Source organism: Ovis aries, chromosome 19 (genome assembly GCF_016772045.2).
Source record: "Ovis aries strain OAR_USU_Benz2616 breed Rambouillet chromosome 19, ARS-UI_Ramb_v3.0, whole genome shotgun sequence".
NCBI classification, from domain to species: domain Eukaryota; kingdom Metazoa; phylum Chordata; class Mammalia; order Artiodactyla; family Bovidae; genus Ovis; species Ovis aries.
In genome coordinates this window covers 52,745,403-53,030,049 of record NC_056072.1, presented here as the reverse complement: position 1 = coordinate 53,030,049, position 284,647 = coordinate 52,745,403, and the positions used below count along the sequence as shown (strand labels likewise).

At 46.8% G+C, this 284,647-nt stretch overlaps 11 protein-coding genes and 4 long non-coding RNA genes across 36 annotated transcripts; 10 read left to right on the top strand and 5 right to left on the bottom strand.

Annotated features, from left to right (window-relative positions):
• Window positions 1–5,391: 5,391 nt before the first annotated feature.
• CCR5 (C-C motif chemokine receptor 5) lies at window positions 5,392–12,069 on the top strand. The gene is made up of 2 exons (XM_004018512.6): window positions 5,392–5,470; window positions 7,207–12,069. The coding sequence occupies exon 2, from the start codon at window positions 7,218–7,220 to the stop codon at window positions 8,274–8,276; it is 1,059 nt and encodes a 352-aa protein (XP_004018561.2). The 5' UTR covers window positions 5,392–5,470; window positions 7,207–7,217; the 3' UTR covers window positions 8,277–12,069.
• Window positions 12,070–36,789: 24,720 nt separating this feature from the next.
• On the top strand, window positions 36,790–38,703 carry CCRL2 (C-C motif chemokine receptor like 2). Of its 9 annotated transcripts, none has more exons than XM_042236370.2 (3): window positions 36,790–37,029; window positions 37,267–37,320; window positions 37,596–38,703. In XM_042236370.2, exons 2-3 carry the CDS (start codon window positions 37,301–37,303, stop codon window positions 38,647–38,649), a joined length of 1,074 nt encoding a protein of 357 aa, XP_042092304.1. In that variant the 5' UTR covers window positions 36,790–37,029; window positions 37,267–37,300; the 3' UTR covers window positions 38,650–38,703. The 9 variants fall into 9 exon arrangements, with proteins under 9 accessions (XP_042092304.1, XP_042092305.1, XP_042092306.1 ...); XM_042236371.2 differs by having other exon boundaries at window positions 37,591–38,703; XM_012100178.4 differs by lacking the exon at window positions 36,790–37,029 and adding an exon at window positions 37,053–37,165.
• Window positions 38,704–42,792: 4,089 nt separating this feature from the next.
• On the top strand, window positions 42,793–44,272 carry LOC121817261 (uncharacterized). Its single transcript, XR_006057095.2, has 2 exons — window positions 42,793–43,032; window positions 43,634–44,272. It is a non-coding gene; the product is annotated as an uncharacterized LOC121817261 (long non-coding RNA).
• Window positions 44,273–50,260: 5,988 nt separating this feature from the next.
• Window positions 50,261–80,362, bottom strand: LTF (lactotransferrin). The gene is given in 17 exon segments (NM_001024862.1): window positions 50,261–50,295; window positions 51,861–52,050; window positions 53,188–53,372; window positions 55,328–55,395; window positions 59,666–59,807; window positions 61,710–61,865; window positions 62,593–62,640; window positions 64,869–64,959; window positions 66,584–66,738; window positions 67,125–67,299; window positions 67,728–67,906; window positions 71,361–71,416; window positions 72,362–72,509; window positions 72,840–73,022; window positions 73,316–73,424; window positions 76,289–76,452; window positions 80,320–80,362. Coding segments are annotated over 17 exon segments (2,127 nt in total).
• LOC121817260 (uncharacterized) lies at window positions 60,965–64,668 on the top strand. The gene is made up of 3 exons (XR_006057094.2): window positions 60,965–61,220; window positions 63,532–63,622; window positions 64,101–64,668. It is a non-coding gene; the product is annotated as an uncharacterized LOC121817260 (long non-coding RNA).
• Window positions 73,016–92,998, top strand: LOC132658189 (uncharacterized). The gene is made up of 3 exons (XR_009597454.1): window positions 73,016–73,568; window positions 79,300–79,520; window positions 91,052–92,998. It is a non-coding gene; the product is annotated as an uncharacterized LOC132658189 (long non-coding RNA).
• Window positions 92,999–97,876: 4,878 nt separating this feature from the next.
• RTP3 (receptor transporter protein 3) lies at window positions 97,877–109,157 on the top strand. Its single transcript, XM_012100172.5, has 3 exons — window positions 97,877–98,131; window positions 99,012–101,575; window positions 103,263–109,157. Exons 2-3 carry the CDS (start codon window positions 101,421–101,423, stop codon window positions 103,978–103,980), a joined length of 873 nt encoding a protein of 290 aa, XP_011955562.2. The 5' UTR covers window positions 97,877–98,131; window positions 99,012–101,420; the 3' UTR covers window positions 103,981–109,157.
• Window positions 108,991–146,478, bottom strand: LRRC2 (leucine rich repeat containing 2). Of its 2 annotated transcripts, none has more exons than XM_027957731.2 (9): window positions 146,360–146,478; window positions 136,580–136,723; window positions 131,430–131,637; window positions 125,331–125,487; window positions 120,165–120,301; window positions 118,407–118,552; window positions 116,652–116,807; window positions 114,014–114,150; window positions 108,991–110,894 (listed from the first exon to the last, which is right to left on the bottom strand). In XM_027957731.2, exons 2-9 carry the CDS (start codon window positions 136,702–136,704, stop codon window positions 110,845–110,847), a joined length of 1,116 nt encoding a protein of 371 aa, XP_027813532.1. In that variant the 5' UTR covers window positions 136,705–136,723; window positions 146,360–146,478; the 3' UTR covers window positions 108,991–110,844. The 2 variants fall into 2 exon arrangements, with proteins under 2 accessions (XP_027813532.1, XP_027813533.1); XM_027957732.2 differs by having other exon boundaries at window positions 146,379–146,478.
• A 10,763-nt stretch (window positions 146,479–157,241) lies between these two features.
• On the top strand, window positions 157,242–162,129 carry CRIPTO (cripto, EGF-CFC family member). The gene is made up of 6 exons (XM_004018509.6): window positions 157,242–157,479; window positions 158,218–158,270; window positions 158,352–158,486; window positions 158,957–159,071; window positions 159,152–159,261; window positions 160,906–162,129. The coding sequence occupies exons 1-6, from the start codon at window positions 157,460–157,462 to the stop codon at window positions 161,016–161,018; spliced, it is 546 nt and encodes a 181-aa protein (XP_004018558.1). The 5' UTR covers window positions 157,242–157,459; the 3' UTR covers window positions 161,019–162,129.
• Window positions 162,130–167,984: 5,855 nt separating this feature from the next.
• FAM240A (family with sequence similarity 240 member A) lies at window positions 167,985–204,022 on the top strand. The gene is made up of 3 exons (XM_027957903.3): window positions 167,985–168,055; window positions 191,167–191,331; window positions 192,830–204,022. The coding sequence occupies exons 1-3, from the start codon at window positions 167,985–167,987 to the stop codon at window positions 192,930–192,932; spliced, it is 339 nt and encodes a 112-aa protein (XP_027813704.2). The 3' UTR covers window positions 192,933–204,022.
• Window positions 204,023–212,163: 8,141 nt separating this feature from the next.
• ALS2CL (ALS2 C-terminal like) lies at window positions 212,164–236,191 on the bottom strand. 13 transcript variants are annotated; one of them, XM_060402939.1, is made up of 29 exons: window positions 236,100–236,191; window positions 235,627–235,865; window positions 234,963–235,236; window positions 234,641–234,757; window positions 230,266–230,390; window positions 229,002–229,200; window positions 228,605–228,670; window positions 227,986–228,151; window positions 227,352–227,483; window positions 226,530–226,649; window positions 225,615–225,673; window positions 225,403–225,469; window positions 224,764–224,960; window positions 223,722–223,787; window positions 223,208–223,306; window positions 222,958–223,119; window positions 221,905–222,016; window positions 220,525–220,602; window positions 219,526–219,656; window positions 218,211–218,384; window positions 217,962–218,058; window positions 217,676–217,833; window positions 217,078–217,146; window positions 216,010–216,183; window positions 214,553–214,595; window positions 213,693–213,754; window positions 213,440–213,589; window positions 213,051–213,147; window positions 212,164–212,633 (listed from the first exon to the last, which is right to left on the bottom strand). In XM_060402939.1, the coding sequence occupies exons 5-29, from the start codon at window positions 230,366–230,368 to the stop codon at window positions 212,553–212,555; spliced, it is 2,862 nt and encodes a 953-aa protein (XP_060258922.1). In that variant the 5' UTR covers window positions 230,369–230,390; window positions 234,641–234,757; window positions 234,963–235,236; window positions 235,627–235,865; window positions 236,100–236,191; the 3' UTR covers window positions 212,164–212,552. The 13 variants fall into 13 exon arrangements, 11 of the variants coding, with proteins under 11 accessions (XP_060258922.1, XP_060258923.1, XP_027813531.2 ...); XM_060402940.1 differs by lacking the exon at window positions 234,963–235,236; XM_027957730.3 differs by lacking the exons at window positions 234,641–234,757; window positions 234,963–235,236.
• A 3,088-nt stretch (window positions 236,192–239,279) lies between these two features.
• TMIE (transmembrane inner ear) lies at window positions 239,280–247,980 on the top strand. Its single transcript, XM_004018507.6, has 4 exons — window positions 239,280–239,387; window positions 242,586–242,703; window positions 246,225–246,374; window positions 246,678–247,980. The coding sequence occupies exons 1-4, from the start codon at window positions 239,292–239,294 to the stop codon at window positions 246,776–246,778; spliced, it is 465 nt and encodes a 154-aa protein (XP_004018556.2). The 5' UTR covers window positions 239,280–239,291; the 3' UTR covers window positions 246,779–247,980.
• Window positions 247,981–249,143: 1,163 nt separating this feature from the next.
• Window positions 249,144–255,051, bottom strand: LOC101103019 (serine protease 50). Its single transcript, XM_042235944.1, has 8 exons — window positions 255,044–255,051; window positions 254,774–254,819; window positions 254,082–254,508; window positions 253,401–253,571; window positions 252,607–252,769; window positions 251,363–251,646; window positions 249,976–250,142; window positions 249,144–249,496 (listed from the first exon to the last, which is right to left on the bottom strand). Exons 1-8 carry the CDS (start codon window positions 255,049–255,051, stop codon window positions 249,266–249,268), a joined length of 1,497 nt encoding a protein of 498 aa, XP_042091878.1. The 3' UTR covers window positions 249,144–249,265.
• Window positions 254,403–281,680, bottom strand: LOC101102765 (putative serine protease 46). The gene is made up of 5 exons (XM_004018676.5): window positions 281,552–281,680; window positions 278,521–278,698; window positions 278,084–278,340; window positions 277,159–277,322; window positions 254,403–256,454 (listed from the first exon to the last, which is right to left on the bottom strand). Exons 1-5 carry the CDS (start codon window positions 281,631–281,633, stop codon window positions 256,200–256,202), a joined length of 936 nt encoding a protein of 311 aa, XP_004018725.3. The 5' UTR covers window positions 281,634–281,680; the 3' UTR covers window positions 254,403–256,199.
• LOC132658219 (uncharacterized) lies at window positions 271,423–273,525 on the top strand. The gene is made up of 2 exons (XR_009597523.1): window positions 271,423–271,540; window positions 273,479–273,525. It is a non-coding gene; the product is annotated as an uncharacterized LOC132658219 (long non-coding RNA).
• Window positions 281,681–284,647: the final 2,967 nt, after the last annotated feature.

The following is a 284,647-nucleotide window of genomic DNA, read 5'->3' as shown; positions in this document are numbered from 1 at the left end:
TCCGTTGGATCATTGAAAAAGCAAGAGAGTTCCAGAAAAAACATCTGCTTCATTGACTACACCAAAGCCTTTGACTGTGTGGATCACAATAAACTGGAAAATTCTGAGAGAGATAGGAATACCAGACCACCTTACCTGTCTCCTAAAAAATCTGTATGCAGGTCAAGAGGCAACAGTTAGAACTGGACATGGAACAATAGAATGGTTTCAAACTGGGAAAGGAGTACATCAAGGCTGTATTATTGTCACCCTGCTTATTTAACTTCTATGCAGAGTACATCATCCGGAATGCTGGGCTGGATGAAGCACAAACTGGAATCAAGATTGCCAGGAGAAATATCAATAACCTCAGATATGCAGATGACACCACTCTTATGGCAGAAAGCAAAGAAGAACGAAAGAGCCTCTTAATGATGAAAATGAAAGAGGAGAGTGAACAAAGTTGCCTTAAAACTCAACATTCAGAAAACTAAGATCATAACATCTGGTCCCATCACTTCATGGCAAATAGATGGGGAAACAATGGAAACAGTGCCAGACTTTATCTTCTTGGGCTCCAAAATCACTGCAGGTGGTGACTGCAGCCATGAAATTAAAGACACTTGCTTCTTGGAAAAACTATGACAAACCTAGACAGCATATTAAAAAGCAGAAACATTACCTTGCTAACAAAGGTCCATCTAGTCAAAGCTATGGTTTTTCCAGTAGTCATGTATTGATGTGAGAGTTGGACTGTAAAGAAAGCTGAGCACCGAAGAATTGATGCTTTTGAACTGTGGTGTTGGGAGAAGACTCTTGAAGAGTCCCTTGGACTGCAATGGGATCCAACCAGTCCATCCTAAAGGAGATCAGTCCTGGGTGTTCACTGCAAGGACTGATGTTGAAGCTGAAACTCCAATATTTTGGCCACCTGATGCGAAGAACTGACTTATCGGAAAAGACCCTGACGCTGGGAAAGATTAAAGGTAGGAGGAGAAGGGGATGACAGAGGACGAGATGGTTGGATGGCATCACCGACTTGACGGACATGAGTCTGAGTAAATTCCGGGAGTTGGTGATGGACAGAGAAGCCTGGTGTGCTGCAGTCCATGGGTTAGCAGAGTCAGACACAGGTGAGTGACTGAACTGAAATGAACGGACAGAAACAGTGGGAGTGGAGAGGACAGCACGGTGGCCCCCCATGCCTGCTCACCATGAACGGTGTCTGGAGCAGGAGATGAAGAGCAGTCATGGGACCCCAGCATCACTGCTGAGGCACACAGGTGGAAAATGTAACACTGGTGGGGGTGGGGGATTCTTCCTGTATCTTTGAGAACCGTAGGGATTCTCTGGCTCTGCTGGTGAAGGGGGCTTCAAGGACACTAGGAGCTTCCTCCTTGGTGGAGATATCAGAGCACTGACAGCAACACCCACAACATGCTGTCCAAGTGAGTGATCCAGGGAAAGGGCTCACCTAACAGAGCTCTGTCACATATAGTTACTGCATTCGGTTGAACAAAAGGAGCCAGACAGAAAGAGGACAGCACTTGTCATTCCATTTCTGTGAAGCTAGAGAAGAGGCACATCTCATTCATGCATTGAGGCAGACTGGCCCCTGCAAGGTGGGGCATGGTGTGAAGGCATGTTCTGGGGTGACAGGGCTGCTCTCTATCATCTGGTGACAGGGATGTATCTGTATCAAAACTTCCCCAAAATGTACACCTAGGACTAGTGTGTTTTTGCTACATGTAAGTTACACATCAATCAAAGTAACAATTAAAGAGATGTATTTATAAAGGATTTTTAATAACGTGAGTACACACCTATACTGTAATTTTTAGCAAAAAAAAGGAGCAGCATAAAGAACTGGTATGTGTGTGAGAACAATTAATCAAAAAGTATGCATGGGAAAAGGTCTGGATTAAAGTATACCATGTGTTAAGAGGGACTGTTTTGAGATTGTGAGACGATGACTAATTTTTTCTGTACTTTCTATTTTTCTGTTTTTCCTAACTTGATACAATGAGCATGATGTGTTAGTTTTAGAATTAGATACGTTTTAAAAACTAAGAGATTCGTGTGCTATTTTTTCAGCCCATCTCACTGCTGACATTGATAGAGTCAGTGTGAGCCCCCAGGGTTTCAGTTCATTGAGCTCATGAAGCTGGCCCTCTGAACCCAAGAAAAGAGTAAGTGTCCTCCCCATCTTGTGCGTGATGCTCTGAATCATGGTCCAGAGATGGCGTGGGTGAGCAGAGAGAAGCTTCCCTCAGAACTTGGGTACAATGACTCGACCTGGAGCAGCTAGTGAAAGCTTGGCCAGCACCCCAGGAGGAGGGCTGGGCATCAAGTCCAGAGTGGCAAACCAACAAAAAGATCATTCCTCAGGGAGAGTCTGAAGGCCTGCATATCAGAACCAGAGCCCTGGACACTGGAAGGGCCAAGGTAAGAAGATCAGCAGAGACGGGGAAACTAAGTCATGGCATGATAAACCACTGGTTTGCCTTGCTGTTGTATCCAGAGCAACAATTCATTGATTAAATGCTGAAGACCTTCCCATGGGTCCTCCCTTCCTTGCGCATCCCTGGAATGAACCCCTATCCCCAAAGGTGACCTGAATGTCCCCCTAAAAGGGGACACACACACACTGCTAAGCTGTGCTTCCTTGTTTCAGCCTGTGACTCTTCACCCTGTATTGCCCAAATGTGTCCTTTCCAAAGCAACTTGGCCATGGAGTCATTTTGTATTTCAGGAGGGAGGTCTCCTGGGGCCCCTAAAGTCTAGCATGTAAATTTGACAAAATAGGAAACAGAAGCTCAGAGAGGGGTAGGATCTTGCTAAGGGCACACAATGAGTCAGCAGCAGAGTCTGGGGGACTCTGAGCCTGCTTCACTGCTCTACACTGCCCTCTGGGGGTAAGTGTTTCCTCAAGTCTATAACCACCCCAATGACAACCCGCAGAAGACAGGGCAAACAAACCCCAGGTCCGTGTGGTCAAGTACAAAGCAACCAAAGCCACACACAGAAACATTATGTTTGTCCTGCAGCATCTAAGAGTTCTACCCAGTGTATTACCAGTGAACACACAAGGGTCTCTTCAATGAGACAAAATTATATTCCATTTCCTGTGAAATTTTGTATTATTCGCTACCCATTTTGTAAATGCTTTCTCAAGCATACTTTGTATGACACCACTTAACTAGCCCACAAAAGGCTCTACACTTGTTCCGTCGTTTGATCTTGACCACAGATCTGTCAAGCACATTTGTGATTGGGGGTTTTTTTGCCCCCATTTTACAGATAAGAAAACTAAGATCTGGAGAGTTTCAGTAACTTGTACAAATCAAGTGGTAAAGAGTCAAGCTGAGGACTAAGCCCAGCCTGGAGATGGCAATGGCATCCCACTCCAGTACTCTTGCCTGGAAAATCCCATGGATGGAGGAGCCCGGTAGGCTGGAGTCCATGGGGTCGCTAAGAGTTGGATACGACTGAGTGACTTCACTTTCACTTTTCACTTTCATGCATTGGAGAAGGAAATGGCAACCCACTCCAGTGTTCTTGCCTGGAGAATCCCAGGGACGAGGGAGCCTGATGGGCTGCTGTCTATGGGGTCGCACAGAGTCGGACACGACTGAAGTGACTTAGCAGCAAGCCCAGCCTGGTGACTGGAGTCCAGTTCTCAACTGCTGTCTCTTGAATCCACATACAGCATGAACTTTAACATTTTTTTCATGATTCATTGCCCTGGTTGTGATTGCCAGTTGCTGATTCTTTCTGCCTTATTCTAGCTTTCCCCAGCAGTCATATCCCCCTACTTTGTAGCACCAGCCATTAGCTTCTCCCTTTCAGCTTCTGCTTTGCTGACAAGGACCCCAGGAAACCAATTTTATTAGAATTTTATATAATAAATCTCTCTTAAGAAAGAATCACTGAATGAGTACAAGTCTGATTTTTTTTTTTGAGCGTATATTATACGCTACATTCTCAACTTGGATGTCTCAAGCAATCCTCCCAACAATCCCAAGGAGCAACTACCATTATCCAGCCCATTCCACAAATGAGAAAGCTGAGGGTAGGGCCAGGCTTTGAGTTCAGGCAATTGACTGCAGAGCCCACTTCAGCAGGTTTGGGGTCTTCTCAGGTCGCAGTCCGCGCTGGCGTGTTTCTTAGCCTGTGGCGGAGGAAACAAAAGCATGCAGAGGGCCCTCCTGTGGCTCGGGGCTGGCTCTCAGTTCTGTTCTATGTTCTCGGTTCTGCTGTCAACAATTGAGGTTTTTAGATAAGTAACCAACCACCAAGGAAGCCTGGGGTGACTGCAGATATTGAAATAGAATCCTGAGCTTGACCCTTTTCTTGTGCCATTTGCTGCCTGTTTCATGTTGAAAAATTCTCAAGAGAAATTCCAGATAGACTGTATCCTTGGAGTGTGGGACTCTGCTACCTATGTCCCTGGCACAGTACAACTACCCACAAACACGGGCTGCCTTGGAGGGCCGCAAAACGGTGAACAAGGAGGGTAACATTTTATAATGACGTGGCCTCAAGGTACTTGATCTGGAGAAAGATGGGCAATACATTCAGCTCACAGGTGAACGTACAGTAAAAACCCTTAAGCAGCCAGCTATTTTAGTTTGCAGAGGAAAATAGTATTGGGTGATGAGTGTATGTGTGTGAGTTGCGGGAGGAAAGAAGGGGTAGTGAGGGAGTGAACAAAGCCGGGGGGGGGGGCGTGCATGCTCAGTCCCTCAGTTGTGTCAGATTTCTTGCAAACCCATGGACTGTATGTAGCCCACCAGGCTCCTCCATCCATTTTTCTAGGCAAGAATACTTAAGTGGTTTGCCATTTCCTCCTCCAGGCGATCTTTCCATCCCAGGGATCAAACACACATCTCCTGTGTCAGCAAGCAGGTTCTTCACCACTGAGCCAGCTGGGAAGCCCAGGTTTAGGGGGATAACAGGGTTAATGTGAGAGGTTCCCTCCACTTTAAAGTCAGTTTCAGCTGGCTTCCACAAATAGCAAGTGGGTCAGAATCTCTCACCCTCTGAGCCTCCCCATTGATAAGCCCTACAGTCTAGTACAAATCATTTGTCCCTTGGACAGAAGTTTCTTTCAGTAAAACATGGCCCTTTGACTAGATGCTCATGTTCTTCTAGTTCTAATATCCTTTAATTCCTTCTTTTTTCTAACCATTTGGGTAGTTGGGTGAACTAAGAAGCAAAAAGAAATTGCGTAGTCAGGGAAACCCATGAATAAAGTTTCAGATTAGACATCTATTTTCTGTCTATTTTAAGCTCAATTTAAGAAAAAAAAAAAAAAAGGACTGGTCTTTGATGATTTTTTGCACGGCCAGATACTTAGTCAGTAAAACTCCGCCCCCAATTCAGAAGAAACTGTGCATTTCCTACTTTTATGCTGTCTATATGTTTGACTTGCACAGCTCAGCTGGTCAGAGGAGTTGAGACATCCGTTCCCCTACGAGAATCTCTCTCGGTAAGTTATCTCTCAGCTAACTTTGCCTATTTCTTAGCGCAGCTTGAGTGATGAGTAAAAGCCTTTACAGGAAACCATAGAAAACATCAGAAATACACCAGGCGTTCACTGAACTATCTTAAACTATAATCTTTAAGTAAGGAAAAAGTTAAGAGTTTAGAATCAGTTTCAGGCTGTGATAACATCAAAGATACAAAACAGGATTATGAATGGAAGACTATAAAAAGCCCTCACCTTTCAAAAGAAAGATATTTTCAGAGAATAATTACTGGCCAAAACTTTGACAGACATGATCTTTTGGTTAGGAGAAATAAAACCTCCTCAGCAGGATGCCCTCTGAACATGTGCCCAGCCAGAAGCTGTGTCTAAGTCTCCTTTTATTTCTGCCAAGAAAAGAAGGAAGCCTGAAAATTGTCCAAATTAATAACAAGTTATAAATATCAAATCAACTTTCATAGCAAATCTAGTTGATTCTTTTTCTGGCTCAGAATTTAAAGGTGAGATTTTTCTGTGAGCTTTTCCCAGCTGCTTAATCTGAGGTACTGGGAGCTTGAGTCTCACAGGGACTAATTAGAGAAAATTCTCAGTCAAGCGGTGGGACCTAAATAGACCAGGCAAGTTAGTGGGTTGTGAAGGAACTAAGCTAATACAGGATGTATGCTAGGAGATGAAACACTGTCCACTTGACCACTTCTTATGTATTAGGGGAGGGGGTCCCTTAATCATAGCAGCTCAGAAACTACAAACACAAACTTCAGAGAAAATATGAGAATGGCAATCGGGACTTGACAACTGGCTGCTGGCTCCTATGACCTTCTCCAGGGACTCGGGCATCAGTCTGTCTCATTTTGACTACATCAAGGCTCCAGGCTGACAATCCTGCTTGTAGTTCTCTCACCAAGGAGTGAAAGACAGGGACCACAGCAGATAAGTTACAGTCAGCACTGACTGCCTTCAAAATTAGTTGCTTACTCCCTGTGGGTCTTTGGGGAAGTTACTCATCTTCTCTGTGCTCTGAGGTTCTTATTTGCAAAACGGGGAAAATAAACCTGACCTGCCTCACTGAGTCACCTTGAGGATTAACTGAATGAGTGAAGTGAAGCTTAGAACAGTGCTTAGCAGGCAAAGTGCCCTAGAGAACTGTTCATTATCACCAGCAAGCTCCTAATGATGCTATGTGTAAGCTAACTCCAGGGAATGACAGCTTAAGAACAGACACGGTTGGACAGTTCCTGACCCAGTTTCTGGACATTGTTATCACAGCTTCATTCACTGCATGTGGCTACACAACATCCAATTTTATTTGGTGAGATGATTGATGCTCTCCGTCTAGTAAACAGAGTGTTAGTCGCTCAGGCGTGTCTGACTCTTATGACCCCATGGATTATAGCCCACCAGGCTCCACTGACCATGGAATTCTCCAGGCAAGAATACCGGAGTGGGTTGCCATTTCCTTCTCCAGGGGATCTTCCCAACCTAGGGATCGAATCCAGGTCTCCTGCATTGCAGGCAGATTCTTTACCATCTGAGCCACCACGGAAACCCAAAGCAGAGAAGCTAGCAGCAAACTAATATAAAAAGTTCACTGTTTGACCAAAAAAAAAGGACTTCAGTTAAATGTAGAAATCTATGTATCAATTTTTAAAACCTACTTAAGTATATAAAATGGTTTGCATTCATGATGGACTGCTAAGGACATTCTAGGACTTTATAAAACACCTTTTCTTTATTTACAGAGTCAAGCAAAATGGATTATCAAACATCAACTCCCCTCTATGACATTGATTATGGGATGTCAGAGCCATGTCAAAAAATCAACGTGAGGCAAATTGCAGGCCAGCTCTTGCCCCCACTCTACTCGCTGGTGTTCATCTTTGGTTTTGTGGGCAACTTGCTGGTTGTCCTCATCCTGATAAACTGCAAAAAGCTGAAGAGCATGACTGACATCTATCTGCTCAACTTGGCCATCTCTGACCTACTTTTCATCATCACTATCCCATTCTGGGCTCACTACGCTGCAGACCAGTGGGTCTTTGGAAATACAATGTGCCAGTTATTCACAGGGTTCTATTTCATTGGTTATTTTGGTGGAATCTTCTTCATCATCCTCTTGACAATCGATAGGTACCTGGCTATCGTCCATGCTGTGTTTGCTTTAAAAGCCAGGACAGTCACCTTTGGGGCAGTGACAAGTGGGGTCACGTGGGTGGTGGCTGTGTTTGCCTCTCTCCCAGGAATTATCTTTACCAAATCCCAAAAAGAAGGCTCTCGTCATACGTGCAGCCCACATTTCCCATCCAGTCAGTATCATTTCTGGAAGAGTTTCCAAACTTTAAAGATAGTCATCTTGGGGCTGGTGCTGCCACTGCTTGTCATGATCGTCTGCTACTCGGGAATCATAAAAACCCTGCTCCAGTGTCGCAGCGAGAAGAAGAAGCACAAGGCTGTGAGGCTCATCTTCGTGATCATGATTGTCTACTTTCTCTTCTGGGCTCCCTACAACATCGTCCTCCTCCTGAGCACCTTCCAGGAATTCTTTGGCTTGAATAACTGCAGTGACTCTAACAGGCTGGACCAAGCCATGCAGGTGACAGAGACCCTGGGGATGACGCACTGCTGCATCAACCCCATCATCTACGCCTTCGTGGGGGAGAAGTTCCGAAACTATCTCCTACGGTTCTTCCGAAAGTACATCGCCAGCCGCTTCTGCAAAGGCTGTCCAGTCTTCCAGGGAGAGGCTCCAGAGCGAGTGAGCTCCGTTTACACACGATCCACGGGAGAACAGGAAGTCTCTGTTGGCTTGTGATCTGACTCAGTTCATATATGCAAACTGTGGGGGAGCAGTTCAAGAGGAAATTACTGACAACAAGGGTTTAAGATTCATCCATCAATTTGGCATCAGCTCTAAATATATTAGATATTTCAAGGCCATCAATTTTAGAAAGCCAAAGCAAAACACGCTGATGAAATAGCAATCTTCTCACCGCCCCCCTCCACATCAACAATTTATTGGCAAGCTCTCCCCTCGCTACAAAAGGTTCAGTGTTTAAAAAAAAAATCCTCAGAGAATTATTAATTCCTGAGTTTGGTTACCTGAACAGGAATAACAAAATGAACTGAGGAAAGTATTGTATAGTTTCTTATCTGGGTAGGGCAATAGCCAGGTTGCAAATGTGATTAAAATAGGTCCTTCTCTTGTCATGGGGAGAAAAGACATGCCGGTGATCAGATAAGGAATGACATCTTCCATGTGGGATCTCTCCCAAAAGGTACGTTAATAAGTTCCACAGACACTGATGCCAAGGAAGAGCCCTGTGGTCTGCTGAGAGCTGGGAAGGCTTCTTCGCAGAAAAGGTACTGGAGGTCAATGGTCTGTCAGCGGAGAAGGAAGCTGAGCTCCAGGATGCAGGCACTGCACAGGCAAAACTTGGCTGTGGGGAGACAGGCACTGGCTGGGGGAGCTCCTGGGAGGAAACATGAGGCTGGCGCATGAGAAAACTGGACGGCATTGCTCATCAAATTCGGACAGCAGAGTGGGGAGCCCTGGCCAGTGTTGCAGAAGGCTCATTCTGCAACCAAAGGATGGCCTGGAAAGGTGAGCATTCAGGTCAAGGAGACCAGCAACAATGTGATCAAGTGAGGAGGCTCCACTAAAGTTGAAGCCAGAGATGGGAAGGATGGATACCTCCTCACAGCACTGAGGATGAGAGCCAGCAGAATTTGGGGTGGATTTGGCTTGGCAGTGAAGGGCAGAGAGGAGTCAGAGACTCCCTAGATTTGAGGCAAGCATCAGAGGTGCCCTAAAAGAGACATCAAGCATGGAAGGAGGAGGAGGTTTAGGTCAAAACAGGAGTTGGTGGAAGAGAAAGGGTCCAGTTTTGTAAGCTGAACACCACCCTAGGCAGACAGACCCTGGGCTGTCTGCCGTTGACTGCTCCAGCCACCAGAGCAGTCCTTCCATCCTGGCTAAAACCATGAGGCATCCCCAGGTGGCTCTGAAATACTAGATTTACAAATGCATGAGTCTGAGGTCCAGGAAGACTTCCAGGTCACATATGACATTTGGGTGGTACTAATTACATAGTTAACAAAAATCCAAAGTTTTATAAGCACTGAGTAAAGAGGCCCGGAAGAGCTGAGGGAAGCCTAAATGACTGCTTCTAAGAAGGTCTTCTGGATTTAATTATCAATAGATAAAGGGAAGAAGGACACACTCATTTGGAAAGAGGTCGCTTCAAGCTTTTTAAACCACAGAATATACAATTTACCAACCTCTGTGCTTCAACCTGAGTGTGGGGGCTAGAGATACACATTCCAGATGCATTTCTGAACAAACCTTATCCAAACACTAAGAGACTTCTTTCAAAGGAAGAATTGTGTGGGATTTTTTGCAGTTTGCTAGTTACATTATTAGTTTGTATACGCCTAAGACTGTTTTGAGTCCAGGGGTAGCTAAGGCCATCACTGTAAAGATTAGGTGGGAAAACACAAAGGAATGAGAACCTCTCAAGAAATTAAGATGTCAGAATAAGAGGTATTACTGATTTTTCTCCAGCTCTAAAGTGTGAAACTTGAGGGTTGTGGCTGTCAATAGGAAGTGACTAGAAGGGTCTTTGGTCTTGCTCTTAAAGTTGCTGAGAGTATATACATGGCATATGAGCCTCGTCTCCGGGTCAGTTCAAACATTCTGACATATACATATACACACATACACATATATATATGTGACATTATTATGTATATAGACAGTTACAAGTTGCTTGAAAGAAAATATGCATCTAATAAAAACTCTAAAAAATAATTGACTGTATTCTTGTTCTTTCAGCCAATGTCCATTTAGAATACTGCACATAAAATTGTGAGAGAACTTTTTAAGTAGCTGATTTGGAAAATTTCATGCACATACAAACACACATATTGGGATTATTTTTTTAAATAATTTTTAAAAGTTGACCCTCTCACTGGGTAAAATTGCCAGAATAATTTGTTTTTAAAGACACTATCTCTCAGAGTGGAGATTCTCAGCAACTGACCCTGAAAACTTTTAAATTTCAAACTTCTCTACTCAAGCTAAAGAATTGACATGACTCTTCAGAGAAAATCAACGTGTGATTCAACACGTTAGCTGTCTAGGCTGGACAATGGGAAAGACATGATGTTGCAACCTGGTCACTCATCTGTGATCTTGCGTTGCAGACACAGGATACAGAAGAAGGTCATCGGTGGCTGTAAAGATTGCCTTTGTTTCATTTGACAGTCGCTCCCCCAAACCCGGCTGCCACTGCAGTGACGGCAACGGTGCTCACAGACTTGTGTGCACGTGCCTCCTTCCCTCGAGGAGGACAGGCACTTCAGGTAGAGGTGGCCTACCTGGGCACACTCACACAGCTTCCCCCCTGCTTCCCTCTCCTCTTCCAAGCACACTCTGGAGCCGGTTGCCATCCTAACTTGGAGGTCTGTGACAAGGACTGCCTTCCATCTCACAGGGCACAAGGAGGCATGAACAGAGGTCAAGTGGGAGGGGCTGGGATTAAGGCAGAGGGAAGGACCGGGGAGAAAGAAGGCCTCCCCTGTAAGATGAAGGCGGCTGCATAGGGAGGTTGGAAGGTGTCCGTTTGATAACTGATACATGTGTACTTCTCATCCTCTTTCCTGCTAAATAAAACAAGTCCAATGTCAACATGAAGAAAAGCTACCCAGCGTGTCCGTGGCCTTCCCAGGGTGCATCCTGTCCCTCATCATGTGCACTCCTCACCCCTCATTTGCCTGGATCCTCCACACCCCTCGCTCTGCAGGCCCCTTCACTGCCCACCTCTTTTTTGCTCATTGTTTAGATCAGTAAATGAATGGTAATTCATTATGGCCCACAGGCTCTGACTTATCTCAATGCCTCAACCCAGAGGCCCTGTCAAAGAGGGGGTTTCGTTCTGTGCCATGGAGAAAGTCAAAGAAAAGGTGAATGTCCTTAGAAGGAGGAATAATGTGCAAATTCATAAATTAGGATTCTGCTGACATCTGAATTACAAGGGTTCTCAGTAGCAGCAGCTCTCACTAAATTAAATGTGTTGGTATTTCTAGTGACTAAATTAATGTCATTTACTTAATAACCAAAGGACAGATTCCCCGACATGAACATAGATGTCCAAGTGTTAACCCTTCTTATGAAGGCAGGAGACTTACCACGGAAGTGAGATGTGAGCCAGAGAACAACTCCTGAACTTCCTAACTGCTCTGGCTCATAGCTTGATAGCATATCCTTTACCAGCAGTTCAGGGTTTGTGCAGAGCATCTATATAACCCTTGGAGTGAGGGCAGACAGAAGAGGCAGAAAGAGGTATTTTCCATAAGTTCTTTTCAATTAAATTCACTATAAAAATCTTGCTTATATTTTTCTAAAATGCTGTCAAACTTTAATATTTTACATTATGTATATGTCTACACCACACTTTTCATTTTCCTTAATTTATTGTAAGCATTTTTGTAACTCTTATATTTGGCTCCATACTGTTACTACTTTGAGAATAAGTTCTGTGTCATTTTGATTCTGTCATGCTTCAGCAACTTATGTTTGTCTCTTATAAAGCGGCAACTATTTTTTTAAAGCACAGTTTATGTCTTTTTCTTAAATGCAAAGCCATTAAGAACCTTGGGCTGTACTGCCCCCCTGTGGCCACTTAGCAAACCAACAAGTGTGGCCAGCAGCCATCCTTGATCAGAGATGCAGACGGGACATTTTTATACTCAGCTATTTCATGTCTGTCTCTGCTGGCACCACAGCTATTGTGTACAAGAAGTATCACCACAACAGGTCGGGGTGCATGATTCACTACTCGTCACTTGTGAAGAATAAGTGGAGCATCAGTGGAGGCCTCACTGATGGAACAGCAACCCACTTGCAACAGTATTCTTGCTTGGAGAATCCCATGGACAGAGGGGCCTGGTGGCCTATAGTCCATGGGGTCGCAAAGAGTCAGACACAACTGAGCAACTTTCACTGATGCCTGCAGTGAAGGTCCCAACTGCCCAGAACCAATCTCTGCAGATCTGGTCAATTTCTGGGATTTAGATTTGAAGTCTGTGATGCAGCCTGTGGTTCTGACTTTCAGAAATTCCCCAGGTAGATTCTAAGTGCTGCCACAAGTATGAACACCACTTGCTTACAGCCAGTTGAACCGAAAGCAGGTTCAGGGAGGACTGCCATCTGGGCAGGATGCTGCCCAGCCTGGGAGTGGGCAACTTGTGGGCCCAGGAGAGTCTGGACTCAGATCTTTCCATTTTCATAACAGAACACTGACTCTGTCTTCCCCTAGGCTGATTTTAAAAGCATGTAAATCTAGACTTAATTGGCAGTATAAAAATAATCTGTATTCGAGGCCCCAAATATTTTGCTTTCATTTCTGGTTTTGGATTGTGTTTTGACCTGTCTGTTCCAAGTGAAAAGTAAATAAAAGTGGGATATCTGGCACCCATGCTGAGCTTGGGAGCTTCAAATTCAATAAATAACACATCAAGGTCTGTCTGAGATGGTTTGTAAGTGAATATAGATTTTTCTTCCTTTGGTAAAAGAATTCTGCCCCCACCGTTTCCATCTCCCTTCAGTAAGCCCCACCTTTAACCAAGTCCAGCGAAAACACGACTGAAGCTACTTAGCAGCAGCAGCAGTGAAAACCATCATTCCTAAAGAACTGGATAACTCTGGGAGTCCCGGTAAACCCTGGAGAAGACAGTGAAAATTCTGCAGAGAAATAAAGTTTTAAAAGAGCATTGCTCCTAGTTAGTCTCAAAATGCTCTACTTATGTTTACTACCACTTAGCTAATATTCTTCAAAAATCCCTTTTAAGAAAATTACAACATTTTCCAACATATGATCAAATCAGGGCTTTGTTCACTGGTTAACTCTCTCCTTCATGCAGGGTACAAAGAAGAGCCTGGTAGATGAAAGAATAGGTATTTAAAAATCAGACTGACTTCAGCTCCAGCCTCAATACTATGGGAGTTTGCATAAGTGACTTAAAGACTCTGGATGTCAGATTCGTTTCCTGTAATTTGGTGTACTATTAATATCCACTGGGAATTATGCTGGGATATAGTGTCTAGACCAGCACTGTTCAGTAGCATTTTCTGTAATGATGGAAATGCTCTGTATTTGCATTGTTCAATACAGTGGCCACCAGACCAGTGCAAAACGTGGCTAGTGCAAATGTGGAGCTAGGCTTTTTATTTCAATTAATTAATTTTTTAATATGGCAAATATTGGGAAAATAATGGAAACAGTGACAGACTTTATTGTCTTGGGCTTCAAAATCACTGCAGATGGTGACTGCAGCCATGAAATTAAAAGATGCTTGCTCCCTGGAAGAAATGCTATGACCCACCTAGACAGCATATTAAAAAGCAGAGACATTACTTTGCCAACAAAGGTCCCTCTAGTCAAAGTTATGGTTTTTCCAGTGCTCATGTATGAATGTGAGAGCTGGGCCATACAGAAAGCTGAGTGCCAAAGAATTGATGCTTTTGAACTCTGGTGTTGGAGAAGACTCTTCAGAGTCCCTTGGACTGTAAGGAGATCCAACCAGTCCATCCTAAAGGAGATCAGTCCTGAATATTCATTGGAAGGACTGATACTGAAGCAGAAGCTCCAATACTTTGGCCAACTGATGCAAAGAACCGACTCATTTGAAAAGACCCTGGTGCTGGGAAAGACAAAAGGCAGGAGGAGAAGGGGATGACAGAGGATGAAATGGTTGGATGGCATCACCGACTCAATGGACAGGAGTTTGAGTAGGCTCCCAGAGTTGGTCAGGGTGATGAAGAGTTGGTGATGGACGGGGAAGCCTGACATGCTGCAGTCCATGGGGTCACAAAGAGTTGGACACGACTGAGCAAATGAACTGAACTGAACTGATGGCCAATGACTACATTAATGGACAGTACAAGCATGGTACACGATAGATACTCATAAATATCAGTATTACTTGGACTCTGGCATCAAGGATTCCTATGTTTAAATTCTGAGGCATATTACTAAATGTTTCCAAGCTTCAGTGTTTTCTTCTGTAATATGGGCCTAATAACAATACCTTCCATATAGACTGGTTCAGAAGATTAAACAGAAACTGCAAATGCTCTTCACCATGGTGGGTGATTCAGGTTGCTTTCTGCAGGGGAACAGAAGCATTGCAGACCTGAGAGGGCTCTTTGGGCGTGAAATCAAACACCATGGGTTTAGAGTAATAGACAGATAGGGCCTCCCAACTTTGTGGCAGTATGTTCAATCCATTCAATCTTATGGATCTCCTCTGAAAAGTCTTTTAAGGATAATGAATCTGATCAGGTTTCTGGCTGGATGCAAACCCTATGGCTCAAAGCAAAGTGAGACACGGGGATGTGGATGACAGCTCAATTCCTCTCCAATATTCCTGGGATTCTGACAGAAGCTTATACACAAGGAGAATCAAGAATTATATAATAGTCAATGAGTTCTGGCAAAGTAACATGGGCAGATATGGCTTAGGCAGGAAGGCAATGGGGTTTCTCGCCACTGTCCTCATGAAGATCTAGGACCTTCACCCCGAGGTGTACCAGTAGAAAGAAAGCGCAATCCAGAGACCCCACAAGCCCACACTCCTCCCACAGAAGCTGGGACAATCAGGGTTGAGAGAAAGGGTCCACATCGGCCCTCCACTGAGAGGGAAAAGGGACATGGGCAGAGGCTCTGCCTTCCGTGGGCCAGAAGCAGAAACCTGGGGAAACAGGAAACGAGGGGAGTCACCCTAGCACCATTCAGCTGTGCATTCAGTTCAGTTCAGTTGCTCAGTCGTGTCTGACTCTTTGCGACCCCATGAATCGCAGCACGCCAGGCCTCTCTGTCCATCACCAAATCACAGGGTTCACTCAAACTAACATCCATCGAGTCGGTGATGCCATCCAGCCATCTCTTCCTCTGTCGTCCCCTTCTCCTCCTGCCCCCAATCCCTCCCAGCATCAGAGTCTTTTCCAATGAGTCAGCTCTTCACATGAGGTGGCCAAAGTACTGGAGCTTCAGCTTTAGCATCATTCCTTTGAAAGAAATCCCAGGACTGATCTCCTTTAGGATGGACTGGTTGGATCTCCTTGCAGTCCAAGGGACTCTCAAGAGTTTTCTCCAACAACACAGTTCAAAAGCATCAATTTTTCAGTGCTCAGCTTTCTTACAGTCCAACTCTTACATCCATACATGACTACTGGAAAAACCGTAGCCTTGACTAGATGGACCTTTGTTGGCAAAGTAACGTCTCTGCTTTTTAATACGCTATCTAGGTTGGTCATAACTTTCCTTTCAAGGAGTAAGCATCTTTTAATTTCATGGCTGCAATCACCATCTGCAGTGATTTTGGAGCCCCCAAAAATAAAGTCTGACACTGTTTCCACTGTTCCCCCATCTATTTCCCATGAACCGATGGGACCCGATGCCATGATCTTCGTTTTCTGAATGTTGAGCTTTAAGCCAACTTTTTCACTCTTCTCTCCTCTTTCACTTTCATCAAGAGGCTTTTAGTTCCTCTTCACTTTCTGCCATAAGGGTGGTGTCATCTGCATATCTGAGGTGATTGATATTTCTCCCGGCAATCTTGATTCCAGCCTGTGCTTCTTCCAGCCCCATGTTTCTCATGATGTACTCTGCATAGGAGTTAAATAAGCAGGATAACAATATACAGCCTTGACGTACTCCTTTTCCGATCTGGAACCAGTCTGTTGTTCCATGTCCAGTTCTAACTGTTGCTTCCTGACCTGCATATAGGTTTCTCAAGAGGCAGGTCAGGTGGTCTGTATTCCCATCTCTTTCAGAATTTTCCACAGTTTATTGTGATCTACACAGTCAAAGGCTTTGGCATAGTCAATAAAGCAGAAATTGATGTTTTTCTGGAACTCTCTTGCTTTTTCAATGATCCAGCGGATGTTGGCAATTTGATCTCTGGTTCCTCTGCCTTTTCGAAAACCAGCTTCAACATCTGGAAGTTCACAGTTCACGTATTGCTGAAGCCTGGCTTGGAGAATTTTGAGCATTACTTTACTAGCGTGGGAGATGAGTGCAATTGTGTGGTAGTTTGAGCATTCTTTGGCATTGCCTTTCTTTGGTATTGGAATGAAAACTGACCTTTTCCAGTTCCGTGGCCACTGCTGAGTTTTCCAAATTTGCTGGCATATTGAGTGCAGCACTTTCACAGCATCATCTTTCTGGATTTGAAATAGCTTAACTGGAATTCCATCACCTCCACTAGCTTTGTTTGTAGTGATGCTTTCTAAGGCCCACTTGACTTCACATTCCAGGATGTCTGGCTCTAGGTGAGTGATCACACCATCATCATTATCTTGGTCATGAAGATCTTTTTTGTACAGTTCTGTGTATTCTTACCACCTCTTAATATCTTCTGCTTCTGATAGGTCCATACCATTTCTGTCCTTTATCAAGCCCATCTTTGCATGAAATGTTCCCTTGGTATCTCTAATTTTCTTGAAGAGATCTCTAGTCTTGCCCATTCTGTTGTTTTCCTCTATTTCTTTGCATTGATTGCTGAGGAAGGCTTTCTTATCTCTTCGTGCTATTCTTTGGTACTCTGCATTCAAATGCTTATATCTTTCCTTTTCTTCTTTGCTTTTCGCTTCTCTTCTTTTCACAGCTATTTGTAAGGCCTCCCCAGACAGCCATTTTGCTTTTTTGCATTTCTTTTCCATGGGGATGGTCTTGATTCCTGTCTCCTGTACAATGTCACGAACCTCCGTCCATAGTTCATCAGGCACTCTATCTATCAGCAGTAGTCTCTTAAATCTATTTTTCACTTCCACTGTATAATCATAAGGGATTTGATTTAGGTCATAGCTGAATGGTCTAGTGGTTTTCCCTACTTTCTTCAATTTAAGTCTGAATTTGGCAATGACAGAATGTGGTCCACTGGAGAAGGGAATGGCAAACCACTTCAGTATTCTTGCCTTGAGAACCTCATGAACAATGAAAAGGCAAAATGATAGGATACTGAAAGAAGAACTCCCCAGGTCAGTAGATGCCCAATATGCTACTGGAGATCAGTGGAGAAATAACTCCAGAAAGAATGAAGGGATGGAGCCAAAGCAAAAACAATACCCAGTTGTGGATGGGACTGGTGATAGAAGCAAGGTCCAATGCTGTAAAGAGCAATATTGCATAGGAACCTGGAATGTTAGGTCCATGAATCAAGGCAAATTGGAAGTGGTCAAACAGGAGATGGCAAGAGTGAACGTGGACATTCTAGGAATCAGTGAACTAAAATGGACTGGAATGGGTGACTGTAACTCATACGACCATTATATCTACTACTGAGGGCAGGAATCCCTCAGAAGAAATGGAGTAGCCATCATGGTCAACAAAAGAGTCAGAAATGCAGTACTTGGATGCAATCTCAAAAACAACAGAAAGATCTCTGTTCGTTTCCAAGCAAACCATTCAATATCACAGTAATCCAAGTCTGTGCCCCAACCAGTAACACTGAAGAAGCTGAAGTTGAACAGTTCTATGAAGACCTACAAGGCCTTTTAGAACTAACACCCAAAAAAGATGTCCTTTTCATTATAGGGGACTGGAATGCAAAAGTAGGAAGTCAAAAAACACCTGGAGTAACAGGCAAATTTGGCCTTGGAATATGGAATGAAGCAGGGCAAAGGCTAATAGAGTTTTGCCAAGAGAACACACTGGTCATAGCAAACACCCTCTTCCAACAACACAAGAGAAGACTCTACACATGGACATCACCAGATGGTCAACAGTGAAATCAGACTGATTATATTCTTTGCAGCCAAAGATGGAGAAGCTCTATACAGTCAACAAAAACCAGATTGGGAGCTGACTATGGCTCAGATCATGAACTCCTTATTGCCAAATTGAAGGCGGCTGTGCATTAACCATCTGCACCTCAACATGCATTCATTCAGCAAGCATTACAAGGGCCTTCTACACGCAAGATAGCAACCATTCCACAAAAGACAGTTCCTGCCTTCACAAGGCTCACTGTTGAGAAAGGCAAGCAAATAAACAAAGTGGTCTGGTGTTTGAAGGCAAAGAGGTACAGGAAGGAGGCCCTAAGAGTCAGAGGAGGGTAGCTCTCCCAGCCCAAGCACAGGATGCCCAGGGAAGTAAACCGGCAGGAGGCAACGTGTACTTGAGCAAGGGCTGCAGAGAAGCTCCTCAAGGAGATCACTGGAGAGGAAACAAGTGCGCAGAGGCGACCAAGAAAATGGCACAGGCCAGGGGCTTCAAGTGGCACAGCCACTTGATGAGAGAGGTAGATGGATGGCTAGATGGACTGCAAAGACAAACCACGTGAGTGTGTGAGAGGAGGGGAGGGGGGCATCCCTCCCAAGGGAGGTTAGGTGTGGTGGCCAGTACAGAGGGAGGGCGGGACCAGGTAGTGTCCCCTCCAGGCACTTCCTTTGAGCAGAAGCAAAACAGAAGGTGATGGGGAGCCAGGAATCTCCCCAACACAGTACCCAAATGCATTAGCTATTTATGATTCCATATCCCCCATTTATTCATTAATTCAACATTTATTAAGTGCCTACTGTATGCAACATCATATCCAGCTCTCAGGAGTGGATTCTATCCTGCCGGCCACAGGAAACCCTTGATACCATGAGACACCCTCAGCCTTGCTTTTCAGAAGAAGTCTGTAGGACAAAACGAGAGACTCAGAGAAGGAGCAGTGTCACAAACCACAGCTGGAATGAAGTTTCTGTGTTCACCAAATGATTTAAGAGTCTGGAGACAGGAGCCAGAGAGATAAACAGACTATCCTAGAGCATAGAGTGAGGCATGCTTCAGCACCAAGGAGGACTCTCCAGCTGGGTGCTGGGCTGTCAGAACTGACTTCCTGGCAGAGATGATGGCTCAGTGAAAGCCTGAGGATCAAGGAGAGCCTTAAGACATCTCAGGATTAAATCAGCTCCCCCACCCAGAAGCATAAAAGAAACTATTTTATAACCAGACATACTTTTCCTCATTCTAAGTTGCATTTGTTTCAGAACGCAAAGTTCCCATTCCATCCTTCCTAGCATGTTCAATCCAACCTCATGACTCTTCAGCCAAATTCAGGATACATACCATTCATTTTCTGTTCAGTGCTCCCTTGCCAAAAACTCCCCCTTTCTCCTCACTCCCATAGTTGATTCTTCTAGTGTAGTGGATCTCAACTAGAAGATGACTTTCCTCCAGGGGCCATCCAGTCATGTCTGGAGACATTCAGGTTGTTACAATTTGGGAAGAGGCCTAGAGTCCCCCACAACAAAACCATACCCCAGCCCCCATCTGTCAGCAGTGCCATGGCAGGGAACCCTCCTCCAGTCTCAGCAAGGAGGACCCTAGATCAGGCCCCACACAGATGGCTGCAGCTGACTCCAGACTCATGGAACATTCCAGATACTTTACATGGCCAAAGGAGACTCAGGCTGTCCGCAAGCGCCCATTCCTGTCACTCCACCATTTCCACAGCCTTTCCACACCTGCTGATGCAAGACAAACCCATAGCGGGCCCCGCCAGAGGTGCTCTCCGCTTCCCCACAGCATGCGCAGACCTCGTGGGGCTGTGATCCGCCTCCCTACCCCACCCTCCTCGGCCAGGTGACTTTAGAACACAGCAGTTTTAGGTTATCTTTCTCAGCAATCCACTCTGTGCGTGTATGGCAAGGGATGAGGGGGGGCTACTAGATGAGGAGAAATTATAAGGGAAAGTCTATATATGTGTGATGAATGGAGGCATTTCACCGGCAACAGTGTATGAGAAAAAAGAGAGTCACAGAGAAGAGGTGGCTTCACAGAAAAGGTAGTGAGTGGTTTCATGAGAAGGGAAAGAGAGAAGGGAATGGAAAGAAATGGGACTGGCGGCTGGAGAGTAGACGGCAAATGAGGACAGACTTGCTACGGAGTCTGGCCTGTTGAAGCCAGGGAATAAATGCATACTTGGGCCCTGAATGGCCCAGGCAAGTGGTGGACGTGCTGGAGGAAGACAAGAAGCAGGGCAGGGACTCTGGGCAGAGGTTTTGGCAGTGCTCCTTCTGGGACACAATGGAGGGCTCTGCCAAGGTAAAGAGCTCTGTGTGGAAAGAAATTAACATATTTGAAAGCTACATTTTTAGTTGTTTGTTTTATTGGAGGATAATTGCTTTACAATATTGTGTTGGCCCTCTGCCACAGAGAAGCACTTATCAGGACTGCGATTTAGGGAGTGGGGAAGGTCAAGGGTTGAGCCCAGCCCAAAGGGATGGGGAGCACTGACTCCAGGATGTGGGATTCTGTTTTTAGGACAGGCTTGAGTTAGAACTCCTGGAGGTGGCAGTGTCAAGAGAAGCTGGATGTGCTGGCCCTGAATTAGCAAAGCAAATGGGTGGAGATCCACATTTGGGGGGTCACAGGAAGTGAACACTGTGGGAATGGAAAAGTGGCTCAAGACAGGACCCAGAGGAACAGAGGCAGCAGAGGAGTCCCAGAGGAGAAGGTGAAGGTGTACTAGGCGGGGCAAAGACAATTGCAGAGGAGAGAGCTCTGGGCGGAACAGGAAATGTCAGTGGTGTTTAATGCTGCCAAGCAAGATAAGAGCAGAAAAACACATCTCCTGATGCTGTGACGCAATCAGAAAGGCACAATAATTTAGAAGCTCCTGCCGTGTCTCTTCTGGGCCAACTCATATAGCAAAGGGGCACAGAATCGTATTTCTTCCTTCCCACAGAAATGCATGATTTTTGTCCCCAAGTTCTGGGCCCTCTCAAGGACAGGACCTGCCTTTGCGGTCTGAAGGTCCTGTATACTGGGAGAGGGAAGTGCCCTTTCCAATGACCCTTTCCAGAGGGTGTAGCTGACTCCTTTGGAACAGGAAGGGATGGGACCGTGGACTCTGATGCAGAGATAAGAGCCCGCTCAACGCCCCCGGGCCTGGAAGGGATTGGCTGCAGAGCCTCTGAGGAGCCTCAAGGACCAGCCTGGGGGAGCACTGGGCAGGAGGGAGCACTGCCTGAAGTTTCCAACATGGGAGCTGGCATGGGTGCTGGCCCTCGGAGGGGCCCAGAGCAATCACCCAGGCTGAGGACCAAGGCAAATCCCATCCTGCCCAGTTAAAATCTGTCAGGACTTAATTCTAAAGGAATTACTTTTAAAGTGAGGTGCTACTTAGTTTATTATCTTTAACTTTTGTTCATAAGAAAAAAGTTTTTATCTAGTTAAGATATGGTTAGTATACAATCACAGTGACTGTCCAGCACAACCAACCCTACAAAAGCTGGAGCAGGGAAGGCGAGGAGAAGGGCGCGCTGGGGGTGGGGCGGGGGGACAAGCCACTTCCTCTTCCACTCTGCTCTCCATACCCTGTGGACAACGGTGAGAACCAGGGGGACAGTCAGATGGAGTGTGTGCGCAGCATGGCCTCCCTGTGCACATGACTTGTCCTTCCGTCCAGCATACACATGGGTTTCACAGTCTTGCAACATGATGGTGCTGAAAATTCCAGTTTCCATTTCCTGTCATCCAGGGTAAATGGCAATGCAGAAAAGCAGAACCCTCAGCCTGTGCCCTACTCTGCCCAGATGCCCACTGCAGTCCTGGGGATGGGGCTGCTGCCCCCATCACTGGAAACCACCCTCAGCCGCTAGGACCTGCCTGTCTGCGGGGTGACAGAGGCCAGTGACTGCTGGGCTGGGACTGCAGAGGCTGTGCCCCTGCTCTCCCCGTGGCATGGTGCTCATGGGCCGCCCCAGAGCACCGCAGAGGGTCAGCCGAGCCCTCACACTGTGTGGAGGCCTGTGCTATGCCCGTCATGGTGGCTTCTCCCTCTACCCGGTCCTGCCTCGCTCACTCCCTCACACATGAGTGTCCCGGAAGCTACCCTAACAGGCCCGCTGCCGCTGAGAGCTCTGGATTGCCAGGAACCCAATCTAAGATAGCCTGATTTGGGGTACAACTTTCTCTTCCACTGAAACTCAGTCACAGATGCCAGTAAGTAATAAGATGTCTCCACCTTGAATTCTGTTACTTTCCCTTCCCTTGCTCCATCTCTGGGATCCAAGTAGATGGTCCCTCAGGAATCTGAAAAAGACGACACTAAGAGGAAAAGGGAGGAGAGGGGAAGAGGCCTCCGCACACTTCACCTGGTTAACTAGCGTTCAGACTGCACTTAGAGACTCCCACACTGGAAAACCCGGCCTGGTGCCCCTGCTGACAGCTCCAACAGCTCCTGAGTGCTCCCCTCGCACAGCATGTGACCCCCTGAATCACAGCCGGGTGTGCACCTGACCATCTCCCCCCAGGAAGTTACTGCCATGAGGGCAGAGAAGAGGTCTACTTTGCTTGCCATTTTGTCCAGGGACCTGGCAAAGCTCCCGGCACTTGGGAGACACGTCCTGTAGAGTCCTGGCAGGAAATAAACAGCACATACAAGTAGGGCAACTGAGGCAAGTTTGGTAAGAAGACTCTTTACAAGCTTTAGTCAGGGCATGAGGAAGCCACAGTGTACAGTGCGGCACCTGGAGGCAGTGAGAGCAGGCTGCCATTCCCACTGCCAAGAACAGGGGGCAGGGCACAGGCGTGCGGAGAGGCTGACAAGAGCCACACACAGGGCAAGCGGCACATCAATCCCATCAGCAAGACGAACCCTGAGAACCACCAGGAAGGAGTCAGGGAGCTAAATCCCCTGATCTCTCTCTCTAATCTCCTGCCTAGAACTCCCCATCGGCCAAATGCAGCTGATAGAGGACAGAGGAGACTGCCATTATAAGATAAGGCGCCCTGGGCATAAACCAAGGTGGAGGTGAGTAGAGAGTGGATCAGATCAGCTCAGTTCAGTTCAGTCGCTCAGTCATGTCCAACTCTGCGACCCCATGAATCGCAGCACGCCAAGCCTCCCTGTCCATCACCAACTCCCGGAGCTCACTCAAACTCACATCCAGCAAGTCAGTGATGCCATCCAGCCATCTCTTCCTCTGTCCTTCTCCTCGGCCCCCAATCCCTCCCAGCATGAGAGTCATTTCCAATGAGTCAACTCTTCGCATGAGGTGGCCAAAGTATTGGACTTTCAGCTTCAGCATCAGTCCTTCCAAAGAACACCCAGGACTGATCTCCTTCAGGATGGACTGGTTGGATCTCCTTGCAGTCCAAGGGACTCTCAAGAATCTTCTCCAACACTACAGTTCAAAAGCATCAATTCTTCGGCGCTCAGCTTTCTTCATAGTCCAACTCTCACATCCATGCATGACTACTGGAAAAACCATAGCCTTGATTAGATGGACCTTTGTTGGCAAAGTAATGTCTCTGCTTTTCAATATGCTATCTAGGCTGCTCATAACTTTCCTTCCAAGGAGTAAATGTCTTTTAATTTAATGGCTGCAATCACCATCTGCAGTGATTTTGGAACCCCAAAAAATAAAGTCTGACATTGTATCCACTGTTTCCCCATCTATTTGCCATGAAGTGATGGGACCAGATGCCATGATCTTCATTTTCTGAATGTTGAGCTTTAAGCCAACTTTTTCACTTTCCTCTCCTCTTTCACTTTCATCAAGAGGCTTTTTAGTTCCTCTTCACTTTCTGCCATAAGGGTGGTGTCATCTGCATATCTGAGGTGATTGATATTTCTCCCAGCAATCTTGATTCAAGCTTGTGCTTCTTCCAGCCCCACGTTTCTCATGAAGTACTCTGCATAGGAGTTAAATAAGCAGGATAACAATATACAGCCTTGACGTACTCCTTTTCCGATCTGGAACCAGTCTGTTGTTCCATGTCCAGTTCTAACTGTTGCTTCCTGACCTGCATATAGGTTTCTCAAGAGGCAGGTGGTCTGGTATGCCCATCTCTTTCAGAATTTTCCACAGTTTATTGTGATCTACACAGTCAAAGGCTTTGGCATAGTCAATAAAGCAGAAATTGATGTTTTTCTGGAACTCTCTTGCTTTTTCCAGGATCCAGCGGATGTTGGCAATTTGATCTCGGGTTCCTCTGCCTTCTCTAAAACCAGCTTCAACATTTGGAAGTTCACAGTTCACATATCGCTGAAGTCTGGCTTGGAGAATTTTGAGCATTACTTTACTAGCGTGGGAGATAAGTGCAATTGTGTGGTAGTTTGAGCATTCTTTGGCATTGCCTTTCTTTGGGATTAGAATGGAAACTGACCTTTTCCAGTCCTGTGGCCACTGCTGAGTTTTCCAAATTTGCTGGCATATTGAGTGCAGCACTTTCACAGCATCATCTTTCCGGATTTGAAACAGCTCAACTGGAATTCCATCACCTCCACTAGCTTTGTTTGTAGTGATGCTCTCTAAGGCCCACTTGACTTCACATTCCAGGATGTCTGGCTCTAGATGAGTGATCACACCATCATGATTATCTTGGTCGTGAAGATCTTTTTTGTACGTTCTTCTGTGTATTCTTGCCACTGCTTCTTAATATCTTCTGCTTCTGTTAGGTCCATACCATTTCTGTCCTTGATCGAGCCCATCTTTGCATGAAATGTTCCCTTGGTATCTCTAATTTTCTTGAAGAGATCTCTAGTCTTGCCCATTCTGTTGTTTTCCTCTAAAAGCATTTTTATGAGGAATCAAAATCGTAAAACATTGACAAATATTTTTACCAGAACCCATGCAGTGTTATGAAAGTATATGCTACTCTTGTGGAATTTTTCTTATTGCCCTAACTCAGCACACTATCTCAGATACAAAAAATTCTAGAAACCGTTCTGAAATATGAGGGCATTTACTCAGTAGACATTTTCCCTTTCTTTTCCTAGGGATACACACTCACAAGGGGTTGCCTTCTGAGTCCACTTGTCTGCTAATTGAAGAGTACTGAAATAATTCTCTGGACTTAGCGATTTTCCCTCTTTCTTCAGTACCATATCTATAGTAGGATTAGGTTTAGATACAGCTCCAATTCAGGCTTCCCAGATAGCTCAGTGGTAAAGAATTCATGTGCAGATGCAGGAGCCACAGGAGACATGGGTTCGATCCCTGGGTCAGGAAGATCCGCTGGAGGAGGAAACGGCAACCCACTCCAGTATTCTTGCTGGGATAATCTTATGGACAGAGGAGCCTGGCAGGCTACAGTCCATGGGGTCACAAAGAATCAGACCTGACTGAGTATGCATGCACAGCTCAGATGCCCCACTTCCAAAGCTGTGGTACAAGATCATACCCTGTTTCTTCTTCAGTTGCTACTGGCCATGTTTTAGAATTTTTGTTGAAACTATCTTTTAGTCATTTTATAAGGTACTGGAGAAGGAAGAGTTCATGACCCTACTTCACTCTGCCATCTTTACTAGAAAGCCCCACAGAAATGATTTTGAGATTCTATAGAGGTTTCAAAAGCTTAAGCACTGCTTCACCTTGGGCGGCCCTAGAGGTACGTAGTGGTATTTGTGCGCTGACTTTGGAGCTTGGTTGGTGGGACTGTCGTTCATAGTTGGGCAGCAGGGAGATATTAGACACCTGTTGATGGGGCATTAGCTGTCCTGACTCAGCAGAGCAACCGATTACATTTCACCACAAGATGTTGCTGGTGGCCCTGGGAAACCAACCTCAGTGGAATGGTAGGGACAGACGCTAGGCCAGAGGGGACTCGGTAGGGAGTAAACAACCTGAAGCAGCAGGACAACTAATGAAAGCTGTCTAGGAACAGGGAGAGTAAGTCGTTGGAGCAATGTGTGAGGTTAAGGGCAGGATTACAGTCTTTATCTGAGAGACCTGAGCATTTAAAACTTCTGGAGAGACCAACAGAGAAAGAGAGGTCGGACCTAGAGTAAAACATGGAAAACTCTAATGGAGGTTAGACAGAATGAGAGCCAGAGTGCAGGAGGAGACATAAGCCTTCAATAAAAGAGGAGCAACTGAGTCTATGGAAAGAGGGAAGAAAGGAGAATCTGAAGCTAGGGACCAGGGAGCTGAGGGAGTTCAAGAAAGGTAGAAGGTGAGGTCATTTCCTGAACATAAATGTAGGTGACGGGAATGGGCATTTGAAGAGATGGAAGAGTTTTAAATTGCTCAAAGTAGCCAACGGAAAATAGGAGAAAGTGGCAATTTGGGACATTCATAAACTATCAGAGTTAGAAGGAACACTAGAAAAATCTCTGGAAGCCAGTTGAGACTCAGTTCAATTCAGTTCAGTCGCTCAGTCATGTCCAACTCTGCGACCCCATGAATCGCAGCACGCCAGGCCTCCCTGTGCATCACCAACTCCCGAAGTTCACTCAGATTCACGTCCATCAAGTCGTGATGCCATCCAGCCATCTCATCCTCTGTCGTTCCCTTCTCCTCCCGCCCCCAATCCCTCCCAGAATCAGAGTCTTTTCCAGTGAGTCAACTCTTTGCATGAGGTGGCCAAAGTATTGGACTTTCAGCTTCAGCATCATTCCCTCCAAAGAAATTCCAGGGCTGATCTCCTTCAGAATGGACTGGTTGGATCTCCTTGCAGTCCAAGGGACTCTCAAGAGTCTTCTCCAACACTATAGTTCAAAAGCATCAATTCTTCGGCGCTCAGCTTTCTTCACAGTCCAACTCTCACATCCATGCATGACTACTGGAAAAACCATAGCCTTGATTAGATGGACCTTTGTTGGCAAAGTAATGTCTCTGCTTTTCAATATGCTATCTAGGTTGCTCATAACTTTCCTTTCAAGGAGTAAGCGTCTTTTAATTTCATGGTTGCAATCACCATCTGCAGTGATTTTGGAGCCCAAAAAAATAAAGTCTGACACTGTTTCCCCATCTATTTCCCATGAAGTGATGGGACCAGATGCCATGATCTTAATTTTCTGAACGTTGAGCTTTAAGCCAACTTTTTCACTCTCCTCTTTCACTTTCATCAAGAGGCTTTTTAGTTCCTCTTCACTTTCTGCCATAATGGTGGTGTCATCTGCATATCTGAGGTTATTGATATTTCTCCCAGCAATCTTGATTCCAGCCTGTGCTTCTTCCAGCCCAGCATTTCTCATGATGTACTCTGCATAAAAGTTAAATAAGCAGGGTGACAATATACAGCCTTGACGTACTCCTTTTCCGATTTGGAACCAGTCTGTTGTTCCATGTCCAGTTCTAACTGTTGCTTCTCAACATATAGGTTTCTCAAGAGGCTGGAAGTGGACAAACAGGAGATGGCAAGAGTGAATGTTGACATTCTAGGAATCAGCAAACTAAAATCGACTGGAATAGGTGAATTTAACTCAGATGACCATTATATCTACTACTGCAGGCAGGAATCCCTCAGAAGAAATGGAGTAGCCATCATGGTCAACAAAAGTCTGAAATGCAGTACTTGGATGCAATCTCAAAAACGACAAGAATGATCTCTGTTCATTTCCAAGGCAAACCATTCAATATCACAGTAATCCAAGTCTATGCCCCAACCAGGAACGCTGAAGAAGCTGAAGTTGAACAGTTCTATGAAAACCTACAAGGCCTTTTAGAACTAACACCCAAAAAAGATATCCTTTTCATTATAGGGGACTGGAATGCAAAAGTAGGAAGTCAAGAAACACCTGGAGTAACAGGCAAATTTGGCCTTGGAATACGGAATGAAGCAGGACAAAGACTAATAAAGTCTTGCCAAGAAAATGCACTGGTCATAGCAAACACCCTCTTCCAACAACACAAGAGAAGACTCTACACATGGACATCATCAGATGATCAACACCGAAATCAGATTGATTATATTCTTTGCAGCCAAAGATGGAGAAGCTCTATACAGTCAGCAAAAACAAGACCAGGGGCTGACTGTGGCTCAGATCATGAACTCCTTATTGCCACATTCAGACTTAAATTGAAGAAAGTAGGAAAAACCACTAGACCATTCAGGTATGACCTAAATCAAATCCCTTATGATTACACAGTGGAAGTGAGAAATAGATTTAAGGGACTACTTCTGATAGATAGAGTGCCTGATGAACTATGGACAGAGGTTCGTGACATTGTACAGGAGACAGGAATCAAGACCATCCCCATGGAAAAGAAATGCAAAAAAGCAAAATGGCTGTCTGGGGAGGCCTTACAAATAGCTGTGAAAAGAAGGGAAGCAAAAAGCAAAGGGGAAAAGGAAAGATATAAGCATTTGAATGCAAAGATCCAAAGAATAGCAAGAAGAGATAAGAAAGCCTTCCTCAGCGATCAATGCAAAGAAATAGAGGAAAGCAACAGAATGGGCAAGACTAGAGATCTCTTCAAGAAAATTAAGAGATACCAAGGGAACATTTCATGCAAAGATGGGCTCGATAAAGGACAGAAATGGTTTGCACCTAACAGAAGCAAAAGATATTCAGAAGCAGTGGCAAGAATACACAGAAGAACTGTACAAAAAAGATCTTCATGACCCAGATAATGACGATGGTGTGATCACTCACCTAGAGCCAGACATCCTGGAATGTGAAGTCAAGTGGGCCTTAGAAAGCATCACTACAAACAAAGCTAGTGGAGGTGATGGAATTCCAGTTAAGCTATTTCAAATCCTGAAAGATGATGCTGTGAAAGTGCTGCACTCAATATGCCAGCACATTTGGAAAACTCAGCAGTGGCCACAGGACTGGAAAAGGTCAGTTTCCATTCTAATCCCAAAGAAAGGCAATGCCAAAGAATGCTCAAACTACCACACAATTGCACTCATCTCACACACTAGTAAAGTAATGCTCAAAATTCTCCAAGCCATGCTTCAGCAATACGTGAACTGTGAACTTCCAAATGTTGAAGCTGGTTTTAGAGAAGGCAGAGGAACCAGAGATCAAATTGCCAACATCCGCTGGATCATGGAAAAAGCAAGAGAGTTCCAGAAAAACATCTATTTCTGCTTTATTGACTATGCCAAAGCCTTTGACTGTGTAGATCACAATAAACTGTGGAAAATTCTGAAAGAGATGGGAATACCAGAGCACCTGACCTGCCAGTTGCGACTAGAGAGCATAAATTAGTCACAAATTCTGTCTTCATGGGTAAGTGGTTTTAACCAGCTATTCTCAGAAACACATTCCAAAAAAAGAATGGCAGGGAGAAGCAGAGGGATGGGATCTAAAGCTGGGAATCAAGGGCACCCAAGGCACTGACCAGAGAATGACAAGATGATAGACTATGGGATCTTAGCTGGACTAGGAGGGATGTGGCTATAGGAAGGGCTGAGACAGAGGCTAGAGGGCTTGATGAAGGAGAACAGCAGTACAGAAGGAATGAGTGCAGTGAGAAAGATCTAAGGAGTAGATGCTGTGATCAGAAGAGTGAGCAATTTTACTGTGAAAGTTCAGCGGGGAATCAACTTAACAAATCCCAAATCTGACTGTTAGTGCGGATGATAGTGGAGTGAAACTGAAGGCCAGTGAAGTGGAGTTAATGAGCTGAAAGCCCTGGGCCCTGAGTGGAAGTCAACATGGGCAATTAAGCCACCAGGATGATGGAGAAAACTAGGCGAAGAGAAGCTCCTTATCCACATACCCTTGTCCTAATAAAAGAAGAGGCAGTCAGGCAGCCAGTGGTAATCAGCAATGATGAGCAGAGTGCAGGGTGGGGGCTGGAGACCACAGCAGTCTGTTATATATCTACCTAATGAAACCTGTAGGAGTAATGGTCAGGAAGAGGCACTGGAGCCAGGAATACCACCTTCTGACCCTCAAGGATGAGGCATGTGTGAGAGGGAAGGAGCACCCTCAAGGAACATGTTGAGGAATGTTCTGGGATTCAGTTCAGGATGTCAGGAGGATTGTCTGCAGTTGCGTTCAGATTTCAGAGGGCACAGAGGAGAGCAGTGGAGAAAAGGGAGCATTAGGAAGGGAGGCGAGGGCAGAGGAGACAAGAAGAAGAATGCAATCAGAAACTGACCTGGGGCACTGAAGATGGCGTGGACGGGGACATAATGACATCAAGTGGCCATATGTGTCCCAAAAAGATTGACCCCAGCAGAGCACAGGTGAGTGAAATGAAGTCTCTCAGTCATGTCCAACTCTTTGCAACCCCATGGACTATAGCCTAACAGGGTCCTCCATCCATGGGGTTTTCCAGGCAAGAGTACTGGAGTGGGTTATCATTTCCTTCTCCAGAGGATATTCCCAACCCAGGGATCAAACCCAGGTCTCCTGCATTGTACTCAGGCACTTTACCATCTGAGCCACCAGGGAAGTCAGGTAGACACTGGCTAAAAAGATGAGGGGGGGATTAAGATGCTGATAAAGAATCTGCCTACAATGCAGGAGACCTGGGTTTGATCCCTGAGTTGGTAAGATCCCTGAAGAAGGAAATGGCTACCCACTCCAGTATTCTGAAGAATTCCATCAGAAGAGTCTGGTGGGCTACAGTCCATGGGGTTGCAAAGAGTCAGACATGACTGAGCTACTCACACTTAAGATGCTGCAGAACGTGTCATTCTTCAGTAAGCGAAGGACTCAAGACTCTCTAAAGACTGATGTCTCCCTTCCAAGGCTGTGTTTACCCAAATTCTTTCAAGATACAGACACTAATATGGGACACAGCATAAAATAAATGGACTAGATGAAACACCTCTGAGAGAGATTGCGAGGGGTGGTGGGCAAAGCTGGGAAAGTTACCAGATCACAATGCAAGTCTGACCCCAAGTGAAGGACAGAAGGAAAAAGTAGGGTGAGGGAGAAGCACCAGTCCATCATCCAGGAATGGGCCCATCCCAGTGGCCCTATTAGGGATGGGAGCAGCCCACTGACTGGGAGCAGCCCTCGGCAGGCAAGGCCTTGGCATGGATGCAAGGATGTACTTTTGAAGTGAGGAAGCTGGGCTCCTCAGCCAGTTATGCTCATTCCCACACAGAACAGCAGTATTTGCATGTCTGAGGTAACATTTCTCGAAAACATGTTCTGCAGAGCACTTAGTCCATACGCAACATCAAGAGAATTAACAAGGGGACTCCATGATCTAACAACTGTGGGAAATACCACATACTTTCTCCAGGATCCAAATGCTTATCAGCACTTGAAGAGCTCTGAGAAGCACTGTAAAGACTTGTTTTATATTTTTAGTCCACCTATCTTCTAAACATCCTTGAGCAAAGTCACTCTCGCTCATTTTTTACGTTTTTTAGCACAATGCAGAATAAACCAAACATACGTTGAAAAAGTCTTTGTTAAGGATATAATTAACTACTTTCCTTCCAGTAAGTACATATAAAATCTGTATTTCAGAGTTGGCCATCAATACAATTGTTTTCTGAAAATCTTGTCTCCCCTTTGTTGCCCTCCCAGGTAGCCCAGGTAGTAAGAGGACTAAGCACTAAAGAAATGCTGTAAGCTTAGCCAGGATGTGGGAGAAAATGTGGGGGCAGGATGAGACATTCTCAGAATCCCTAAAATTACAACATGAAGGTATGTTCCCCTTCAATCTACTGCTCAGCACCAAACAACGAACCCAGAGGAAAACTGATGGTTTTCTCAAAATAGGTTTTACACACTTTCCATCAAGAAGTAGTTCTATTTAAAAATAATAATCGCTGCTATTTGGGAATATCAATATCAAAGATTTTTTTTCCTACACTTACCAAATTTTCTGGAATACTTACTAATAAAAATTAGATAGATAATCTGACAGCATTGATGAAGCCATTTTAAGAAATAAAGTATTGTAATTCTAAATTTTTGAATACCCTTTTCTCTGAAAATGCCACCACACTAGGACATATCAAGCATCCTAGCAATCTCCCATCCTTCACTCAACTAATTTAATGTTGTATCTATGAATTAGCATCCAGTTAAGAGACAGGAATCATACCAGTAATTTGAACAAAGAAAATTCACTACCAAGAATCATTAACCAGTCAAAGGGGACTGAAAATCCAAGGGAGGAGGAAGCAGGTACAGGGAGTGGCCTCCAGGCTGAGGTGGAGCACCCGAGAAGGAATACACCTGGAAGATGCCTGCCCTTGCAAATCTGAGATTCAGACCTTGTCAGAGAGGGTGACTGCAACCCTCTAGATGGTCAGGAAATTTGCCAAGGTGCTGCCCTTCGGGGCTGGCGAGTAGGAAACTGCCTGAAAGGGCACCAGTGAGACACACAAGAGGGCGGGCGTCACTCAGTCTCCACACAGCACTGTCAGCTCATCCCAAGGAGCAAAAACAAACAACAAAATCCTGGAGCCAGAGTGATACGCCCCGGCCTCTTCCTGTGATTCTCAGCACCTGCTATACCAGCTGGCAAAGGGCAAATGTTTACAGAGTTCGGCTTGAGGATCACAAAGCAGAAGAAGGAAGGTGGGTTAGGGGCTAAAAGGCAATGAATTACTAACAGGTGCACTGTACCGTCAGCTTTTTTGTAATGGAAAACCAATGTAACAGGAACAGTATTTCCACATCTCCTGTCAAATTATTGCTAAGTGTGTTTTCCAGTGTGTTTTTGTGTACCTTTGCTCAGTGTGTTTTCTAATCTCCCTGATACAAGAACTCAGTAACACGGAAAAAAATGAGATGAGTATAAATTATAGGACCTAATCATTTGCTGTTTCATCTCATCAGAGATTATCTTGTCAGCAAGGCTTTCTCTGACTATTCTACGTAAAATGTGAACTCCCAAACCACCCTGGCCCCTCCTAGTCTCCTTCCCTGCTTTACTTTTTGCCACAGAACTTCTCTCCTACCACCTTCAACTTACATACTTATTTTGTTTTTGTCTGCAATGTAAGCTCCATGAAGGTCAGGATGTTTGTCCACTGAACAGTGCTGGGCACATTTTATAAACAATCTTTGAATAAATGAATGATCTACATGTTAGGGGGGGAATAAGAGTAATAACATGATAGCCTCCTATACTGAAACTGGGACTGAACTTGAATAAACACTTTTCTAAAACCATACAGATTGCCAACACACACATGAAAAGATGTTCAACATCACTAATCATCAGATAAATGCAAATCAAAACCACCTCATTTCTGTTAAAATGGCTATTATCAAAAAGGCCACCAATAACTAATGTTGGTGAGGATGTAGAGAAAAGGGAACCCTCGTACACTGTTGGCAGGAATGCAAATTGGTGCAGCCACTATGGAAAACAGTATAGAGGTTCCTCAAAAAACTGAAAATAAAACTTCCAGATGACCCAGCAACTACACTCCTGGGTATATATCTGGAAAAAAAAACATGAAACCACTAATTTCAAAGATATAAGAACCACAACTTTCACAGCATTATTTACATTAGCCAAGACATGGAAGAAGCCTAAGTGCCCATAAACAGATGAGTGGCTAAGGAAGATGTGGTGCATACATGCACAATGGAATATTACTCAGCCATCACAATGAATGAAATGCTGCCATTCACAACATGGGTGGACAGAGTGTTACGCTTAGTTAGATAAATCATAGAAAAACAAACACTGTATGTTATCACTTATATGTGCAATCCAAATTTAAAAAGCAAACTCACGAAGATAAAACAGAAAGAGCCTCACAGATGTAGAGAACAAACTAGTGGTTACCTGTGGAGAGAGAGAAGGGCCAAGAGAGGGGTAAAGGATGAAAAGATACAAACTATTATGTATAAAATAAATAAGCAACATTGATATATTGTACAACACAAGGAAATACAGCCATTATTTTGCAGTAATTTTGCTGTTAGTCACTAAGTCATGTCCAACTCTTTGCGACCCCAAGGACTGCAGCACACCAGGATTCCCTGTCCTTCCCTATCTCTGAGAGTTTACTCAAACCCATGTTTACTGAGTTGGTAATGCTATCCAACCATCTCGTCCTCTGTCATCCCCTTCTACTCTTGCCCTCAATCTTTCCCGGCATCAAGGTCTTTTCCAATGAGTCGGCTCTTCACATCAGGCAGCTGAAATATTGGAGGTTCAGCTTCAGCATCAGTCCTTCTAAAGAATAACTTTAAATGGAGTATAATGTATAATATACTGAATCACTATGTTATACACCTGAAACTAATATAATATTGTAAATCAACTATACTTCAATTGTCTAAAAGACTGGGGTTTACTTATATTTATCACAGAATCATGTGAAATTTGAAGTTTCCTAGAGAAAAGCATTGTTCGGTAAGGATCACTCTAACTTCCTGATATTCAAATGGACTTCACTTTCAGAATTATTTTATTTGGCTTGATTCCCAGAATTCTGCTTATTTACACCCAGACCTTGTACTTCTTTTTTTTTAATTGAGATTGCAGCTCACAAACCTTAGAATGTAGTGAAGTTTCACCAATAATGATGACCCTATTACAGTTCCAGATACTAAAATGGTAAATAAAACCTTCCTCCTGCTTCAACTTTAGACTTTTAAACCACTCCTTGCTACTAATTTTCAATTTTCAAGAATCCCGTGGTCTTCGAGATCTAATATACAGTATAGTGATTACAGACAACCAAACTGTATTATAAACATTAAATCTGCTGAGAAAACAGAACTTTATTGTTTTCACCACATAAAAAATTGGTAATTTTGTTAGCTAACACTACCATGGCAATCATACTGCAATATAAATGTATCGGTATGGCACACCTTAAACTTCTAGAATGCTTTTCATCGATTATATTTCAATAAAAAAAAAAAAAAAGAACTCCAAGGTCTGGGTGTAAATAAGCAGAATTCTGGGAATCAAGCCAAAATAAAATAATCCCGAAAGTGAAGTCCATTTGAATATCAGGAAGTTAGGGTGATCTGGAATTTACCGAACGATGCTTTTCTCTAGGAAACTTCAAATTTCACATGATTCTGTGATACAGATGAAGCACCTGCTTGCTGCTATTTTCCTCCACTTAACCACACAACGTGCAGGGTGTATGTTCACAGGGTTTTTTAAGTTTCAAAGTTTGACTTGACCCTCATTCCCCTCCTGGAGACTGACCAGTGAGCATCAGGCAATAAAGCACCATGAGGCACCATCACTTAGTCAAAGTTGTGGGGGGACTGATGTGTCTCCAAATAGCCCAGCTGCAGGGGGCAGAACCCCCAGGGCACAGTGACCCTCAGTGACACACAGAAGCCATACTGGGGGATGATGGGGGAAGAGTTGCTGGGAAACATTCACAGCCCAGGTTCCCAGCAGCACCAATCTCTCCCAACCCCTCCCAACCCCTTCATACAGAGGAACATCACGAGTTTCCCTCTGGGTTAAATTCAATGCTTGTCACATATTTGTCCAGGCATTTATTGTTTATTTTTCCTTTCCCTTAATAGATCCCTCAGTTATATTTCTACTTTGACAGGTCCACATTCTGCACTATCACCTCAAACACATTTTTGGCATTAACAGAAGTCTTTTAACCAGTGAAATGAACACGAAGCCAACATGTAAGACTGGTCCCCAAATTAGGTCCATCACAGGTACCAAGAGTTGATCCAGGAGTTCATACAGATTTTCCAGTTATTTATTTTTCTCAGTTCATCTTTCTTTCCAACCACCCCCATCTCCCTTCAAATTTGGACTCTCAGCTTCCTTTCTCTCTGGTCTTAAACGTCACCCACCCCAGCCTCAGTCTAAGGTTGAACTTGTGCCCCTCACATTCTCTGCACAGCATCTCGATAGAGCCTTTGTGTTCTCACCATGGAATCTTCCTGCACTAGGCCCTTCTTATAGGAGCAGGGTCAGCTCCTAACATCCTTCCTAACTCCATCGATTTCCCCCAGGCTCACTGGTACTGAGGTCTCATCTCTGCACCCACTCTCTTCCCAAATGACATCATTCTGTGGCTTCCACTGTCCCCACATCCTCCCTTGGGGACCCATTCTTCAGCCAAATATCTGACACACAAAAAATGTCTCTCAAAAAGAATAAAGAAAGTCACTCAGTCGTGTCCTACTCTTTGCAACCCCATGGACTATACAGTCCACAGAATTCTGCAGGCCAGATTACTGGAGTGGGTAGCCATTCCCTTCTCCAGGGTATCTTCCCAACCCAGGGATCAAAGCCAGGTCTCCCACACTGCAGACAGATTCTTTACCAGCTGAGCTATGAGGAAAGCCCTGTTACTGTTCCTCTCAGTTACTGCTACTTTCAAAAGTAACAGTACAAGTCCAAACAGAGTTGCTCACTACAAGTTCTTGAACACTGACCCATATGCTAATACTGATGAAATGCTACAGGGGAGCGTCAGCCCGGTTTGGACGCACAGTCACCGCGTATGACACTTGTCTGCTGCTACCCACTACCTGCTCAGAGTTGCACATCAGAGCATTTTCCATCCCTCCCTCAGTATCACTGAGAAGCAGCAATAACTTAGTTCCTTATCTGGGGCAGCCAGCAGGATGGCCACAGGGAAATCAAAGGCGGGGTGCGGGGTGGGGGTGGGGAGAGCAGCAGCAGGAGCAAACAACTTCCCGGTTTCTCTCTGCAGCTTGAGAAACTCTCTAGGGGTTAGTGGGAGCTTTCAAGTTGCCTTATTTCGCTTAGTCCCCGAGACCTGTGACTGGTGGGACACAGCCACCAGGGGGATAAACAGTGGTTTCTCTTGCCCCAAAGGGTCAGGGGCCAGCTTTTCAGAAGGAAGTTAGTCTTTCATCTGGCCAGACGGCTCCCACAGCAACTCGGATGGTAGGTCAGGAGGCTGTTCCCTCCCCTCCCAGGAACTCAGTCACTGGTAAGTCATCGACGTATTTAACCAGTTGTGTCCATTTGATACTTAAGAGTGGTTTCACTTTTGCAAGCACTTATTTATATCCTTCGAGACAAGAACTCAGACTTCTCTGCCTATCACAGGAAGCTGTTTACAGAGGGTGAGTAACTTGTTAAACACATAGGAACTGTGACTGACACCAATTTTGAGAAACTAAACCCTGGTACTTAGTTCTCTCTAATTGTGTTTTTTCTTATATAGCTTCAAGTAGGCAAGTCTTGTTTCTACCAAGAGAATGAAGTTGTATGAAGAAGGGTAACGTTTACTTTTGTCTCCCTGTGGTAGCTGGCATACTACTAAACACCTCAGTGCTTAATGAAGGGATGAATTAAAGCAGCTGCGCTCGGGATGCAGGGGCATGTTAAAGAAATGTTTATTTTAAATCTTCTGAGCTGTAGACCGGCTCTGGCTAAAATAAACACCAGAAAAGGACGAGTGTGGCTGCAGGGGCTCTAGTCCTGTGTGCTGTTTCATCCAGGACCACACAGCTGTATGAAGGAAAAATAACCTTTCATTTCTCCCCAGGGCAGCCTGAAGATGGCTAATTACACGTCAGCACCAGAGGATGACTATGACGTCCTCATCGAGGATGACCTGAGTAACAGCAAAATAGAACCATGCGTCCCATACGACCCCAAGATTCTCTCAGCCCAGCTGGTGCCTTCCCTCTACACCACGGTGTTCATAGTTGGCCTCCTGGACAATATCTTGGTTGTGTTTATCCTGGTAAAATACAAAGGACTCAAGCAAGCAGAAAATATCTGCTTCCTCAATTTGGCGCTTTCTAACTTGGGTTTCTTGCTCACTCTGCCATTCTGGGCTTACGCAGCCTCTCATGGGGAGGGCTTTGATGACCCCCTGTGTAAGATTCTCCTGATGCTCTTCTCCATAGGCCTGTACAGTGAGGCATTTTTCAACGTCCTTCTGACTGTGCAAAGGTACAAGGAGTTTTTCCACGTGAGAAGGCGCTTCTCGGCCTGTAGGACTGTGGCCGGCAGCATCCTCATGAGCACTCTAGTGTGGGTCACAGCCGCTCTGGTCACTTTGCCTGAACTTGTTTTTTACAAACCTCAGATGGAAAGCCAGAAATACAAGTGCTTCTTTACCGGACTTCACTTCTTACCAGATGATGAGACATTCTGGAAGCATTTTCTGACCTTAAAGATGAACATTTTGGGATTTCTTTTGCCACTGTTTGTTTTTGTATATTGCTACGTGCGAATGAGGAAAACACTCCAGTTCCGGGAGAGGAACTATGGCCTCTTCAAGCTTGTTTTCACCATAATGGCAGTTTTCCTTCTGATGTGGGGACCCTACAATATTACACTTTTCCTGTCTGCTTTCAAAGAACACGTCTCCCTGCATGGCTGTGCCAGTAGTTACAACCTGAACAAAAGCATTCAGATCACGAGAATCATCGCCACCACCCACTGCTTCATCAACCCTCTCCTCTACATGCTTCTTGACAAGGCATTTAGGAAACACCTCAGCCGCCTTTGCTGCCTGTGTAGTGACGCTGCACCGCTACCCACTGAGGAGCCTGCCCAAGGCACCTCAGGGGAAGAATATTACCTTTCTCCCTAAACAGAAACTAGCTCCTGTCAGAGGCAGGATAAATAAACATCGATTTTTCACTCATCGCCTTGTCCTGTCCAATAGTTTTTTACACATTTGTATATAAAATAGGGTACAGGGAGAAAAGGGGGCAGTGAACAAACACCCACCAAGCGCCGAATCTGTCTCAGGCAATGCGCTAGGCTCTTGACAAACACAAGCTCCTCCACACCTCACTGTTTGCTCATGATATGGGCGGAATTAGTCTCCTTTCTCTGGGGAGGAAACAGGCTCAGAAATTTGTCTATGATCACACAGCTAGAGAGTGGCAAAGCTGGGACACAAACCCAGTGCCATTCACTCCAGAATCTATGCTGTGGCCAGCACACCAAACTTTCAAAATTCAGGTGAGAAAATACATAAAGAAAATATGCACTTTTACAACCAACTGGACCACATTCTGTAAGAGAAGCAACCTACTCACACAGAAGTAATTTATCAGGCACCTTTCCTGATTGAAAGAGCTGGCTAGCTGGAGGCTCTGGATGGCAAAACCAATACAGTATTGTAAAGTAAAAAAATAAAATGTAAATTTAAAAAAATCAAAAAATCAAAAAAAAAAAAAAGAGGAAAACAGACTTTCTCTGTGGAAAGTACTCTGGGTCTTCTTGGCTACTTGCCACACCCCCAATGAGCCCAGATAACCCCAACCGCTGAGCCTCCCAAGGTTTCTAATACTTCCTCCTATTTAACAATAGTAAATGTAAGATTGTGTCTAGAAATCTTTAACACAAGGCATGCTTTGTTCTTTTCAGTGTAACATACACCTTAGGCCTCACCACATGTAACTACAAAATGCCACAATAGGCTTGCTGGGTGCTATCTAGCGCCTGTTTTCTGTTACATATCCCAAGTAGAGGTGACAGCTTAAATGTGGGATGACTATGGACAACAACCTCTCACCTCCATTACAGAGGAGGGAGGAGGAAGAGGTGGCACCTGGGAGAGATCTCATAGTAAGCACTGCGGCTACTGCTAAGTCGCTGCAGTCGTGTCCAACTGTGTGCAACCCCATAGACGGCAGCCCACCAGGCTCCCCTGTCCCTGGGATTCTCCAGGCAAGAACACTGCAGTGGGCTGCCATTTCCTTCTCCAATGCATAAAAGTGAAAGTGAAGTTGCTCAGTCACAGGCTATACCAATCCCTGGCTCTTTCGTGTCCTCACAGGGTAGTATGGATGGATCGTGTCCTCCAAAACATTCATATGTTGCAATCCAAGCCCCAGTGTGACGGTATTTGGAGATGGGGACTTTGTGGGGTAACTTGGTTTAGATGTGGAGCCCTCAGGAAGGGATTAATGCCTTTTAAGAAAAGACACTAGAGAATGTGTTCTCTCTGCAGCATGGGAGGACACAGCAAGAAAGTGACCACTGGCAAGCCAGGGAGAGAGCCTGCACCAGAATTCCACTGGCCCCTCAATGCTGGACCTCCCAGCCTTGAGTACTGTGAGAAACAAGATTCTGTTGTTTAAGCCACCAAGTCCGTGGTATGTGTTGTGACAGCCTGAGCTAAGTCAGGACTCATCCTGAATGAAATTAAATAGCAAATAAAAACACCATGACAAGTTAAGAGCAAGACCTCAGAAGAAAGTACCCCAGCAGATATGAAGAGAGGAGAAGGAGAAGGCACGTGGGAATCTTCTTCACATGCTGATATGAGGTCTGGACTCTCCATTCACCTCTACCACATATGGGACAGAAATCTCAGACAAAATGACATTGGTTTTGGATGTTCACAGACACAGTGCTGAAATCACAGAACACATCTTTTCAGAATTTTCAGAATGAAAACATGGGCGTATATAAATTCTGACAGTGACTCAGAGTGAAATCATTATTGAAAAGCAAAAGTTTGTGCAGGATGATCCAGTTACAACAGCTCACACACATAAGTAGTATATTTGGAACATTGATAATCCAGCAAGATCTTCTTCCCCTAGCAGGAGACAGTCGTCCTAAAGATAAGAATGATTCCAGCTTGCACCATTTACAACAGCCAAGACATGAGAGCAGCCCAAGGGCCATCAGGTGCAGATCAGACAATGTACACACACCCAAAGCGAAATATCATTCAGCCATAAAAAGGAAGGAATTCTGCCATTTGCAGACACGTGGACGGACCTACAGAATATTGTGCTGCATGAAATAAGTCAGACAGAGAAAGAGAAATACTGCATGGCATCACTTATGTGGAATCTAGAAAATAACACAAATGAGTGTCTATGAAAAACAGAGACAGAGGCATGGACATAGAAAATACACTTGTAGTTACCGCAGGGGAGAGGAAGGGCAGGGGACAAGCTAGGGATATGGGGTCAACAAACACAAACCACTATGTATAAAATAGACAAGTATCAAAGGTGTGTCACGTAGTATAGGGAACTATAGCCATTAACTTATAATAACTTATAAAGGAGTATCATTTGCAAAAATACAGAAGCACTATGCTATATACTTGAAACTACTAAAACACTGTGAATCAACTATCTTTCAACTAAAAAAAAAAAACACATGCTTTTGCACTTTTCTACAAACTACTGCATTAGAAAACAATCATTAAAAAGCCAAAGAGAAGATAGTCAGCATAGTTAAGAAAAATTGATGATGTTTCTGTTTTGCCTGTAAATTAAATTATTTTCTAATGCAAAAAGCATTTCCTATCAAGTCAAGATAATTCTGATTTGGGACATTTGAGAGAAAGGCTGAAACCTCACGAGAAGTCTCTTGTTCATCTCAATTCTATGTATTTGTGGGTATAAATGGAACAAATTGTAAAATGGTAAACAACTGATACAGTGAATGAGAAAACAATAAAATTTGAGGTTGAAAAAAAACACAAGATGCCAGTTAATTTTGAATTTTGGTTAAGCAACAAATACCCTTTTTTTCTTTCCAAATGTTCTGGGGCCACATCAGCCCCAGTCATCCTCCTTCCTAAGAGATACTCATCCTTTGCTGGTCTCAGGCTCCCCCACCTAGTTGGAATTTCAATAAGACTTTGTTGTTGTTGTTTACCAACTGCCTTCACAGACATATCTGCACCACAGAAAAATCAAAGAAAACTGAGAATCATCAGCTTCAGTTTACAAGTGTGGAAACGGAGAAATAAATCACACAGCTCTCAGGGGTCAGAATCTGGGCTTGACATTTTCTGATATCAAATCTTATGCTCCTTCCTCTCCTCCACCCAGTACTTCCTGGTTTGTCTCTAGAGCTTGGTTTATAGAGTGAGTTCCTGTATATAACTGCACCAGATTTTTCACAATATACCAAGTGATTGGGGGAAGGCGGGTCTGAGGATTGCTGGTCCCGTCAGCCACCCATTTACGGACACTGGGAAAAGCAGAGTTCTCCAACCAACCATCTCTGGCACATCCAAAAAAAGAAAATCTTTGATCTAAATTTCCGACTCTAAATCCTTTGATCTTTCCCTGGGGTGTGGCCTTTAGCTATGACCAGGGCCATTAGTCACATCCCTAGAGTCCCCTGCCGTGCCTGCTTGGAGAGAGGGTAGGAAGGGGTGTCTCTCTTCCAGTGGGACCCAACACAGGCCAGCTAGCCTCCCTGACCTTCAGATAACTGGGAATAAGACTTTTCTCCTCAGGCAGGGTTGATGGACGGGATGAGGGCTTAGTGAGCAACACAGTGACTGGCCCATTGGATGCTGCCACACAGCACTTTTCCTCACACCCTCCACAGATGCTGCCTGAAACTTGATGGTGTTTGAATTTCAGTTCTCATGGGCCTCCTCCTCCCCATATCAGCCTCCTGCAACTGCCAGGTAAATGACTATGTTTAACAAAAGGATCTGGGGACATGGGGCTCATGCCCGCTTCTTTGTTTGAAGCAGTGGTAGGGAGGATCAGACCATCTGGCTTGTATCGCCTATGACAATACATGTTTTCCTCTGCCCTCAACCACATGGTCAGCTCAATAGTTTTGCTGTGAGTCTGTGGACAGCCCTCCCCACCAAGCCCTCACCCACACGCTACTTCAGGCGTCTGTCTTTGCAGCTCACCTGCCACACACTTCCTGGGGGTGCACGCAGCTTGCTCACCATGGCTCAGGACCTTCCCCAGCTGCACCATGCAAACAGGCTGGCCCTCCTCTGCAAAGCACACAACACAAGTCCCCAAGTACACGCCAGCTCTGTCTGACAACGATCTGCACACACACTCACTGTTTCCACTCTGTCTCTGAAAGACTCCAAGGCAGAGGGTCAGGTTCATCTCCAAATGGACTAGAGGAGATGGGATGCAGTGACAGATGAGGAGGTGGCCAAGAAAAAGACTCCAGCCAACACAGGTGCTGTTATTCCCACAGAGAAGAGTGAGACTCATGCCCATGAGGGAAGGTAAGAAGGAGGGGTTGACTACCAGTGGGTAATGGGAACACCTCCTTAAAAAGAGGCTAAAGACATTACAGGGAAAAGCTGAAAAATGTGACTATGAACGACATATCAGATGCTATAGATTTATCATTTCAAGAGTAACAATAAAACTGGAATTATGTGGGACACTGTCCTTATTCTTAGAGAATGCATGCTCAAGAATTTAGGAATGATATGGCTGATTCATGTTGATGTACGGCAGAAATCAACACAATATTGTAAAGCAATTATCCTCCAGTTAAAAATAATTTGTTTTTAAAAATGCAAAAAGAAACAACTTAGAAATGAAATGTCACAGTGGTCACAACTCACATTCAAATAATTTAATGTCTCACACACACACACATCAGGTCATATAACAGAAACGAGGAAAACACATCAAAATGTTAACACCTGTCAGCTCCACATGCTGGGTATGTAGATGTCCATTGAGCCCTCTTTGACTCTCACTGCACAAAGGGAAATGTTCCTAAGATCAAGCTGAAGAGGAAAACTGATTTTTTTTTTTTAATTTTCTGGCCATGATGGGTCTTCATTGCTGTCTGTGCACTTTCTCTGGTTGCAGGGAGCACGGGCTACTCTCTAGCTGTGGTGCATGGGCTTCTCACCGCAGTGGCTTCTCACCTGTGCCCAGCAGTGGCAGCTCCCTGGCTCTGGGCACAGGCTTAGTAGTTGAGGAACACAGACTCAGTTGCTCTGCAGCTTGTGGAACGTTCCTGGACCAGAGATGGATCTCATGTCTCCTGCACCGGCAGATAGATTCTTTACCACTGAGCCACGAGGTAAGCCCAGAAAACTAACTCTGATATTGTCTGGATAATATCGTGGCCAGAGGACCAGAGAACAAGCTGAGCTCGAAAGGCCTCAGAAGGCAGAAACAGAAAGCATCAGACCCTTATCGCCCTTCCACCCATGTCGCAACCGTTGCAATTTTTGCGCCATCCTGGGGAGCATGGCTCGTCCCTTTGCTAACCCCATATTAGGAAGGGTATTTGTCCTGTTCTTCTCCCCCGAAAAGGAAAGCATACATATGGTACCTAATTAGTAGATGACAGCAAGATCCCTTCCCTTCCTTGTTCCCTGGCTAGAAAAGACAGGCAGATGACACGTGTTCGTTGTCATTTCTTCCCTGACCCTGCCTGCTTTGTCTATCAGACACACTCTATTTAATGAGTGCACTCTAATAAACTGTATTCACCTCTCATTCTGCCTTTCCAGAAATTCTTTTCTAGCCTGCACACAGACCACCACAGGTGAAAACAAAGAAAAAAGTATGATATCCTCCCCCAGGACAAACTTTAAAAATCTTCTCCTTTCTGGTCCCTCATGACTGGGGTGAGACTCGATCTGTTCGACAGTCATAGAGAACAAGGCCCAGCCCCTCATTTCACCCAGAAATAAAGCTGAGGCAAGAGCAGCTAAGGGACTTACCTGAGGTCGCACAGCCACACAGCAGCAGAGCTGGGCCTGGGCTCTAGATGTCCTGCTCACAGGCGACTTCTTTCCCACTCAGGACTGACTTGTAATTATTTCTGGAAACAATGCGGCGCTAAACTAGTCCAAATACGCTAAGGGTAACAGCTAACTCCCTGAGAGACAATTACACAGCCTCAGTCTGTTTCCCGACTTAAGAATACACGACGCTCCTCCTGACAGGAAGCTCCCCGCACCACATGGTAGCGGCTTTTCCCTCAAACTAAACCCGCAAAACAAGGAAAGCAGCCCGAGGGAAAACCTTGGAGCCCTCCGGGGAACTTTCAAGCCCTTGACAGAATCTTCGAGGCCGCCAGAGAACTTTTGAGGCCTCGCGAGAACCTTCTAACCCTCGCGATAACCTTCGGGCCCTCTGCCGCGCAGCCCTCCACGGAAGGACTGCGCAGGCGCAGGCGCAAACACTGCCAGCCACGTGGACTCCTGCGCGGTGCAGATGATCCGAATAGCACTGACCAAGCGCTGCAGCACCGCGCTGGAGGTATCGGCGTGGTGGCTAAATCGCTGCCCCAGAGCAGCTCTAGGCCCTTTCGACACGTGGTGCAGTGGAAACAAGAGTCGTCGTTGTTGTGCTTGTCGAGCTCCTCCAGGAACTTGTCCTGCTGGGCAGAGGCAGAGCCTAACTTGCGAGAGTAGGTGGAAAGGGCCGGCGATGTTCCTACCAGAGGACAAAGGGCGCATCCAAAGGAACTGGCAAACTACAAGCCTTGGAACAAACCCCGCCTACCACCTGTCGTTTTGTTTGGCAGGGCACCTGCACAAAGAATGGCTTTTACCTTATTTTTTAATAGTTGGGAAAAAGTCAAAAGAATATTTTTTCATGGCATGTGAAAGTCGTTTGAAATAAAGATTTCAGTGTCCATTAACAAAGTTTAATTGGCATTGTAAATATGTATTGCTAGTGAGCTTTTTTTGCACTGTAATGGCTGAGTCCAGTGGTTGTGAGATGGTTTCTGGAACTCATGGCTTCCTGCTGCCCCTTGGTGCGTTGCAAACCACAGTCAGGTGGTTATGATTCAACAGCACTACAAGTAGCAGACGGATGACGTGATACGGCAATGACATGTACATGTACACGTACAATACAATGTGACATGTACATGCAATCTTCAGCCTAGACTGGTGGGGTGATGAGTGTCTTTTGTTATTCATAATAAACTTTATGCCTGAGTTTCAGTCAGACCTGAGCATATGCTGGTGAAGTAACTTTTGCTGCTTTCCTATGTAAGTTCAGGGTGGGAGCTGGTTCCCAGCACCAACTTGTAATTAGAGGATTGGATCTTTCAGCTCTACTTCCCAACCTCCAGGGATGGCAGAGTGGCTGGATAACCACCAGAGGTAAATGGCTTAATCAATTGTATGTATGTTACAAAACTTCCATACAAACCCTATACTACCGTGTTCAGGGAGCTTCTTGGTTAATGAATGCATTCATGTGCTGGAAGAGAGGCACACCCCAACTCCACAGGGACAGAAGCGCCTATGCTCTAGGCCCTCCCAGTCTTTAGCCTATGTACCTCTTTATCTGGCTATTCTGTATCTTTTATATGCTCCTTTAACATAAATAGGAAACAATAAGTGAAGTGTTTCCCTGAATTCTGAGTCATTATAGCAAATTATCAAACGTATCAAAGTTGTGGGAGCCCTCGGTTTATAGCCAAGATGGTCAAAAGTATATGTAACCTGGGAACCCACTACTTGTGATTGGCATCTAAAGGAAGAGGGCAGTCTGGTGGGCCTGGGCCTTTAACCTGTGGTGAACTCTAAGTGGTTAGTGTCAAAATTGAAATGACTTTCAGGAAACCCAGTTGTGTCCACAGAGAATTAGACAATTGTTTGGTGTAAGAAACCCACATATTTAGCATCCAAAATGGTTTGAGTAGACACATGCATACAGAACAGACTTGTGGTTGCCAGTGGCAAGGGTGTTGTGGCAGGGATGAATTGGGAGTTTGGGATTAGCAGATATAAACTATTATCTGTAGAATGGATAAACAACAAGGCCCTACTGTATAGCACAGGGAACTATATTCAAACTCCTGTGATAAACCACAATGGAAAAATATTTGTAAAATAATGTACATATATATATACAACTGAATCACTTTGCTGTACAATAGAAATTTGACACATCTTAAATCAACTATATTTCAATATAAAAAAAGTGTTGTCAGTAGAGAAAACAGTTTCTCTTTACACACAATGTAAATTTTTAGAAAATGTTTTCAGTAGACAGTTTCTGTTTATTGCCAGTTCATATCCAACATGTCAAAAATAAGCAAAGAGAAAAGTGAACTTCAAATGTCACGATGGATTGTGGATTATTTTGTTATCGAATTAGATGACAAAGCAGTGTGTTTATTACACAGTGAAACTGTCATTGTGCTAAAAGAATACAACATGTGTTGATATTTCCAGCCTAAGCATTCATTGCGCTATTCCAAACTCAGAGAGAAAAAAAAAAATCAGGAAATTTAGAAATTTTAAAGTGAAATATCTCATCACAACAGAATTTCTTCAAGGGAATTCCCTGGCAATTCAGTGGTTAGGACTTGGCTCTTTCACTGCTATGGGCCCAGAATCAATTTCTGGTCAAGGAATTAAACTTCAACAAGCTGTACAGTCCAGCCAAAACCAAAAAAAAAAAAAAAAGAAAATTTTTTTTTCTTCAGAACAAAAAATGAAATAAGGCTATAAGCAAAGTAAGTTTCTAAATAGCTCATTTGTTAACCAAGCAAGAAAAGCCTTTTAACTATGTTGAATGAAAGAAATCATTTGATTGCAACTGCAAACAAATGTGTCCAGAGAAAATTAACTTATTTAAGACTGTTAGGGCTTCCTGGGTAGCTCAGTGGTAAAGAATCCGCCTGCCAGCGTAGAGGACACAAATTCAATCCGTCATCTGGGAAGCTTCCACGTGCCACAGAGTAACTAAGCCTGTGCACCCCAAGTACTGAGTCTGTGCTCTAGAGCCAGGGAACTGCAACTTCTAAAGTTCTCATGCCCTAGAGCCCGTGATATACAACGGATGAGGCCACCACAGTGAGAAGCCCAAACACCGCAACTAGGGAAAAGCCCATACAGCGACTAAGACTGAGCACGGCCCAAAATAAATAAATATTTAAAATTTCCAAAACGACTGTTAACCTTTCATTGACAATTCTTGCTTACAGAGCTGAAGACACTGGGACCAATATCCATGGTCAGAACACAAGGCAGATGGTTCTGAATGGCTTTCCTTGGCTTTTGATGAGTAAACAGATGTTACAGATGCTGCAAACTGTTGTCTTTCTGAGGAATTAGTGGTGAGTTTGAAGTGAGTAAATAATTAGCCTCCGTGAATAGTCTGCTTGGGTTAACTATAGATTAGAATATTTTCCAAAAAACTGAGGAAACACTAATTCAGTACAATCTGAAGTGGAATGTGCTAAAATGTATTACAATTGATGGTCATTAATATCTGTGTCAGGCAGAAAAAAGCTTAGAGTGGGAACCATGCAGAATGCAAGGCCATGTGCTTTCCTAGAAGATTTTAAGGAACTTGGGTGTTTCAGAAAGTAAAACCAGGGACACCAAACAGAGTTCACACTCAATTCAGGGTCAGAGTGAAAGGATGTGAGACCAAAGACCCCTCCCCCACACACACACAGTGATGCTGTGACCTCCTGACTTGTTTTGGGTGATGAAATTATGGAAATTATATGGCCTCTCCCAGGAGGAAGCTTTAAGAGTTATTGTGTTGTGCCTCCAACCCTTTTATTTTCCCCTGTTTATAGGCCAACACACCCCAGGTGGGAGCTGCTGGTTCAGCCTGGGCCTCAGAATAAAGAGACCCAGGTGCGGTCAGAGTGCGGTCTCTGATGACTCATGACAGGCATGAATGTGACCCATGACCCATGAATGTGGCTTTGTTATGTAAGGCACTGGGATGTTGACATAACTTAGCATGAGCTAATGGATACAGGGGCTTCCCTGATAGCTCAGTTGGTAAAGAAATCTGCCTGCAATGCAGGAGATCTCAGTTCGATTCCTGGGTTGGGAAGATCCCCTGGAGAAGGGAAAAGCTGCCCACTCCAGTATTCTGGCCTGGAGAATTCCAAGGACTATAGTCCATGGAGTAGCAAAGAGTCAGACACGACTGACCAACTTTCACTTTCAATGGATACAGTGATGTTAGACTTTGAAACTTTATTTCAGCCAGAAAAGGGGATTTCATGGGCCTTTCATTCCGCTTAAGTTATCTACTGATACCCATGAGCCCTGGAGTCCATGCTCCACAACAAGAGAAGCCACTGCAGTGAGAAGCCTGTCACAACAACTATAGAGAAAAGTCCTTCCAGAAACGAAGACCCAGTGCAACGAACAGAAGAAGAAGAATAAATTTTAAAAATAAACTTTAAAAAATGTTAAAGGCAGAGAAAGGAAGGAGGAGGAGCAGCAAGGAAGATCAGGAAACAGGGCTTCAAGAACCACATGGTCCACAGGATCGGAGATGTACGGGGCTTGGGGGAAGAGATGGGAACCCTACTAAGCTTCCGTCTTATTCCAGAATTCTTATTCACTTCAAGGGAGTGAATAGGTTAGAATCAAATTACAGTGAGGTGAAGAGAGAATGACCCAACCACCCACCCGACTTGCTGAAGAAAGTGAAGGCAGCCCTCTCTGACCGCACTTGAAAAAGCTTGGCTGAGAAAAGTAGGAATAAACCGATGACTAGAGGTTAACTGGAGAACGAGGACCAGTAAAGCCAAGGGATAAATGCACAGTTATGCACAGTTAGTTTTCCCTTGTACCTCAGTATACCCAGGGATTGGTTCCAGGACAAATCCAAGGATGCTCAAGTCTCTATGTAAAATGATGTAGTCTTTGCATACATATCCTCCTGAACATTTTATCTTTTTTTTTTTTTTCCTCCTATACATTTTAAATTACCTCTAGGCTACTTAACAACACCTAATACAATGTAAACTATATGTAAATAGTTGGCAGCACATGGCAAATTCAAGTTTTACATTCTGGAACTTTCTGAAATTTTTCAAATATTTTCAGTCCTCTGTTGGTTGAATTCAAGGATGTGTAACCCAGGGACACGGAGGGCCCAATGTATTCCACATTTTCCCCTGGTTGTCTATACTTGTACATGTATTACACCTGATGCTATTTACTTAAAATACCAAATACTCATAAACCTTCTTGGCACCCACTTTCTTCCACTGATCACTTGATTCCTACTCTCTATTTCTTCCCCACCTTAGAAACAAACATATATGCACATACTCAAACCTACACTTACACAGACAACTATGTAACTGACCAACCATGTTCCCTAGAGGAAAATAGTTTCTTGGCCTGACCTTAGATTCCAGACCATCAGACACCAAACACAAAACTGCAGGAAAGTGGGAGGCAGGTGTGACCTGGAAAACAGGGAAGGAAAGGTTCCACTGGGCAGGTATTTTGTCAGACACGATTTCAGTAGAACATTCGAGAGAAGATAATTGGCATTTTATAGGGAATGAAAATCAACAGCATTTCTAATTTTATTTCTTGCTAAGATGACAGCAGGGAATTGTGAATACTGATGAGCTTGGCAAAAATCCGACTTCAGGAAGGGAGAGGAAGGTCCCTCGCGCCTGGAGACTGGGGCTGAGAGCAGGGAGGAGCTGAGGCCCGGGGAGGCAGGCTAGCTTCTTTGCAGGCTTTACCTCGTCAGGAAGGTGCAGGCTTCCAGAAGCGCTGTGGGACACAACAAAGCCAGAGATTCAGAAATGGATTCCTTTTTTTTTCCCTTGGAATCAATGCATCAATCAGAGAAGACACTAAAACAGACTTCCCTCTGCCCTTCTTCCCCACTGTAGGTCAAAGCTTGCCATCCCCATATTTCCCAATGACCCCTCCTGCTAAGAGCAGCAGGGCCCAAGGGAGCACACAGAAGCTCTGGTCCTCATTGAGTTTCGAGATTTCCTGCTCTGGCCTGAGTGACACGACCCCCACCCACTTGTCTCCAGGTGAATCAGCTGTTACACTCTCAAGTTCACATGGTCCTTGAATTTCTTTTGCGAGCAACCAATCATTTTCGTGCAAATCTGCCTGCAATAGTGTCGACCTCGGCACTCACTCATTCATCCGTGAATGCCTCCTGAGCACCTGCTTTGTACGAGTCTCTGCTAAGCCCTGGGGATTCAGCACAGACAGAGGAGCCTGCCCTGCAGAGGCGCATGATCTGTGCAGTCCTGAGCGGCTGCTCTGAGAGTAGCCCTGCAGCAGGGTTCTGAGTGTGGCCCTAGATCCACCTGCATCACGATTCCTGAGATACCTGTGGATACAGTAGGGTTTCTCAGCCTTGGCACTACTGACATTTGGGGCTGGGGAACTCTGCATTGTGAAGGCTGTTCTGTGCTTTGTGTAGAAACATCCTTGCTTCTACCCACAGATGCCAGCAGCACCCCTACCCCAAGTCATCAGAATTAAAAATACTTCCTGGCATTGCCAAATGCCTCAGGGACAAAATCATCCTCCGTTGAGAACCACTGATGTAGAGATTCCCAGCTTTCCCCCTCCCCCCTGGACCACCACACAAGCCCCACCAATGCCTCCAACTCCCCTGGGGAGGGACCAGAAACAGGAACCCGGATGACTCCAGTGCACAGAGGAGGTAGAACTCACTGAGATTTGGGAATTATTGCCTGGAGCCTGACAACACTCTGCTATGTCTTCTAAACGTTTTTAAATTGTTGTCAATACATTTTCCTGGCTAAAATGGTTTATGAGAATTTGTATTCTCTTTATGGTTACTGTTTATGGTAACTGCCTAGAAATCAGAATTTGCCATTTCTCAATATATATGTATAGACATGTGTACATGTTTATATGCATTGGAAGGCAGGTTCTTTACCACTAGCGCCACCTGGGAAGCCCATGTGTATCATATATACATATATTTACGAACATAGATATATTTACATGCATAAATATATTTACAATTGCTATCAGCATTATAAAAATTTAGCATATTATCTACTGCTTTATTTTATTCTCTAATTCTTTCACTTCATCAATGAGAGCATAATTTCCTGAGGTATTTGTTGTTCAGTCGCTCAGTCGTGTCCAACTCTTTGCAAAACCCCATGGACTACAGCACGCCAGGCCTCCCTGTCCTTCACCATCTCCATCTCTGAGGTACAGAGACATTGCATTGCCTTACTGTTTTTAAACCCACATCACCCCTAAAATGTTTGACCCTCCAACTTTGACCTTCATGCAAGACAGTTTCTCAGTGATGTTATTTATATTCCACTTACGGGAGGTTGAGCATTTTTTCAGGTTGGCAATGGCCGTGACATACTCTGTCCCCAAATATTTTTCATACGTTGGTCTGCCTCCAAGTTTGGCCAGACACTCAGTGTTGTCATTGAACAGAAGGTTTTTGGTTTCAGATTTGAACAAACAAAACTGGTCCGGGCAGTTTTTTCCATTTTTCCCGAACAGAGCCTATGTCAGAAGGGCAGACAGTAAGAGACCGGCTGAGGAAAAGAAGAGAGATTATGGACTTGGGAGGCAATCTCTGCTGTGCAGGATCAGCTGCCCGAAGACCGTGGGGCAAAAGGAGCCGAGTTCTAGAATCGATCCACTGCCCTGGGTGAGCCTTCCCCTGCTCCAGGCCCCAGGCCAGCGCCCAGGCACCTCACCACCTGATCTCACCTCCGATCTCACCACTGATCTCACCTCCCACCATCTTGCCTTGCTCCTTAAATCTGTGGCTTCCGCCCTCAGAACTTCTGATGGGTACCAGAGGAGGAGTTTGAGATCCATCCTCAAAGTTAATCACCTCTAGCATTCTAATAGGCCAGCTCTCCCAGAGGGGCAGTCTGCACGGGAAATCCTCTCTGCCACAGACCAGGTCATTGCCTTGGGCGGGTCACCTGGCCTACCCCGACCATGGTTCCTCCTTTGTGCCCAGGGCTCCTCCAGAGGTGAGCTGCAAGGACCAAGCACCTTCAAGGTGGCAGACCTCTTATCAGCACCTGTGACTATGCATAATGGAAGCTCCAGGCATGCTAGTAACTGGGCTTATTTTTACATCCTAGGGTCACTGTCTTTAAAGCTCATCTAGAAAAAAACATGCCGTTTTAACACAGAACTAGACAAGCTAATAGAAAAATCCCAGACTTGAAGGAAATTATAGGATGTCTTTCAAATAGAAAGAAATCTTCACACAGATAGCCTTAAATCTATAGAGGTTCTGGGTCAGCTGTTTTTAGAGATTACAAATGCAGGGACCTTGTCAGAGAACATTGCCCAGCCAGCCCAGGCTCTGGAGACATCAGCAGAAGAAACCCAACTCTCTACCTGGCTGTGAAAGGAAGGTTCAGTCGCCTCCCTCATTTGCTGGAAGAACAACAGGAGGCTCAAGGAGAGACAGCCTCTCCTGGCTGGGCAGTGAGCACATGTCCAGGGGCCTGAGACTCGGGGCAGGCCAACAGTGTGGACAACTACTGCCATCTCCAGCCTCAAGCTGGGGCACGAGGAAGAATGGCTGGAGATGAGCGGATCCGCTGAGCTCTGTGGTTGCCCACCTGAGGGGAGTCCCTGCAGATAAGCACAGGCAGGAGGCCCTGTGATCCTTACCTGCTGGTGGAGCAGCACCTGTTCCACGTGTGCTGCCCTATCGCTCCGAGACACCACAGCGTGATTCGGGGCCACCGCCAGGTAGCAGCTCTGAGCCTCCGTCACAGGCTTCGTGGTGCCATCGAGGCAGAGCAACCTGAAGTCCTCGCGATTCAAGTTCTTAGCCCAGTCTGCAGAGCTCTCTCCTGGAGACAGAGAGAAGGCTGCATCAGCCACAGCTGCCCGGTGAGTCAAAGCCTCCTTTCTGGGGCTGTGACCACCCACCGGCCTCTTGAAATGCACACACGTGAAGGAGAACAAATAAAGCTCCTCAAGTTATACAGACTTCAAATGTATCAAATACCAGCACTATATGCTCACGATGGAGTCTTACTCAGCAACAAGAAGGAGCCAAGTTCTGACGCATGCTACCACACAGATGAAAACAGGATGCAAAGTAAGACAAACCAGTCACAGAAGACCACTTATCGTAGGATTCCATTTCTGTAAAATGCCCACAATGGGCAAATCTAATTTTTGGAGACAGACAGTGAATTGGTGGTTGCCAGCTCTGGGGGGTGTGGGGAAGGGACTGCTAACAGGAGCAGAGCTTTTTAAAGGGGTTTTGTGAACGTTCTCCAGTTGGATTTTGTTGGCAGCTGCACCACTCTGTGAATGCGCTGCAGATCACTGAATCAGAGAGTCCGAATGGGTGGATTTTACAGTATATAAACTATATCTCCATAAAGCTGTTACATTGGACTGTGTATTATAAAAATATGAAAAATCCATATTTCCCAGCAAGTTCCAGAAATAAAAGTGCTGGTTTGTGTTCAAGAAGAAATTGTTTTCTTTCGTATTCCAACGCTCTTAATGTAACTAGAAGAAGGATAGGAACTTCTCTTATGGGTTTATCCAGTATATTTAAATCAATTTCAATAAAATACAGTTGCAAAATCCCAGAGCAGCTTAAAACTATACTCATCTGAGCCCTGGAGATCACTTAGATTCACGGTTCCTGAATTCGAAATACAGTTGTGTGCAGGCCCGCCTGTGCGTATGCAGATCGCCTGTGTGTATGCAAATACAGCTTCCGCGGTCACATGGCTGGCTGCTTCTCTCCTTTTGCCCTCTCCCCTCAAGAAAACACTTCCTCCAACCTCTTGGCTTTGTCTATCTGATACTCAGATCATCCCAAAATTTACATGTCTGGACCCAGTCACTCTCCCCAGGGACTTGAGGAAGCAGAGCCTAGGACTGTAGCTGTCACTGGGGGAGGGAGGTGGAAAGTTGAGGCAGGTCCTTCTCCAGGGGAGGAAGTGGTAGTTCCCTCTGGGTGGAGAGGCTGATGGGAGGTGAGCACAAAGGTGCAGTTTAGAATGAAGCAAACTGCGGAGAGTCTTGAATTTATCATTATTATTTTCACCAGAGGTCAGAAGAGAGAGTGGCTACTTCTCTGCTGGCTGGCGGATCTTCCGCTTGATCATCCGCCTGTGAGTTTGCCCTCATTCACTCTCCAAGGAGTCTCCCCACTGAGAGCTCATAGGGGCTGAATGAAGGCTTCTACTTCCTTCTAAAAAAGGGGAAATTTTTACTTGCATATGTTCAACTTTTTTTTTTTTTTTAGTATCATTCACCTTCAACTTCTAATCGGCTGAGACAGGCAGATGGCGTGCTTCTGTGGCCCAGAGTCAAGGGCACCTCTGGAACTGACTGAGCCCCATAGTAACCATTGCCAAAAGCCCACCTGATCCTTACCGACCAGTTTCCTGACCCCATATTATTAACAGGAAAAATTGCCTACCCTGGTACTCACCCTCTAGCGCCCTAACCAATCACCTAATGCCACCCTTCCAGCAGCACCCTTTTCGTCTTGAGGTTATAAAAACTGGCTACTAACCCAGGAAAGAGTCGGCTCTCCCTTGAGCCTGGTTGCTGTTCTAACAGCGTTCGGTCGACCATCCCTGGCCAGGAGGTCGGCCCACTGTGCCTGCAGCACCCTCATTATCTCTGCTCCTTGTTCTTATAAAGTCACTCCTTGCTGAAATACTGTGTGTCAGGAAATTCTTTTCCAACCCGCGTGGGGGCTGCCACAACAGTAGGCTATGTTGTGGCGGCAGAGATTGTGCTCTGCAGGGGAAAGGACAACACCTTCACCTACCATTCGTGTTCTCCCAGACTGTGTCGTTTTTCACAAATGCAACGTCCCCAACGTCCTCAGCCAGGCACCTAAATTGTTCCAGAGAATAAAAACATTGCCAGAGAGGAAAGACTATTAGAACTTTCATAGCTATTTATGATACACATTCCAAAACCTGCAACGTGGAAGTAAACATAGAAAAAATAAAGACAAATATGTCCAGGAACTTTTAGAGTTTAAAACAGTAGCTCAAAGACTTCTAAGTACCCTCCCTCCTTGTAAAATGCCAATAACATGGCACGAATGAGATTTTCTTTTTTTAAGCCACAAATCCATGAGTGAGAGGAAGGCAAGAGGGAAACAGGGAAGATAATAATGTCATTTGGAAGTCAAAGATCAAATGGATGAACGGTAATTGACCCAACAGAGCAAAGAAAACTGTGACATAAATTGGACGCCCAAGTGTCCAACTTGGGAGGGGAACACCCAGGGAGAAAGCTGATGTGCACAGCAGAACTCCAGAAAGACTCAACAATTAGAAGTACTAGGTACCACTGAAAGAAGCTGAGAACAGGAGGACTAAATAGAGCCGATATAAATGCAGCATAAATACACATGTGCCATCCAATGGATTAAAAGAAGACCCACACATATAACCTCTTGAAGTTTCAGAACACTGGAGGGAGATTTAAAAATAACTTTTACAACTATTGCTTATTTCTTTTATTTTTTAAAATCAAAAACTTTTCAAGAAAATAACTTTCAAAGCATTTTACACTGGATGAAACCCCGAACTCATTTTTCCTAAAGAGTATTTTTCATTCATTGTTTAATCTCTGAAATTTAGAGATAAATATGCATCAAATATATCTGATTTATTTACGCTTCAAAAAAATATTCTTTGTGTAGATCTGTTTACTAAAACATCTCATGAGCTTTCCAAAACTTCTCTCTCAGAATCAGGAAGCCGAAAATAAACTGCTAAAAACTTAAAAACAATTTTCTTTTCAAGAAGAAAAAAATGTCATATACAAAAATTAGGGAAGCAATGGCAACCCACTCCAGTACTCTTGCCTGGAAAATCCCATGGAGGGAGGAGCCTCATGGGCTGCAGTCCAAGGGGTCACTAGGAGTCAGACACAACTGAGAATTTTCACTTTCACTTTTCACTTTCCTGCATTGGAGAAGGAAATGGCAACCCAGTCCAGTGTTCTTGCCTGGAGAATCCCAGAGATGAGGGAGCCTGGTGGGCTGCCGTCTATGGGGTCACACACAGTCGGACACGACTGAAGCGACTTAGCAGCAGCAGCAGCAGCAGCAGGGATCAAAAACCGCTATCAGCTTTCTCATCAGAAACTTTAGATTTAGAAGACAATGGATTGATGCTCTTAAATTTCTAAATTTGCTTATTTTCTTTCTATGTTGCATTCTACATAATTTTTTCATATACTTTCCACATCACTACTTCTCTTTTTAGCTATGTTTAATCTGTTAAATTGGTCAGCTGCATAGCTAATTTCAATTGCTGTACTTTTTTTCCTTTCTAGAAGTTCTATTTATTCCTTTTAAGAACACTCACCTGCTGATTCTTCTGTTTTCCACTTCTGGCAACTTCTTCCCTGTGTGTTTGCTTAACAATGTTATAGTTACTGTTTGTACTGTGTCTGGCTCATTATTATTCAAAGAGTATTTCTGAGCAGTCTTTGAGACCTAACCTGAAGATTCTGTCTTCCAGACAGGTTCCTAGAGGAGTGATCTTGCTAGTCTAGGGTCACTTTTTTTGGAATTATGAGTTGAGAATTTCTGAACCATCCTAAGAGACACAAGTTGGAGCTGCAAATTCATGTAAGAGCTGGTCCATGGTTTCACTTTTTCAGGGATGGTGTGTATCTTCCTCCGCATCTAGGCAACTTGAAGCCCTATGGGAGTGGAGGGGAAGCTAGGGAAAGCTACCTCTCATTCACTCCTACCCTAAAGATGTATGTAACCTCTGAGTGTAAGTTTGTCAGAGTCCCTAACTGTCCTCAGGACAAAGTGGCTCCACTTAGCTCCCTCAATCCCTATTTGCCTTAGATTTTAGTCTAATAATCCCTTGTTACTTTGTCAGCTGTTCAGTGCTCTCAGGAACATGTCTGTGTGTGTGTTTGTGCTGAGTCCAACACTTTTCCTTATTTTTCATGGGACCGTTGGTCAAACCAGTTAATGCTGCCATTTCCCAGATGTGGAAATCCTGCCAAAATTCCTAGGAAAATTTTTTCTAGCCTACATTTAGTTATTCAAACTATAAATCCCTTCAAGGGTGGACTAAAGATGTTTTTAAACATGTAAATACTCAAAAACCAGCAACTCCTATTCGCTCTTCCTCAAGAAGATATGTTCTGTCGCAACAAAATCAAGAAAGTGAAAGATGCAGGATCCAAAAAATAAGTCCTTTAACGGGAAGTAAGACAATGGAAAATCCCAGAATGATGATTCAGGGGAATCCCACGACCACAGATGTGCAGGGGGCCTAGAAAGGGCCAATCTAGATTGGGAAGGAGGGTGGAAACTTCAGATGCAACATTCACAGGTAAACGATGCACCTGGGGCAGCACCCAGTCTGTTTATGCACAGGATGTTAGGAGATTTGTGCTACGAGTGGAAGGTCTGGGGATGAATGAGTGATTTTTTCAAAGCAGTATAGAAAGTGAAGTGAAGTTTAATAAGACATTTATCAACTCCAGAGTAAACTAAAACTTTGTACAGTAAGGTAAATATAATCTTATTGTATCACATATTTAATATGAGACTAATATTTGCATATTCATAATAAAGTAAACCCTGAATATGTCATACTCTTGCTGGATACTAAAAGGAGGTGAAGCTTGTGGTTATGAGTAGAAGAGGCACAGGAGCAGTAACAGAAGCTAGATTTTCTTCTTTCCTAATAAAAAGTCAGCAGAAAATGGCTGGCATTTAAAAATTGAAAACCAGCAATATATGAGGATGTTAGAAACAGAGAGATGAACAGAACTTCCAGTTCCAACTTTCGAGTTGAGCAAAAGACAAAGCATTTTCTTCTAGTATAAATAGGAGTTCTAAAGTGTATGTGTTTTCAGTGAAATAGTGCCTTACTATAGGTTTGAGAAGGAAAACCTCATGGTTTTCTATCAGACAAGTTGTCTGTTCAGTATTTCTGAGTGGAATCACATTACAACTTTTCCATATGCAAAAATTTAGCCCCTTAAAATTTTTTTGTAAATTCATGAAATATTTAATAAGTCACTCAGAGTATAGCAAAAGCTACTTTTATGTCATGCCATCACTGGAGAGAGGGCTACTGAATTTACATTTTAAAAAATTCCAAGACCGGTTTGAGCAGTGTTTCTTAGATACATGACGCCACCTGGTGGTGAAATATATTCTTGGCGAATAGAGATAAAATAACAGGTGGGGGAGAGAACTCTGCCCTTCAACCCCCTAACCATATCACTCAGAAGTACCAGCTGCATGAACGTGATTGACAAAATGAGGACTGTGAAAAGATACTGTAATTCACTAAGTGTTTATAATTTGTGAGTTCTGAAAACACTTTTTGGTATATTTTTCACTAGCGGAGAATAACTCTTCAACACTCTTTCTCTGCCATTTCTAAGGCCAAAATCAAAGAGAGCAGAAAAACGTGAGACATAACTACCTAGACTGGGGGAGAAGGTGGTGCCTACAGGAAAGAGAATTCTTCCCCATAAAACTGAGTTGCCGAAAGGATTTACACCACAACCTCTCCCTATCTGATTCTGAACACGACACTGAGGTCCACTGAGATTGACCTTGGTTCCAGGACACAGGAAGGGGCCCAGCAGAGCTGAGGTCAGACAGCCCCGGGGTCAGTCCCCACTCGTGGGATGATGGGAGCCCTCCCCAGCCTGCCCATCAGCTGATCCCCAGGCTGCCCCCAACAGACCACATCAGGCCCCTTAGCAAAGCAGTGCCAAAGACTTGCGGGCACAGCAGGGGGAAGGAGAGGCGGGATGAACTGAGAGGGAAGCACTGAAATGTAACATCACCACGTGTGAAACAGAGAGTCAGTCGCTGTACCACACAGGGAGCTCAACTTGGTGCTCAGAGATAACCTACAGGGGTGTTCTCGGGGGGCAGGGGGCAGAGAGGGAGGAGATGTACATATACTTCTGGTACTCACGGCTGATTCGTTTTCTATGGCAGAAACCAACACAACATTGTTAAGCAGTCATCCTCCAATTAAAAATAAAGGAAATATATTTTACAAAGAGAAAAAAATAAAAAGGAATGTGATGTGCCAAGACCCTGGAGGCTGAGGGCCAAGGCCCTGTCCTGGTGAAGCCTGGCCACAGCACCCACCTGAAAGCCCCGGTGTAGCCATAGTACTTCTCCTTAGAGTTGGGCACACACTTGTTCAGGCCCTGGTCATCGCCGGCACACAATGCACAGAGGCTGGATTTCGGGTCGGCCCCAGGGGCACAGCTCTGACTAAAGAATTCATCTGCAGAGAAGAAACATAGGGAGCCAGCTCTTCCTACCTGTGTCAAGATTAAGTGGTCTCTGCCTAGCAGGTGACAGGCGTGGCTTGGTCTGACTAAGGCAGACAGAACACGCTCATTATAACACATAGTAACAAGTTACCACCAACCTGGGCCCCAACAGGATTCAGAAAAACTTGGGACTATAGGCAACCTGACTGGGGCTGGAGAAGAGAGTCTGTGACTGTACAAAGGGTCCCATCCTCGCAGCCTCGAGCAGGGGACTCAGCTTGATGAACTCCGCGGCCATTGTATCAGAAGCTGCAAAATGTCCAGGTTCTGCTCTCCCCTTTTCCTCAGTAATAGGAACCCTGCTTTTCACCAGGGCCCCTGGTACCCGGTAAAACAGAGATAAGCCTTATCAGACTGTGGCTAGTAAGCCACGTGGCCAGGCACTCACTTCTGAAATGTGAGCGGGAGTATCGAGGGCCAGTGTCCTGACATCTTCAAAAGACAGCTGGCATACATGTTCTGCCCCTTCTCCTTCCCTTCCTTCATTCTGCACGTGGAAAGCAGAAGCGCGGGCTGGACCGCCAGATGTGACATGAGCCGTGAGTGACCTTGAGCATGGAAGTCACATACGTGTCAAAACAGCCAGATATTTGAAAGCCAGGTCCCTGATTCCATGGTGCTGTTCTGTCAGCTCTGGTCAAGCCACCTTTGGGCTTCACTCACAGGAGAGAGAAATAAGCCTCTATTCACTTCTACTGGGGGTTCTCTGCCCTTGCAGCTGAACCAAATCTGGACCAACTCATCATGCGGTTTAGCCCATATTAAGAAGTTAGTGGAGCTTCTCTGGTGGTAAAGAATCCACCTGCCAATGCACGAGACTCAGGTCCGATCCCTGGGTCGGGAAGATTCCCTGGAGAAGGAAATGGCAACCCACTCCAATATTCTTGCCTGGAGAAATCCCATGGACAGAGGAGCCTGGCGGGCTACAGTTAATGGGGTCGCAGAGCTGGATACAACTTAGCAACTAAACAACAAGGAGTTAACACGGATTAAAACAGGTTAAAGAGAGAGGAAATAAAAGTGACAAGGAAGCCCTGCCCCAGTGAGCAAATAGCACCCCTTATCTGACTTGCGCATTCTCTGCTACTGGAAAAGCCACACCACGTGCCAAGCTCAGGTGATGCTGGGAGTGTCCCTCCATGGTCCTGGCAGCCTCCCCACAGCTTGGAGGCAGCTGTGGGGTCAGAAAGAGCCACACCAGCGTGCACTCCTGGGGAGGAGCAGAGCCACATGAAAGCCTGCCAAGGCGGAATCGCAAAGACCCATTCAAAATGCAGCAGGGCCCCACCGAGCAGAGGCCTGCCCAGGACGTGGGCCACAAAGAGAACGTGCCACACACCTCCCCATCACCAGGCCCACGGCAGGTAGGGTGTGGCTCCTGTGTGAGGCGTGAGCATGGTGTGCAGTGGGGAGGCAGGAGAGGGGAGGCTGAGGCAGAAGTCTGGAGGTCTTACTGGGTTTCCTCTGTAAGTCAGTTCTGTGTGGTAGCAGAAGGCACCTTTTATGAGGAAGGCAGGTGGCTTTTCCCAAATTAGGGAGCCAGCGCCTGGGAGGAATTTAGATCTGGAGCTCCAGGAGGTGGAAAAAAAAAAAAAGACTTCTGAACTTCTCAGTACCTGCGTCCATTCTTAGCGTGCAGAGAGGCAGACTGACCCTGCAGTTCTGTGCCTCCGTGTGGGGTGGACGAGGCGTGGGGCAGGATGTATGAAGAAACTGAAGGAGGCAGCCACAGGGGACCGCTTACACCAAACGAGGCCTGTGGGCCACAGCCAGCCTGCAAATCCCCACCCCTCCGTGCCCTGACTTTCTCAGGGGACCCCAGCCTACCCCCAGGACTGCCTCAGGACTCCTACCAAATGCGCAGGAGCCTGTCTGGTTGGCGATCAGGCCCATGGGGATGTTCCAGCCTGCAGTCCTGTCCACGGCGGTGTGGCACGACTTCTTGCCTTTCAGAGAATTCCAAGTGAGCCCCTCATTTGCTTTCTTGACAACTGCCACGGCAAGGTACCCTTGGACAAACGGAAGAGCAAGTCTTAACCTCCCAGGGCCTGGGCCGTGGACTCTGTTGCACAGCATGCAACCCAGGCCCACAAAGGTTAAGAAGCATCACCAGGCAGCGATCCCCCCAGATGACTGCTTATTGTCAAACAGACCAACACAGCCTAAGCTTAAGTGGGGTGCAGCTCCCCTCCTGCTAGCTCACGCCTGGTAGACTCTGCTGCCAGCAAGTGTCCCTCTCTACCGAAGCTGAGGAGGCACCAGCTCTGGAAGGCGGTGGGCTGGCTGGTGCACAGGGCATGGGATTTAGCACAAGGGACCCTGGCTCCGGCCAGGATCTGCACAGTATTATCCATGGCTGTGAGTGAGATCTGGGGCTCTGCTTCCTCATCCGTACGAGACGGGGATGGGCCACCCCTCCTCCCCAGGACACAGTGGGGCTCAGGACACAGTGAGGAACTCTGAGATTTCTCTGCCATGTGTGAGGGTCCATGTGAACACGAATCCCAGCCACTCTCATCTCTGAATGACTGGCATCTGTGAAAGAACTCACAGCTTCAATGGCTGCATCTCTGTGAGTTTATTTTTTTAAGTTCCCAACCTCTCCTCCAGGGACAAGAATGTACCCTCACAAACTTTTAAATCTCATCAGTGCAGAATCAAATCCAAACCGACCATCCCAGCAGTTCCATGCAGCAGATATGCATGTATGCGTTCACCAAAAGACAAGGCACTCACCTTCCGTTGGTCTCAGCACACAATCTAGGCTACTGTATTTGGAGGATTCTGAAAGAATAAAAAGAAGCAAAATGTCATTAAACACATTGTTTAGTGTGTTCATTTATTTTTCAAAGGTGCCCACATATTGAAAAACGCATATTGGCATGGCTTTGTATGTGTTTGTTTTTAACATAAATACATGGCATTGTAAAACAGACTTCACTGTTTCTTCCTTTTTTCGTTTTTGTTTTCAATTCAGCCCAATGCTGTGTCTTTAAGTTCTTTTTTTTAAACTGAAGTATAGTTGATTTACAGTGTTGTGTCCATCTTTGCTGTATGGCAAAGTGACTCAGTTAAACGCATATACACATTTGTCTTTTGATATTCTTTTCCATTATGGTTTACCCAGGAAACTGGACATAGTTTCCTGGACTACACAGCAGGGCCTTGTTGTTTATCCATTCTAAAAGTAACAGTTTGAATCTACCAACCCCAAACTCCCAGTCCATGCCTCTCCCTCCTCCCATCCCCCTTGGCCACCAGTCTGTTCAGTATGCCTGTGAGTCCATTTCTGTTTGTAGATAGGTTCATTTGTGCCATATTTTAGATGCCACATATAAGAGACATCATATGATATTTGCCCCAATACTGTGACTTTAAGTTCGCATCGCCTTACTGTCGTCTGTAACTCACTGAGCTGAGTTACGGCTCCTAAGTTCACTGCACATCTTCATACATGTCTGGGGATGTACCCAGGGGTGGAACTGCTGCAACTAACATCTGGACAGTTCAATTAACTACCCTTTTTTGTTTAAGCCACTTGGCAACTGGTTGGTATTATTTGCAACCAAAGGACTCCGACCTAATCCTCACCGGTCGGAGGTGGGGGGCACCTGGCCTCCTCTGGTTCCCCATGGAGAGGCGAAGGATAAAGCGGAATTGTTTATATCCTTGCAGCACTCTCCATCCATGCCTTTGGACTCCGGAATCAGCTTCTCCTTGGGAAAAGGTCTCATCACCCCCACTTCATGTGATGGATAATTTGAATGTAAGTGTTGTTCTATTGGAAAAACATTTTTTAACTGGTTTATGACATTACGTAAGTTTTATGAGTACTATACCTATAGTGTGTGTGTGTATATGTGTGCTCTTTGTGACCCCATGGATTATAGCCCCCCAGGCTCCTCCGTCCATGAAATTTCCCAGGCAAGAATACTGGAGTGGGTTGTCATTTCCTCCTTCAGGGGATCTTCCTAACCCAGGGATCGAACCCATGTCTCTTGACCCTCTCACATGGGCAGGCGTATTCTTTACCACTGCGCCACTGGGGAAGCCCCTTACCTGCAATGTGCTCACCGCCAAAACTTTAGTTTCCATCCCTCACCTACAGCTGACCCCCACTGCCCATTTCCCTCTCCCCCACATCTCCTTCCCTGTTTTCTTATCCCCCACTCTGTTCCCTGAATCTGCGTATTTGTTTTTGCTTGATTTGGTTTATTCACTTATTTTTTAACTATCCCACATAGGAGTGAAATCAGAAGGTATCTGTCTTTCTCCACCTGAGAAATCACAAACTTTTAAATCTCAGCAGTCCAGAATCAAATCCAAACAGACCATCCCAGCAGTTCCAGGCAGCAGAAATGCATTTATGTGTTCACCAAAAGACGAGGACCCAGATGTTCACAGCAACACTATCCACAGCAGCCAACCATTGGAAATTACCCAAATGCTTCCCCACAGTAGAATAAATAAGTAACTGCAGTGGAGTCACAACAGAATACTACAAAACGAGACATAATGCTGAGCAAAGGACATTTTAAAAGGGACCTGCCGTGCAACTCCTTTTACGTCAAGTTCAAAGACGGGCAGAACCGATTTGTGCCGTTTGAAGTCAGGAGTCATTACCCTTGCTGGGGTAAGAGGGCTAGTGGGCGCGAGAGGACTTGCAGAACCCGCTGTGTCTCGCTGTGGGCACTAGAGCTTGGGGATGCACCGGTGTGGGAAATGTTCTTCAGTTGTACACTTACGTGCACTTTTCTGTGTATATATTATAACTTACTAAAATCTTTTTTAAAATAAAAAAGAGGAAATCAAGCTGGGCTCTGTCAGTTCTCACCACACTAGGCCATGCGGGTAACACAGCCACTTTCAGCTATTCTTTCTCCTGTTTCTCCTGTTTGAACCTATCTTTCCATTTTAATGTCTCTGCGTGACCCACCGAGTGGGGTTACTCCTCTCCACCCCGCCCTCGAAGCCCAGAGGGAATAAGCCAGAGGGTGCTCTTCTCCACTTACCCCGGTTCTCTGCCATGACAGGCACCAGGCCACACTTGCCGGCAGTGTAGATATATCCTCCATCCAAGCTCAGGGCGTCCGCTTCCCCTTTCTGCCAAGACAAAGCATATCTTCAACACCACGGTGAGGCTATTTCCCATCCTGCCTGTCTTTACAGCTCTAAGAGAACGGATGTCAGGTGCCCCAGTGAAGCAGCAAGGATTGATCTGGGCAGCCCAAGGAAACGCCACGTGCACTATTAATTCCCTACCGGCCGTGCATGCCTTTCACGCTGTCACTTCCACTGGAAAGACCGGGAACAGGCAGCCCAGTCGTTGCTGCTGTTTAGTCACTAAGCTGTGAACGACTCTTTGCGACCCCATGGACTGTAGCACACCAGGCTCCTCTGTGTATGGGATCTCCAGGTGAGAATACTGGAGGGGGTTGCCATTTCCTCCTCCAAGGGGATCCTCCTGACCCAGGGATCGAACCTGCACCTCCTGCATTGGCGAGTGGAGTCTTTACCCCCGGACTCAGAACAGAAACCCCTTCTGTACTTGGAGCACTGTTGGGACCACTCCTGCACCAGCCTCCCTCGCTGAGGAGACAGGTGGGAACGGTTGGTCTTGTCTGGTCTCCACTCATTAGCACTGCACTCAAAAGTATTCAGCAAGTGAACAGAAGCAATTAAATTCGCTCACCATCAGAACGAACAAGCCCTGACTCCAGCACTGGAACATGGATTCAGCAGGACTGTGAAACTCCCCCTTTGAACTAATAAGTTTTTTACAACTGTATTGAAGGTAATTGGAGATGTGGATGAAGATTTCTATTCGAGGCTGCACAGCACAGGGTTATCGATAACATCAAAATAAGGGGACAAAGAATAGGGTCACGACTAAATTGTGCCACATCCATCTACAAGATATCCTAAAATATATATTTTTTTGGTTTTTTGGCCACACCATGCAGCACGTGGGATCTTCCCCAAACAGTGATCAAACCAAGGCCCCCTACAGCCCTTCCTGGACTCTTCACTACTGGACCACCAGGAAAGTCACCGAAATAATTTTTTTAAGTGTTTTCAAAGCATATGTCACATGGGAAAATAGCCAAGATATACTGTTAAGTGAAAAGGACTCAAAACAACATAAGCGCAACAATCCACTACTGTTCTGAGGCTAAACTGAGATGAACTGATGAATCCTAGGGTCAGGAATTAGTGAAACTCTTAACTATGGTGTTTTCCTGCTGGCTCAGATGGTAAACAATCTGTTTGCAATGCAGGAGACTCGGATTCAAGCCCTGGTTCGGGAAGATCCCCTGGAGAAGGGCATGGCAACCCACTCGGGTATTCTTGCCTGGAGAATCCCATGGACAGAGGAGGGCTGCAGGCCATGGGACCACAAGGACTCAGACGTGACTGAGTGACTAACACACACTGAACTGTGGCGGCCCCGTATGCGGTTCCATTGCTCTCTTTGCTTTTACATCACATCTTTCCAAATTTTCCAAATTACCTGCATTCATTGTGAGTTGTTCTTAAGATCAGAAGAGTGCGAAGTCCACAATAGACACTCTGCAGGACAGAAAGCTCTGTCCCCACTCTGTGCAGGCACAAGCACACCCTGCCCCCCTGGGGGCGAAGCACTGCTGAGCCCCTGCTCCCCACCAACCAGATGCGGTGACCTGGGCCCCCCGCCCGCACCGCTCGCAGGCCGGGCGCAGGCCCCTACCAGCACCAGGGCGATGCAGTCGTCGGTGGTGGAGGCCATGGCACAGGTCACGTTCTGGCCGCTCTGCTCGCTCCACTGCTGGCACTTACTATGCTCCTCGGGTCCCACCGCGCACCACACGACCCGCGTGCACCGCGCCTTCACCTCCTCCGCGGCTGCCCAGGGACACAGTGGTCAACAGGCTGTGAGCTCCCTGGAAGGAGCCAGAAGGGCCCTGGCTCTCTTGGGGTGTCTTCATACTTTTCACTTCCCCAGAGGCAAACTGACTGCTCTACCAGGGCTGGGCAACCTGACGCACACAGGGTCCTGTGGCAGTATTATCGGGAGGTGACATGCTCCTTTGGGGACACTTGTCAACTGATTTGGTCCACAGAAGATGCTCACATTCGCATCACACCTACCCCGGTGAAGACCTCCAGGGGAGGGTCAAGCTGCCCATAGCGGGTAGGGGTGGAGGGTGGTGAGGTGCTCCCGGAAGGCCTCAGCCAAGGCTCCCCGCCCACACCGGCCTACCCTTAGGGCAGGCCTGGCCCTCACTCACTTTCCCTGAGGTTCTTCAAGGCGGTCAAGTAGCGGGAGCCTAAGTACAGCGCCGAATCTACTTTTGAGGGGATCCTCACAAACCCAAGGGCAGAGTCTTTGAATAGCAGGTCCTTCTGGCCTTGTGGAGAGCCAAAGAGCTGGAAGCGCTGAGACTTGTTTTTTCCAAACTTCTCCTAGTGAGGGGAAAGAGAATTATGATGTCAGTGGCAAACAGGAAACCGAAACACCAGGTTGAAACAGAGTATCTGGTGTTCTGGGATGATTCTGAGAGCAGGAACCTGGGTTGCCCTCCTCCTGTAGAGGGTCTCACGGCATCCCTGAGACACAGCTCAGTCATGGTTTCGTCGTTATGAAGTTGCTGGGATCTGAGCACCTTAGAGTCTTGAGAATATTGCATCATCCTCCCCCTACTTCTATTCCAGCCTGGGAGACACCACCAGTGGGTCACGCTAGAGGAGGCATCATTGTTTCAGCTGTATGGAGTACAGCCTAGACAGGCAGGCCACTGAAACTTCCAGAGTGGCAGGAAGTTAGGGAAGGAAGGAAGGAAACCTCCCCACCACCAGATCCAAGCGGGCGGGGGTACTGTGGGTGGGGATACCTGTGCCTTCCTGAGAAGCTCCCAGATCAAGTTCTCCTTGCCATCCACACTGCGGGCCACAACAGCATGAGAAGGGACCTGGGCCAGGTGGCACTCCTTGAATGCATCCACTGGTGCCCGAGTGTTGTTTAGGCAGAGAAGCTCATACTGGTCCCTGTCAGCCTTCTCTGGCAAGTTCTCTGGGGGGAAGGGAGAGGTGGAGGAGAGGAGGGTCCAGATGAGCAGGCCCCAGTCAGTAGCCATGAGCTATAGCCCTCCTCCCCCCATGGAATTTGAGCTGGAGGAGACATCTTATACAGTTGACAAAACTGGGGGTCAGAAGGGCAGTGGATTGCTCCGGAACATGTGGAAAAGTAAAGACAGTGCCCAGGAAGCCTTAAGGGCAAGCCCGTGATCCTCTGATTGGATCATACAGGCTCTGGGATTGTTGCAACTCTTGCCTGGCAAGCCAAGGAGGCTGAACCTGACCCATCTTTTTACATGACAACCCCACCTACAAAGGGTCACAGGATGGAAACAAGCCCGGAACTGCTGCCCTAACCCACATCTCTGGAAAGAATAAAAATGGTAAAAATTTTAAAGCAAAAAATACAGTTGAATCACTTCTCAGCACTTGGGTGTATCCAAAAAAGGGGGAAAGGTGGTATGAGTGAGTCCATCCCAATTTGGAACTATTGATCTACATCACATGTAAATTGCATCAGAATACATTAAGTGATGGAAACTGACCCAAGTTGTTTTATGAGCTTAGTATAATTTGGATCTCAAAATCAGAGAAAGAAGTACAAGAGGAAATACTTACAGACCTATTTTACTTATGAACATAAACAGAAAAATCTAAAATAATTAGCTAACTCAATATAACAGACTATTTTTAAACTAATAGGTCAGACTCTTATGTTGATCAGTTTATTCCATTCACAAAAGAATGACTGAATGCCAAAGAAGCTAAAGACATTCACGACAAGAATGAATGAAAGGAAAACAATGAGATCATCTTAATAGCTACAGAGAAAAGCATTTCTGTGTTCAACATTTATTTGTGCTTTTTTTCAGTTTTGGAAAACCAGTAATATAGAGAACTTGGTAAAGGTATTAAACTTGATAAATGCTAGTTATCAAAATATCTACAGCAAAATCACACTAAAAGAAGAAAATTCAAAGTCACTTCAAAATCAGGACCAAGCAAAGATGTCAGTTGTCACATTGCCAACACAATACCAGACGACCTGTATTTCACAATTTGCTAAAGAAATCAGAGATATAAAGGAAAGGAAGGAAAAAGACAAATTCTAATTATTGAAAGATGATGCAATCACCTACATAGAAAAGCCAGTGAAACCAAGAAAAAACTAATAAAACTAATAAGAAAAGTCCAGCGAGGCCACACTACAAAAATCAAGTGTTACCCTCATTAGCAACAACAGAACAGAAACTAATACAGAATATAATATACTCTAAGAGCAAGTAAAATCATTAAATAGCAGGCAATTGGTTTCATCAGCTTCTTGGGTGGCTCAGTGGTAAAGAATCCACCTGCCAGTGCAGGAGATGCAGGAGACATGGGTTCAATCCCTGAGTCAGGAAGATCCCCTGGAGTAGGAAATGGCAACCCACTCCGATATTCTTGTCTAGAAATCCCATAGACAGAGGAGCCTAGGGGGCTACAGTCTATAGGGTCACACAGAGTCAGACACCACTGAGTGACTGCAATTAGTTTCATTAAACAATGCAGAAAAAAAAAAGAAAAACAATCCAGGAGGGAGCTCCCTGATGGTCTGTTGCTGCTGCTGCTGCTGCTGCTAAGTCGCTTCAGTCATGTCCGACTCTGTGCGACCCCATAGATGGCAGCCCACCAGGTTCCCCCATCCCTGGGATTCTCCAGGCAAGAACACTGGAGTGGGTTGCCATTTCCTTCTCCAATGCATGAAAGTGAGAAGTGAAAGAGAAGTCGCTCAGTCGTGTTTGACTCTTAGCGACCCCATGGACTACAGCCCACCAGGCTCCTCCATCCATGGGATTTTCCAGGCAAGAGTACTGGCGTGGGGTGCCATTGCCTTCTCCGCCCTGATGGTCTAGTAGTTGGGATTCTGTGCTTTGACTGTGGTGGCCTGGGTTCAATCCGTCAGAAAACTGAGATCCCGCGAGCCTTTCTGCTCAGCCGAAGTAAGACAAAAACAACACAGGAGACTAAGAGAAAAATGTTAAGTTCTATAAATTCTATTGAAGAACCTAAAAAGAGGTGTGATCAAAAGGGAGAGATTTATTATGATCCAGGGATTAGAAAATTTGACATAAACATATCAGTTTTTCATGAATCAATTTAAATTCAATACAATTCTACTTAAAGTATGATGTTTTAAACAATCAAGAAAATAATTCAAAAATTTTAGTTAGAAAATAAATAGCAAACTGTTTGGGGGAGGTTCTCTCTCTTTTTCTCCCTCCCACTTCCACCTCCATAAGCTATTAAGGATCCCTACAAACCAGAGGAATAAAAGCAGAAAAATACAAATAGACCAGTGATACAAAATAGCTCAGAATCCATGATTATAAACAAGTTTTATGTATAAGTGGCTCCATACAGCAGTAGGAAAAGGGTAGAATTTTTTACAGTCAGTATTGTAAGGAAAATGGTCTCACTATAAAGGGGAGAATGCTCGAGTGGAATCCATACCTAATTTCCTAGGTAGGGAACATATGAACGGACAAGAATGTGTTAGGGAGCGGAGTCTATAAATTGTACTGTAGAAAATCTTTATGATTTGTATGGAAAATAGCATCTTTAAAAGACCCCCAAAACATATGCCAGCAGGGCAAAAGTGACCAATTTGACTTTACCAATATCAAGGACTTCTGTTCAACAAACCTGTTACTGACAGATTTTTTTTTTTTTTTTTTACTGAGAAGAGATTTTCCTAAAGTCTAGAACTAACTATGGCTGGTTATATAGAGAGGAGGAACGCCTCACCTTGAATCAAAATCATGAAGAAACAGACATGAAAATCAATAGAAGGATAGTCAACGGTGAAAAAAGGAAGAAAGGGAAGCCCAAACTACCAGCAAATACACTGAGATGATCAAACTCACTAGATGCCAGAGAAATGCAAGATAAACCAACAGTGACGTATCTACTGCTTTACAGCTGTAGATAGTAAATGTGATGTGTGCTCTCCACGGAGCACTTCTCACCTGTTAGAACCCCTGAACCAGACAAGCACAGCACAACAACACAGATAAACCTCTAAAACGGAATGCTGAGTGGAAAAACTTGATCACATCATAATCAATAATGATCAATAGAGTTTCTGTGAACTTAGAATCCAGAAACACAGATCAGCACTATACACTTTGCAAGACCACATCTATCTTGGAGGACATGTGTCAGCTACCTTGACCTGGGTGTCCTTGATGCAGAAGAGAAAGATAGCGGGCACGGGGTAGTTTCAAAGAAAACTAATTGCTTAAAATATAAAGTCACATAAAAATCAGAGCTGTGCTCTGCAGAGAACTTTGATAATCATGTGCCAGGAAGTGAGGAGTCAAATTAGCTCACTACTTGGATTTACAATGAAATGAAAGGAAAGAAAAAGCAAAGGAGGCGGTACCCGCGGCTCCTCGCCCGCCCCTTACCAAACACTGTCGTCTCCTTGACAAAAGCCACGTCTCCAGCCCCGTCCTGCAGGCACCTGTGGGATGAGAAAGCACCAGAAGGGTCAGCACAGAGCGGCCCGGCTTGTTCCTCGTGCCTGCCTGTGGAACAGGGCCCTGGGGCTTGTCTTCTGTGGGTTCCTGACCTGCAGAGGACAGGGCTCTGAGGCTCTGGGCCCCCCCCCCCCCGGGAAGGCATCAGGGGCCACCTGCAGATGGATTCTGAGGAAGAAAGAACCAGAGGATGCTGGCTAGAGACCCCCACTTTCCCCTTTAAGGGTTGATTGAGAGGGCAAAACTTTGTCTTTCTATGTAAAAGAGTTTCCATGCCTCTACACCAGAGGGTAAAAGCAGTGCCTGCGGCCACGTGGTTTTTTCCCCTCCCAGGGCTAAGTGGCAAACGTGCCCTAGGCAGCAGAGAATCGGGGAGGCCCCCCAACACACACAAAATGCCTGAGTCCGAGAGGCAGATGGGGTAAAAGGAGAAACATCAGCTTCAGCATGAGGCGGGGGCGGAGGAGAGAGCTCCCCAGCGAGGCAGAGATCACTACCTCCCGGGGAGAGGGACCAGGCTGTCCGGCTGCCTGGCCAGGGGTCTGGGGCCAGTCTGCTCATGACAAGACTCCTTCAGTCCTTCTGTAGTTAGGGAGGGGACAGCCGTCAGCAGGAGGAGCCCAGGACCACAGAGGGACAAAGCCAGATTCAGGGATCTCTGGGGAGGCAGGAGGGTGCGCTGACGAGGTGACTGCTCGCTGGGCTGGTGCGGAGGTGAGGGGATCCTGCGGCAGGCTAGGGGACTGGAGGAGATCATGCACTGGGCAGAGCCAGCACCTTTTTCGGACTCGGTTTCTCTGCACAGCTCGAGAACTGGACCTCCTCCATGGCCCCCCACTAGCTCATTGAGCTCTATGTGGGGCCAGAGAAAGGGCTTCCTAGCCAGAGGACACATGGGCCGCTGGGGAAAAGACGATAGTCTCACTCACTTGAAGGCACCAGAATAACCAAAGTATGGTTCCTGGGAGGAGCAGGCACACTTGTTCTCTCCCACCCCCTTGCACAGTTGACACAGGTTGGGGTACGCTTTTCCATCAACGCAGGGAACACAGCTGGCAGAGAAGAATCTAGCCACAGCTGTTGAACAGAGAGAAATGAACCAGGGTATGAGCTCACCAGACCACAGCCAGTGGCACCCCCGGTGTTCCCTCCCCTCCACCCCCACCTGACAGCCTTTGCAAAGCCAGGAGCTCAGAAGATGTACATTGGCTGAGACTCGACTCAGCTACCACCTCCCAGGGCTGCTGATACAGGAGACCCCACCCCCACAGGCTTCACAGCAGTTAACCTGACCCCTGCCCTGGATTCACCCCACATGCTCACCTGGGACACCGCGAAGTGGCTTATGAAGGTGCCACTGGAGTAGGGACCCCAGCCTGAGATCACCAGAGCCCCCACATGTCTTACCTCCCTGGAGGGGCTCGGCCGACTCTGTCCAGCTCAAGAACGGGCGAAGGATTCCCATAGGGATGTTCCACCCAGCGGACCTACCAAGGCCCATGTGGCAGGACTTCTGGCCTTGCAGCTGGTCCAGCTGAAAGTTGCTGCCCTTCTTCACGACAGCCACAGCATAATAGTGGGTTTGGGGAGCTGCAGAAAAGGTAGAGAGAATCGAGAGCTCTTAGCCTGGACCAGAGAGAGAGAGAAACAGCCGTCCCTGAACGAGCCCCTCGTGGGAAGGGGAATTCCATCTGGTCACTGCAGCCCAGAGCCTCTGCTTCCCCAGTGGGTCGGTCACCGGCCTAAAGAGCCCAGGGACATCATTCCCTGGACGTGTGACACTGTCTGAGACCTCAGCTCTGTGCCTTGTCCACTCTGACCCCACAGAGCCCAGGGCCCAGGTCCAGGCCACCTCAACTTCTGGGTCCCCAGGGAGAACTCACACTTTTCTGTCCCATAGATCTCTGCCGCTACTGGCCGCAGTTTGTAGGGGTCCAGGCCCGCCTCAAACACCATGCCACTATCCAGGGTCACAGCATCCGCCTTTTTTCCCTGAAACCACAGGCCAAACCAGCTTCAGGAGAAAACCTACCCTAAGCCGGGCAAGTGAACCTCAGGATGTCAGAAGGCTCCATGGCTGGAAGGATCTTCCAGACGGTCAGCTTCCAGTCACGTCCCACTGAGTTGCTGTGAGAGGTGGGTAACGGGCTCCAGCCCCTTTTCTGTAACTCCTGAGGTCGCCAGATGGCCGCTTTTTCCCAAGACATGCCTCAGATCACTCAGAGATGGCATCCTTCACCGTCTTTTATATTATAAACTTTGGGGATGGACATATAGTACACACTGCTATATCTTAAGTGGATAATCAACAAGGACCTACTGTGCAGCACAGGGAACTCTGCTCAATGTTATATAGCAGCCTGGATGGGAGGAGTTTGGGGGAGAGTGGACACCTGTATGTGTACGGCTGAGTCCCTTCGCTGTTCACCTGAGACTACCATAACACTGTCAATCAGCTATATCCCAACACAAAATTAAAAGTTCAGTAAAACAAAAGTTCTAGATGCTTCCCGCCTCCCGTTTTTCCTCTATATTTCTTTTAAGTTTTTATTTTTATTGAATACAAATGTTAACTATTAGTATATCTTAAAGTTATCATCATCATAAACCATGTTCATCCTCTTTGGCATATGACTTCACCTCTGCTTACTTATTTCTCATATTTGCAGCCTGGTAGAAATAATATTTTCTGGACTGCTTTATTCATCTAAAACTGCCTACATTTTCTCCTGTAGCAGCTTTCTTGATTGTATTGACTTCATGATATTATATCATAATGTGGCTGTTTTATAATTTATTAAGCTAAATTTGAAACATTCCCTCCAATGTTCACCACCTGGGTTCCTTCTAACTTTTTGCTGTTAAAATTATACTTGCATGGGCAGCTTTGTCCTCTTAGCTTTTTCCCCTTCTGATGACCTGTTGCCTTGGGATAGGCATCTGAGGGCGGTATCACCCAGACAATGGGCATTTTTTCTTCAAGGCCTTGGCCATCGTTGTCATCCTGCTTTCCAGATAATTCCTTTCCAATCTGGAATGCCACCTACCATGAGGACCAGTTTCATTATAGAACCACCAGTGTGAGAGGCTTTCATTTTATTAAGTGCTATCACTTAGAAAATTCAAGTGCTAACAAATTGCTTAGATTTGTATGTCTCTTGATTATTCTGGGGAACATTTCATAGTATTTTTATTAATACTACCTCCATCTCCCCATATTGTTTTTCTTATGTGATCTTACATTTCTTATCAGTTGAATTAGCTCCTTATAGAATACAGTCACTTGTCAGAGCTGGTGCATATTCACTCCAGTGCTTTCTAAAGTTTCTTTTTAATTGGAGGATAATTGCTTTACAATGCTGTCAAATGTTTTGCTTAAATGTTTTTAATGGCTATGAATTAAAATTTTTAATCATTCATTTTACTTCATGATTTGGTTCATTGCTTTTTTAAAGCTAAGAGACTTCTCTTCCCTCTATGGTTCTGCTAATGAATCTGCCTCTCTAGGTTTTCGATAATACACATTTTATTTTTAAGCATTTAATCTATCTCTGTTTTGGTGTATGGTATGTAGTTGCTGTTGCGTAGCCACTCAGTTGTGTCCAACTCTCTGTGATCCCATTGACTGGAGCCCACCAGGCTCCTCTGCCCATGGGATTTCCCAGGCAAGAATACTGGAGTGGGGTGCCATTTCCTCCTCCAGGGGATCTTCCCGACCCAGCGATCGAATCCACACCTTCTACACTGGTGGATGGATTCCTTACCACAGAATCACCAGGGAAGTCTGTGGTGTGTGGTGCTGATTTCAAATGGGGCTCTAATTAAAAAGGCAGATTTTTAGGTCTTATTCACAGATATGGAACAAGCTGGAATAGGGCCTACAAATCTGCATTTTAAGCCAGCAGGAAATGCTGGTGTTGTTTGTCCACAGGCCATAGTTGTAAACTAACAGTCTAAAATATTATTCAAACTAGACTTTTTCCCTTAAGTACTGTTCCAATAAGCCTAGATATTAATAGGAACTTTACACACATTATTACCTACTTTGTGCTAAAGTCATATACACATTACCATGGTGCATGGCAGACACACAACATATTTGCCAAACAAATGAATAAAACTGGTTGCAATAGATTTTACATCTGAAAAAAAAAAGCAAAAGGAATCTGAAGTTATGCACAAGTCAGGACTCCCTTCCCTTTCTCTGTCTGCTAACGTCTTAGACAAGTGTCTTTCCAGTGCGGCCTGGCAGGCTGTGCCCCAGCATGTGATGTGCTGACTATGATGGGCTCAGCTTTTTTCTCTGCAAGTTCAGAGGTAATCTCTCTGGAGATTTTCCCTTAGAGTCACCTTGACTTTTGCCAGTGTTACCTAATCACCCAATACAACTGCTTCTGTGATATCATTGTGTGTTAGTGGCGGGTTAGTCACTCAGTCATGTTCAACTCTTTGCAACAACATGGACTGTAGCCTGCCAGGCTCTTCTGTCCATGGGATTCTCCAGGCAAGAATACTGGAGTGTGTTGCCATTTCCTTCTCCAGGGGATCTTCCCAACCCAGGGATCGAACCCAGGTCTCCTGCACTGCAGGCAGATTCTTTACCGTCTGAGCCACCATCATTGCACTGTCATTATTCTCGGTTTCCGTGGTGATGTCAGTTTCCCTACAGATGGTTTTCAAATTTAGAATGGCAATGTCTGCTTCCAAAATGGCGTTGTGTCCTAGGAGAGAGGACAGCTCCCAACTTACAGGCACTCAGGAAGAAGAGCAGAGAGGGCAGGGCGAGCTCATTTTCCATGGCAATTGGATCCTTTCCCTTTCAGTCTGGTCCCACCCAACCTACGGCCTGGACTCACCGCGATGGCCCGGATACATTCCAGGGCAGAGGTCCTCCTCACACAGGTGATAGAGGGAGCACCCAGCTTCCTCATCCTCCTCTGCCATTGGTAGCATTTGGACCCCTCCGGCGGTGAGATGGCACACCATCGAACGTTTTTCCTCGGGGCAGCCAGACACAGTCCTGGGAGAAAGAGGCCAAGGAGTGAGGGTTCTATCACTGTCCGTGGAAAGGACAGCCTTGCCCTCTCAAGGAGTGGCCCTCCCCTTCCCTCTCCATTCTGTGCCTAAGTCAGGCCACTCTCCTCCGATGGAGGTGTTTCGCTAGCCTAATGACCACTCCATGCTGGCCAGAGGGCTGTGACCCTCAACAAATCTGAGGAGATGATCAGAGCCTCTGGAATCGTTTCCCTCCTCTGACTGACATACTTCTCACCCCTGACAAAAAACCAGCAATGCCCCCTTGCATCAGCTAAGGGAGTTCTTCCACCTGCTTTGTTCCCCTGGAACCTAGGAGGTAGGCAGGGGAGGAAGTGTCGCGTCTGTCTTTCTGGTGTGGAAGCTGACTCTTGAGCATGGCTGAGTGACAGTCTGCTCAGCAGTGGCAATGTCCAGCCTGGAATCTGGGTCCCTCTAGGTTGTTGAGGCTTCAGACATCTCCCCAGACATCCTCCCCAGAGGATGCTAAGGGAATGAAGGAAAATACACCCCACCCCTTGTCGGGAGGTGAGCTGCAGTAGGTGTTGTACCAAATGGGTCAGTGTGCCTGAGTTACACCATCCACCACTGCACCGAAGACAGGACTCTCAAGGAGGGAAGGAAATGTTCTTAAACTGATTTACCGCAATGGTTGTACCACTTGGTAAAGTTACTAAAAACCACTGAATTGTATAGTTTGATGAGGTGAATTTCATAAGTAAAATATACATCAGTAAAACTGCTACAAAAAAAAAAAAAAAAAGCCTCTTGGTTGCAAAAGCCACTCCTCTTTTGGATGTGATTTGGTGGGGAAGGGAGCTGCATTCAGCTCTCTGCCACCTCCTATTCATAAGCACCCCCTGCACCCTCCAGGGTATTGAGACACCTGGCGAGGATGTGGCTGCCACACCCTTCCCCCCAACACCAGCCACCGTCCCAGGGAAATTTCTAGGGGTGTAATCTACCCTGGGAAGCCTTCCTGGATCTGTCCTGAAGTGAGAATCTGCACTATCCGATTTAGCCACTGGGATCCAGCAGGGTTTCCTGGATGCCCTCTGTATACAGGGCACTTGCAGAGGAACATGCAAGCAGATGGCAGCAGCCATCTCATCGGGAGAGGCAAAAAGCCCCCAAGGATGCAACCAAGAATGATGAATGCTCTAGAAGAGAACAAGTGCCAAGCCAGGTGTGATGTCCCCACGACCTCAGCCAGTGACTGGGGCGGGGAGGCAACCCAAGAAGTGGGCGCAATGGGCCACGCGCTCAGAGACGGTTGCAAGGCCCATCTGTGCCAGGTCTTTACTCGGCCGCTCATGTGTTCCGTTCCCCCTCCATCCACCCAATCGCTTTTTACTGAGTTTTGCTGATATCCACGTTTCCTAGGTTAGAAAATTGTGGCTTTAACTTATGGCTTGCCCAAGGTTTCACAACTAATAAGTCTGGATCCAGAATTGGAACCTAGGCAGTCAGACACCAAGCCCCCTGCCTATGTAGGCTGACTGGTTAGAGACGGGGTGCCGTGGAGATGGTAGAGGGTTTGGGGGCAGGTCATGGAAAGCCTCCAGTGCTGGTCCTAGAAGGTCTCATTCAGAAGCCATGGAGCGGCGGCTCACAGCAGGGCAGAGACAGGTGGGCTGAAACCTGGAAACCAGGCAGAAAAGGGAGTCGAGAGGAGGGCGCACAGCAGAAATCAGGAGTTGGGGGTCACAAGATGGAAGCTGAGGGTGAAAGGAGAGAGCAAAACGAAGACCATGTGTCAAGCTGGAGGGGAAGGCATGAACAGGGGCAGGAATAGGGAACCAGGGGACGAGCTTGTGTGCTCCCTTGGGAGGGGTGAACCAGGAAACTAAAGCGCCACTGAGAGGTTTTCTGAGATGCCCCCCAAACACCAGCGCTGGGTGCAGAACGCAGCGCTCTGCTCCTCCCCTCCACAGCTCCCAGTAGCCAGCTCTGAAGCTGCCTGTCTCTCTCAAGACAAAACGCTCTGAGGCAGATCTAGGTCTGGCCCTTCCAGTATCCCCAGCCCCGCCCCTGATCTGTCTCAGTCACTCACATGCTGCCCACTTGAGCCTGGATGGCACCCTCCTGAAAGGACACATGCTCAGATTCCTTCTGTGTGGACACACAGTGCCCCTCTCTCAAAGGCAGGGGCTGGGCTGGAGTTTCTCTTCTCGCCCCATCCAGCCTCTTCCTGCCACAACACCCATGCGGAGCAGGGCAGGAACCCCCCAGGCCAGTGGCCGCCCCTTCCACTGGGTAGGACTAGGGATTCAGTGATACTTTGGGACGTTGGCCACCATCCCATGGAAGGTAGGATTTACACTGCAGACCTCAGTGGGAGTCAAGACAACCAAAGATTCAAGTGAAAATGGAACCCAGTGATGCGACTCTGAGCCAGGTCCCAGACCACAGCCCATGAACACTTCTAGGAAAGCAAGGCTTCCTGCCCCTCCGGCCTCTCCTAGGTGGCCCCGACCCTGTGCTACGGGCCCAGCAGGCCACGGGTCAGAAGGAAGGGTAGTCATGAGCTGGTGGTCCTGGCCAGTCCAGTCCTGCCTTAGAGGAGAGAGAAATAATCCACACTCCTGGGGAGGAAGAGATGGTTGGATTGCATCACCGACTCAAGGGCCATGAGTCTGGGCCAACTCCAGGAGATACCAAAGGACAGGGGGTGCCTGGCGTGCTGCAGTCGATGGGATTGCAGAGAGTTGGACATGCCTGAGTGACTGAACAACAACATGGGAAGGAAAATGGAGAAGAGGACCAGAAAAGACAGGGATAGGTTAGGGAGCAAAAGCTCCCGGTTATCCTCTAAACACCTCTCTTCATCCAGGAAGCTCCCAGCCGGGAGTAGATGCCGGAGGACAGAAGGAGGCTGCACTGCGCTGCTGGCGGGGCAGGCTGCAGGGGGCGACACCTGGGCTTTCAGCCGAGCCCTGCACACACCCCGTCTCACCGCTGACACTCTCCAGCCCCTGCGGCCACTGTCAGGACTCTCCCCCTTCACTGCTGGAAGCCCGGCCCTCACATGTACATCACTAATGTCCAGCACAGGTGAGTGAGCACTCCAGGGATCAGTTCAGATACTTGGTGGTGGGGGGGTGGGGCGGTGCGGTCAGAAGGAACGGTGGTTTAGTCCCTTCTGCTTAGTCCCCTTCTAGTCCAGGCACATTAAAAACCAGGCACCAGGCACTTCTCTCGCACCCTCTGACAGAAGGGGCCCAGCAGCAGGCTCTGTGCCCCCCCACCCCTGCCCCTTTGCAGTGGGAGGGCTTGTGTGCGCCTCCATCTACCAGGGCAGGCGGCCCTGCGCCCTCCTCGCAGCCCTGTGGAAAAAGGGTTGAGCCATTTTTCAGTGAAGCTGAGGTTCAGAAAGACTGTCGCTTGCCCAAGTTACACAGTCCTTGCAGGAGCTGGGACCCCATCTGCAGTCTCCTGAGTGTCTTGGGCAAGTCACTCGCACTCTCCGAATCTCATTACCACCCCCGCCTCCCTCTGTATACTCTTGTCACCAGTGCTATGGATAGGACAGAAGGGACAGGGACCGGGAAAGACCCTTAGGGGAGCTCGGCAGCTCTGGGCACGGACCCCGCCGGCTTCTCGGAACCCAGCGCCGGGCTCCTCCCCAGGCGAGTGGGCGGGATCCGCTCCGCTCCCGGGCGCGTCCTCTGCGGCAGGTGCCCGTGCCAAACTGCCTGCTGCGGGGGACAAGGAGGCCCACACGGCGGGGAGCCAGGACCCAGACGCCTACACTGAGGGGTGAGGGGACTGGGATGCTCCCACAGCGGGGCGTGGGGACCGGGACACCTACCTGGAGGGGCATGCCCCCGCCCCCACCCATACCTGCACTCACCAAGGGCTCCAAGGGACAGCAGGGCGGGGACGAAGAGCTTCATGTCTGGGGTCCTGGGGCGACTCCGGAACGAAGGCTCTGCCACCTGCGCTCGTTCTGCGTCCCTTTATCCAGTGCCCGGTGGCCTCACGAGGTTTGCCCCGCCCTGTGGTCCTATAAGCGCCCCAGGCCTCCCTCCTCCCCCGTCCCGAGGTCTGCTAGTTCCTAGAGGGGAAGAACTGGGGGAAGGGGGAGGTGGGGGCTGAGACCGAGGGAGCGGGAAAGGTGTCCGGGCGGGGCTTGGCGCTCGGGGAGAGGATACCCAACCCACATCCACCTCTCAAGTACCCCCAGCGCTGCCTAGCTGGGGGATGCTCTTTCTTTCCCACTTGTCCGAAGCCCCTCGGGAGTGGCAGTCCCTGAGTTTTGTCCCCTCTCTGGTCTCAGTGCCTTCTAGAGATCGGCACCTAGAGCAGGGGTCCTAAGGTGAATCTTTGTGGATCAGCTTGACTGTACAGATGGTATCTAAAGTGCTTGGGAACCAGTTAAGGCAGACGGAGACCCTTGCGTCTGCACGCAGCAGCCAGCCTGGAGTTTTGAAAGAAGGCCCGCTGCCTGGCCCGGGGTCCACGGCAGCCTGGTCCAGCTGGCTGAGGCAATATGCTGCCCAGAGTCTGACCCAGACTGCCCCTGGGGCCCTCCTGAGACCTAATACAGCTCTCAGAAAACAGAACCAGAGGCCTAAGTGCCCAAAGGCTCTCCTGGTCCCTCATTTGCCAATGAAAAGGATATCCTACCACTTGTTTTGTTTTGTGGCAATCTGAGGTGGGAGATAGGAACCTCATTTTGATAAATGTCCTATTTTGTCCTCAGTACACAGGCTGACCCTGTTTCAGGAAGCTGGTTTTCAATTGTAAAGCTAGAACTCTGCTCTGCATCCTCGAAATACACTCCCTTGAAGCACAATGACTCCCACGCAGGGGTCTCCAGTGCAGCCCTGCTTATCATTCACTGATTGCAAACAAACTAAACGTCCATCAAGGGGTGGGGGCAGGACTTCCCGGGCGCTTCCAATGCAGCATGTGCAGGTTCAAACCCACTTGGGGGAACTAAGATCCCATGTGCTGTGAGGTGTGGCCAAAATAAAAAAAAAAAAAAAAAGAGGGGGGTGTCACATAGAACATGATGCTCTGAAACACACTGGGGACCCAGAGAGAAAGGGCCACCATGCAAGTACTGATGAGCACTTAGCTCCAGGAGATACTAAGTGAAGAAGTCAGATCCTAACAGTGAGAGAAATTCCCTACGTGGGTTAGTCTGGACAGTATGTTATTCTGAAATCTATCTGTCCTGAAAACCTGGCCTTGATTCTTTGCTTAGACTACTGAGTACACAAAGGGTTTCCAGGGGCAGAGGGGCAATACCTCGGGAGACGGCCCTGTTGGGGGTGGATATGCAGTGGGCGGCACTTGGCGCCATGGCGAAGCAGAGCCAGCCCATTTTGGAGGCCCTCGAGGAGGCTGTGGGGCCCCTCTATCCTGGGCATGGATCCTGCCAAGGCACATGAGTGGAGTCTGACTAGGGACCCCGCTTGCTGGGCACAGGAGTTGGATCCAAGGTTCAGTGGGAGGATCACCAGTCAGGTTTTGGGGTGACAGATCCAGGGTCTCTCATGGTTTGGAAACACAGTGTTGCAACATTAAAAGTTGCTTTCATCAATAACTGCAATAAGCCATTACAAAAATAATGAAGTAACACAAAATTGACTAATTCTCAGGAGTGCTGAAGCATCTTTGTACCTTAATTAGCAACTTGGCTTTGCCCTTCCGTGATTATAAAAGAATTAAGACATGTCACAACCCAGGTCTGTATCTCCAAGTGCAAATTAGAAAAAGGATGGGTTGGGAGGTCAGATGCCTGATGTCTGATAGAGTTGGCAGGAACACAGAGAACCTGGGGCCACAGCTGAGAGGCAGAGCTGAGGGACTGCCCTGGAGGCAGGATTGGGGTAAGCAGACTGTTTTCATGCTGTGTCTTCAAGGAATGTCCCAGCCTCAGGCCAGCAGAACAGCCCCCAAGGCCATCTGAAGCTGACAAAGGAGGTGGGGCTGCCCAGAAGACAATGTTCCACTGATCTGTTATCAACATTCATTCATTCGTTCACTCATCCAAGCCAGAACTGGTGGGTGCCAAGAGGGACACAGAGAAGAGGGGGTCCCATCCTGGCCCTAAGGAGCTGATGGCACACAGGGAGTGGGGTGGGCACAGGCCACTGGGAAGAGGCAAGGCAGCATAAATAGAGTGAGCGAGGGAGCCGAAGGAAGGCCATTTGACCGGTTTGCATCATCAGGAGCCCATAAGGCTTTGAAGAAGAGCATTTGACCTAGGTACCTGAAGGAAAGGATACCTATCTACAAAGAGAACTTCAGGTAGAGGAAATAGCCAGGTAAAGGCTTGAGAACATGGATTCAGTGACCTCAATGGACAACCAAAAGTTGCCCTAGACTTTCCGACCTGGAACGCATTGAAGGAGGATTCACAAAATCATGTCCTCCATCCTGAGCTCCACGTCAGGTGTCTATCTGCCCCTTGCTGCGTGTCCTGCAGGCACTACAGTCAATGCATCAAAAATAGATCTCCTCTGCTCCCTCAAGCCCCACATTTCCTCTCATACCTCCCACTACTTCCCACCAAATGAAGAGCCTTGGGGTCATCCTCAAGTCCTCTGGTCAAAGAGCCCTGTGTGTGTGCTGGGCACTTAATGATTAACATTGGTTGAATGAATGAGTGAGGAGGAGGGACAGTTCAGTTCAGTCGCTCAGTCATGTCTGACTCTTTGCAGCCCCGTGAACCGCAGCATACCAGTCCTCCCTGTCCATCACCAACTCCCAGAGTCCATCCAAACCCATGTCCATTGAGTCAGTGATGCCATCCAGCCATCTCATCCTCTGTCGTCCCCTTCTCCTCCTGCCCCCAATCCCTCCCAGCATCACGGTCTTTTCCAATGAGTCAGCTCTTCACATGCATGGCCAAAGTATTGGAGTTTCAGCTTTAGCATCAGTCCTTCCAATGAACACCCAGGATCTCCTTTAGGATGGACTGGTTGGACCTCCTTGCAGTCCAAGGGACTCTCAAGAGTCTTCTCCAACACTGCAGTTCAAAAGCATCAATTCTTCAGCACTCAGCTTTCTTTGTAGTCTAACTCTCACATCCATACATGACCACAGGAAAAACCATAGCCATGACTAGATGGACCTTTGTTGGCAAAGTAATGTCTCTGCTTTTTAATATGCTGTCTAGGTTGGTCATAGCTTTCCTTCTAAGGAGTAAGTGTCTTTTAATTTCATGGCTGCAATCACCTTTGGAGCCCAGAAAAATAAAGTCAGCCACTGTTTCCCCATCTACTTGCCATGAAGTGATGGGACCAGATGCCATGATCTTAGTTTTCTGAACGTTGAGCTTTAAGCCAACTTTTTCACTCTTTCACTTTCATCAAGAGGCTCTTTAGTGGGAATATTCTTGGTGGGAATATTTATACCATGGAAATTAGCGAATTCTAGATGTCAGGTCATCTTTCCCTCCAAGAGAGCCAGCTGACAGCACACCTCTGCCTGTGCTTGTCATTATTTGGAGGAACGCAGTGCCCATTGTTGTAAAGGGTGTGTAAGGGGTGGAGGGGAGGGGGAGTGTCATCCTAGCAGGGAGAAGATAATAGTGCTTAGCAGTTAGATGGCACCTTGTCCTCCAAACAGCACCATCAGTTACCTTGTCTCCTGTGGCTCTAACAGAAACTCTGAGTTAAGAAAGTCACTGCTCTAAAATGAGGGAAGCTGAGGGTCGCCTGTGGTCACGCAGTGAGTGAAAGACGGAGACCAAATTGCTAACCCCGTGTCTCCCATTAGGCCCACAGCCAGGAACACTTTCTACCACTCAGCCAGAACTTTCTGAGAGCTCGAGATATGAGACCAAGGCCCAGGGATGGCCTCTGCCCTCGATCTCAGTGGTGGTATTGGACCCTCCTGTGCACCATGAGTTTGGGTAGGCTCCAGGAGTTGGTGATGGACAGGGAAGCCTGGCATGCCGCAGTCCACGGGGTCACAAAGAGTTGGACACGACTGAGCGACTGAACTGAACTGTGGACCAGGCACTGTCAGCCCCTTCACACATCAGCACCGTGATTGCCTTATTGGTCTTCCTTCCATACGTGGGGACTCTGGCAAAGCAGCTAGCTCATCCACCATCCAGCTAGAAATCTGTCACTAATCCCTGCCCCCTGCCCCATGACCTCTTTTGGTTTGATCGTTCCTGTGCTGACCACCTTAAAGAGAGAACACAAAGAAAGCAAGAATGAGCAAGAGACGGAGGGAGAGCTCCCTGCTTTCCGGCCAGTGCGATGACCGATATTTCAGATCAGGTCTTCGCGCTGGGCCCTTGCACAGAGCCCAGGGTCCCTGGGAGCCTGTGGACGTGCCTGTGGGTGCTGGGGGGTCATCAGGAGGAGGAGGGAGCTCAGAAGGGCAGTGGGCAGGAAAACCGGGCCTCTGTTAACTAATACGTTGTATTGCCAATTGTTGCCCAATTCACAGAGAACCCACAGAGACAAAGAGTTTCTATTTCTGTGCACAGACCTCTTCCTCCTCCTCCCTGCCCCTCGTCATAATCAGGACCTTGGTCAGCATGGACCCTCTCCTCTCAGGGCCAAGCCCTCCCGGGGCGGACACCCCACAGACCTGCTGAACAGTCTCCCCAGAGTCAAAGGGGCAATGGAAACACCCCAGGTTTACCCAGCCCCAAGGTTTCAATGTTGGCACCCCACACCCCTGGCAACAATCGGATTCCACGAGCATCTAACTGAGGTGAGAATGTGCAGCATGCCAGGCCCAGGGAGAGTCTCCCAGGAAGGTGCCAGTCAATGGCAGCCTGCAGGAAACTGGGGGCTGGCCCCTGGCCAGCCACGCAAATTTCTTCCCAGAAGGAATGAGCCCCTTGCCCAGGGAAACCCCCAAGCAGGAAGCACCTGAACCCTGGGGGCCCTTCTGCTGCTCCCTCCCCATTCGGGCAGGGAGGGGGCCTGCTCTCTGGCCTTACGCAAGTCAGCACAGGAGGCCTCTGTGTCTGCCGCCTGCATCCCATAGCGAGAGATTAGGATGGCCTTCACCAAGAAGCAGCTGGAGATGCACACTCAGAGAAGTGAGATCCTCCCTCCCCAGCTCCTCCAGGCTGGGAGTGCCTAGCGCCCAGACCACTGCTCTACCCAGGCTTCCCTTCCTCATCCCTCCATTCATTTCTTCCCTGGACAGCCTAGCATGCTGGAGGGCATGGGGGAGATGCGGTTAGAAACTCAAGAGGTGGGCTTGGACGTGGGGTTCCCACCTGCTCCAGCCTAAACTGCCACCTGGTCCTGGGCCATCTCTCAACCTGCCTAAGCCTCAGTTTCCCCAGGTGTAAAAAAAAAAATAAATAAGAGGGACACAGATAATATCAGTTCCTGAAGTGGGCAGAGCTCAGACCTGATGTCTGAGATGTTTATAAAGGCTCAGTACAGGCGAGGTATTGTCCATATTTACAGACATTCAGCAGCCCCGGCCACGTGGGGCTTGGCTAAGCAGAGGGTAACAAGGGAGGTAGAAATGGCCTCTGGGGGCACCAGGCCCAGCGGGAGGGGCTGTGTGTGCTGAGAGGTGCACACACAGGTGTCACAGGGAGCCTTGGCAGACACGGGCACAGCCCACCTAGGGTGCGCCCAGGTGCGCCATTTTCTAGAGTGTTCAGTCCTACCTTGCCCTGCTCTCTGCCCCTTCTCCACATCTCTGTCTCTAACCCCCGCCTCCTCTCCTCCCCCTCTCACGTTCTGTCTCTCCTCGGCTTCTTTCTCCATGTCTAGCTCTGTCTCTCGCCCTTTCCCTCCTGAAACGCATTTGTCCTGGATGCCCTGCTGCCTGGATCCTGCTGCGACCCTGGCTGAGCTTCCTTCTACCCCAGTCATCGCAATTACTAACTCATCTCTGGCATCCCCTACCCCACCTCCCCGATGCTGAGCTCTGGGGGAAAGAGTCTGTGGCTGCAACCAGAAGTAGAACTATCACAAACCCGGGGCCCTTTTGGAGCTGCTTGCCGGAGAGCTGTGGCCTTTATCCTACAAGCATGTCTTACTCCGGAAATGACAGTCTCCCAAGGTCGCTCCACAGGGCACCAGCCCAGGGCGGGTGGGGTGGGGGTGGGGGGTAGCAAGATGCCTCCTCTTTGTCACCCACCCAAGACTGATCTTGATTGACCCTGAGCAAAATCTTCCCTCAGTGAGAGTTAATTTCCAAAAAATGCATTTGAGAAAAGACTCTTGAAGTTCAGCCATCTGGTTGACCCTCTTGAAAACAGAGCTGACCCCCTGCAGCTGTGGTGTTTGTCGGGGATTTGGAGGAATCTGAGGGGAGGGGGCTGGGGGCTAGAGAGCAAGGGCTCTGAACCAATAGCAGTGTTGCCCATGGTGGCCCCATTTGTAAAGGACACTCAGCGATCAAAGGGCTTCTCTGCTTGTCTTTCCTGCCCCTTCTCTGTACACTTCCCTTCCCCATGGTCTTCTCTTCACTCCAGTCTGGCAGGGCTGGGCTCAGGTTCTCAGTCTCACAGGGTTAACATACTGGTGTGTCTTTTGATTCCCCTTCTCCTTCATCCATAACGTGTGATCTAGGGCCCAACTGCACCCGGCCTTTCTTCATTCTGCCCACAGATTCCTTTCTATCCTGTGGTCACACGATGGCCCTGGACTCCTGACCTTTCCCCTGCCTCTCGACTCCCCGCTGCAGTCTGTGCCGGAAAGAATCAATCTTTCAGAAGCACAGAGCTAATAGCCGTCCAAGGCATCTCCGCTTGACCCCATTTCCTGTCCCTGCACTCTGTCCCTGAAGAATCTCATCCTTCTTCCCCCTTGGGAGGTGCTGAAACCTCCCAGAACCCTACTGCCCATCCAGGTCTCATCCCAGCCGTGACCCAGACAACTCTGTCTGAAGTCCCACCAGAACCCCAAAGCAGCACACCCAGCTTCCAGTGCTGGCCCACGATGGTAAGACACATCTCTCCTTATCCCTCCCCCACCCCCGGCCAACCCCCGCTAATACAGCTTAAACCCTGGAAATGATAGAAACGGCAGCTTAAACGGCACAGATGAATCATCTCATAGTTGTAAAAGCAGAGGCTGCAGTCAGACTCAGAGGCTCCAGGACACCTGGCTGTGCCCCTCCTGGAGGCCCCAGGGAGCCCGCTTCCTGGCTTTTCCCACTTCCTTGGCTCCGCCTCACTTCCCCTTCTGTTTCCATCATCATAGCCCAGTCTCTCCCTCTGACTCTCCTGCCTCTGTCTTATAAAAACCCTTATGATGCCAGTGGGCCCACTAGGGTAAAAAACATCTCAAGATCTATAATTTAATCATATCTGCAAAGTCCCTTTTGTCACCTGAGGTAACATATTTACAGGTTCTAAGAATTAGGACGTGTACATCTTTGGGGTCCATACTCAACCTATCAGACCAGTATATAATGATAAGCTGTGTGTATGATATAATACCTAGAGCAACCACTAGGTAAACTATACAAAGAGATATACTCAAAACACTACAGATAAATCAGGATGGAGTTCTAAAAAATGTTTAGACAACCTACGATTATATTAGGCGAAAGAAAACAGTGAAAATGTCAAAACAGGGAAAACAAACAAAAAGCAAAAATAAAATGACAGGCTTAAGTCTAATATACCAATAATTACATCAAATATAAATAACTTAACTATCCCAATTAAGAGGCTTCCCTGGTGGCTCAGACAGTAAAGAATCTGCCAGCAATGCAGGAGACCAGGGTTCAATCCCTGGGTTAGGAAGATCTCCTGGAGAAGGAAATGGCAATCCACGCCAATATTCTTGCCTGGGAAATCCCATGGACAGAGGAGCCTGGCAGGCTACAGTCCACGGGGTTGTAAAGAGCTGAACATGACTAAGCAACTAACACACACACATCCCAGTTAAAAGGCAGATTGGAGTAGTGCTTTGAAAAAATAATCTTGTATTGACTGCTTACAAGAAACTCACTAAACTATATAACATCATAGCTAAGCTGAAAGTAAAAGCATGGAAAAAATATATACCATATAAACAGTAATAAAAAAAAAAAAGAAAGTGTGGCTATATTAATATCAGATAAAGTCAAATCAGAGTAAAGAACATTTTTACAGGCAGCAAGAAATATTGCATAATGATGAGTCTACACATCAAGACATCACAACAATCCTAAACGTGTATGCACCAAAACACAGAGCTCTAGAAATGAAAAGAGAGGGACTTCCCCCATGGTCCAGTGGCTAGGACCCTGCATTCCCAATGCAGCGGGTCCAGGTTCAATCCCTGGTCAGGGAACTAGATCCCACATGCTTCAACTAAAGATCCTGCATGTTGCAACAAAAACCCAGCACAGACACACAAATTTTTTTTTTTAAGAAATGAAAAGAGAAACAGATAAATTTATAATTATAGCCAGAAGTATCAAACTTCTTTTGCAACAACTGATAGAACAAGGAGATAGCAAATCAGCAATGTATAAGGACCAACCCAACAGCACCATCAACCAAGATCTAATCAACATTTGTGGAACACTGCCCAACAGCAGAATACACATTCTCCTCCAGTGCCCACAGAGCATTTACCAAGACAGACTACATCCTGGAACACAAACCAAACCTCAACCCTTTTAAAAGAATTTAAACTGTACGAAATGTGTTTGATCACAACTAAATCAAACTAGAAGTCAAGAACAAAGAGATAGGAACACCTTCAAACATTTGGAAACCAAGTATCATACTTCTAAATAATCAATGGATCAAAGAGTCAAAAATGGGGAGCTTGAGTTCTTCCCAAACAACAGTGAAGTCATGATTTTGAGTAAGAACCCAGTTAGTTTTAAAGCAAGCAGCCAAGCCAAGTTTTTGAGTAACACAGGTGTGTATGTTCAGATATAGGGGGAAACACACACAGAATGGGAACCCATTATTCCTTGGGGACCCCCCATGAAATGAGATCACTTTCTCTGGCTCTCACCTCCCCCATGTCTTTCCCTTCCCCTCTCATACTGTCCTGGAAAGGGCTTCCTTTGAATCACATGGCTCTTTTGATTTGGCTACAGTCAACTAACTTAAACTGTGGATCACTTACTCAAGCTGGCCGAGTACTCTTTTTTTTTTCTTAATTAATTAAAAAAAAAATCTCTCTCATACAGGAAAGTGTAAAAACATAAATGTAGAGCTCAATAAATTATCCCAAAAAGAAAACGTATGTAACCACCACTCAGGTCTAAAAAGAAAGCACTGCCAATGTTCAGAAGTCCCCTTACACCCCACTCAAACAAACACCCTCTCTCTTATCCCCAAAGTTAAAGCTACTCTCCTAATTTTTAACACTCTAGTTTACTTTTGCCTGCGTTTGAAGTGAAGTGAAGTCACTCAGTCATGTCCAACTCTTTGTGACCCCATAGATAGCAGCCTGCCAGGCTCCTCTGTCCATGGGATTTTCCAGGCAATAGTCCTGGAGTAGGTTGCCATTTCCTTCTTTGCCTGCGTTTGAGCTTTATGTAAATCACACAGGATGTATTCTTTTTTTTTCTGATTCCTTTCAGTCAACATTTATGTTAGCAAGATCATCCTTTTTTTTCAACTTTCTGAATCTTATTCATTTCCTAATAATTGCGAGTATTACAAATACAATCTGTTTTTGAACATTATCCTTATATCTGGCAACCTCATTGAATTCACTTATGAATTCTCAGGCACCCCCAGCAGCTTCTGTGGCTCACCTTGGCATTTCTAATCTGTCTCCTAACCATCTATTTCCTGACTCTCAGGCCCTACCTCTGCTCCACATCCTCTCTCTGATGCCTCCAGAGCTCTCTGAGCTACAAGGGAAGCTTTCCCAGTGTCCACGTGACCACTTGGCCACTTCCCCAGGAACAGAGGATCACTACATTGGTGACTAAGGACAGGTGATGTGCCACGGAGAGTACCAGGGACTGAGAGTGAGTCCAGGGCCAGCTAGTTCTGAACCATCCTTCCCTGGTCATCTGGGAAGAGGCACATTGATGAGAAAGCAGCAGCGGGATGCTGCACGGATGCCAGAGGCCGAGATGAGGGCTTAAAGGTGGCAGATGACTTGTAGAATGGAGAACTGGTAGCAAAGCCTGGGGACCTGCTACACAAAGCAGAACTTGGTGGCTATTTGGAAATGGAAGAAAGAGTCAGGGAAGTGAGCAATTTCCAGGATATTTGGAAATATTCTGGCACACAGTTGCTCCTATGAAATAACCTGACCAAAAAAAAAAAAAAGAAAATCAGACATTCTCAGACCTGAATGTTTCCTTTGATGCTATTTTACAAATGGGGTCTCTAACCCCAGAGCCCTGTACCTGCCCTGGTAGGTCTAGGTAAAATCTGGCTTCCTGACTCCTTGCACTAAGGGAAGAGGGGAGCTGTCTCCTTCAGTTGAAGGAGCATCTATTGTGGTCCGGGCGCTTGTCAAGGGCTGAGGTCACAAGTGTCAGTCAGACCTGGTCCCAGCCCCCGAAGACAACAGACAAGTATGTGAGCAGGCAGTTACCATCAATAATCAGGGAGAGAGATGAGACAGCTTCATCTGGGGTGCAGCAGCAGGGAAGTGGCAAGACAAGCTGAACTCTAGGTGTGATTTACAGGTGGACATGATGGGATTTGCTTACATCTCCAGGGGATATGGAGTGTGAAGATCAGGAGTGGAAGAGGACAACACCGAGGTGCCTGGCCTGAGAAGCTAAAGGATGGACTTGCATTAACTGAAATGGGGAAGACCATGGATGGGACAGACTGGGAGCAGGCAGAACAGACTGGGAGTAGCTGGACCAGAAGTTCCATCCTGGGCACCATCGTACTGACAGACCCTTGGACCTCCAGGTGGATTGTGAGTGAGGAAGCTCCCTGACTTGCAGCTGCCCAGAGTATGCTGATCCGACAAGGGCCAAAGGCAGAGAGGTGTGGAGCTTTATTTAAAACTATTTTTTGGACCATGGATCCAGCATCAGGGGCTCATGAAACACTCGGTATCGTGTTGATGGCTCATTCTTACATGTTGGGAGTCTGGGACAACTTCCCTAATGGCCCCCTTGAGCTCCCCCTGACTGTTCCGCCCCTGCCCTACCCTCGCCTGCAACAGTGGAGTGCAGACTGTCTCCCATTCAAGCCTTTGGCTCACCGTGCTGTTCCATGCATGTGGGTGCCTTCCTTGCACAGGGACTCAGTGGCGTTGAAGTGTTTCTCCGCACGGTCCACACCTAGCACAGAGCCTGCCTCTGGGAGATTCAGGACTAACCCTGCTTGGTAATGACTGTTGACCACATCATGGCCTCTCCCAGAGCGAGACAGAAGGAAATGTCCACCCTGGCTGCAGGGAGAACAATGGGCACATTCACAAGCCCCCAAAGGGTTTCTGTGCGTTTCTGAACAATGTTTACTCATTGTTTTACAGGCTGCTCTGTGTTGCCCAGACTCCAGGGCACTAAAGGATTTATTGAGATCAGATTTGGGCAGTGATCCATAAGATGTGAGAATTAAACCAATGAATTAAACTCAAGAAGCCTTGAGGAGGAGAGCACGGCTTCCTCACCCGGGGCTTCTGCCCCAGGGACGGCCTTGCTGGGGCTTTCTCCCCGGTGGGCCAGGCGGCCGATGCACACAGGACAGGAGCCCCAGACAGGGGGCACACCATAGCCAGGGGAGCTGCGCCCCACTCCGCGCCCTCTGCCACCGTCTATGGGAAGATGCTCCAGCTGGACTCTGCCCCACAGTGCTCACGGGCTGCCCCTGCCCTGATGCCTGCGGGCTCCCTTCCCCACTCAGATTCTCGGAGCCAACCCAGAGGGGTGGGATGGGGTGAGAGGCGGGAGGGAGGTTCAAGAGAGAGATGTATACCTATGACTGATTCATGTTGATGTATGGCAGAAACCAACACCATCTTGTAAAGCCATTATCCTCCAATTAAAAATAAACAAATATTAAATGGGGGGATTATAACTAAAAACGATTAAAATTAAATAAAAAATTCTCAGGGCCAGCCGAGTGCAGCCCCCTCCAGGAAGCCGAGCAGCTGCACCTGCGTCGCCTCTTCCTTCCTACGGCCCACCACCCTTCCCAGACCCCCCATCAGCAAGTGGCCCTAGCAAGGACCTTTTGCTTATGGAATCTATTGCGGGTAATTCTCACCAGTCTGGGTCAGCTAGTTTGCTCAGTCATGGGCTTAGTTTCTAGGAAACTGCTGGTCCTGAGATATGACTACAAAGCACAACTGAATTTTGTTTAAAACCCCACCAACGAACATATAAACAGGTACAACCCCCCCCTTGGAGACCCATTGGGCAGTATGAGTTGAAGCACAGTGCGCCCCATAACCAGGGCTGGGCTACAAAGTACTTACTAACTGGCTCTGGGAGGGTAGTTGTTTGATCCATTTCTTTTATGTTAAAGAGCAAGATGAAAGAGAAATGACTAGATGCATGATAGAACTTCAATTATTTGTCAATGATGTGAGCAACATCTTTCCTGAATCAGATATATAAGCATTTTCCAGTGCTGGAAAAAGATTTTGTCAATTTTTTGTGCTGTTTACAATGTTATAACTATAGAGAAGACACATGCATTAGTTTAATCTGCATTATGGGGCTTTTCTCTGCCACTTTCTTAAGTCTAACGCTGCTGCTGCTGCTAAGTCGCTTCAGTCGTGTCCAACTCTGTGCGACCCCATAGATGGCAGCCCGCCAGGCTCCCCCGTCCCTGGGATTCTCCAGGCAAGAACACTGGAGTGGGTTGCCATTTCCTTCTCCAATGCATGAAAGTGAAAAGTGAAAGTGAAGTCTCTCAGTGGTGTCCGACTCTTAGCGACCCCATGGACTGCAGCCCACCAGGCTCCTCCATCCATGGGATTTTCCAGGCAAGAGTACTGGAGTGGGGTGCCGCAAGTCTAACTCTAGACAATCACTAAAACACAACTGTCTATTAAGCCCTGATTTGTAGCATTTGCCAATTCCCAAGGTGACTGATTTCATATTATCAATGTGGATGGCCATCACTGAATTTGAAACAATCACAACATTGTTTGTTAATCTGCTATACTCCAAGACAAAGTAAAAAGGTTGAAACAGAAAAACAACTCTTTCGCTCAGATGGCAACCTGTGACAGTGGCTGAAGAGAGAAGGCGGAGAGAAGAACTTGCTAAGACATTTGAGTCGTGTCCAACTCTTTGCGACCCCATGGACCATAGGCTCCTCTGTCCAAAGGATTCTCCAGGCAGGAATACTGGAGTGGGTAGTCATTTCCTCCTCCAGGGATCTTCATGACTCACGGATTGAACCTGCATCTCTTAAGTCTCCTGCTTCGGCAACTGGCTTCTTTACCACCAGAGCCACCTGGGCGGCCCAGAGGGGAGAGGAAAGTGAAGTGAAAGTGTTAGTCACAGTCGTGTCTGACTCTTTGCGACCCCATGGACTGTAGCCCACCAGGCTCCTCTGTCCATGGGATTCTCCAGGGAAGAACACTGGAGTGGGTAGTCATTTCCTCCTCCAGGGGATCTTTCTGATCCAGGGAATGTCTCCTGGGTCTTCTGCATTGCAGGCAGATTCTTTACCATCTGAGCCACTGGGAAAGTCCAGGGGCGAGGAAGGGGAGGAATATTTGCAAATGGACAAAAGTTGTGGTTACTTGAGTTGCAGTGTGATGGAGCTGAGCTGGGCACAGGTTCTGGAGAAGTGAAGGGAGAGCAGGATGCGGGAGAGGGAGAGAAAAAGAAACAAGCATGCTTGGCAGACCCTGCCCAACCCCCGAGCGCAGCGCCGGCACTGTGTGCGCACAACTCGGATCCTCAGCCATTCTTGCCAGGTGGGTCCCCCCATCATTCTGCCCATCTCACAGATGAGGATGCCGAGGCCTGGGAGCAAGGTGACGCCAAAGCCCCTCTAGGCTGCCTCAGATCCCAGGGGCTGTGTGCTCTCCTCACCCCACCCCACCCCCACCCCCAGATCCCCTAGGAAACTCTGTGTCCCTGCTGGGAAGGCAGTGCCAAGAAGGGCCTGAATGTCCTGGCAGTATCCACCTTCCTCCCACACTGGCACTGAGCCTCCACACTCTGGAGGCCCCAGCACACTGCTGTTGATCACAATGAGCTGTGAACAACATATGAAGCTGGGACATCAAAGCGGTCCACAGGAGGAATAAGGAAACAACTGAATCATTGAGCGGAATGTTCCCAGCAAGGGCTGATACCTCCAGCTTCACAGTCTGTCTCACCTCCCGCTCCCACCCTGCCTGCCTCAGAGTGCAGCGGGGCAAGAACCTGCCACCCTGGGGCAGAGAGGCCAACTGTTCCATGCCCTCAGGGGCTGCTGAGCAAGCTCCAGACTGGAAAGAGTCTCCATGACCCCCAGGCCTGGCCCAAGGTCATGCTTCCTCCCCGGCCAGACCCCTGCTCTCCAGAGCCCATGCCAGCCCCCTGGAAGCCAGCCTTCCTCCTTTCTTTCTGTGGATTAAATTCTTGATCAGCCAACCTCAGTCCTGTGCTCAGCTGAAACAGGGATCTGGGAAGCTGGGAGCAGAGTTCAGGACTGCAAGCTGGCTGAGTCAGAGGCAGGCAGCCTGGAGGGTGACGACCAGGTTTGCTGGCTGGGCTCCAGGCTTTGATCCCCTGGGTTCCAGCCGTGCTCTGGGCCCACCCAGACCAGCCACAAGGGCTGCAAGACACTGTCCACTGGGGAGGGAAGCAGAGCTCTCCAAGCAAGCATGAGCAGGAATGGGGTGCAGGGCAAAGAAGGAAAACTGGTGGGAAGCAGGGAGCCGTGTCGCGCAGCATGTCCCCACAGCTCCTTCCTGTCCTTCCTGCTGCTGGCAGCGAGGGTCCACCATGGGCTTAATGTCAATCACTAAGGGGTGCTAAGGTCAGGGCAGAGTCTAGTGGGGGAGGGGTGTGGCTCTGAGGACTCACATGGCTCCTAAGGTGAGAAGGGGGCACCCTCAGAGGAGAGGACTACAGGAGGTACCTGTGCCCTAGGAAGCCGGCAAGCCACACCCTCCCTGTGTCCAGCCTCTTTACAGAACCCACTCATGCTGACTGGCACCTTGGCTCGCACGCATGTTGGCTGTCAAACTTGTAAAGTGGTTCTTCCTACATCATCTTCCACAAAGTTTTGTGTCAGGGTTCACTGCTGTGATGCTGGCCACTTGTAGCGTGTTCAGTTCAGTTCAGTCGCTCAGTCGTGTCTGACTCTTTGCGACCCCATGAATCGCAGCACACCAGGCCTCCCTGTCCATCACCAACTCCCAGAGTTCACTCAAACTCATGTCCATTGAGTCGGTGATGCCATCCAGCCATCTCATCCTCTGTCACCCCTTTTCCTCCTGCCCCCAATCCCTCCCAGCATCAGGGTCTTTTCCAATGAGTCAACTCTTCACATGAGGTGGCCAAAGTATTAGAGTTTCAGCTTCAGCATCAGTCCTTCTAATGAACACCCAGGACTGATCTCCTTTAGAATGGACTGGTTGGATCTCCTTGCAGTCCAAGGGACTCTCAAGAGTCTTCTCCAACACCACAGTTCAAAAGCATCAATTCTTTAGTGCTCAGCCTTCTCCACAGTCCAACTCTCACAGCCACACATGACCACTGGAAAAACCATACCCTTGACTAGATGGACCTTTGTTGGCAAAGTAATATCTCTGCTTTTCAATATGCTATCTAGGTTGGTCATAACTTTCCTTCCAAGGAGTAAGCGTCTTTTAATTTCATGGCTGCAGTCACCATCTGCAGTGATTTTGGAGCCCAGAAAAATAAAGTCTGACACTGTTTCCACTGTTTCCCCATCTATTTGCCATGAGGTGATAGGACCAGATGCCACGATCTTCGTTTTCTGAATGTTGAGCTTTAAGCCAACTTTTTCACTCTCCTCTTGCACTTTCATCAAGAAGCTTTTTAGTTCTTGTTCACTTTCTGCCATAAGGGTGGTGTCATCTGCATATCTGAGGTTATTGATATTTCTCCCAGCAATCTTGATTCCAGCTTGTGCTTCTTCCAGCCCAGCATTTCTCATGATGTACTCTGCATATAAGTTAAATAAGCAGGGTGACAATATTCAGCCTTGATGTACTCCTTTTCCTATTTGGAACCAGTCTGTTGTTCCATGTCCAGTTCTAACTGTTGCTTCCTGACCTGCACATAGGTTTCTCAAGAGGCAGGTCAGGTTAGCTGTGGCTAACATTGGCTGGTTGGGAACCAAGGCATCCTGGGCTCCAGGGAGGTGGGGATGGGGAGTTGGGGGCTGAGGCAGCGGACTGAGTTGAAGCTGGGAGGCGTCAGTGAGATACACACCAGAGCTGCTGCCCTCCACGTAAAGGTCTTAGAAGAGAAACTGCCCTGGTGAACCTTCCTCGGAATCCTTTAAGGCTTGTCACAGCTGAGGAAGGGAAGGACAAGGGGAGAAGCAAGGGGGAGGAGGGAGCACAGATGTCTGGGTTCTGTTGAAGAAGGAATTCATAGGGCCTGGACTCCATCTTAGGCCTGTTCATGCTGACCATGCTCGGCCACCTTTCCAATGGACTCTGAACTCTGTTTAGTGCCTATGAAAACAATAACAGAAGGATACGACCCCCTCCAGACAGGGGAAGCTTGAAGATCGTATCTAGGTTACTCATCGCCTCAGAGAAAACATACACTAATCACCCCTTCCTCCAGACAGGCCATAGATTTTTCTGTATCAATCAGAGTGTAACCTCGGGTTTATTGATTATTGGCTAATTGTTTGACTGTTTGCACACATGAGCACATAGCACATGAATGATGGGGTTATTGGGATTGTATTTTCCTTGGTTTATGCAAGTCTCAAGGAATTTGGAGTGGTGGGTTCAGACACGTACACATGGGGTATAAGTGATTTTCACAAAAGCTGGTTGGGGGTCTTTGGCTAAGAGGAGACTCTGCCTTGGGCCCACTGGTGTAATAAACTGCACTCCACTATCTGCATTGTCCTTCTGAGTGAGTTTGTTTCCCGGAATGCGTGGCTACAACACTGTGAAGAGCGTTTGCTGCTTGGGGAGCAGCTGTTCCCCAGATGCTCTGCAGGGAAAGCCCATCCCTCAGGACGCCACACAGACAGACGCCCCACCCCCACCCTCAGGCCAGGCAGGAACAAGGAAGCAGCCTGGTTTCCTGCTTCCTTACCCACAGCAGGGCCTTTTCAGGCTGTGGGAAGGACGGCCCAAGGGAGAAATGATGTCACGAAGGGATGGTCTCAGATGGGCCAGTCACCTGGAACCTGGGGGCCACTCCAACAAGCCATGAGACAAATGGCAGCCTTCATCTTCCAACAGTGCACCTGGGCTACAGGAGAAGCGTTTTCCATTCACCTCTCTGGACCTCAGTTTTCTCATCTCTAAAATGGGAGTAATAACCTCCCAGGGCTGTAGAGAGGATTCGATTAAAAAAAAAAACTTGGCACAGTGTCTGGCCCATTAGAGAAATGTTAGCCCCAGCTTAGGCCAGCTGGGATCTGTTTCAAGTTGGTTCCCACATCCTTTTGGCATGCCCGCATCCGTTTGTTTTTTGAGAACTTCCTTATTTTCTGGCACCACAAGACGCTACAGGCTGATCTTGTATGTTTCCTGCCCGAAGCCTACAATCAGCTGTTTTACCAAGGAGTCTTACTTCCTTTTACTGGACAATGAGAGCCAGAAACCAAAGTCTTAACACTGGGTGCTCTTGTTGCTGCTGGCCCGTCTCAACAGAGGGAGGCACCAAAGGTAAAGGCAATGCGTGTAAGTCACGTGCACAGATGTGCTCACCTTGTTTCTGTATCTACCCAGCTGAGTGCGTACTGAGCTGCATTTGATCTAAGCCGTCCTCAGGGTTCACTCCAGCCTTCCTTCCTGGGGTGCAACTTCCCTCTCCTGCGGTACAAACCACCTGCTATCATCCATCTACTTCTTTGTTCTGTCTCAGCACACCTGTGAGGCAATTTTGGAATTACAACCCTCTAGAAAACACGTTTACCAATTACAGAGTATGCTCGTTCCAACTCCTTTCATCTTTAGCCTTATGACTTCCAGGCAAAACACTGTTTGCTACAGTGATTCAGATCAGCCCCTTTTCCCGTCAGCGGCTTCGATGGGGTCCTGTCATACATTTGTATAGTTTGTGTCAGTCATCAGCTTACTGCCTCCCAGCTCAAAATGCACCGGCAGCGATCAGTGCATGCTCTCAGCTGGAATTCCTTTAGAGGGAGCCATGGTAAGCTTTCTCAGTAGGGGGAGCTGGAAGAACACAGCAGGAGAAAGGCGGTCTGCCATTTCCAGCGCTGGTGGGGGTGGAGGGCAGGGTGGGCCTGAGTGCAGGAGGTCTGGGCTGCCCATTTGTAACCTGGATCTGCTGATGACCTTTTCCAGAGCCCTCTCCACACAGATCCAGGAGTCCCACACAGCTTGTGTGGCCCCGTGGCCCCTGGTGACCATCTCTGCTATCCCTGGACTGACCACACCTTCTCCAGGGAGACCCAGACCCCTTGCAAGACCCAGACCCCTTGCAAGACCCAGATCCCTACTACAATACTATGTAGTTTCCTTATACCTTAGAATTAGTCTTATATTATTGATTATTTGTTTATTAACTCTTCTGCTGCCCTAGGAGGACTCCCTGGGGGAGAGACGGTTTGCCCTGGCTCCAGAGAAACGTGTCCTGACTTAATAAAGTTGCCCCATCACGACCCCTTGGGGCCAAGGCCAGTGAGATGAGAAACGCAGACTCAGGCTGGTGGCTGTGCCCCTGGACTGGTAGTTGCACAATTCCAAGTGCTGGTGAGGATTAGAGCAATTGAAACACTCATAAACTTTCCAAAAAAAGAAAAAAATTGGTGTATCTACCCAACTGGAGGGCTGTACCCCACAGGCCTACAAGGCCTGTGCTTGCCCCACCTCAATACCAAAGAAAGAGCCTGGAGTCGGGAACAGAGACACCAGCAGTTTAATGGATGGGGGAGCTTACCTGTCTGAAGCAAGATCCGGGAGCAACACCCCACCACGTGTGGTGGAAGGCGGGCAGAAGGTGGCGACAGTCTTTGCTCCCAGGGGGAACACTGATCATCAGGTGGGCTCATTAATTACCAGGGAAACCAATGGAGAGGCACACCCCTCATCAGGCCTTTGATAAGAGCAGCTGGAGTGGAGACAACAATGTAGGAAGTTCAGTCGCGTCAGCAGAGCGCAGGTGAAGCGGGCACCGGTTGGGGAGAGGATGTACAGAGCAAGAGAACACCCTGACCAAATACCAAAGGAAAGGCACGAGAAAACATACCTTAAGAATACACACATTCCCATTATTTGTAATAAGCAAACACTGGTGTGGCCAAACGCACTGCAGTTTTCATCCAATGGAATATGTAAGATTGAGAATCAAAAAATTATGGCGACGTGGCATGACACGGATGAATCTCACATGCATACTACTGGGGAAGAGACATGTTAAAAGATAAACTGAGGCACATTAACATTTTCAAGATTTTGAGCACATATCAGCTGGAATCAGGCAGTACTAAACTGAAGATGGCTGGCTGTGCTCCATGGACACGGGCTGGGGGCTTTTATAGAGAAGACACAGTAGCTAAACAAGGAAATTACCTGATTGGCTATAGCTTGTGTGGTGGCCTAATATGACAAAGTCTACTTGGCTGCTTGTGACTGGTCGTTCTTAAGTTTCATTTTCTCGGATTCCAGTGTGTTACTTCTGGCCGTGGTTTCAGTTTGCTTTCTAAGGCTACCAGGGCAGCACGACCACCTCGTTCTAATGGACTCCTTGTTTAATTTCTTTAACACAGAGGGCTGTGTTAGACGTTTTAATGATAACATTAAAAAATAATAGGGGACTTCCCTGGTGGTCCAGAGGCTAAGACTCCATTCTCCCAATGCAGGGGGCCTGTGTTCGATCCCTGGTCAGGGAATTGGATCCCACATGCCACAACTAAAAGATTACATGTGCCCCAGCAGAGACCTAGTGAGGCCAAATAAATAAAAAATCATGGTTGTTTGCTTTTTCACCTTTTTTTGCAATGTTAACAGAGTTGTGGAAAAATAAAACTCAAAACACAAATAAAGATGCTCCAAGAGAGAACAAAGGGGCTTCCCTGGTGGCTCAGATAGTAAGGAATCCGCCTGCAATGCAGAAGACCTGGGTTCTATCCTTGGGTCAGGAAGATCCCCTAGAGAAGGGAGTGGTAACCCACTCCAGTATTTTTGCCCGCTTTGAGGGTCTCCATATACAAGCCAGAGCAGGTGGGGAGCTCTGTAGTCAGGTACCTTGGGTCTCAGAGGGCCCCAAGTCTCTCCTGAAGGAAGTAGAGGATGAAGCACCTCAGCATGTGGCCATGCCCTCCCACCCACGTGGGGACCTTGTAGCCTCATCTCCAGGGCACAGGAACTGCAAGAGCTTTTGTCTCCAGTGGGTGGAAGAGTAGGCTTGGACAGCTTAGCGTCTGTGAAACACTGTCCCACAAAGGCTTGGCACAAGCAAGGAAGTAAAGAACAAGAGCAAAGATGCAGAGGGACAGGCGTTCGAAGGAGGGCCCTGGATGGCCATGTCTTGCTTTGTGTCTCTCCTCCCGGATTCTGAGGACAGCAGCCCAGTTGATAAGGACTTTCAAATGTTAGAATGAGAAAGGGCAACTGAGCCTGTCTCCACCACTAGTAGGGCTTTGGAGATAGAAAGGTGTGTTCCCAGTTAAAGGTGGGCAAACAGCAGAGCCAGGCTGAGACTCGCCCCTCCCGACGGGAGTCCAGGGCACTTCTTTGGTAATATTTCTCTGGATGAAGCCACACATTCCGCGTCTTTTAAAATCCCCCGTGGAGCCATGTCCTGTACTTGAAACTGAGCCAGAATCAGCTGACCTTTGTCCCTGAGGCAAAGACCTGGATCAGGAGCCCAGTCCAGGAACATAAGGAGAGAGTGGATCTGAGCTCTTCTAAAGTAGGAGACCTCACGTTGCACCTCAGATCCGTCAGAGCCGGGAGACACTGCCACACCCAGCTCACTGCGACGGCAGAGATGGATCTGGACATGAAGGTGTGGAAGCGAATGTTCCAGGAACTAATTCGGGAGGTGAAGCCGTGGCACACATGGCAACTCACGCTGGACAAAAGCCTTCTTCCTAACATCCTGAAGCCAGGGTGGGCACAATACCAGCAGTGGACCTTCGCCTGGTGAGTAGGGAGTGCGATGGTGATATTCCAAAAAATTCTTGCTCACTTCTTCTTACTTCATACACTCATTACTTTTCTTCTGCTCATGCTTGTAAATTGGAGATTACAGGAAGGTGCCCATCATCCAAGATGCTTCAGGTTCATTAAATTTTTTTTCCTTATTACACTGAACTGCAAGATGAAAAGCAAGACTGAGCTAATGCCCAGAGAGAGAAAAAAGAAGCTGTGAGTGGTGAGGGTGAGAAGCAGTGAGGAAAAGAGAAGGGGAGGAAGGGAGGCTCTTGCCCTCAACTGCACAAAAGCTGGATGAGCAAGGCTTAGGGCACATGTCCCCTGCTTTGGGGACACCTGGGATCCAACACAGAGTCTGCGGGGGAGAGATTCTATGCGCTAAGACCCCCTCAGAGAAGGGGCGGAGGGCGGTGAGGAGCTGAGCAGCACTCAGCAAACCTGGCCCCTCTCTACTCCGAGCTGATGGAGTCTTTTTATTTTGTCTATTGATTTATTTTTGCCTGCGCTGGTCTTCACTGCTCTTGTACAGGCTTCTTACCGCAGTGGGTTCTCTTGTTGCAGAGCACACGCTGTAGGCACGCGGGCTTCAGTAGTTGCCGCACATGGACTCAGTAGTGGTGGCGACAGGCCTAAGATATTCTGAGGCATGTGGGATCTTCCCCAACCAGGGACTGAACCCATGACCCCTGCACTGGCAGGCAGATTCCTATCCACTGCAACACTGTAGAAGTCTGATGGAGTCTTTTAAAAATAGGACCTTCTGAGGTCATTCAAAGTCTAGCCCTCTCTTTTCCAGTTGGGAGAGTGGAACCTCAAGGGTTGGGGGTGGGGGCCTGGGACTCTATCCTGGAACTGGGGTTCTGCTCAATCTCTTTTCCGGGAGAGGGTCCAGGCAGAGGAAGCAGAGCTCTTCTCTCCTGGTGGTGTATGTTTTCCCAGGCCAGGAGCATCAGAGCAGAGTCTCAGCTCACTCCTTACAGTCTGGAGGCTGGAAGTCCAAGATCAAGGTGCCAGCTGCTCTTCTGGGCCACAGGCTTCTTGTTGTGTCGTTACATGGCAGAAGGAGCTGAGGTGCTCTGCGGGCTTGCTTCTGTAGGAGCACTAATCTCAGACATCCTAATCACCTCCCAAAGGCTTCACTTTCTAACACCATCACCTTGGGTGTTAGGATCCCAACGTGGGAATTTGGGGGGTACACAAACATTTAGACTGCAGCATTTATCCACATCCACTTGTATCTATTTGTGGATTTCAGTTCAGGGTTCCTGGGGCTCTTGCACGCATAGCCTCTGATCCACTTACATCTACATGTGAGGAAGCCTTGGTTTGGGGTCAAGAGACTGGAGCTCCAGTCCTGGCTCTTCCACCTGCTGGGTCTCCGGGCATGACACGTTGCCAGGGTGTGCCTCATCTCTAAAATGATTACATTGGACTTGGAATTTGCCCAAAGTCCCTTCCAGCTCCAAGGGTTTGTGATTTGCTGTTTTCATGGCAGACACACCCATGGGTCACACTCTATGTCGGTGGCACAGTGGAGATAGGAACATGGGGCTCAGGATTTCTTCCCCGCTAACCCATGCCCCCTATCAAATCACGTCTCTGCGCGTCCTTCCCACACAGCCCACAACTTGGTCATACTGAGCCAGGTTATGGGTCTTGTCTTCTGTCTCCACAGGTTCCAGTGCTCCTTGTGCTCTCGAAACTGGGCCTCCGCCCAAGTTCAGGTCCTTTTCCACATGCACTGGAGTGAGGGGGAATCCAGGGGGCAGGTGAAGATGAGAGTCTTTGCCCAGAGATGTCAGAAGTGCGCCCAGCCTTCGTTTGAGGTTCCCGAGTTCACAGAAGAGAACATCTCAAGGATCCTGAATAACCTGGTGTTGCAAATTCTGAAGAAATGCTATAGAGAAGGAATTAAGTTCGTGAAGAGTCCTATGATTAAAGACATTGCTCTCAAAGGGCCACATAACAGTGACAACTGCGAGGCATGTCTGCAGGGCTTTTGTGTCCAGAATGACATGGGTCTGGCCGTGCAGTCACCAATAGCCCTGCCATTTCCCACAATAAGCTCGCCCACCCTTGGGATCACCGCTGAAATGCCTCCCACGAGTGGAAGCACCAGAGAGGAAGCAGTGAAGAAAAAGAAGGTATTACCCAGATCGTGGTTTCCTGAGCCCACACCAGCTGAGAGCCTCCCTACTTTGTGGAGCCCAAGAACGAACACCAGCTTCCAGAGGGAGAGAAGAGACCAGGATTCCTCCTGCGATCAGAGCTTCTATTCCCACCCAGCCCAGCATCCCAGGAGCACACACATGCGCTGCTGCTGTTTCATCCTAATTTTAATTGTAATTATAATCATCATCGTAACTGTAATTGTGGTAGAAGTCACTATCTGAGCCTCGAAAGCTTGATCAGTGAGTTTATAAAATCAGACACACAGTCATCTACTGTATAATCCCACTGACGCAAAATATTCAGATTAGGTAAATCTAGAGACAGGAAGTAGATTTAGGGATGCCAATCAAAGCACAGGGAAAGGAGAAATGGTGGACAACTATATAATCTGTATGGTTTTTTGGGGGGTGGCCAAAATATTTTAGAGGTGATGGCTGTATAACACTGTGAATGTACCATATGCGCCTGCACTGTTCACTTTGAAATGGTTAATTTAATGTAAAGCTCACCTCAAGGAAAAAAAAAATACTGCAATTTCATTCATTCTCTGTAGAACTGAGACTGAGGCGTTTATGGCTCATGGAACCATTTGGAAATCTCATGCAACCCGGGGGCCCTCTCATCAGAAAATTTCGCACAGATCCTCTGTTGTCAGTCTGTGGAGGTGTTTGCTGTTCAAAGCATTTGCCTGAAAATCCAGGTTCTAAGTCAGAGGCCTCCACTGAGGAGCTAACACACAGCTGAGGAGTGAAGCAGGAAGCTCCGCCAAGGTTGGCAGTTATCCTTCCAAGGTCCATTTAACTTATTCTTTGTACTTTACTATTTCTTGTCACATGCTTTGTAATGTATGTTATTAGCAGAATGGGATAGTGATGCGATAAATAAATACACACCCATTTGGTGTGTGTGTTCAGTTTCTCATCGACAGGGTTGCACAATCAAAATCATCAGGGTGGTGGCGGTGGGGAACCCTGCTCTGAAGGACCAAGGATGGAAGCCTGTGCATGGATTCTCAGCTAGATTCTGAAATCCAGTTGTTTTTGTACAAGTTTGCTGTTCTGATTAATGAGAACTATCTTAAGACTCATTCTCACATCTTCTTTTAAATGTAGAAATAGGAATCCTCCCATTTACATGGCTAAAATGAAAGCAAAAGTCATTTACAGCAAATGCTCCTTTTCCCTTACCCTCGTCCCCTTCCCCTTCTCCGTCCGTCTGCCCGCCTCATCAGTGTCAGTGGTTCCTGCAAGCACAGGGTTGGTCTGGTCCAGCCCCAGCCTGCAGGCTGCTCCCTCTGGGGCAATCTCTACAACTACTTCACTTTGCAAAACTGAAGCTTTGTAGCCATTAAACAACAACTCCCCCTTTTTCCTTCCCCCTAGGCCCTGCTAACCAACACTCTTCTGTCCATTTCTTTAAATTTGACTACTTTAGACTTCATATACCTCATATATGTGGAATTACATAGTGTTTGTCTTCTTATAACCAGTTCATTTCACTTAGCATAATTCCCTCAAGGTTCACCCATGTTGTAGTGTGTGACAGGATTTCACTTCCTTTCTGGGGCTGAATAATATTCCACTCTATGTATGTACCATATTTTGTTTATCCAGTCATCTGTTGATAGACACCTGGGTTGCTTCCATCTCTTGGATGCTGGAACTAGTGCTTCTGTGAACTTGGGTGCACAAATAGCTCTTGAGACTCTGCTTGCAACTCTTTTGGATATATATACTCTGAAACGGAACTGCAAGATCATACAATAATTCTATTTCAATTTTTTGAGGAACCTCCAAACTGTTCCATAACTGTACCGTTTTACAATCCCAACATAAGGATTCCAATTTCTTCACATTCTAGCCAACATTTATTTCATTTATTTTGTTTTTTTTTTTAAATGTGTAATCACCATATCAATGGTGTAAGGTGATATCTTATAGTATTTTTGATTTGTATTTCTAGGCAATCCATTTTTTTATGATGAAAGTTTAATTTTCCAAGGCAATATCAGAAATAATATTTGTAAGAACTCAGCACAGAGATAACTACTGGGAACACAACCCAAATGTGTGGGTAAATCTTTCACAGACTTGAGCACAGTCTACATACCTGTATTAGACAAGTTGCTATTAGACTTAAAATAAATAGCAGGACAAGACAGAGAACACACATGCCTAAGAAACAAGCGTGTAAGAGAAATGAGGGAGTCCCACAGCCCATACACACCTGGACGCTGGGTGACCAGTGAGGCGGGGAAGGTATGCTGGGTCATTACCATGAAAAGGATTTAGGCCTTCCCTGATGGCTCAGTGGTAAAGAATCCACCTGCCAGTTCAGGACACACTGGTTCAATCCCTGGTCTGGGAAGATCCCATCCGCCTCATAGCAACTAAAACTCCTGTGCCACAACTATTGAGCCTGTGCCCAGAAGCTACAACTACTGCACCCACATGCCATAGCTTCTGAAGCTTGCGTGCCCGAGAGCCCATGTTCTACAACAAGAGAAGCCACCACAACAAGAAATCTGCACGCCACAACGAGAGAGCAGCCCCGGCTCACCGCAACTAGAGAAAAAGCCTGACAGCAACAAAGACCTAGCACAGCCAAAAATAAAGCACAAAATCAAAAATTTTTAATTAAAATTGTTTTTAAAAAGGAGGTTCCTAGTGGAAAGCAAATCATCAAATCTTAAAGTGGGATCAGCCTTAAAGATTGTCTTTTCCACCTCTTATTTTTTGCAGGTGGGGAAAATAAGACTCCCCCAAAGTGAAGTGATTTTTCTCAGGACAGTACAGTGCATTTGTAAAAGAGCTGGCCTTGCAATCCCGGCTCCTTAAGTCCCAGTGTTGACTATCGGTCCCTTTAGGAGGTTACCAAATGTATTCAGAAAGTCACAAGAATAAACGTGCTCTCAATGAGAACCAGATCTATTCTGGACCAATTCATCACTAGTACCTGAGTTACAGGAGCTACCCGGGGTTGACCAGTTACAAGTGAAAATAGATTGTGGTGCAGCAGCTGATTAGTAAGACTGAAATCCTAACCCCAGACAGTGTCCCTCCTCCCCTCAAAGCCACACCTCTACCGGTGCAGGCTCAGCCTTGGTTCCTCTCTGTCCCCCTGGTGAGTTTTACAGTCAAGGCTAGTTCATCTGTGTAACACCGTATCTTCTTCGGTCCCAGTACCAGGGTTCTGCTGCTTTCTTTCCTAAGAATTACGAGTTAAGGCCTACTCAACTGTAATTTGCTTGTCCTGTAATTTATATTACACTGCAATAAAATGACAGAAGCATCTCAATTTTTCACTCTGATGACACAGCTGGAGACTCTAAGCAGAGATATTGGAGTTGCCTACGAATGCTGAAGTTTGGCACCATTTCAAATTTTAAAGCCTAGATATAATTTCCTAATTGTTAGAAATAAAACCAATGTACATGCCATAAAATAAGCATTTAAACCTATGGACACCACAGAACAATAACTAAGAAGACACACAGACGGCCAAAAGCACATGACAAAGTGTGTTCAACATCACTAATTATCAGAGAAATCAAGTCAAAACTTCAATGAGGTACCACATCACAAAGGTCAGAAAGTGTGACATCATCAAAAAATCTACAAACAATAAACGCTGGAGAGTGTGTGGAGAAAAGGGAACCCTCCTACAGTGTTGATGGGAATGTAAATTGGTACAGCCGCTGTGGAGAACAGTATGTGTGTTCGGTCGCTCAGTCATGTTCGACCCTTTGTGACCCCATGGACTGTAGTCCGCCAGGCCCCTCTGTCCATGGGAGTTTCCCGGCAAGAGTACTGGAGTGGGTTGCCATTTCCTTCTCTAGGGGATCTTCCCAACCCTGGGACTGAACCCACGTCTCCTGCATTGGCAGGCAGATTCTTTACCACTGAACCACCAGGAAAGCTGGATAACAGTATGCTGTTTCCTTAAAAAATTAAAAATAGAGCTACCATATGATCCAGCAATCCCACTCCTGGACATATACCTGACGTAAAACATACTTCTAAAAGATACATGCACCCCAATGCTCACTGCAGCACTATTTACAATACCCAAGACATGGAAGCAGTCTAAATGCCCATTGACAGAGAAAAGTATAAAGTGTGGTGTGTGTATACAATGAAGTATTACTCAGCCATAACAAAAGAATGAAAAAATGCCATCTGCAGCAACATGGATGGACCTAGAGATGATCACACTAAGAGAGCTAAGTCAGACAGAAAGACAAATTTCACGTATATCACTCGTATGTGGAATCTAATTTTAAAAAATAATACAAATGCACTTCTTTGTAAAACAGAAACAGACCACACTGGTTTCAAAAACAAACTTTCAGTTACCAAAGGGGAAATGTGGGGGGAGGGGTAAATTAGCAGCTTGGGGTTAACATACAGACACTATAAAATAGATAACCTACCGCAGAGCATAGGAACTCTACTCAATATTCTGTAACAAGCTATAAAGAATCTGAAAAAGAATGAATATATGTATAACTGAATCACTTTGCTGTACACCTGTAGCTAACACAACGTCATACATCAACTACACTTCAACTGAAAAAAAATCACCAAAGGTATCTAAATTTTCTTTCCACTCAAAAGTAGGGAGATGCATCAAGGCAGGAAAGAATAGGAGGGAAAGACAGTAGCTGATTTCCAGAGATTGCTCCTCACAGTCCTGAGTTACCCTAAACTGGTGCTTGGCAAGCATGACAAATGGTTGTTCTAGACAGCTAAAGTCAAGAAATCTAGTGTAGGTCTTGTTATTAATTAAAATGCACTACTCAATGATTTCACCGAAGTGTCTTTACCCCTTTACTTTCAACATATGAAAAATGGGTATCATAATAAGCTTTTGGAACCAGAACATTTTTCTCCTAAGAATTATATTTTCTTTCCTTCATATTGCTTTATTATTCATATCTATATTCTACATACATTACTTTTCCAAATTATGAATCAATCCATATGCATCATGTAAAATGTTCAGATCTCTCTTATTTCCATTAAGATGCTTAATCTACTTTAGAATCTTTCTGCCTTTTTACATTTATATGAGTAAAGAGTATCTCTACAAGCCTCATATTTAAGCTATATTTCTTTAATTATGTTATTAAACATAATAAACATTATGGGATGTTATATAATATGAAATAATTACATATCAATGTATTCAGTACTTTTTCAGTTATTTTTATGTAACATCGATATAAGGGGTTTTTTTGCACAAAAGACTGGTTTTATTGAAATAAATTTTACATGAGTTATGGACAGTCAATTTATGTGAAAGCCCTCATTTCCCCCCTTTTGAGACACATTTTCCATTTGGCTGTTATGTAATATATATTGTGGCATGAAATAAAATTCCAAAATCATTCACATAGTACAACTGATAAATTTGCATTATACTTGTAAAGTGTATAAATAAAAACACAGCTGTTTGAGGTTCAATTAAAGTGACTTCTCACTTAACTGAGAAAAGAGGCTCTCCTGCTCTTTTCATCTCTTAACCTACCTCTCAGAGTTTGCCTTTAAGTTGAAGCAGTGCTCTATGGAACCATTACTATGTGGCTTTAGATTGTTCTGCCTGCTCTATATCTGTTGAGAATAAAATATTTAGAAGTATGATTAAACCTATGAAGACAAAATATTGAGTCTCAGTATTAACCCCTTTGGTTTTTCAGATAAAGAAATAAAAATTGCTCACTTCTAGTCCTGATTAACTTCTGAAAAACCCAACTGACCTGACTTGTGCTGTCCAATATGGTAGTTACCTTTGGCTATTTAAATTTAAATGTAATTAAAAATTTGTTCTTCAGTCACACCAGACATTGTTCAAGAGCTCAAGAAGCACATACATCTGTTAGTTACTAAATTGGACAGCACAGATACAGAGCCCTTCCTTCAGAGCAGCAAGTTCTACTGGACAGTGCTCAGCTAGACCACAGAGGGGTGGATTGATATAAACATATACGAATATATGCAATTTTTCCATCTTAGTCACAAAAGTTACTTGTTTAAACTTATCTTCAACATATTCACAATCTTGTTTATTTTAGCTCAAGATAATAGTATAAAAATAGATATTTGTATAATTTCTCCAAATCCTATAATGTGATATCAAAGTTCAAAGCCCTCTAATGAACTCCTTCTTTGCCCATGTAAACTCAGTCTCCTCTGCTCTCTCTGGACCGCAGTGGCTCACCTGTGAGCAAAGTCTTCCTGAGGCACCTGCAGGGAAGCCTTGCGGGGGACTGACTCCTCATCATTGTGGACTAGTCCTTCCCGCTACCTTATATGACCATCTTGGAGGACGGGTACCCGGAGGCAATGCCTCTGCTCTGCACTCCGGCATGCATCCTGGGACCCCAGGAGGCCCACTCGTAGCAGGCTGACCATCCATGGAGGCCCCACCAGGCTTCCCATGACCAGCCAGGCCCACACGTCCTCCACTAGAGCCACCAGGGCACCATCTGAGCCCAGTGCCTGGGCAGACAGTCCAGCCCATCTTTCTACCTTCAAGGCCCAGATTATTCCTAAAGTCTTTCCTGAAAGCCTAAACTTGGTAAAATACAACTTAAAACATACAAAAATAACAATGTATATAAACCCAAGGAAAACAGTCCTCAGTAAAAGAAATGATGCATTAAAACTCTTTCAAAATAACAAAATAAACTCTCATCTGACTAATTCAATATAAATACTCTTTTCAACACCCCTTTATCCCTGGATCTCCAAAAACAATGCAGTCAACTTCAAAATTTGGTCTTTTAAGTGATAATTTTTTAAAATAACACATTTTTTAAAACATTAACTGTGTATTATTTGGAAACAAGTAAATGCAAATGAACTTTTAAATATCAATATATAAACCCATTTATCAATTCTCCAGTCCACAGAGAGAGTTATTCACATATTTGAAATTTGAAAATCATTTTTCCTAGCAACTATGACAGTGGTTTCTAGACTTTGCCTTTAAGCCCAAGCTATTATTCCTCTATGACAACCCACAACAGGAAGATTTACAGCTCCACAGGTCAGGAAAATTCTGTAGTCTTCTGATGGATGGCATCAAAGCTGAAGGCTGAAAGATACTTTGGTGGTATAGCTGGGACTAGATTCTGCAACAAAAAGAAAAAAATATACTCAACCACTCCACATCTTATTATGAAGTGTAACTACATCAAAATTCAAATTATTGCCATTTCATACTCCAAGTATAGAGATAAATGCATTTATTTATCACCATTATGTCAATCATGACAAATGTGTAGTCATGCTTTAGAGATATTTAGACCTAAGATAGAAGAATGCATTATTTAAGATTGATTTTTAATTTTTAAATTTATTTTTTTTTCTTTTTTTTTCTGGACTGTGTCTTTGCTGGAGCACGCAAGTTTAGTCACTTTGTGGCATATAGGATCTAGTTCCTCAACCAGATATCAAACCTGTGTCCCCTGCCTTGGAAGGCAGATTCTTAACCACTGGACCACCAGGCAAGCCCTGAAGATTAACTTATTAATTCTCATTCTTTTGCAATCTTTCCTACCACCTTACACAAGCTACATCAACATACTGGAAACTGTATGAGCCCAAAATAATAAAAGTTGGTAAAATAGAAATATATAGCCAAGAACTATAGATGCCAGGTAGAAGGGATATGGTTTATTAGAGAAGTCTGGGCTATTCCTAAACCAAGCACCATCTTATTAATAATCATTTTATCATTTCTGCTGTTCCCACTGGTTACTGCACACTCTTTCTCTCTTCACAGCCAAATTTTTTCAAAGGCTGGTCTATACCAATGGTTCTCAGACTCAAAGCATCAGTATCACCTGGGAACTTCTGAGAAATGCACATTCTCAGGCCCCACCCCAGACCTGATGACTCAAAATTTCTGAGAGTGGAGCCTGTAGCTGATTCTCATGTTCACTAAAGTGTGAGGACCAGGGAGAGGCCTCCCTTCTTCACCATTCTTGAACAGTACAAGGTTGGACATCCTCACAGACTCACTAAATCTACTTTTTAAAACAAATTTATTTATGTATTTATTTTGGCTGCACCCTGCGGCATGTGGGATCTTAGTTCCCTAACCAGGGATTGAACCCTCACCCCCTGCATTGGAAGGCAGTCTTAACCACTGGGCTGCCAAGGAAGGCCACTAAATCTATCTTCTCCTTACAGTGATGAACTCTCTCACTCAGACATTAGTCTGAAAGGGAAGGAGAGAAAAGAGAGAAGACAGCACGATGAAGAAGAAGGAAACTTAAAAAAATTCAAAGCATATGTCCAACCACATCTAGGTTGATCAATTAAGAAATCACCATTTTCGTAGGTCAAACACAGCTGAACATTGGCAATATCATTTAGTTCAACCTAATATGAATATATGAAGGTTGTGTGAGCGTGAGCGTGCATGCTCAGTTGCTCATTCATGTTTGACTCTTCGTGACCCTATGGACTGCAGCCCACCAGGCTCCTCTGTCCATGAGCTATCCCTGGGAAGAATCCTGGAGTGGGTTGCCATTTCCTCCTCCAGGGGATCTTTCCAACCCAGGGATTCGAACCCACATCTTCTGCATCTCCTGCATTGCAGGCAGATTCTTTTACCACTGAGCCCCCAGGAAGCCCATAAGAAGAATAGAATTATGATAATTATTTAGAAATAAACAAATGCATTCAAAATCTATTATCACTGAAGTTAACTTTTAAAATCAAACCATTTTTATTCCTGGCCACATAGATGGAAAGATTAATACCTATTTTCTTTAATCCATTCTTACATTTCTATATAATAGCAGTATAACAGAATTATGAACTAACAAATAAAATACAAGAAAGTTTTCTGTAAGAGGAAAATTATACAACCCTAAGATAAATTTTGACAAAATAAATGGTTCTGATATTTCAGTTTCATGTTTAATATAAATTTCTGATTTATTTCATAACACTTCAGGATTCAGGATTAAGGATGGACAAACACATGAGAGGTAACTGTATAGAACTTCTCTTATTTTAACTGGAAAAATTTTACTTTGCCAATAAATGGTATTTTTCATTAATATCGTGAGATAGCTGAATATCTGAATGTGACTTATCATCTTCAGATACCTACTAACAAGGGAGCAGTAAGCTCACACGTATAATACTTTCTGAGAGTGACTGAGGGAACCCGTCCCCAAGTGCTTGTCTTCAGAGTCACGGGGCCAGGGCTACATCCTCCCTAAATTCACATGCATAACATCTTTCATTCAGGTCTGTACCCAGCTTACAAAAAAAAAAAAAAGAGAGAGAGAACTGGAAAAATTAAGAGATAACTTGTGGGCACCCACACTCAGAAAAGGAAAAAAAAAGAAAAGAGGCAGCAAAAAAGGAGAACAAAGACTAACTGATGCCTTTCCTTGAGTCTATGTTTCTGAAAAGAGGAAGGCGTTCTTAGGCTTCTGGAACACTTTGGAAACAGCCACTGGGAAAAGCACTTCCGCCCTTTCCTGAGGTGCTGTGACTGCCCTGTTCCTCTGTGTCATTTAGTTAAGCGAAACCAATACTAAACACATCTACTTACTAATCTGCCAGGTGGCACTAGTGGTAAAGAACCAGCCTGCTAGTGGAAATGTAAGGGATGTGGGTTCGATCCCTGGGTTAGGAAGATCCTCTGGAAGAGGGCATGGCAACCCACTCTAGTATTCTTGCCTGGAGAATCCCCATGGGCAGAGGAGCCTGGAGGGCTGCAGGACGTAGGGTCGCAGAAGAGTCGGACACGACTGCGACTCACCATACACACACTAATCTGTCATTTTGTTTTTTCCTTTTGTGATATTCTACAGGTGTACTTTGATTTATATACGAGATGACTTTTTAAAAAGTTAAATGTAAATGGATTTTGACTTGGAAACCTCTGTCCTATTAATTAAAATACTATTTTATCAATATCATTTCATTACGATCCCACAGAAAGTTAGGAATGCAACCTTCACATTTTAAGTATGTTTCCCAGCTTCTCTGTCACATGGTTGAGGAGGTATTAAGCAGGCTAACACAGTAGGAAATTTCGATTATTTAACAAAAGAAAAGGTATCTCTCTCTTTCTCTTTTTTGGTAAGCAGAAAATAATCTACAAAGTAACCTGACCCTAACCGATCAAGTTTTCTTTAGTTTGGCTTACAGCAATAAATGTGTTGCATGAGTGATTGGAATTTTATACACTCATGTTAAACAATTTTAAATATGAATAACCTACCTCTTTCTTTAAGATCTTCAATATAGGCTTTCATAAATTCTTTATCAAAATGTTGGCGATCTCGTTCACTCTCCATCATTTCATCACCATCTTGACACTGGGTATTCTCAAGAGGATTGTCCATAAGACTTACAAATCTATTCAAGAGAATATGGAAAATACCACCACTTTCACCTGTGTATTTGTAATTGTGCAAAAATCTCAGAAGTCAACTTTTGTGGCACTAAATCCCAATTTCTCACTTCTTCTTGGAAGTCACAGCTGACCACATAACAGTGTCACCGGTGGAATTTCACTGTTCAGTAATCCAGTAGGATTACTGGATTCAGTTTACACCAGACTGTGCAGAAGCTTGTTGGGAAAATGAGAGGTACTTAGCCACAGACAGAGGACAGTGGGCATGAGGTGAACAATAACACTTAACCTCTCCATCAGATATGATGCCTTACTATGTTTGATATTACTCCCAGTTAGTGACAGCAAACTCTTAAAATGTTGTGGCTATGTTGAAAAGGACTCAGATGAAATCCCCATCAAAGAAATATTTAAAGTACGGACTACTGTGACAAAAAAAAAAAAAAAAAAGAAGCTAAAGGAGACAAGCCAAAATGGCATTTGACCTAATTTCTTCACAATTTTGAAAGATCTTTTGATGTAAAAGATTCTACAAATATATCTATTCAAAATAGGAAATCTTTCAAACAGTCTTTGGTTGCAATTGTAGGCCCTAAGTCTTAGGGAATTTAGTCTGTTGTCTTTGGTTTGTAGAAGAGATGTTACATATCTATATTACAAATATACATATATGTGTATATATATGATATCAGCCACATAGCTGCTAGCTTCATATATATATACATCCCAGTTAATTTTCCTTTTAACTTTATTTCATAGCTAAATATGGGGAAAGCAAAAAGGCTTTACTTCTTATATACATAGATCCATTTAACTTTTCATTTGCAATTTCTTTCATTGAATTTTTATCACTTTTTTAATCCAAAAATAAGACATATAACTATATTTTATCATCCTTCATTTTTTAGCAAAGTAATCACTGTACATATCTTAAAATTTGAATAGCACAATGATACTTTTTTATGTAAAGCAGCCCTACCCCTTCGCTCCTCTCCCATCTCAAAGAAATTTGTCATTGGTCAATCACTGTTTTTACTGAATCTATTTGGAATTATCTTTTACCATGGAAAAATACTTTAATGTACTTTTATAATACTTTAATGTATCCTCCCCTTATATTCAATTCCCTCTATATCCCCAATTTTTATCTATACTTTTATTTTTTCAACATTTTATTATGCAACTTTTTCAAACATTCAGCAAAGTTGAAAATGTTACAATGAACACCCCTGGGCCCACTCCTAGGTTCCACATTTAACATTTTACTGTACTTGCTTTATCACATACCCATCCACCAATCAACCCACTCCTCTAGCCACCCATCAAGCCACCTGATTTTTTGAAGCATTTCAAAGCACATCACAGACATCGTGTAGTTTTACATTGTCAATGTCAACACCATCCACGTTCTGTAACCACATTTAACTTTTCTATCTTTTTTGCAGTTTGATTCTAGAATTGAAAACCAGTTTATAACATTTATATGTTTGTGACAATTATCTGGTAAGTCTTACAGACACCTTCGTATTTTGAAACTGAGACAGCAAAATGTTGTCTGGGCATCTTTATATGCAGACAGTGTTTGCCCAGTGGACAGCCCCGCTGTGGCTGACCACTAAAGGAGCAAATCAGTTCCCTGGGGAATCTCCAAACACAAAAGTCCAGGGTCATTCCCTCAGGGCCTCCCTAAAGCAAACCTCACACTTTCGATCAGTGGGCTGAGTGATCTGCCCAGTGAAATCAAGGAAGAGATCTGGAAGGCAGGGGATCACCCGTTTGTATGAAGCTTTCCTCTTGCTCCTTCTGTTTTTAGCACCATGACTCAGCCTATACCTTCCATACCTGGAATCCTACTACCACGCATCTTTGGAGTCCTCCAGGATATGGCTCGTCTCTCGGTTTGCCCTCTGAGCTTCAGCCTATTTCATCCCATTTCCATCAGTCACCAGTGTGCCTCAGCTGAGTATCTCCCAGAAATGTATTGGGACCTCTCATTCTGTGAGGGCCTTAGCTGCTTCTTTCATCATTGTGGGTCTATACATTTTTTTCCCCTCATTTTAGTGGGGTCTCAAGATGGACAGGTGTTAAATATATCATCATGTATCTATCATTGTTATCATCATTAACTTGGCAATTCTCATTCATTTTATAGCTTCCTTCCTATATTTAATTTGTGGCTTAATCCAGATTCCTTTTTATATGTTACTTATGATTTTATATGTATTTATCTATGTGTGTGTGTGTGTGTGTGTGTATTTGTGCCCTGGGCACATATCCTTCTGTGCCTTCAGCCAGCAGGTAGCATTTATCCAGAAATCCTTTGAGCTATACCTCCCCATGCCATTGGCCAAAGACTTCAAAATTCCATATGAAAGCACCAGAATTTCTTGTTCTCAGAGTAGGAGAACCATTGAACACGGTTCCTGAGACGGAGGCCCAGGTTCCAGGGGCTCCTCGCTCTTACCTTGTGTCTGAATGGGTCTCTACTGGGCCATCTACTCACTTTAAAGGTGTGGAGGAGTCACAGAGGGCTGTTGGGAGCTCCACCAAGTGGTCCCCACTGACGACTAACAAGGTGAGCTTCTTTAGGTTAAGCAAGGCATAAGGAAGGTAGGTGAGCTTGTTCTTGTACAAGAGAAAGGTCTTCAGTCCTTCTAGCCTAAGAAGACGTGAAAGGGATTAGAACTCAAGGACTTAGCCTCACAGCCAAGAAAAGTGAATTACAGATAAATTCTAGTAGGAAATCCCTACTTAGTTTATTTTTTATATATGACCCTTATAAGAATAAACTGGCTACACGATTTAAATAAAGCTATACTGGGTGACACGGTTTGGGGTTTTTGTTTTTTAAGTTTTTACTGAATTAATTGGCAATGGAAGATACAGATATAGCAGCAGGATAAGCCAATTACACAATATATAGTAGGCCATGATGGAACTTATAAAATCAGTGTATCTGCCATTCTATCTAGTATCTGCTCTGTTCCCATAGGTAGATATGGGAAAGAAATCATATCAGAGCTATAGTGAGAATAAACATATTTTGGTCAAATATTTCCTCTTGCGAGAATACAGTTACTATTCTCTCATCATACTTTAACTTTAAAATATAAATAAACCTGCAGAATGAGAAGGAAATGAGCAAAATATGGTCCAAATATGTTATTCTGTTTTCCATTTTCTTCTAGCTCAATGCCTACCTCTCTAGCTTTTTATTTCACTCATCTGCAAAATTTTGACTGATCCTACAAAATATTTCACAAAGTTCCCCTTGTGTATCAAACTGAAACAGTTCCCACTTAGTCTCATAAACCAGGAAAGCATTCATATATATCACATGTCCCAGGAGTAGAGAAAGGTCATGAGATGGCATTCAGGACCAAGCAATTTTCAGTTCCTGTGTCCCAACAGCTTACTATGCTACGTTATGAAGAACACTATGGAGTCCAGGAGGCCAGAAAAATTGTTTCATTCACACTTAAACTCAGCCCACTTCCTGGGCCTGCCATACGGAAGCCTAGTAATATTGGCTGATTGAATAAATGAATGAATCTATCTTACATGACTCTGTATAATAGTTAATTTTTTTAAAATGAAATAGCTACAAAGAGAGAATTTGAAAACCTTACTAAGCATATCAATTTTGTTTGAAATATTATGTATAATAAAGCAATAAATGAAACTGATAAAAAATATCCTGATAGCCTATATAGAATGATATGTTTCTATTCCATACATAATGAATTTACTTTTCTACTCCTGGGAAGTAAGGGAAAGCTAAACTTCCATTCTACTGAGGACTAAAGTAAAACAAAGATGTGTTCATATATATGTGTGTGTGTATATATTGTGTTTAAACTGTATATCTATATATACATATATATATACAGTTGACCCTTGAACAGCATAGGTCTGAACTGCGTGAATCCGCTCATGTGCAAATATTTTTCAACAGTAAATATTACAGTATTGCATGGGCCTGTGGTTGGTTGAATGTGCAGATGCAGAGGAACCCTTGGTACAGAGACCAACAAGAAATTATATGCAGATTAAGTCCCTCATTGTTCAAGCGTCAGCTGTACATGTATCTGTACGATGTAGACTGACAACTGTCTTACTCTATAAAGAACCAAACTAATTTCTCAGAACCAAGAAACTCTGGAAAATCAGCTGATCTTGGAAAACACTCATGTGTTGGGCATGTTTAAAATGTCAGTGACTAGTTCATGTACCGCACCTCCAGAATGCAAGCAGCTACCTGTCTATGTCTTGCGGCAGGTCACTCAGGTTATTGTTGCTGATATCCAACCACTGCAAATTAGACATCCGCAGGACGCAGATCGGGACGCTGGCAAACTTGTTTGCTGAGATATCTACGAATGAAACTTGCTTCAAATTACTTAACTAGGAAGGAATAACAGAATATTCTAATTACTTTTTAATTTTTTAAGTTATTTTTAAAAATTTTTATTGGGGTAGCATTGACTTATTACAATGTTGTGTCTAATTAGTTTTTAACAGTGGCAATTAATTTTAGATTGACATCTCTTCCCATATATGAACATATGCAAAACAGATAAATATAGTATATATTCTGAACACCTACTGTGTGTTGTTCACTGTGCTACCTTCTAGGGGTGATAAGACGAATAGCGCATAATGGCTGCCCTTGAGGTGTTTATATTTTCATAAATGAGCAAGGCAAATTTATGTAGTAAGAACTAGCGCGAAGAAGTTTCCAATTTGCAACACTCAGTAACACAGAGAAAGGAGTGAGGTGAGAGTCAGGGGTCCAGAAAGAGTCACAGAGAATAGAGTGTTTGAATTGGGTCCTGAGGTTCCTTGACAGGCAGAAAGGTTGGGGAGGAAACTCAGGTGAGGAACAGCATGTACAAAGCCAGAGAAGACAAAGTGTAAGCCTCAAAGAGTCATGCGACCTAGCGAAGCCTGTCTCAATGGGTTTTGGCAAATCTTCAGGAGACTCACACTTGAATTGGTAAAGAGACATGGCAAAGGATCAGAAATCTCCACTGTTATTCAGGAGGGCACGCCCAACAGGACTTATTCATGGAGTGGACATGGGGCATGGGAGCAAGAGAGGTCAAAGGTGAGTTGGCTTGCTGCCAGCCTGCACATCTCGGAGAGGACTGGGCCTCTCTGTAAAGATGGGAGGACTGGGGAACAAGAAGCTTGTGGGAGAATCTTGAGCCCTGACTGTGCCCCCTCACCAGGACCATCCCTCAGCATGTCCCAGGTCACACAGGTGCTAAGAGTGGAAGCAGCCACTCCCTCTCACCCAGAAGTTTCCAGGAAAGAAGAAGAATATGCCTTCCAGGACTAGACAGAGTCAGTGGCCAGGGCCTTGTCAGAGCCTCACCAGCGACACTATTTTTAGCCTATTCATTAGCAGCAGGATTTGTGAGATCCTTATTGCTCTTCAAGCACAAGAAGCTTGTTGAGTTTTATTTAGCAACAAAAACTGTTGACTTTCATCTGTTCTGTTTTATCAGAAAATAATTTAAAATCATTTCCCCAATGAATACAGATGAAAAAGAAACAAATGGATATTTTTAAATTAATGGACTTCTCGAATCATATCTCTGGACTGTTTTACTTATCTGCATTTAAATTTTAAAAATTTTATCCACTTTATTGATTTCCATTTGTTTCCAATTATTTTCTCCATTATGGGTAAACAAGTTGGGATCTGCATTATGGACATCAGGCATCACATATTAAATAGACATTAAATAAAAATACCTTGCATGAAAATAGGATTTATTTTGCCTAGTTTTCTTTTGATAGCAGCTCTGAAATTAAATTTGGGTTGTAGCCAAGTATAAGCACATTTCTAAAGACTTTATATTAGCTGGTTTAGGCTGATTAAAATGTCATGAAAATGTGACTTAAGTAAAGATGGATTTTATCTTCTAAAACTTTTTTCCCATATTATAGACCATTCCATGTCATAAACCAAGTAAAAGTGAATCACCATGCAAAAATGTTTCTTTCTTACTTCAAAAGGGAGCTCGGTTAATTCTAGATTTCCAGAACAATCCAGTTTCTCTAGATTTTCACAGTCTCCCAGTTCTGGAGGAATGCTCTTCAGACGGTTGAAACTCACATTGAGTTCCTTGAGGTTCTTCAAACAACCTGTTATCAGAAAAAATCAACAGGCATGGTTGCATGTTCATTAAGGTCTTTTAAGGACAAAAAGCAAAACGAAGATGTAAAACATTTGTATAAATGATGGTGGCGAAGGCATGAAACATAATTTTGTGTTTGTTTCCTAAGCACTCTGATTAAATGTCTGCTCATCTTTTATCTTGAGCATTTTGGTCATAGATCAGAGCATTTTTTGCTTGTTTTTTATCTATTTAATCCTTTGTGAAACTATAGGCAAGGGGGATGTGGGGGATTTTTCCTCCACATAAACTGAGTCAGGGCCCAAAACCCACAGAGTGCAAACCTCTCTGAAATCATATGATGAAGTAACAGGCAGTGGCTTTGCAGTGGTCCAGTTTCTAGGGGCAGACTCTGATTGGAGGCAAGCTAAGTACTGAAATACACACAAAGCTCAATGTACACTGTAAATGACTTCAACAAGGAGACTGTTCATAGGCTGCATGGAATTCATTTATCTTTTGCTTCATATTTGCATTTATTAATTATGACATATTGTGCTTCCTAAATAATACGTGTGCTTTTAAAAAGCCTAAATCCCTTTCTCAGGCAGGAAGCGAACACACTAAGAATATTAGGCAATAACAGATTGATGGAGAAACACCACATCCCACTTCTGTCTTGATTGACTGAACATATGACCAGTTTCAAATCAGAAACCAGAACAAGAGTAAATATATTTAATATTCCAAAAATCATGTCACACATGCTCTCAAGCATTACTTTAACATTCTTAATCTAATTTTAAAAGTTAGAAAACCAAAAGTATTGTTTACTTTTGCAGAGCAGGCACTCAAAATACAAAATTTCTTGCCATTTTATAACTGAGAAAGGGAAACAAACAAAGACAGTATATTGGCAGTAGGGCCACTTCTGAGTCCATTTTTGTGGTCTCACTGTTAGAAGATGATGATGATGTTGTGAAAATCAGTGGCCCTTCTAACTTACCCACCTGGTATACACTGCAACTGTAACCTTACAATCAGGTTTTGGTGTCAATATAGCAGGACAGATTCAGGGGCTAATATAAGACTGTTTCTCTTATGGGGAGGGCTGGGGAGCGTGTGATCAGATTAACGCTCTCCACAGGCCCAGCTTCTGTAAGACAGGGTCACACTGCACAAACCTTCTTTAGTTTAAATAAGGAAAGTTAAGATTGGCACAGATAGTGTGAATGTTCTAAGTTGTCTAGTCTCCAGATTCAGGAGAGTAAATTTGTCTATTAAAGAGTTACCTGATCTGGTTGGTGGAGCCCTTTGCTCCAGTACATTAAGGACACATTTATACCAACCGTACATGCATTGATCGCAAGGGGATGCAAAGAGAAGATGAGGTAACTGGAGAGAAAACTGTATATAAGTTCCTTCCAGCTAGTGCAGAGAAAAAGTAGTAGCTTTGGAAAGTCTATCTCAGATATAACATTTTAATAATTTACAGACATAAAGAAATTGTATGTGTTTGTATTCACATTGTTGTTCTCCTTGCCACATTTTCATGATGCCTGATCTCATTATACAAACACTACTTTTCCTCTCTCAACAAATAAGAACTTGGCATTATTCATCTGAGATGAACCCAGTAGTCCCCATCAGAGAGAGTGAACAGCATTGTCATCAAGCACCATGAGCCACCTGAAGTCCCAGGAAAAAACAGTTTTTCTGTGTGACAAGGGTCCCAAGTCACAAAAACCAAAATAAAACCTTTAAGGCACTGCTATGGTCTGAAAATGCATATGTTGAAATCTTAATGCCCCAAAGTGATGTTATTATTAGTAGGTGGGGTCTTTGGGAGCTAATTACAGTTGGGTAAGATCATGAGGGTGGAGGTCCATGAGGGATCAATGGTCTTGTAGAAAAGATCCCACAGAGCTCCCTGGCCCCTTCTACCACATGAGGATTCAGGAAGAAGTGTGCAACCCAGGAAAAGGCCCTCCGTCCACCATGCTGGCACTCCAATCTCAGACTCCAGAACTGTGAGCAAAAAAAATTATTTTTTTTATAAACCATCCAGTGTTTTTTTAAAGCAGTCTGAATGGACTAAGACAGGCATCATAGCTCCAGCATATTATATTTCTAAATAGCTAATGAGTCTATCCTTTCCTGCAATGTTCCAGGATCTTTTCCAGCTGAAATGAAATCTCCCTACTTATATAGCCCATCCTCCCAGGGCCCTCAGACTTAATTGCCAGTGAGCAAAATATAATCCAATTGGGGTACAATTTGTTGTCCAGAGGCTTCTAGCTTCTAGAGCCCAAAGAAAGCATTAAGGGATTTACATACTTTAAATTAGTTGAGTAAACAGTTTTAAACGATTTCAATAATTAGCTATTTTAAACCCATTTAATGATAATTCCTCAGAGTTAAGAGGACCACTGTCATGTTTAATTCCTTGATGTCAGATGTCAGAAATAATTGTCCTGATAATGAGAAACAGGATACCCCTTTTGGTGACCACTTCCCCTCGCCCACTCTGCTCAGACAATGCTCAGTTATTCTCTAAAACAGCTCTGTAAGAGATCCAGTTCCACCTCCTTTACAAAAGATAGCCATTCAACACAAAAAAGCTACAAAACAAAAAAACAAGAACAAAACAGAAAAACACACAACCCTTCACTCCTCTTCCTGGCCTATCACATTCTGTTGATTTTTTTTTTTTAATTTATCTCTAGTGTGTAAGGAGTTATACCTACTCCACCAGGAAGAGACCATGTCTTGAATTAGTATATGTTTAGTTCTTTTCAGCACATTTGGAATGATTTGTCCTAAATGTCCACAATAGTTGTGTTTGAAAAGAAGATATATTCCAAATACTCCAAGTTAATAACTCAACTAGCATCTAAGAAGCAAGCAAGCAACAGAAAATAACTCCCTAGAAAAAAACAAGGGCTAGTTACATCGCCTAAATGATTCCAAGACTCTCTTTTTATTATTTGACCCTTACTTTTCTTATGAATGCCCTATGTAATGATAAAAATTTTATACTTATCCATCACAAGAATCTGATATATTTCTCAGCCACATGAGGAGAATTTTTGTGACTCTGCCGAAGTCACAGGTATATTTGGCTGAATTATATTCAGTTGACTTGTGAGTGAAGTGAAGTCGCTCAGTCATGCCCGACTCTTTGAGACCCCATGGATAGTAGCCTGCACCAAGCTCCCCCACCCATGGGATTTCCAAGGCAAGAGTACTGGAATGGGTTACCATTTCCTTCTCCAGGGAATCTTCCCAACCCAGGGATAAAACCCGGGTCTCTCACATTGTAGATAGACGCTTTACCATCTGAGCCAGACTCTAAGTTACAAGTTGGATAAGGTATTTATGTATGACTTATATCCAGAATAGAATGTGTAAAGTTTCTGAGATTTCTTTCCCCTCCCCTCCCACAGTGTTTTTGACATGCAAAAACACTCAACTAGGGAATTTTAAAGGTGGCAAATATTATTAAAAAATCGCCTAGTCTGACCCCTTATCCTACAAAGGAGGATACTAAGATGCAAAAAAATGAAAGTATTTGCCCAAGTTACTCAGACTAGAATTGTGTCTTCAGAATCTTAGATCTAATATCCAATAACTTAGTTTAAAGGTAAAATATTTAAAGAACAAGTTAAATAAAGCATACCATAATCATCACTCAGCCATTAGGGAGAATGAGGAAGGATAGGATATTCTGATATTGAAAAATAACATTTGTGTAAAGATAACAATGATGATGATGATGAGGGTGGTGAAGTGAGTCACTTAGTCGGTCGTGTCTGACTCTTTGTGACCCCATGGACTATACAGTTCACAGAATTCTCCAAGCCAGAATACTGGAGTGGGTAGCCATTCCCTTCTCCAGGGGATCCTCCCAATCCAGGGATGGAACCTAGGTCTCCTGTATTGCAGGCGGATTCTTTAACAGCTGAGCCACCAGGGAAGCCCGATGATAGTGGTGGTGGCTGGCAAATGTTGAGGGTTTATCTGCTGTAAATGCTTTCTTTGTATTAACTACTTAATCCTTACAACAACCTCAAGAAGTAGATATTATTATTATCACCATTTTACAAACAGAGAAACTGAAAACCAGTGAGTGACCTGCCTAAGGTGACCTTTCAGTAAGTGAAAGACCCAGTCAGCCTGACCCTAGAGTCCATCCCCATCTTCAAGGTATGATAAGGGAAAAGAAGGCTTAGGCTGGAGAACACGGTGTAAGCTCTTCTACGTAAGTATGTTTAGCGTGCATATACGTTAACATAAGCATACATATAAATATATTTAATGGGCATATATTTTAACATATATTTATAAATATGGCTACAATGTAAAGCTCTAGAAGAACATTGGATATGTGTATAATTTTGATACCAGGAAATAATTCTTGCTGAGAGAGTTGACTTTACATTTTACGTCTTTCTAGAATGTTTAATTATTTTGCCCTGCTCATGACAGAGGTTTACGGGGATGATATGTCTCCAGAAAGACTTGAGTGTCTTAGAAGAATCATAACGACTATGTGCCCAGAACAGCCATGTGCTTCACACACGAGAGAAAGAGAAGCAGTGACGATCGTTATCATGGACTTCACTTACCGTGAAGCGAGTGAACAACGGAATGATTGAAAATAAAGAATCTGGCCCAAAATAAAACCATAAGCTAAACTAAGCTCATCAATGGACTCATATGTGGCAGCAATATATTCAATCTTATATTTATAATAAATACACTATTGCATGCTTGTATTTCTAAAGCTAAAAGAAAAAAAAACCAAAAAGTTTCTAAACACAGCACTGCTCACTCATGAGACTTGCCATTTCTAAGGAAGTGGCAGATGTCAGCACTGCTGAGTTACGCAGGGAGATCCTGGCATCACCACCAGAGGGGACCCGTGAACCAGCAGCTCTGGAGAGACATGAAACAGCCCCGCCCAGCGACGTCCTGGGGCAGCGGCAGAAGGAAGAGTTCTCCGTGTCACCTGCTTCCCAGACAAGGGGCCGGAAGGTTCCAGCTGAGGAACATACCAATTTCAGCTGGAAGACGGGAGATCTGGTTTTTTGGCAGATCCAGAATCCTCATGGCTTGAAACAGTTCGATATACTTAGGAATGATTTGAATCAGAGTATTGCTGATGTGCCATTCTTTCAGATGCGTCTGCTCCTTCAAAGAATCGGGGAACTCCTAGAATAGAAGGAAAGGAAAGGAAAGGAACCCACCGGTCAGAACTAGCTCCTCACCGTGTAGGAGTTCAGAAGCAGAATGCATGAAGCCAAGGAAAACATACACTTGTTCCAAAACCCAGAGGAGAGTGAGCGCGGGTGACAGCATTCACCTAAACTGACTTAGCAAGCGTGAACGCACGCCAGCTCTGCAGCCATTCCAAAGAGAAAGCAAGATGCTGTGGCTGTCAGTAACTCCCCAGTAGCAGATGAGCCATGAATTCATATTATTAAAATCAAGTGCTGGGTGGACATTGACAACCAGGCTCCCACCCCAAGCCACATACAAATTATTTATTTACAACATACGGATTTAACATCGTCTAAAAATAAAATCTGGCCACACCTTGGATTTTAAAATGTGTGCTCCATTTCCCTTCCTCTGTACTACTAATAGTTGCTTTTTAAAATATTTGATAAAGACTTAATATTTGCTGTGCCAAATTTCTAAATACTTTTATGAATATTTAACAGGATAAGAGCTGAGAAGGACAGTGGGGAGACCTGGATGCTGAGCCACATCTCAAGGGCACACCTTTTCTGGCCCTCACTTCTGAAGTGACACAGAGCAACTCAGCTGTATCCAGGATCTTCCCTGCCTCAAGTATTCTGGGATAAAATCGTAAAGGTACTGAGAAATGCCTTAGACCTTAGAGGGGCTATTTGGCCAGCTGAAGAATTTCAGTTCATGGGCTTACAAGCCCCGACTTCAACAAAGTGTGCTGAGCATTGAGAGACATGCATGTCCCCTGACCTTACAGAGCTGACCACAGCGTACCATCAGCAAAGCGGGGCAGGAATGTACAGGGGAGAGGTGGGGCGGGGTGGAGGCAGCAATCAGAGGGTCCACAGTGACCCTTTGCTTGGTATCTGTACTTGCAATGGGCTTTAGGATCACTGCTATTGAATATGTGGATTAAGCTTGTAACTTACAGAAGTCCTTTCATCTTTAATATGCTTTCACATAACAGTGCAAGATAGGCAAAGTGGGCATGATTCAGGCCCATTAAGAAGAAAACTGAGGGCTTCCCTGGTAGCTCAGTGGTAAGGAATCTGTCTGCCAATACAAGAGACAAGGGGATCGATCCCTGATCCAGGAAGATCCCACATGACGTGCAGCAACTAAGCCCACGCACCACCACTACTGAGCCTGTGCTCCAGAGCCCGGAAGCCATGGCCACTGAAGCCCGCGCACCCCAGAGCCCACACTCTGCAACAAGAGAAGCCACTGCAACGAGAAGCCCATGCACCGCAACCGGAGAGCAGCCCCTGCTCACCGTGCCTAGAAAAGAGCCCGAGGCCCAGAGAGATGTTGTGGGGAGGGAGGTGGGAGGGGGTTCATGTTTGGGAACGCATGTAAGAATTAAAGATTTTAAAATTTAAAAAATAAAAAAATTAAAAATAAATAAATAAATAAATAAAAACAGATTAAAAAAATAAATAAAGACAATTAAAAAAATAAAATAAAATAAAATAAAAAAAGAAAAGAGCCCGAGGAGCAGTGAGGACTCCGCACAGCCAAAACAGTAATTAATTATTAAAAATAAATCAAAGAGGAACACTGAAATCCAAAGACATTTAAATGGGTTACTTAGGGAACGTTCCAGCTACGTAGTTTCAGGAACTAGGACAAAATGAAAATGCAGGCCCCTTCTAAAAATTATTAAGAATTTCAAGACGGAGATGGCAGAGCATTAAATCAAGCCCGGGGCCCTTCCCAGCACAGGGCCCTGCGTGACTGACCCCAGCACCCAGGCCTGGCAAATCCATCTCAGCACCTCCTCATCCTGATCCAAATGCCACCCACCCCAGACCAGACGGTTTCCTTCTGCAGCTCGGACAAGACAGGAGCTGGGGCATCAGGGAGCTGACCCCAGGTCATAACAATGTTCTCTTTCTTGAAGTTTCAATGGTCAAGTGCCTCATAAATAACTTCTCTCATATTGCTCTTCCAATAACAGCACGCTTGCAAAAGTTACAATGCCTTCTAAAATTATATCCATAACCATTTTTAATAACATGGGAAAAATCTTAAGATAGCACATTAAATAAAAATAAAAGGAACAGGGCAAAGATGGCAGGTTGAACACACACATATACTTTTGCTCCTCTCTATGAAAAAAGACAGTAAAAGAATTCCTTTTTGAAAGCATAAACCTTACAAGAGGGCAAAGAGAAAGAGAACAGAGGCAGTAGCAACAAAGTCTTAGTAGCTAGAAAGCTGAAAGATGGTAACCCAGCGCCTCCTGACCTGCTTAGTCTTAGGTCAGCAGCAGGAACAAAAAGACACAACCTGAACTTCTTAGGGACCTAACAGCAACAGAAGATATTAAGAGGTGGCAATAATACACAGAAGAACTGTACAAAAAGATCTTCATGACCCGGATAATCACAATGTTGTGATCACTCACCTAGAGCCAGACATCCTGGAATGTGAAGTCAAGTGGGCCTTAGGAAGCATCACTACGACCAAAGCTAGTGGAGATGATGGAATTTCAGTTGAGCTATTTCAAATCCAGAAAGATGATGCTGTGAAAGTGCTGCACTCAATATGCCGGCAAATTTGGAAGACTCAGCAGTGGCCACAGGACTGGAAAAGGTCAGTTTTCATTCCAATCCCAAAGAAAGGCAATGCCAAAGAATGCTGAAACTACTGCACAATTGCACTCATCTCACACGCTAGTAAAGTAATGCTCAAAATTCTCCAAGCCAGGCTTCAGCAATACGTGAACTGTGAATTTCCAGATGTTCAAGCTGGTTTTAGAAAAGGCAGAAGAACCAGAGATCAAATTGCCAACATCTGCTGGATCATGGAAAAGCAAGAGAGTTCCAGAAAAACGTCGATTTCTGCTTTATTGACTATGCCAAAGCCTTTGACTATGTGGATCACAATAAACTGTGGAAAATTCTGAAAGAGATGGGAATACAGACCACCTGACCTGCCTCTTGAGAAATCTGTATGCAGGTCAGGAAGCAATAGTTAGAACTGGACATGGAACAACACACTGGTTCCAAATTGGAAAGAGTAAGTGAAGGCTATATATTGTCACCCTGCTTATTTAACTTATATGCAGAGTACATCATGAGAAACGCTGGACTGGAAGAAGCACAAGCTGGAATCAAGATTGCCGGGAGAAATATCAATAACCTCAGATATGCAGATGACACCACCCTTATGGCAGAAAGTAAAGAGGAACTAAAAAGCCTCTTGATGAAAGTGAAAGAAGAGAGTGAAAAAGTTGGCTTAAAGTTCAACATTCAGAAAACGAAGATCATGGCATCTGGTCCCATCACTTCATGGGAAATAGATGGGGAAACAGTAGAAACAGTGTCAGACTTTATTTTTTGGGGCTCCAAAATCACTGCAGATGGTGACTGCAGCCATGAAATTAAAAGATGCTTACTCCTTGGAAGAAAAGTTATGACCAACCTAGATAGTATAGTCAAAAGCAGAGACATTACTTTGCCAACTAAGGTCCGTCTAGTCAAGGTTATGGTTTTTCCTGTGGTCATGTATGGATGTGAGAGTTGGACTGTGAAGAAGGCTGAGCGCTGAAGAATTGATGCGTTTGAACTGTGGTGTTGGAGAAGACTCTTGAGGGTCCCTTGGACTGCAAGGAGATCCAACCAGTCCATTCTGAAGGAGATCAACCCTGGGATTTCTTTGGAAGGAATGATGCTAAAGCTGAAGCTCCAGTACTTTGGCCACCTCATGCGAAGAGTTGACTCATTGGAAAAGACTCTGATGCTGGGAGGGATTGTGGACAGGAGCAGAAGGGGACGACCCAGGATGAGATGGCTGGATAGCATCACGGACTTGATGGACGTGAGTCTGAGTGAGCTCCGGGAGATGGTGATGGACAAGGAGGCCTGGTGTGCTGTGACTCATGGGGTCGCGAAGAGTCGGACATGACTGAGCAACTGAACTGAACTGAACTCGCAGCAATGAAGATCCGGTGCAACCGAAACCAAATAAAATTTAAAAAATTTTAAGCCCCATGAAAACAGGGAAAAAAAATTTAAGAGTTATCTTAAATTTTATAATGTCTATAAAAGTAGAAAAATAAAGCCACATCACAGGATGCATGCATTCACAAAACAGAGAGTTCTTGAAAACTGAAAACCTGACAGACAGCAGAAGTGAAATCTTCTATTGAAGACATGTTGAATAAAGTTGGAGAAATCTTCCTGAAAGAGCAGGGCCCAGGGCCTGGGTGCTTCCAGCTCACAAAGAATGACTAGCCCCCTAGTACCACCTCCAAATAGGTACCTTTAGTCACAGATCACAGCCCCACAGCCAGCTCTAAGGGACTCCAGGCGAGCTCTCCCCACCCAGTCCCCAAAGCCCCAGAAGCTCCATCCCATGCTGGCCTCCTGCAGGGGCCAGGCCTGCTGCCTGGAGTGATGCTAGAGGCCAGAACTCCCTCGCTGCCATAAGCACTCTAATACTCGTGGTGAAAATCCCTTAATGGAGCTTATCACTCCTTACATAGAGGCAAGACTGAAACACAAATCTCTCTGGGGAGGGAAAACAGCAACTGAAATTCATACTGATGAATGCTGGAGGCCCCAGTCTCTCCTGGGGCGAGTACCAGTGAGGATAGGGTACCAGCTCAGGGAGCAGAGTGGAGGGGATGGAAAGACTGTAAGTAATGAAGACACTGTCCACAGGGTTCACCCTGGAGTGTCCCGAGCCACCTGGCTCTTAACCCTCTTCCTATCCCCTTACCACACCAGGCACTCACTAAATGCTCTGTAAAGTGGTTTTCCAAAGGTGCTGTGAGCCAAGAGGACTCAGCAGGTTCCTCAGGGGTCTGGGGTCAGGTCTGATGATGGTACCTGAGAATGATTTATCAGTGATATTTAATTAGAAATCCAGACAGGCCCTCCTTCTTGCCCCAGAAAAGGCGGCACTGATCTCAGTGATGGGGACGCAGGAGAAAGGCCACTGAAGAGGTTTCAGTCATAGTCTCTCCCATTTTTATAGGGATGTGTTGCTAGTGGGTCAGTGTCACAGAGTATCGGCTCATCAGGGCCCTCAGAGGGGATCAAGGCAAGCAGCAGCACCATTTGACAGAGAAGGAGGTGAAATGCGTGCAAGTGGAGTAATCTGCCTCAGGTCACGGGGGCCAATAAAGGATCACCCCCAAATACTTGGTTTCCGGTCCAGAGGCCTTTCGGCCACAAAACAGTGGCATACAGAGAGATGGAGGGCAGGTCCAGAGAAGCCTGTCCCACTGAAGGGAAGAGAGCCTGAGCTCATTCCCTTACCCCATGCATACCCACCCCAGGTGCTGCCTCAACCAGGAACTGTCAGACCACAGGCAGCCTCTCCAAGTCAAGCAGCAACCCTGGCGGAATGGAAGCAGGAAGGACCCATACACACTTGATGAAAGAAAGAGAAGACACCTCTGCCTTGGTCTCAGAATCTCAGAGAAAATCTGACTGCAAAATTCCTTTGCAGCCCCGCACTCTGTGACAAGTCAGCAAAGTCAGAGGAGTGTTAGGCAGGTTACATGCTCAGGGTTTTTAAATTTAAAAAAAAAAAAAAAAGAAGGAAAGGCAAAGAATTATTTTTTAATGTCAGTGGGGAAAGATGGTAGAATCAGGCATTTTAAAGACTTGCGTCAGCCTGGGGAGCCGCTGAGGTCCCAGTCCCTCACAGAGACCCAAGGGGATCCCGCTGCTCTTTTCAGGACTACACAGTCTTTCACCGCAGAAAAGATGCAGGAACTCAGCTTACAGCAGGCAAGGGATCCTCCGCATCCAGTGAAAAACCTCTCTAAAGACGAGAGCGCCCGCTGGACCAAGGTCAATGCCCTGAGCTCAGGCTAAGCAGCAGACGTCGGCCGCAGCACGGCACCAGCCTCCACTTGCTGCGGGGACAGGAGCGCGTGGACTCACCTTCCAGTGATCGCCGGAAAGTTCAAACACAAACTCACTGCTCCGTTTGTCTCTCTCCTTGGAAAGCGCGCTCTGCACAGCTAGAGAGCGCCTTTCGATCCGTTCCAGCAGCCTCACGCTGGTGTCTACGAAGCCGTTCTTGCAGTACTCGGCCTGGGGAATGCCTTTCCTCCTGCACTCGGCCACGAAGTTCCACTCCTCCTTTATCCTAAAACGGGGCGGCAGAGGTCGCGGTCACCTGCCTGGAGAAGTCGAGCAGGCCACCTGGGCGCATGCGCAGTCCTTCTCATCACCTGCAGTTTCCCAGCAGCCGGAGACAAGCCCTTCCCTCCCCTTCCGCCCCCTCTCCCCGCCCCTCCTTTCCAGTTTCCTCTGCAGTAGGGGATCTGGGGGGTGGGAAGTGAGTAGGAATCTTAAACTTTCAGAGTTGCGAATTATTAGCAAATCTGACTAAAAATACAAGGAGTTACACGGCTGAAATTTTAACCAAAATTACCTATTCCTTTGACTAATTACAATATCTTTTGATATTATAAGGTGCCAACCCCAATTTATTTTTAAATGCAACTTTTAAAAACGCAGGAATTTGCTGATCTTCCAGGAGCCATCAACCCAGGTGGCGCTAGTGGTAAAGAACCTGCCTGAAGAGACCCGGGTTAGATCCCCGGGTTGGGAAGATCCCCTGGAGAAGGGTATGGCAACCCACTCCAGTATTCTTCCCTGGAGAATCCCACGGAGCCTGGAGGGCTGCAGTCCATTGGGTCGCACAGAGTCAGACATGATTCAAGCAACTTAGCATGCACACAGGAGCATATGGATAGAAATATATAGACAGCCCCAATTTATAAAATATAACTTTAGAAGGTCTACCACCAGCCACCTTGGAAAACTTCACTCCTACAAATGAACCTGTTATTCATAAACCCCAGTTTCAGTCAGACACTGGAGCTGGCCCAGGACTCCTCAGCCTCCCCATTACTCCCAGTACCTTCTCGTTTCTACCTCCCTAAAGTGAAAGTCCCTCAGTCGTGTCCGACTCTTTACGACCCCATGGACTATACAGTCCATGGAATTCTCTAGGCCAGAATACTTCTCTAACCTCTCACTTTATAGTTTTCTTCGTCCTCCAGCTTGGTCATAAGCTCCATGACGATGGACTACATCTCACTGCCCTTCTGATGCCCACACGGTCATTAGAACAGTGTTGGGCACCTAGGGGGGGGCGGTCTTTCTCCATTTAGAGATTTTATATCTGCTTGGAGCATTTAATAGGTTAATCTGTGTGATACAAAACAAGGTTTGATGTGGCTGTCCTTCAAATCCATCACACAGAGACACTGTCTCAAAACAAGTAGCCCGCCTTGGATAGGAACTTGGTGCAAAAGACATTCAGGAAGGCATCTGGGCCGTTCTTAGCCCAACTCAGGGACTTGGTGGCAGGCGGGGTCCCGGGCTTAAAAAGGGGGCTGTTTCAGAAACAGGCTGCAAGTGCAGCCCTGGTCTCTACATGACCCAAGGCAGACAAACACCGAGTGAACAAACAGACAAAAACCCTGTAGTGGAGGGTCAGTCCTAGCATGGAGACTCTCAAGTGGTACCTGAAGGAGAAAGCACTAGAATCACAGCCGGCTCTGGGGTCTCAGGCAAGCCCAGGAGCCAAGGGGTCAGCAGGGGCAGGAACAGAGCAAAGAGTCTGGCGTGGGAACATCTCTGAGGGCAGGGATTTTCCCTAACTACCAAACACTGTCAATTGTAAGAAAAAAAAAAAAGGAAGGCTCAAGAAAGCAAGAGACTGGTAGATACTGGTAGATACGTGGAATGCCAGAGCCCTGCTGGATTTTATCCAATCCTATAGGGGTATGCAGCTTTGTCATTGACTAGGCTAAGCTATTTTACAACTCGGCAGGGATTGACGTGAACTTGTAGAAAATTGATAGCAATACAGATCATCCTTGTCTGCAGACATCCTTGCCTCTTGGCATTTAATACATCTATATGCTGACGAGGCCCAATTATATCATTCCAGCCAAGGCGTCCTCAATGAATCCAGCCTCCTTGCCTCCCAACATCTCCACCTGAATAAGTAAAAAGCATCCCAAACTCGACAAGTTCCAACCCAAACTCCTATGTCTACCTGCTAAACTTGCTTCTTACTCCATTTTAATAAAAAGACTTCCCAGGTGCTCTGACCCCAAACCTCAGGGTCATCTTTGACTCTGTGCTTTCTTTTATATCTCACATCAAGCCCATCAGCAAATAAGGTCATTTTTACCAGAATCTGGCCACTCCTCACCATCTTAACTACTCCCATCCTGGTCCAAGTCACCAGCATCTTTAAGCAGGGAACACTCTTGCCCCCTGACAGTCTACATTCATCCAGCATTTTGAGTGGACCTGTGACAGTGTCAACCACACCACGTCATGCTTCTGGCCGTATCTTTCACTGGTTTCTTGTTTCACCCAATAAAGCAGTTGTCTCACTATGGCCTAAGGCCCTGCAGGTCTGTGCCCTCCCCTTGCCTGTCTGACCTCATCCACTTCTGCTCCCTCCCTTACTTTTTCTGGCCCAGACACTCTAGCCTCCTGGCTCTTCCCTGAACCACCCAGACAAACCCCTGCCTGAGGGTGTTTGCACTTGCTATTATGGCTGCTTGGAGTTCTTGGTCCCTTATCTCTGCAGGGCTGGTTCCCCAGGACTATGCAAATGTTTCCCCCTTAATCAGACTTTTTGCTCTTCAGAAACCACTTCAGGTATCAGTGGAGTTTCATGCTGTGTCATTCATCTAGGAGAACAGGAGCATTTGAGAAAACTATCTTGCTGATGGCATTGGCTAGCACACTACTACGAAGGTCTTAGTCACAGGGAGCGGAGCTGGAGGATAGCACTGGGTAATCAACTAGCCAGTGCTTCGGGATCTATATATGAAGTCTACAAATAATGTCGTGCGTGCTTAGTCATCTCCAACTCTTTGTGACCCCATGGATTATAGCCTGCCAGACTCCTCCGTCCATGGAGTTTTCCAAGCAAGAATACTGGAGTGGGTTGCCATTGCCGACTCCAGAGGATCTTCCCAACCCAGGGATCAAACCCACATCTCCTGCATCTCCCTGATTGGCAGGCAGATTCCTTACCACTGCACCAACAATGTAATAAAACAGATACATTTAAAAATACCAGTTCATGGACAGATAGGAACTTAATACCAGAATAAAATGCTGAAAAAAGTTAGAAGTGGACTCCTCTGGGAAATACTAGCAGGGGCTTGGGGTGATTTGCTTTTCATTATTAGTTTTTCAGTATAATTTAAATATTTTAATACCATCTGATAAACATGAACTTAAATATTTCCCTGTAGCTCTAGCTCTAATAGTAGTCAGGGATTCAGGCCAGACCCTAGATACAAGATACTGGTTGAACTAATAGAAGAAGTCCTCCAGAAATTTCACAGCCAACAGCACAGCCACAGCGAGGTCTTCTAGTCACTGAGCACTTTTCAGACAAATGTTTCTTATTTTTCCTTCTTCAGTTCTTAGACTGAACCTGAAATTAGATTCTGGCAATGCAATGAAAAGATACCCATTCAGTGCTACCCAATACATCTTTCCTATATCACAAATTACAAATTGATGCGACTATTTCACATGTCTTGGTAGTCAACATAGTACAGAGAAAAAAAGGAAATCAGAAATGCGACTTTAAAAATACTTAAATACGAAATCTTCTTTCGATTTCTTTTTTAAATGTTTATCTCTTAGTCCCTTTGAAACCTAATGAGAGGAAAGTCACAACGAGAATATAAACTATTTTTACAATGCCATTCTCTTCCTTGAGAGTAACTAACATAAATAAAATGCCATTGTCTTTATACTCCATCACCCATGTAACTGAATAATCTTCCCCTTGAGTCAATTTTGGTAGAATTTCAAATACAATATAAACACACAAAATAATGTCATTAGGACTCTACTAATTAAATCAGTAAATGTGCAAATAAAAACTCTTTCCTGAGGAAATGAGCCCACAGTCTTAGCCTAGATGGCAATAGCCTCATTGGAAGAAAAATTCCTCACTTAAAGCCTAACAAATAGCGTCTTTAGCTCTCCCTCTAAACGACTGAATTTCATTCACGTAGAATGATGTTCTCTATTTTATCTCTACCTATAACATTTAAGTGTTGGGACAAATACTGTATTACAAGATGAAACACCTTGAACTGAGGTAACAGAGCCCCTCGCACTGATGTTTACCAGTAGCCGCTTCATTATCCAGCATGATCAGAATAAGTATTTGCTTGGTCGAAATAGTTCAGAGAAGTGGAGAACCAAGAAAAAAGAGACATTTACATCCTACACATTTTGATTTTATCCTAAAGCATCAACATGTGTCACCATTTGCCAACTTGATATGGCAGTCATGAACTGCCTTTGAGGATGAATCTGCAATCAGAATCCCACTCTGCCCTTCTTATATGAACCACACCCATAACACATCATCCGAGACTTCTACTTTGAGTTTCTTCACAAGGAGTAAAAATTACCGATGTGCAAAGCCACCTGAACGTGCACGCTTTCTAGCTCACTGTGCTTGTATCCGTCTTGCACAGTGTTAATTCAATTGCGTGGTTCAGACTGATCACACACGTTTTTCCAAAGCATTCAACTTAGTTTTCACAAACACAATAACTCTCTTTTACTCATACTTCATGAGTGTGTCATAGCAGTCAAACCACATCATTCCAATCCAGGTAAACACGGCATAGACGCAATGAATCTTATCTAGTGTTCAGCTCAACAGGGGAGGGCTGAGTGCAGGACAGACAGCAGCCCTCACGTGGCCGCACAGGGGGAGAGCATCAGACAGCCTGCTGAGGTGAGGTGAGCAGTCTTCTCGAAATTTACTAAGGAGACATTTATCGTGTCACTGCTGTCTTTCCATGCCTAGCACGGTGCCTGCAATCTGTGTGGGTCTTTATAGCTATGTGCGCTACTGTTATAGGAATCAAACGTTCATTGTGGGCAACAGACTCTGAAGTCCATTGAGCACATGTCACTGACAGGGAGAACTCTCAGAGGAGAGGACCCCCTCCACAGCATAACTGCAGCCTCCCAATCGCTGAAGACAGTGCAAAGCGAGTACAGAGAACACATACTTTTCCAGAGCGCTTTTCTCAAGCCTTTCTGCCTCCTTCTTCTGCCAGGCTTTGTGCTTCTTGACACGAGTTTCCCACAAGGCTCTGACCACAGAAATGTCGAATACGACCACTTTATGTCCCATTTTGGAAGCATGAAATTGCCTGTTTAAGAAACATATATGTCAGCTTCATACACACAGAGAAGAAAACAGTTTTAACTTGAACTTTAAAATATGAGTGAATCAATTTTATCACTAATGATGAAATGCCCTGTTGCTTCCAGAATGGCAATTTCTAATGTCCTTAAGGTCTGAGGGGACTCTTGTCTGTAAGTCAAACTTCAGCACTCAACTGAGGTCGTCTCCTCTAGAACGTCACACTTATCTCTTTACCCCTCAGCTGAAACATGGGTTCCCAAAGCCCCCTGGGCATTCCTCAAGCTTCATGGTTCCACATTCTATTAAATTTATTAGAATCTGACCTTCTAAATACATTGTAATATGCTCAAAGATAAATTTGATGAATTAATTAAAACACACATGCCAGTTATCTGAGGCTAAACACCAACCACCATTAAGTAACAAACCAAGCATTGTACCAAACCCCACTGAGCACTTTCCTGCCTGGGACTAACCACACAGCCTGGGCACTTGTCCTGTAGGTTTTCCCTGTGACCTGAACCCTCACAAGCTGCTGATCTCTGTTTATGTGGTTTTCTAAATGCAAGAAAATTCAGACACAGGTACACCTTGGTCATCACCTCTTGGTGAGACCAAGCATGGCACCTGGCACATAGTAGGCTCTCCATAAATATTTATTGAAATAATAAGTGAGTGAATGAGAGCGAATAAAAGATTTATACCCAGGTTGCCTCACTCTCAGCCCACTCAATGACATTTCTCTCTTCTTTTTATTTTCCCACCTCATCTTTACTGTTTAAGTAATTATTTGCTCACTATAAAAAAAAAAGAAAAAAGAAAAAAGAAAGAAAGAAAGATCAAAAGTACATTTCAATATTCATCCCATTAAGGTATGCTTTCTCCCTTATTGAAGTAACACAAGTTTCTAGATATTGTTTTAAACTTCCCCTACCTACAGCATTGAAATCTGGCTAAATCCATTTCCTGATCTGCAAAATACACAGAGCATCAGCTGGCAAATAGTATGACTGTGAATACTCTCTGTTCCAATTCCAGACACTTTTAAATAGCAGTGTGAGGATACGAAACCAAATATTTCCTCTTCTGCCTCAAGTTTGTGCTCTCCACAAATGGCTTGCCAATATGAGTGGGAGAATTGGCTTATGTTTGTGCAGCTGAACATTTGAGGTCCGTGAGTTTAGTCTGAAGAGCTGAAAATACTGACCTCAACTGATTCCCTTCTTTCCTTTCTGACATCTGGGACTGTCTTTTGTCTCCCTTGAAACTCTTTTACCTAAAGGGAATTTTTCACAAAGGTGCAAATGGTGCAAGTTTTCGTGTGGACATATGTTTTCAGTTCTCTTGGGTAAATACCTAGGAGTAGAACTGGAGAGTCATATGTCAATTCTATGTTTAACTTTTTCAGGAACTGCCAGGCTGTTTTCCAAAGCACTTGCACCATTTCACATTCCCATCTGCAGTGTCTCAGGGTCCCAGTAGCTCCACATACTCACTGACATGGTTAGTATCTCCCTTTGTATCACAGCCATCGCAGTGGGTGTGAAGGGAGTCTTGTGGTTTGCATTTCCCTGGTAGCTAATGATGCTGAACATCTTTTTATGTGCTTATTGGCCATTTGTATACCTTCTCGGGAGAAATGGCTATTCAGATTCTCTGCTCATTTTTTTAAATTGGGCTGTTTGTCTTTTTATTGTTGAGTTGTGGCAGTTCTTTACATATTCCAGATACTGGTCCTTTGCCAGATGTATGATTTGCAAAAAAAAACTTCCTCTCGTCTTGTAGGCCACCCACCACGAGAAAAGCAGGAAACCTCTTCCTACTACACGGTCCCTGCAGTGTTCTCTCCAGAGAAAGGTTAACATGATGTTCACATCAGAGGACAAATACTTAGAGGAATTCCATCGTACACCACAGAATTCACACACTGAAGGATGCACTCTGGGCTGAGAGGCAATAAGGTGATAGCTCACACAGTAGGTGATCAGTTTGGTTGGGTTCAGACCTTGAATTCCAACCTGCTCCCTGAGGTTGGGATTCACGCAACAGATCCCTCTTGACTTGGCAGCACTATTCAGCTGCTCCACGGGTGCCACCTAGTGGCCACCTGGGACGGTGTGATGGTCCATCCTGGTGGTCGGTTCTAACAGGCTTGGACATGCTGTTTAGGGTCAGATCCAAAGAGGCGCAGCTTGGGGATGAGCCCAGGAGTTCATAAGCAACCTTTCAGAGTTGTTCTCCAGATCCCCTCCCTCTTGGTGATCTCTCTGGTCCTTCCAGATTCCTGGGGCTCACTTTTTAGTCCTCTGGTTGGAGACCTGAGACTTCAGCTGCCCTGCTTCACCGTGCATGTCCTACGACTGTACAGGTTCAAGCAGCAGGAGGACAGTGAGGGCGAAAACTCTGGGGACCGCAGTTTCTCCGATCAGCGAGGAAGGATCCTCTCTCTCATAGTCTGGGTGACTGACATCCTCCACCACCCATCTTCTCCCCAACACCCTTCACAGCTCCTGCTACACAATCCTATGCAGGCTGAGGCATGAGAGAGTGGAGAAAAGAAAAAGGTAAAAGAGAGGGATTTACCCCCCAGTCTCTGAGCACTGGGAGCCCCATTCTCACTCCTGGAGAAAAATTAAGTACTTTGTCTTCAATTCTGGGTTTCAGGCTGCCTTGAGTCCAGGCTGGGGAATACTTGAGCGGGAAAAATGGGGAAGAGACCATAGGTTCTGTGCTACTTTGAATCCTGGTGTCCTTCCCTTCTTCTCTTGCAACTGTCTACTTTTCAGAGACTTCATATTGCTGTTCTGTGCAGTATGTCCTGGTTTTAAAGCTGCGTTTAGGGGGAGGGATGGGTTAAGTGTGCTTGCTCATCTTGGGCTTCCCTGCTGACTCAGACAGTAAAGCATCTGCCTGTTCCATCTTACTCCAAACCAGAAATCTCTGCATTTAATTTTCCTTTCACCGCTTTCCTTACTCTGTTACCTTTAGCTCAGGAGCACTTTTTTTTTTTTTAAAGCCACACCTTGTGGCTTGTGGTATCTTAGTTCCCCAACCAGGGATTGAACCCACATTTCTGCAGTGAAAGCACAGAATCCTAACCGCTAGACCACTAGGGAATTCCCCTAAGCTGCAAAAGTCTTAAGGCTTTGACTTTTGACAAAAAAGCTTTCATAAAGGAATGCCAAGCATCAGCTTGAAAATAAGAAATTAAAGACTATAGCCAGTAATGGAGAATACTTGTTAAAAGAGAAAGAATCAGGCGGCCTAGTTTCTTTGAGGAAATCTCTGCACATAATCCAAGTCTACAAATAAAAGCAAACCACAAGGGCAAAATAAAGTGAACTGCTTTTGAGTAGTGTAGACAGCCAGTCATCCAAGAATCACTAAAGCTGGAAGACTCGCTTCCTGTCCAGGGTGTGTGTTCTAGATCAGCCAGTCGTGGCTCCGATTCTTTTGTGGTATTTCTTTAATTTTCTTAGGTCAGTAAATCCACAAAAAGTAACTAGATCTGTACATTAATTTCTATGCATTTAGAGACATGTAATTAAAGTCCCTGAATTACAGAGATTGCCTCTTCTTGATGCCTTTGTGTTACATTTTTAAATAGTTGTAAACCTGGTGGCTCAGACAGTAAAGAATCTGCCTGCGATGCGGGAGACCCAGATTCAGTCCCTAGGTTAGGAAGATCCCTTGGAGAAGAGAATGGCCAACCCACTCCATTATTCTTGTTTGGAGAAGTCCGTGAACAGAGGAGCTTGGTGGGCTACAGTTCATGTGGTCACAAAGAGTTGTACACAACTGAGTGACTAATACTTTTCACTAAACCAACATTAGTCTCAGTATTTTGGTGGGAAAGAGTCTATCCTGACTGTCATCTAACCATGTTCATTATTTTCATTTTCTGCCAAGCAGAAAAAGAGGTGCTATCCTTCAACTAAGCTCCAGGATTTAAGTCAAAGTTTTGCCTGTCAGATGTTCTGCTTACAAATGTGCATAATGAAAACTAGAGACTCTAAGAACAGTAAGTGGTGACTGTGTATGCTGGGGATCTACACTGTAACAAGCAGAGATCCTGGGAAGCGGAGGAACACCAGCTCCTGAGTCCCAGGTCCAGCCCAGCTGCTGGCATCCTGTGCAGGACAGGGCTGAAGTCCAGGGGCCCCTAGACAATTGAGCAGGTTTGACCTTAACCCAGGAGGTCATAGCCCCACGGGTGGGGCTGAGACTGGAAGAGTGGTTTTACAACAAGAGCCCATGAGTCATTCCATCCAGGGATAAAAAGCCATTTGGAGCCACGGAGGGGATGGGGGAGCCAGAGAGGAGACAGATTCAAGGACGGACGCAGGTGCCACTTGCTTAGCAGCCTGAGGGGAATCAGAGTCCCCTGGCAAATTCACAAAGCTAATCTCTTCTTTGTACCATGATCTCCATCCAGTCCACTCTTTCAGGTAATTACATAAAATGCAATTTTCTAAGCATGAACTTTCTGCAGAGCTATAGAAATATCACCAAAGTATACTACACCAAAGGCTTCCCGGGTGGCTCAGTGGTAAAGAACCCACTATTCCTAGGTCGGGAATATCCCCTGGAGAAGGAAATGGTAACCTATTCCAGTATTCTTGCCTGGGGAATCCCATGGACAGAGGAGCCTGGCAGGCTACAGTCCATGGGGTTGCAAAGAGTCAGACACGACTGAGCAACTAAACAAAAGCAATACTACACCATAGCAGAAGAGAAAAATTAACCTCTACAGGGTCCAGTCTGCAAACCCTGGACACAAAGAAAACGTTAACCTCTCAGAGAAAACACTACAACCAAGGAGACTCTCCTGAGACAGCATAAGAAGGCAGAGCTTTAGGCTGGGCCCACAATGAACTTAACAGCAAGGATTCGTGGTTCCAAGAGGACTCTCATGCCGGTTCTCTGCTGGTGAGCACAGAAATCACGAGAACAAGTCTCCCTAGATTTGGCCACAGTGTCTACAACCACGGAGCACCTTCCAGAGAAGAAAATACTTGGGACTGTGAGAGAGGAGGGATCCACTGTGTCCCTCACTACAACAGAAAAGGACACAGGTACAAAGTGTGGACAGGTTCGCTCCCCTCCAGTGTTTCAGGCCCTGAGGGACAATGTCAACCTTCAGAGACACTCAAAGGTTGGATTCACAGTGGAAACAAATCTTTTTTTTTTCCCTGGAAAAACCATTTGCTTTACTGCAAGATCAGCATCAGCAAACTTTTAGTAAAGGGCAAGATAGTAAATATTTTATGAAACTACTTATATAACAAAAGAGAAAATGCCTGGTCTTCCTGCTTGTCTGGCATGGGCCTGCCCAAGCAACGAGCTCACATCTATGCTTCGGCCCAGTTGCTGCCCACTGGACACATTCTCAGGACCAGAGCGAGTGACAGACCCAAGAGGAAAAGGCAAGCCACGAACATGGGGCAGGGGAGGGGGACCAGCTACAGTCAGCCTCGCTGTCTGCCCCAGTGATGCCTGTGTGTCTTCCCCTCCCACTCATCTCAAGCTGGACAGCGGGCTGAAGGTCAGTGACACCCTAACCCTAACTCACCAACTCTCGAGCAGAGAGTCGACTGCTTGGGGCCTGGCAGTTGCCAGCAGTAGAGTCTCAAATATGTGAATGGCAACCAGTGTGGGCCCTGGGCAGCACTGAGATATGGCTGGCCAGGTAGACAGGTGCTGAGAGTCTAGGCGGAACGGGAAAAAAGGGTGTTACTCCAGTTTGGTCTCCACGGCTCACGTTGCCCTGGCAGTGCCCCTGTGCCCAGCCTGTGGGTGGTCCTTTGCCGACCCCAGCTTTCATGAACAGTAAGAGAGAGCAGCTTTGGTTCCCCCAGGCTGCTGACTGAGTGCCACCTGCTCCCCTGCCCTGAATCGGCCTCCTCTCTGCTCCCTGAATGGCTTTGTTTTTCCTGGACACAAAGTTCTAGTGGATGTGAGAGCTCTAAATTACATGCACAAATGCGTCGACTTTCTTCTTTTTAAAAATCTAGAGCTTAATTCCTCTCTTCTTAACCTTGGGTTGGACTTATGGACTCACTTCTAATGACTGTAATGTGGTAAAAGTGATGGTGTGTGACTTCTGACATGAGCTATCACCCTCTCTCTCAGTTCACTCCCTCTAGGGAAAGCCAGCCACCATGTCCCGAGGGTGCTCAGCAGCCCTATGGAGAAATTCCGTGTGAGAAATTTCGTGAGAGAAACTGAGGACTCCTGCCAATAGCCACGTGAGTGGAAGCTGTCTTAGCAGCAAATCCTCAAGTCTTCGTCAAGCCTCCAGATGACCGTAGCCCTGGCCAAAATCTAGACTTCATGAGAGACCCTGAGCCAGAATCATTCAGCTAAGGCACTCCTGGTTTTGGACCCTTCAAAAATATGGGAAAACAAATGTTTATCCTTTTAAATGTTGGGATCATTTTTATACAGCAATAAATAAATGGTAAAATAGTAAAAAGGAGGCACTTATAAAAATCAGTCTTAATTTATAGTGACATCTGGTGCCTATGCTTCCTTGACATATCCACGTCTCACACATATCTCAAAAGAAACACAATTCCCTCCAAACTTACTCATCTAGAATCTATCCATCCCTGGCTGCCTTAATTCCCCAGCTTGACAATGACTTCATATTTATCTGGAGGTCATTTCTTTATGCTGTTTCCTCACCCTGATCACCCACTATGAAGACGTGCACACACACCCAAACACACACACATCCAATCTACCCTGTAGGTCTTAGAGGGCGTGCGTTTCTCACCACCAATCCATGCCACATCTGGCCCCAGTTGTGCAAAAGCCGCACAGCTGGTCTCCTGATGTCCTACTCATCCGCGCCCAATCCATTTGATACACAGTGGTGAGCATCACCATCTGAGGAGAACCAGAGCATGCTGCCACCTGGCCCAAGTCCTCCAGAGAAGGCTGAGAGGGAGACCCCAGCTCCTCACAGGGCCCAATTAAGACCCTGGCGTGACCTCCCCTCAGCCACACCCCCCACTCGCCCCCACTGCTCTGCTCCTCAGAGCCTGTCCACCCCCTGCTTCGACCCCCTCAGACAGCACACGTGGCTCCCTCTGCCTAGACATTTCCCCCGTCCAAACAACTCCCCCCACCCCTACGCCCCTGGACTCAGCTTCTGCTGTTCTCCCCTTAGCGCTGTTCTCCCCTTAGCGTGGTCTCTTTGTCTAAGGCACAGCCCCCTGCTGTTCTGTCTCTGACTGTTCCTTACTTACTTCACAGCATATCGTACAAGTTGAATCATTCGACCATTTGTTCAACTATACTTTATCTGCCCGTCGACTGACAGAAACGTGGTTTACTGACAGGAGCTGCCACCCAAGGGGCTCCAGATTGGGGCTCAGAGCCTGACCCTTCAAGTCAGCCCTTGATGCTAAGTCACAGACACAGTAACAGACGCAGGAACTAGAGAGGGCTACAGGCGCCAGGCTCCTGCTTCTGAATCTCAACACAGAAACCCTGGGTATGCAGCCTGTTTACTTGGTGTGTATTTCTGCTCGTTGATTCCCAGGAACCCTAAATAACTGACATTTAGGGACACTCATTAAATGTAGAAAGATGGACGTCCTTGCCTCTGAGCTCTCAATCTGGAGGGATGAACAGATGTTTAAAGGGATACATTTCAGTGCGGCGTGTGGACTCGACAACAGAGACTGAAGGAGCTGCTGTGGGAGCCAGAAGGGGACGGATGCCCTGAAGGATGTTTGGGAGGAGGGTGGATAGTCCCACAGGGACTGTGAGAGAGTGGAAAGGACTATTCTTCTGGGTTTAGTTGAATGGTTTTCCGTGCTCCCTCCCCAAGTCAGGTATATCAGAACCACTTTACAGAACCGTCCGCTATCCCGAGCCAAGGGGTGATGGAAGAACATGTCCTTTGGCCCAGAACTCTAGTCTCCACTTAGAGTCATAGGCCAGGGTTCCAGGTGGCAAGGGAGGCTTACGGGTCACCCAGTCTTCTCACTCTTCGTCAAATGACAGACTGGGCTAGAAGGCGGCAGGGCTTCATCTCAGAGAATTTAGAGTGGAGGGGATCTGGGGGAGTCTGGGAGGAGACTCAACCAACTCCACAATTCAGGTTCCAAGCCAGTCTTGCTGCTGCCTCTGAGAGGCTTGGAGGGGGGACAGTACCAAACAGGGGAGGAGGGAGAAGGTGTCAGGGGTCACCTGGACCAGACACAGGGAGAGAGGGCTGGCTTGCCTCCTCCCCACCTGCCCCTCAGAGCCCCCAGGGACCCTCCCTTGCACTGACCGGCATCAGGCCTTCCATAGTGTTTATCCAGGTGTATCCTCTGTGTGCAGAAAATACCTATCATCAGCCTTGCTGGATCCAAGGGAATGACTATAACCAACAGGAACTTCCAGTGGGACCAAGGTACAATGGGAGAATAATATGGCAGACTGGGGTCTTTAGTGGCTCACAAATTCTTTCCCATCCTCACATAAGGCCTGGACCCCAGAGTTGGCACACAGAGTGAGTTTTCTGATAGAAACAGTGGGGGAAATAGTGGCTAAATCTTCAAGCGAGGCCAGTCACAACAGTCACACTATTTCAGCCAAATTCTAAATTAAGTCACGTTTTATGTCCCTTGATCAGCGTTCCCCCTGGGGACACCCATTATTTTATGGTAATTTTTTAGGCTAGAAAATCTGGCCATGGGAGGCAGAGGCTCCAGGTAGGATTGAGAGGACAGTCTCAGAGTCAGCCTGCAGGGCTGGAGTCCTGCATCCTGAGACAGTCACCTAACCTCTCTGAACCCCGGTGTTCTCATGCGGACATGCTGTAACAGCAGCACTGAGCTTATAGGATTAGTGGGAGGATCATGAGTGATCATTTGTGGCAAGTGCTTAAGACAGTACCTGGCACCTAGTAAAGCTCAAAAAGCTGTCAGTTATTTAAAGAAAAGAAGAAATTAAGACAGACATTGTTCCCAATTAAACATAAGATAAGCACAGGAGATATAATACGTGAGCATCTGGGGATTTTTCTCTATCAGCAATGGTAACAGAAGGTTCTTCGGGAGAACATCCAGCCTCTGAGTTAACAGAGAGGATCTGGTCATTAGAAGGGCCACCAAGACAGTGGAACTGCTTACAAAACTAGACAGTTCTCTGGGTTTCCAGTCACTTTCCCACCCTCACCCCCAGCCCCTCCTGCAGGACAGACTTCCCCAGCCACTTGACCATCCCCTCCCTGGCACTTAAGAAGCACAAACAAAGATGATTTATCTCCCCTCGACAGCACTTTGGACCAGCAGGCTTTGAGTTCACCCTTGGGCACAAGGGTGCCGCTGGGAGTAACTCACTAAGCAGGAGCAGGAATGTGCCAGCAGACCCGCGCCTTGGACAGGCCGGCCCACAGGCTCTCCTTCAATTCCAGGCCGTGCGTAAAACGCAGATAGATGCGGAGTCTTTTGCCTGCATCTACATTCAAGCCTTGGCACAGCAGGAACAGACATAAACAAGGAGGCACTGCCCCCTCCCCCCCGCCCTCGACGTCCGCAGGTGCCACACACCCTCTCCCTCGCTTTCCCCACAGTTCCCCCCAGTTTCAGGAGCTGCGGTGCACTGACCCCCCCCCCTCCCCCGCCCCACGCCCACCTACCCGTGATCACACTGCAAACCTGAACCCCTGCCGCGGCTCTCTGAGCGGAATCCGAGCCTGCCTGTTTACACCGCAGCAGCCACACGCTGCGGCCGGAAACGCTCCGACCACGGGAGCCTGCCCGCCTGTGTGCTAACGGGCTATATTTGTAAGCTGATAATATGATCTGTAGAACATGTGCTGATAAACTATCTATCTATTCTATGTGACTCAGCCCGGCATGAGACAAAACAGACTTGGGAGAGGAGGGTTTGGCACGGGGCAGCCGACAAGCTGGCCAATCTGAGCCCTACAACCCGGGATTATCTGCACCTCCCTCCAGTCGGCCTTGCCTTTTGACATTGGAAATCCTGAAGCGTGTTAAATAGAACAGGCCAGTGAAGGCCAAGGGTGGGTGCCGCGTTCTTAGCCCGCTAAACTAGGAACCAAACAAAAAGCAGGATAAGAAAGCCATATAACCAAGGAAATGTAAGGGCTGGTCTCCCCTACCCCTCTTCCCGGGTATTTGAAGCAACAGATGTCCAAAATCTTGGTTTCACGTTACATTTTTTTCTTAATTTAATTAAGAAATTAATTTCCTAAAACATATGTCAGTTTAGGTTCTGTCTAGAGATTTTACCAATTTGGCAAATATGTTTTCCTGACATCCAACATTGGGACGATGTGATAGTCACTTAATAAGCAGTTATCATGTCCAAGACAACCTCTCTCAGTGCCCCTTCATGGCGACAGTTCCTCATACCCTTCACCCTAAAACAGCAAAACACCTTCGTCTAATATATACATAAGAACTCAAATTAGAAAATAGTTTGATTTCTGAGGGACTGTTTTCTATATGGAACATTTTCTATTTATTGGCATTTTAATTAAGCTACCATTTTAAATGGTATACTAAGTTGACCTTGACATAGTCACTCAGTCCTGCCTGAGCTCAACGCCCTGGGTTCAGGAAGGCTGCACTAGTTATTGAATCCAAGTGATCTACTGATTATTAAGCCAGTTTTTCAAAATTGTTTTGTCCAACTTTCTACTTGTTTTCTGCAGATCTGATTTACCTTTTCTATCATTACCGAAAGTGGAAACTACAATCATAAAACTAACTGAAAGAAATCTCTCATACGTACGTATTTTCTTCCACAGGGATTCATCTATTAATTTACCAAATATTTATTAAGTGCCTACTATATTCCTGGAAATATGTTTGGTATTAAGAATTTGGTAGTGAATTAAACAGGATCTTGCCCTTTGGAATATCACAGTTTGTTGGAAGAGTGTCCTTCAAACAAGCATTTAAATATCCAACGGTAAACTGTGGTTAATGCGATAAATAAAAAAAAAAACTGAGTGTTATGAAAAAGAATAATGAAATAATCACTGATGATCTGATCTCTCATATCTGTCAGATTTCTTAGTTTGTAAAATTTCTGGGAAACACAGCAAAAAGATGGCCATGTGCATGCCAAGAAGAGAGGACTCAGAAGAAATCAAACCTCGTAATGCCGTGATCTTGGACTTCTAGTCTCCAGAATTGTGAGGAAATCAATTTCTGTTGATTAAGACCCTTTATCTCTGTATGTATTATGGCAGTGCTAGCTAATATAATAAGTAAATAAGAGCATTGGATACAAGATCAATATAAAAATTAGTGCCACAAAAATGGAAGTAAAAGATACCATTCACTTTAACATTAAAAGAATAAATATTTAGGAATGATCCAACAAAACTGTATAATATCTCGATATAGAAATTATTAATAAAAATTTTCTTAAAGAAATTAAACAGCGCCTAAACAGATCTTCATAGACTGGAAGACTCAATATGACACAGATAGGAATTCTAAAGGATCAATGTGCTTTTATCAAAATCCTGGCAGAAATTTTTAGAAATTTAGAAAATGTTCTAAAACTTAATTGGAAATGTAAAAGGTCAAGAATAGTTGCTATAAGCTGAAGTGTGGAAGGGAGATAACTTACTATGCTGAATATCAAGGACTTTTTAATTATAAAGCATAAAGCTATAGTATTAAAGACAGAATGATATTGGTATAAGAAGAGAGAATAAGGCATTAGAAAAGAAAAAAAAAACCACTTCACACAAACACATGAACAACTGATTGCTAATGAAATAACATGATAGATCAGTGTTATAGGAATGATCTTTTCAATTAGTGGTGCTGCAATGGAATACTAGACAGCAATTGAATATGAACAAGCTTCTGCAAATAGTATGGATTACTCTCACCAAAGAAGAGCAAAAAGAAGCAGATATACATGCACACTGATGGTTATAAAAAGGTCAAAACCATGGAAATCCAACCTCTGGGATTAGAAATTTAAAAAGTAAAAGCTCTGAGGAAGAGGGAGTGAGTGGTGGTTGTGAAAAAGCAGGAAGTGGACTTTTGGGGTTCTGGTAATATTCTTCTTCTTGACCTGGGTTGTGGTTCCATGGTTCTGAATTTGGAATAATTCACTAACCTATAACCTTAATTACCTGTGGACTTTTATCAATGTAGAACATACTTCATTAAAAAAAATTTACCTATTCATCTTATATTGTTGTATCAAATTCTCACAAATTCAGTGGCTTAATAGAATATCATTTATTCACAGTTCCCGTACTTCAGATATCTGTCCTGGATCAACTGAGTTTCCAGAGTGGGGAGCAACTCAAAGTGCCCAGGGTCATTTGCATACAGGAAATCTTCTCCCTGGAGCACTTTAACGGGTCTCTGATATAGCCTGGGTTTTGCACTTTGGCCTCCCTCAGTCCCTCCACTTGCATTTCATCCATTTCAAAACCATTAAGAGCTGTGAAGAATGTCTGAATGCAATCTGATACAAAATCCACTTAAGAAGCACTTTAAAATGAGATCCTCCACGTCTTGTGAAACCAAGTGGGACCCCAGCTCACCTTCCCAAGTCCCTTCAAAGAGTCTGTCTGCCCATCTATCTGTCTGTCTGGGGCCACTGACCTCGACCTGGTCAGGGGGCCATCAGGAAATGATGGCTCCTTCCCCATCAGCAGTTTTTTTGATAACACTAAAATGGTACTTACTGGGCTCATCTTTTCTGGGGGAAGTGGGAAAGGAACAGGAGTCCAATCTAGTAGATCCTGTCTCCTCTAGTGTGCTCAGCAGAGTAACTATTTGACTAATTTGATTGAAAAGAGAAAAATTTTGGTGAAAATTCTAAACCATAGCCATGTTTAGAAGTCTAAATCAGAATTGCCCCTACCCTGACATGGTTTCTGGTAACTGCATCAAGACTATTTTGTCTTGTACATTGTGACCTCTCTTGAATAAGTTGCCCAGAATTCAGCACTGCTCAGAGTGGAGAAGGAAATAGCAACCCACTCCAGTGTTCTTGCCTGGAGAATCCCAGGGACGGGGGAGCCTGGTGGGCTGCCGTCTATGGTGTCGCACAGAGTCAGACACAACTGAAGCGACTTAGCAGCAGCAGCAGCAGCAGAGTACTTAAGATTCACTTATTTTTTCCTTCACTGTTGTCAGCAGGGAGTATTTTTTGTTGTATTTCCTAGCTCAGGCTAGGGGGCGCAAGTTGTTTTCCTTTGGAGCTTCTCAAAGACCTAGTCCACGCCCACCCCACCTTCTCATTTAGAAAATAAGGCTGAAAGGTAACATGTCAGCCACAGATGCGGCAGACGGAAAAAGATTTAGCCAAAAGGAAACCAGCACAGACAGACAGACACTACTCTAGAGGTTGCAGAAGTGAGATTTCCAGAAGACTAGGTTTCTGGATCCCCTGGTGTGGGGGATCAGCATAAGGAGAGGGGCTGGTGAAAGACAAGGAAACTGGTAGTTAACAACAGAGTTGACAAAATGAGGGAAACTCCTGTTCAAATGCCCTCTCAGTACCACCTGCCAGTTCATAGGAAAAGAAATACAAGCATCCGGTAAACAACAATGCAAATCCAAACAACAAGGGGATACTATTTTCACAAACAGATTCAGCAAAAATTAAGATACTTGTTGTGGGATTTCCCTGGCGGTCCAGGGGTTAAGATACTGTGCTTCTGCTGCAGGGGGTGTGGGTTTGAGCCTCAGTCAGGAAGCAGATCCTGCAAGCCAGGTGGCGCTAGTCATTAAGTACTCACCTGTCAATGCAGGACATGTAAGAGACCTGGGTTCAATCCCTGGGTCAGGAAGATCCCCTGGAGGAGCGCATGGCAATCCACTCCAGTAGTCCTGCCTGGAGAATCCCATGGACAGAGGGGCCTGGCAGGCTGTGGTCCATTGGGCCTCAAAGAGTCGGACACAACTGAAGCGACTTAGCACCCTCGCACAAGATGCTTGTTTCAGCCAGCTGTGAAGGACCTGGGGATGTGTGGGGAAGGGAAGAAAAGGGAGGGAGAGGAAACCAGCGCAACCTTCTTGGAAAATAAATTTGGAAATGTTCTCCCTTTAACCAAGCAATTCCAGTGCTAGAAGTTTACTGGCTAGAAATATTCCCCAAAAGTCACCAGGATATACATTCAAGGGAGCTCACTGTAAATGTAGAAACACAGCAAGTATTTCTTGATGAGATAGTTTATGTCTATATAGAAATTGATATGATATACCCTCCACCCCACACACGTACACACACACACACAAGGAGTCTCCTCCTAAGGCCTTCTCTGTCCCTCTTACCCAGTTTCTACAACAGTATAGCATTAAATTGGCTCATTTGAACAATCTTCCCTTCTGAGACTGCAGAGATTTGGGAGCAAGAACCTATTCTTCTGAACCCCACACAGAGGTCTGTGCAAATACAGAAGAGGTTTCCAGTGGCTATTTGCTAAGTTAACCGGTGAAAAGAGGAAGCCATGTACTTGCTGGTGAATGGGCAAGGGCTCCACTCCTGCCAGGGTGTCACTTGGGTTTTATCGGAAGCCGCTGGGTGCTGAGCTTGGTAGCCTCTACATCCCTCAGCTGAAGTTCCCCAGCCTGGCTCATTGTTCTTCTGGCCTGAGGAGACAATGACAGAGGGGGCCACACAACTGTCCCTAGGAATCCTGTGAAAAAGTAGGCTTTGACCTTAAACCTCATCATCGTGCTGCAGAAATGGCTCTTCTTTTTATTAACTATTTGAGCTTCCCTGGTGGCTCAGATGGTAAAGTGTCTGCCTGATATAAGGGAGACCCGGATTCGATCCCTGGGTTGGGAAGATCTCCTGGAGAAGGAAATGGCAACCCACTCCAGTATTCCTGCCTGGAGAACCCCAGGGACAGAGGAGTCTGGTAGGCTACAGTCCATAGGGTCGCAAAGAGTTGGACACGACTGAGCAACTTCACTTCAGTTAAGGTTTCATTCTAAACGGTCTCAACCACTGAAACGTTGAATTGACTTTTTAAAGCTAAAAACTTACGCTACCTCCAAAGGTGTTTTCTTCCTTGAAACTGAGACAGACACTGGAAATCTCTGTTGGGATTGTTATTATTATTATTATTATTATTATTATTATTTTGCTTTGACTACTCTTGGTTGATTGGTTTTAAGTCAAATTCTTACTTGTATATTTTAAACACACACAACTCTCTTTTGCCCCAGTTTTTAATGCAAGACAACTCAGAGTGTTGTTGAACCCAAGTTCACGTGCCCAATACACGCTTTAGGTTTGTTTGGCCTCCTTGTGCACCGGCACAGTGACTTGGGTTGGACGACAAGAGGGTAGTAGTGAACCATCCTGAGACCAGGGCCATCTGGCGCTGACAGAGAATGTGGGCTGCCAGTGACTGGGAACCCCCATTCCAGGATCTCCTAACCCCAGACCCTCCATGGGTCTCTAACACAGTAATTACTGGGCAGAGGCTTGGTGGCCTCTGTCAATTTCAGCAGTGACCGAGCAGAGGTGTCCAGTGACTGTCTCAGAGATGTCAATCAACTCCCCACCCAGAGATAGCAGCACAACTACAATCATGACTGTCCTTTCTCCCCCACTGAGCAGTGGGGTCACCTTTCATCACTGTGTCCCCAGAGCCCAGCCTTTGACCAGCAACATGGTAGCCTCATTAAATACTTTTTGAATGAACAGCCTATCGGTCCCCAGCCCAATACCAAATATCTAGCCACTCAAACACTTCAGCCCTCCCCTCCCCTTATCCTCTTCCTATCTTAAAACCTAGCCCAGATTCTGTCTACTGCATACACTAGACTTTCTCTGCCCTCTGTCCCTCTGGGGAACACAGATCTTTTCAGTGAGCTCCAGTTTTGGGGTATGCAGAGATCCTGTGTGGGCTGCAGGCTGAACTCACACCAGTCATGCAAACGTCGCCAGACTCAGGGCCTTGATTCTCTCCTGAAAATGAAGAGATGATTTCCAGGGGTTCTATTCCAAGTCCCAAAAGTTCCACAAGAGCCCCTTTAAACAAGGAAGTGTCAGGGCAGGGGTGGTGTCCCTCTGCCAGTTCTGCCACAGACCTGCCCAGCCTCTGTGGAAAAGACCTGTAAGTCCACAGATGGGAGCCATTGTTTCATCCAAAAAATGAGGCTAACGTTGCCAATGCTGTTATCTGCTTAGCACATTGGATTGTTGCAGACTGGGAAGCACAAGGTGTGCTGAGAATGTACTGTTCTTTCTTTAAGCCTCTGTGCAGCTCCTGAGTTATATGGTTGGCCTTCTCTTCTGCACTGCCCTCCTCCACATCCAGCTTCTAGAGCTTCAGGCCAAGTTCCTCATTCCCTCGGAATCTCAGAGTGACACATGAAACAAGTTGGAAGGCCACACAGGGAGCTGAAGCACAGCAGGAATTAGTCAACCACTGTGGGGTAACTACCAGCTTTAAGTAAACAGGCTGCATCCCATGCCACCATTGCTCTGATGGGGACCTACCTTCCAATAAAAATCATTTAAAATTTAATTCCCCCAAGAATTAAACCACTGGTGTAGAAGCAAATAACCACTCTTCTTTAGCACCTGTGGACTCGTCACATTCACACAGGTAGACAGGGATGCTGAAATGGTCTCAGATGCTGTGATTTGTTCTGCCGCGGGAAGGGGGCAGAGCATAGTCCTTAAAGAATGATACAGCCATTGACAAAAACTGCAGACATCAGAAACTGGCTAGAGCTGACTAGGCCCAAGATGGTGGAAGATTTGACTTCCAGTAGCCTCATTATGCAATGGCACCCCACTCCAGTACTCTTGCCTGGAAAATCCCATGGACAGAGGAGCCTAGTGGGCTGCAGTCCATGGGGTTGCAAAGAGTCAGACATGACTGAGTGACTTCCCTTTCACTTTTCACTTTCATGCATTGGAGAAGGAAATGGGAACCCACTCCAGTGTTCTTGCCTGGAGAATCCCAGGGATGGGGGAGCCTGGTGGGCTGCCGTCTTTGGGGTCGCACAGAGTCGGACATAACTGAAGTGACTTAGCAGCAGCAGCAGCAGCAGCAGCATCCTCATTATGAGCTCATTGAAATATATTAGCATATGCGAAATGACACATCCAGTGGCACCATGACTGTTCTGAGAGGGAAAGCCAAAAAGGAGGCAGTGGTCTAATTCCTCAAAATAGATGAGATAATCCTCCCACTAACCACCCCAGCAATTCAGTGCCGCTCTTGCCTTCTGAGATGGACCGCATTCTGCCTGTGGAATGTGTATTTCTGCTTTCACTTTACTATGGCTCACTCTTGAATTCCTTCCTACTCAAAGCCAAGCACTTTCACTTGGTGGCCCATCCCAGGAACTCACCTGAGACCTGGGGCATGACCATCCTTTCAGGCTCCATTATCCTGCAACTTCATTACAAAGTATATTAATAAATCTATACTTCTTACCCATCACTTTGCCTCTTACTGAATTCCTTCTGCACCAAGACAAAAAGAACCTGAATTTCATTAAGTCCTCAGAAGAGTGGGGCCATTTTAGTACTAGATAAAAGTTTCACATTTGTGCGCCTGGCAATATTAGGTAAGCGCAGGGGTTTCACTTTAGAAATTAGGCATAGATGATTTTTAGAAACTACTCCTGACTTTAGGGGCTTCCCTGGTGGCTCAGACAGTAAAGAATCTGCCTGCAATGCAGGGGACTCAGGTTTAATCCCTGGGTCAGGAAGATTTCCTGGAGAAGGGAATGGTTACCCACTCCAGTATTCTTGCCTGGGAAATTCCATGGACCAAGGAGCCTGGCAGGCTATAGTCCACGGGGTCACAAAAAGTCGGACACAAATGGGCGATTAACACTTTCACTTTCACTCATGACTTAGGATGTATTTAATAACAAATTAAATTATCTGGAGCGCTCAGGTATTAGGTGAAAGTGTTACCAAATCCATCTCAGCAGCTCTTTGCTCTAGAGTCCAATACTGAGAGACAAGTGTTAGGTAAAAGGAAAGATAACCTTATTAAGGAAGCCAGCAACCCTGGAGAGACAGAGACTCGTGTCACAAAGAACCAAATCCCCAGGTTTGCTCAGAGATTACCCAGGGATAAAAAGGAAGGGGCTATGTGCAGGGGAAGGGGCAGTCTTTTCTATCCAGAGATGACTGTCCCCATCACAAGGTTCCAGGTAGCCACCAGGTCTTGCTTGCGGTTGGAACAAATCTTTGGTCAGCTAGTACTGGAGAGTAGGGAATAGAAGTAAGACCTATAGAAAAACTAATCTTCAATCTTGATATGCATCAACAGCTTTCTCTATCTGCAGCAAGCTAAGCCAAGCTAATGGTAGAAGTCAGGCATAGTGAAAAATGAAGAAATAGATTTGGAGGAGTTCCCTGATGGTTCAGTGGTTAGAACTTCATACTCCTACTATTGGGGCACAGGATTGATCTCTGATCAGGAACTAAGGCCCAAAAGCTACTCAGTGCAGCCCAAGAAAATAAAGAAAGAAAAAGAAATAGCCTTGGAATGCTGAGTTGCTGACAGTCCCTAGTTAGTGTCTTAATTCCTCAGTGACAACCCCCACTGTCAGATTTTCCTTCCATGTCCAGGGGAAAAGGGTAAAGAAGTCTTCTGTAATTTCAAGCTGTACATAAGCAACAGAGAATTGTTAGAGTGGAAGGATCTGACATGGTATAAGAAATATTCTCTGCTTCCCTCACATGCTCACTGAGACTCCAAAAGATGCATCTCTTTAGTAACATTTTAAGTAATCATTTCACAAAGACTCATCATGCCAATTATGATCCCCTTGACTAGAAGATAAAATTCCAATTTAAGGATTCCTTCAAGCATGGACCCACTCCCAGAGGAAATTCAAGAAAGTAGGTTAGTAAACCCTCATCCACTTTGAAATAGGGAAGTATTGTGGGCTAAGGTCTGTTGGAGCCAAGTAGCAGGTTGTGTCAGCGTCATATTGAGTGTTTCAAGCCCAGTTAATCTTCAACTCCAGGGTCAGTTTTTTTTCCCCATTCTCTTGAGGCCAATTCTTGGAATCGTGCTGGCCAGACATAGGGCTTCCCTGGTAGCTCAGCTGGTAAAGAATCCACCTGTAATGTGGGTGACCTGGGTTCAATCCCTGGGTTGGGAAGATCCCCTGGAGAAGGGTACTGCTACTCACTCCAGTATTCTGGCCTGGAGAAGTACATGGACTGTATAGACTATGGGGTCACAGAGAGTCTGACACGACTGAGCCACTTTCACTTTCAGAGAATCAGTGCTGCTCAAGATGGAGCAGCTTACGTCATGGCTATAGTCTGGTCATCGTGCAGTTAGCCTTTTCCCTTTGGTGGCAGTTTTGGTATCTGCAGCACAGCTCAGGAATGTGCACCAGACACTTATCTGCCTCCTTCAGGGAGGAACTAAAGATTCTGTGACTCTATTGTCCTAATCATTAACTGCTTGAGCCTGCTCCTGTGTGACTAACAGGAGACAAGGGACACGGAGGCACTTTTTATACCTGGGAGGTCCCCAAAGAGTCCTGTTCTGTTTCAAGAGGCCTCAGGGCTCAGGGACAGGCCTCTCCAGCAGCAGCGTCTGGAGCTTACTGAAATTACCAAATAAATACTTTTAGGGTAATACAGGACACAGCTAAATCGGGTTAATTCCGGTGGTGTCGTGGTGGGGAGGGAGGACAGGGCAGACTAAGGGGATGAAAGAGACTGCACATTGAGCCCTGGGAGACTGCTAAAATGCAATGAAACCCAGTGGCAAAGCTGAAATGGCCTCCCAGGCTAGACGGCCGTGTTTCTACATCCTTTTCCTGGAGCAGGCCTGGCACCCCTTGTGTAGACCGCTAGTGGCTGCGCCCCGGCCTTTGGTCCACCAGGAAGGCGCAGGCCCCGTCCGCCTCGCTGCCCGCCTCCCCTAGCCCACCCACCCGCCTGGCGCCGGCTGTGCTTCCTTCCAGCCTCGCTTGCAATTCAGGTGCGCCTGGAATTTACACTCATTCACTCCAGCGGGGGCAGGAACCCCTTCCTGACCCTGAACTTCTGTCCTAACCCTAACTTTCCCTGAGTCCTCACCTTTCCCTCCCACCCCCGGAGACACACCCTTCTCGAGCACGGGCTCAACACACCTTTCCTGGGAAAACCAAAAATGAAAGCAAATTTCGGGAAATAAAACTTACAAAACATCAACTCCTTAGGAGACCCAAACTTGGTGTTTCGGTTTTCCTGATTAAAGCAATACTTTCCCACCACCTCGATACAGAAATTGCTTTGCCCTTTTTTTTTAAACAGCAAATCTGATATTTTTAACCCGAAACTAATGATACAGACATTAGGGCTAATTAGCAACAGTTTTACAAGAATGGCCTTTTCCATTCTCTCTTTGGCCGCCTCGCAGCCTCTCACCTCCACCCCGGAGTGTTTAAGCATTGTAATGCGAACGAGCCGCCGCCTCCCCGCCCACCGGAGGGTTGTCCCCACAACCCCGGGGCTAGCGACTGAGGAAGGCGAATCTCCCTGAAGGTTATAGTCCAAGCGTTTGTTAGGACAGACCCGTGAGGAGTCCCCTAGTTTCGCCGGACGGCCCGACTTCTGCTTCTAAGAACTTTGAGGGAAAGCATATTTCTCACCTGGGATATTTTTCTTTTAAAATGCTCTTTTTCACGTCAAGAAATTAACATTTTCCTTTGGGTGTTTTGGCAATGACTGTGAATTAAAGCCGGGTTAATATTTTTTTCCTTCTAAATTGTTAGGGGCCACAGACCAGAGGAAGATGGAGCGCTTCTCTTACAGGTATGAAAACCGATCTTGAGTGTGAACTTTTTATTACTAGAGTTTGCCAGCTTAGGAAACGTGTTCTGTACCTCTGCATTGTTCTATTTCATCTCATTCAAACCTTAAAAAGCTGCCAACAATGCTGCTGTTTTTCCAAAAGACCTGGAACTTAAAGTTGCATCTACCTTTTTTATTGGCTTTTAACATCTTCAGTCAGGTTACTGGCTCTGCCTATGACATGACTAGTGGTTTCCTCCTCTTTTGTAAGAACAGGTCAACATTACAACGAAATTTAAAATATACTTCTGAGAAGGTTGAAGTTATAGACAGGTTTTCAATATTTGGAAACCATTAAGAATAACGGGAAATGTTTTTTAACCTTGAACATCTTTTAAATGACTGGTGTAAATGAAATAGTTTGTGAAATGTGATTCGTCAATGACACTGAATGTCATCCAGCCATTTAAAATTACTATGAAAACTAGGTGCAGGAGAAAAATATGTGATATAGAAGGCAGAAGACACTTAAAATTTTATACATGTGAGGATACATATTGGAAAGAGCTGGAAATTAGTTGGACTTTATTCTCATCATCTTTCTTTGGGTTGTTAATATAAATTAATCATTTAAAAAGAAAGGAGTGGGGGGAGGAAAGTGGTGCTCTAGGATTTCTCTCCCTAGTGGCCTGTGGTGTTAACTCAAAGGGATTTTATTTGCTTTGTTTTGCTAATGGAGGTCTGATTTCCTCTTCCTAGTGTGATTTTGATCATGGCCTTTTCCAGAGCACTTGAACTGGGATTAGTCGCTGGTAAGAGACTTTGTTCTTTTGATCACTGGAAATTTTCAAGTGGCTGGAACATAGACTCAAGGAGTTAATTTTGTCATTCAGGATTGGGCGGCCTTGAACTTGCCGATCTGTCACAGGGAGAGCTGGCCTTCAGAGATGATGGCCTTTGGCCCCAAGAGGAGCCTGCAATTCGTCACCAGCCTTCCCAGTTTGTAGCATCCATGGGAATCCAAAAGAGTAAGACGTACCCGCCTTAGATGTACAGTTTGGTATCTTTATCGTGGTCCTTTATGTGTTTTCTGAGTATCTTTTTTACACTTTCGCCTAAAAGAGTGATTCTGGAGCTGGGTAGAGGGATAGCTGGACTGGGTTTGATTCTGGGGACAATACAGGCATGCACTTCACACTGCCTTCCACCCCACCACAGAACACAATTTCTCTCGCAGAACACAAGTTTCCCTCACCTGATCCCACCACGGTGGGGATTCCAGGTACCACCACTGGCTTGGGCATGAAAAAAGATTTCTCTGCTCAAAAGCACAGGTAGCCAAAGGAACACTAAAAAGCAGAGTCTTATTCAGTGAGATTTACAATGTTTAGACATCTGCAAACACTTTGGGGAGATTAAGTCCTTACTGCCATATTAACCTTTTAAGAGAACTTTTCAGTCCCTCCACCTTTCTCAGCCACCTCTTCTTACATTTCAGGTAAGGAGCTGAACAGAACCTGCTGTTTGAATGGGGGAACCTGCATGCTGGGGTCCTTTTGTGCCTGCCCTCCCTCTTTCTATGGACGCAACTGTGAGCATGACTCTCGCAAAGAGTAAGTCCTTGAAAAAGGGGCTGGGGGCGGAGAGGGGAGGAGAAGTGAGATTTAAAATCTGCATGTCCATTCATCCTCAGGAACTGTGGGTCTGTGCCCCATGACACCTGGCTGCCCAGGAAGTGTTCCATGTGTAAATGCTGGCATGGCCAGCTTCGCTGCTTTCCTCAGTCATTCCTACCTGGTTGTGGTAAGCAGAGGGTCCCCTCTTTTGCCCTCTCCGGTTAGTTAGTGGCCTGTGGACACTTAGTTACTAAGGGTCTTTCCTCTTACCACATGGCTTGCTGCAAGCTGTCAGTCAAAGGTCTGCTTGTAAAAGCATCGAGGACTCCAGATTGGATGTTCATCCTGGCACCCTTGATATTTACTTCCTCAGTATGTGGCTAGTTGTGCCACCTTTCAGGTGGAGAGTTACTTTAAGTCTACCTGACACTTTATAGGATGTGAAACTCTGTAGAGGAAAATAAACAAGAAAAGTCTTGGCCTCTTAAATACCAAGAGATGCTCTCTGCTGTTCCTTTCTTTGGGCAGGGGGACCCAGACAGACTCCAGGGGGGCAGCTCAGTTAGTGCCCACCCCAGAGTGGGATTGCAAGTGAAGGCAGCCGTCTGCTAATTTGCAAGTGAAAGTCGCTCAGTCGTGTCTGACTCTTTGCAACCCCATGGACTATACAGTCCATGGAATTTTCCAGGCCAGAATACTAGAGTGGGTAGCCTTTCCCTTCTCTAGGGGATCTTCCCAACCCAGGGATTGAACTCAGGTCTCCTGCATTGCAGGCTGATTCTTTACCAGCTGAGCCACAAGGGAAGCCCAGGGTGGGGTTGGGAAAACCCAACTTCAAGTATTGTACTTAAATTCCACGGGAGGATCTGAGCCCCCTTCTCCTTTCACTGGAGCTTTTTCATGGATCCTAAAAGGTCCTGTATGGCACTCCCTGGTGATTGGTCTCAGAACCCTTTCACCTTATTGATTTTTACTGATTTGAGAAAAACAATGACAGGAAGGGCAGGGACATAAAGGAGAACAAGAGGAGAGGGTTTGCTCCCTACCCCAACCTAAGCCAGATTTCAGAGGCCACCCTAGTTCAGAGGCCTCTCCTAGTCCTGACCCTGCAGATGTTAGAAATTGAAAATATGCAACAAATTGAAAATGAAAACAAATGCTTCATTGAGTACAAGATGGGACACTGATCCAGGCAGGGATTGTCTTGTCTATTTACATTGGGTATCAGACCCAGGTGGGCTTTCCTGGTGGCTCACATGGTAAAGAATCCGCCTGCAATGCTGGAGATCTGGGTTTGATTCCTGGGTTGGGAAGATTTCCTGGAGAAGTCCATGGACAGAGGAGCCTGGCAGGCAGCAGTCCATGGGATTGCAAAAATTTGGACATGACTGAGTAACGAACACACTCACACAAATACACATAGACATCAGACCCAGGGTAGGTGATTGGAAGGTGTGGGTGGAATGGCTGGATAGGTAGGGACCGTATTTTCTCCCCAGAACTTGGGACCTGAAATATGCTGCCTCCTTATCATCAGACCCCAACCAAGTTCTGCCACACGCCAACAATTATAGGCTTCACTGGCAGGGTTAGATGCCCAGGTCTGAGAAAGACCAAGTTACCAGTGGGCCTGTGGCGTCTTCTGTCAAAATATTTTTTCAGGGGAGTCTGACTGCACATAACTGGTAGGTACTGTTGATCCCATAAACACACTGCACTCAGTCTTGGACCCTAACTGCTTTGGGGCTCATGTGGATGAGTCACCCATGTGGGCAACAGGATAAAGTGCCAGAGGGATCTCCTTTAATGACCAAGTGTCTCTATCTTCCAGATGGCCATGTGATGGATGAGCACCTCACAGCTTCCAGGACTCCAGAATTAACACTGTCTGCATGTGCTCTTATGCTACCTGGCATCTGCATTGCTATACAAAGTTATTATTAACCCACATTTCTTTTCAACATTTGTCATGCAGATTTCATGACCTGTAAAGGCTGTCTCTCTAATGTCTCAACTGAGAGATGATAATTTGTTAGTTGCCTTGAAATAGTGAATAGATTTCCCTGTGGTCCCTAAAAAGATTTCCTTGAAGTGCCAATTACTTTCCTCTGCCCTGCCCTCTCCAAAAAACTAGTTAAAAAAAAAAAAAAGAGTAAGCCATCTCTTGTGCCCAACTCCTGTGTTTCTGATACATGTAACTGCCAAGGGCTTACAAATAATTTCCTTTAAACAGGTGAATTCTATATTCAGATTATTAAAGGTTACTTTCAATGTGGAACTGAGCATAAAGCTTTGAATGGAGTTGATTGACATCAGTTAAGATAGTATCTTGGAAAGGAAGGACCTGTGAGGGGAGCAGAGGAGAAGAAGGGGGCAGATATCCACGGTGAGAGACACGGTGCTAGAGTGATGGAGGTGTGCATATATCCTGGGTGACTAGGTAGAAAAGTGGGAGCAAATGGGAGAGATTTGAGAAAATAAAATGAATGTCTTGGTTGATCCGGTGGCTACAGAGAAGCAAGTTAAAAGGCTAAGTTGAAGGGCAAGTTTCTGTCATCTATAGGAAGCTGTATGAGACAAGGGCACCTGTTTTCTGAAGGATTTGTAAAAAGAATAAAAGTGAAAGTGAAGTTGCTCAGTCATGTCCGACTTTTTGCGACCCCATGGACTGTAGCCTACCAGGCTCCTCCCTCCATGGGATTCTGCAGGCAAGAGTACTGGAGTGGGTTGCCATTTCCTTCTCCAGGGGATCTTCCCGACCCAGGGATCGAACCCGGGTCTCCTGCATTCCAGCGTCTGCTTTAACCTCTGAGCCACTAGGGAAGCCCAGGGGAAAAGAATAAAGTCTCCTTTAAAAAAACTATCTAAATTCCGCTGAGATATAAAGATTGCTTAATACATTATGATTTCTCTATACTATGCAATTATTTCAATGGTGGTAAAAGAAGATGTTCACAGTATGTTTAGTTGTAAGCCAGTGATAAAACCATATATTGTAAAGCCAGTTTTAAAAACATGTATCTGTTCTGTCTAGTAAAAGTGGGAAGTACATTGACCAATGTGTGAACTCTGGTTATTTCTAGGTGGTGGCATTTTTCCTCTCACTTCTCTGTTTTCCGCAGTGAGGGTGTATTGTTTTTGTTTTCATATGGACCGTGATGACTACAACAGGCTTAAAGATAAGGGAACTGGACAGGCCAAGAGCTCAAGGTGGTGCCCAGTTTTGTTTGTGGCTTTGGTGTGTGTGCTCTGCTGTGAGGGACAAGGTCTGTTTCCATTATTTACATACTGTTGGATCCATAATTTGTGGTTTTCCAAATGAATGCCCTACAGATGCAAAATTCCAGAAGAGTGGAATTTTCTTTTTTTTTTTTGCAATGTCCAGTGACAGAAGGTGAAATGGGATAAGGAAGGAAGCAGTGAGAGATACCACCAAGAGAGCTCAGAGCTGGAGAGGGGGCTGCCCAGTGGGGAGGGCTGGTCTGGCCACTTACTGGCAATGGGACCCAGTTTCCTAGTCTGACCCATGTTGGTTACTACACCACCGTGTTAGAATGAAGTGAACCAACTAAAACTCTAACACAACAAGTTCCTCAACAAATGTCACAGTTCTTCTCTACCTTCCTATTTACCACAAATTACTTTAAAACATTTTTAGCCCAGAAATGGAAAAAAAAAAAAAAAAGACTTCAGAGTATTGAAATAAGGCTTTGTCTCATTTCATGAAACTGCTATGATCCCTAAGCATAATGTGAACACTGTTGGGACTGTGTTCTCCAAACTTGGACAGTTCACATTCCACCTTATTTGGGCCACATCACCTGTGCTTTAAATTATAATTTATATTCAGTCATTATCATTTCAACTATTTTTTAAGTGTAAAGTTCAGTGACATTAAGTACATTCACACTAGTGGGCAACCATGACCACCATCCATTTCCACAACTTTTTCATCCTTTCAAACTGAAACTCAATAACAACTCATTTTTCCTCCCCACAGCCCCTGGCAGCCACTAGTTTATTTTGTGTCCATGAATTTATTCTAGACACCTCACATAATTAGTCATACACATCCTTTTGTGACTGGCATATTTCACTTAGTATACTGTCTTCAAGGTTCACCCATGTGTCAGAACTTCATCTTTTTTTTAAAGGCCAAATAATATTCCATTATATGTATATACCACATTTGGTTATCCATCCATTAATGGCATTTGTTTTCTACCTTTTGGCTATTATGAATGATGTGACATGAACATTGGTGTATAAATATATCTTCCAGTCCCTGCTTTCAGTTCTTCGATGTATAGACTCACAAGTGGAATTGTTGGATCATATCATAATTCTGTTTTAATTTTGTAAAGAACTACTGTACGTTTCTCACAATAGCTTCACCATTTTACATGCCCATCAGCAATGCATAAATATTCCAATTTTCCTGCACCCTATTGCTTTCTGGGCACTGCTTTTATTTTTTTTTTTTTTCATAATAGCTATCCTAGTGGGTATGAAGTAGTATCTTATATGGTTTTGATTTGCATTTCCCTAGTCATTGGGGATCTTGAATATCTATCCACTTTTTTTTAAGTGCTTTTTACTTGTCCAAAGCAATAGCATTTGTGAAGCCTGAATAATTTATACCAGTCCCTAAATTTTAAAGAACAAAAATGAATAATAATAATGTTCACCTGTATGCTATCTAAAATCATGAACCAAAAGTATATTCTGAGAAATGGTGTTCAAGGGGATGCAGAAGACTCTAGATTCTACCCTCAAAAGCCTTACAGACTTCTTGAAGTGTCCACATGGGAAACAATAAAGACACACCTGGGTCCACTCTAGCTAGAAAGCATATTGCCCTCTGGCCCTGTTACTCCAAGTGGGCGGACTTGCCCTGGTTCACTCAAAACACTGTTGCTGAACCAGAGGTCTGATATCAGAGAAGGGCTTCTGAGTGTCTGCTTGCAATGCAGGAGACCTGGGTTCGATCCCTGGATTGGGAAGATCCCCTGGAGATGGAAATGGCAACCCACTCCAGTACTCTTGCCTGGAAAATCCCATGGACAGAGAAGCCTGGTAGGCTACAGTCCATGGGGTCACAAAGAGTCAGACACAACTGAGCGACTTCACTTCACTTCACATAAGAACTCAACTTTAACCTTGGAATACGACCACCTTTAAAATACCATCTTTAGAATATTTAATGACCGGAAATGTGTTAAACACAATGTCAGGTGAGAGAGGCAGAGTATAGTGTAGCTTCAACTAGAGTTCATAAAAGGTAAGAAACATGAAAATGTTGAAATGGTTATTTCCAAGTAGAGGTAAATTTTCATCTTGTTTTCTAAGCTAACTACAATTGCACATAATTGATTGTATAACGGGAAGTTAAGATTTTGTAAAGACTAAAGGCAAGAATTAGTTATCATGTTTATATTTGTGAGGTCCATGGAAGTGTTCATGGGAGAGCAAGGCAGTTAGCCAGGGACAAGTATGAAATTACAGGGGGAAAAAAATCGACTTCAAGATGAGTGGTTAGATGGAGAAGGGCTGTCTCTATTTCAGTGAAAATCAGGACAGATTTATGTGATGACAACGTCAATAAATAAAAGGAAGCTGGAGGAAACCACAGCACAGGGGGAAATGGTTACTCTAGGATGAGTCCTGGGTCAGATTCCCAGGAGCTGAGCTGTGAGTGTTCAGAAGGAGCTTCCTGGGAAGAGCTCCTGAAAACAACACTTTCAGGGAGCTGCCTTCAGGAAGAAGTTAACTGCACGGTTGCTGTGCCTCAGAGATGCTATATGTAACAGGCCTCAACAGATGCCGTGGGAGCTCCAGGGCTGGGATGGCCCTTCAGAGCTGTCTCTTGTTGAGGTAAGGGACCAGATCTTTGGACTCCTGAGTCAACAAGTCAGTAGGGAGGTTCCCCAAAAAGCTAAAAATAGAGTTGCCATATGATCCAGCAGTCTCACTCCTGGGCCTATATTTGGACAAAATTTGAAAAGATACAGGCACCTCTATGTTCATAGCAGCACTATTTACAATAGCCAAGATGTGGAAGCAACCAAAATGTCCAACAGCTGAATGGACAAAGAAGATGTGGTGCATATATATATATACACACATAAACACAATGGGATGTTACTCAGCCATAAAAAGGAAACAATGCCATTTGCAGCAACATGGATGGACCCAGACATGATCATACAAAGTGAAATAATTTAGAAAGAGACAAATACGATATCATATCTCCTATATAAAGAATTTAAAATATAACACAAATGAACTTATCTATAAAACAGGCTCACAGACATACAGAAGACTTGTATGATGCAAGTAGATGCATCTTCATACAGAAGATGCCAAGGGGGATGGGTAGGGGAGGGATAGATTGAGAGTTGGAACTAGCAGATACAAACTATTATATTTAGGATGGATAAACAATGAGGTCCTACTGTATAGCACAAGGAACTATAGTCAATATCCTATAATAAACCACAAATGGAAAAGAAAAAAAATGCAATATCCACCTTGGCAGAGGTACAGCTGGGCCTGTATAATACAAGCATCTCACAAGGAGTAGGGTGATAAATATGATCTGTGCCTCCACCCCTCCTCTTTCTACTATTCCTGTCTCCCCACCCCTACTCCAACTACTGTGGGGGAAGAACCACTCTGTGAGCTGAATCCCCCCACAGGTCTCCCATAGATCCCATAACACTCCAACACCCTGATTTGTTTTCCTGTCTGTCTCCCGCACTGGTCTGTCAGCATCCTCAGCCCCTGGGTGCCAAACCTCCAGGGACTCTAGAGCTGCTCTGTAGATACTGTAGATGGAGGAGGGAGGGAAGAAGAGGGGTAGGAAGGCAGGAAGGGGACTGGTTCCTTATCGTCTCCTTTCTCATTAACAGCTGCATTAAAGACAATTAACACTTCTGGAGACCATCTCCTACATCCCCATCGAGAGGGAAGATGATAAAGACAGGAAAAACAGGCAGCATGCTGTTTGACAAAACTGACCTCAGTATGGGCTGTGGCTCCTTCAGAGAAGAAGGCCCTCCCCAGCTGTGGTCGCTTCCAGGAGCCTCTGCAACTCCCAGGAGACTTGGCCCACCTCATCCACTAGGTCAACTCTGATCAGCGGTGGTGGGGGGGGGGGGGGGGGGGGGGGAGAATGAAGAAAAGAAAGCAGAAGAGGGAGGTCACAATTCTTCTCCTAAGTGATGTAGCACTTCTAAGCCACACAATTATTTCTTACATTGAACGCATGATGTAAATTAACCTATCAGAGATTAACCCCAGTTGCACAGGAAGCCCTCCACGCAGTAGGAATCAGAAGACAAGTGTGATATTATCTAATTCTAGATCACTCTGGTTTATTTTTATTCAGAGAAAAAAAAAGCCAAGGACTACGGACTAGATACATTAGCATGTAATCAACGTCAATCAGAAAAACTTATATTATTATAGGATTTACCAGACTAGGCCATCAAAATAAAACCCATGTGCTATGAGAAGAAAATCAAATTTTGTCTGGAATCATAAAAAGTAAGATGTTTATTTTTCTATAGTACTTGGAGATTTTGGATAAAAGGTGTTTCCCACTCCGAAGTGTATCCCAGTTATACAAACACATCCCAGTTATAAACAGAAATGTCAACTGCCCCATCCAACAAAACACAGCCTTGGTTAGATTCTTCGCCTAAGACCCTTCCCTCAAAGCTTGGGCTCTGTCTCCACTCAGAGTTGTTGATGGTCTTGGCTTCATCTCTGCCAGCCTAAGCACAGCCTAACCAAGGGTCAGAGTCACCCCAAGTCCAAGATTCCTTCCTCTCTGGGCAGGGGAAGGAGGGAAGTCCACAAAGGAAGAGAAAACTAATTGCCTTGTAACTCCATGAGCTTCTAAACGCCCCAAGTTAGAAGCACCAGGTAATATAGCAATAGGTGATGAGCACTCTAGGCAGGTGAGAGAGTCAATTTCTAGGCTCTGCCCCCTTCTGATGTCTATGTCAGAAACTTTCTTTATCTTTTTTATACTTTAATAAAACCTTATTACATAAAAGCTCTGAGCAATCAATCCTCGTCTCTGCTCCCGGATTGATTTTCTTCCCCTCTGGAGGCCAAGAATCCTGGCGTCTTTCATGGTTCAGCAACAACCTTTCACAGGAAAACATAGGAAGCTCATCGTTTTCTCTGCAAGAGTCACTCTGCACAGCTATCTGGAGCTAGTTCTGAGTTCAGCTGTGCCTCATCTCACTTCTTAGGAGAAGGAATAACAGCTGCCCGGTGCACGCTGGTCTGCAGGGCCAGCGACTACATCTAGAGTGAAGAGTTGGGAAGACAGCACCATCTCCCCGTCTGGCCATGTTACTGGTCCCCAGCCTCCTTCCAACTTGAAACTGCTAGGTGGGCAGACCTGACTGATGTTCTTTGAAATGGATGTGGCCCTTGCCCTGGTGTCTATCAATCACTGAGGCATGTGCTCTCACCGGGAAGTGAGTTGATCCAACTGTCCACTGAAAAATGGCCAAAAGGAGGCTCAGAGCCATAGGTACTCAATAGATACACATGCTCCTGGAGATCATGAAGTAGATTGGATAATTCTTATTGAAGAGCCACTTTTCCCTTTGGCCCTGGAAGAAGCCAAGCAAGCCCTTTCCTGCACATGGTGGAGAAAAGCCTCCTCCCTGGGTGGGGCCTCTGCTGGGAAGAGGTGGAGTGATGAGAAAGAAGGGGCTTTAAAGAGGATGGAGAAGAGCAGGAAACCGCAGACACACCTTTTCAGGCTGCCAAGCGCTGGCTGTCCAAAGCTTGGTCTTTTTCCCAGCACAGTGGATTTGGACTCCAACGGCCTAGGAGCAAGTCTCACCCCCTCCATTGCCAGCAAGTTGTCTCAAGACCTGAGCCTCCATGTGCTGTGGGCAGAATGAGGGCCTGGGCAGGCTGCTCATCATCGTCCCCAGCGGCACCAGTGCCAGCATGTAAGTGGTGCTCAAGAAAGGTTTTGGAAGGGAAGCGGGGAGGTCCCACCACCATGCTTCCCAGGAATCAGCTCTCTTCCTGTAGGCCTCTTCTAAACAGTTTTCCCCCTGACTGCTGAGTGCTTAACACCCCTGGCCAAACACAGAACAGAGCTGAGCACGTAGCCTGGCTCTAAAACAATGGTAGATGAGGTTCCCATTTTAATGGGATCATTAAGAGGAGTGTATCCCTTTCTTCTTTCCTTCCCTTTATTTATTATTCTGCAAATGGCAAAACATTTCAGAGTTCAAGCCCCACACAGCAGTACTGAGTAACCTGAGTTCACACTTCAGGGCATCTCCTTCAGTTCCCAGCACCCTTCTGCTCCACTCCTGGGAAAGACACCTGGCATGACAAGAGGTGGTCAGGCTCACCTAAGCCTTTTTGTGCACAGCCTCCACCTCGGGAGATATTTGGACTAAAATCCAATAGATGATTTCCCTGAATATATCAAGAGTAGAGCATTTTTTTATTGCTCTTGCCCCAAAACAATGTTTACACTTGCCCAAGGTGGCAGCCCCAGCAGGTAGAGGGGTCCATCCTTCCCCAAGGTGAGGGAAACCAGGCCCATCTCCTGGCTCCCAGGCTGGAGGCGAAGGAACAGCAGCTGCCTGGGACTCAGCTCTCTGCCCTAGCTAGCCTCTTCATCATCTTCTTTTTTTTCCATAGGGCTTTTTGGTTTTGGCTGAGCTGGGTCTTCATTGCTCCAGGCAGACTTCTCTCTAGTTGTGGCAAGCAGGGGCTATTCTCTAGTTGTGGTACCAAGGCTTCTCATTGGAGTGACTTCTTTTGTTGCAACCTGAAGAAGGGAATGGCTACCCATCCCAGTATTCTTGCTTGGAGAATCCCACGGACAGAGGAGCCTGGCAGGCTACAGTCCAGAGGGTCACAAAGAGTCAGATATGACTAAGCACGCATACCCCAGTGTAATTGAATAAATAGTACTCATTGTATTAATTGGGACAATTCATTTAACTCCTTTCGTTCTTAATGTTTTCATAACAGTTTCCAATACTCATCCATCTATCGTGGACTTACTTTGCCAGGAACTTTGCTAGAAAATGTGTACATACTTATGATCCCATCTGATGCTTTCAACAATAGTGTTGAGTAACTATTACTACCTCCATTTCACAGCAAAAGAAACAGACTCAGAGAGGGTGACTAACCTGCCCAAGGCCAAACAGCTAGTAGGTGAAGACAGATTCTAACACTGACTTCACATTCCAGGTCCTTAAACCCATCCTCCATCCCTAGCCTCATCTCATCCCTCAAATATGGGTTTGAATCAAATTAAATCTATTGTTACTGATTTTCTTGAGCTAACAAGCATTTAGTACAGGAAAAACTGCTTGCTGTATGCAAATTGTGAAAGGAGTATGACAAGGCTGAATATTGTCACCCTGCTTATTTAACTTATCTGCAGAGTACATCATGCAAAATGTCAGGCTGGATGAATCACAGCCCCACAAGACTGCCAGGAGAAATATCAACAACCTCAGGTATGTAGATGATACTACTCTAATGGCAGAAAGTGAAGAGGAACTAAAGAGCCTCTTGAAGACGGTGAAAGAGGAAAGAGAAAGAGCTGGCTCAAAACTCAACATTCAAAAAACGAAGATTCATGGCATCCAGTCCCATCACTTCACAGCAAAATAGAAGGGGAAAAGTGGAAGGAGGGACAGATTTTATTGTCTTGGGCTCCAAAATCACTGCAGATGGTGACTGCAGCCATGAAATTAAAAGACGCTTGCTCCTTGGAAGGAAAACTATGACAAACCTAGATAGTGTATTAAAAAGCAGAGACATTACTTTGTTAACAAAGGTTCATATAGTCAAAGCTATGATTTTTCCAGTGGTCGTGTATGGATGTGAGCATTGGGCCAAAAAGAAGGCTGAGTGACAAAGAATTGATGCTTTCAAACTGTGGTGCTGAAGAAGACTCTTGGAGGCCCTTAGAGAGCAAGGAGATCAAGCCAGTCAATCCTAAAGGAAATCAGTCCTGAATATTGACTGGGAAAGACTGATGCTGAAGCTGAGGCTCCAATGCTTTGGCCCCCCGATATAAAGAGCCAACTCTTTGAGAAAGACTGTGATGCTGGGAAAGATTGAAGGCAGCAGAGGATAAGATGGTTAGATAGCATCACTGATGCAATGGACATGAATTTGAACAAACTCTGGGCGATAGTGAAGGACAGGGAAGCCTGATGTGCCACACTCCATGGGGTTGCAGAGAGTCAGACACAGCTTAGCAGCTGAACAACAGCAACAAAGCATGGTCCTAGATGCCTGGGGCAAACACACCAGGACGCATGGGACATAACCCCCACAGACCATGGTGCCCATAGCCTGGGGTGTAGAGAGACAAGTACACAAAGGGGAAAAGTACAGAGCAGCTGGCGTTAAATATGGAGCAAATGGAAATACTCAGGTTCACCGTTCAAATCTGAAACAATAGTATTATCACTCTGTGGGGAATAGATCCCCACTCTATGCAGCAAGTCATGCCTCGTCACTGCAGTGAGCAGACCATCGTCAGGAAATCCTGGAGAGCACAGGGTCCTGACTGTGGGTGGAGGGAGGCCCTCGGGTCCAGCTGCTGGTGTCGCCGCTGTGCAGAGGTGGCCCTGGCTGGGTGCTGGCTCACAGACCACCAGCTGCACTCCTAACAGAGGGCATCAGCATACCATCCTCTGCATACCTGTTTTCACCCACCTGCATCCTGGGCGGGGAGTGGAGGAGGAGCTCCATCACAGGGGCACCGACCCGACCCCCCTCCATGCAGCCAGCCTCAGGGCTGGCCAGAGAGCGGCTGCTGTGTGGGCAGCGCCCCGCCCTTCCCAAGCTGTACCCTTGAAACGTAAGGACGTGCTTGGCCAGACATGCCTGGACTCAGCAGCCTCATTTTTGGTGGCTGGAAAGAGTTCATAAAGTCCTTGCCCAGAATAATTTTCCCCACAGCACTGCTGGAAAATCTGCCTCCATTCTCATTTTTCTGTACAGAATGGCAGGGAAGACTGTGAAAATGCTGATAGAATCCAGGCAGCTTACTCACTGGCACCCACTCCCCACCAAGCAAGCACAGCTTATCTGAAGGTAATGGAATATGGATCAGACTCATAAAGGAGTGGAAAAGGTCAGGCCAAGAGAGACACAGTCCCAGGCCCTGTCAACTTCACAACTCTTATCTTTGGCAAAGCACCATTCTAAATGAGGTTCTTAAGGATAAGCCACCAGGGCATGGATAAATGCAACACAAAATGGTCCTGTGGTCCTGACCACATGAAGGCATGTGAAGCGTCAGAGAGAAGCTTCTGTCAGAGTTCACCGTAGCTGTCTCTTGGAGAAATTACAGTTCCTGGCTCTGTATCAGCTGGGGTCTGCAGCGGGCAAGGGTCTTGGGAAATGGGGCCTATGGGTCAGTGATTCTGTCAAGTCCTGTCCTGCCTCTGCCTGGTGCTCAGGGGCTGGCTCACCACACAATCTTTCTTCATCAACCTCCACCCCCTCTCCAGAGAACCAGCCTCATTCCCAGGCTCATCTTAACGCTTTTTGTCATCTCGCCTTACTTCTTACCACTTTTCCTAACCCTTAGATAACTCATTAGACAATGTGATTGAAAGCACTTTGTAAATTAAAAAACGTCCTACAAAATCAATATTAAATGTTCAGCTGTGCAGGATCACAGTCATGTCTCAGGGCTCCCAGCCTCTTCATTAGGTCAGGCAGAGCCTGGAAACGAATTAGTCCTGGAAAAGGAATTGCTGAGACAAGAGGAAGGGAGATGAAAGATGGTAAGCTACTTCCTATTTAACCACCCCACGGGTCCCAGTGCAGGAGCACAGGTTTAAGGCTAAAGTCATTCAGAGATGACAAAGTCAGGGACACAGTGCTGCTGTGGACTGCTAACACAGCTTCCAGACTTCTCTTGGGTTTGGCCCAGCCATCCAAAGACCTCTTTGCTTGTGGTGACTCTATTTCACGTTTCATGTGCGTTTAGTCTCTAAGTCATGTCTGACTCTTTTGCAACCCCATGGACTGTAGCCCGCCAGGCTCCTCTGTCCATGGAATTTTCCAGGCAAGAACACTGGAGTGCGTTGCCATTTTCTTCCCCAGGAGGATCTTCCCGACCCAGGGATTGAACCTACATCTCCTGCATTGGCAGGTTCGTTACTGCTGAGCCACCGCAGAAAAAAGACAGATAATAATTTTTAAGTAGAGGCATCCTCAAGTGCGGATCAGGTTACACAATGTTAATCATGTTGTTACATGGATATTTACTATCTATATCCCATGTGCCTAATATACAGGCCAATTTCAACCAGGTACAAACATACCAGCTTCAACAGCACTTGCAGACTTTGAGATCAGATTGACACAGGTTTGAGCCTCAGCTCTGCCATTTCCAGCTGTGAGATCATAGGCTTGTTGTTCAGTCTTTCCCAGACTCAGTTTTCATGTCTATAAAATAGGGACAAGAACCTCATGTGAGGACAATCAGTAAAGAACTACAATACAACATCAAATGCTTCACAATAGAACATACGTAAATATTAGTTTCATCTTTCTCTGCCCCCCCCCATGGAAAATTAGTCTCCTCTCAATTCAGTTCAGTCACTCAGTCGCATCCAACTCTTTGCGACTCTTGCTGCATGTACTGCAGCACGCCAGGCCTCCCTGTCCATCACCAACTCCCAGAACTTACTCAAACTCATATCCATTGAGTCGGTGATACCATCCAACCATCTCATCCTCTGTCGCCCCATTCCCCTCCTGCCTTCAATCTTTCCCAGCATCAGGGTCTTTTCCAGTGAATCAGTTCTTTGCATCAGGTGGCCAAAGTATTGGAGCTTCAGCTTCAGCATCAGTCCTTCCAATGAATATGCAGGGTTGATTTCCTTTAGGATTGACTGGCTTGATCTCCTTGCAGTCCAAGGGACTCTCAAGAGTTTTCTCCAACACCACAGTTCAAAAGCATCAATTCTTCGGTGCTCAGCTTTCTTTATAGTCCAACTCTCACATCCATACATGACTACTAAAAAAACCATAGCTTTGATTAGACAGACCTTTGCAACAAAGTAATGTCTTTGTCGGTAAAGTCAAGTCTCCTCTGCTGCTGCTGCTGCTTCTAAGTTGCTTCAGTTGTGTCCGACTCTTGCGACCCCATAGATGACAGCCTACCAGGCTCCGCCATCCCTGGGATTCTCCAGGCAAGAACACTGGAGTGGGTTGCCATTTCCTTCTCCAATGCGTGAAAGTGAAAAGTGAAAGTGAAGTCGCTCAGTCGTGTCCGACCCTCAGCGATCCCATGGACTGCAGCCTTCCAGGCTCCTCCATCCATGGGATTTTCCAGGCTTAAATTTAAATATTTTATCATCTTACTAATTTTATATTCTTTGCAAGTATGAAACAATGGGATAACTTATATGTTATGTGTAAAGCAGTGTGAGTTTTTTAGGGAATGAAACTCACTCCATGGAGTATTACAAAGAGGGACAACCATTTTCTTAACAGGAAAGTTCGGTGCTACCAGCCCTAGGAAGGCCTTTCCTGCTTCAGTGAGCTTATCCCAGGAAAGCAGCTGAATTAAGGGCCAGAAATATGCAACCTATATAAATACTTGCAGTGTTGCAAAACCCAGGTTAGTAAGAGGCTGTGTTGGCCTCCCCCAATTTCTGCCTTACTGACCTTGAACTTGCCTATAAAAGGCCTAACGTTGTTGAGGGGAAGTATTTGCATCTTGGCGCTGAATAAAAGTACTTTCTTCTAACGAGGGGCTTCTCAGAGCCCTATTGCAAAGGTCGGGGATGGCCCTTCCTGGGGACTCTTCCACTTCCTTGGTCTGGGCTGCAAGTATATTTCCTGCCAGCCCTCTTCTAACCAATGATTCATAACTTTTTTGCTTCCATGAAGCCCCCAGGCTTAGTAAAGCAGCTCTGTTCCTTATAAATAGGATCTCACAAAGTCCCATTTGTGAGCCTGCTGGCTAGGCCAGGTCCCCACTGGCCTCTTGATGATTAGGATACCTGGTATGCAGGCTGGTCTTACTAACTGGGTTTCCCTTGGCCCATTTGGAGGAGGGTTTTTAAACTCGAGTAGTTATCTTCTGTTGGAGAGTCCTATTTTCATGCTATTTATTTTGCTCTCTCTCTGCCCATCCCCACCACCATATCTGATAACTCAGCTCTCAGAGCTAAGAGTATATGCCATGTTGAGCACAACATCACAACATCCAGCTGGGCTCTGGCAACCCCTGGAATTCTCCTTCACCATTTTGAGACAAAAATTGAATCAGCACAAATCCCTTGTTTTTGAGAAAGGAGAAAGGCTGTGTACAATGACCACAAAATCAACAGCAGAGGCAACAACATCTCCATCTAGCAGGGTCTCCTCTGGGACAGGAGCTACGTGAGGAGCAAAGCAGCTGCATTTTCCAAATGCTCTGTCTGGTGGCTGTTTCAGGAATCTTCTCCTCGGGCTGTGGCCCCGTCTTCTCTCCTGTCCTCCAAGGACTGCTTCAGCTGTATAGCTCTCGCAGCTGCCCTGCTAGGCCAAGCCAAGTTCACTGAGGGCATTGTTCCAACCCTCAACTCAGAAAACATCCCATTTCCAGTGTATGGGGCTGTCTTAGGAATGAATGCAACTAGAAACCAATCAAGCAGCATTAGATTATGCAGCGTCCCCCTAATTCAACTTCAGAAAGCTTGAAACCCAGATGCTGAGAGGGTTTGGAAGCTGTGACCTCTCCAATGCAATAGGCACACCCAGCACCCTGGTCTTGCTGCATCAACACCTTTCTCAGTAAAAGGAGCCAGGGCTTCAAAGAGAAGTGGCTGATACCAGGGCTGGGGCAGGAAAGGTACAAGAGAAGCCTGGAACATCTTGTGCCAAAAAGCAAGGAAGGCCTCAGGAAGGACACTGTTTTTGTTGTTAGTCACTCAGTCATGTCAGACTCTGCAGTTCCATGGACTGTAGCCCGCCAGGCTCCTCTGTCCATGGGATTTTCCAGGCAAGAATACCAGAGTGGGTAGCCATTCCCTTCTCTGGGGGAGATCCCAACCCAGGGATCGAACACAGGTCTCCTGCATCACAGGCAGATTCTCACTGTCTGAGCCACCAGGGAAGGACAGGGATGTGTGAAAAAACATAGACACTGGCTTGAAGAGGCTACCCCTCGCAAATCTGCAGTAGTCTCACACTGAAATAAAAAATGGTAATAACAGATTATAATCCATTGAATAAAATAATAACCCATGAGTCCATACTGACAATATCTAGACTGACCAATAGACAGACAGAGAGTTGAGAAGAGCAAACACTACTGTAGAATGCCGGCTAATACATGTAGAAGGAAAGATCGAATTAGATTTATAAAAATGTTTATTATTATAAAAAAAAGTTATAACGGACTTTTGGACTCAGAGGGAGAGGGAGAGGGTGGGATGATTTGGGAGAATGGGAATTCTAACATGTATACTATCATGTAAGAATTGAATCGCCAGTCCATGTCTGACGTAGGGTGCAGCATGCTTGGGGCTGGTGCATGGGGATGACCCAGAGAGATGTTGTGGGGAGGGAGGTGGGAGGGGGGGTCATGTTTGGGAATGCATGTAAGAATTAAAGATTTTAAAATTTAAAAAAAAAAAAGAAGTTAAAAAAAATAAAAAATAAAAATATCCAAAAAAAAAAAAGTTGCAGGCAGGAGTCATCAGTGAATGCTAAACCTAGAGGCTGAAAGTTTGATGAGCACCAAGATATGTACAGTCTCATATTAGTCCCCCACAAAATGCTTACTATAAAGGGAGAAATAATAGCTTTACAGTGGATAAAACTGGCAGATACTATGTTAATCAATGGTCAACACTGACACCACCAACACCGGAACAAATGGCTATCTGTGCCTCCTGCTAGGGTGCCCTGAGTAGGAAACATCACTTCAGTGGCACTTATGCCAAAAATCCATAATCTGATTCTAATGCTGACAAGATATCACACAAAGTCAAGCTGAAGGGTATTCTATAAAATACTAACCTATGGTATTAAAACCTGTCACTGTCACAAAAGACCTAAATTAATTAGTTAATTAAATTAAAAGGATGAGCAGTTTTTCCAGATTAATGGAGATCAAGGAGACATGACAAGTGAATGCAATGTCTGTATGATCTTGGATTGGATTTCAGGGGGGAGAACTGCTATCAGTTTCATTGAGAAGAATCTGAAAAACGTGTGTTTGAGATAATGATTGTTAAACGTCCTGATTTTGACCACTATATGGTGGTTATGTAAGTGACTGTCCTTGTATTTAGGAAATACACACTGAAATGTGAAGTATTTAGGAGGAAAATGACTCTTGAGAGTGCCTTGGACTAGTCCTGATCAAACCAATCAGTCCTAAAGGAAATCAACTCTGAATAGTCATTGGAAGAACTGATGCTGAAGCTGAAGCTCGAGTACTCTGGCCATCTGATTCGAAGAACCTACTCACTGGAAAAGAACCTGATGCTGGGAAAGATTGAGGGCAAGAAGAGAAGGGGGCAACAGAGGACGAGATGGATGGATGGCATCACCAACTCAATGGACATGAGTTTGAGCAAACTCTAGGAGACAGTGAAAGACAGGAAAGCCTGGTGTGGTGCAGTCCACGGGGCCACAAAGAGTTCGACATGACTCAGTGACTCAACAACAACAAAGAGAAAAATGACATGATGTATGCAGCTTACTTTAAACCAGTTCAGAAATGAGATGATGGATGGATGGATGGGTAGAGACAGAAAGATGACAGATAGGTAGAGAGAAAGAGAGAGAGAGAGATGTAGGAAATGCTATAGCAAATGTCGCAAAATTAACATTTGGTTAATCCTGGTGATGGTATGAAACTCTTTGTACTATTCTTTCTTAACAAAATTTCTGTTGTGTGAAATTATTTTTAAAAGAATAGTTTTAGAAAAAAACAAAGCAGTTTCGCAGTTTCCTAAAAACCTAAACATGTATTAATACTTACCATCGACTGCTCTGTGCTTAGTCACTTAGTCATGTCTGACTTTGTGCAATACCATAGACTGTAGCCCACCAGGCTCCTCTGTCCATGGGGATTCTCCAGGCAAGAATACTGGAACGGGTTGCCATGCCCTCCTCCAGCGGACCTTCCTAACCTAGGGATCAAGCCTAGGTCTCCTGCATTTCAGGTGGATTCTTTATCATATGAGCCACCAGGGAAGCCCAAGGATACTGCAGCATATTCTTTCTCCAGGGAGTCTTCCCAACCCAAGAATTGAACCAGGGTCTCCTGCATGCAGGCAGATTCCTTACCAGGTGACCTACCAGGGAAGCCTTGCCAAATGCTTACCACGTGACCCAGCAATTGAACTCTCGGGTATTTATTCCAGAGAAGGATTTTTGTCTGTTCTCAAAAGGCCTGTACACGGATGTTCACAGAAGCTTTGGGTATAATATCCAAAAAACCGGAAACAATCAAAACATCCTTCAATAGGTAAATAATGAAAGAAGCTGATGCATTTACATCATGGGCTACAACTGAGCAATGCAGAGGAACAAACTGTTGATACACACAACAGTTTGAATGGATCTCAAGGAAATCTGGCTGAATGCGAAAAGTCAACCTCAAAAGTTCACACTGCATGGTTTCTGCAGTATATAGCACTACTGAAATGACAAAATTGCAGAGATGAAGGAAAAATTAGTAGTTGGCAGAGGTTTGGGATAAAAGGAAGGAGGGAAGTGACCGTGAGTATAAAAGGAAGACACAGGGGATCCGTACCATGGAACAAGTCTGTATCTTGACTGTGATGGCGAATGTGCAAATCTGCACACATAAAACTACACAGAGCTACACACACAGGTGCTTGTGAAACCAGGGAAACCTGAAGAAGCTCTGTGGATGGTACCAGGGTATTTCCTGGTTTTGCTCTTGCACTGTGGTTAAACAAGGTGCTAACTCTGGAGGAAACTGGGTGGAAGGTGTGCAGTCCACCTCTTTGTAATTCCCTGTGAGTCTATAATTATTTTAAAATAAACAGTTCAAACAAAGAAGACAGCAAGCCCCTGACAGAGCCTGTATGGGCTTCCCTGCTGGTACTGACATGACCTTGGTGCCCAAGAGATGTCCCCTGAGGGAGGGAGGTCTGGCCTGGGTGCTGTCCTCTCTTCTCACTTTATCTGGCAGCCCCACAGCTTTGCATGAAGTTTCAACCCCCCTCCCCATGTAACTTATCACTGGGGAACAGATGATGGAAGCACAGGGCAGAGACCCAGAGAAATCTGGGTGTGACCTTTAACAATGCTAGAGCTCACGATGGATTAAGGGCTTTGAAGTCACGCTGCTTGGGTTCAAACCCCAATCTGTCACTTACTGTCGATATGACCTCAGATAAGATGCTTACCCTTTTGTGCCGCTGTCTTTTTATCTATGAAGTGGGAGTGACGATAGTCCCCAGTCTTAGGTGTACAATGTATAGCATCCTGTGTTTGTACCTATAAAGCTTAGAACAGTACTAGACATCTAAAAAGAGTTAATAAATGTTGGTTTTTATTTATAATACTAATAAAACAATTGTTTACTGTTATTATATCTCTCTATAGGTTTTATATATATATATATATATTTATATATATATATATATATATATATATATTTTTTTTTTTTTTGGCTGTGCCAGGTCTCAATTGTGGAATGTGGGATCTTTAGTCACGGCATGTAGGATCTAGTTCACTGACCAGGGATCAAACCCAGGCGCCCTGCATTAGGAGCTCAGAGTCTTAGCCATTGGACCACCAAGGAAGTCCCTCTCTATAGGTTTCATCATCCCTCTTTTACGATGAAGAAGCTGAGACTTAACAAAACTACTTAACTAGTGTGGATCAACTAGTGACAGAGCTGAGATCCAAATCCAGAGCCTCCAAAAGAAAGTGAAACTCACTCAATCATGTCTTTCTCTTGGCGACCCCATGGACTACATAGTCCATGGAATTCTCCAGGCCAGAATACTGGAGTGGATGGCCATTCCTTTCTCCAGGGGATCTTCCTAACCCAGGAATCAAACCCAGGTCTCCCACATTGCAGGTCGATTCTTTACCAGCTGAGCCACCAGGGAAGCCCAGAGCCTCCAAATGTATGCCTTTTCCCATGTGCATGTCTGAGCCAGTGTGTATGGAAACCTTACCAGAAAGATGAGGAGAGGGAAAATTCAGAAAGAACAGGAAAGGAGAAAGAATAGATTACATTCTAGAGAGAAAGATGAAAGAACATCTCAACTGACTTAGGACTATGAAGGAAATTCATGTTCTCACTTATTATGGTTTCCTAAGTTGGAAGCCTCTCGGGTTGGTGAATTCAGTGGTTCAGCAATGTCATGGGTCACATGAGTGTCAATCTTTTGACTCTGTGTTGTCAATTCAAAATTCAGTCAAACTACAAAAATCAGAAATGCTTGTCCTTTGCAGTAAATGAATTATGGAGACTGTGAAATTCCATGCTAGGGCCTTAAGTAGGTTTTCAGATCACTTGTGAGCACCAAAGGAGCAGCAACTCTTCAGAAGCTCAGCTTGATACATTTTTTTTTTTTCTTAAAGGGCTTGCTAATGATTTGTCTAAGGTCTGAGGAATATACGTATATAGCATGTCAGTTAAAAAAAAAACTTTCAAGATAATCTTTCACCTATTAAATATCATTTTGTCGTGGATTTCTTTTAAAGAGGAAAACGGAGTTAAAAACTTACAGAATAAATATTTTAATAGCTTTTTTATCCTGTCCTCTCTGTTTGCATATAACATGTATCAGCAGAAAAACAGTAAAAGCAAAATGGGTATCTTTACCTTTACATACAGTCCAGCGATACCAGCATGGCTGTTGCTATCATTTTGAATAGGTGATGCTTAGCTCCTTCTTTCCCTGATGAGAAAACCTCCACTGCATGATCTGGTTCTGCTATTCCAACAGGCATTCACAATAGGAGAGAAAAGATTTATTAAAATACCTCTACAGATTGAACATCAGCAATTCTACTTGCTTCACTGCCCTCGGATTTTATCTTGAGCTTTGACACTGACACTCTTATAACTAAGCTATAAGCACGCTTACTAGTAGCCCAGCAGGGTCTGATGGTGACCTGACTGTTCTCAGATAGGGACCATTTCAGATGTTTAACCCAAGAACACAACAAGCTCCTTGAAATTGCTTGAAGGCCCCTTTCAACTGAGAAGCCCTTCTCAGTTTAATGCCTTTGCTGGAAGATGGTCATTGGTGTCCAGTTCCTGCTCCCGCTGGGGGAGAACTAAGCAAACTGTGAAATGTCATCACCAAGCTCCCTGAGTGGATTAGCAGCTCCAAAGGAAAACACACAACTCTAAGTCATCCTGTAAAGTGACCCCAAAGCGTGGCTTGTCACACCATCCTGGGCTCGTTTACTCTCTGAAGGGCAGAGGGCGGCCTGATGCACAGCAGGTTCAAGCTCATGGGTAATCCAGAGCATATTTTGCACAATAACTCTGGTTCTAGCCAAGTCATGGTCCCTGCAGGGCCTGCCAGAGCAGAAGCTTACCTGCCCTGGGGTGGGTAGGGGGAACAGGCGATAGGGGCTATTTTTCACCAGGAAGGAGGTCATTGTGTGCCTGGAATGATATCTCTGTGATTCTGCTACTAATTTGGTGCCTGTAACCTTGAAAGGCTGAGTCGTTTCTGAAACACCTCCCCTCCACATATAAAGGGTTGATGCCCTAGGGTTTCAGGACCAGACCGGGGCTGTTGCAAACCCTAGCTGCAATACTCACTCTCCTTGACACCGTATCAAGACAGCAGCAGATTCATCACAAAGGTAAAGGATGTTGAACTTGAATGTACATGGGATGGAAGTTCATCTTACCCTTCTCAGGGGGGAGTGAATGGAGAGCGTTCTTGTAACCCTGTCTTTTTCAGCCACTGGGGTTCATCTTTCCCTCTGAATTCTCACCTTACACCTGTTTGGGAATGGTGGAATTCCACTGCTTAGAAATCTCAACAGGACTTTTCCGTATCTAGTTTATATATTTAAGTAATGCATTCAAAACAGCTCTGTGAGAGAACCAGAAATCCATTACAGTGTTCATTTAACAAGGCTCTGATAAGATGATTGCCTGTAAAAAAAAAAAAACAAAAACAAAAAACAGTGCATATAGAGGGGGAGATGCTAAACCTCTGAGGAATCAACATCCTTTCAAATAGAGATGCTCAGCTACAGCAGGCTCCTCAGAAGACTGATGCTTAAGAAGATGTACTAAATTCTGGTCTTTGTAATTCTGAAGCTGAGCTTCTTAAACTTTCCTATGTGTGTGAGTCATCTAGGGATCAGTTTAAAATGCAGATTTTGATTCAGATTTTGGTCTTGATAAACTCTGCCTTCATAACAACTACTAGGTGATACCAGTGCAGCTGGTCCACGCAGCAACTGAGAAGGTTCTGTGGTATTTCAGGGATCGAAAATAATCTTTAGACTTTTCAATGACTGAATCGAATCAGTGAAAAATCAAAAACAGTTCTGTTCTATTTTTAAATTTTGATTTGTATCTTAACATAAAGCAAAATGACTCTTCTGTGTGTGCTCAGTTCTAAGAATTTATCACATATTCAGCTTGTGGAACTACCACCACAGTTGGGATACAGAACAGTTCCATCACCCCCACCCCTAATTTCTTCATGCTCTGGCTTTGAAGTTATGCTCTCCCCCTATCTCTAACCCCAAGCAATTATTATAGGCTTGTTTTTTCGAGAATGTCGTATCAGTTCATTTGCTCAGTCATGTCTGACTCTTTGCAACCTCATGAACTGCAGCATGCCAGGCCTCCCTGTCCATCACCAACTCCCAGAGTCCACCCAAACCCATGTCCATTGAGTCGGAGATGCCATCCAACCATCTCATCCTCTGTCGTCCCCTTTTCCTCCTGCCTTCAATCTTGCCCAGCATGCGGGTCTTTTCCAATGAGTCAGCTCTTCGCATCAGGTGGCCAAAGTATGGGAGTTTCAGCTTCAACATCAGTCCTTCCAATGAACACCTAGGACTGATCTTCTTTAGAATGGACTGGTTGGATCTCCTTGCAGTCCAAGTGACTTTCAAGAGTCTTATCCAACACCACAGTTCAAAAGCATCAATTCTTTGACACTCAGCTTTCTTTATAGTCCAACTCTCACATCCATTCATGACTACTGGAAAAACCATAGCCTTGAATAGATAGACCTTTGTTGGCAAAGTAATGTCTCTGCTTTTTAATATGGTGTCTAGGTTGGTCATAACTTTTCTTCCAAGAAGTAAGCGTCTTTTAATTTCATGGCTGCAGTCACCATCTGCAGTGATTTTGGAGTCCAGAAAAATAAAGTCAGCCACTGTTTCCCCATCTATTTCCCATGAAATAGATGCCATGATTTTAGTTTTATGAATGTTGAGCTTTAAGCCAATTTTTTCACTCTCCTTTTTAACTTTCATCAAGAGGCTCTTTAGTTCTTCTTCACTCTCTGCCATAAGGGTGGTGTCATTTGCATATCTGAGGTTATTGATATTTCTCTCGGCAATCTTGATTTCAGCCTGTGCTTCCTCTAGCCCAGAGTTTCTCATGATGTACTCTGCATATAAGTTAAATAAGCATGGTGACAATATACACCCTTGACGTACTCCTTTTCCTATTTGGAACCAGTCTGTTGTTCCATGTCCAGTTCTAACTGTTACTTCTTGACCTGCATACAGATTTCTCAAGAGGCAGGTCAGGTGGTCTGGTATTCCCATCTCTTTCAGAATTTTCCACAGTTTATTGTGATCCACACAGTCAAAGGCTTTGGCATAGTCAATAAAGCAGAACTAGATGTTTTTCTGGAACTCTCTTGCTTTTTCCATGATCCAGCAGATGTTGGCAATTTGATCTCTGGTTCCTCTGCCTTTTCTAAAACCAGCTTGAACATCTGGAAGTTCATGGTTCAGGTATTGCTGAAACCTGGCTTGGAGAATTTTGAGCATTACTTTACTTCTGTGTGAGATGAGTGCAATTGTGCGGTAGTTTGAGCATTCTTTGGCATTGCCTTTCTTTGGGATTGGAATGAAAACTGACCTTTTCCAGTCCTGTGGCCACTGCTGAGTTTTCCCAATTTGCTGGCATATTGAGTGCAGCACTTTCACAGCATCATCTTTCAGGATTTGAAATAGCTTAACTGGAATTCCATCATCTCCACTAGCTTTGTTCGTAGTGATGCTTCCTAAGGTCCACTTGACTTCACATTCCAGGATGTCTGGCTCTAGGTGAGTGATCACACCATCGTGATTATCTGGGTCATGAAGATTTTGTTTGTACAGTTCTTCTGTGTATTCTTGCCACCTCTTCTTAATATCTTCTGCTTCTGTTAGGTCCATACCATTTCTGTCCTTTATTGAGCCCATCTTTGCATAAAATATTCCTTTGATATCTCTAATTTTCTTGAAGAGAGCTCTAGTCTTTCCCATTCTATTGTTTTCCTCTATTTCTTTGCACTGATTGCTGAGGAAGGCTTTCTTATCTCTCCTTGCTATTCTTTTGGAACTCTGCATTCAGATGGGTATATCTTTCCTTTTCCCCTTTGCTTTTTGCTTCCCTTCTTTTCACAGCTATTTGTAAGGCCTCCTCAGATAGCCATTTCGCTTTTTTGCATTTCTTTTTCTTGGGGATGGTTTTGATCCCTGTCTCCTGTACAATGTCATGAACCTCCATCCATAGTTCATCAGGCACTTTGTCTATCAGATCTAGTCCCTTAAATCTATTTCTCACTTCCACTGTAAGGAATTTGATTTAGGTCATACCTGACTGGTCTAGTGGTTTTCTCTACTTTCTTCAATTTCAGTCTGAATTTGGCAATAAGGAATTCATCATCTGAACCACAGTCAGCTCCCGGTCTTGTTTTTGCTAACTGTATAGAGCTTCTCTATCTTTGGCTGCAAAGAATATAATCAATCTGATTTCGTTGTCAACCATCTGGTGATGTCCATGTGTAGAGTCTTCTCTCGCGTTGTTGGAAGAGGGTGTTTGCTATGACCAGTGTGTTCTCTTGGCAGAACTCTATTAGCCTTTGCCCTGCTTCATTCTGTACTCCAACGCCAAATTTACCTGTTACTCCAGGTGTTTCTTGACTTCCTACTTTTGCATTTCCGTCCCCTATAATGAAAAGGACATCTTTTTTTGGGTGTTAGTTCTAGAAGGTCTTGTAGGTCTTCATAGAACTGTTCAATTTCAGCTTCTTCAGCATTACTGCTGGGGCACAGACTTGGATTACTGTGATATTGAATGGTTTGCCTTGGAAACGAACAGAGATCATTCTGTCGTTTTTGAGATTGCATCCAAGTACTGCATTTTGGACTCTTTTGTTGACTATGATGGCTACTCCACTTCTTCTAAGGGATTCCTGCCCACAGTAGTAGATATAATGGTCATCTGAGTTAAATTCACCCATTCCAGTCCATCTTAGTTTGCTGAGTCCTACAATGTCGACGTTCACTCTTGTCATCTCCTGTTTGACCACTTTCAATTTGCCTTGATTCATGGACCTAACGTTCCAGGTTCCTATGCAATATTGCTCTTTACAGCATCGAACCTTGATTCTATCACCAGTCCCATCCACAACTGGGTGTTGTTTTTGCTTCGGCTCCATCCCTTCATTCTTTCTGGAGTTCTTTCTCCACTGTTCTCCAGTAGCATATTGGGCACCTAATGAGCTGGGGAGTTCCTCTTTCAGTGTTCTATCTTTCTGTTAGCAGCCCGACACGGCATGGCTTAGTTTCACTGAGTTAGACAAGACTGTGGTCCATGTGATCAGATTGGCTAGTTGTTTGTGATTGTGGTTTCAGTCTGTCTGCCCTCTGATGCCCTCTCTCAGTGCCTACCTCTTACTTGGTTTTCTCATATATTGGACGTGGGGTATCTCTTCACAGCTGGAATCGTAAAGGGTATATAGTTTATTGAGACTGGCTTCTTCCACTCAACATGAATGCCTTTGAGGTTCATCCAAGTTATTGAAAATATCAACAGTATTCTCTTTTATTACTGCACAGTATTTCATCCTACAGATGTTCAACAGTTATTCACACATTCAAAGACTGTTGGTTGTCTCCACTTTTTGGCATGAAAAATAGAACTGTGGTTAGGTGTACATACTTTGCTAGCACATTAGTTTGCATTCCTTGTTGTTGGTTAGTGAGTTGCTAAGTCGTGTCTGACTTTTTTGCAACCCCATAGACTGCAGCCAGCCAGGCTCCTCTGTCCATGGGATTTCCCAGGCAAGAATATCAGAGTGGGTTGCCTTTTCCTTCTCCAGGGAAGCTTCCCAACCCAGGGATCGAACTTGCTTCTTCTGCATTGGCAGGTGGATTCTTTACCACTGAGTCATTTGGGAAGCAGAGGTTTGCATTTCTCTAGACTAAATACCTAGGAATGGAATTGCTGGGCCATATGGTGGGAATATGTTTAATTTGACAAGTCATACATCGACAGTTCCAATTTCTCCATACCTCTCCTCTCTAGCACTTGATATTGTCAACATGTAAATTTTTATTTTGGCCATTCTTATAAGGATATAGTGGTATCTCTGCACTTTTTACTTAATTTGTATTTTCCTAGTGGCTAATGATGTTCAACATCTTTTACTGTTTACTTGTTATCTGTTCATTTTCTTTGGTGAAGTGTCTGCTAAAGTGGTCTTCCCATCTTTTACTTGGGTTGCTTGTTTTCATACTGTTGAGTTTTGAGAGGTCTTCATATACTCTGGACACAAATCCTTTGTTATAGACACGATTTGCAAATATTTTTTTCTCAATTTGTATCTCGCCTTTTCATTCTTTTTTGGAGAGCAAAACTTTCTAATTTTGATGAAGCCCAATTTATTGAATTTTTTTTCTTTCATGGAGTGTACTTTTTATGTCATGTCTAAGAATTCTTTACCTAGCCACAAGTCACACATGCACACACACACACACTCACACACAAAACTAGATTTTCTCTGTAAGAGTTTTATAGTTTTGCATTTTATATTAGGTCTATAATAAGTTAATTTTTATACAGGGTGTGGGCCTTTTTTTTTTTTTTTGGCATATTGATATCCTGTTGTTCCAACACTATTTGTCGAGACATGTCTTTGATGTGTTTTTTGTTTTTTTTTTTCTTTTTCTGAAATCACACATCTACATTACCGTAGCTTTACAGTAAGACTTAACATTAGGTAGTATAATTTCTTCAACTTTACTCCTCATTTTCAAAAGTGCTTTACTTACTCTAGTCCTTTTGCTTTTCCATGTAAGTTTTAGAATCACTTTGCCTTTACTTATTTTAAAAAATACAGTTTGGATTTTTGCTAGAATTGCAATAAATGTACAGATTTATTTTTGGAGAACTAATATCTCTGCTATGCTATCTTCTAATCCATTAGCATGATCTGTCTCTCCATTTATTGAAGTTTTATTTTATTCATTAGCATTTTGCAGTTTGTAGCAACCACATTTTGTACACATTTTGTTAGATTTATATCTAAGTATTTAATTGGGGGGCATTATTGTAAATGGTATCATCTCTTTAATTTCAATTTCCAATTGCCCATTGGTAGTACACACTAATTTGTGTGTATTAAACTGATATCCCGCATCTTTGCTAAACTCACTTACTAGTTTTAGGAATTTTTTTGTGACTTGCCTCATGTACACTTGAAAAGAATCTATATTCTGTCATCATTGGATAGAGATCCAATAAATTACACTTAGATCTAGTAGGCAGCTGCTGCTGCTCAGTTTTTTTATATCTGTGATGATTTTCTATCAGTTCAGTTCAATCGCTCAGTTGTGTTCGACTCTTTGCGACCCCATGGACTAGAGCACACCAGGCTTCCCTGTTCATTGCCCAACTCCCAGAGTTTACTCAAACTCATGCCCATTGAGTCAGTAATGCCATCCAGCCATCTCATCCTCCATCGTCCCCTTCTTCTCCTGCCTTCAATCTTGCCCAGCATCAGGGTCTTTTCCAATGAGTCAGCTCTTCACATCAGGTGGCCAAAGCATGGGAATTTCAGCTTCAACATCAGTCCTTCCAATGAACACCCAGGACTGATCTCCTTTAGGATGGACTGGTAGGATCTCCTTGCAGTCCAAGGGATTCTCAAGAGTCTTCTCCAACATCACAGTTCAAAAGCATCAATTCTTTGGTGCTCAGCTTTCTTTATAGTCCAAATGTCACATCCATTCATGACTACTGGAAAAATCATAGCTTTGACTAGACAGACCTTTGTTGGCAAAGTAATGTCTCTGCTTTTTAATATGCTGTCTAGGTTGGTCATAACTTTTCTTCCAAGGAGCAAGTATCTTTTAATTTCATGGTTGTAGTCACCATCTACAGTGATTTTGGAGCCCCCAAAAAATAAAGTCAGACACTGTTTCCACTGTTTCCCCATTTATTTGCCATGAAGTGATGGGACCAGATGCCATGATCTTAGTTTTCTGAATATTGAGTTTGAAGCCAACTTTTTCACTATCCTCATTCGCTTTCATCAAGAGGCTCTTTAGTTCTTCTTTGCTTTCTGCCATAAGAGTGGTGTCATCTGCATATCTGAGGTTGATATTGCTCTCGACAATCTTGATTCCAGCTTGTGCTTCATCCAGCCCACATTTCTCATGATGTATTCTGCATATAAGTTAAATAAGCACGGTGACAATATACAGCCTTGACGTACACCTTTCCTGATTTGAAATCAGTCAGTTGTTCCACATCCAGTTCTAACTGTTGCTTCTTGACCTGCATACAGATTTCTCACGAGGCAGGTCAGGTGCTCTGGTATTCCCAGCTCTTTTAAGAATTTTCTAGTTTGTTGTGATCCACACAGTCAAAGGCTTTGGCATAGTCAATAAAGCACGCTGAGAAGACAGAGAAAAGTAGTGAGCGTCTACTCCACCCAGTGGGACCACAGCTCCTCCTATCAGAGCTGGTGGGTTGTGCATCTCTGCAAGCCCTGCTGCTGGTCCATTCCATTGCTGCTGCCAAGCTCAGCAATGTGTATGTATTGGAATTTCCTTGGTCAGCTGGGACACAGTGAACCACAACTAGCCGAGAGTCATAGGATGCTTATGAAGGTAACTCTCACATCTCTCAATTTGGGTTTAATACTCTGAGTAACCAGAGACTTGGGAAGTTAAATGATTGGCACAGCAATTAGCACTCACAATGGGCAAATGTGCCTTTGTCTCAGCTGACTCACTAAGATCAATTGGCCCCCAGGGCAGTACTGATGCCTCACGGATGGTGAAAAATTCAACACACTTTGTTTAACTGAATTCTATGAAGGTGTTACATGCTGCTGTTCTCTTTAAGCATGCATTAATTTTGTGAGGTAAAGTTTATAATTGTCATTGAAGTTATGTCTTTTCTGAGTTGGTGGTGATTGACTGGAAGGAATACTATTGAGTCTCTCAACAGGAATGCTTTGCGCTATGTGCTCAGTCGTTCAGTCATGTCTGACTCTTTGCGACCCCAAGAACTGTGGCCTGCCAGGCTCCTCTGTTAGTGGAATTTTCCAGGCAAGAATACTGGAATGGGTTGCCTTATTTCCTCCTCCAGGGGATCTTCCCGACCCAGGGATTGAACCTGTGTCTCTTATGTCTCCTGCATTGGCAGGGAGATTCTTTCCCACTGTGCCACCTGGGAATGCAGTCTGGTGGCTAGTATTGTTGGCACTGTTGAGCAGACACAGATGAATAGTCATTTATTCATTGAGGACAATCTTCCACATTTTCAAAGGACTTTCCTTCTACTGATATCTTCCTTGTCACCTTTCTACCAGCTAGAGTAGTTGTCCTCATTTCAGAAGCCAGAAAACACAAATGTTCCCGGAAATGTGTATTATCTGTGAGGGAATGGGCTAAATCCTAATAATAAGATGCTGAATCTCCAAGGAGGTTAGAACTGGGGAACTTGGATGAATCTCTAGTCCAGAGATAGAAGACAGTTTTTCTCTATTTATTGAGACATAACTTAAGTGTAATAAAATTCACCTTAATTTAGGTGTACAGTTTGATAAGTTTCAGCATTGTATACAGTTGTGTCACCATGATGAGAAATAAGATATAAAACACTTCCACAACCCGAAAATGTTACCAGGCCACCCACCCCATCTGCTTCTGTCCCTCTGTTTCTGCAGGGCTCTCACCATAGGCCTCTGCAGAGTCCACATCCCACACCATGGGTACTCCTACCCACTCATCCTGCATGTCCCTGCCCTTAGGAATCACCTTGAGGCCCTCAGGCCAGGCCAGGTGACCTTAGGGTGCCCCTCACTGGCCCCACAGACTGACCCTCAATGCCTGAAGCACTGCCACAGGGACCACTGCCACTTCCTGGCCAGACCTTCAGGATAAAGATAACTTGGAGGTGGGGGGCATTTATTCAATTCAACAAATATTTATTGAGCACCAGTACACACTTTAATATATTTAAATAAAACATAGGATAATCTCATTTCCTAAAAGCTCTGGGAGCCTTCTGCAAGGTCAGTTGGATTTCTGCTCTTTTGCCAGGAAATTGTGAGATCACTGAGCATTTCCAGGAGATAAGAAAGTCACTCTCCTCCTTCTTAGGGGACAGTTGGGGGCAGGGGATGGGGCTTGGGCCCTGAGTATGACAGCTGCCCCCTTAACCAGCTATATTACATTGATAAGGTCAGATTGCTACTCAGCTTCCTTACCTGCAAAATAGTGTCTACCCTGAAAGACAGCTGTTGCTGAGACCTACCTAGGCCCAGCCTTCACTACCTTAGCTTCCCTGGAGCCAGCTCTGGACACAGACATGACCAACACACAAGAGGACAGGATCAAAGACTGAGTTCTCACCTTCGCTTGCACATTAGAATCACAGGAGGAACTTTTAAAAATCCTGACACCCATTACATTTTCAAGGCTGATGAAATTAGACTCCTTAAGGAGGAATCCCTGGCATCCATTTTTTGTAAAGCTCCCCAAGTGACTCCAAGTTCAGTGAAGGTCAACAGACACTGATTCAGAAAGAAAAGAGAAGTATAATTATTTCATGTCTATAAAAAGAAAGTTGGGGGGAGGTTGTGATGATTACTTATTGCTAATTATTGTCCTATATCCTGTACAATTTGAGGTTTTAGAATTACAAAAGGCTATGTATATTGAGATCAGAACTCATAAACTGCAAAACACTTTTACATTTATGATCAAATTTAATCTTCAGAGAAATTTTAAAGATGAGGAGACTGAGACCTGGAGAATCACTGGCTGACAGAAGGTGCATCAAGTTGATAGGTCTGGAGTAAATGTCTGGTTTCAAACCTGTCTTGCTTCCATCCTGCCCTAGTGTCCTTGCCCATCCCTCTGGGAGAGCTGTGATCCAGAACTTTGATTTTCTGTGACAAATCTCTTTAGTAAAGAGCCTGAAAATGTTCCGAGGTATGCAGCCTGCCTTCTGCCTGCTACAGCCATGAGACCTCGAGCAAATTTAATCACTTCTCAAATGTCTCACCTAGAATATGAGGAAGGGGATATTGACTCATGGAGATATGATAACTAAGGGGACCAATAGTATAAAATGCCAATAGCATAAATAGCATAAAATACTTCCTGCTGATAAAAAGCTGAGAAGTCATTCATTTGTGAGGGGGAAGGAAGGACAGAGGTATTTGTCAGATGCTGGAGAAGGGATAGGCTACCCACTCCAGTAGTCTTGGGCTTCCCTTGTAGCTCAGCTGGTATAGAATCCTCCTGCAATGTGGGAGACCTGGGTTTGATCCCTGGGTTGGGAAGATCCTCTGGAGAAGGGAAAGCCTACGCACTCCAGTATTCTGGCCTGGATAATTCCATGGACTATATATAGTCTATGGGGTCGCAAAGAGTCAGACTGAGCAACTTTCAGTTCACTTGTGACATGCTTCAGCGGGGAGCTTCTGCAGTCACATCCCTGGATCTGTGTGTCCCTATCACGAGGTTTTGTGCCTGACTGGGGTCTCCCTCAGGAGTTAAACAGCAGGATCTGTACCTTCCAGAGTACAAGGGAGCATGTTCTGTGGGGGTTCAGTCGATATTTTCTTTTTCAGGGGATGAACAATCAGTACGTCCGCCGGGAGGTCTTCTGCCGGAACACCTGTCACGAGCTCAAACGCTTCTGGGAAAGGGAAATTGGCAAACAGACTTACTATCGAGAATCAGAAGAACATCGCCTGGGAAGAAGTGCACTGAGAAAGTACGTGCCTTATCTACTTGTTTATTATTAATTTTTAAAAATAAAATGACTTTTAGGGTGGTTTTAGGTTCACAGCAAAACTCCATCACACAGCCTCTCCCACCAGCAACATGCCCCACCAGAAGGTACTCTGTTACAATTCATGAACCTACATGGACACATCATAATGACCTTTGCTTCTGTGTGTTTTGAAAGCAAACTTTATTTCCCCAGAAAAATGCCAATCCTAGAAGATGCAATTATTTTAATTTTTGCATGTAGTCCTGCCACCATTTATGGTTATGGGCAGTAATTTAAGAAATTCTTCCAAGTTAACAAGTGTACACAGCTCTCATCTTTATGACCAGAAAAATCTCTCCTCTCTGTCAGCATTTCTAGTGTGTGAGGGTTACACTAAATTTGTGGAGCATGTCAACAGATGTATCCATGAAGAACAATCAAACAAAGGAGACAGTGATCAGCTAATGGTCGGTGCTCATTTGGATAATGACACAGGATGTCCTGTGTGGTTCTGGGAGGCTCTTGGCCCTCTGGTATGCAACCCTGTTCTAGCCAAAGAAATCGAGTGGAGAGCAGTGACTCATGTGAGCAGACCTAGGTTGCTGTCTCTGGAAACAGCGGCCCTTCACCACCCTCACACATACAGCCTCTCGATGACTGCAGGGAGTCACCTACAGGCCACAGGAAAGGACAGGCCAGCTTGTCTGTTCCCTCAGAGGGAACAGTTCAGTTGCTGTCTGTTCACCAAGACCACAGCTAGTGAGTAGCCAGGGGCTGTGGGGCATGTGTATGCTAGCCATTTGTCTCCTCTATTGGCTTTTTAGCTATATCTCTGTGTGTTATTCTAGCGGTTGCTTTAGGATTTATATACTTATCACAGTCTACCTTCAAGTGATACATCATTTCCTGTAGAGGGTAAGAACCTTGCAATCATATGAATACAATTTTATCTCACCTCTGGTTTTTGAAAGATAGCTTTGCTGGGTAAACAGTTCTAGATTGGCAGGGCTTTTCCCTCCTCTTAAACTTTAAAGATATTGCACTTTCAAAGGAAATTTTAGAAATTAAGACTAAAATAGTATTCAAATAGAAAGAAAGAAAGAAAGTGAAGTCGTTCAGTCATGTCCGACTCTTTGTGACCCCATGGACTATAGCCTACCAGACTCCTCTGTCCATGGGATTTTCCAGGCAAAAGTACTGGAATGGGTTGCCATTTCCTTCTCCAGGGTATCTTCCCAACCCAGGGATCGAACCCGGGTCTCCCACATTGTAGGCAGATGCTTTACCATCCGAGCCACGAGGGCTCAAATAGAAATGAGATTTCAAATATGTATATATTTAAATTTGCAAGCCCTCTGCATACCTTTTAAAGCCCAAACACACAAAAGCACACACAAGCATACTTAAAACACCTTCAGAATAAAAGGGAAAAGAGCTTCCCTGAACCAAAAGTCATGGAGAGGAATGCTCCATTTGTATATTTTGTTTCTATTTTCAGGCTCAGGGAAGAATGGAAGCAGAAAGTGGAAACAAAGCTGAGACTACGCAACAATCCAGATGAGACAGAAAAGCAGGCTAAAGTTGGCCAAGAGCTGCATTGACACAAGAGGATACAAAGCACTGAGGTTATTCTGCCAGGACAAGCCAGTGCAAATTCCTTAGTCCCTTTGCTACACCATACATATCCCATACTATTGTTTCCCCCACCTGTGAGGGGTTTACCTGTGGAGCCTTCTCCAGTGCTGAGTGGGAATTATTAGCCAAGACAGTCCTCTCTTCACGGGAGCCAGAATATTATTCCCAGTACCTCTAAAGATGGAATTATCTAATATCAAAGCTCTATGTAGCTTGCTTTATTTCCATATTATTATCTTCTAATTTTGAAATCCCAATATTGAAATTCTAAGCACACGAGGTGGGGGGTGATGATTTTTACAGTCATACTGGGTTGACCAAAAAGTTCACTCAGGCTTTTTGATAACATCTTAAGGAAAAACTCAAATGAACTTTTGGCCAACCCAAGACTTTAAACATTTGCACAGTACTGTTGCTCTACATCTCTCCTAAGAAACAGATCATGTAATCCTTTCTCTTGTTTTCTTTTAATAAGAGAAATGCACCTATCTGCAGCAATAAAAATGTTGTAAATAGTCATTAGTACAAGGTTCATAAATTAATTGATGTAATACTATGTTTTCTTCACATGAATTTAATTGGCTTATTCAAAAACACGTTCACATAGAACCACTCAATAAGATTAGGATAATTTTAATATAACGTGGTTGCCATGCCATTGCTGGCATGTGTGCTCCTTGTTTTGGCCATTCAGGCATGCAGGATCTCAGTTCTCCTGACTAGGATCAAACCCACGCCCCCGACAAGTGAGACGTCTTAATCACTGGACCACTAGGGAAGTCCCATGTGCTCTTCATTTTCTTGCTTTAAATCTCCGCATGCTGGCAGCTAAGGTGTATCTTGCCACCCCAACAAAGTGTGTCACATAGATTCTGGACTTTGAAATATCATTGTCACTGCCCCACTATCTCTCAGATCCCCTTACAGGGTTGCTGCTTCTTAGAGTGAAAATTATAACTAGGCCTGGTGCACTTCCCAAACAGGGCAAAGGAGCAGAGAGATAGATGTATGTTGTAAAGTACTTGATGGTTGTAGGTAGCTAGCACCTGCAAAGTCTTACATATTCAAGCAGCAGTGCTACCAGGAGACACAGAGAACAAGGCAAGGCAATTCGGAACAGAGAAAGTGAGGTGTTCCAGTCCTCTAAACGCCCTGATATACCACAAAGTGCTTCCATTAACATCCCCAGAGGGCCCAGATGGGAATCACCATCTCACTGGGAAGCAGGAAGAGTTAGGGGAGCACTTCCTCAGATTCACTTATATGATCCAGGAATCAGGGCTCAGAGCCCTTCTCCCTGTTATGGTCTCTCATTCAACTTGGGATTCAACTCAATGAATAAACCACGAATCTCAGTTGGGATCGTTGAGAGCATTCTGATGAAAGAGGAATTTTTGTTGGATATAAGAGGGAAAGTGAAAGTGTTAGTCACTTAGTCATGTCTCTTTGTAACTCCATGGACTATAGCCCACCAGGCTCCTCTGTACATGGAATTCTCCAAGCAATAATACTGGAGTGGGTACCATTCCCTTCTCCAGGGGATCTTCCTGACCCAGGGATTGAACCTGGGTCTACTGCCTTGCAGGTACATTCTTTATTGTCTGAGCCACCAGGGAAACCCCTAAGAAGGAAATAGAAGGTAAAAAGAAGGAGAAGAAAAGACAGAACCTGCAGGCTCTGTCTGAGAGGCTCTTAGAAGCAAAGGCCTACCATCACAAACTGCAAAGTGCTGCTGCTGGAATGTAAATGCAATCAAGTGAGGCAGAAAATGCAGGTGAAAATTTGTTGTGGATTTTCTGACTCATCATATGCTCAGCACTGTGCTATAAATACAGTAGAAAAAAACAAAAAAACAAAAACAGAAGTGATGGCTCTGGAGGCTACAAGTCTAGGGAAGAAGATAGCAGAAAAGCCAAGGTAATAAGTGTGAAAAACTAAATAACACTGGGAGCCACAGCAGCAAAGGTGCCCATCTGATATGGGGACCCATTCTGGCTGAAAGAAGGCTTCTTAAGAACAGACTAGTTAAGCCCAGCTGAGCATGATCCAGTGAAGGCGAAATTCAGGACTCAGGTCTTGGGTGTCTTGAGGGAATACATTTAGCTAAGCTAGAATGGAAGTGAGAAGAAAATGTAGCAAGAGCTGAATCTGAAGAAATCAGCATGCAGGGCCTTGCTGGCTGAGCATCTGAGCTTTTCCCAAGGGCCAGCCACTGAAGGGTGTTGGCCAGAGGAGTGCCACAATGGACATGGTTCAGGAGGATTACTTTGCACAGAAAGACGGCAGGACAAAGCTGGGAAGGAAAGCCAAGAGCTTCTGCAGATGCCTCTCAAGAGGCAAGAAAGACCACATGTACCCTGGCAGCAGCGACTGCAGGGAAAGAGATGGGGAGAGAAGCATGAGTGCCTTTTCCCACAGTACTAGAGGCTTGAAGTCCAAGATCAAAGTGGCAGCATGGTTAGTTTCTGATGACAGCTCTTTGCTCTCTTATACATGGCCACTTCTCACCATGTCCTCACATGGCATAAGGAGAGAGAAAGGGAGCGAGAGAGGGAGGGAGAGAACAAGCTCTCAGGTGTCTCTTCTTGTTGTTTAGTAGCTAAGTCGTGTCTGACTCTTTGTGACTCCGTGGACTGTGGCCTGCCAGGTTCATCTGTCCATGGGATTTCCCAGGCAAGAATACTGGATTGGGTTGCCATTTGTTTCTCCAGGAGATCTTCCCAACCCAAGGATCGAACCTGTGTCTCCTGCATTGGCAGGCAGGTTCTTTATCACCGAGCCACCAGGAAAGCCCGGTGTCTCTTCTTACAAGGACACTAATCCCACCATGAGGGCCCCACCTGCATGACCTTATCTAAACCTAATAACCCCCCAAAGGCCTCGTTTCTAAATACCTGTCTTTATGAAGGGTTAGGGCTTCAGGATATGAAATTGGGAAGGAGTAGGATTTCAGGGATAGGGAGGACACTGCAGTCCATAGCAGAGGGGGATGCTTTCAATCTGTGTATGAAGTCCTGGACACAGCACATTTATCAAACTGATCAGGATCAAACAGCAAAAACTTTGATAACTGAACTACAGCATGGAATGGCATAGGTTTCAAATTGACCTCTGGGTAGCACACAAGCAACAGACCACAAAAGCACTGCAAAGGCTTTGAAAAGTAATTGATATTTAAAACACAGCCCACAAAAGTGGGCCAGGACATGCATTCTTAACATAAATAGATTGACTGCCTATTAAAATAGTTATATGAAAAACAGAGTCTCCTAACCTTGTACTCAAAATGTCCAGGATACAGTCCAAAATTACTCATACCAAAAGCCAAGAAAATCTCAACTCAAATGGGAAAAGATAATCAACAGACACTTAGTACTGAGATGACATAGAGGTTGAAATTATCTGACAAGGATTTTAAAACGGTTACATAAACACTTCAACAAGCAATTACAAGAGCTCTTTAGGCAAATGGAAAAAGTAAAAAACTATCAGCAAAGGAACAATAGATATGTAGAAGAACCAAATGGAACTTTTAGAAATGAAAGCTTTCACAACCAAGGCAAACAAACAACAAAAATAACACTGGATGAGCTCAAGCATAGAAAGGAAAATATAGAGAAAAGGATCGGTGAAGTTTCAGATAGTTGATAAAATTATTTAATTTGAATAAGAAAGAGAAAACAGTTTTATTTTTTTTATTTTTATTTTTTTTGGCAGTGCCACATGGCTTGTGGGATCTTCGTTCCTCAACCAGGGTTGAACCCACTCCCCCTGCCTTAACCATTGGATTACCAGGGAAGTCCTGAATATAGGTTTCTCAAAAAAAAAAAAAAAAAAAAAGTAGCAGAGTATCAGGACCTATGGGACAATAGCAAAAGATATAAAATTTGTATCACTGGAGTCCCAAGAGGAGAGGATGCCCACTTTCACCACTTCTATTCAACATACTACTAGACATCTAGTGAGAGCAACTAGCCAAGAAAAAGAAAAAAGAAGGTTTATCTTTGTTCTTATATGACATGATCTTATATCAGCATAACCCTAAATATTACACACAAATACAAAATAAACTGTCAGAACTAATAATAAGTGAATTCAGAAAAGCTGAAGAATATAAAATATACTCAAAAATCAGTGATATTTCTAATACACCAAAAATGAACTATGTGAAAAAGATTACGAAAACAATTCTACTTGTGATAGCATCAAAAAGAATAATATACTTAGGAATTAAATTAACTAAAGAGGCAAAAAGTTCTGTACACTTAAAAGTACAAAATATTGCTGAAAGAAATTTAAAAGATACAAACAAATGAAAAGACATCTCATGTTTATGGACTGGAAAAATTAATATAGTTAAGATGTCAGTATTATCCAAAGCAATCTATAGATTCAATGCAATCTCATCAAAATCTCAACGGTGATTTTTACAGTAATAGGAAAAATCTGCTGTAAAATTCAAAATTCAACGAACTCCAAATAACCAAAAACAATCTTGAAAAAGAAGAAAGTTGGAGGTCTCATAGTTGCTGATTTCAAAACTTTCTACAAAGCTAAAGTAATCAAAACAATGTGGTACTGGCATAAAGACAGACACATAGGCCAATGAATTAACACAGAGAGCCAAAAAATAAACTCTTGCATATGTGGTCGGATGATTTTCAACAAGGGTGGCAAAACCATTCACTAGGGAAAGGATAATCATTTCAGCAAATGGTGCTGGGAAAACTGAATATTGACATGGAAAAGAATGAAGTTGGACACTTATTATACCATTTACAAAAATAAACTCAGAATGGATCAAAGACCTAAATATAAGGGCCAAAACTATAAAACTCTTAGAAGAAAACATAGGGGTAACTTTATGACATTGAATTTGACAATAATTTCTTAATTTGACTTGGATATGATGACGAAAAAATATATCAGTTGGACTACATCAACATTAAAAACTTCTGTACATAAAAGGACACAATCAATAGAGTGAAAAGGCAACCCATGGAATGGGTGAAAATATATACAAATCATATCTCTGACAAGGGTTTCACGGCCAGAACATATGAAGAACTAGAACTCAACAACAAAACACAAACTACCTAATTCAAAAATGGGTAATGTAGTTGAGTAGCTATATTTAAGTGGAAATTCAACAGAAATCTCTGAAGAAAATATGCAAGTGGCCAATGAGCCCATGAAAATATGCTCAACATCCTTAAATCATTAGGGAGACGCAAATCAAAATTACAATAAGATACTACCTCACACCCACCCTCACACCTATCCAAAAAACAAAAAATTAGTATTGGGGAGGATGTGGAGAAATTGAAATCCTGTCTGTTAGTGGGGATGTAAAAATAGTACAATTGTGAAAAACAGTGTATCAGTTCCTCAAAACATTAAATGAAGAATTATCACACGGGCCAGCAATTCTACTGCATATATACTCAAAAGAATTGAAAGCAGGATCTTGAGGTGGTGTTTATACGCTTATGTCCATAGCAGCATTATCCACAGTAGCCAAAACGTAGAAGCAACCCAAGTATCCATCAAGGAATGAACGGATAAGCAAAATAAGGCATAGCCATATAATGGAACACTGTGGAGCTTTAAATAGGAAGGAAGGTCTGACGCATGGTACAACATGGATAAACCCTGAGGACATTGGGCTAAGTGGAATAAGCTAGTCAAGAAGGAACAAATACTGTATCCCACCAGGCTTGCATGGAATGGGGAAGGAGCAGTTTCCTCAAATAAAAAGTGGAAAGTGTAATAAGCAGAAAATAATTTGTCCCCATAGATCCAAGGGGACCATGACCAAATGGCAAACACCCACAGGACCTCAATAGATCTGTGGTCACATTCCCACCCTTAGCTGTTCTGAGCAGCATCTGCTCAGAGCTAAACTCAGAGAAGTTCCTTTCTGGCTTTCCTTTCCAAATCTGTGGTTCCTACAGCAGCCAGGCTTATACCGCAGAGCTCTGTCCTGACTTGGGTTCAGAAAAGAGCATGGTGCAGACCCAGCAGACATTTCCCCAGGGTGAGGTGGGGTGGATCAAGGAAGAATCCATTTCCTTCTGAGCATCTGAATGAATACCATGGAAATCTGAGAGCTCCAGGGGCCACCATGGCCTCAGACTGTAAAGCGGAGAAGGCTAGCCGCTTGGAAATAAGAGGGAAGCAGATGCCTGGAGAAAAACATAGGGGTAAAAAAAGTGTCCTCCAGGGTTCTCGGCGGCCTTCCATTCCCAGTTCTCATCCTTCCCAGGGTCCGACTGCTTACCTAACTTGGGCTCCATGAGGTACTGACGCATCCGTATAATAAATTCCCTTTTCAAAGCTGCCTACACATTTCCCTTATTCACAAAGTTACAAACAATATGAATTAAAGGAGATTTCAGGAGTTCCCTGGTGGTCCAGTGGTTAAGAATCCACCTGCCAACGCAGGGGACACAGTTTCTATCCCCAGTCTGGGAGGATCCCACATGCAGCGGAGCAACTAATCCTTTGTGCCACAACTACTGGGCCTGTTCTAGAGCCCGTGTTCCGCAACAAGGGAAGCCACCGCAAGGAGAAGCCTGAGCACCACAACAAAGAGTAGCCGCCATTCGCCAGAACTAGAGAAAGCCCAAGCCCAGCAGCGAAAACCCAGTGCGGTCAAAAATATATATAAATATATATACATTTGAAGGAGATTTCAGAGTCTGGATCAGGGAGTGGGGCTGTCCTGCAGAGACCTGGCCTCCCACATCAGCCGTGAAGCCTGCTGGGACCTGAGGCCCCAGATGTGCACAGTGGTCTAGAATGCCAAGTTATACTTCTATAAGGGAAAGAGTCAGTCTCAGAAGTTTGGTGCTAGGTTGCTTACTGGGAGAACACCCAGAGTCCACTCAACTCATGGACTAAATTCTGCAAACAAACCTCTCCCAGTTCTATCTCAAGGGCAGCCTAAATACCGTGGGTCCTCCAGAGCAGTCCCGATTTCAAATGTGTTGCCAATATCTGCTCCTGTGTCACCATTTTTGGTGAAGAAATGTGGTCACCATAAATATACTCCAACAAGATTCCAAGGATTTTTCAAAGACATCTCTCGTAGATTCTCTTGGCTCAGCAAGTAAGCACTCTGCATACACTGGATAAAGGAATTAGTGATCAGAAGTTACCGGACAGGGCAGCATGTATTCCACAGGGCCCAGGGAGCTGGTGCTGTTTGTTCTGAAGCCACAAAGCACCTGATCATTCGTGTTGGGCTAACTTTCTGTATAATATATTAAATGTACAGAAAGAGAGTTCTACTGTATATAATTCTAGCTAGATGACCTTAGTTATTTATGAGCTTCAGTTTCCTCATCTTTATAATAATACAATTAAAAATTACTTTCTTCTTAAGTAAACTACAGTGCCTGACATATCGTAAGTTATGGTAGGCAAATAGGTGATACAAATGGAGGTGTAAAGCAACTGAATAGATTGCTAAACTTCTAAGAATGGTAATTTCTAGAGTTATAAATAGGCTTCAAGTCAGTGCTGTTAAAGGCTGTTCCCACATTTAAATGCTCAAGATCAAAGTATTCTTTCTTCTAAGATTTTCCCGGAAAGTTTCTCCTCTCCCACTCCCATATTCCACCACCCCTAATCACATTATCTCCATAAATAGTGCCCCAGTCACCCTGTTACTCAGATTAAAATCTAGTCACCCTGGCTCTTCTCTCTCAAGCCGTCCATCTAAACTACTCACAAATCCTGCCAGTTCTACCTTCAAAATTCACAAGGTTCTTAAGTTCATAAGGTTTAGAATGAGACCATTACACCCTAGTTCAAAGGTGACAGTAACTTTAACACAATTAAAAGTTATCATCTTTATACTGCCTAATTTATAAGAGAAGGTCAGAGCTACCCACTGCCCCCAAGGACACCTTCTTTGGGAAGTGCTGCCCCCTTTCCATGAGCGATGGTTCACTTAGGATGGGTGCAAGGGAGTTGGGTTGGTGAGCTGTAGGTCCCTCAGGAAGCTTGATGGAAGTGGTACTTTTTAAATAGAGTGTGAGACAGAGAGAAAGAATTCTATTTCCAGGCCACTGCTCAGATATTCGGGAGCACTACCTCCTCAGGACACTTTTCAGATATCTGTAAAAATGGGTATCTTAGGACCTTCTGTTTCAGTGTCTACCTGGTCTCCCAAATGGGGGATACTCGGCAGAAGTCTTGGCTAGTTCCATGCTGGTCTCCAGCACAAGGCTATGACCCATCAGAGAGAATGATGAATTCACAGTCAAGGAGGTGATGAATGGGAAGAAGAGGTCTTGGATTTGGAGATCCCATCTCTAGGGGGATAGATTTTATGGGTGTGCTGGCAGGTGGAACATCTTGTCACATCTCTGAGAATTAAAAAAGGATGTCTCTCTTTGGAAATAACCCAGCATTGCTGACTGGGTGGGGCCCTAACCTATCCCCAGGCTGAACAGGTCCCGAAGAGATTTTTATTGATTGGTATGTTTTAGTTTAGTTTTTTGTGATGCATGTGAATACAAGTAGGATGAAATTCTTCTTTTAGGACTGATCATAAAATCAACTTGTCATGTTCACCTATGTGGATGCGACTTATCATTTTTAAAGTTCCATTGGAGTTCTCCTCTAGGAAAAAACATGTTTATGGAATCTTGCATAGTGCTTGAAAATAATACCTGTATGACATAGGATTAGTTTGTTTGAGGTCAAGAAAGAGACTTAAGGGATGAATCAGGCCCCGAAGCTCAGCTCCCAGGCCATTCTGTCCCTTTGGCTTGTGTCCTCTCAGAGATCTGAACAGTCCTAGATGTTGCTCTTTGGAAATGAGCAGACACTGCTTCCTTTTCTCTAATCTGTGGAAAGGTCGCCAGGATAATGCATCTACCAGGTTGAAGACCAGCTCTGGGAGAACTTGAGAGACACAGTGGGAGAAGACCAGGAAAGGAAGGTTCCAGCTACATGGTCTGGCTGTGGGGAAAGGGTAAGATAAGTTGGGGCCAGGAAGACCGAGGGCCCACCTCAGGGGGCTCTGAGGCTGAATGTGAAAGCGGAAACCTTGCCTGCCTTGGCATCCAGTACAGCCCTAGGGTCTGGAACAACACTCGTAATAGGTTATGAGACATACAACTTACCTGTTGGATGAATGAATGGAGTGTTCACACAAGCACATTGCTCTATAAGAAACTCCTCAACAACACCCCATTCACAGTAGGGTCGAGGAGGCTGAACGGTTGTCACCTCAGGCCTATTTCCTCCCCCTTTCAGCAGAGAACTCACTCAGCTTGTCTGAATTGGTTCACATAAAACAGGCTGATGTCAGTGGCTAAGCTTCAGAGGCTTCTCCTTTTTACAAGGGTACTTCCTAACCAGGAAGATTTCATTATTTCATAACTGTTCAATTGGTTCCATTCAGCCTAAAAAATGAAGGGCATTACAGCGGCGTGGTGCTCCTAGAACTTTCTCACATGGGTCCAGTCCAGTTGTGCCAGGCCTGGGCCCACCTCTGGGTGTGCCCTGTGGCTTCTTGGCTGGTACTTTCTTCCTGTTAAAGATAATTGTATATATAAGCCCTGAGTGGCTTTAGCGATAGGTGGTCCCTGTTCCTTGTTCATGACAGCGGCCCAATTCAGATCCTTCTACCCCCAGAAGGCTCCCTTGGAGGACAGCTCTGGAGTCTAGTGAGGACTTGGGACAAGAAGAGGGAAGGGTAAAAAGAGGCAGAGAACAAACCAAAGGAAGTAAAATCCATGTATGAGAGATAGTACAGTTTTTTGGAAAGAATCCTGCAAAGCGTTTAGAAAAATTGATTCCTGATCTGAATACATCTCACTGACAGGCCAGCCAAATGTATTTTGTTGGACTCATACAGCAGGTATATAGCTGACTGAACAAGACCTCAAGTTTCAGGATGAAACCCTCTGACAGAACTGATTCAACCTCATCCCCCAGGGTTCAGGACCCATCAGCCAAACAAATCCCATCAACCCTGATGATGTGTACTTTAGAAAGCCAAGGGGCTTTCTCCTTAAGCCTCTATGCTGACCTTTCCTCTTGGCCCAAGGCATTTATCCAGGTACACAGTGTGTATTAGGATCACGCTTCAGTCTGACTCTAGGGAGGTTCTATCATCTGTAACACCCCAGCCGGCGAGCTGAGGCTGCCCTGAACACCTTCCAGAGCCAAGGTGGTGGCAGTGATCAAGGGGCATTGATCACTTCAGCTGAAATCAAGGACAAGTTTTCACATCACCTTTCCTAACTGGATGATTCCCATTGGATGGAAAAGTGCCCTCAGGGTCCACATACATAGTGAGTCTGAGCAAACAATGGTAACCTTATTTTGAAGAGATCTCAACAATTGTCAGGGGCTTCCCAGGTGGCCCGACTGGTAAAGGACCTGCCAGCAATGCAAGAGACTTAAGAGGCATGGGTTTGATCCCTGGGTCAGGAAGATCCCCTGGAGGAAGGCATGGCAACCCACTCCAGTATTCTTGCCTGGAGAATCCCATGGACAAGGGAGACTCGCTGACCAAAGTTCAGAGCATCACAACAAGTTGACACAACTGAAACAACTTAGCATGCACACACACACACAGCAGTTGTCAGGGCTACAGGAGCTGCCGGTGGTCAAGCACTCAAAGGTCTCTTATGACAACCCCAAGGTACTAGTCACCTGTGGCCCTGACACGATGGAGACAGGTGTCTGTATCCAACAGAGCCGTGAGCCATGAAGCAGAGCCCTGAGTCCTTCCCTTCTCTGAGTTTCCCCAGCATACTTGAAGAGACATGTATGGCCTTTGATTTCTCGGGGGGAAATAAAGATCTCTGGCCTCTGCCCCAAGAATCTTACTCCTTAAAGGAGCTGCACTGAGGACCTAGGGGGATGGGAGAATCAGTATCATGTCTCATTGATTTACTCCTGGCTTGCTGGTTTCCTATGGTGGCGATCTTGGTGCTTCACTGACATTATTTCTGTAGACTTTTAAATTCTATCCTGTGCTTTCTGATTGATTCTTGGATGAAAGACTCAAGTAACATACACTGATAGTCAAGTGCATAATTTATACAAATTTTAGGTATATAATATGTAAGAGGCACAAAGAACCTGAAGCAGTGTAGGTAGACAAACATGAGATAAATTAACAAAATGAGCCAATTTTAGTATGTCAGATTACAATAGATAACACTAAAAACTGGAATAACTGTACGTGCTTTTTTCCCCCTCTCTTTGGTCACACCACATGGCATAAGGGATCTTAGTTCCCTGACCAGGGATCGAACTTGCACCCCCTGCCTTGAAAGCAGAGTCTTAACCACTGGACCTCTAGGGAAGTCTTCTGTGCCGACTTTAAAGGAATTTTGTGTTATTTTAACTTAGTGCTTAAATTTGGGGCTCTGGAATGAATTAACAATTTTCCACTAAAATTAAACTTAATTATGTTTTGTAACTTAGGAGAATTTTCCCCAGATGAGGCTTTTTTTCTTTCCTCTTCTGATCTTTATGTTATAAGCATTTTCAGATTTAACGTATAATGAATATGCATATATATGTGATCAAAATTTAACAAATGCTGGCATTTTGCCATGTAAGCTTTACCTATAACTGTTCTGCAAATGTTTTTGAAAATAAATTAGATACATTGACATTTCACTCTTTAGGTTTCTCTGAAATTTTCTCTGAAAATATGACATTTTCCCACATAACTAGTATAAAACTATCACACCTAACAAAACCAGTAGTCATTCCTTAAACTTATCTAATACTCAGTAAAAATCATATTTCCTGAGAATAAATTACTCAACCTACAGTTGGAGAAACATTGTAATCTGGGAGAGAACCTGAAGATATTATATTTATACATCTAAGATGCTATAATAGTTTCCCTGTGGAAGGAACCAAAATAGCTCCCTTACACAAGGGAAAAAAGTGACAGAAATTTTCATTTTGTTCAAAAAAGTTTTAGACAGCATCAACAGAAACTTGTAAATTTCATTGCTATTGTCTGAGTGTGCATCAAGGTGAACAGGATGTTCAAAGTTCCCAAAGGGGACTATTTTCCTTGGGTATCAGTAGGAGTCCCTGAACTGGAGACACAGTACATCTTTTCTCTCCTCTTTAGATACGCACCAATACACTGATTATCAGTTCTCAAACTCTCAAGACCACTGCCTCCCAAGGAAAGTGACCTTCCTGGACTCTCAAGACCACTAAGGATGGCTCTGGACAGCATCACTCTATGCTATTCTGTTCTCACAGCTGTGCTCCTCAGGGTCTCTGTGAAGCACTGAGACACTCAATCATCAAGGCCAGCAACTGACTCTCAGCTACATCCCACTTACCTTCCTCTTCCTGGGTTTCCTCTGTTCTTACTCTCCATCAGCCCTCCCAACACAGGCACCTGCATGGCCCAGCAAATGACATTTACATTTGTGTTTACTGTGGTTATTTCTATACTGTTAAGGCAAAAATCATGACTGTGGTTTTGGCTTTCAAGATAAAGGGAAAAGAATAAGACAGTGGTTTATATCCGGATCACTGACTCTGTCCCTCCCATCAAGCCTTGATCCCAAGTCAGAATCTAGAATCAGGTTGGGACTCTCTCCTTTTTTCACTGAAGTGAACACACACTCAGCGTCTACACACATTATCGCTGGATGCACTAAGGGCTCCGTCACTGCTTTCTACTGTGTCCTGGAATGCATGGGATCCTTGGCCCTGGGAAGCACTGCTGTGGATTCCCCAGTCAGGAATCTACCTGACACCTTCGGTGAAGCCAAGTTCAAGCATGCTGGTGTCCTGCAGTGTCTGAGTCACCTCCTTCCCTGTCTATCACAGCACCACGGTGATCATGCAGACCTTTTTCTTCTTGGCCTCCAGTGCAGGACTACTAGGCTGCATCCTTGCCACCCAAGTGCTACATCAATATTCTGCTGAGTACTGATGAGAATACCTTGCAGGGTTTATTTTAGGGCCTATTTAAGGAGTAAAACAGGCCCTGGAGTCAATAAACATTTCAAAGATTGATCTTACGGTTCTCAAATAAGATGTCTGATAGATAGCAGACACATGAAAAAAATCACCATTTTTATAGAGATAGTGATTCCAAACCAGATTTATAATTTCACCTCTTTCTCAGTTAGCAGAGGGTTTTTCTCCTATGTTCTCTAGTATACCAGGGGCACAGCTATGATCAGTCAACAGTTCTTGAAACTTCAAAGTTATCTTGGATATTCCACTTTTCAAAATTAAATCTATTATTCCTATTATCTATTATCCCTATTATCTATTTACCTATTATCTATTTACAGGAACAAAAACTTCATTTTACCCTTCAGTTCTTGAATGAATTTTCTAGCCAAAACACTGATAGTTGGTACAATCTACCAGGTGGTCTACTATTAATATTTTAATTTGGTCCCAAAAACCTTTAAGCAGCATCAATAGAAGTTAATGCTCATCCCTAAATAAAATGGCTTTTCACACACTAATACGGGGACTTATTCCCCTATTTCTTCTTCTAATATATTTAGAGTTTTATTTTTACCTTTTAACTATTCAGTTTATCTGGTGTTTGTTTTTTGTGGTTTGTGAAGGAAGCTACACCGTCCCTTTTCTTAAAGAGAGAGAACTGGAGGGTGTGTGGTTTGCTATCTGTACTGAGTGAGTCAGGTCTATTGAACAGAAGTGCCTAAAGTGAAAGACTGAAGAGATTTTGGGGCCCAAAGCCCCAACTTTGGGGAGGCCCTATATGATGACAGGCCAATTTATAAGCTGAAGATGTCATAAGCAAGGAGGGAACAGAATCGTAGTTTCCTGGAAGCCTGGGAATCCTGTGGGATCTGGGCCACCCAGAGGTCAGTTACAGGACACACAAGATTAGAGAGACACAGAAGCGCATCAGACGGAAGAAATTCCTGCAATTCAGAGCCAGTCAGCATAAGAGATAGAGATGGGACAGGTGGAGTCTGCCCTGAGCTCACACTGCCCACCATCTGGAGGGACAGGAACGTTCAGGATGTGAGGAAGTTGGAGGGAGTCTCTGCATCAGCCCAGGGTGGGAAGGATGAAACCTCAACAATTACAGTAACAAAGAGAATTATAGAAGCAGTGTATGTGCTTTCTATTGCCATGAGAGCAAATGATCATAAATTTGGTGGCTTTAAAACAACACAAATGCACTCTCATTTCTGTAGGTAAGAAGTCTGACACGGCTCTTCCTGGGCTGTGTTTCTTCCTGGAAGCTCCAGGACAGAATCCATTTCTTTGCCTTTTCCAGCTTCTGGAGGCTCTTACAGTCTTGTGCTCCAACCCTGCATCTCCTGGGTCATTCCTCCACGGTCGTTATCTCCTTTTGATACTCTCCCATCTCTCCCTTCAACTTTTAAGGACCCTTGTGCTTAGACTGGACCCACCCAGAAAATCCAGGATCAGCTCCCCTTCACAAGGTCCTCAACTTAATCACATCGACAAAAGTGATGTGACAGTTACAGCTTCAGGGATTAGGTAATAGACATCTTCCGAGGACAATTTCTCTGTCTACCACACATTGAAAAGGAAGAAGAAAAAAAAAAGAATCCTCAAACTGCTATCCATCATACAGTGGAGAAATTGTGTTTCTGAGGCAGAAGCCATCAGTGTATGTGGGATCTGTAACTCCAGTCAGAAGGCTGTCTTAACAGGGAAAATAGCCACACTCCATGAGGCTATGGCCCTGCCTCTTTCTGACCAGATATCTGACGGCTCCTCTCCAGGCAAGGCCGGGGCTCCAGCCTGTCCTTTTTAGGGTACAAAGATGTGGCTTCCACCAACACCGACCCTACCATGTCCCTGAAACTAATCTGTGTTGTTCTCTGTGAAGGACAGTTTGCACAGCCAGGAAAGGGAGGTTTTAGGATGAGAACCTCTTCTTACTGGGAGGGGTGATGCTGTTGGGGAAAGGCCATGGTTGGACAGTGACATGGGAGCAACTGCGCAACAGGAGCTCTCCAGGCGCCCCGGCCCAGTCACATGGCGGCAGTAGAGAAGTTTAGAAGACAAGGGTGGACGAGGAAGGAGCTCACTGCACATCAATGGAAGAGCTGTGGGCGCAGAAGTGCTTAAAGAAAGCAACCCGCAAGCTGCACAGGCTGCCTCCTGCTCAGGCCAGTTTGTCCTAAGACACTTTCTGATGACAAGTGTGGGGGACTGAGAATTACGCAGCGTGGAGCCTGGGGCAGTAGGAAGCTGACACTCAGCAAAGAGGACGCCTGGTGTTTTGATTAGCAGTTGCCTGACAGTTGTGGCTCAGCCTATCCCATTTGAGGGCCCATTACTGGCTCAACACTGGGCACTCGTGGACAGTGAGAGACTAGTTCCCCTTGTGTTGTTCCTCCCTGGCATGTCTGTCATGGAATAAAGTGGGCCCTGCCCAGCAAGCCCCTATTATTAAATGAAAACAGTACATCCAAGAAAGGAGTAAACCAGCTATCAACGGGCTCTCCCACCTGCGTGGAAGTGTGGCCCTGCGATGTGGGGTCTTCAGTATACCACTGTCCTGGAGGATGCCTGGGAAAGAGCTAAAGCATGTAGGGGGGAAACAAAAAAACTCTGCCCATGAACAGAGATGCAGACTGGTGCTTGTCCTGTAAGACATCCCCTGAACACACCTTGTTATATTTTCCGCAACTTGCAGCCAGTAGCCAACAGCCATCAATTGTGGCACCTGACAGCTGAACAACCTGGATACAGTCCCAACCCCTTAGGGACAAACTCTGTGGCAGCAGACTGCTCAGGATTCACACGCTCTGTTCATGAGCCACGGAAAAGGACCCTTTGGCAATGAACATCAGTGGAAGCAATGATCAGTTCTGCGTCACACAGGTAAAGACTGCAGCCACCTGTATATCCATCGCCCAGACTCTGGAGACCCCTTACCCTTGCCCCAGGGGTACCACTGGGTGTCAACTACAGTGATCCCCTTTCTGGGTACCACACAATTCCCACTTGCAGAACAGATGCAGAGCATGCCGTTTGAGAACTCCTAAACGTGCTGCTGCATATCTGAACTCCCTGAACACATCCAGTCAGACAGCGATGCCTCCCTCGTGGTCACGAGTGCCAACATCTGGCATTACTGTGGCATTTCATGCCCAGTATCACCCACAGACAATAGAAGCCGTGAAAAGATGAAGCGGACTCTTTTTTAAAAACTGGGGACATCGTAAGTGGACCCTATTTGTGGCAATTTTCCAGAAATGTACCAACACTTAAGTACACTATTTAATTAGGATGGAGGATGAGAAAAGGCCCACCCTGCCTGCAAGAGACCCCAGCCACACAATGAGACTTCTCCCACCTCCATTTTCCCCTCCTGCGTCCACCTGCAGGAACCCAGGCCACAGGGTCTGTGCGAGGCCGAGCAGAGCTGGGGACCAGGCAGCTTGGGGACATAATGAGCACAAGCACAAGGTGACAGCTCCTAGGGTGGTCCCGCCAGCATGGCCAGCAGGATCTGAGACGCATGTATAATCTCCCAGGGATGAGTCCATCCAGAGTAAGAAACGGCGAGGATTTTTTAAAGGGTTGAAACTCCCGTGCTGCAGGGACAGGTCATACAGATACTGACCATGGGGCCATGGAAGGACAGCTGTTCTGCTGGTGGGGGGAGACCTCAGACCCTCTGGAGGTCAAAGATGTTGTGGGGTGGGGGTGGGCGGTGTTAGGGACTTGGCTGTCACATGCAGGACCCCTGGCCCAGGCTGTCATCCCAGAATGCTTTGACAACCTCATCCCAGACCGTCGCCATGCCTTCCGATCTGAGTCCTGGACAACCCCTCTTGGGACACTCTGAACTGAGGACTGACTGGGGAGGCAGAATGGCTTCCACCAAATGAAAAAACAGTATTTCCTAGATGCTGATATGAACTCCCTTAGCTTCACCTTATTATGGCTGGTGCCCTGTGGTTACTCTCTACTGTCAAAACGAAAGCAAAGCCCTCCCATGCGCTTCCTGCAGAACTGAACTGGTTGCTGGCTGTCATTGCTAGCCCCGACCTGGTCCTGCTGGTGGGGCCACCTCGCCCTCTCCTGGTCTCTTACCCACCCACCTTGGACCTGAGCCGGGGAGGCCTCCGCCAGGGGCACTTGCTCAGAACTCAGGTCCAGCTCCCCCTTCTCTGTACATAGCAAGCAGAGGGAGCAGTGTCCCTAAACAATGGGGGGAAGTGACACTGGGGGAAAGCAGGCACCCGCCTGTCACACACCAGTAACATGACGGAGCAGGGGAGGGGGCCCTAGAGAGGGCTGGGGAGCAGGGAGACTTCTGCCTTGGGACACAGGGCTTCATGGGAGCAGGGCCTATGAGGATGGCGCAGACTGGGACCCAGTGGGACCAGAGGAGGACATTTCTAGGGGAGAGAACAGGGGCAGGAGCTGGAGAGCAGGGAGGGCAGCAGACAGGTTTGACTACTAAAGGGAAGTAGTCAGGGTGGGGCAGGGGGACAGAAGCAGAAGTTGAGAGCTTGCATAAGAGACTGCCTGCAGGGCCAGGGCAAAGGTGGATCTCCACAGTCAGGGCTGCAATGAAAAGTGGGGTGTTGGGTTGTATGACTCAGACACATCTGCTCACTGAAACGCCATTTACTAACTCTCAGGTGTCTCTTTCTCAGCCCCAAGTCCAGGCTCTTGAAGGCCAGTGTGGCCCTTCGGAGCCTGTCAGAACCCCATCAGTGGGAAGCATCTCCCCTGGCCTCTCTCCTCTCCAGCCCTGGTGATCACGAATTTTGATTGAGACAGACCGTGAAGAATTCTACCACTTCCTCGCAACTGTTGCTGAAAGCAGAATCCTCACTCTGGAGAGGAGATGGGGACCAGAAAGACGGGGGCAGAGGCTACTTTGCACATCAATGGGATCACTCAAGGTGCTAGAGTCCTTGGTTTCCAACCAGACTCACAGAGTGGACACCAGTGCTCTTACCGCAGCCAAAGGGCTCCCGCAGCAGCTGGGAGACACCATCACTGAGGGTGGACAAGCCTGCCCCAGGCCATTTCCATCAGCCTCCCCAAGGGACTTACACGGCAGGTGGTCACCTGGCTCTAGGCGTCTCATCTGTAAATGAAGCACTGACCTTAGCTGTCAATCTGCTGTCTAATCTGAAGGCCCCTGCTGGCTCTGCAGTTGTGCTGAAAGGGTCTGACAGCAGAGCTGCCCTGGGAATCTCCCAAAGCCCTGTCGGGAGGGCCCAGTTCAGTAGGTGTGGGCGAGGCCCAGCCAGAGGATGGGTGAAAGGGCCCAGGCGAATCTAAACTGTGGTGAGTGGGCACCGATGCTGACGAAGCCAGGGAGTGTGCGGGGAGTGAGGCTGCAGCACCGCACCAGCTCAGGGCTGCCCTCAGGCAAGGCTGCTGTCACCCGTTAAAGGACGAGAACCGACTGACAACTGCTGGAGAGCTTCCACGGTCCTGGGTGAGGGGCGTGCCCATGGCATCCTGGGGATCCCTATTTTTCACCAGTTCAGTCCTCTTCCACGGACCTCTGTGAGGACACCACGGGCATGTCTGGCAAAACCAGAGCCCAAAACCTTTCTCCATTCCAGCTGTTCACTTGGTGGAATCAGTCAGGGAAGCTCAGCCTTGCCCCTTCTTCTGGAGGCACCTGCGGCTCTCTGCTTAATGCTCCCTAGTATCTCTGAGGGTCCTTGGATTGGCCCCCTGAATCCTTGGGTATAGTCCCTGCTGGAACACTTGGGCCCCTGCTGTCCTTCACACAGGCAGGTTCAGAGGCCAATTCCCTTGGTACCTGCTGACAGTGAGACAAGCAAGGTGAGTTTCTTTCTCCTCTCCCTCCAGCCTACTCCAGCATGGCCATTATACGTGGACTGCAGTTCAGAGACCCCCAAGCCCACTCCCTCAATTGCATACGCAATGAAGGGAGGGCCTCACCAGAAGCCACCCAGCAGGGTGCAGCTGGAACAGTTCCCACCCTGAGACCCTGAGAGGCCAGCTCCACCCTGGGGCAGAGCTGGGAAGGAAGGTCCATGGAAGATGACTCATGGGGAAAAAAATAAAGACCAATCAAGGAAGAGGCCACTAGCAGTGTGTAGCCTCTGACCAGGACAGGAGAAATGGAACGACACCCCCCATGACGCAAGAACTTCACTTACAGCCCAACAGACCAAAGTCAGACTTACGGAAGGATGCCAGAAGTCAGCAAGATGGATGGAAGGCTCTTTACAGATCCCCTAGTCCACCATTTTACAGATGGCAACACTGAGGCCCAGAGTGGCTCAGTCACGTGAAGGCAAGGCTCAGGCAAGGAGAAGTCAGGGTCTCTTTGCCTCAGCATTGAGGAGGTCATCCAAGGCTGGCCTGGAGAGTGGTGCGGGACAGACCACCAGCTCCAGGGCCATACCTGTCACCCTCATCCCAGTCAGGACTCCAGCAGCATCTCCCTGGAGAAACTGGACCTCATCTCCTCAAAGAGCCAGAGTCACCTCCAGGGCCCCTCCTGCCTTCTGCCCCCTGGGCCAGGGTGGGCCAGGCCCGGGCCATGGGCATTCCACAGCGGCCCTCTCAGCACTGCGGTGGGTCCAGGAGAAGCCGAGCTACCATGGCTCCCTGGAGCTCCAGCGGCTGGGCAGGCGATGCAGCCTCATGTCCTCCTTCTGGATGTGCTCGTAGCAGGACTGGCAGGAGAGAGGCGAGGCTGGAGCCAGCTGGCCTGCCAGCCCCCAGCTGCGTGCAGAAGCATTAGGGCCTAACGCGGGTGCACCCGCTCCCAGGTCTGGACCACTGTGTCTCCAACTCAGCCCTCAGCCACAGGCTGCAGGGAAAGGGGTCCTTCCCTCTCCTCCTGTGCTCAGGGACGCAGCCTGGAACACACTCAGCCCTGGGGAGCCGAGGGCCGGGATGTGCTATGCCTGCTTTCCCCCACCCAGCCCCTTTTAATGAGGGCTGGAGCAGGGGCTCTGTAAGGACCCCTCCCACAGAGACACACACTAGCTGTGAATTTGAGCACATCCCCGTGATGGTGTCTGGGGCAAAAGGGGTCTGCCCCAGAGGCCAGGGCATTCCTGCCTGGGCCAACCACTTCCATCCCTCACCTCCAGGGCTGTGAGCAGGAAGTCATACAGGCCTCCTGTGTGGAGAGGGTCCATCATGTCACGGATCAGGTGGATCTCAGCTCCCAGGTGCTGGATTCTGGAGCACCACCGCCGCCACCACGAGAGGGAAAAGGGGACCCATCAGGACAGGCGCCCAGCAGCTGGGAAGGAGCCCTGGTCTGGGTGGCTAGACACCTGAGCTGTGGTCCCCACTGTGAGTGGTACCCATGGGACCCTGGGTGGGCCTTTCTGGGCCTCAGCTTCCCCATCTGTCCCAAGAAAGGCTGTGCCCATAGACCGCAGTGTTCAAAGGCTTTGCAGTATGCCTTGGTTGGGGGCAGGCAGGGTGGGAAGGGAAGCTCCTGGGCCCACCCCCAGCTGGGGCTCACTGGGCACGAGACACCACATAGATGAGCAGCGGCAGCAGGTCGTCCATGGGTAGCTTGTGCTCCCGGCCCAGCACCCGCGACACGGTGGCCTCGATTTCCCCGTATGTCCTCTCCAGCACCTCCAGCTTCTCCCGGGGGTCCACCGTGGTGCTGCAGCAGGGTAACTGGCTCCAGATCAAGGCCCTCGGGTTCAGTCCCAAACGGGGTCCCCACAGTCCTGCCTCCCACGCCCCTCCCTAGGCTGCGGACTCACATCATCTTCTGCAGACACTCCGTGGCCGACAGGAAGCACTTGTCTCTGACCAGGGAGTATCTCTGTGTGGTCGGGGGAGGGGGTTAGATGAGGCCTCCCCTTCCCAGGGTTGGGGCTGGTCCTTGCTCACCACCCACCCCTTCCTTATCACTGGCTTCAACACAGCTCTGCCCAGAGGGCTGAGCAACCCAGGGCAAGTCACAGCTCCACTGTAAGCGTCAGTTTACTTGACTGTAAAGTGGGATAAACGGTCTCCAGGAGGTGGGAGGATCAAGGTGGACAGAGAAGAATCGTAACAGCCAGTGGTCACTGGGTGCTGCCCAGTTCTAAGTGCCTTGGTCAACAGCTGTTGAATCCCAGGGCTTGTTGAAACACAAATTCCAAGTTCCCTCCCTGAGTTTCTGACTCAGTAGGTTTGGCGTGGGTCCAAGAACTGGCCTTTCTAACTAGTTCCCAGCAACGCTGATGCTGCCAATCCAGCAAGCACACTGAACACCAGTGCCTCCTCTGTTCCAGCCTGCTCCCCTCCTCCCACAACAATCTCATGAGGGAGTACTAGTACTGCAGGAGTAGGTACTTCTACAGATGGGGAAACTGAGGGACAGAGATCAAGTATCCGCCCATGGGCATACAGCCAGTAAAAGGGGTGGAGCCTGAGCTTGAGGCTGGTCACTTGTGGCTGCACACTCACCCACATGGAAAACCAGAACAGTGCAGAAAGCCTGCCGTCTTCTCCCTCACCCGCCTCTGCGGCCTGAGACCGTGACTACGAGGAGCTGCTCGGAAACCTGCGCAAACCCAGGGCCCAGCTGAGGCTCAGGGGCCCCTCTCCTGGGCAGGTAACCGGCCCACCCTCTCACCTGATTGGTCGTCAGTGTGAGGTCCTTGAGGGGCCACAGGTGCCTGAAATAAGACGGGAGATGGGAGGCTTTGCCCTCTCAGAGGCCGAATTCCCTGCATCCCCATGTCCCTCAGGAGGGCTGAGCACAGGAAAGCAGCTGGGGATGCACAAAGGCATCTGGGAGGAATTGTGTGGAGCCAGGCTATAGGACTTCCCTGGTGGCTCAGATGGTAAAGTGTCTGTCTACAATGCAGGAGACCCGGGTTTGATCCCTGGGTTGGAAAGATCCCCTGGAGAAAGAAATGGCAATCCACTCCAGCACTATTGCCTGGAAAATCCCATGGACAGAGGAGCCTGGTAGGCTACAGTCCATGGGGTCGCAAAGAATCGGATACGACTGAGCTACTTCACTTCACTTCACTTTACGTCAGGCTATAGGAGGCCAGGAGGGATTCCCTGAGAGGGCAGCCCTCCATGCAGCCCCAAAACACAGTGAGCAGAGAGAGGGATGGTGCTGCAGGCCAGGGGACCCTCCTGCACAAAGTCCTGGGGGGTCCATCCAGAGCGCTCAGTTGTGGAGACTGCTCCAGGGGCTCGGTAAGCTGGCACAGGCTGGTGAGAAGTAGGGATGCCATACAAGGGAAGTAGAGCCAATGAAGCAGGGAGGCCGGCATGGAGGAGGTGGCACTGAGGTGGCAGAGGAAAAACCCCTGGGAAGCTGTTGACAACAAGTTCTCTGGGCTGATAACTGGTCAGATGCAGGAAACATTCACCACAACAGGGGAACAAGGGTTTTGGGGGAAGGGGGGATAGGAAGCACCATTACCTTGAGAAAAGGGGGACCAGGGACCAGGTGTGGGAGGCAGGAGTGCATTCATACCCTCAACACTCAGATGGAAGGGGCATGGAGGATAAAGGATGTTCTGATTACTGAGGGTAGAAGGGAGGCCCTGACCTGCTTCCAGAATAGTCCTTGGTTTCCCCCTTGAGTATCATCCCTCTCCCACTCTCAGTCCAAGAGCTGGGAGCAGGTGATATTACCCCAGCCCCAGCAGCAGATACTGAGGTAAGCCCGGTCAATCTGGGCCACAGCCGGCATTCAGGGGCACATTCAAGAACCTAGCCATGCCAGGGAGGAACTTTAGAGGCTCTGCTAGAGCTGTTGGGAATGAGACTCCAACTCCTTGTGGGGACTGAGCTGGGAGAGTATAAACCTCCAGTGACTGGTGCTGTTTGTCACCACACAGGGAAACCAGAGGCACACCAACAGAGAGAGAGGGGTTGCTTCCTTTTTCATGTAGCTGAACACCTAGATCCAGTCATACCTGAATCTAGCTGTACTGGCCACACCCTAGAACTTCATGGGTACATAAGCCAATTAACCTCTTCCCTTTTTCTCTGAAGACTACTGGAGTTGAGTTTGCATCCTCTTCTACATAAGAACTCTGGCCACGGTGGCATGGTGGGGAGGCTTACTTCTGCACGTCCAGGAACTCGAGCAGCCTGGCGTCAGGGAAGAGGCTCAGGTGGACGATGCCCTGGCTGTACAGGCTGTCCTCTCTCTCATGAAGCAGCAGGTAGAGGGTGAAGAGCTCCGAGTAGAAGCTGGGCAGCACAAGGGGGAGCACCAAGCCGTGCACCCGCAGGTCCCTGAGTGAGAGCCACCAGGACGGCTCAGGGTCAGCAGGGCGCATGTGGGGGTCTACTTGGGCTGCCCCCAAGAGCCCACAGAAATCCGCATTGCACCTCAGCGTGCCTGCCTCCAGCCTTCCCCATCCCTGAGAAAACCCTTCCCAGCCCCGTTCTCAGTCATCTCACAGTCAACGGACATCTGTGACCACCTCATGCTCTCATTGAGAACCAACATGGCAAGTGAGGTTGGGTTTTGATCCGCACTTGTCTGAAAACAAAACCCGGCCCTGATAGACGAGTGACCTGCAGCAAAGCTGTCAGCAGTCATTCCAAGCTAGTCCAGTTCGGCCTCCTAGCTTTCTGTGCTTGCTAGGACTCAGGGGGAAGTTCTCCCTAAGGTCTAACCCTGTTTCCCCTGCCTCCTGCAATGCAGTAACAGAAATCCCCCTCTGATCAGGATCCCTGGGCCTGGGATCTGAAGGCAAGTTGTGAGGTTTGGTCTCGGGGGCAATGGGCTGAGAGATTTAATGACCCACTTAATTCCTGCTCTGTGTGACCTCAGGCTCAGCCTCTGCTGGGTCTCAGTTTCCCCATCTGTGCACAGGAAGAAGGAGGTGCCTGAGGGAGCTGCTCACCACCCAGGCACCTAAGAGATGAGGCTGGGATAATGTTCAGAACAAAGGTGCATTTGATGCACTGTGACAGTGTCCCTTTCCAGGCTGCTCAAGGAACAGAGGTCACAGATCTTTATGATTCCTGAATGGTCAATGAACAGCATGTGGTCAATAGCATGAATCCCCAATATTTCCTCAGAAACACCTCTTTTCCCAGGAGCAAGGTACAAGGATCCCCTGGACTGGAGCCTGGCTGCACCAGGGGAGAAGACCCCACAAACTTCCTGGGGGCAGTCACCTTGTCTCTGCATCTTCATCCTCCTCTGGGGCCTGGCCCTTGCGCTGTAAGGCAACCTGCAGCAGACCCCTGTGAACCAAAGAGAGGGGCGGTGTGGCTACCATCTCCCACTGAACGAGTCACCCAAGCCCCAGGTGGGTTCTGCTCCCAGAACCATGAAGCTTGAGGCCTGCAGAGCCCAGCTGCCCGAACCTCAGCAGTGAGGGGGATGGGAGTACAGGATGTCCACGTGAGTGCCCTGGAGCCCCAGACAGAATGAACTACAGCATCGAAGGTTTCAGTTTATAATGTTTGATGGGGTCACAGCTCAGCCAGGACAGGACAGAAGATGGGGTGTGAGTCCAGGTCAGGATCAGCCTGCAGTGGGGTTAGAGCCAGCCCCGAGCCTGGCTGGGGCCTGGACTCTGGCTGCAATCAGGCCTTGTTATCACCTCGCCACCATCCAACCCATATGCTCACCAGCGGCACACTAAACAACCCATCCTCTGTTTCTCTCTCATTCCAGACCCAAGGCAGAGGCACCATTCCTACCCAGGGCAGCAGGCAGAGCTGAGGCCTAGAAAGGGCAGAGCCTGTCCCCAGGTGCCACCGGGCTCACCTGTAGGCAGCCCAGAGCTCCTGGGCATGCTGCTTCACCTCCTCCTGCGCCAGCCCCTGCAGATGCTTGTTGGCCCCGATACCTGCGTATGTGGCCTGGAAGGTCAACATCAGCATCCGGAGCAGCTTCCCCAGGGGATGCAGAGAGTTGCTCAGAGCCTGGGCAGGTGCGACGGCCACAAAGAGATGCTCAGCACCAGGGCAAGACCCCGCTTCTCAGACAGGAGCACCGCGGCCTCTCAGCAAGGCCTGTCCCCTGCGGTCAGCACCCTCCCCTGCAGCCTCACCTTCCTGAGGCACTGCTGCAGGGCCTTGGGCTCCCGGTGCTGCACCAGCTCTTCCAGGAGGTCCTCCATCCTGCCCACCTGGTCCTCGGGGCAGGTCCTGGGGCACCACACACAACGTCTCACCCATGCCAGGGCCTGCCCCCTCCAGAAAGCCTTCTTGCCCCTCTCCCACCCACTCAGAGCCCACTGCCCCCAGCCCTGGGTCTGGACACTCCGTGGGTACACACACCCCACACGCCTGGGCCTCACCTCTCACAGCACAGGTACTCCTGCGACTTGCGCAGCTCCCTTGAGCTCTGCACGTGGAAGCCCAGCAGGGCCTCCCGCAGTTCCCCAGGGCAGCCGGCACGAACAAAGTCCCGGAAGGGGCCGTAGACACCCTGCCAGCGGCTCTCCACGGGGAAGACGCCCTGACCCAGCTGCCTGTGATGGAGGTGGTGGGAAACGTGGACAGGGAGGGAGCCATGTAGGACCCTGTCCAGCCCTTGGAAAGGGGGGGAGATCCAGCCTGGCCAGAGTTAGGGCCCCAATAGGGTGAATGGACTGGGGTATGCAGAGGGGTCTGACCTCCAAGACTCCAGGAGGAGAAACAGGAGGCAGAGAAGGGTCAGAGAGAATCTACTCCACGGTAGAGAAAAGAGACAGGGGCACACAGAGCCCTGGAAAGGAAACAGAAAGATCTGGAGAGCTGGAGGCCAAGTCCAGAGACTGGGGTCTTGGCCTAAGAGCAGTGAGGGCCCAAAGCCCAGGGTTCCCCAACTCTCCCTCCTTCTACACCTGGTTCCTTCCTGAGGTTGATCCTGTCTCGGTTGTTAGGCCCAAGTGTCTGGCAGTGTGCGTGTCTGGTGAGCACTGCCCTCCCCTCTCACACTGACAGATATCCCTACACCTGCACCTGACCCAGGCTCATGCCCCTAGGATTTGCCATCCACTTCTAGCTCCTGCTATCAGATAAAAAGATGTGTCAGGTAAATCAACTTCTGAAATGCTGACTGGCACCATTAGAACCACCAACCACATCTCAACAGACATTACAAGAGTCACCACTTGAACACCTGCCTTTCCAAGGAAGAACTCTGTCCTGATAAGGAAGAAGTCTATCCACTTCTCAAATACCCCATGATAAGGAGTGTGAATCCACTTCCAAGTTTCCCTTTTCACCCTGGCTGCCAGGGAACTCAGAGTCAGGCTAATGCTCAATTATAGTGCCTATCTGCACCTCCTTTTCTTTTAAGCTCAACTCATACTTTAGTTGTCTATTTTATTCTCATTTGCTTGACTACCTTGTACCTTCCTAGAAAAAAAGCAGAGTCTAAGCAAAGGCTATACATAGCATTTTTCTTCAGTTCTGCGGCATGTGGAGTTATCACCACATAGCCCTTGATTCCCAGAGTCTCTGATAAGGGTTGTGTGACCTGAGCTTTCTGAACTCTCCAAAGAGCTAAGAGGAGGTACAGAAAAGCCCTTCTAACGAGACCTGTCTTTGGGGTAGAAACATAGGCACCCACAAGCACAACCCCCAGAAAGGCTCCAGAATGCACAGGCCAGACGGTCAGGCTCTCACCTCTTGCAGGTACTGCTTGGATCTGGAAGGAGGGCAGCTGTGTCCAGCACACCCTGGGTATGCAGTCCTCTCCCTGACACACTGCTGAAAGAGCCCTCCAGGGTGAAGCCATTGGGGAAGGTGACCTTGCCCTGGAAGCCGGGAGAGGAATGCAGGTATGTCTGTCCATCTGTCTGTCCAGCTGCTCTTCCACCCAATCATAACAGGCCTCATGGCCGTCATTCTGGGTTACAAAGGCTGGAAACAGACGGGTGGCCTTCCCACCATCTATTCAATCTGCCTCACCCCAAGGGGCTCATAATCCTTCACCCCTGTAGGAGCTCTGACCGAGAGCCGTGCCCACCACTAAGCGGCTTGTCTCTGAGGTAGAAGATGGCAAGGGAGTCAGAGTAGGGACTCAGAGGTCAGAGTAGGGGGACCACCACAGAGGCTGGGAGCGGGGAATAAGTCCAGAAGTAGGCAGTGGCCTTAGGGAGGGCGTGAGGTATTACTGGCCCCAAGAAGGGGCAATTCCTTACTGCATGGGACTGTCCCATTCACGGCATTCTTGGTCTCTATCCATTAGATGCCACAGTACCCTCCAGTCATTACAAAGAGAAAACAGCCCCCACATGTCCAAAGGCTCCAGGAGGGATACAACTGCCTTCTCCTGGGTCAGCTCGGGCAGAAACTTCCTGAAGGACAATGCCTTCAGGGGACCCCACTCAAGGTGGTGGTAGAGGGGGTGGATCCCTAACTCTGGAGCCAGCGGGGGAAACACCAGACCACCAGACCCTCTGCACCCAAGGCAAGCCTGCCTAGGCCCTCTTGACTCATATCCGATCAAACTGCACCTTTGTAGCAGAGAAAGGTCGCTGCACATGCCCCCTAGATATAGTGGAGATGGGAGAGGCCCCCCTATCGTCTCCACCCACCCTCAGTCTTGGGTCTAAGCAGGGAGATTATAGATTCTGGTCAAGGTCACTGCGCAGAGTGGAGTAGGGTCTCAGTGGCTCTCACCTTCCCCACGAGGGTCAGGTCCCTGGTAAAAGTGCCCTCATATAAGGAGTCATCATCAGAGAGAAGGATCCCTGGGCCCTAGAGAAGGAGTAGGGAGGGCAGGAGCAGTGGGTTAGAAGGGCCAGAAGGCTGGGGATAGGGAGAGGAGAAGGGCCCTGAGCCCTGGCACACCTCCTAGGACTGTGCCCAGGTGGGATGCCAGCCCTTGGACTGCACAAACCCCATGCACCTCAATCCTGGGTTACTCTGACTGACACCCCCAGACCTGGCTTCTCCCCTCCAGCAGCCTCTCTCAGGAACTTTTCTGGGGGACCCTTCCTTCCCACCTACAGCTCAGGAAGTGCTGGGCTTTTCCTGAACCATCTCCACTTTCCTGTCACTGATGCCAGGGGCAGTGGAGTTCATCAGGCTCCCTTGCGGCTCTGGCTGCCAGGAAGCTTCAGAGCCAAATGGGATACAATTTGTGTTCTTCTTTTTAAATCTATTTTATGTGCCTATTCTTATCTTTTCTTCCTCCTTCAACTCCTTCCAGAACAAAGTGTAGCTAAACAAACAAGCCACAATATCAATAACAGCCATCAGGCCAAGCCATACTATGTGCCAACCACCTGGCAGGGTGTGGGTGAGACAGAAGATGGGGGTTGATACGCCCATGCTCAGGATATCTGGGCTTGAGACTCATTTCTGTCACTCAACAGAATGTGACACTAGGCAGGTTCTCTGACCTCCCTGAGCCTCACATTTGTCACTTGTACACTAGGGATGATGACACAAACCCCAGGGCTACTGGGAGGATCCCACGAGACCACGCTGGAAGGCCTAGCCCAGAGCTAGGCACCAGGGTTTCCCTGGCGGCTCAGATGGTAAAGAATCTGCCTGCAATGCAGGAGACCTGGGTTCAGTTCCTGGGTCAGGAAGATGCCCTGGAGAAGGGAATGGCAACCCACTCCAGCATTCTTGCCCGGAGAATTCCAGACAAGACAGAGGAGCCTGGCGGGCTACAGTCAATGGGGGTCACAAAAGAGTCAGACATGACTGAGTGACTAACACTCCCACTTTCTTTTTTTTCAGGCACCCAGTTAGTGGTCTATAAATGTGGGCAGAGGAGGCTGCTGGCATTCTCATTACCGTTCACTTCATTATTGCTATTCCAGTGAGTCATTATAATACGTGGATAACCTGAGCTGCTGAAGGGAAAACTGAGGCTGGGAGGGGCAGAGACTCGGCCAAGGCCAGGGTAGGCAGGTGGCAGAACTGGATTCTGGCCCAGGGTTGGGCTCGCTCTAGCATATCAGAACCCTGATTCCTGCCCCAGTTCAGCTCTGGGGCCCCAGAGCAGGGACAGGGCGGCTCAGGACACATGTGGGTCACCGTACTCACCACCATCTTGTCTGCCTGGAAGGTGCCCTGGTAGCAGACACCCGCCTGGGTAACCATGACCCCTGGGCCATGGCGCTGGTCAGTCTGCCACATGCCAATGTAGCGCTCACCCCTGGAGGGTGGGGGCGGGGAGAGAAGATGGCCGGAGTTGGATCAGAATTGTTCCCATGCACCTTCTGTGTGCTCTGCTGGCGTGGGGCCAGGGGTCGGGGGGCAAGGGGCAGATAAAGAGCCAGGACATGAATTCACTCAAGTCAAACATGGGGAGGTGAGATTAGGACCGACAAGAGGAACAGAGGGTGGAGGAGAAAGGAAGCCTGCCTGGGGGAGGGCATCCTGGCAGGCTTCTTGGGAGAGGTGGCGGGAAGGGCAGAGGCAGGGAGCGCCACTGCGACACACGCACAGCCATGGGGGTGCCAGCGCACGTCAGATATGTGGGGACGCTCTGCGGTCTAGAGGGCTTCCCTGGAGGCTCCGCTGGCAAAGAATCCGCCTGCTGATGCTCGATCCCAGGGTCAGGAAGATCCCCTGGAGAAGGGGACGGCTACCCACTCCAGTATTCTGGCCTGGAGAATTCTATGGACTGTACAGTCCATGGGGTCGCAGAGTCGGACACAACTGAGCGACTTTCACTTTGCTTCATTTCAGTGGTCTAGAAGGCTGGGGGGTACACAGGTGTCATGGCACGGATGAGTTCAGAGGAGCAGGCAAGGCCTCGGATGCTAGGCCAAGGACACTGGGCTTTGTCTCAGCCCAGAGAATCTGGAAGGGCTGTGACCCTTTGATGGGGCCAGATCTTGGGGGGCACAAACTCCTCTCTGACAGAGCGAAGGGCTGGAGTTGGGGGTGGGGGGCTGTGCATCTGCAGTCAAGATCAGGGTCCCTCAACCTGAGCCTCAGCAGGGCGTGGAGCAGAAGTGAGGGGCTTCAGAAAGACTCTGGGAGACAGACAGAATGGACCCACTGATGACAGGGAACCCATGCCTAGAGGCATTTGGTCTGTGACGGTCCTGTCTCCCCTCAGTCCTGCTGGGGCGGCTGCAGAGCGCTCACCTGTTGCTGTCCTCCTCGACACCGTAGCCACTCCGCTGGCCCCTCTCCCAGTGGCCCGTGTACCGCAGGGGCCGAGGGGCCTGTGGGGCACTCTCGAGGACCCCAAATCCATGGCGCAGGCCCTCCTGGAAGTAGCCTTTGTACACCTCGCTGGTGCTGTACCTGAGGAGGGTCATCAGTGGCTGGCCCTGCCTCCCAGAGGACGTGCCCAGCCCACAAGGCTGCCCCCCGTCAGATAAGGGTCACTTACTCACAGATGCCATAGCCGCACATGCTGCCTTCCCACCAGTGGCACTTATAACAGTCAAACTTATCCTCAGAGGCCTGGGGCACCAGGCGGATGCCAAAGCTGCCAGTGTGGGTGGGCAGGGAAGGAGGTCAGCACTGGGGCCACGGCCCTGCCCCAAACACCTGTCACACCCCCTCCGTGCCCAGGAATGTCCCTGCTTCCGAGGGGCCTTCGCAGACAATGAGAAGAATCTTACAGGTGATCAGGTCCCTCTTCTTCCTAAGGGCCCCTCAGGATACCCCACCTCCACCCCACCCCCATGCACCCTGAGAGGGCCTTCTGGACCTAGACCACTCCCTCCATGACGTGCCCTCTCCTCAGAGCCTAGTTTCCCCTTTAGGACAATGAGTGGAGCTGGACCAGATGGCCTCCAAGTTTCTGCTGGAGGTTTGGGAATTTAGGGTGGCGCCAGGCCGGTGACAGTGATGGGGGTGGGAACCCCTGCCATGCAGCCCCGTGTCAGCCCCAGCCTTACCCGTGCTCCAGGCCCTGGCAGAAATCCCCCACGTGATTCCGCCCATCTGGCCACTTCAGGGTTCCCCTGGAACAGTCGAAGTCCACAGTCATCAGGTCCATGGGTGTCAGGCCCACCAGACCATCCTTCAGCATACACAAGTTCCCCAGTCGGCCTCCACCGTACACTCTCTCAGAAGCCTCGATTGCCCTTGGACTTGACTCTCTGCTCCCACTGGGCCTCTTCCCTGAGTTCTACGACCCTGCACTGGCACAGCTGCCCCTGCAGCCTCACGGAGGGCATTCTACACCAGCAGGGAAAGTTCTGGAAGCATCCAGGTTGCCTTGTTCCCTTGACCAACAGGAAGCTCAGAGCTAACCTTTGAGTTCAAGCCAAGCACTAAGAGTCAGTGGGGTTTCTACCATCCTCATCTCCTCTTCTGACACAGCATTGTTTTTCTGTGTTTTTGTTTATAGGCTTCCTGAAGCCCTTTCTGGAAGTAGGCAGGGTATCAGAAATGAGTGGAATGCTTGCCAGCGAAAACTTGGTGAGTCCCTTCTGCTTTCTGGGCCTTGGTTTCATCAGCTGTGGCAAAAATTAGGGCCACATTCTTCAAAAGCCTCTCTGCTTGTAGAGTCGTATAGATCTGCAGTTGAGGCCAGGCTCCCCCTACCCTGAGGCCTGGAGAAAGTCATGGTTTCTGCATCTACAAAGGGCATGCTAACACTCCCTCAGGCCATTCTTGTAAGGGCCACCAGAAAATGCTACACAGACACCAGTTACCCGCCTTGAGAACAGAACAGTAACTGCGGGCCCTGCAGTCGGGTCTCCTGATGCCTGTCCCGAGCTCTCCAGCCTCACCGACAGACATCAAGACTATTTGGCACAAACCTACTATGGACCAGTGCTGTCCAAGAGAACTTAAGAATTGACAGAACTGACCAGGGAGGGTAACAGCCTCTGGTTCATGCCCTGAGGCAATAAGGTCCATCTGGGTCCTATGCGCCCCAGAGACTCCCAGGAGGACCCCTGCCTTGCTTGGCCCAGAGCCTCAGTCACTCACTTGCCATGGGGCCTGCCCCAGTACCACTCGCCCTCATAGGTGGCCTGGCAGAAGCGGCCCTCTGCACGGAAGGTGTATGCTCCACAGCGGCAGGTTGGGGGTTCAGAAGGCTCCAGGCCCGCTCCCAGCACAGGGAAGTCCTTCTTTCCACGCAAGGCCTGGCACACAGCCTGGGTGACCTTCCATTGCCAGACCACCTGGGGGAGGACAGGGAAAACACAGGACAGGTCACTGCTGCTGGAGGCAGCCCCTCTAGGAAGCCTCCTGGGGTGGCTCCAGGTACCACCCCCCCATACCCCATTCTATCACCTGGGGGAACCTCCAACAGTTCCACACTGCTCCCTAGGGCCTCATCCAGACCTGAGATCCTTACTTGCAGTTTGGGGCCTGCCCAGAGAGGCCAAACAAAACCATCAAGTGGGCCTCATCCCTGGCTTCACAGAGAAAAATACCTGCTCTCTATGGCAGTCTTAGGCCTGCGTCCAGGCAGACGCCTGATTCACTCTGGCCATGGCTCCAGAGGCTTGACATTCCCAAGGAGCCTCCAGGGCAGTATACTTATGCCCTCCCCTACCCTCCTGTCGCCTTCCTTTACTCCCCCAATCCTAGTCCCCAAGTTCACAGTCCACCCACACTCACCAGGCCCTGCGGGTCCTTGGAACAAAAGGAGAACTCTTCCTCGGGTGTGAGGAGGTGAAACGTGCACCTAGACAGATGGAGGTGATGAGTAGGCCCCAGTTTCATTTTCAGAAGGGAGCTGGGGGCAGGTCCAAGTCAGAGCCCTGGGGTGGGCAGATTTCATGGGGTAGAGGGAGGGAAGGCCTGACCTGTCACTGGAGAGGGGCGCTCACCTGTCCTGCCCAGGTTCCACCCACACCAGCTTCAGATCAAAGGTGTGGATGTTGTGGCCCTGAAAGAAGATGGGGCATAGGTGGGCAAGATGCTCACCTATTCTCTGGTTTGGCCTTGCTCCCAAGCACCAGCTCAGCACGCCCCTAGGTGTCCCCAGGTTGCTTGGTTCAGCATGCCCAGCGCTGAGTCCCCCACCAAGCCTGCCTGTTCCCATCTCCAGGGCAGCCCCTCCACCTCCCTTCCCACCCAAGACACAGGATCAGTCTCCCACAACCCTCTACATCCTGCTCCATCAGGGCCGCCAGAGTGGTCTTCTGGAAATGCCGCTTGGACCTTAGGAGCTCCTGCTAGAAACCTCCCTGAAATCCCTCCTGCTGAGCCTGACACCTAAGGCCACACAGAACAGCCCCAGGTCATGTGCCCCCCTTTCTCCACTTGCCACAAACTCTCCTCAGCCCGAACCTTCGCTGCGCTGCTATTTCTACCTGGAATGTCATCCCTGCTCTGAGAGCCAGACCAAACCTCCCTTCCTCTGGACCATCTCGTGTAGTAACCTCTCCCGCCAAGCAATAGCCACAGGACGAAGTGGCCCCAGGCCCAGGCCTGAAGGGGAGGAGGAGCGTGCCAGACATGGGCAAGGACAAGAGAGGGTCCGGCATAGACAAACGGACGTGCCCAGGTCCAGAGGTGAGAAAGGGCTCGGTGCCTTTTAGTGAGCGTCTTGTCACTGTACCTGGTCAGGGGTGGAGGAAAACAAACTGCATCGAAACCCCCAAACCAGGCTTCAGGAGACATAGGTTTGGATAGGCAAGTAGCACCCTTTCCACGTCGCAGCCCCCTCATCTCCCCCAGCCACTTGTCTCTTTCCTCCTTTTCTCAACCACTCCCAAGACCTCTGGCCTGCCCCAGCCCACCTGCAGCAGGACGAGGGCATCATCAAAGAGCAGCACGCGCTCTGCCCGCAGTGGGGTGACTGTCACAGGGACGTCCTGGCTGTCTTGCAAGAGTCGGCGAGCAGGGGTGCAGAGCACATCCTGGCGAGGTGAGGAGAGAACTGCAAAGTTCAGGGACCCCCATCCTTGACACTGCACCAGTCACTCCACTGCCCGCCTCTGCCCCAGGCACCTCCACCCACACTCTGAGCGTCTCCTGGAGGCCCCCAGGTCAGTGATGGGCACTGGGGCTCTGAGCTGGTGGGGCTTCATTCCTGGCTATTCTCGGCAAGACGTCACAACCTCTCTTGAAGCCCCGCTTTGTCCTCCTCCACCCCATCCCAGGCCATGGCCACAGCCAAGCCCCCATCAACTCTCACCCAGGGTTCTACAATCCCTGCCTCTCTGGCAATTCTTATCCCCTTCATTTGTCCTCCTAATTCTCTGCTCTGAGCCCCAAGCCTGTCATGCCTCATCAGAGCACAGGGGATTTTCCCCCTGTAGGGGCAGTATAGGCAGTGGCTCGAGGGTGCAATCATTCAGTGACATCCCAGAAGAGAGGGTTGGTTCTGTGACCGCTCTTCCAGAGCCAGCAGCTCACATCCCAGCCCAAGAGGTGCTCAACAAATGCGTGAAGATGGCCGGACAGAGAAACATCACAGACACTTGCTTTAGCCACTGCCCCATTTGGGTGAGGAAAATGAAGCATGGAGAATGCAACAGGCAGCTCGAGCCACCCAGGGGGCCCCCGCTGGATTGGAGGGGGGGGGTCTTCTCAGAGCGCCCTTCAGGTGTGGAACTCACCCTCAGCCGGCTACTCAGCGTGGGCCAGAGGGCCTGCGTGGCCATGGCCTGGTCCAGCTCCTGCCTCATGAAGGACTGCAAGTCTCCAAAGAGGCCGGCAGCATGTATCACCAGCTCCCGGGTGGGGTGACACTGTAGGGGGACAGGGCCACCAGGGCGGGGGCTCATCAGAACCTTCCCCAACTCGGGGATGACTGCCCCAGCCCTGCCCTGGCCCAGCAGGTCAGGAGTTTGTTCTTTTCTCCCTGCTGGCTCTTCCTCCGAGGAGAGGTCAGCAGGAGGATGCATCCGGGGGATTCAGGACCATCTGATGATGCCGCAGCTGGGCCTGGGCCACGTGTCCTCACACCCAGCACATGAGTCTACATCTGCTCTCTGGGTCTCTGCTGGCTCTGCCGGGGCAGGTCCATGTAACTCAGATACCCCAGGGCAAGGACATGGGCCTTCAATCCCCCAGAACAAGATGATGTCCCCAAGGCAGGCCAGGTCCTTTTTCCAACAAGGGGTTCCTGAGTAAGGCAGGTTCCCTGAGCCAGAGGCCCATTTCTCCCGTCCATCAGCTTCCTCACAGAAGCAGGTCTGGTAAGCATCAATACCGCCCTGGCCCCCTGCCCCTGGCTCCCCTGCTACCTACCTCCCCGATGGTGTCCCCGAGGCTCAGCAGGAGGAGCACGTACTGCTGCACGTGATGGGCAAGTGGCTGGCGGAGGGCCTGGAGCAGGGCCGTGCCCACCGAGCCCTCGGAGCTCACACCCAACAGGACTTGCCGCAGCACCTTCCGCTGGCCCCGCCAGTACTCACTGAGTGGAGGGAGGGCCAGTGCCCCATCACTCTCCCCTCCTCTGTTCCCGCACCCACCACCATTGCCTCCTTGCCCTGGCTAATCCCTCAGATCCCAGGACCAATCCCAGACCCCAAAGCTCTCTCATGAGAACAGTGGCTGAGGTCTGGGAGCAGCATCTCAGAGACTGAAGGGATCACTGATTATAGCAGCCCTCCCTGAGTAGGAATTAGGAATGCTCCCCTGCCCAAGGGTCACTCCCACTAGTTGATATCTCTGGCTTCTGCTCACAGCCTCCCGAGGCTTCCCTGCCCCTCTGCCGGGGTGTGGATCAGCATGGGGTTGCCAGAGCCAGGAGTGCTCAGGATGAGTCCCAGGCTGTCACACGCACTGCTCTGGGGTCCTGGCTTCCCCACGCCCTCCCTCCCAGACACGCCCCTCTCAGAGGCCCTCCGCAACGCCGTGTGCTCACCTCCTCCTCTTCGCTGCCTTCTGAAAGGCCTGCACTGCCACGCAGCATGTGTAGGACTCGATGTACCTGTAGGCAGCACCAGGGATACCCTGCAGGCCCCACCCTCAGCTCCAGACCCAAGGGCCTGCCCTTCTGGGGTTCCTAGATCCTACCCGCTGAGTGGCTACAGCCCTGAGGGCCTGGCTCTGGGCACTGCTGATCTTGAGTCCTCACTGACTCAACTGGACAATTCTAACTCAGAGTCTTTCTTCCCTGGGAGGTCACCAGGCTCAGATCTGGGGTGTCTGAGCCTGCCCCCAGGCTAACACCCAACCCCAGGGCTGAGTGCAAACCTTTGCCGAAGCCCTGAGCCAAGTGAGTCCCAGCACCAGCCCCTAGCCCACCAGGGCTGTCTTACTCCAGGTGGACCTGCAGGACACGGTCCGCGCTCTGCAGCAGCAGCAGGGACTCCAGGCCGACGGCTTCGGGGTGGCGCAGCCTCTCCCGCAGCGAGTGCAGGCTTTCCTCTGTCACGTCCCACAGCTGCTGGGAGCTCCTGTGCAGCTGCTGCAGGAGCTGCAGGCACTCTCGGACCCAGGGGTCTGAGGCCTCTGGAGCTGGGGCAGGAGCACAAGCACCGCGTGAGGCGGAACAGGGCCGCTACACCGTCCAGGGAGCACACACAGGCCCTGGCTGGTCACCCGAGGGGCAGCAGCCCCACGAGCCCTGGAGGTCCTTGGGACAGGACTGGAAGCCCACGTGCCCCCTGGAGCTCAGCAAGGGACAGGCAGGCTGCAGTAGTGGGGGGCACCCTTGTGGATTAAACAGGGGCACATGTCCACCTCCTCGTTACATAGGGGCAGCAGCTGCTGCTGCTGCTGCTGCTAAGTCGCTTCAGTCGTGTCCGACTCTGTGCGACCCCATAGACGGCAGCCCACCAGGCTCCCCCGTCCCTGGGATTCTCCAGGCAAGAACACTGGAGTGGGTTGCCATTTCCTTCTCCAATGCATGAAAGTGGAAAGTGAAAAGTGAAAGTGAAATCGCTCAGTCGTGTCCGACTCTTAGCGACCGCATGGACTGCAGCCTACCAGGCTCCTCCGTCCATGGGATTTTCCAGGCAAGAGTACTTGAGTGGGGTGCCATTGCCTTCTCCGCATAGGGGAGAAGGCAATGACCTATGGCCTATGACCTGATGACCTATGGCCACCAAGTACACACATTCCCCAAGTTTCAGAACATCCTCAGGTCCAGAATGTGCAGTGGTCCCCTGCCATTTACAGACACGCCGATAAAGCTCCTGAGATGAAGACATCTGCCTAAGGTCACTTCACAGACTGGGCATCCTGCCTTCCAGTCACGCCCTGGGTGAGAGCAAGATGAGAATTTAGGCAGAGAATCCAGACCTGTGCCCTGGGAGAGATGGGATTTCGTTTCCATGCACAGCAGACCTAGGTTAGAATGGGGTTCAGAGCCTAGCTCCCCGGGGTCCCTTTGAGAAGGAAGCAGCCAACAGTTGAGCGTGAGAACCCTGGACTCATCGAAAGCCACCCACTTCAAATCCCACTGCTCCCATCTGCAGTTGAGAAAGCTGTAGCTCAGAAGATCCAACCAGGGAGGACTCCTGTCCCTAGGAGGATGGTTCCTGTGGCCCCCACCTTTTTCACTGGAGAGCCTCAACTCACCAGCCTCAAGAAGGGGTTGGAGGACAAGGCTGTTGATGCGGGCAAGGGTTGCTGAGAAAACCTCCTCCAGCCGCAGCAGGGCCGCCTCCTCTGGTCTGCACATGGCCAGGGTGCCAGACTCAGGCCTGTGGACAGAGCCCAGATTAGAGCCGCTGTGAGAGCACAGTCAGTGCTCCTCTCAGGCCAGATGCCCGAAAGCAAGGCCCATGACCACCCCGCCTCAGAACTGAGCAGGGAGCCCAGGTCACCCCAAAGGGGAGTTCTAAACAGACCAGTGACTCCTGCTTATGCTCTACTTGGACCCAGTTGAGGGGAGCCCGAAGGAGTAGTAGAGAGGGTTCAGAATTACCAAAAGAAACATCTTTTTTTACCCAAAAGGCAGATGTTCCTTAAGCCCTCTGGCTTGTTCATTCCCCTGCTCAAACACCCACCATGGTTCCCAAGGGCTCAGAGTAACATCTAGTAGTGATCTGACCTAGCCCCCTCTCCACAGAGTCTCTGGAAACAAGGATATTGTCAGAAGGACACAGCTTTTTTCTCAAGGTCATGACTCAGGACCCCCTGTCTTGCCTTATAAACAAAAAGAGGTCTGGGGGATGTAGGGAACTGCCTACTGGAGCATGAAGGATGAACAGGAAATAAAAGAGGCAGAGAGGACAAGGCATGCAGGTGAGGGAACCATGAGCGCAAAGGCTCGATAGCATGAAGACCCAGGCTCGGCAGGGGGCCCACCAAGAGCTGCCTAAGTGGCTGACAGAGGAGCCATGGAGGGGCTCAGAGTAGGGGAGTGGTGATATTCAACATCAGACTTGGGGACACAGACTTGGTGACAGCTACAGCAAGAAGACGCCAAGCTGTGAGAGGGTGAGGTCAGTGTGGGCAGGAGCCAGCCCCTCCAGGCTCCCCACCTGGCTGATCCTGCAGGACGGGTCCTACTCCACATGTGGGGGCTTTGGGGATGAGCAGGTCTTTGTACCTCCTGCTCTGGAGAGAGGGACTCACCAAGGCAGGATCACCTGAGAAAGGAGCCTCCTGACTGAAGAGAGAGGAAGCAAAGGGCCTAGGTTCAAACCCACCGCCATAGCCAGGCTGCAGCCTCCAATCAGACACAGCCCTCTCCTACCAGACCTGGCAAATGAGGTCATCTGCCCAGATTTCATGACTATACATCTTAGGATTGAAAATTAAATACTCTTTTAACCCCAGACTCTCAGACTCAGCCTCTCTCCAACTCTGACACTCTGAGTTGGTTGACCCAGGTGGAACTAGAGACATAATTTGAGACAATGCTGACAGACCCAAAAGACCAAACGGGAAAGGGTCTGGGTCTCATCACCTCCACCCCCTCACCCAGCCCCAAAGACACTGAAGGGTATTCCAGGCCCTTGGCAGAGCCTATGATTCCCAGGGAATTGGCTCTGGGGCAACAAAGTGAGGCAAGTGTCTCAGAACTCTGGCCACAGGCCCAGGCATTCCTGCCCCACCTTTCCTGCTGTTGTTGTTTCAGGAGGGTGAGGCCTTGGGAGGGAGAGGCAGGAAGGAGAAATGACTGGACACCCAGCTGCAGCCTTCTTCTCTTTCTGCTGGCCCTGCAGCAGCCCCAGCCTGCTTTGGAGGACTAGGGGAAGGTTGCTCCAAATCAATTCAGACAGACCAAGCGACCCCAGCCTAGGAGTCAGAGGTGCAGCAAGTGTCGCCTGGGCCCATCTGACTCTCACCCACATCTCCAGAAACTGGTGGAACGGAAAGACCCTTTGGAAGGTGACCTTTCCAACCTTAGCTGGCAGTCTGTCAGGGTCAGAGCTGGCAGGTGAGGACACTGGCTAAAAGTGAAGGGAGGAAGGTGTGGTTAAGATAGGAGGAACCGACTAGAGACCAGATTAGGGTGAGCTGGGAACCTGCAGCAAGTAACCCACTGTTGGGAGGCCTTGAACATCAGATCTCAGATACTTTTGGGGGCCCACCCCAGCCAATGCCACATTTGAGATGCTCCTCTCCCCCTCGGTTTCCTCCCCTTGCCACATGGGGCTGGCAGTAGCTACCCAGCCCTGGACGCGTGGCTCACACCTCAGCAACTCCCACAGGCCCCCTTCTGACCTCTGCCCAGTCTTGGCCATTTCCCAGCTTATCCAGAGCCTTACTCATCTCTGGGCCTCAATCACCTTCTCTATGAAATGGAGAAGACTAAATCATAGCTTTTTACTCTGACTAAATCACAGCTTTGTTAGTCTTCCCTAGAAAGGATAAAGGAGCTTCGCTGGTGGCTCAGACAGTAAAGAATCTGCCTGCAATGCAGGTGACCCAGGTTCAGTCCCTTGGTCGGGAAGATCCCCTGGAGAAGCGAATGGCAACCCACCCCAGTATTCTACCCTGGAGAATTCCATGAACAGAGGAGCCTGGCAGGATACAGTCCATGGAGTTGCAAAGAATCAGACATGACCGAGTGACCAACACTTTCAGAATAGATAAACTGATGGAAGGGAGCTCCTCTGAGTATGGGGAGCTGTTTCTCAGCTTCCCTTACCTCTCAGTGCAGCCTGGGGCCCCTGGAGCTGAGTATTACAGACCCAGACTGGCAACACTATTCTGGGACCCTTCCAGGTCTGTGGCCCCAGAAGGATCTCCTACCTTTGAGTCACACTGCCCAAAGGAAAGGCCAGAGGCTAAGCATTGTTGGTGAGGTGGTGGGTGGGGAGAAAACTGCATTTGGGGCTAAGCATCTGGTCTGGTAGTCCTGAGAGCCTCTGCTCCCAGGCTAGGAAGCTCCCAGGCTTCATCCCAGGGGCAATGAAATGTGAGGGCAGGACCCAGGCCAGGTATGAGTGTACCTAAGTGTGTACGAGGAAGGAGAAAGAGGTGCTGAACCTAACACCACAGGGATCCAGCAGGAGTCTCCTCCCTCAAACAGCAGTCCCATCACCAAGCTACGGCTCGCTGGTTAAGGGCATGGCCTTCTTACCCTCTCACTCCATTCAGTTCTAAGGTTCCTCAGGAGTCTGCACAGGAGGTACATATGGGGAAACTGAGGCCCAGGAAGGAATGGGAGGGCCCAAAGACACTAACTATAGAGCACATACATGGCTCAGACCCAGGCCTCCAGCTCCCAGTCCCATGAAGCTCACTTGAGCTAGGCAGTTCAGAAAGGCTGGGCGACTCACCTCAGGGCACACAGCAAATACCTAGGCTCCCCAGGCGGCTTTCATGGTCACCATGGGGCAGGGTGAGGGCAGACTGGCTAGTCTTGGCATGCCCAGGTGAGTCAGCTGCCGGTCCTTGCAGCTATCTAGCCAGCAGCCAGACCTGCTAGCTCACTCTCTGGCTCGCTTGTGCTCTCTCTCTCTCTCTCTCTCTCTCTCTCTCTCTCTCTCTCTCTCTCGCATTCTTGGCCTCTGTCCACGCTGGGTCCCTTTCTCCCCTACCTTCTCCAAGGCCTGGCCCCTCAGGCCCCTTGGCCACACCCTGTCTATGATTTCTCGGTCAGCAAGGAAGTGCTGCCTGCTGCGGAGGCTTTTTCCTGGGCTGCCTTGGAACCCCCTTGATTATCCAGCAAGCTGGGGCGGTAGACAGAGAGAGGAGGGAGGAGCTGCCCGAGGGAGGGGGCGCTGAGCTGTCACAGCTGACAGGTCCCAGTCTCCACCTGGGCCTCCCCCCCACACCCTTCCTCTGGGCCTCAGTGGCTCCAGGCACCTTGTCCTAGACCCCACCCCTCACCCTCCCGATCTCCCTGGTGGCATTTTTTTCACAGCCTTCCTTCCTCTCCCTGGCCAGGCACACGCAGTCACTGGAATTTCCCAAACATGGGCTCTTGTTCCAGTCACCAGGCGTTTGCCCATGCCATTCTCCCTGTGGCAACACTACACTGCGTCACCTCCTGGCGCCAAGTCCCTCAAGCTGGGTGCTGCCCACGAGGTCGCCCCACAGCCCAGGCCAAGCCCCTGGGCACTGCCCTCTTGTCAGGCACGGGACCAGGGAGGCTGTCCCATGGTGACAGGGTGACCAAGGGGCAGGGAGGACGAAGCTGAACCCCGCTGAGAGGGAGGGGCCTTCGGACAAACTCTGACGGGCCCCGAGCGAGCGTGAGAGCTGTTGGGGACCGAGCAGTAGTGGAGGAGCGGCGCGCGGCGGCCCGAGGGGCCGCGGAGACGAAAGTCTCACCTGGAGCGAGGAGACGGGACAGCAAAAGGGCTCTGCCCCAGACGCGCGACCTCCACCCCGCCCTTACCTGCGAGGCGCGGGAACCCACGCGGGGGAGCGCGCTGCGGTTGCTTGCTCGCGGACGCCCGCCCCCCGCCGGCCCCGCCCCCTCGCCGGCCCCGCCCACTCCTGCCCGCCCCCGCCCCCGAAGGCAGCTCCGCCTCCCCTGCCTCCAACCGGCCTTGGGATGTTGCTCGTGGTCCAGGACGGGGATCCGCAGGGAGGAGGCGGGAAGTGGCGTCAGTCTGCCCCTCGCACGAGGCCTCTCCTGAGGTCTCAGTTTGGCGTCCTCTAGGGTCTGGGACGCAGTCGGGGTGGGAGGAGGAGGAGAGAAGGTGGGAACTTGATTGCCCGCCCCAGCCAACACACGCGCGCGCGCGCGCACACACACACACGCTCAGGAGAGGCCAGCTACGCCTTAGGAAACATCCTGGAGGGGTCTTTCCCTGTTCCACGCATCTGCGTCCCGCCCCACTGCCCCGCCATTCTGATGCCCTACGGACCTAGGTGCACCGGATGGGTTCCTGAAACCTGTGGCCGAGAGGAGGGTAAACCGAGGCTGCTCCTGGTGGGCAGGATGTCCTTGGCCAGCCTCCACTCGTGTCTGAATGACCTTGGGGAAGTCTCCTGCCCCCACTCCCGACTCTTAACATAGCCCGGTAGACCGTGAAGTCAGCCAGTGGTTGTCTGCGCGCCAGGGCCTGAGACCTTGGGAAAGGCAGCCAGAAGCCTTGTCCTGGAGGACCTCCTGGGAGGGGGAGGACCCACGGTTCAAGCCTGTAACAAAGTAGCCCGCTGTCTTCCTCTGGGTCCTCCAATCACTTCCTGCGGCGTGAGGATTCTAGGGGATAACCGTGTTACTGACAAAACTTGAGGTCAAGAGGCCCCCCTCCAGAGACAGGAAGTGGAAATGAAGAAAGGATGCCGGCTAGTCTTCCCTCACTCACTCCCCACTCATTGGATAACATCACAGGCATTCCCAAGCCCAGGTTTACTGTCTCATAAATGGGGCAAGATCTGCCCAGCCTTCCTTCCAGGGTCGTGGGTAATTTGAAGTGCCCTGGTAGTGCCCCAAAGACGGCTTCCACTGGGTCCACCTGCTCTTTGCCGCCTGCAGTACAGCCCAAGGCGCTTACCCAATCCCATCACAGATGTGCACATACCCACCTGAACTTCCACTCTACACGCACGGTTCCACAGTACATTCACTTGTGTCGCATTGACCCATCTGCTACTGAATCCACTGGCAGGGCTTCTGTGTTGCACAACTTGGGTGGCAGCTCTGTCCATGGGAACATGTGTGCAGATTCATACACTGCTCCACGGAACACACATTGAGACTCAGACCCATGCACGCAGAGAGGTCAGTGTAGAGTACTTGTGTACTCCCATGTACTCGAGTGCCCCTGGACACAAGTAAATGCTGATGAACACACAGATCTCACCCAGGCCCGGCTCAGCCCCAGAGCTATTTTGGGCCAGGCCCAAGGCCAACAAGGTCAGAGGCTGCCAGCTCCCAACAGGCCCCAGCCACTGTGTCACAGGCCTCAGCCACCCAGCCCCCACACCAGCCTAGGCTGAGTCCAAGACGCACTGGATCTCAGCCTGGCTCTGTGACTAGAGGGATCCTCCCTTCCTACCTGCTGCTTCCCTGGAGCTGAACTTTGAACTCTGCGGTTTCAGACTCCAGAAGAGAATGTCTGCAGGGTCCCCTGACCACTGCCAAATGACTGCCCACAGCTTCCAACCCAGAGGCCCTGGAGGCTGGGCTGGATCCCTATAGGAAACCCGCAGGAGCTAAAAATAATACGCAAGGGACAAACAGGTTTCTGCAGGCCAGCATTTATGCCACCATGTATAGGGGGACACTATCTTTCAGGGGAGCCAAGCTGGAGAGCTTAGGGGTCCAGAGCTCTGTTTCCCCAGACCTGATGGGCCCAACTGGGAGTGGAGCATAGGAGTATGTGTGGCCCCTCAGAAGAAGTAGAAACAGTACTGAACAGTGAGCAGAGCTCACTGGATTACAAGCTGAAAACTGAGTTTGAGGCCCCAGTTCCTGAGTGACCTTAGGTAGGAGACAACCTCTCCCTGGGCTTCAATTCTCACAAGTAAGCAGAGGAGAGGAGTAAAAAAGTGGAAAAGGCTTTAACTTTCAGGATGTTCCTCTCACTATGGTGTTTAACATTGGAGAACTGGAAACACACAAGTATTCGAGAACAGGGAACTGACTAAATAAAGTATAGCTGAGGATTTTTGTTTGGTTTTGGGTTTTGTTTTTTCTGCCTGCACCACAGAGATTGAATGTGTGCATCCCACAGTGGAAGCACAGAGACCACCAGGGAATTCCCTTGAGATGGGTTTTATACAGTGTAATTTCAGACTGCCTTTAACAATGATAGCCATATGATAATGACTTGCATTTACTGAAGGTCTGTAATGTGCGGTTGCCACGATACTGCAGTTATACCCATTTTACAGATGAAGGGTTGAAGCTTAGAGAGATTCGCTAACCCACTGAAGGCTCCCAGCTGTCAATAGGAACATGACCCAAAGTCTGACCCAGAAGTGTTCATTTCAAGCTTTAATAACTTCAGAAGTTATAACATATAAAGCTCAAACTTATAAAAAACAATTTGAAAGTTTCATCACTTATATCTTCTTTAAGCTGATTTCATCGTGAACTTTGGATAACTAATTTTTGGTCATGTTTTGCCATCTTCAGAGGCAGAAAAGGAACTTTAAGTAAACTTTCAAATGGAGTCTCTTGTAAGTTTATAGCTTTATACTTCTGAGGTTATTAAAGCTTAAAACTACACTAACCCTTCGGGTCCACATTGTTATTTTAAGTCCGTTTGACTTGAAACCTGCATGACAGTACTGACACTGTGTTTAGGGAAGGTGGGGATCTAAAATGTTGTACTGGGAACAACCTCTGGGAAAAAAGGTATATTGATAAATGGCATACAGTGAGATTTCAGCTGTATTCAACAGCCTGAGGAGAGGTAGAGCCCACTTGGAGCAGTGGCCATCTCAGGGACACACATGATTGTATTCCCTTTCAGATTTCTTCACTGGGCTTTCCCTACTTTTTGGATGGAAAGAAGCAATGACACCCTTCCCTCCTGGGCTGAGCCATCCCATCAAGGCAAGCCAGATTGTACTCATCACTCCCGCAATTGTTAGATCATATAATCCTCCCATCAGCCCTGGGATGAGAGTTTTGCTCTCTCCATTCCTTAGATGAGGACATCGAAGCAGAGAGGAGTAACGGTTTACCCAAGGCCACTGTTAGGCTCACTAACCTCAGCCCAATCCAACCAAGGCTTCTCTGACTTCATGTCCCAAGGGTAACCTCCTTAGCTGGTCAAAATGGTGGGCAGAGAGCTACAGCCAGTGGTTTGGGCTTCAGTGAAGTTTCTGTTTGCTTGATCAGGGCAAAACCCAGGGAGGACGAGGTGACCCGGCCTACTCAGTCCCCAGACTTTGCCAGCCACTGTCAAGGGTCTTCTCGATGGACCCCTCGGGACAGCCCTCATGGTTCACTGCTTGCTTTCCCACTTCCCTGCCTGCCCTGCATGTCCCAGCCCTGAGGCCTGGAGGTATCTACAGCTGGCCCTCTCCTCTCTGCTGCAGCCTGCCTTGGTCCTTGCCCATCTACATGGCACCACAGGCAGGAGCCATAAAAGACTCTGGATCTACAGGGTTCCCAGTTCTAACAGCAGGCCCAAGGCCCAAAGCACCGCAGCCTGCACAGGTCTCCACTGGTGTCCTTGGGGATGAGGAATGCAAGGATCTAACACCTGTCTGCTTCTCTAGCGCTCAGCAGGGAGATTAATAAAAACATGAAAGAAGGAAAGAGAGAAGAGGGAGGATGGACCAGAGGAATCTCCCTGTCACAGGCCTCCCCACTGCTCTTCCAGAGTCCTCCCCAGGTCTCCACAGCTCCTCCAGTCCTCCTTGAATCCCTGGGTTGTCAGGCTCACTCTAAGGTTAGGACCAGAGTGCAGTGTGGGCCAGGTTCAGTGTGAGGTCAGGGTCATGGCTCTGATGGGAGTGAGAGTCAGAGCTCAGGCTGGGGCAGATGCTGAGGATCAATCAGAAACAGAACATGGTCTTCCAGCCCTTTCAGGGGGAGCCCACACTGTCCTGTGGGGCCACAGATGCTGGCTCCTTCAGGAACCTTCTATCACACCCGCAGCTGGCTGCTCTGACGTATAATCCCATGTTCCCCCTCCCCCTCCCCCTTGCTCTGGTGTCCAGGGTGACCAGAGCTGCCTCTGGGCAGGAAGCCAGCCCAGAAAGCCCAGGACATCCCTGAGCGCCTGTCACCATAGCAACCTGCCTGCCAAGCCATCCACTCCCCACCCCACCTGGGTCCAGTACCGTTTTTCAAATTCAGAACGTCAGAATGGGAAGGGCCTCCTAGATCAGCAGATTCCAGCCCCTCCCTTTGTCCCAAATGAATAAACTGAGGCCCGAGTGGGGAAGGGAAGGGGGGAACCTGTTGTCCAAGGACCTGACCCCAACCTGTCCCCCCTCCCACCCACTCCTGCCCCATGTCGGTCTTGGTCGGATTCGGGGAATGGGGAGTCTGGAGTGTGATCTCCAGAGGGGGGCGGGCCCTCCACCCGGAGTGATGCAGGGGCGGGCAGCCCGGGAACCGGACACCGACGATGAATAAATGATGCTCACTCGCAGCCTGCCTGCGACCAGATCGCCAGCGCCGAGCGCCGGCTGCCCAAGGGGCAGTCACCCAGCCAAGGCAGTCCTGCCGGCGTCCCTCGGCTCCCCCGACCTGCGACCTGCGGCGGAGCAGCGCGGCGCGCGCGAAGATGGCGGGGCCGCGGCGAGGCGCGGGGCTCCTCTGGGCGCTGGGCGGCGCCGCCCTGGGGGTTTGCCTCGCAGGGGTCGCCGGGCAACTGGTGGAGGTGAGGTGGGCCGGCGCGGAGGGGTTCGGGGTGGCTGTCACCGTCCAGGCAGAGCCAGGCGGTGCCTTTCTGACGGGAAGCTGGTTTTTCCCTTTCTTTTGCCCTAGGAGAGCTGACTCAATGGGGAGACACAGTCCATCCCAAGCGCTTCCAGGATGCAGGGAGACTCAGCCCTAGCCTTAGTGTCCTTGCTCTGATGGGCGGGCACAGCCCCCGATCTCAGGAACATTATTCTGATGGGGGAGACTCACCCTGACCTTAGGGCTTCCCAGTCTGATTGGAGATACAGCCTGGCATCAGCGAGTGTCTGATGGGGGACACTCAGCCCCTGTACTGTACTCTTTGGTGTCCAGAGGTGGGCAGATGGGGGGCGGAGGCCGGGGGACAAGGATAGCCTTCGCAGAGCAGCCATGTGTTGTTTGACCCCACACTGCAGGGAGGGGCAGGCAGGGCAGGGCCCAGGGACTCAGGGTCTTACTTGGTCCTGGTGATAACTGGGAGCTAGTACAGGTGTCTGAGCAGAGGATAATCAGGATGAGTCCTGGACTGGAAGGAGAATAAATTAGACGAGGGCCCATACTTGGGAGAACTGGAAGGAGCTGCTGAGATGGTCCAGGATGAGGTGAAAAGGATGGCTGAGGGGCTGACCAGAAAGGGAAGGGTGGGGGCCACCTGCAGCCCCCTTGGCTGGCCTCTCTGTACCCCGTCCCTGCTGAGCCAGGAAGGGGAGCTGATGAGGCTGACGGGACCCAGGATTCTAGAGCAGCAAGCCAGAGGGAGAAGGCCAGAGGTAGGGCCAGGGAAGAGTAGGGTAGGAGCCTGTGTAGGCAGGGGCAGAGTGGAGAGAGCAGAGTGCACGAGATAGTCAAGCACCGCGGAGGACCCTCAAGAGGCAGGTGCTGGGCAGCAGGATGGGAGGGGGAGGACAAGGCCTTATCTCTGGGGTCTGAGGAGATACACCCCTGAACTAGTGGGTGATGTATGTGGGGACAGAGCCCTGTACCCCCATGCTGGTCTGTGCCTGCTGCTGACCAGGGGGTGTGATCAGAAGGCTGGGCTGGAGTCAGATGTCAGCTCTGGTATCTCTGTAAGGGGAGTCGGGCTGGCTTGAGCCCCATGGAGTGCACTTAGGCCCCCGCCAGCTGTCCTGAGGCCTCAGGTGCAGAAACTGAGCTGGTCTGGGTGTAGGAGAAGCCCGACAGAGGGGGTCAACTCAGGTCTGAGTCAAGGACTCTTCCCTCAGTCCCCAGGAAAACGTCTTCTCCCAGTTCATCAAGGGAAATTGCATTTTGAGTCCCTCTGCCTACCATCCGCCTATAGCCTGAACAAGGGTCTGGCTGAGCCCAGGCGATCCAAGGAAGTACCAGAAAGATGAGCCGGGCTGGGGTCCATGGTACCACCCACCCTACCCATAGGCATCACCCTCCAATCAGCCTGTGAAATTCTGATGGAGACCAGGCCCCCAAGCTTCAGAGTTCAGACTCCCAGCAGTGTCCACCACAAACAGATGCCCGACTATTACCTGTTTCCCTCTACCCAAGGCCCTATCAGGGTGTCTTGAACAAAGCTGGAACAAGAATATGTCAGAAGTGAGCTCCTGGCTGCCCAAGCTCTGAGTCTGAGATCTTTACCATGGCCCCCAGAATATCCCAGTCTTACAACCAGCTGGGTCAACACACGGAACCTCAGAACCACGGAACCCTGCCACTGCCCAGACCTCAGCCCTGACTCTACAGATGCGTGCCCAACCACATGCACACGTCCTCCAGCCACATGTGCACTATACCCACAGTGCCCAGCCCCAACCCCACACACACGTGCCAGACCCCACACACACGTGTCTGACCCCACAGATGGGTCCAGGCCCCCGGGATGATGCTGAGAAAGGGTGTCTACTTGTCCATTTTACCACTCAGGTTGTGTAGGAAGCCTCTCAGAGACCCCTGGAACCATTCCACTCAAGTTACAGATGGAGAAACTGAGGACTAAAGAAAAGAAGGCTCCTACCCCAGTTCACCTTGGTTAAGAGAAGAGAGCCGGGAATCATGTACCAGCCCTGGGCACATAGACCTTCTTGGTTACCTGGGACAGGTTGCTGCTCCTTTCCAAGTGTCCCCAGTACAGGCTGAGGGGTGGCGTCTATAAGGTGAAGAAGTACCTGGCTTTTGGTAGGTGCTCCATCCAGGCTTACAGACCAGGGGAAAGACTGGACAGACAGTTGAGCTATGGGTTGCCTTTCCTTTCCAGAACGCTGGAAGAGAGTCCTCTCATCTGTCCTTATTTGGTTAATCTAGGGGCAAGGCATTGCACTGATGCCCCAGAGGGCTCCCCTCTCCCTCCAAGTACCCCTCCACACCCCTCAGCCAAGCTCGGTGACAGAGAGAGGGTCATATCCCTCTCAGCCCAACAGGTCAGGGACAGGTCTCGCTGCTACCCTCCAGAGCAGGGCTGTGTCCTGCTGGGGCTGAGAGGGATATGACTCTATCTCCTTCCTCAGAACCCCAGGACAGGGAGGTGTGGCACTGGGAAGGTGGGAAGTGGCATGCGTTGCTCATGATCGCTCCAGCCGTGCTTACAACTTTTGGCCTCCAGGTGTCGCTACTGCATTTCAGACAAATTAGCTAGTCCCTTTTCTTGGTGAGGATTCTGGCCTTGCTTTCTGGTCAGAGGAGGTGGCTCAGGTAGGACAGGCAACTGCTGAAGCCACTTGGTGGGGATCCTGGTCAAGTAAGAGGGTCATGAAGCCCTGACTGCAGTTCCACACCCTATCCCACGCAGGGGGGACATGAGAAAAAAATACCATGAGGCAGTACAGGACTCGCCTTGTCTCTGGCCTTGGTCCTGAGACCCCATCTGCCTGTGTGGGGCCCAAGCCTGGAGCAGGAGGAGAAAGGGCCTTGAACCTGACTGAAACAAACCATCCACATTTGCCCCTTGGGTTCGGTTTCCCCAAGCACTAACCACCCTCACACTCCCAAGTTCCCAGCTCCATGGTTCTGGGTTCTGCCCTCTTCTCTGGCTCAAAGGCTGGAACGTCCCAAGGTCTAAGGCATTGGTTATGAATGTCTAAGACCCTTGATCCTGGGAGATTCTGAAATGCTCGGACTTAGTAAGTCCTCGCTGAGACCTGGGCCTCTTTCAGCCCAGTCCCAGTCCTTGGCTTCTGCCTGGCTCACTCTGCTCTCTCCCGACCCACAGCCCAGCACAGCCCCGCCCAAGCCCAAGCCTCCCCCGCTGACCAAGGAGACGGTGGTGTTCTGGGACATGCGTCTGTGGCACGTGGTGGGCATCTTCTCGCTTTTCGTGTTGTCCATCAGTAAGTAGCAGCTGCCCCCCTCTACTACCCCCTGCCACTGCCACACCACAGTGGGAGCACAGCACCCCGTTACCCCCCCAGCACCACCCCCCAGGGGCTCAGAGCAGCAATTCCGGGCACTGCAAGCAGGCCCGGCGCCCACAGGAGGCCCTCTGTGGTTTCTGGCACCTCCTAATCCACACAAAGTCCCTGCGGAGGGCTGACAGGCTGGTGGTGACCTGAAGTATTCTGCCCGACGGGGGATGCAGCCACATGGCAATTACTGTAATTACAGGGGACTCCACTGAACCAGGACGAAGACGTGTCATTTTTCCCTATCACTGGCCTCCTCGTGCTTTTCCTGCAGCTTGGCCAGCTTAAAACACCCACACCCAGGGGCCCCAGCAAGGCCACCCTTGGCTGCAGCTCAGCACCAGAGCTCCCCAGACGCCCAGCAGATGCGGCTCCCAGGCTGCAAACCCAGCATCGTCAAATACCATTTCCTTGGAATGCTTCACACCCACCTCAGTTAAGAACAGGAGACCCACCCCCTTCCTCTCTTGGATCTGGGAGTTGCTTGATGTGAAGTTGCAACAGAAGCCAGTTTGGGATGCTCCTCTCAGCTGTCCTTCCAGAGTTGGGGTCTAGAGTTGAGAAAAGAGGGGCTGAGAAATGCCGAATGGATAGGAGAGGCCACCAGGGTACAAAGAGGTTCCCACGGGCCAAAGGGAGGAGAGGGGCGCAGCAGTAAAGGGAAAGAACACACTCCCCCAGTAAAGGCTTCGTGGAGAAGGAGTCCTCTAAGCTATAGAAGGGTAGGATGGATGACGGTTTGTGTCAGGCAGCTAGCAAGGCATTCTGGAGAGAGGTACAGTGGGGGCGGGCATGGGAGAAAATGGCCTCCACACAGGTCTCAGATAACCCTTCGAAGACGTTTACTGAGTGCACCCTGGCTCAGAGGCTACAAGGGCATTTAAGTTCTAGCAGGAGCTATCCTGGGCTGAGGTCCCCCAGGGGTCAGGGCTGACCACAAGGGCCCGCCCAGATATAGGGGCTCCAAGGGAGACAAGGACATCAGTCTTGCATGTGCTTCTCCTAGCACCGGAAGTGCCCTTCCACCCCACCCCCACCCCCACTCTCTTCACAGCTAGGGTGGGAGAGCTTCCCTGGTGGCTCAGACGGTAAAGAATCCGCCTGCAATGCGGGAGAGCTGGGTTCGATCCCTGGGTTGGGAAGATCCCCTGGAGAAGGGAACGGCTACCCACTCCAGTAGCCTGGCCTAGAGAATTCCATGGACAGAGGAGCCTCACAGGCTACAGTCCATGGGGTCGCAAAGAGTCAGACATGACTGAGCGACTTTCACAGAGCGGGAGGAGGAGGTGAGCAAGAGGCCGCCTTCTCTTCCTAGCCAAGGCTCCAAGGCTGTTATCAGTCAGGCTTCTGAGTGGAGGCCCCACGGACAGACAGGTGTGGCTGCAGCCCCAACCAGGTGTTCAGAAGGTGGAGCAACTCCCCAGTACCAAGAAGCAGGTTTAGGGAAGGTATCTGCCTGCAGGGGCCACAGGATAAGTCCAGGGTACAGGTCCAAAGAGCAGCTCAGGGGCGCCCCGAGGAGCAGGGTTGAGGGCACCATGGGGCCTTAAGACACACAATGGTTTCTCCCAGGCTCTACTTGGCCCAAGATGGTAGAAGTGCCTAGGGCCACATAGGAAAGCGGCAGTGTCAGGCCCAAAGAGGCACTTGGACCTCAACTACACAGACTGACTTCTATTCCTAACCCTATTTCCTGAAAAAGAAGGGATAGTCCCAAAGGCCTCTGAGCAACAAGTCAGCACTTGTTACCTTCTATGCAGGGCTCTAGGGAGTTGGGGACCCTGGGTCCTGGGGAGGAAACATTTTTCCCACTTCTGTGTCTGCTTGGGTCTTGGTGGTACAGCTGTTAGTGGAGCATCATCCCCAGAACCTTGTGGAGAGGATGGAGTTGGATGGGGTGCCTCTTTGGTTCCCTGCCAGACTGGGGACTTCTATCCCCAGCCTCTTCCTGGGCTTGGAACTCCATCCAAGAAACTTTGTGTCTCTCCTTTGAAGAGAAGTAAGCAGGCCAGGCTGGATGGGACAGGTCCAGAGTGAGGGGCAGTGCCTCCATCCTGCTCTGGCTGCCAATAGCTGTGGCTGAGCTCCCTTTAAAGTCCAGGCCTCCCAGGGGCTGGGACCAGCCTTTGCTGAGAGCCCAGGCATGGTCCTGAGAAGGTGCCTGATGGGGTAACTGGAAGAGGTGGTTCAAGCCAGCAGGGTGGGGGTGGGGGACCGACCCTGGACCTCTGGCATACAAGAGTCTGGAGGCAACCAGAGCCCAGCTCTTTGGGTAAGAAAGGTCTTCCCAGGCCCATCCCTGGGCAGCAGTGCACAGTCAGACCTACTATTAGGGCCTTCACACGACTGTCCCCCACCATGTGTTCCTGGATGCTATTGACACCCTGTCCATTCATTCAGGAGTCCTGTCCTGAGTCATAAAAGCTTTGAAACCATCTCATTCATTTTTTCTTTCATTCTGTGAGTCTGGGGAAGACTCAATGGGGCCACAATACTGGCTGACGAGGTTGCACAAGATGACCCCAAAGTGTGCTCCTGCCCAGGCCATATAAGTCCTCTATCTTCCCCAAAAAGAGGCCTGGCTTGTCCTGCCTGGCCCTCCTGCCTCTAGGAGTCTGTCAGGAAGTTATGTCTGGTCATCTGATTTATAATAGGAAGCAGCTCTGTCCCCTCCCCCTGAGGCTGGGGCCAAGGTGGTCAGACTGGGGGCCTTAGAAAAATAAACTCAGTCCAGCTGGGTCCCGGCAGCCCTGCCCTCCCCATCCCTGGACAGGCCAGCTCCATGCCTTGGCCCAGCTTGCGTGGGCACAGCCGCCCTGAGCCAGAAAACCACTCCTGGAATAACTCTGTCTGAGGTGAACGCCCCAGGGCAAGGTCTGTGTCCTCCTGGAGGAGCCTCAGCTTGTCCTCAAGGAGGCTGAGGAGGATGCAGCCTGTCCTCTGGTGTCTGAGGTCCTCTCAAGAGCCTGGGGAGGAAAACCTAGGATGAACCAGGAGCCCTGAGGCCTGGGCTGCAAGTACAGGACACCCTCCAGGAGGCTGTAGCTTGAGTCATGGTGTAGCCCACTTCCTACCCTCCAGGACCTCTCAATCTAGTCAGAGAGACACCCCCCGCCAAGCCAGGACCACTGACATAATTTATGGGACCAGTGAAAATGAAAATATGAGATCCCTGTCCAAAGATTATTAAGAATTTCAAGAAAGTGACAGCAGAGTATTACGCCAAGCACAAGGCCTTTCTGAAAATAGGCCTACTACCTAAAGCCAGCCCTGCAAAGACATTTTGAAAATCTCAGAGCCCACAGAGGTTTTGTCAAAATGTGGAACCTCCTGAAAGAGACTCTTGGATGAGACACACATAGACAGATGGAGACAGGCCTGGAACTCGGGCGCCATTGCGGGGAGTCTGGGCTCTGGCCCTTGCCAAGCCTGCTCTGTCCTCCCTGTAGTTATCACCCTTTGCTGTGTCTTCAACTGTCGCGTGCCACGGACCCGGAAGGAGATTGAAGCCCGATATCTGCAGCGAAAGGCAGCCAAGATGTACACAGACAAACTGGAGACTGTGCCGCCCCTCAACGAGCTCACAGAAATCCCTGGAGGTGAGCAGGCCTGGCCCCCAGTCCCGCCAACCCCCTACCCTGCCAAGCTGGCCATTTCCTTGATCCTTCCACCCAGAATGCCCTGTTCCTCCCCTCCACCTGGTTCAGGGAGGGGACTCATCCCTGTTTCTGGAGACCAGAGCAAAGGAATGGGTCAGAGTGAGGCAGGGAAAACAAGAAGCTATTTTGCAGGTAGGAGTGGTTTGGAAGGAAAAAGGAATGAAGGGTTGGACTGGGAGGCTCTGGTGTGGGTCACAGGACGCTGTTTCACTCCTGTTGAACCCTTTTCCTTCTATTCCACAGAGGATAAGAAGAAGAAGAAGAAGAAGGACAGTGTGGATACAGTGGCCATCAAGGTAGAGGAGGATGAGAAGAATGAGGCCAAGAAGAAAGGAGAGAAATGAGGAGAGCTTCCTGGAGGTGGCGGCTGGGGCTGGCCAGCCCTGGGGCTCATGGTCCTGCCAGAGTCCAGACATCTTAGACTCCAAGCTCACACATGGACCCCAGAGGTTGCAGAGAGCCCTGTCCTTGTAGAGAGGGAGTTGCAGGGGCCCAGGAGCCTGTCCTAGAGCCTATAGGAGCAAGGACGAAACTGTACCAGGTGTGCCACCTCCTGGCCTGGATGCCAACTCCCGGCACCCAGTCCACGTGGCCGCCCAGCAGAGGTGGCCTGTAGACCCTGTCCCTCTGTAGATCCAAAGCGGCCTCAACCCACCCAGACATGCCTCTGTCTCCTCTTCTGCCAGGAACAGCTGTGGCTAAGGGGTGACGGGATGTGGGTTCTCTTCTGGAAGGGGATGGCCAGCCTGGATGGGCCAATGTGAGGCCACATGAAGCTGTCCACAAGGAGGGAGAGGGTCACTGGAGGAAGCAGGGGCAGCAGGAGGCTCTCGGACTTGGCTGGATAGCAGCCCTGCTGGTGAGGGGCTGTCCCAAGCCTGGCATGGGTTCTGGCCCAGAGCAGTGAGCAGAGAAGGACCAGAGGCAGAACCCCCAGCCCAGCAGATACCAAGCTCCAGGCAGTGGACGCACTTGTCTTACTTACTGTGATGTAGCTGAGGCTGCTGGAGGGCCTAGCATGAGGCCCAAGGGCTCAGGACTGGGGGCTCCAGGGGTACAAAAGGCTGAGGCCAGTGGACCAGAGAGAGAAGACAGCTGGCACCTGGGACCCAACTTGGGAATCCAGGGAATATTTGAGAAGCCAACAGGGACTTGAGGCCGTTCTGGGGCCCTTTCTAGGCTTAGCTGTGGTGGCAGGGCCCCAGGAGACCACCACAGGGGCCAGTTAGGGTGGAGGTAGCAGCCAACCTTCCACCTGCTGAATATAACAGCACAGCTTCCTCTCCTGCTCTCAACCACAATTCTTGAAACAGCACTGGTGACCAGAAGTGAAGGCTCAAACTTGACCTGCGGACTGGATCCCTGGGGAGGGGACATGCAGAGAGGGGTATCTAGATGGCAGCCAACATCACCTGAAGAACTCAGACCTGGGCCTGGAGACTTAGGAGATACTGGAGGTTTCCGAGCCGGGGGGAGCTGCTGGCAAAGCTCACGCTGCCTCTGCAGCCTGCAGAGATTTGTAAATAAAGCTGAATGCCTTCTCATACTTGAGCGACCTGAGATGACCACTCAGGTACCCCGTCCCTGAAGCATTTAGTGGAGGGCGATGCAGTGATCAGTGATAGGCGGTGAAGGCCAGGCTGTCGTTCCCTTTCCTGACTTTTCTCCCGTTCTGAATTCAGATGAGCTGAAGGAAGAGGTGGTGGGCCGAGGGACAGAGGGTCAGCTGTGGCCAGTGGGTCTCAGCCCTGAGGCAGGGCGTCAGGACCAAGAAGGAAGCTGCTTGCTCTGCTCCACTTCCTGGTGTCAATAGATGGGTGCTTGAGACACAGAGGAGTCAAGCCTGGATTCCAGCCTGGACACGAATCATTATTACACGAGGCGAGAGAACCAGGCTGACATGGAGGAAGGAGCACAGGGTCTTAGAGCCACAGCCGGGGGGTGGGGCAGAGATTACAGAAGGCCCTGCTGTGGAAGCTGAGTACTCACTGCGCCACCAAGTGGAAACCCTGGCTCTGCCCAGGGGTCCAGCCTGTGGGCTTCTCATACATACGATTTCGGCAAAGACCATTCTACCGATACAAGCCAGAACCCTTCTGTTGGCTGGGCAGCAGAGGCCCAGGGGAGCGGGGGCCACTAGAAGTCAGAGAAGCAGCTGGTAATGCCTGGGGTAAGTCCGGGCCCGGGCCACATCTCCCCCACCAGCTGCCTCCCTGACCTCTGACTTGCGTCTCCACTAGCCATTTAAGGACAGGCATATCTGCTGATCGTGGGGATAATGTCTGATCCCAGTGGGCGTCTGCCCCAAGTCCAGGCAGGGGACAGGGTTGGAAGGTCAAAGTTTACTACAGTGCTTCAGGGCAATGACAGAGTATGTTCCAGCCACAGGTGAGAAGATGAGCCAAAGCCGAGAACACACTCACCTCTGCAGCCCAGAGCTGCACCCTGAGGCCCAGCCTCACACTGGGTCCTGGCAGCCCCAGCGTCAGCCTGGGCAGTACATTCTAGGCCCTGAATCATCTGACCCCAGTATGATCCCCACACATTCCCCCCACCTTCTGCGGGAGCCACCCCGAGCTCGTGGATGGAGCTGGGGCTCTGCACTTTGCAGTGTCAACTGCTGGGAGCCACCCATCCCACCCCTTCCCTGTTCTCTCATCTCCCACTGCAGCAGGCCCAGGAAGGAGGAGGCATGGGGAAGAGAACCATTTAATTGAACATCTAGTCTCTGCCCTGCCTGTGAGGGCTGAGAACTGCACCTGCAGCATTCTAGACAAGAGGGTGAGGAGGGGCCTGGGCAAGAGAGGGCGCGCCCAGGGACAGCACGAGTGTCAGAGGGCAGCAAGAAAGCTGAGGAGCATCAGGAGTGCCAGGAGCAGGGCCCGGGAAGGGGCTGGCAGAGTCTGCCCGCTGACGCGGTCCCAGATCCACTGTTGGTAGGAGGAGATGTGGACGTAGATAGGCGGAGCCTCGCTCTTCTTGCAGCCTGGGCCCCAGCTCACCACTCCCACCAGATGCCATACGTTCTGCACAGGACAGGCCAAGGGCTCACCACTTATCTCCTGTGGGGAGGGGTGGGGAACAAAAGAGAGGCCACATGTGGTCCAAGGGAGACTTGATCCAGCTCAGGAACAAGCAGGGTGCCCTCACCAAACCTTCTGCGCAGTCTCCAAGTGTCTCATAGCTGAGAGGTACCTTTGAAGTCCTGACCCAGGAGACCTTCCTTATAAGGCTCCACCTTCCATCTCTCTCCATCCCCCATCTCGTTAACATCCACCTTCCATCTTCCCACCCTTCCCATCCTCCTCCCTCATCTCCACCCTCTATCCCCACTCCCCATCTCTCTCTCCCCAACTCTCATCTCATTCCCCCGCATCTCCATTCCCTGTCAAATTTCCCCTCCTTCATCTTCCTCCTCACTTACCCCTGCTCATCCCTGGCCCCTCTCTCCTCCCCACACGTCCTGCCTGTGCTGTGCCCCTCACCCCTATTCTGGCCAGGTGCCCTTGGAGGTGAATGAGCAAGGGCAAGAGATGCTCACGTAGCAGAATTTTTCCCTGTCGACGTCCTTTGCACAAATCATCTGGGAGTTGATGATCTGAATCAGAGAGGGGATTTTGGAGAACCTGTGGTAGAGGCTGTCACACTCTGTGCTGTTCAGGATGGTGACTTCCTTCTCCTGGATGGTTCGAAATTGGGGCCATTCACCTGTGGGACAGGGGTCCCCATTCAGGCTTGACTGTTTAGCTCCTGCCCACAGCCACTGGCCTCATGCCCATCCTCCCTCTGTTCCTTGCCACTCCTCTAGCCTCGTCTCCTTGCCACACAGCAGCCCTGGAGATCTCTCCAGGATTAGCCCACCTACCACTCCAGCTGACGCTTCCCAAAGGCCCCTCAATATAGAGACCCTGGAGCAGTTTACCCAAGACCTGGCTTTGCTGGACCTGATCTCACGTCTGGCAGAGTCCAATTCATCAAGTCCATTCTGATCTTGGCATCTTGGCTTTTGCATTCCGTCTATCCACAAAGCCTACCAAGTCTATCTGAGGTCCAAGATCCTGCCTTTTCTTCATGCTTTCCCCAAAAGCCTCTTCCTCCCCTGAGCTTCCCTAGACTTGCCTCTGTGGTTCCAGGCACTCCTCACTCCCCTCCTGACTCTCACAAGTGTGTGTTTGTCCCTAAGTCTGAGCTTCTGGGGAACAGGTGACTTCCAACTATTTCCAACTATTCACCAGACAGGCCATGGCAGGGATGACAAAAAGCCACCCCACCCGGGTTGGAGATCCTGGGTGCTTTCAGGCATGCTGGCTCTGTGAGGCCACAGGGAAGAACACTTCTCTTGTGGGAAAGGGACAGGGGTTCCCCGAAGAGGATGGACATTCCTGGGCTTCTAAGGAAATGGGTCCTTGGATGGCCCTGGGACGACACTCCTGCTCGCTGGGCTCCTAAACTGGGATGATAAGGGATTGAGGGCCACTGCTGGGGTGGGGGGAGACACGAGGGAACCCTCAGTGACTCCCAGCTTCCGGATGCAGACTGCCCTTAGCCAGACACATGGGTCTTCTGGGGAGCCTATTACAGACACAGACCCCTTGTCCTCTCACCTTGCCTGTTCTGCTTCAAACATGGATACCCTGGGACTGTGTGTAGACAGCAAGATATCACTCTGTGCCCACTATGCCTTCAAGGACAGCCTGTTTACACACCCTGACTTGGGCCTGAGGGTTTCAAGGGCAATCTGGGTCCCCTAGATACATTCACTGCTGAAGCCCTCAAAGGGAAAAAGAGATAAGAATCTGACAGGAGTGGGATGGTGGGCTCCCTGGGGAAAGTGTCGCAGAAATACCTGTCCATGGCAGACCCTGGCCTGCACCCAGGTTCTATCCCGCACCATCCACCCTGCTGGGGATAGGACGGTTCCGACTCACCACCAACCCTGGGGAGTCCCCAGCCTGTCACAGTGCAGAGCGAGTAGTCCTTCACCGAATAGTCCAAGCCAGGCAGGCAGATGGGCCAGACATACTTGCTGTACTGGAGCGGCCGCTCCAGGTTGAGGAGGGCAATGTCGTTGGCCCGGCCAACCCAGGACCAGTACCGACTGGCTCGATAACGGCTGTGCACGATGACCTCTTTTGCCAGGGTGTCGATGGTAGTCTTTGTTATCTGGTCAATCCACGGACTCCCCGCCCGTACTGAATAGGTAATGTCACTCCTGGGGAAGGGCAAGGGGAGTCCTCCATTAGTCCCAGGAACCCCACACCAGCCTGCACCCCCCTAAACTCCACTGCACTGTTGTACTCTGAGCAAATCCAGGCAAGCCACCCACCTGCTTTGAGTCCCCGAGCCCACTCCTCAGGGCAGATATGAATGGGGTCCTGCACACAGACACTGCGGTCAGTCCTGACAACAACCCTTCAGTTTATGGAGAGGGAAACTATGACTCGAGCAACCGACTCAAGGCTACACAGCTAGCAAGTGCTGGAGCTGGGATGTGGAGCCAGCTTTCTCTGGTTGCAAACTCTAGACTCTGTCCAGTAACCCAAGCTCAGTCCCAGAGGTGACAGAGATCTTGTGCAATCATCCAACCCTCCCTCTAGCTTTCTTTCTCAGTATGTCCCATAGGTGTGGAATTCACTTCTCCTCTGGCCAGGCCTCACAGCCAGATGTGACCCTTGGGTCTCCCCCTGGCTCCAGAACATGGGCATGCCTGCTCTCTTGTGCCTACACTGACCAGACTGTGAGTATCTATATTCTTGTCTGTCTTCCCCAGCAACATGAGAGGAGTGCTGCAGCCCTCTTCTGCTACCAGTGCCCAGGCCAGGGTGCTTCAAAGACTGTCAAGGCTACTGGTTGAAGGAATAAGTGAAACAAAGGGTATGGAACAGAAGAATTAGAATCTTCCTTCTGTGCACAGGAGGAAGGAGGCCTAGACAGAGGTTTGCAAGTCTTCGTTTCCTATTTGTGGAATGACTGCCCAGGACTAGGGGATCAGATGAGGGGAGCAAGCCTCTAGTTCCTAGGAAGGAATGTACAGGACTCAGCTCCACCCTGCTGGGAGCTGGAGTGAGGCTGGGATTATGGGGTTCTGCCACTGATGGGCCAGCTGGCAGAATGACTGAGGGCCCGGTGGCTCCACATGACTTTCCACCCGTCTGTCTAAGCCCCGACTCACTCGGTCGTGCAGTGGGCTGCAGTCAGCACCCACTCGGAGGCAATGAGGGTTCCTGCACAGATGTGTGTGCCATTGGCCCGCACACTGACCATCCACGGCCACCGCCGAGCCATGGACTCCGGATCCCTGAGGGTGGGGTCCCGTTCATAGGAAAAGCCGCAGGCTGAGGAGGAAAGTGCAAGGAGCTTGATAAGGAGTGGACCTTTCCAGCTGCATCTCACAGCTCTCCCTCTCCCTCTCCTCAGCCTGATCTCCCACCACTCTAGCTGGCCTGCACCCATCCAACGATTCTCCTTCTTCATTGGTCATCAAATAATGGTGCTGTTCACATGAGGATTGGGGTCTCCAGGCATAGAAGGGCCTCAGCACCCCCCAGGCATCCCTCACGTCAGGTCCCAGGGCTGACCAGTCTGGGCATCACTGGCTCCTTTGTCTTGGTCAAGCAGGCCTCAGCTCTGGCTAGGCTAGGCCTTTCACAAATTCATCTGTGTTTTCATCTGGTTCCCCTACTTCAACCAAAAAGAGCCTTCCCTCCTTCTCTAGGACCCTCCTCCTGTGATTCAGTGAGAGAAAGGCAGATGGCCTAAGAGAAGAATGAGCACTGTGCCCGAATGCACACACATCTGAGGATGAAACCCAACAGCAATGAACGCAGCTCTTCAGCCCCATTAGTCCTCAGGGGAGCGTGGACGTAAATCACAGTGACGTTCTGCTCACCGTCACCTGCCAGGCGAAACTAAATGTCCCTGGTGCTAGGAGTTGGTGAGGATCACAGCCCCAGACTTCTCACTCACTGCTCGAGGGAATGTCAGCGGGTGCAGCCACTTTGGAAAAGCTTTTACGGAAAAATTCTTTCAACTGAAGAGACGCATCCAACACCACAGCAGACCCACTCCTAGGTGTTCCAAATGGACTAGTAGATTGTGAGATCAATGTAAGTAGGCCATCACCAGCAGCTGTAAAGGCTAACACAAGAGAGGGAACGGCAGCATGCACCGCAGAGTGCTGCGGGGTCCTCAGCGTGAGGCTTCCTATGCCACTGAAGTTCTGAGCAAAGAGTTCCAGGATGAGAAGTATTCCTCATGTGGGTCTTACTTCAGCCAGCTTGGAAGGCACTGCTAGAGAGAACACTTATGGATGTGCCCCCAAAGACACAAGGGAAGGCGCCCTGAAAGTGGTGCTGGAGACCCGCGGAGGCCTTGGCGGGGAGCTTGGATCAGGGCCTGGGCCCGATGGAGAGACGCTGTCCCCACCGGCCATTCAGGAAGGCAGGATGTACAGCACACCCCAGGCTTCCCCGGCCTTCCTTGCCTCCTACCTCAACAGCGCGGGAGGTCCCGCCAACAGGTGCTCAGTAGGCGCTAGTGAAAGGAAGGGCTCTTCTCACTCTCCCTGCCCCCTCTTCCTCTGTCCCTTAAAGTCCTCAAGGCTGCTTGGGCACCTCCATGTGAGTACATGGAGGCCACAGTACTCACGGGGAAGGAACTCGCTGTCGGAGGCTTTCGAAGGAGCGTACTGCGAGACACTGGGCGGCTGGCTACCACCAGTGACCTGCCGGGGGAAGCGATGTCTGCCCGAGGGACAGGTGGCACTGGGGGCACATGGGGCATCAAGGTCGGCGGGGACATCCGTGGACAGTGCCCCCAGCGCGTCGCCAGCGCTCAAGCAACCTGTGGAAGGAGGCAGAGAATCTGAAGTGGAGGCCAGATCTGAGGGGGTCGGGGGAGGGGAGGGAGCGGGCCTCACCCAGGGGCCAAGGCAGCACCAGCAGGAGCCCGGCGGAGGCGAGGGCCAGGGCCAGGGTGGACGTCCCAGGGCGCGGGGGGCCGCGCCTGCGGGCCGGCTGCTCACACCGAAACTCCATCTGCTGGAAACATCGACTGCGCCGCGGCGCTCTTCTCGCTACAGCGCTCCCGGGACCGCCCCACGAAGGCGCCCCCCATTGGCGGCCGGTGACGGCTTTCTGTGGTGCGGTGGGCGCGGGCATCCGCGGCCTTGCGGGCGCCCCCCAGTGGCCCCCTGCCGTGGTGCTTCTGGTGTCCCAGTCGCCCTCGGGCTTGCAGGTGGCTCAGGACTGCCTGGCTTCTGGCCACGCCTCTGCCCTCCTGGGAGGACGTCGCTCCCAGGCGGTCTGGCCAAGCAGTTTCCTGGAGTCCCTTAACCTCACCTCGGCCAGTTTCTGCACCTCCTTCTCTGGCAGCCCACTTCCATCCCTACCAGGTGAGATGAAGGCCCAACCCCTGGGGCTGGCATCCGGGAGTTGCAAGCAGTCCCATCTGCCCTCCAGTCTGGTAACTACAGTGGGGCCTTGCCCCAGGGTACTGAAATTAAGCAGATTGAAATGTTTTCAATAACGATTTTTCAAGAGTGCATAGTTTTAAACATTGTTCCCCACCCCCCACCCTCAACTTCCATTCAGCAAATGCCCTTCCCTTACAGATCCATCCGCTTAGAAAGATGGCACAGGTGAGGTTTCCACAGACAGTAAAAGAGTGATGGTAACCAGTGGGCTCTTCCTGGTACACTGGAAGTCGGGGAGCGTTTTGATGGCTCAGTGACACAGATGGATAATACAGTTAAAAGGTAGTCTGAGGAAATCCTATGAGTTTTCATTCAAAGCTGTTGGGAAATTCTGGCCCAATAAAAGGTGAAAGTTAAATCAGACTAGAACAATTTAACTTTTGCCAAGGCCTGCTCTCTTGGGACAGACAATAGGGCTGGCCATTTAGTACTCCAGTCTCCAGCAAACCACACCTACTATGCTGTGGAGCCCAAGGGCAAGGATAGCGGCCACTGTGAACCTGAGGCCCACCAGGCCTGATGGGCTCCCATGCTACCCCCCACAGAAGTGGTAGGGCTCTGCCCTCTCAGCCTGGCTAGCTTGGGCCTGTTCTTCCTCTCCAGAGTATGACAGATGTCACTAAGGCAGCTCAGGAGCTTAGGGTGCAGTCACCCCCCACCGTCACCTAAGCAGGCGCTCTGCCTTGCCCCTCCCTGCCCCCCATCATCACTCATTCCTGCCAGGGAGGGAGGAGGAACTGGTCAAGCTCTGTAGACTCTTAGGGTGATATGAGGGCTTAGGAGAGGCCCACAAGTTCTGGAACAGAATCCACAAGTGCAGGTCTGGTCATTTTGAGTTTCCTGGAAAGAAGACAGCCCTCATAGTAAGGAACTGAGGGGAAACTGTAGTCAGAGACCCAGGGCATGGCCATGGGGACCTGGGGACTGCTGGAGTGCTGGGATTACTAAGCAGAGAGTGGGGATCACAGAGCCCAGCTTCATATTGGTAGAAGAGGGTAGCCCAGAGAGGATAACAGGATGAGTGCAAGTACAAGGAAGGCTATCAGGGAGGCTCCCCTTGAGAAGACAGCCAAGCCTCTTGGCGGTGGGGAGGCTCTGGCCAGAGTCAAGAAAAAGGAGGATGGCTTCGGTTACACAAAGTTCAAGAGCATCTTCATTGAACAATTAAAAAAACAGTGGCTCTGGAACCCTCCCCCATGGACTTGCCCTGCTGTCCTATGCTCCTCCAGTCTCCAAGACAGACAGAGGGGAGGAAGCAGCTGCATCCAGGAGGGACGCCCAGGAAACATCATTCACGGGAGCCACAGGCAGCCCAAGGAGATCAGCAGGATGGAACTAGTGAGGAAGACCGGGCTAAGGCAGGCAGGCCCGGCCCTGCTGACGAACTTCACGTCACCGATCTGCTTCTTCATCCAGTCAGTGAAGTAGGAGGTGCTGGTGTAGATACCCGGGAAGTGGCGCCGGTTGCAGCTAAAGCTCCAGCTCACCACCCCCATCTGAATCCAGGTGTTGTCCATTTGGCAGACCAGGGAATTGCCAGAGTTACTCTGTGGAGGGGAGTAAGGGCGGCATAAGAGAGGCAGCAGGAGGGCCTCCTTGCAGGTCCTGGACAAATAAACTTGCACCTTCCCAGGCCATGTTCTTAACACGAGCTGTATTAGGCCCGTGCTGTCCCTGATAATGAGGCATAGCTAGGAGCCTGCCCTGTGACATGGAAGCGCTGTTCTGGGGCCTGAGCTCAGGATCACACTGGCCTCTCTTTACTCCCCTGCTAACCCTCTGACCATAACTCCCTGGTCCCCTCCTCTGCCCTCTCTCTAAATTGTGGTCGGCCTCCAAGGTGTTACCCTTGACTTTCTCCTATCCTACCATCCTGCTGGCATAATGAACTATTTGAAATGCAAATCTGTTCCCCCTCTTTTCATGAAAAGCAGAGGCAAATGTAAGAATAATGTTTACAACAGCAAACATCAAAAGGTAACAGCTTTTATTTCTGCTGATGATGGCTTTATGATTTTTTAAACTATCCTATACTTTTTAGTATTGCTGAAAAGTTTTATAAATCAGAAAAATATCCCATGCTCTCCCTCCCTCCCTATATGTATACATATATATTTTAATGTAATGTAAACCAAGATTTGGAGAAGGAAATGGCAACCCACTCCAGTATTCTTGCCTGGAGAATCTCATGGACGGAGGAGCCTGGTAGGCTACAGTCCACGGGGTCGCTAAGAGTCGGACGCAACTGAGCGACTTCACTTTCACTTTTCACTTTCATGCATTGGAGAAGAAAATGGCAACCCACTCCAGTATTCCTGCCTGGAGAATCCCAGGGACAGGGGAGCCCAGTGGGCTGCTGTCTATGGGGTCGCACAGAGTCAGACACAACTGAAGTGACTTAGCAGCCGCGGCAGCAGCAAACCAAGATTTATAAGACATAATCTAATGAAGAGTGCATAAGATATGTAAGGAAAAATAACAGAATCATACTTAATAAGATAAAGGAAGGCCTACATTAATATACAGATATACTATTGTTCTTAGGTGAGGCAATTTAAAACAATGTAAAACTGTCAATTCTCAGCATCTGGCTTCCTGCAGCATGGAAGGCTAGATCTCCTATCCCACTTGCTGAAGATAACATGTGAGTTTTTTTAATTATCATTTTAAATGCATGGGTGAGCTGGCAAGAAAATAGACTCCCCAGAATGCAAAACCCAAGGGAGGGCTGAAACCCAGAGAGCTGACAGCAAAGCCCAGAAGATGACTTTTTGCCCCAAGACCATGGACCAAACCCAGTGAAACTGAGCTTTGGTTTTCACAGCCTCATTCATGGGTGCAAAAGACAAAATGCTCAGAGCCTGCTCAAGATGGGGAGCCCAAGAGGAAACCTCCTGCAAAAAGTTATTCCTGCCAAAAAGGACCACACCTTCTGCGTGAGGATAAACTGGGAACACCTGCCCTCATGTGAACTTGTAATTCAAATTCACACTGTCTGGGTGATTAAAAAAATTGAGCCAAGAACATCATTTAAAGTGGTTCTTGGTTGGCTTTATGCCCTGGTACCTGGCAGAAGCAAATATAGATTCTGTCTGAAGGACCTCACTTTTCAAGCCATGCTTCAGCAAACTCCCGTGAAGAACACTCTAAAGAGCATGTCATCACTCTTAAAACATCACCCCGCACACAGGGAAGTTGAGACACCAAGAGCAAACGCCAGCCAGCAGAAAAAACCAAAAGCAGCATCAGAGCCTTCAGAGTCTGATATTCGGAAATCATCACATGAGAGCCTCAAAGTTTCTGGTGATGCGCTATTTTGTAGGCGTGGTGGTGAAGGTATGGGTATTGACTGTGTTATTCTTTGTTCTCCAGACACATTTTATAAATATCTTTTACCTCTATTCATTAGAGAGTAAAACAGTCAAAATATTGTGACAATGTCAGTTCTTGCATTGACCTCTAACATTCAAGCAATTCCAAGTAAAATGCTACCAGTATTTTTTCAGGACCTTGACAATCTGATTTTAGAACTAATATTAAAGGATAAAGGCCATGAATTCTATGACAAGTTTGAGAAAAAAAAAAGAGCAAACTGGAGAGGCTGGGGACTGGAGATATATCTAGCCAGAGTTAGATATATTTCAAAGCTATAACTATACAAACTATGGCACTAGCATAGCAATAGAAAAATAGACCATGGGGGCAATGGAGAGCCAGCCAGATGCCTGCAAGTGAGGAAACCTGGCACATGCTCCAGAAAGTGTCATGTCTGTCGAAAGGAGGTCTCTGTTGTAGGTGTAGGGAAATTGACAGAGAAAAATTAATTTGGACCCCACCATAACAAAACTCCAGGGAGGTAGAGCGGGCTTGGTGAAGTTTAAATCAAACTGATTTTTAAATTGAGGCTTATAATAGGACAAGGCATTTACTAACTGAAAGTAACTGAAAATTATGGGCTCCTCCCAAAATGGAAACGAGAGAAAGGTTTGACATACGGCACATGGGGAAAATGACTCAAAAGAATAAAACTAATGTGGGTTCTCTAACAAACTGAGATTCCTCAACAAACAAATATAGGAGGGGAATGTAGAACAACATCAGTTATGTAAATTAAAATACCCATATATCACGCTACACATTTTTCAAAGATACAAACATCTTTAAAGACATTACTAAACACATTTCAGAGAAGGCAATGGCAACCACTCCAGTACTCTTGCCTGGAAAATCCCATGGACGGAGGAGCCTGGTAGGCTGCAGTCCATGGGGTCTCTAAGAGTCGGGCACGACTGAGCAACTTCACTTTCACTTTTTACTTTCATGCATTGGAGAAGGAAATGGCAACCCACTCCAGTATTCTTGCCTGGAGAATCCCAGGGACAGAGAAGCCTAGTGGGCTGCTGTCTGTGGGGTCACACAGAGTTGGACATGACTGAAGCGACTTAGCAGCAGCAGCAGCAGCAAACACATTTCAGTAGGGGCCTTATGTGGGGAGAGAAAATGGAAGATGAAGGGGAAAATCAAGCCAGTGATAATTAAGCTAGTAATGATAGTGTGAGGACCCTTACCTGAGAGATATGGTTAATGGGACTCTGGGAATCTAGAGTTAAAGAAAAGTCAGAGAAAAAGAGAGAGAAAATTGGAGGGCAAAAGAAGGATCCTATGTGGATATTCTCTTATTACAGTGAAATAAAGCCAGAACCCAATAAAAAAATGTGAAACACCCCCCTCAGAGGGAAAAAAATTAACTTTCAAAAGTGCTAAAATAAAAACAGAATTAAAATCTACAGTTGGAATGCAGAAAAATAAGAATACCATATATTGCAAGGCCCATGGGATGTGGGCCAAAATTGCACACAGAATAGTCTTAGTCTAAATACTTTTAACATCAAACAGGAGGAAATGAAAATAAATTATTATCAATTATTTATCACTGCACATTCAGTTGAAGACACTTAAAATGGAATTAATAAAGGCAAAAAGGAGATGTCATGCATTAGAAAGCAAAAAAAATCATAGACTTGAGAAATAAAATCAATCACTTTTTCTTAAAAAACAACAAAATATATAAACACCTTTTAAGTCCTACCAAGGAAAACTGAAAGAGGAAGAAAATGCAAATATTTTGTGGTGTAAGTAGAAGAGATTAAAATCAGATCCAGGGAAAATACACTTTCTAGGATCTGAAGACTGTTTCTAACTTTCTCTTTATGGATTTAAATTCTAGATGAAGTGAATAATCCTAAGAAAATACATATCATAAGCCAATAACTATGGACAAAATAACATAAAATACTGCTCAAGAACTACCCCTTCAAATGAGAACAGGTCTATGTGGTTTTACAGGCAACTTCTTTCTAGCGTTCAAGGAGCAGATAATTTATGTCATTGCAAATGTTCTAGAACATAGACTGTACTTTCAAGTGGAGCATAGTTGTGACTCTATAATTTAACAAGGGGAGTGACTTTCTCAACACACCTTAAATGCAGCCCAGCCTCCCTGGAGGTAAACAAAACACAATGCTGACTGCGTGTATGGCGCCTCACGCTGCTGCTCCCTGGCCGCCCCTTTCCTGGGCTGTGCACCTCCACCATCCTGTGTCTGGTCCAGGGCCCAGTACAGGGTGGTCTGTTGGATGAAGAAAGAAATTAAACATATCCTAAAAAAGGAGGTTATAAATCTGAACACAACAGATGAATGAAACCAAAGTACACTATGACCAGGGAGGGCTGATCCTAGCAGGCAGGGTAGATGGACACGAGGGATCTGTTCACAGAACCAGCTTAGCATGCTGAAGAGTATAGAGTCATCTTGATAGCTGCAGAAAACACGTTTTATGAAGTTTAGCGTGCGTTCCTGAAATAAAAATGCCACAGCGAAACAGAAAGCACTTGCTCTCTCCTCCACAGATGCTATGCCATCTTAGCAAGATGCTTCAGAATGAAGTGTGGGAAACACGTCCAAGAAGGTCAGCAACAAGAAAAAGCAGAGCCACAATTCCAGGCTGCTTTCAGGGACAGTACCCAGAATAATGGAAAAAGTAAAAATCATGAAAACAAAAGAGGCAAAATCATCACTAATCACAGCTTACATGGGCATAGACTTGGAAAGCCCAAGAGAGTCAGCAAACACTCTTGGGATATAATAAAAGGGTTCAGTGAGCTGAACTCCTAGGCGTTTTCAACAAAATGAGTCTGGTGGATGGAAGTAGGGCAAGGCAAAAGGAAGGAAGGTTCTTGTTCTTCTGAGGAAGCTGTAGACGTTGATTAACCCTGGGTGTTAAAGTTAAATACATGTGTGGAAACTATCAGGTGACCAACAGCAGAATGACCCTGAAACACAACAGCTTCTAAACAACTAGAGGGAAAAAGTGGAGTGGAAAAAGAATCAAACCAGTACATACAGTGAGGGGTATAAAAAGAAATATTCTTCCTGATAAATGGGTTAAAGAAAAGCCTCCCTAATGTGTTGGAAAGTATAAGGCACTGAGCCTTATATTGTTTATAAGACATATAACTAAAACAAGATAGCACAGTGTCTCACGGAAGACAGAGGGATTGTTCTGGAGTATGATTTTTGACATTGCAAAAAAGTAGAAAAAGAAATAGGCATAATATTGAAAAGTAGGAGACAAATTTATCACTGTTTGCACATGATATGTTTCTGGGCCTACAAAATTAAAGAGAATCCACTATACCTAGGAAGCTTGCTTATTATAAAGTAAATACACACAAAAATCAATATATTGATATAATACAAACAGAAAATACACTGAAAAAAAAAACTGCTCATGACAGAGATGTGACGTAAAAACCTAGGAATAAACTTAAGAAGCGGTCATGCAATAACTATATGGAGAAAGCTGTATAAACTGCTGCTCTAGGGACACAAAGAAATGAAGCAAAATAGGGTCTATTTTCCCAAATCAATCTATTAATTTCACCAAAATCACCACATGATTTTCCTTTTATATTATACTAAGACTGTTCAAGAGAAAATGGGGACAAAAGAACATATGGAGGCTATACAACATGCTACTAAAACCCCAGTGAGTCAATAATGAAATCAAAGAAGAAATTAGGAAGTACCTTGAGACAGAGATTGTTCAATTCGAATGAACATGGGAGAATAGCCAGGTAAATTCTTTAAAATAAGAATAATAAAGGAGGACTTGCCTTACTACACACAAAAAGGAACTGTAGAGCTGTAATAATTTTAAAACAGTGGTGGCGGCATAGGAATGAGACTGCAAAGGGCAGAAATACACAAAATAAGGTGGAAATGTATAATATAATAAAGAGGGCATTTCTAATTCATTGCCCCAAAAAAGTATTCAGTAAAAATTGTTGACCTAACTGGTTTCTTCTCCCACCCTTCCAGATGAATCAAAATTAAAATATTTAAAGAAAATAATTAAGGACATATATGAGCAAAGAATTTTAAAAATCTTAGGGTGGGAAAGATTTCTAAGCACAGCACAAAAACTGCAATCACTAAGAGAAATAATGATAAATGTGAACATATGGAAATTGTAATTAACTCTATGAGAACAAATCCATACCCAAAGAAGGTAAACCATGAACAAGTAGGGTGAAATTGTAAAGCACTTCACAAAGGGTTAAAACTTCCTGTTTTCAAAGATAAAAAAAAAAAAAAAAAAAAAAAAACCTTTTGATTTTGAAGTAATTTAAGACTTCCAAGACTTCCCTGGTGGTGCAGTAGATAGGAATCCGCCTGCCAATGACGGGGACATGAGTTTGATCCCTGGTCTAGGAAGATTCCACAGGTCCGGACCAGCTAAGCCCGTGCACCACAACTGTTAAAGCCCGAGCCTAGAGCCTGTGCTCCACGAGAGGAGCCACCGCAGCAAGGAACCAGCGCTCCACCGCAACAAAGAGCAGCTCCTACTCGCCGCATCTAGAGCAAGCCCGAGCACAGCAACTAAGGCCCAGGGGAACCAACAGTCAAATTAATTAATTAACAAAAAAAGACTTAAAAACAGTTATGAGTATAATATTTTTACTCAGACCCACTGATTTAATGTTTAACCATATTTGTCTTATCTTCTCTATCCATAAGTATGTGTGTGTATATACACATATTTTATAAGCCACTAAAATTAAGTTGAAAAAGACATGATGTTCCTTACCAGTAATTACCCACAGCATATAATATCTACAGTTCTTACAAATCAATAAAAAGAAAAGTAGTTTAATAGAAAAACATGGGCAAAGGACAGGGAAAAGTGTAAATGGTACACTGAACACAATAAACATCTTCATTTGAACCCCCTTTGTGCCTTGATCCTGGGTAAAAACTGGGAAGAATCAGAATGTTTTGCTCACTGTGATTATTGTAATCATAACCACTGTGATTACACTATCATATAAATATCATATAAATTTCCCAGTTTAGAAATCAGAATATACACATCCACACAATAAGCGCAAAGCTAGACTTGATTTAAAGTCAAATTTCTCAGTAGATAACTAATGAGGACCTACTGTATAGCGCAGGGAGCTCTACTCAATACTCTGTAATGGTCCATACAGGAAAAGAACCTAAAAAAGATACATCTGGAACTGGCAGAACTCCTGGACAACCAAGGCTGCAAGAAGGATCCCCATGTAACCAAGTGTGACAGGAAGAAAAGCATCGGGTCAGGACCTGCGCCCCTGGAAGGGGTCTAAGAGGAGAAGAAAGACTGCCCAGTAAAACCTCACCTTGAGCGGTGAGCAAGTCAAGCCATAGACTGGCCATCCCAGTGCTGGGGTCCTACATGGAGGAGACAAGCGCCCTTGGCTGCTGGGAGAATCACTGGGACAGATAGGCTGGAGAAACCTAGATGCCACGCACGAGGAGTGTGCCAGTGCTAGCTTAATAACAAGCTAGAGAGACATCTGCCTAATGACTGCTGCCTCACTGCCTTAAACTTAAACCCCACTCGCGTGATGCCACAGCTTGGCACAGAATGGAGGGCAGCTGGGTCCTGAGAAAAGACTCAGTCTAGCAAGGCAGAGGCGGCCCAGGGGTCTGGGGTGGGGTCCAAATATGGGGACAGTGGCCATGGTTGGCACTTACTCAAACAGCATCACAGAGACAGCCTGGGCCTCTGGTGGCAGTACAGCCACTTGAACCCTTGCAACCAACACCACCATCCCCACTCCCATTCCGCACCACGACACAGCACCGGAAGTGAGACAACCAAGCAGGGGAAAGACTCAGTCTTGGGCTACGTGTGAGCGGAGCCCCCGGAGCCTACACTGGCAGCGCAACAGCCCTGTGTGAGCACACAAGCCCCATCTACTCCAGCACTCCCCTCCTGCGGGGCAAAAGCCCCAGTGTAGGGAGAAGAAAAACACATACTTAAAGGGAACAGAATTAGCCTGGATTCGACCTCAGGGTTTCCCAGCAATGTGGGAGCAAACTCCACCCCTGATGGGGCGGCCACACAGAGGGAGCAGAGAGGAAGTCCCACCTTACACACTGCACAGTCTCTAGCTCCTCTAACAGCAGCCACACCTTCTGTCAAGGTGATAGTGGCCAGCACACCATGAGGAAAGACTTGGCTGGCATCTACATCAAATCCAGCCCTCACACCAAAGACACTGGGCACACACAGTCTATGAAGGGACACTTCCACATAAAAACACCAGCCCTTGAAGACCACAGCAGACAACTGTTTCACCTAGATTCATAGAGACAGAGAAAGTTAAGTAGAATTAAAAGAAAGAAACTTACTCCCAGCTGAAAGAACAAAAGAAAACCCCTTTGTAGAACAAATAATGAAGCAGATAATCAGTCTACCAGACACTGAGTTCAAAAAGTTGGTAATAGGGACTTCCTTGGTGGTCCAGTGGCTAAGGCTCTGCGTGCCCAATGCAGGGGGCCTGGGTTCAGTTCCTGATCAAGGAACTAGACCCCATGTGCTGCAAGTAAGAGTTCTCATGCCCCAACTAAAGATACCACATGTTGAAATGAAGACTGACAATTGCCCATGCCACAGCTAAGACCTAGTGCAACCAAATAAATAAATGGTTTTTAAGTTGGTAATAAAAATGCTAAGTGAATTAAGAAAGAATATCAGGATAAACATAGATGATTTTAACAAGAAAGCAGAACTACAAAGAGGGCCCAATCAGAAATAGATAAATCAATTTCTGAGATAAAAGGCACTCTAGAGGCCATGAATAGCCAACAAAATAACAAAGAAGAATACACAAGAGATCTGGAAGATAGAATAATGGAAATCACCAAATCTGAACAGCAGAGAGACAAGTGAAAAACAAAAAATAAAGAAATAAAGCAAAATATGAGATCTATGGGCATAATATAAAGGTGCCAACGTATGCATAATAGGAATTCCAGAAGGAGAAGAGAGGGAAGGGGATTGAGAATGTATTTGAAGGAACTTCCCTGGTGGTCCAGTGATTGGGATTCCGCCTGCCAATGCAGAGGACATGAGTTCAATCCCTGGTCCCGGAAGATCCCACATGCCGTGGATCACCTGAGCCCCTGAGCCACAACTGCTGAACCCATGCCCCACAACTACTAAAGCCTATGTGCCTAGAGCCCATGCTCCGCAAAAAGAGAAGCCACCGCGATAGGAAGCCCGAACACCACAATGAAGAAGAGCCCCCACTCGCCGCAACGAATGAAAGCCTGTGCGTTAACAAAGACCCAGCACAGTCAAATAAATAACTTTTACAAAAAGAAAATGTATTTGAAGAAATTATGGCTAAAAACTTCCTAAGCCTAAAGGAGAAAACATATCCAGGTACAGAAAGCACATAGGGTCCCAAACAAAGTGAATCAAAACATTCCCACACCAATACATACTATAGCTAAAATGGCAAAAATCAGGGCTTCCCTGGTGGTCCAGTGGTTAAAAATCCACCTTGCAACACAGAGGACATGGGTTGGACCCCTAGTCTGGGAAGGTTCCACATGTAGTGGGGCAACTAAGCCTGTGCACCACAACTACTGAAGCCTACCCCCCCTAGAGCCCACACTCTGCAACAAGAGCAGTCATCACAATGAGAAGCCTTTGCATCACAATTACTAGCCCCTACTTGCAGCAACAAATAACCAACACAGCCATAAATAAATAAATATTTTAAATGGCAAAAGTTAAAGAGAGAATCCTAAAGGCAGCAAGAGAAAAACAGAGTCATGTACAAAGGAACCCCCTTAAAGCTATCAGCTGCTTTCTCTGCAAAAGCTTTGCAGACCAGAAAGAAGTGGCATAATATCCTCAAATTCATGAAAAGGGAAGGACCTGAAACCTAGGATACTCTACCCAACAACATTATAATTTAGAACAGAAATAGAGAGAAAAAAATTTCTCAGACAAGCAACACTGAAAGAATTCAGTTACACTAAACCACTCTAAAAGAAATGTTGAGCATCTTCTCTAAATGGAAAAGAAACAATCTATAGGGAAAGGAAAATCCCAATAGGAAAGGCAATCTATATAGTAAGCATTGACGATCACTTAAATAATTCAAAACATTGAATAAAAAACAAACAAAAAACTATAAAAGCACCTATAACTACTGAGACAGTCAATTCCTAGGCAGGTTGATTAAAAAGTCCAGGGTCCCCAAGGAGCAGAAAGGGGTCTGAGGCTCTCAAGGAGAAGGAAAGGACAAACTTTTTTTTCTACATTCCTTAGTAAGGATTATATAACAATAATGTATCCTGCTTGAGGACATGTTTCTCTTTCCTGAAAACCTTCTGACTAATCCTGTTATCTTAAAATGTATATTATGGGAGTGGGTCTAGTAAGATCTTTACAACCTTGAGACATTATTTAATTTATTGTAATAACCAATTAAAATATATATAATTTCCTTGCTAAGAATAGGGATGGGGGCACTTTCCATTCCCCTTCTGAAGTCTATGTCAGAAGATTTCTCTGTCCCTTTTTCACTTCAGTAATTCTCTGCTCTGCAAAAGCTCTTGAGTGATCATGCCTGGTCCCTGGTCCCAAAGCTGTTTTTTATCTTCAGAGATCATGAATCTGACACCATTCACCATAAGCTATCACCACAATAAACAGTAAAGGGGCAAGCATGAAGATGTAAAATATGACATCAAAAACACAAAATCTGGAGGAGGGGAGTAAATAAGTAGATCTTTTAGAATGTATTTGAACTTGAATGGCTTCTTTTTAAAGCAACTAGATATAATTATGGATCAACATATATAAATTCCATGGTAACCACAAATCAAAAGCATACTTATTATAGGCTGTGTATACACAAAAACCAAATAGAAAAGACCTCAAGCATGCTATTAAAGAAAATTATCAAGCCACATTGGAAAAGCAAAAGGAAGAAGAAAGAAACAAGTGAGAACTACAAACACACTGGAAAGCAAGGAATAAAATAGCGATAAGTACATACCTGCCAATAAAAACTTTAAACATCAATGGACTAAATCCTCTGATCAAAAGACATAGAGTGACTTACTGGATACCAAAAAAAAACAAAATGAGACCCTTCATTACACTGCTTATAAGAGACTCAGTTCAGAGCAAAAGACATATGCAGACTGAAAGCGAGGGGATAGAAAATGGAATTCATGCAAATGGAAATGATAAAAGGTGGGGGTAGCAATACTCATATGAGACAAAACAGACTCTAAAACAAAGGCCATAATAAAAGACAAAGAAGCACATTATATAAGGATAAAGGGGTCACTACAAGAAGAGGATATTACACTTGTTAACACACACACTTAATAATGGAGCAATTAAATACAAAGCAAATACTAACAGACATAAAGGGAGAAACTGGCAATAATGCAGAAGCAGTAGGAGACTTTAACACCCTACTGATCTCAAAGGACAGATCATTCAGAAAGAAAATCAATAAGGCAACAGAGTTCCTAAGTGACACCAAAGATCAGTTGTACTTGATATCTACAGGACACAACATTAAAAAAAAAAAATAGAATACACACTCTTTTCAAGTGAGCATGGAATGTTCTCCAGGTTATTTCACATACTAGGTCACAAAACCAGCCTCAACAAATTCAATAGGATAGAAATTATATCAAGCATCTTTCTGACCACAACAATATAAAACTAGAAATATAAACTACAGAAACAACAATATAAAACTACAGAAAAACTGGAAAACAAATATATGGAGACTAAACAACATGCTACTAAAAATCAATGAGTCAATGATGATATCAAAGACAAAACCATTCTGAGAGAAGTTTATAGTGATACAGGCCTTCCTCAAGGCAAAAAAAAAAAAAAAAAGAAAAATTTCAAATAAACAACCTAACCTACCACCTAAAGGAATTAGAAAAAGAACAAAGAAATTCCAAAGTTGGCAGAAGGAAGGAAATCATAAAGACCAGAGATGAAATAAGTAAAACAGAGATTTTAAAAAATAGAAAAGAAGGATGAAACCAAGGGCTGTTTCTTTTGAAAAGATTAACAAAATTTGATAAACATTTAGCCAGGCTCATCAAAAAGAAAAGAGGACCCAAATAAACAAAATAAGAAAGAAAGAAAAGAAATAACAATCAATATCATAGATATACAAAAATCATAAGAAAATACTATAAACACTTAAATGTCAACAAATTGGACAATACAGAAGAAATGGACATAACTGGACAAATTTCTAGAAACATATAGCTTGCCAAGACTGAGTCAAAAAGAAACAGACAATTTGAATAGACTAATCACAATCTTTACAAGTGAAACAGATTCTGTAAAATAAACAAACAAAAACATGGCCTGCAAACAAAAGTTCAGATCTGTCCAGTGGTTAAGACTCTGTGCTTCCACTGAGGGGCATGGGTTCAATCCCTGGTCCTGGAACTAAGATCCCACATGAGGCAAAAAAAAGAGAATCAGTTTATTTTTAGGGACTTCCCTGGAGGTTCAGGTCTGAACAGCTTCACTAAGGAATTCTATCAAACACAGAAAAAAAATATTTATACCTATCCTTCTCCAACTATTCCAAAAAACTAAAGAGTGAATTTGGATACTCCCAAATTCATTCTATGAGGCCACCATTACCCTAATATCAAAACTAAATAAAGATCAGAAAAGAAAATTACAGGACAACATCTTTTATGAATATAGATGCACAAATCCTTAATAAAATATTAGCAAACTGAATCCAACAATACATTAAAAAGATCATACACCATGATCAAATTGGGTTTACTCCAGGGTCACAAGGATGGTTTAACATACACAAATCAATCAATGTGATACACCATACTAACAAAATGAAAGAAAACCCACATGATCATCTCAGTCGATGCCAAGAAATACTTCAATAAAATTCAGTATCCATTCATAATAAAAACCCTCATCAAAGTGGGTATAGAGGAAACATATCTCAACATGATAAAGGTCATTTATGACAAAATCAGGGCCAACATAATATTCAATGGTGAAAAGCTGAAAGCCTTCCTCCTGAATTCACAGGAAGAAGACAAGGATGCCATTCATGTCACTGTTTTGTTTTGTTTTTTTTTTTTTTTGGTCACTGTTATTTAATATAGTACTGGAAGCCCTATCCATAGCAATCAGACAAGAAAAAGAAATAAAATATATGCAAATTGAAAGGGGAGAGATAAAATTGTCACATTTGCAGTTGACATGATACTCTATATTAAGAACCCTAAAGTTTCCATCCAAAACTATTAGAATAAATGAATTCAGTAAGTTTTAAAGATACAAGATTAATACAAAAATTTGTTGCATTTTTGTACCCTAGTGAAATATCTGAAAGAGAAAATTAAAAAACCATCCTGTTCAAAATCATGTAAAAAACACCCTAGGAATAATCTTAACTAAGGAGATGAAAGACCTATACACTGAGAACTATAAAACATTGATGAAGTAACCTGAAGATGACTGAAAGAAATGCAAAGATAATCTGTGCTCTAGGATTTCAAAATTATTATTAAAATGGCCATACTACTCAGTCTACAGATTTAATATGTTGTTGTTCAGTTGCTCAGTTGTATCTAATTCTTTGAGACCCCGTGGACTGCAGCATGCCAGGCTTGCCTGTCTTTCACTATCTCCCAGAGTTTACTCAAACTCATGTCCATTGAGTTGGTGACACCATCCAACCATCTCATCCTCTGTCATCCCCTTTTCCTGCCTTCTATCTTTCCCAGTATCAGGGTCTTTTCCAATGAATTGACTCTTCACATCAGGTGGCCAAAGTATTGGAATTTCAGTTTCAGTATCAGTCCTTCCAATGAATATTCAGGGTTGATATTTTTTAGGATTGACTGGTTTGATCTCCTTGCAGTCCACAGGTCCCTCAAGAGTCTTCTCCAACACCACAGTTTGAAAGCATCAGTTCATCGGTGCTCAGCCTTCTTTATGATCCAACTCTCACATCCATACATGACTACTGGAAAAACCATAGCTTTGACTAGGAGAACTTTGTCAGCAAAGTAATGTCTCTGCTTTTTAATATGCTGTCTAGGCTTCTCATAGCATCTCTTCCAAGGAGCGAGAGTCTTTTAATTTCATGGCTGCAGTCACTATCTGCAGTGATTTTGGAGCCCAAGAAAATAAAGTCTGCCACTGCTTCCACTGTTTCCCCATGTATTAGCCATGAAGTGATGTGACCAGATACCATGACCTTAGTTTTTTGAATGTTGAGTTTTAAGCCAGCTTTTTCACTCTCCAGGCTTCCCTGATAACTCAGTTGGTAAAGAATCCGACCTCAATGCAGGAGACCCTGGTTGGATTCCTGGGTGAGGAAGATCCGCTAGAGAAGGGATAGGCCACCCACTACAGTATTCTTAGGCGTCCCTTGTGGCTCAGCTGGTAAAGAATCTGACTGCAATGCAGGAGACCTGGGTTCAGTCACTGGGTTGGGAGGATCCCCTGGAGAAAGGAAAGGCTACCTACTCTAGTATTCTGGCCTAGAAAATTCCATGGACTGTATAGTTCACAGAGTCGCAAAGAGTCAGACATAAGTGAATGACTTTCACTTTCACTCTCCTCTTTCACCTTCATCAAGAGGCTCTTTAGTTCCTCTTCCACTTTCTGCCATAAGGGTGGTGTCATCTGCATACCTGAGGTTATTGATATTTCTCCTGGTAATGTTGATTCCAGCTTATGCTTCATCCAGCCCAGCATTTCACATGATGTACTCCACATGTAAGTTAAATAACAGGGTGACAATATACAGCTTTGACACACACCTTTCCCAATTTTGAACCAGTCTATTGTTCCATGTTCAGTTCTAACTATTGCTTCTTGACCTGCATACAGGTTTCTCAGGAAGCAGGTAAGTTTGTCTGGTATTCCTATCTCTTTAAGAATTCCCTAATTTGTTGTGATCCACACAAAGGCTTTAGTGTAGTCAATGAAACAGAAGTAGATGTTTTTCTTGAATTCTCTTGCTTTTTCTATGATCCAACAGATGTTGACAGTTTGATCTCTGGTTCCTCTACCTTTTCTAAATCCAGCTTGTACATCTGGAAGTTCTCAGTTTACATACTGTTAAAGCCTCTGTTCTCTCCCTGTGCAGGTGCGACTCTTGCTTGTGCTGGCCGCGGCAGGTGGCGCCCAACGTGGGGCTCGACTTCGACAGTTTTCCTCGCCACTACTCTTATTAATTGAAAAGAGTGAGTATATGAGTATACAAGTGAATTAAATTGAGGAGGAGTAGTAAGGTATATAGTTGAGAGTATAAATATGGGACAGACGCATAGTCGTCAATTGTTTGTACATATGTTATCTGTAATGTTAAAACATTGGGGAATTACTGTTTCTAAACCTAAATTAATCAATTTTCTTTCATTTATTGAGGAAGTTTGCCCTTGGTTCCCCAAAGAAGGCACAGTAAATTTAGAGACATGGAAGAAGGTAGGGGAACAAATTCGGACTCATTATACTCTACATGGCCCTGAAAAAATCCCTGTCGAAACTTTATCCTTTTGGACACTAATTCGTGATTGCCTGGACTTTGATAATGATGAATTAAAACGTTTAGGAAATTTATTAAAACAGGAAGAAGATCCTCTCCATGTTCCTGATTCGGAACCCAGGTATGCTGTTCCCGAGGGAGTTGAAGGCGACCCTCCGTTTTCTAACTTATTGCATCCTTCAGATAATGATGATTTACTCTCATCCACAGATGAGGCGGAATTAGACGAAGAAGCTGCTAAATACCATCAAGAAGATTGGGGTTTTTTAGCACAAGAAAAAGGGGCATTAACATCTAAAGATGAATTGGTTGAATGTTTTAAAAACCTCACTATTGCTTTACAGAACGCAGGAATCAAGCTTCCTAGTAACAATGCTAAATCTCCTTCTGCTCCGCCTCTTCCCCCTGCCTATGCTCCTTCTGTTGTGGCTGGTCTCGATCCCCCTCCAGGGCCCCCTCCACCGTCTGAGGCCATGTCTCCGCTGCAGAGGGCATTGCGACAGGCACAGCGACTTGGTGAGGTTGTCTCTGATTTTTCTCTTGCTTTTCCTGTCTTTGAAAATAACAACCAGCGTTATTATGAAACACTGCCATTTAAACAACTGAAAGAGTTAAAGATTGCTTGCTCACAATACGGTCCTTCTGCTCCATTCACCATTGCTATGATAGAAAATTTGGGTACTCAAGCTTTACCCCCAAATGATTGGAAACAAACAGCTAGGGCCTGTCTTTCGGGGGGAGATTATTTACTATGGAAATCTGAATATGTTGAACAGTGTGCTCGTATAGCCGATGTTAATCGACAACAAGGTATACAGACCTCTTACGAAATGTTGATTGGTGAAGGCGCTTACCAGGCTACCGATACTCAACTTAATTTCTTACCTGGTGCATATGCACAAATATCAAATGCGGCTCGGCAGGCTTGGAAAAAACTTCCTAGCTCCTGTACTAAGACAGAGGATCTTTCAAAAGTCCGACAGGGACCTGATGAGCCTTATCAGGACTTCGTGGCACGACTTTTAGATACTATAGGTAAGATAATGTCAGATGAAAAGGCTGGGATGGTATTAGCAAAACAATTGGCTTTTGAAAACGCTAACTCTGCCTGTCAAGCTGCTTTAAGACCTTATCGAAAAAAGGGAGATCTGTCTGATTTTATTCGCATTTGTGCTGACATTGGACCCTCCTACATGCAAGGCATTGCTATGGCAGCAGCATTACAAGGAAAAAGCATAAAAGAGGTACTTCTTCAGCAGCAAGCCCGGAACAAGAAAGGACTTCAAAAGTCAGGTAATTCGGGTTGCTTTGTTTGTGGTCAACCTGGCCATCGGGCTGCAGTGTGCCCCCAAAAGCAACAAACCTCTGTTAACACTCCTAATTTATGCCCACGATGTAAAAAAGGGGAATGAACTGTATAGCCCCTCACCGCATAACGCCTTAAATCATGCTCTCTATGCTTTAAATTTTTTTAACTTTAGACGCAGAAGGCAATTCAGCAGCCCAGCGTTTTTGGGGAGAATGATCCTCATGCAAAAAACCACTTGTACGATGGAAGGATCCACTTACCAATCTGTGGTATGGGCCAGACCCTGTATTAATATGGGGACGGGGGCATGTTTGTGTTTTTCCACAGGATGCCGAAGCGCCGCGCTGGATTCCGGAAAGGCTGGTACACGCGGCGGAGGAACTCCCTGACATATCAAATGCATCGCATGACACTGGGCGAGCCCACGAGTGAGCTGCCTACCCAAAGGCAGATTGAGGCATTAATGCGATATGCTTGGAATGAGGCTCATGTACAACCTCCAGTGACACCTACAAATATACTGATCATGTTATTATTATTGTTACAGCGGATACAAAACGGGGCGGCTGCGGCTTTTGGGCATACATTCCCGATCCGCCTATGATTCAATCCTTAGGATGGGATAAAGAAATAGTACCTGTATATGTCAATGATACAAGTCTTTTAGGAGGAAAATCAGATATTCACATTTCTCCTCAGCAAGCCAATATCTCCTTTTATGGTCTTACTACTCAGTACCCTATGTGCTTTTCTTATCAATCACAGCATCCTCACTGTATACAGGTGTCAGCTGATATATCCTATCCTCGAGTGACTATTTCAGGCATTGATGAAAAAACAGGAAAGAGATCGTACCGTAATGGAACCGGACCTCTCGACATTCCGTTTTGTGACAAACATTTAAGCATCAGCATAGGAATAGACACTCCTTGGACTTTATGTCGAGCACGGGTCGCATCAGTGTACAACATCAACAATGCCGATACCACCCTTTTATGGGACTGGGCACCTGGGGGAACACCTGATTTCCCCGAATATCGAGGACAGCATCCACCCATTCTCTCTGTAAACACTGCTCCTATATTTCAAACTGAACTGTGGAAACTTTTGGCTGTTTTTGGTCATGGCAATAGCCTATATTTACAACCCAATATTAGTGGGAGTAAATATGGTGATGTGGGAGTTACAGGATTTTTATATCCCCAAGCTTGTGTCCCTTACCCATTCATGTTGATACAAGGCCATATGGAAATAACGCTGTCATTGAATATTTATCATTTAAATTGTTCTAATTGCATACTTACTAATTGCATTAGAGGTGTTGCCAAAGGAGAACAAGTTATAATAGTAAAACATTTCGCATGAAAATTCAATGCCATGCTAATTATAAATGGATTTGTGTTACAAAAAAGCCTTACAATACATCTGGTTTTCCGTGGGATAAGGTGAAAAAACATCTACAAGGAATTTGGTTTAATACTAATGTTTCTCTAGATCTTTTACAATTGCATAATGAAATTCTTAACATTGAAAATTCTCCAAAAGCTACTTTGAATATAGCTGATACTGTCGATAATTTTTTACAAAATTTATTTTCTAACTTTCCTAGCCTTCATTCACTGTGGCGAAGTATAATTGCTGTGGGCGCGGTTCTGACTGTTGTGTTTATTGTAATTTGTTTAGCTCCTTGTCTTATTCGTAGTATTGTTAAAGAATTTTTACATATGAGAGTTTTAATACATAAAAACATGTTGCAGACCGACATCTTATGGAGCTTTTAAAAAATAAAGAGAGGGGAGCTGCGGGGGACGACCCGTGAAGGGCTAAGTCTTGGGAGCTGCTCAGCAGGTATGCAGAGCCCTAGGACATGTTCCTAAGCTCCCTGTCCCGCCACCCTCAAGAATTTTTATAGCCCTTAAGGCTCCAAGATGTTTGGTTTCGGCAACATTTCATAGAAGATAGATTATCTTATTATGTATACTTCATAGAAGATAGATTATCTGATTGTGTTCTGTATACAATGGTAAGGGTCTAGTGATTGTATCTTGAGATTAAAAACAACCTTGTGAATGTCATAAGTCACGTACTTTACCCTATATATACTACAGCACAATAAAGAAAGGCATCAGCCATTTTGGGCTGATCCTCTCAACCCCATCTTTTGTCTCTCTCTTATTTTTCTTAGCGGGGACGCTCCATTCTCTCCCTGTGCAGGTGCGACTCTTGCTTGTGCTGGCCGCGGCAAAGCCTAGCTTGGAGGATTTTGAGCATGATCCTGTTAGGATGTGCAATTGTGTGGTAGTTTGAGCATTCTTTGGCATTGCCTTCCTTTGGGATTGGAAAGAAAACTGACCTTTTCCAGTCCTGTGGCCACTGCTCAGTTTTCCAAATTTGCTGGCATATTGAGTGCAGCACTTTAACAGCATGGAAGCAACCCAAGTGCCCATCAACAGACAACTGGCTTAAGGAGATATGATACCCACACACACACAATGGAATATAACTCAGTCAATAAAAACAGAATGAAATAATGCCACTTGCAATGTGGATGAACCCAGAGAACATTACACTTAGTGAAATAAGTCAGATGAAGGCAAATACTATATGATATCACTTACATGTGGAATCTAAAAAAGAATACAAGTGAGTGTATACACAAAACCGAAACACAGTCGCTGACACAGAAAACAGTCTTGTGGTTACCAAAGGGAGAAGGGATGCAGGGAGGGACAAATTAGGGGTGTGGGATCAACAGATACAAACTACTATTCAATATATATAAAATAGATAAGCAATAAGCATATATTGTACAGGACAGAAATTATACTCATTATCATGTAATAACCTATAATAGAATATAATCTGCAAAAACACTGAATCGCTATGCTATATACCTGAAACTAACACAATAAATCAACTATACTTCAATTTTAAAAAAACAAAAGAAACACTTGTATTAAAGATGAAAAAAAGTTAAGATGTCCAATTCAAGAAATTATCCTCTGTGTATACAGAAACGTGATTTATGAGATTAGTGGTGACAACCCTGTAGAGGAAATGGTTTTTTCACTGAATGCCACTGGGAAAAACTGGTAGTCCATACACAGAAATAAAGAAAAATAGACCTCTAACGTTCACTATTCACGAAATGAATGCACATGATTCAAGACCTAAATGTAGAAACTAAAAGTTCCAAACTTTTAGGAAAAAGAAAACATAGGAAAATGTCTTTATAACCTCAGGAAAATGAAGGATTTCTTAAATAAGCAAAGGCCAAAAGGGGAAAATATGGATATATGTTTGACTGAAATAAAACCTAAATTGCTAACACAACACTGTAATCAACTATACTTCAAAAAAATATTTTTAAAAATCTAAATTGCTGTTCAGCAAAGACAGTATATATAAAATGATTTCAAAAAGAAAATATTTGCAATATATATAATGAACCTAAAGTCAGTATCCAAAATATAAAAATATAATACAGAGAAAACGGCAAGCAACAGAAACTGTATAAAATATCTGAACAAGTGACTCACAGAAGAAGAATCATGAATGGTGAATAAACACAGGAAAGGACGCACAAGTACACTAGTAACTAGAACATGTACATGCAACCACCATAGGATACTAGGTCTCTAGTTCTCATTCTCAGAATGGAAAACATGTTAGTCTGACCAATGCCAAAAGTTGGCAAGGATATAGAGCAATGAAATTTTCAAACACTGCTGTGAGAATATAGATTAATACAATCACTTTGGCAAGCAATTTGGCAATGACTATTAAAGATGAAAGTACGCACAGCCTATCACCCATCAGTTCCCTGTAAGTACTGCCATTATTAACTATAATTGGGGAGAGGAGGGAAAAGTATTTTCATCCCTATTTTTACAGAGTGGGAAAACTGAAGCCCAGGGAAAGGCGATTTTTAATCCCCCAGTGCCATGTGAGAAAGAATGCACGACCCCTAAAAGTCACCTTCTTGCCCAGGTCTAGACACTGCTCACCTGACAGGTGTCCATGCCCAAATGTGAGGTGGCACAAATCATGTCATTCCCAAGTAACTTCTTCTGGTTTGTCAAGAAGAGGAACTTGTACTGTTGATTGCAGATATCATTATTTACGATCTTGACAGCCACCTCCTGAAGGCTGTAGGGGGACTGTGGGTTCACTGGAGAGAGAGAGATCCTGCCTCACTATCTCTTCAGCTCATCTCCATCTGGGAGCTATCCAGATTCATAAAGTGGGAGGCAGGGCCATTTCCTAGGATAGTGATTCACAAAGGCTCCACTCTGCAGTCTGACTTTTGAAAATGCCCAAGCGCATTAAAAAGTCTAAGCAAAAGTCTCCTGAGGGGCTCAGAACAACATCCAGGCACAGAATGAAGCCAAGGATTCAGGTTTCATGAGCATGAGTGCCTGAGCACTGCTCCATTGCTACCTGCCAAGGTGGCAAGATCCTAAAGCCTAGACAGAGCCACCCCTTGGAAGGCAGCACCCCACAAAGGCTCCTCAATTCTAGGACCTCAGAGTGACACCAACATGGGACAGGAAGTCTTGGTGCTCAAGGCAACAAGTGTTGTAAATGGCTACCCAATGTCTAGGTAGCCCCTGAGACCATGGCCCCTGTGCCACCTGCAGACAGGGAATCCCAGTAACAAAGTTAATTTCCTTCCAGGCTGCAAGGTGAGAGTTTGACATTGGATTTAGCTTAACTTTGGGAACTGAGATCCATGGACATCATGGGTGTCTTTTACACCAGGGTGCTGTATATATTCTCCCACCAACAGAGTTCAGGATAATGTGCTGCACATTTAGGTGTTCAGGAAATGTTTGCTGATGGAGTGAATAAAGGAATGGGATGGAGGAGCCCCTGGTGGAGCTATGTTCTGAAGAGGCAGGTGTCTTGAGACCTCAGCCTGCTTTCACTTACCATGAATATCCACTTTTCCCCACCCGATCATCCAGCACAGGGATCCAAAAGATGGCTTGAGTTTGGGGTTAGGTAGACAGACAGGCTGGATGAGTGGGGACCAGGAGACAGGGTCCCTGAGCTTCAGGAGGGCAAGATCCTGGGAGAGGTTAGTGAAATCCTCATGAATCATGATGCGAGCGACTGGACGTTCGGTACCATTTTCTGAGAGGCTCTGAACTCCCATTTTCACGGAGTATGACAAGGGGTCCTTGGATCTGCAGGGTCACGGGTAGGAGGCAGATCACCAGCAGTGAGGTCAAACATGGAACAGGTAGAGAGACACAAGTTGAGCACAGGGCTACCCGGCCAGGCCCCTACTCCCGGATTACCAGATTCAGCGGGGCCTCCCAGGCCAAAAAGCAGAGTCCCAGAGACCGCTGGCCACCCTGACTGACCTCTGTAAGCAGTGTGCAGCTGTAAGGACCCACTGGCGGTGGATGAGGGAGCCGCTGCAGATGTTGATGCCCAGGAACAGGATGCTCACCTGCCACGGCCACTTGCCTACCTCCACTAGATTTCCGTTCACATTCTTGCAGGAGATGTTAGTCTGACCACAACCCCGGGACCAGGACCCTTAGGAAAAAGGTAGAGAGGGAGCCATGCCAGCCTCATGCAGACTCTCGGGCAGCAAGGGGCAGCCCTCAGACTTCCAGCCGCCACAAGCAGCCACTGCCACCTGCACACGTGGGGAGGGACTTTTCTCACCACCCCCAAACTGGCAACCAAAGGCCCAGAGGCAGCAGGAGCCCCATGCTAAAAAGAGAGCCTCCAAACAATGGGGACCAGACAACCTCTCCAGGGCTTGTTCCGATCCAACAGCCCAGGAGTCATCCCTTCTCCCTTGTTAACACAAGCAAAAGGTTAGGGGAGTGAAAGGGAAAAGAGAATCATCAGAGGGATGAGAGTCAGTCAAGCACTAAGTGATGGGGCACAATGAGCAGGGCTGCTAGTCAGTTGTAGCCAGAAAGCAACGGGCAGTCATGTCACATTGTACAACTCCAGGGCTTGCCTCCATGGACCACCAGCCCTGGAGGTGTGCTCTCTGTGACTATAACAGGAAATGAGTAAAGATGCTTGTCAGTTCCCTCCTTGCCCCTCACTGGCCCCAACAGCATGAGTGGGTGGAGACAGGGCTGCATTGAACTGGCTATGAGACTGAGATTTTGAACTGGACCTTCCTGGACTAGTATTTAATAACTCAACATCATTGAGGACAGGAAAAGGAGAAATTCTACAGCAAAGGTTGGAGACTGAGATTAAAGACAAAAAGGTTTTTTTATCAGTGTATAACCTGCTATCAAGTTTGGACTGGTCTAGAAGCCGTCACAGGGAGGTCAGAGACCTCCTCATTACATGCAGACTTGGACATGTGTTTACACTGTCTCAAGCAGACGTGGTTCCAGCAAGTGCTTCCCTAAGCAGTTCAGCGTGCAGTGCCACCCAGAGCTTCAGGGACTCAGCAGCAGCAAGCAAAGCTTGTCCTTGCCTAGGAATGGGGGGAAGGGGCAGGAGGTGAATTATGGTGGTGGTGGAGAGGATACAACAACAAACAGACCAGCCTAATAATCTATCGCAACCCATACACTAGCAGAAACATCTACTGGGCCATGCCTCATAGCAATCCCTCAGAGAGTCCCAAACCACTGATGTCTGGTCTTGTTCCACCATGTCCAAGGGCTCTTGGTACTGCTATCAGATGTGCGTGGCTGGCTTCCTTGCCACACCTGAGGCTGGTCACCTTTACCCTCAACCAGTGGCTCCCTACAGGGATCCACAGGCACCCACACAGGCCCCAACATCTCCATGGAGTTTTGTCTACCTTGCCCTCTCATTGCTCCATTCTTGCCCATGTCTCTGGCCAGCGGCTTGCTGTCCTATTTTCTGTCTGCTCCGAGGTGGGGTGGCTATATTTTCCAGCCTTTCTCATATACTGTGGTTGGTTTATGGCTACCTTGTTTCAGATTACAGCCTACCCCAATGGAGACTTTGGGAGGAAAGAGATGGCTTCCAAATTCTTGCCCTTTCCTTTCTCACAAGGCTAAGGCCCTGGAGAGCCAGGGTCCCACAGAATGAACTTCACCACTTGAAAATCTAAATCTCATATCTAGTTCAATGCAGCCCCTTCTCCTCCCACTCCTGCCATTGGGGCCAGTGAGGGGCAAGGAAGGAACTGACAGCTCTAGGAGGAAGGGTTGGGCTTTGCTTCTGTGCTCCACACTGTAGTGAGTTCTTCCGTTTCAGAAAATAGCACTCTTCAGAACTCACCTCCAGGACGACACTGACTCTGATCTCTTCCCCCAAAAGCTTATGCAAGATTTGCAGGATTCAGCTTGGAGAGGCCAGCACCAAGTACAGCAGCTGAATCTTTAGGGAACCAGGATGGATTAATTTGGGGGCATGAGATGTTGCAGATCGATCTTCTCAAAGGCACAGTGACATTATTCCACACACAGGGGACACTTAGTGGCTCCAAGAGACCACTGCAGATCACATCCACCCCTTCTCGGAGTTCCAGAGTCCAAGCACTCCCACTCACAAGCTGTATTCTGATCTCACCACCTGCACTCACACATGGTGATGGAGACACCTGTCTTGGCTCATGACCTCCATCCCTACAAGGTCGCAGCTCCTCATCCCCACATCATCACAGGCACAGCCATCAGCAACGAGGAGCAGTGCACAGCCTCACCAGCCCCAAACGCCACAGATGCCTGAGGACAGCAGAGAGCAGGACGGCACTCATTCATTCAGTCCCTCACTTAAGGAAGTGGTCTGGGAAGGCAAGTCACACAGTAAGGGAAAAGGACAAAGTCCCTAAGTTGGGGGACACATCCCTACCAACAGATGCCATGCCAGCATATTTTCTGCCAAGGGGCAGAATGGGCAGCTGGCAGGTAATCTGAACCAGGGCTGCCACCACAATATTACATGTGGTCAGTTAGGGTGGGATCCCAGACTTTGCCACATGGGGTCCAAAATTTTTACCCCCAAAGAGTCTATTGAAAATCGGTATTGAATCCTGGCTCCATAAGCATTTAGTTCTCCGGGCCGCAGGTTCCCACGGTGAAATGGCCCACCTCCTGGGCTGCTGAGACGTAAGCATGTGAATGATCCCTCTGTGCCTGAGCGGCCATCTACACACCACACTGCCCTCAGCACAAGTCCTGCTTCTCTGAGACTGTGCGTCCCTAACGAGCTCACCCATTCCACAGATTATTCGTTAATAAGGTTCTTTCCTCATGTCCATGGTCACCTGCACACAGGAACTGCCTTGACACTGTCTGGGTCCCCACGCTTGGCACACCACGCAGTCTGGTGAGGAGGTGCCCATCAAGAACAAATGGAGGCCCTTCAGGCATGAGGACGGCTGACATGGGTACCCAAGCAGAGTCCTCCTGCCTCTCTCTCATGTTCCCAAAGCCCTACCTTCAACATAGAGGTGACTGTCAGCCCTGGCAGAAGAAAATGGAGATGTGAGGCCCTGAAGAGCTCCCTGCCCACAGGCCATAGCAAGCAAGGGAACAGCTCTCACTGGTTCTCATAATGGGACTTGGGGGCAGGGCATCTTCACTGTGTGAGAATTCTAGAACTCATGGTTTGTTTATATAGCAGGAAGTGGGGCAGAATCAGGAAGCTAAGGAGACAGTGTGGTCTGGGTCATGACCTGCCAGTGTTGTGATGTGATGCTGTTGCCAGACAGCTCTCTGGTATGGTGCACCTGTTGCCAAGCCCAAGGCCTGTGACAGCACCTGGTGTCTGGCCCATGACAGTACCTCCTGGGCTCAGCCTTGGCCTTGACAGTGCCCCTGTATGCCTAACACTGAGTCTGTGGTAGTGCAGGTATCCGGCTTGTGACAGTGCCGACTCCCTGGCCTGCGAGGCATCCCCAGTACCCAGTTCAAGAGCCTCAAAGCCCTTCTCATGGCTTCTCTGGAGGTATGGAAACTGAGGCTCTAACAAGGGGATGGCTAGTTCCTGCTGAGACTGATTGAGCTGAAACTTGAGTTTTCCTTTTTCCCACACTTTTTCTCTGTACTTTTAAGAGAACAGCTCATGGGTGGAGGGAGGTGAGCTGTCTGGGGCCTGGAAGGTGAATGCCTGAGAGGAAGCAGTTTGCAAGCCTGGGTCTTCAAGAATCAGCAGAGTAAGTGACATCTTGGGCCCCCTCCTCATCACTCCATTGAAGTCCCACCCCAAGAATCCCATGCTCCTCATACTATACAGGAGGATGGCTCACTCTTGCTCCACCCTGTTGTTAGTGTTGTCAAGAACGTGGAGTAATGAGATTGCTGTCGTTATACTGCTACAGGAGATGGACTGGGACCAGCACTGTGAAAAACTCTGGGATCATTTAGTAAAGCAGAAAATGTGCCTAACTCACAACCTGCGGGTCCGTTACTTGTAGTGCGCCCTGGAAATAGCACGCGTGTAAGCAGCAGGAAAGACAGATGAGACTGTTGACAGTGGCGCTGTTGAGTGTAGCCCCAACTAGAAACCCACCAGCTGTCATCAAAGGCAGGATGAATGCACAGGATACTCAAGAGCAATGAGAACAGCAACATGGTAAATCTCACAAAGCATATTGCTGAAAGAAGCCAAACACCAAAACGTACATACCACATGAAGTTCAAAAACAGGCAGCACAAACTATTTTTAGGGATTGCTAAGTAACTTCAGTGGTGTCTGACTCTTTGGGACCCACCAGGCTCCTCTGTGCATGGGATTCTCTGGGCAAAAACACTAGACTGGGCTGCCATGCCCTCCTCCAGGGGATCTTCCCGACCCAGGGATTGAACCCACATCTCTTATGTTTCCTGTTTTGGCAGGCAGGTTCTTTACCATGGAGCCAGCAGGGAATACATGGTACAAAAATCAAGAGGATGATCACTGAAGTGAAAGTCACTCAGTCATGTCAGACTCTTGCGACCCCATGGACTGTAGCCCACAAGGTTCCTCTGTCCATGGGATTCTCCAGGCAAGACTACTAGAGTGGGTTGCCATTTCCTCCTCCAGGGGATCTTCCCGATCCAGGGATTGAACCCATGACTCCTGCATTGCGGGCAGATTCTTTACCGACTGAGCTAGGAGGGAAGCCCTAGAGAAGAAGAGAATGATTAGTCCAATAATTAGATTGCCTCTGAGAAAAAGAGTAAGGAAAAGAGAGAAGAAAGAAAACCAGAGAAGCAAAACCATCTCCACTCTTCTGGCTCTGTGGAAAGTAATGCTCTGTGGGGAATAATCAACTAATAATAAAAGATAACTGAATAAAGACCAAGCATATTCATGACCACCAATGTGAATACAAAGAAAAACCTATTCTTATACAACAAGTCAGAAATTCTTATACTGGGTAGAAAAAAAATCCACTCATGTGCTACTTGAGACTCACCTAAAACAAAGTAATATGAAGCAGTTGAAAGTAAAAGATGGGCTGAAATGCATCAAATATATGTAAGCAAAAATAGAAATGACAAGATTAATTTCTAAAGATGTAATCCAGGATAAAAGCTTTAAACAGAAAAAATAATGTTATTTTACTGTGAAAAAAGATAAAAATTATAACATCTAATCCTTTGATATCAAGGGATTCCCTAGCGGCTCAGTAGAAAAGAATTCATCTGCAATGCAGGAGACACGAGTTTGGTCCTTGGGTCAGAAAGATCCCCTGGAGAAGGAAATGGCAACTCACTCCAGTATTCCTGCTAAGATAATTCCACAGACAGAGGAGCCTGGGAGGCTACAGTCCATGGGGCTGCTTAGGAGTCAGACACGACTTAGCAACTAAACTGCCACCATCACCACGTAATATCATGACATCAAACGTAATGATACACAAGAAATGGAAAAACCTCACTTGCAGTGGGAGAGTCTTCTCCAACTCTGCCTATCTTTGAGGGATGGAACATCTATAAAAGTCAACCACATACTAGACTACTAAGAAAACCACAGTTAACTTCCCTAAAAGCAGAACTATTCTGGGCCACATCTTTAACCATAATGCAATGAACAAGGATTTAATAACAATTAAGTGAGATTAAACAAATGATTTAAAGATCTTAAAAATAAGGTTAGTTAACTTATTTCAAGGAAATAAAAACATTCTATCAACTATTTAGAACATACTAGTAATTGGAGCAATGCATTGAAAAAACTTACTGGGTATGTTCAAGGCAAATCCATAACTTTAAATGTATTTACTATTGAGTAACAAACAATGAAGAAAGTGGAGAAAACCACTAGACCATTCAGGTATGACCTAAATCAAATCCCTTATGACTATACAGTGGAAGTGAGAAATAGCTTTAAGGGCCTAGATCTGATAGATAGAGTGCCTGATGAACTATGGATGGAGGTACGTGACATTGTACAGGAGATAGGAATCAAGACCATCCCCAAGAAAAGAAATGCAAAAAAGCAAAACAGCTGTCTGAGGAGGCCTTACAAATAGCTGTGAAAAGAAGGAAGCAAAAAGCAAAGGAGAAAAGGAAAGATATAAGCATCTGAATGCAGAGTTCCAAAGAA

Bases quoted from the DNA above. Each gene is read 5' to 3' on its own strand.
- FAM240A (XM_027957903.3), top strand. From the start codon at position 167,985: ATGTGCTGTGGGCAGAATGAGGGCCTGGGCAGGCTGCTCATCATCGTC. The intron at 168,056-191,166 runs GTAAGTGGTGCT...GTGGGGGTTCAG, and splicing joins AGCGGCACCAGTGCCAGCAT to TCGATATTTTCTTTTTCAGG. The intron at 191,332-192,829 runs GTACGTGCCTTA...TTCTATTTTCAG, and splicing joins GGAAGAAGTGCACTGAGAAA to GCTCAGGGAAGAATGGAAGC.
- CRIPTO (XM_004018509.6), top strand. From the start codon at position 157,460: ATGGAGCGCTTCTCTTACAG. The intron at 158,271-158,351 runs GTAAGAGACTTT...TTTGTCATTCAG, and splicing joins TGAACTGGGATTAGTCGCTG to GATTGGGCGGCCTTGAACTT. The intron at 158,487-158,956 runs GTAAGACGTACC...CTTACATTTCAG, and splicing joins ATCCATGGGAATCCAAAAGA to GTAAGGAGCTGAACAGAACC.
- LRRC2 (XM_027957731.2), bottom strand. From the start codon at position 136,704: ATGGGACATAAAGTGGTCGTATTCGACATTTCTGTGGTCAGAGCCTTG. The intron at 116,808-118,406 runs GTAGCTGCTTGC...ACGTCTTCTTAG, and splicing joins CTGCCGCAAGACATAGACAG to GCTAGAAGGACTGAAGACCT. The intron at 110,895-114,013 runs GTAGGTTATTCA...TTTTTGTTGCAG, and splicing joins TGAAGATCTTAAAGAAAGAG to AATCTAGTCCCAGCTATACC.
- LOC101102765 (XM_004018676.5), bottom strand. From the start codon at position 281,633: ATGGCCTGTGGGCAGGGAGCTCTTCAGGGCCTCACATCTCCATTTTCT. The intron at 278,699-281,551 runs GTAGGGCTTTGG...CTTTTTCCTAAG, and splicing joins CAGTCACCTCTATGTTGAAG to GGTCCTGGTCCCGGGGTTGT. The intron at 256,455-277,158 runs GTGAGCAGTGTC...TCCCCTCCACAG, and splicing joins TGGGCATGGACACCTGTCAG to AGTAACTCTGGCAATTCCCT.
- TMIE (XM_004018507.6), top strand. From the start codon at position 239,292: ATGGCGGGGCCGCGGCGAGGCGCGGGGCTCCTCTGGGCGCTGGGCGGC. The intron at 242,704-246,224 runs GTAAGTAGCAGC...TCCTCCCTGTAG, and splicing joins GCTTTTCGTGTTGTCCATCA to TTATCACCCTTTGCTGTGTC. The intron at 246,375-246,677 runs GTGAGCAGGCCT...TCTATTCCACAG, and splicing joins GCTCACAGAAATCCCTGGAG to AGGATAAGAAGAAGAAGAAG.
- CCRL2 (XM_042236370.2), top strand. From the start codon at position 37,301: ATGAAGTTGTATGAAGAAGG. The intron at 37,321-37,595 runs GTAACGTTTACT...TCCCCAGGGCAG, and splicing joins ATGAAGTTGTATGAAGAAGG to CCTGAAGATGGCTAATTACA.
- RTP3 (XM_012100172.5), top strand. From the start codon at position 101,421: ATGGATCTGGACATGAAGGTGTGGAAGCGAATGTTCCAGGAACTAATT. The intron at 101,576-103,262 runs GTGAGTAGGGAG...CTGTCTCCACAG, and splicing joins CAGCAGTGGACCTTCGCCTG to GTTCCAGTGCTCCTTGTGCT.
- ALS2CL (XM_027957730.3), bottom strand. From the start codon at position 235,664: ATGTACTGTGGAACCGTGCGTGTAGAGTGGAAGTTCAG. The intron at 228,671-229,001 runs GTAAGACAGCCC...TGCTGCCTACAG, and splicing joins GTCCTGCAGGTCCACCTGGA to GTACATCGAGTCCTACACAT. The intron at 225,674-226,529 runs GTGGGCTGGGGC...ATCTTCTTTCAG, and splicing joins ATGCCCTCGTCCTGCTGCAG to GGCCACAACATCCACACCTT.
- LOC101103019 (XM_042235944.1), bottom strand. The intron at 253,572-254,081 runs GTGAGTACTGTG...CTCTTGTGTTAG, and splicing joins CGACAGCGAGTTCCTTCCCC to CCTTTACAGCTGCTGGTGAT. The intron at 251,647-252,606 runs GTGAGTCGGGGC...GCCCTTCCCCAG, and splicing joins GCAGCCCACTGCACGACCGA to GAGTGACATTACCTATTCAG.
- CCR5 (XM_004018512.6), top strand. From the start codon at position 7,218: ATGGATTATCAAACATCAACTCCCCTCTATGACATTGATTATGGGATG.